Source organism: Sander lucioperca, chromosome 5 (assembly GCF_008315115.2).
Source record: "Sander lucioperca isolate FBNREF2018 chromosome 5, SLUC_FBN_1.2, whole genome shotgun sequence".
NCBI classification, from domain to species: domain Eukaryota; kingdom Metazoa; phylum Chordata; class Actinopteri; order Perciformes; family Percidae; genus Sander; species Sander lucioperca.
Genome location: NC_050177.1, coordinates 20,689,062 through 20,964,762, shown reverse-complemented (window position 1 = coordinate 20,964,762; position 275,701 = coordinate 20,689,062). Strand labels below are relative to the sequence as shown.

The window sequence follows — 275,701 nt, the reverse complement described above, 5'->3', positions numbered from 1 at the left end:
GGCAAATTAACTGGTCGTACACTCTCAAATTTTGGTTGCAAAATGCGACCATTTGGTCGCAGTCTGGAACCCTGTAATTACTATAGAGACAGACAAGAGGAACGGTTGATGATTATGTTTTAGTAAATGAAAAATGTTTTGTCTTACTATATATTGTGCAGTTTCTACATGAAAAGGGTGGATGATATTAATCCACTACAGCATCATTTAGCCTGAGTCTCCTACGCTGCCATATAAAGGGGACAATAACGGACAGAATTACAAACTGACCACCAAATTTCACAATAAACAGTCAATAAGTTAGTCATATCAAGTAGCAGAAGCACTTCATAGGACTTCCATGTCACAGATGCTGGTATTAATGAAGCCTCCCTGTCTTCTACTAGAGAACCTACATGTTTCATACACATCCAAATAAGTAAGTCCAAACTAAAGAAGGCAACTAATCAGCTAAAAAGAAACATGTAGAGAAGAAAACATAAAATGTAGGTATGTAGAGAGTAAATTATTAGAATTTCTGATTTAATGGAATACAACCCTTCATAGCAACAGTGTTTTGGCAGCCTGAGCAGAAACACTTAACCTCCTTACAGTAAATTACATTATGTTATGGAGCTTCATGATGTGATGCTATAAATCACAAGCTGGTGGGTACACATTTAATATCAGTTCATTTAAGGTGACTTGTCTAAAGCAGTACAGTGAAGAAGATTGGAAATATGACTGAGGTGAATGAGTGCAGCGCTTCATCTGTTGAACTGGACTGAGTTACTGTGAAAAAGGAAGTTTGATGGTTTGCCATGATAATGTATTACTGGCTATGTTTAGTCCCTCGCAAAATCAATTCCTTTAATTTTTTCTACGGTTTGGTTTTGCACTATCTAGAATGTATTTATTGTATATATTACTTATATTTTATCTTTATACTTGCTGTACCTGTACTTTTTGCCCCGTGGGTTGGAGATAAACATATTATGGCTAGCACATATTGCAGAAATTGAAGTTGACTTGACTAGCTGCGAATCTGGTCTATAAACAAACTAAAGGTGAAGCATGTCTTCCTAACAAAATCATCCCACTAGCATTGTGTCAGCTTGTGATATTTAGGCCATGTAAATAGGGTGAAGTCAGTAAAGGACAAGCTTTTCTCTGAATGAGATTTAATCCTGTCATCTCAACCAGGTCCCTTAGTAGCATTACGTGGTAGAAGTACATAACAAATTGGGCCACATTATGCAACTGCCAGAATTCAGTCATGGTAACCTTCACACGCTATATGGGAGGTGAATAACTACGCTGAGTGAGGGCAGTCGATCAATAGTCTCGCACTGACAGACCTATCTCCACAGGGCTGTGAAGTAAAGTCTGGCTACAGCACAGATACATTCTGGGATAGGAGGGAAAAAGGCTCTGGGTTGTTTGCATTTCTTTAAACCAATCACAATCGTCCTCGGCAGCGTTAAGCTCCGGCCACAGTGACGGTGGCTCTGCTAAATAGTAGGCCTGCACGATTCGGGGAAAAATATGAATCACGATTTTTTTTAGCTTAGAATTGATATCACAATTCTCTGCCACGATTCTTTTCTCACGAAGTGTAATGTTTATTGCACCCAAGAACCATGACAAAACAAAACAAATTGGCAGTACCAAACAGATTTTTTTGGCACCTATAGCACATTGTGCATCCCCACAAGCCTGTAAACTTATGGCGTTTTTCCATTACATGGTACCTGCTCGACTCGCCTCGACTCTACTCTACTCGACTCTACTCTACTCTACTCTACTCGCCTCGACGCACTGTGCGTCCATTTTCCATTGCAGATTTTAGTACCGCCTCAGCGTGGCTGGTCGTCATAGCGGCGCCGCAGTAAACTGCCGTGACCTAACGCGACACACACACAGAACGTGGAAGGTGTGTTTTTGTTGCCACAGCCAGAAGACACATTTAGCTTCAAATGAAGCTGAACTAAACTATTTAAAAATGGCGGGTTTGTTCGGGACACCCCCGTCTGTCGCTTTCACGTCACCTTTTGGGATCGCCTCAGCTCGCTTGGAACCTCGACTGAGGTGGTACTAAAAAAGGTACCTGTAGCAGGTACCAGGTACTTTTTTTCGTAATAAAAAACCAAAAAAGGTGAGTAGAGTCGAGTCGAGCTGGTACCATGTGATGAAAAAGCGCCATTGAGGGGCTTCAATGAAGAGAAGGGAGAGCATTGCAGCGCTTGAAAACCTTTTTTGTTTAAGATTCACAGATGTTTAAAACTCACAGAAGTAGCAGCATTTGTGATGCAGTCGGCTTGTAAAATTAAATGAGAATCGAAGTCATAAAAAAATATATATTTTTATTTCAAAATTAAATCGTGAACAGGGTGAATCAAGATCGCGATTTTATAACGATTAATCGTGCAGACCTACTAAATAGTCTCAGGAAGGAACTTGTTTTGGTGGAAAATTTGCACCCCGCAAAAGAAAATGCCACATACAATACTGAATAAAGTTAACTGTTGTAAGATGGATACACGGTTAAACCACATTTGCGCTAACCAGTGTATCGGCGTGTGTACTTAGTCCACACAGCAATCCCACCAATCAGTCCCAAAACAACCCAGTTAGAGTAAATGCCATAAACATTCTTTTGTAAATCTTTATAATCATTCCCTGAAAGAACCATGCAGCTCAGTTTGTTGTTGTTACCTAAAGCAAAGGGATTTGAGAAAGGCAAAATAAAGAGAGCGGAAGGAGAGGGACATGCGGCGCATGAATGTCAGGCTTTTCCTGGACATGTACTTTTTTTGATCTATTCGATCAATAACTTTTCTGCTTTTCTTCAGTGTGCTTTGGCTAATGCTCTCACCTCCACTGTTTCTTCTCTTCATACAGGCGGCATCTTTGAGACGCTTGAGAATGAGCCCATTAGTGTTGAAGAACTGGCCTTTAAATTCGCTGTAACCAACATAAACAGGAACCGGACCTTAATGCCAAACACCACATTGACCTATGACATCCAGAGAATAAACCTATTTGACAGTTTTGAGGCCTCGAGAAGAGGTAAGCATAATCTCGTTGAATTCTGAGAAGCTTTTTGTGTTGAAGAATCAATAAAAGATTGTGTCTCTCCTGTTGGTCATTTGTTATTTTCTCTCTCCACTCTCCATTTTATTACTTCAGCCTGCGACCAGTTGGCTCTGGGTGTTGGGGCCGTTTTTGGCCCCTCTCACAGCTCATCTGTCAGTGCGGTCCAGTCTATTTGTAACGCCCTGGAAGTCCCTCACATCCAGACCCGCTGGAAACACCCCTCAGTGGACAACAAAGACAGCTTCTTCATTAATCTCTATCCTGAATACACCTCCATAAGCCGAGCTGTGCTGGACATAGTGCAGTACTACAAGTGGAAGACGGTCACTGTTGTCTATGAGGACGCAACTGGTGAGTCAAACCAGTCAAGCATTAAAACCCATTAGCAGCCGAATGGGTCAGCACTGATTAAAACATAGGTAGCACACACACGTTAGTGTCATACATAAAAGTAATGGCCACGTGAGTGGATTTACACAAATGTGGGATTTGGTCGTTACGTTTGTACATGCAGGGTTTTCCCTACCATTATATTAGCTGTTTGGGGCACCACCCAAGCCGAATGAACGCAAAGTCAATGTGAGCATCAAAACTTTCTAAATGACTTTTGTCAGATTTAATGATTGTAGTTGGTCCCCAGTGGACTTCTTTAGCAAGTTTATCTTTAAGTTTTTTTTGAGTGTTATTAATTATCTGCTTTGGCTTTTCCAACGTTTTAGACACAGATATGTAGGATTGGGCATCGAGAACCGATTCCTACTCGGAATCGTTTCAAAAATTACGATTTCAGTAGAATTGTTTCTTTATTGGAATCGTTTAGAGGATTTGGTTTCAAATCCGATCATCGCTTCCCAATTTATAGCAACACCAAAGCACTTTTCCTCTTTGGTCCCCCTACAGGTTGGAAGCGGAATTGTCTATTACCGCTGTCATATGTCTCACTGGAACTACAGATCCGCTACCCAATCTGGCAAACTTGCATAGTGCGGTTATAGCCGATAGAGGGCCGCAAAGCGAATGCAGAAGTGAGTTGATGAACCACTGAAACGATTTTGGAAACATTATTTTAAAAAGGTACAAAAGAATCTTTGATGTTGCTTTAATATGCACAAGTTTTGGTTTCCGAAGCGGCCAGGCGATTGTTGTGTTGCAGCCTTGGAGCACAGTAAGCAGCGCTCTAGTCTGGCTTTATTTTACGTTGAAAAAGCTGTAAAACTGCAAACCACCATTGAATCAAAATAAAACTTTCCTCTTATTTGTGACATTAGGCATGTGACCCGTTTCAACTCCACCCCTCCAAGAACCGGAATCGAGAATCAATAAGAACCGGAATCGAAAGGAAGAATCGGAATTGGAATCAGAATTGTTAAAATCCAAACGATGCCCAACGATATGTTAATAATAATACTGGTCCAAAAAGATGCAAAATTGGATTTTTTTTTTTTATTGAAAAACAATGTGCACCTAAGTCATCCACAAACCTGTGGAAAACACTGACATGGGTAAAAACTGTACATGTGATAAAGTACAGTGGTACTCATAAGTTTATGAACCCATGCTAAAGTTGACTAAAAAGAGGAATAAAAAGAATGCCTTAATTAACAAAATGAGGAAAAATTAATTAAAATAGCCCCACATCATCACATACCCTTCACTATACCTAGAGATTGGCATGGTTTTATTTCAGTTAGCCTAATAGCTGGTTGGATTTGCATTCAGAGATGATTTTATGGAAGTAAGTAAGTAAGTACCCCATGCCAATCTCTAGGTATGGTGAAGGGTATGTGATGATGTGGGGCTATTTTAATTCCAGAACTTTATCAGGATGCATAGTATCCTGGATCCATGAAATAACTGGCCTTTAAAAATAAAAATCTGCCAGCCTCTATGGGAATTTAACATAGGGGTGTCCTTACTTATGCCCCCTGTATTTTAAGGAAGAACATTTATTTATTTAGGAAACATTCATTCACTTTTTTAATTAAGGCATTAAGATCAATTTCCAAAAGATGATATTTTGTATCTGTTGGTAGGCAGGAAGGACCTCCATTTTTTGAAGCTGAAGTGATGAGAAGCCATGTGCAATGGTCGCAGTGCATAGGTTATGTTAACTGGACATTGAGGAATCTGACCTGAACAAATACAGCTCCCACAAGCCTTTGATACTAAATCGGATGGGAGTTGTTGTTGTTGAAAGCTATCAAATAAATTTCGCTTTTTCTGGATTATAATAAAAAGGAGATCCATTTTTAGGGAAAACAAGGGTTACAAGGATACTTGTTTGGACATTTAGAATGTATTCTTTTCATTCAAAATGTTACTGTGTGGCTTTTAACAGACAAACAGTGTTGGAAGGTTCCTTTCTGTCGTAAAGCTAATAGGTGAATAACGTTAGTTTCGAAGGTGGCATCGATTATAGCTGTGATACAATTAAAATAGTGAAAATAATATGGAATCAATATTATGGATTACAGCATAGATTTACTGTACATGTATTGTTAAAAAGGTTTACAGATCAATAGATTTTATTAATAGATCAATCAATTAAGACAAAATGAATAGACAACTATTTTATTTATCAAACAAAAATGCCAAAAGACTCTCCATTTTAACTTTTTAAAACGTAAAGATTATCTGCTTTTTTAAACCACTGTCATCAAATGATCTGTGGGTTTTTTACTGTTGGTTAGCCAGAGACATAGACTGAGATGGTAGACTGAGATCTGGGAAATTGTGAGAGGTATTTTGCAATATTTTCAAACATCTAATGGACTAAATAATTAACGGTTTAACCGTAAAAAAAAACAACTGATAATTTATGTTTAAAAACAATAATTGTTGCAGCCTGTTTACACAATTATTTTTAATGTTCACTGTAAATAGTAGCCTGGACTGATATGTCATGCAAGAGATTAACAGAGTATGGCAAAATACTATAGTTTAGACTAAATCACTATGGTTTACACCACAGATTTACTGTAATAATATGCCAAATTGACCTGCAGCTGTACAGACATCCCCATGTGCCAACTGATACAGGTCCGGTCAGGTCAGGTGTTATGTCACTTTATTGGTACCCGTAGGTAAACTAGGTTTACAGTCTAAGAGGCAGGACATCCTTAAAACTTTGTAGACCACCACATAACATGCAACACACAGAACATTAAAACATATAAAACAGACAGTAGAACATGGATTAAAAAAAACAGTCCATGACCACATTGACTTGTGCAGTTATATGCAGAAATTCTACAGCTAGTACATGACCGAGGTGCTTGTGCGTTGTGTGCGAGTAATTCTACAGTTTGTTCAACGGAGTGATTGCTGCTGGGACCAAACTGTTTTTAAAGCTTGTAGTTCTACAACCAGGAACTCTTATCCTCCGTCCAGAGGGGAGTAGAGCTGGGCAATATATCGATATTATATCGATATCATAATATGAGACTAGATATCGTCTTAGATTTTGGATATCATAATATCGCAATATGGCATAAGTGTCTTTTCCTGGTTTTAAAGGCTGCATTACAGTAAAGTGATGTCATTTTCTGAACTTACCAGACTGTTGTAACTGTTCTATTATTTGCCTTTTCCCACTTAGTCATTATAACCACATTACTGATGATTATTTATCAAAAATCTCATTGTGTAAATATTTTGGGAAAGCACCAATAGTCAACACTACAATATCGTTGCGGTATCGATATCGAGGTATTTGGTCAAAAATATCGTGATATTTGATTTTCTCCGTATCGCCCAGCCCTAGAGAGGAGATACTGGAATTCCCTATTCAAAGGGTGTAGGCTATCTTCTAAGATGGCCATAGCTATCCACTGTAGTTGTTTAGCATACAGGGATGTGGGGGGGCAGCTGGGACTCACCAGTCAGCTTACTTGCCCATCTTACAATTTGATTTAGGCGATTCTTGTGCTTAACTGAAACACACCCAAACCATGACACTAAGGAGAAAGATACGATGGATTCGATAAAGGCATGATAAAATAATGTCATCGTGGTCTTGTCTATATGAAAATGGTAGAATTTTCTCAAGCAGTATAGACGCTGTTGTCCATTTTTTTCAGACAGCTTCACAGTTCTCCTGGAAATTTAATTTAGAGTCAATCATTGTCCCTAGATATCTATAGGATTCTACTTGATCCACTAGTTGACCATTTATAGTTATGGCCTCATATCCTGGAGTTTTACCAAAATCTATGTACATATCCTTTGTTTTGGATATTTTTATTTGAAGGTGTGACTCCTCACACCACTGGACAAAGTCCTGTATACTGTAGTCACACTGGAGGCCAGTATTAATGGCTGCATAGAAACCTGGAATGAAAATCATCCCACAGCACCAAACTTCTCATGTGTCAGTTACAGTAAGATCACTTTTCAAATGACTGCTGCCTATCACAACTGCAACTCAACAACTCCACTCACAGAATCTAAGCACACCTACAGGAAACCTATAGGAAACCCACAGGAAACCTACAGGAAACCCACCGTCCCACCCATAGACAGTATATAAGAAGGTCCCACCCAGCACTGAGCAACATTAGGCTATACAGCTAAATAACCAATACTTTCCCATGACTTTTTGGCAAATTTCCATGACTATGTATTTCTGAAAATGTCAGTCGACATTATACAATTAGAATAAAAATCTGTGTTAAAGTTCACCCTCAGAGGTTTAACACTAAAATGAATGACAATGTATGTGGTTCATAGTGGGATTCGTAATATCGCGCCCCGAATAGAACGTTGCGGTTAGGACGACGTGAAATACATGTATTAATCACATATTATTATGCTGTGTTAACAAAAAAAAATTCCATGACTTTTCCAAAACTTTCTGGGTACTTACATAACTTTTCCAGGGTTTTTCAAAACGTATGAACCCTGTAAAAGAAATGTCACAGAGATAATGGGGTATACGTGCAGTTTAGTGTCCCAAATTCCCCATACAATGTCCTTAATTAACTATGAACCTGCTAAACCACCTGTACTACCCTAACCCTACCCCTAACCTGTCTCAAATAAGACCCTCATCATTTGGGACACTCGGTTTTTGGAAAATAATTTGGGACACTAAACTGGACTTAAGCCCTGAAACATGGGTCTTACCTTTAAAAGAGCTTCTCCTTTGACTTTGGGTTTGTGTCAGCAGGCCAGACTCCACAGCAGCACGTTTGGTTTCGACGGCCAATGTCTTTACCCAGTCTAGTCGTCTGAAATTGTGATTATAAAATTGCATTTACAGCTATGTCCGCCGGGGGGGGGGTAGAGCAGTAACATATCTCACACTCTGCATGTCGTCGAGGCCGTAGTGCATCGGCTCATTTAGAGAGAGAACAATATGATGGTTTGTGATCCTGTTGTTGGAAACGCTTCCATTGCACCGTCAAATCTCCCGCCATTGCTGTCTCAATGGAGCAAAACCTTCTTTTCTGGCTCATAAACTGGCATCCGCTAACTTTGCCGAGCAACTTTACCTAAGTTAGCTTAGTTCCTGACGACCAAAGTCACATGCAAGTGATTTTTAGCTCGAAAAAAGCAGACTACTCTGCTTATGACTTTCAAAGCACAAGGCTTGATTGTTTTTCAATTACACCTGCTTCGAGTAGAACATTCTTCTTCTTTGGGTTAAGCACACTAGACTGCAATGGCGTATTGCTGCCCTCTACTGTTTAACAGTCGTTAACATCATCATCCTCATTAATATTTTATTATAGTCCAATACTGCGGTCGAGCACACCGTCCCTATTCTTGTAGTTGTAGTTAAAGACACGTGCGTATCTACACCAGCCTAATTTGAATGTTTTATTTTGAAAGTCGAAAGTTTAGGTAACTATCATGTCCGCAATATCTTAGCTTGACGAATTAAATATGCCGCAATTCCTCACTGTGACCACTTGCGACTGACTTCAGTGTATTTAGAAATGAGTCTTTGTCGCCCTCCTGTGGTCATGAAGGAGAACTGCAATATTGAATTTGTCAAGCTAGCATCAATAATGACATGACAGTTTGTGCTAGCACTTCCGTTGAATGATTTAAAAATAAAATTCAACTCCAAATTGAGTTTGACAACATGACCAAATATAATATTGTACTGATAAGGATTACCTTTTTGTACTGATTAACGTTACCTTCTTTTGCAGAATGAGTTACGCTACCCAAGTCTGCCCTCTAGTGGTCACACCGAGGAACTGAAACAACCAATTAATCAAGTTACCTTCGCTGTAGAAACTAGAGCATGATAATACTTCCGGCGAGCAGTTTCAAAATAAAGTAAAATATATTTATAATTACTATTTATTAGAGTGGTAGAGGGCCCACTGGATTGCATTTCATTTATGACAATTACAGATGTTATAAAATGTATACATTTGTTAATATTAATTTTGACATAACATATGATTCAACAATAAATTGTCTGCCTTGATGCTAGGAGATGACGGTAATGTGTGCATTTAAAATCGGAGTGCTTACTGCCCTCTAGTGGTCACGGTGAAGAACTGCGACATTAAATGAGTCAAATTAGCGTCAATGTAGACTGAAACTTCCGTTAAACACTTTCAAAATGTAGTGACCAAACCGAAGCAATGACATTTAAAAAAAAACTTTTATTTTTACAGGCAAGTCATTAAGAACAGGTTCTTATTTACAATGGTGGCCTGACAAGTGGCATAGCCACTTAGGGAAAGGGAAGAAGGGCTAGATAATAAATACATTAGAAATACATACAGTTTAGAAATTACATAAAATACAATTTGAAAAACTACACAGAAAACAATCGAGATAAGTGCACAGGTACATGGGTGAGTAAGAGAGGGTGAAACCATTCAAATATTTAGCTGGAAACATTATTATGTAGAGAAGCAACTGCATGTGTCCGTGAACAAGGATGATATTATGGTTTTGAAGGATGAAATGGAAATTAGTTTGTCCAGTTTGAGAAGCTTTTGCAGAGCATTCCAGTCGCGAGCGGCAGCAGATTGAAAAGATGCGAGACCAGAGGCAGAGTTGGTTTGGGGAATGCAAGATGAAATTAAAATTAACACACACACACACACACACACACAGGTCTACACTTAGAATGATCCACTGCGGTGACGTTTTTGGTGGAGCTGTTCGTTTAATAGTCGACTGTAAGAAAGCAAACGTTTTGACAATAAACTCCATCAACACTACAGTAGGGCTGAACGATTTTTGAAAATAATCTAATTGCGATTTTTTTCCCAAATATTGCAATTACGATTCGATATTCGATTATTTTTTTAAGCTCTTTGTCTTCTGTATTATTCAACAAAGAATAATATAATAATGTATAGTATGAACACACAATTACACACTAGACAGTTAAATAAGTAAAAATATAGTATATATCTATACACACACACACACACACACACACACACACACACACCAGTGTAATTTTTTACAGTGCACAGAGAGGAGCTGCCTCCAGCACCTCCCCCTCGTGAAGTTGCGTGCTGCCGTGTGCACTTGTTCAGAGAGGCTATCGTTGCGTTAGCTAGTTGCTGGTGTTCTTGCCGTGGGATTAACTGTACTAATAAAACTGTTGAAACACCGCGGCCACGCTGCTGTGAAAGCTCCCCGAACGTCATTTATCAGTCTGGTTGTTACCCCTCTCAGTGGCAGCTCCTCCACTCATATCTTTATAACGGAGCTAACCGCTAACCGGAGCTAACCGCTAATCAGAGCTAACCGCTAATCGTTGCCAATCGAGCCTTGAGTTCTGTGTGCCTATATCCATTAACTGCATGTATAGACTCAAGCCCGAATAAAACCCTTCATTTTATTAAAATGGCTGTAAAAGTTTTAAACTACAACTCAGAGTTGTTTGAATGACAGAAATCAGCTCAAGGTACAGTGTAGCGTTAGCATGCTAGTTGATGCTTTCTCTACGGAGTGCAGACTGATTGCTCTCGCAAGTCATGTGACCAAATCGCAGCCTTTGCGATTAGGAAATCGCGTTTTAACATATCGCGATATTATCGAAAATGCAATTAATCGTTCAGCCCTACACTATAGTATGTGGAGTTAAACTGGACGGGCCCAATAACCTCTGAATAGTTCTACTTGTTAAATTGCAATGTGAGCGGCAGGATAATTTAAAAGGCCCTATTTCTGATACCGTGGCGGCAGTTATTTTGCCATGGTGGGCCGCCACTACAAAATCAACATAGAGGAAACACTGCAGTTAAGCTAGTTGCTGCTAAGAAATTATTTTTATCAGAAGAACCCATCGTAGAGCATGGCCGTGCCAGCTGTTGTTTGTTGAAACTTTGCGATGTTTCCGTTCATTTCCTTAGATGGTTGGCTGCGAACTACCATACTGGCTACATTTTAGCACATCTACATAAATGGTGACACAACAATGATAAGCCTGTTTCCATCCCACAAGGCTTTGGACGTGTGGCTAAAACTAATGTTGTTTTGGGATGCTTACAAAATAATCTAGATTTTATGTGCTAGAATTGTAGATCCTGCAGAATCTAAATTGACATTTAGCATATTTAATGGGCTTCCTCCTCTTCTCTTCTCTTCTCTTACCTCATTTTATTTTATCTCATCTGACAGAGCGGATGTTAGTCAAATAAAAATGATGACAGGTTTGTTAGATGGATTTGGCTGTTTTGTGGTCTTATACACAGTTTGCTTAAAGTGTTCATATTATGCTCATTTTCAGGTTTCATAATTGTATTTAGAGGTTATACCAGAATAGGTTTACGTGGTTTAATTTTCAAAAAACACCATATATTGTTGTACAGCACATTGCTGCAGCTCCTCTTTTCACCCTGTGTGTTGAGCTCTCTGTTTTAGCTACAGAGTGAGACATCTCACTTCTGTTCCATCTTTGTTGGGAGTCGCACATGCTCAGTACCTAGGTAAGGACTACTAGCCAGTCAGAAGCAGAGTATGAGGGCGTGCCCTGACAGTACCTAGGTAAGGACTACTAGCCAGTCAGAAGCAGAGTATGAGGGCGTGCCCTGACAGTACCTAGGTAAGGACTACTAGCCAGTCAGAAGCAGAGTATGAGGGCGTGCCATGCTAGCAGCTAGGCGAGCATTATAACGTGTGTTCCAAAGTGACCACGTTTGTCTCTGAAGTAAAGGCTGGACTACAATAGAGCTGTTTGGAGCAGTTTGTGAACAGTGTTTTCTGTTGGAGATGGTAAGTCCCTTTGGGGTGGACTTTGGGCTTTTTCACTTTGTAAACCTATAACGTGCACAAAAAAGATATATAACACAATAAAGGAAAGGGACAAAGCATAATATGAGCACTTTAATGTCTTTAGAAAAAGCACCTGAGCTGTGTAAGAAAATGTATTAGGCTATATGTTGAGACTGCATGCCGTCATTTGAGCACTCAAACACAATGAAAAGCTGATTATGTTTTAATTACATAGCCGCTCTTCCACTACACCATAAATAACCTTTTTATTTCGAGAACTATAGTTAAATGTCTCCAGAGGGGGGCTTTGGTTATGTTTGTGATCCTAATACTGGTCTTCTTGTCTTTTAATTGAAGGTCTGATTCGTTTGCAAGAGTTGATCAAAGCTCCGTCCAGATACAGCATTAAAATCAAAATCCGCCAGCTGCCAACAGGAAGTAAAGACGCCCGTCCTCTGTTGAAAGAGATGAAGAAAGGGAAGGAGTTCTATGTCATCTTTGACTGCTCTTACCAAACATCAGCTGATGTTCTCAAGCAGGTGAATAACACACATCTACCAGCAGGCAGTCTGCACACTGTCCTCAGGGTTTCATTCATAACTCCACACCCAAAATGCAATGTTCTGTCAGAAATCCAATTTGAATTTTTCAGTGGAGAGTACTTTCTGTATTGCTTTCTGGTTTAATATTCACTATGTGCAAGATAAGTCTAATTCTATCCCCTTCTGAAATCCCATGATCATTTCCATCTCCAAGCAGAGCCTATTGTTGAGCCAGACATACACATTTAGAACCAAAAGCTGCACGGAAGATGAATTGGAAACACAACGCTAACATGAGCAAATTGTGACATATAGTCACTCGGATAATTGTTGATGCTAACCATGCAAACAATACAAAATGAGGCAATTCAGAAAATGGGTTAGATGTGTAATTTGCAAGAGTGTCTTGGTATAGATGCAGTGTAGTCTACGTGATGCACAGGTATATGCAGTATACCCACTAAGAAAGCTCCAGGAATTCCATATACCCACTTAAAATGCCCAATGACACGCAACAACATACTTGCATTATAATTTTGATATATTTTGAATTGTCATCTGTGTTTTTCTTCTTCATGTAGGATAAATAAAGGTATTTCCACCGTAAATTGGTGCATAAAAGTGTGTCAGAATGCAGGAAATGAAGGGTAACACTTTACAATAAGATACACAAAAAACAGGTAGTTAATGATTAGTTACTGTTTTTGAAAGAATAACGAATGATTAGTTACTGTTTTTTGAAAGAATAACTACCCTTCTGAAAAACAGTAACTAATCATTAACTACCTATTTTTTTGTGTACCTTATTGTAAAGTGTTACCAAATGAAGTTGTTGATGCTCAAAACTTCCCTGGGGGAGGACACCCAGACCCCCCACTATACAGTACAGTACGGTATGTACATACAGTATGTATATAAATACATATACAGTACAGTATACCCACAACAATACATTAGACTGCACCACTGTATAGATGTGGTTGGATAGGGAAGGAAAAGATGATGTATGCTGGCTGGAGAAGAACTAGATGTTTAGTCCTTCATTTCTCATCCTGTTTAGATCTTGTCCATGGGGATGATGACTGAGTATTACCACTTCTTCTTCACCACACTGGTAAGGAAAACTGCTATCTAAATGTTTACATCTCAAGAACATGCAAAGGTTGTTTTTTATTTAACCTAAGTGCACAGGAATTTGGACTCTCGGGATTCACTTTGAAACTGGATTGTAAAACCTGATGGATATGCAGGTTGGTAACATGCCACGTAATTACCCCGTTCTATTGTCTTAATCAAGTGTCCTTTCATCCTACTCACGCTTAGATGTGTGTATTCACCTAGAGATCCTGTTATGCAAAGATTATGCAGATGAACTTGCTGGATGTTTTCAGTGCCCTTGGCATAATTCCATGCCATTATACCGTATATTCTTCCACTGTTTTAATCAAGTGTCCATTCACCCTTGCTGAGTAACTCACATCTACTTTTTGGGTATTGCTAAGCAGAATCACATTCATTCTGCACTTGTTCTTATTCTTATTCTTTATTTTATAAAGGACAACACACATTAATTAACTAATTAATAATTTCTGTAAATGTGCCAGTGTTAGCCAGCCGGCTAATTTTCAACTGTAGTCCTTTGGCCAGATGATTTTAGACCAGAGCAACAGGAAGCAGCAAGACATTAGTACAGGTTAAACTATACAGACAGAAGTCAACAAGACACCACACAGACAGCTAGAGCACCAAATAAGCTTTCTCAGTAAACCATGCAGAGCTACAGGAAGCAGCAAGACATTAGCACAGTTCCACATCAACAGTATCCCCATTCACTGATGACGTTGCACTTCTACAGGACCTGTTCTCCCTCGACCTGGAGCCGTACCGCTACAGCGGGGTCAACATGACGGGGTTCAGACTGCTCAACATAGACAGCCCTCCGGTGGCCTCGGTGGTGGAGAGGTGGGCCATGGAGCGACTTCAGGCTCCCTCCAAAGCTGAGACTGGAATGATGGAGGGGATGATGACAGTGAGTTTAACCTTCCACCTTTCATTCCTCATGTTAAAGGTCTGTCAAGTGTCGGGGCTGTGTTTCTCAGTGGGGACACCCGTGTTAACAATGTCCGCTCTGATTGTATCGGGATTGTTTACATACTGTAAGCAACATGCTCTAAAGGTCGCTGAAGGCCCGTTAAATCTACATAAAGCTTTTCGCTTTTCAGCCGAGAAAAGTTGATTGAAAAAGAAATCAGTGAAAGCCAATTTGATTTCCACATTTTGTTTTCCTGATTGATTTGATTTTTTTATGTATGTGTTCAAACAAGTTAGGACAATTTCATTAGTAATTTAATCTCCCCAGTTCTTTTATGAAGGGGTAAAGGAATAAACATAATTTGCAAAACATCGCACAATCAGAGGAAAATAAATCAAACTGAACTCTAATCGAATTTTATTTACATAGTGCTAACTTTGCCTGTCAGACATGGGCCAAAAAAACTATACTCTTATATCAAATAAGGCCATTCTCAACATCCAGACATAATCACTGAGAGATTATATGTAAATATGTAAATGTGTAGCATATTTTGGAAAGCTACACAAGACCTTTACAAACAATTATTCTGAGCCCCTCATCGCCCACACTTGAGTCAGAATACAGTAATCCACCATGGTGGTTTCTGATTGTACACACAATCAGAAAGTTATTTTGAATGAAATTGCTCACCAAATTGGGCTCACTTTGGTCTGATTGCTTTCCATGTTAGTGAAACTAGTGCTGCCGTTTTTGGGGTATGCTTTGAGAAACCATACGCTGCTGTGCATGTGCATCCACAGTCCTGATGTGATAAGTGCATGGCACGATCCTCGCTGATGGATGCTAACGCCCACGCCTCTCTTTCAGACTGAAGCCGCTCTGATGTACGACGCTGTCTACATGGTGGCCGCTGCCTCGCAGCGCACCGCTCAGATCACTGTCAGCTCCCTTCAGTGCCACCGACACAAACCCTGGCGCTTTGGATCACGCTTCATGAACATGCTCAAAGAAGTGAGTATGGTTTATGAAAGTGTGACAGCCACCCCTCTTCCTCCATCCATTCATCCATCCATCCATCTGTTTCACAGCCTGCTGCCTCTATTTCGTTTCCCTGGCTGCAGGGGCAGAAACAATAGAGTTAGGCGATCAGATGTGATGTACGTGTGTAAGTGTGTGACATTTATCAGAAAGATTGTAATATACTAATAATCTAATAATTCTAATATACATAATACTCATTTTAAAATATATTTTTTTCAAAATTTCACTCCAGGTCCTCATTGATTAGTTTAAAGGATGCTATCGTAAGTGTATTATCTTGTGTAGATCTTAGGTTCAAGGTATTCAATTCTGCATGAACTATTGATCTGACAGCAGACGGAAGAGAAACACAATGAACACAAAAGCACATTGACTGTTTGAAAAACATGGAAAATATCTCAGTTTATTCGTGGAAGCGGACTTTCTCAGCTCTGCTAAGATATTTAAATTTAAATTGAATAGGCTCACTCATTATATTGCACTCTCCAATTAGATGTTTCTTTGACAAATGAGCTTTTAAATTGCAAGTGTGGACAGAATATTGAAGGACACAGGCCCAGAGAGCAGAGTGTGAATAAAAACACTTTTCAGCTATATACCCTCAACAGATTTTGTCTGTAATTAGACTTGTGATCAGCGTATTTACATTACCACACTGAAGTATAACATGAGCGTCTGTTCTGTTGGTGAATAACAGTGTCCTTTCCTACGTTCTGTCTTCTACTCCATAAACCTGACATCCTATATCTTGGCAAGCATTGTTTTTATTACAGTGCATTCATTCAGAAGGACAATACTGTTTTCTTTCCATATTTTGGCCCATTTACTACAAATCAGCAGTGGAAGAAGTATTCAGATCTTTACTTAAGTACTAAAAGTACTAATACCACACTCTAAAAATAAGTTACAAGTCAAAAGTCCTGCATTGAAAATGTTACTTAAGTAGAAGTGTGTAAGTATCATCAGGAAAGTGTAATTAAAGTGTTAAAAGTACTCAATGCAGAAACATCCTCACATTTTAGAAACTGTGTTAATTGACAGTTGTCAGTGACAGTGTGTTTAATGGTCTAATAATTTTAGCTGTACTTATTGTCGTCTTTATATTGTTGGGTAGTTTCATTTATAATAAAACATTTTATTTTATAAACTACATGTGTTTTGTGTGAAAAAACCTAATTTGTAAAGTAACTAAAGCTGTCAGATGAATGTAGTGGAGTAAAAAGTACAATATTTCTCTCTGAAATGTAGAATAAAATATAGAATTTTGACTTAAGTACAGTACTTGAATAAATATACTTAGTTACATTGCACCACTGCAAAATATCACAAATCATCTGTGCTTTACACTACCAGCCAATCTTTTCCAAAGCTTACCATATAGTTCTTCTGTTAGTCATCAGTGTAAAGGCTCAGAAAAAGCTCAGCAATGGACACCCAGGGAGGGTAGATCGTTAACACCAAGGAGGCTCAGAGGAGAATGAGGGGCAGGTGTGCACAGTGGTGTAGTCTAGATTTTGGTAGTGAGTATATTGTAATTTTTTGCCTCCCAGCATTAGACTCGCCCGTCCCAGAGCGACAACCCCATAGGTTTTTTGTAACGTTACCGCGTAAAGCATCTGCCTCATCTGCCTCATTTTTTGTAGTTTCTGTAACGTTAACGTCTGCTGCAGTGTCATCCGAAGCAGCAGTATAGCTTCAGGGGCAGGCTTACCAAATCACTGAAAGAGTGTAGTTTAAATTTGATTTCGTTTCATATATCTACTTTATTGATTCACATTTGTTAATTTCAAATTTGCGCAGAGAATAACTGCCAAGCAACTGTGTTGTTGTTCCTAGGCGACTCGCAACACAGACGGGGTGAATTTATGAACGTAAGTGTGAAAGTTCTCTCACAAAACAATCATCGTTACGTAACGGTATCATTGCATTTTTGTAAGTGGGTATACTGAAATCCTTGACCTTTCCTAGTGGGTATACTCCGTATACCTGCGTATCACGTAGACTACACTACTGCGGTGTGCAACTGGGGAACGGTGGGAAGAGCTGAGGACAACTGCTGGAGGGTGAAATAATAACAAGGTCTGAAATGACAGGAGAGGTTAGTGGCAGCCAAACAGGGGACTTATTGAAAGTGATGATATTAACTGGTAGAAACCATGACAGTTTGTGTCCATTCATTTATTACTGCATCAAGATCAACTTACAAGACTTGTTTTCTATCTAGGCACAGTGAACATCTTGTCTGTCCTTATCTCTATCGGTTATAATTGGGTGGTAATTCTGTTGAGAGGTAGCATATCTGCTAAGTCTGCTAAGTTTTTTACCCATGAGAGTGAATTTTTTGTGAAAGAGCACAGACTTTGTTTGCGGTGTTCCTGAGAGTATTGTCAGGAGGGATCATACTCTCCAGCAGTGGAGTGTCTGCTCTCAAACGTTTTTTTGCACTAGAGCTGAGAGTGAGTGGTGTGTTGGTTCTGCTTGACTGGACCATTTGTGAATTTTCTCATATTTGTGTATTAATTATATAATGATTTCCCATGATCCTTCTCACTAGTTCTGCAACAGTGTGGTTGACAGGTATGACTGATTTGAAAGGTCTGCACTGCATTACCACCCAATAGATAACTTTGACAACGATCAAATCAGACATGATGTTCACTGTGGTGAATCCCTTCCAGCAGGTCTCTGCGAGTGGCAGCCTGGATGCTGGGAAATACATTCAGAAACACTGTGGTACGATTTGGGAAATGATCAGCAGTAGTACAGAATTTAGGTGGTTAAAACATGCAAAATACTGATATGATCCTTTAAGATGGTTTAGTTTAGTTTAGTTTATTTGCACAAAGATATAAAGTACATACAATAGATTTTAAAAACAAGCTATTTCAGTGCAGGAGAGGAAAGAAACCTAAAAGGCTTATTCAGAGTCCTCCCCTTATACAAAATAAATTTAGAAGAAGAAAAAAACACAACTAAAACATGATAATTCCTCTACAAAAAATAAAAAGTAAGACAAGCAATGAAACAAACGAACAAACAGGTAAACATAACACACAAAATGTATATCTATGTATACAATGAAAATTAAATTAGAAACTTCTCTAACTGTGACCTAAAGGCTGGCAAAGAATTGTATTTTATAACTGCGTTATCTGAAGTGTCCGAGCAAGACACTGAATCCTCACCCTGCACTCTGCTCTCACGGAGGAGGGAGGGCTAAAGACAATTTCCCCTGCAGTAATCAACCCTGTATCACATATTTAATACTACAAGATAAGTTTTGCAGAGAAAGTTATATGAAGAACTCACAGCTCAAGGGAATAAGGCTGAGCTTTGTGCACTTGGACTATTTTCCGAAATGTACCAGTGATTTGTTGGTGAGGCTGGTGTATAGAGGCCTGCGGGAGGAATGCGAAAAAGCAAATGAGTTTTTCTCACAATGTTGCTGCTGATGGTCTGTCCAATGTATTCACGGATAATCACTTTTTATCATCTGGATTCTCCAATCCAAGAAGATCCATGTCATCACTACATGTACAGTAATAACACCAACACATGGTCGACACAGACACTTTTGATTGGTGGGGATTAAAAAGAGACTTAATGACATGAATAAATCTGGACAAACAGGTCAAGTAGGTCTCACAGATATGTGCAATAAGACTGTGTGAAGCGGTCTAATGAAAGAGCAACTTCATCAAATGATACCGTGTAACCTTCTATAGATGCGAAGGATCTTTGCATTAGAAACGGATATCAGAACTTAATGAAGGGGATAGCGTTCCTCGGGATGGCATCAAGTTTGATCTTTAATCTTACGTTTGTGTGTGTGCGTTGCCACGTCCCACACTCAGTAAAATGCAGATCTCTTGTTTTAGAGCCAACATTTTTTATTTTTATTTAAATCATAATGTAAAGCTTGTGAAGCAGTACAGCACTTTAGAATAAGGTTAGATTAATTTCACTCTCAGTGGCGTTTTGTTTGTTGCTTATTGTATAATTGTATAATCTTGACAAATGGCTCAAGATACATTTGTTTTGGTTCCAGTAGATTGAATCAAATTATGTTCAGTTATAAACTGACTGATGCAAGTTTCTGTTTAAAGGCTGAAAGAACAAGATGATGAAACATAAAGGCTCAGAGGTGTTCGGCATCTCTTAATACACCTGTAATTAATTTCTAACAAAAACATCCTCAAGACTGAGCCACATAATATGTGTATATCAACACACTGGAGTATTTTTTAGAATCTAATGCATGGTGTACAGTAGCATGACACTAAATTAGTTACCCAGATTGTTAGATTATATATTACAATTCCTTATAGCGACGGACAGTTCACCCAAAGACCCAATAAAACCTTTCCCTCTTAGCTCAAAAGTCATTTATTCATTCAAAAAGTTTTGTTAGGATTTGTGGTGGTTTGGCATTTTGCCAGTAGGCTACCATGTGCTCAGTGGCATTTGGTTTGTGTCAGTCCAAGTGCCACCAATAATTTCTCGATCTGAGAGCACACACTGACAGGGAGCTTCCCTACTCTGAGCTTCAACACAAGTCCTTTCAAGATAAACAAGTCACGCAGCTCTTCTCCCATATACCGACTTTATTTCCCAGACGTATTTGGCTATTATTATCGGCTTCTGTTCACTGGAAAAACTTAACGGCTATGTCCGTTTTCAAACATAACTTATTACTGTTACGCTTACTCACAATAATTCACAGGCCTTGTTGTAATCAGTGCTCTCTGAGAACTACTTTCTCCTTAAGAACACCAACCAACTGTCTTATGTTTGTGCAGAACGAATACAGTTCACAACAAGTTGTATGGTTAGTCAGTTTTCCAGTGATAAGATGCAAATGAGAGGAGCAGCAGCATGTTTTTGTTTTCATCAATGTGTGATTAGATTATTTCTCAGTTAGATGTGATGCAACAGTCTCAACTAGGAATGTGGCTGTGGTTTAAGTCTTGGATCGAGCCTCACCACATGACGATTTTGTGTTATGGAGTGAACTTCTCCTTTAATTCTATTTTCATTACACTTTGATTCGCAGCCAGAAAGAAATTGAAATTATGAAATGTCATTGGCTGAACATGGCGAGTTTACAGTAGGTCACTGGGTGTACTGATTTGTAGATATGCCGTCTTCCCTTAAAGTAACTGGCTTCTCAGCTTCCTCCGTCAGTGCAAAATTGAGATGCAGCTCATTTCTCTGAGCCCTCTGTAACAGAGATTTAACGTGACTGTTATTCAGCTGAGCTCACTTCATTATCAACTGCATTCAAATATCTCTGAACTCTGCTGCCCACCCGCTGCTCTTTACTCAGACAGAGGCCATGCCTGCCTGCTCCATTCACATCACTGTCCACCATGTTATATACTCAGAGATATTTCCATTAAGGATCCAGCCAGTGCAAAAAAGCCCATTAAGATGCAGTACGCCTTTGTCAGTGTTCTTTGCTTAATGTAGCACTCATCAATTATTAATTTTTTAAGAACTGTTTTCATTTTTTCCAGGCTTCTGCTTGACTGGATTTATGACATTAAAAACTGAGGGATTCATTGGTTTTGTTTTCTGCGCTCTCTTTGCCACAGGCACAATGGAACGGCTTGACGGGACAAATAGTAATAAACAAGACAGACGGCCTGCGGAAAGAATTTGATTTAGATGTCATCAGCCTAAAGGAAGATGGCTTGGAGAAGGTATCTGACTAACTATCTGACCCGTGTCTCTTTACTGTCAGTACATTCATAGAAGGGCTGAAAGGAAGTAGGACAAATATAGACAAACCACTGCTACTCACTGTAACCTCTTTTTTTTCTAAAATTGCAGAAAGATGACTTGTCTGCAAAACAATATAAAGTACCTTGAAATCTGGTGCACTAAATCTGGTGCACGAACTGTTTTGACACATAGCTCGTGCGAATAATTGTAGCTGTCATTTTAAAGTCAAAAGTTTGTGTATGTTCCGTTAATCACATTGGCAATGCTTCTCTCAATGTTGGCAGGTCATTAACAGGCCTGTTACCTGTTAATGACAGATCTCTTCACGACAAAGAAATTACATTTAAGTTAACACAGTTGGAAGTATGTATATAGATTAAAACATCATGAGAGCTGTAACCAGAGAAGCTTTTATTTTCTTATTATTTTTCTTTTTTAATCCAAAATTCACAGTCATTGTTCATTGTGAGTTTAAGGGCACTGTGATTAAAATGCTTTCTCTTTATTATTTCTGCAAGACAATCACGGGCAACAACCGCCTGAATAAAGTATGGAAAAAGGTCTGTACTTTAGCTGCCCTGGTAGCCTAAAGGAATATTGACATGGTTTATTCTACCTGCTGCCCTTTGTGATGTCTCCCCTTTTTCACAAAACAAAAAGTTGTAGGTACTGGTGGAAAGAAATGTTATACATTTCTGCACTAGACATGGCATTTAAAGTTGTTTTGGTTACACTTTACTTGAAGGTATCTACATAAGAGTGACATGACACTGTCATGAACGTATCATAAACATTATAAACAAGTCATAAACGTTTATGACATAACGCTTAGTTAGTGTCATTCGGTTTTTGTCATGACAAGTTATGGTTATGGTTAGAGTTAGGGTTCATATGTCATGACAGTGTCATGTGTTCATGACAGTGTCATGTCACTCTTATGTAGATACCTTTAAGTAAAGTGTGTTTTTTTTAATATTGCAATTTATATTTCCTTCCTTTTCCTTTTTTCCCTCCCCCACTCTCATCTCTGTTTGTTCTTCCACAGTAATATTTCTGCTTCACTGTACTTGTTTCTTTTCCCTTCTTTGCATTCCTTACCATGATCATGTGAAGGTGACTCGGGCAACTATGGATCTTTGAAGTCCAGTCAGTGTGGTTATTTGGATAATATTATTATTATATTTCATTCTTTACAGATTGGTGTGTGGAACTCCCAAACAGGCCTTAATTTAACCGAAAGCAACAAGGACTTATCCACTAATGTGACCGACTCAATGGCCAACCGCACCCTTATTGTCACAACTATTCTGGTATGACTCAAAGCACTTATACAGCAGCATTGGATCAGAAATGTCTTGATGAAATTAATTAAGTCTGTTATGCGCCTTATTCCAGGAAAATCCTTATGTCATGTATAAGAAATCTGATAAGCCCCTGTATGGAAATGATCGCTTTGAGGGCTACTGCCTAGACCTGCTCAAAGAGCTCTCCAACATTTTGGGATTCTCCTATGAGGTAAAGCTGGTTACTGATGGCAAATATGGAGCTCAGAATGACAAGGGAGAGTGGAACGGCATGGTGCGAGAACTCATTGACCATGTGAGTACCAATCAATATTATGTGAGAGATTATCGGAGGGATCAGCAGTATCATCTGTTTTTGACTGTGGCCCTGCTTGATGTTTTTGTTCTATACCAGGTGGCCGACCTCGCCGTGGCCCCTCTTACTATCACATATGTAAGGGAAAAGGTGATAGATTTCTCCAAGCCCTTCATGACGCTAGGGATCAGCATCCTCTACCACAAACCCAACGGCACCAATCCAGGGGTGTTCTCCTTCCTCAACCCACTGTCTCCTGATATCTGGATGTATGTGCTACTGGCATGTCTCGGTGTCAGCTGTGTGCTGTTTGTTATTGCCAGGTAAAAGCATAAAGCAAATTCTAAGAAATGGGACCAAAGAATTAGTGTGTGTAAAAAAAAAAAAAAAAAAAAAAAAAATCCTTTTCTATAGCTTCAGCTAGAATTAACTTTATATGTTCATTATGGTTGGCCGTTATGTGGCTAAAGTTAATATTTCACGTTCACAGCATAGAATTGGTTAACAGTTGCCTTATCATTTTAAAGTATGTTGATGACACTATCAGTTACATTTTGTTGCGTTTTCAGGAAGATGAATACCTCCTCCTCGGCAGACATTCTGACTGCCACTCAGATTGGTTTCTCGTGCGCACGATGATGGAAAAAAAAATCCCTACGTCCCTTTAGGGGCTCCGTCATTAACGTCATGTATGCAATAGGCCATTTGCATTTAGCAGTAGTCATGCATTTATTTCGGCTGCGACAAGGACATAAGATTGATTGCACACTGCTGCAGTAACCTTGGTCAGAATTGAGTCAGAATGACTTTTGCCTGTTTGCATTATGATATTAACATGAGTTTGAATATGGTGTTATGTTGTCATCATTGTATTTTATTTACCATTTTTAATTGTGACTATTTCATTCTTCGCCTTCAGGTTCACTCCCTATGAGTGGTACAACCCTCACCCCTGCAACCCAGACTCAGATGTGGTTGAAAACAACTTCACTCTAATAAATAGTGTGTGGTTTGGAGTTGGAGCACTTATGCAGCAAGGTATACTTACTGATTTTATTATAATTATAATTGAATAATGTTATCATGCTGTTCTCATACCTGGCAGAATGTTCCATTTGGTGGAGCACCTTTAACCATCATCTTCATACATAGAATAATGTTTGTGGTGTGCCTGGAAAAAAAATAAGGTAGTTAGTGTCATGGCTATTTTTGTTACATAATGTATCGTCACTGTCTCATAGGGCTGGGCAATATATCGATATCATATTGATATCGTGATATGAGACTAGATATCGTCTTAGATTTTGGATATCGTAATATCATAAGTGGCTTAAGTGTAGTGTTTTCCTGGTTTTAAAGGCTGCATTACAGTAAAGTCATGTCATTTTCTGTTACCAGACTGTTCTAGCTCTTCTATTATTTTTTTTACCTTTACCCACTTAGTCATTATATCTACATTACTGAAGATTATTTATCTAAAATCTCATTGTGAAGATATTTTGTTAAAGCACCAATTGTCAACCCTATAATATCGCCACAATATCGACATCGAGGTATTAGGACAAGAATATTGCGATATCTGATTTTCTCCATATCGCCCAGCCCTACTGTCTCATTATGTATTTGTTTGTAGAATGTATAATATACCTTGAGTTGTTCTCTTACAGGATCCGAACTGATGCCTAAGGCCCTCTCTACGAGGATAGTCGGTGGAATATGGTGGTTCTTTACATTGATCATAATCTCCTCATACACTGCTAACTTGGCTGCCTTCCTCACTGTGGAGAGAATGGACTCACCAATCGACTCTGCAGATGACTTGGCCAAACAAACCAAAATAGAGTACGGTGCTGTAAGAGACGGCTCCACCATGACCTTTTTTAAGGTAATCTTCTTTCCCCTTTACAGTAGTTGGGAAAGTAACCATACAACAATGAGGGGAGGGATGCAAACAAGAATACCACTTTTGAATTAGATAAACCTGACAAGTGTTACCCTTGAGTCATCAGTCCTTAGTCATTACAGTACCATGACATGTGCTGTCTGATGGGTTGGTGAAAAAGAGTAGAGTTAAAGGTTAGTATCTTAGAAACTTCCTTATACACGCAGATTAATGAAAGCCAGTGGCCAATTTTTTCTATAAAGATTTCAAGGTTTTATTGTTTTGTCTGTAGAGCAACAATGAGTTTATCTGAATGTACAAAGAAAATTGAATGAACTTGGGCAGATTTGTACACTCTTGTCACATCCTGTCTCCTGCCATGCATCAGGATGATTGCTCCAGTCAGCAGATAGTCTTCTAATACTGTCAACCACTGACCATGTATCAACATTATCTGTTTTGTTGTTTGCTGTGTTGACCATCAAGATGCGTTGTTTTAAAAGGTCCATAAATCCTGATTCTGATTCAACAGAAATCTAAGATCTCAACTTACGAGAAAATGTGGGCATTCATGAGCAGCAGGAAAAACACAGCTTTGGTGAAAAACAACCGGGAGGGGATTCAGAGGGTTCTAACCACGGACTACGCTCTCCTGATGGAATCGACCAGCATCGAGTACATCAGCCAGCGTAACTGCAACCTCACACAGATTGGAGGCTTGATAGATTCAAAGGGCTATGGAGTGGGAACCCCGATTGGTAAGAGAGATGAGTAACAAACTACACAGTAACAATGATAACCAATAAATACTCCCTACAAAACAAACACCGAAAGTAATGACACTGGTAATGGCAGAAATAATAACTAATAAATGTTTATGACACGTTCATGATAGAGGATGGATCCCAGGTTCGGACAGATATTTAGAAATGATGTTCGGGTTCGGGTCGGGCTCGGTCACATCAGTGCGATAAGCCATTGAACATTTTTAAAACAGCTTATCATGTAGGTAGCCAATGGGCCTATTTCACTTGATGCAAAGGTTAGTTTTTTTTAAATTAAAATAAATTTAAAATATTACCCTAACATCCGTCTTCCTGTTTGTGTAAATTTGTTTATGTAGCTGTGACAACAAAACACGTGCATATTAGGCTACACGTGGCAGCGCAACGATGGAAGACGTTAAAAAGAAGTTGGTCTCAGGAGATTAACGTGCGCTTGTTGCCCCGTGTGCGCTGATGCGCTCATCTGTTGACATTTCCGAAAGCCTTCATACAGCTGCTTAATAAAAGCTTTCCACACAAACAAACGTACATGTGTCATTAGTATGAGGGAAAAAAAATGTGATTTTAACTGTGTCGGGCTCGGACATAAATATCTTAAAGCCTGTCGGGCTCGGGTCGGGTTCGGTTATTGCTCTGTCGGACGCGGGCCGGGCTCGGACAGAAAAACGCGGCCCGATCCGCACTCTAGTTCATGAGTGTCATGTCACTCTTATGTAATTGGATACCTTCAAGTAAAGTGTAACCTAATGTTTTTTTATCATGCTGCAGGCTCCCCTTACAGAGACAAGATCACCATCGCCATCTTGCAGCTTCAGGAGGAAGGGAAGCTGCACATGATGAAGGAGAAATGGTGGCGAGGGAATGGCTGCCCAGAGGAGGACAGCAAAGAGGCCAGTGCTCTGGGTGTGGAGAACATAGGGGGAATCTTTATTGTGCTAGCAGCTGGACTAGTCCTCTCAGTTTTTGTAGCAATTGGAGAGTTTATTTACAAATCCAGAAAGAACTTGGACATTGAGGAGGTGAGTGTTGGTCAGTGCGAATGGCACAACAAGTATTAACACACTAGGGGACTTTATCGAAGACTGTTACGAACCCTACTACACATTTGCGTTGTTATTGTTGTCTTCAGAGGACTACAGTAATCACTGGGCCAACAAAAATCTGTAAAGTCTGAATGTGTTGAACTGCATTGTTACAATCAAAACAGAAGTACTTTTTAATGCAGATTTTAGTGTTTTCAGTAGTTTTGACGTAGAGCACATGGATGTTTTAGTCTTCATTGGAAGAATACATTTGAAACCCTTTTTATGATGACAGATGGTTGTTTACTTCTGACATTGTGACACATGACCATCTTGGCCTTGCTGTTTTTTTTGCAAAAAAACTAACATTGTTTTGTGTGAAAAAAGAATTGTCATGCCATGTGGGTAAGTAATGCTGTGATGATGATAAGTGTTCTCTTTTGAGTCATGTTTGCCATGTTCATTTCAACAACTGCAGTAGGTTTGAAAGTATTCTGTTATAAAATGTTTGCAATTTTCATATTTATAGCACACAGAAACTTTGACATAACAGTACTTATTCTTACCACTTTTGTATGTACTCATGTATTTCAAAAAAATCTTGATTTATTTAATGACGGTTGTTTCCACTTTGTTTATGAATGAGTGTTCCTACAAAATGTTATTTAAGTTGCTTGACACTCAGGCCATCAGTTGCTTACGGTCTATACTTTTTTTGTTTTTTATGAAGTTCATAAACATGCATGTATATGTTTCGTCATGTTGGAATTGTTTCAGAATGACTAAAGTTATGTGAGAACATTACATCCTTTAACCTTTTATTCTGGTTGTTTTGGTTTTAATTGCTCCCTTTCTCTGCATGCACAGCCTTTTCCTTTACTGGATTTCTTTCATGAAACGTTTGGGTCAAGAAGATCTGAGGTCTTGTTGTGTGAGATTGTTGTTTTACTTTTCAATTCTCTTTCAATCATTTGTTTTGGCCATTCCTGGAGAACAATTTTAATGAGACACTTCAGAGAACAGAGGTTATGAGTTAAGTAACCTCAGCTTTGCTTATTATTGTTGGCCTGCACTATAGAAAACCTAGCCTGGATGCCAGCCGAACTTAGCTCCGCCCACAACATTTGAGGTCGGGAAGTTCGGTCTGGACTTGATCCTTTGTTGAGCAACTATGCTCGAACCAGAGCTGTTCGGACCAATCAAATTGTCAGGGCGGGCTTTATACGATGATGGACAGATGATCAACTGTAACGTAATCAACCACGTCACCAAAGAGCGCTTGGGTTGAATTCGTTTACAACAAAGATGGCTGCCCCTGGATAATTGAGATGTGTAGATTCCGCCATCGCGTCTGTTATAGAAGATATCGACAGCGCATTCATTTTAAAAGAGGAACAGAGAACCGCGATCACGTATGTATACACATTGCCTCTGCTCTGTTGAAGCCTGCCTTTGACTTGCAGCTTCTGTGACATCTGTCTCCATTGCTCTGATTGGTTGTAGGTCTATCCGTTGCTCTGATTGGTTGTAGGTCTATCCAATTGAGTGCAGAGGCATTTTCTTTCCTGGTTCGGTTGAAACACGCCCCATAATCACAGCCCTATGGAGCGGTATCAGACTCATATTCTGACTAGAATCTGAGTATGACCACGTCAGGCTATAGAAATCCTACTTTATTACACATACTATTGTGTATGTTTACATACTACACTGTATATCACCAAGGTCTTATTTTTGGCATGCATATATGTTGCTTGCAAGTACTTTACCAATGAACCAACTATTAAGCATTTGCAAATCATCCATTCACTATTGGTGTAAAGCAGCGCATCTAGTCGTGCGTTTAAAACCGCTAGTTAAAATGGTTTGGACCGAATGTAAAGCAAGCAATCCTAGAGCAGTTAAGATATAAAGGTCTCTGGATTTAATATCAAAGTGGGTGGTCACTTGAGTCATCACAATGGCTGATGACACATGCCACTGGCTCAGCAGTAGCTTCAGCATCCCTGAATCACCTTTCTCTTTGTCTGCTCTGATCAGACCCATAGTCACCTCACTCAGGCTTAGGCTGGTAAATAACATCCTCATTATGCAGTGGATTACAAACACATATTAAACACTCCTGGTTTAAAAGTGTACAGGCATTGTCACACAGATTAGAAAATCCTGCAGACGTAATGAAATTCTTCTTCCCCAAATCTGACAGGTAATACGGAGTGTTGCCTGTTTTGTCTCTGCATTATAGGATTTGCGTCGCATTCAGGACGATGTGACAGAATTTCAGGTTTGAAATACTTTTTCCTGTGACTAAGGGCAGTTGAGTGGGATTCATGAACAACAATTAGGATTGATCGGTGATTATGAATATTCCGGCGATGATTTTTGACAGATTTCTTGCGTTCTACATACAGCATTGCTTCAAAATAATGCAAATTTAGACATCAAAGCCCAAACATTCAATGAGAGCCCAATTTGCATTCAACAGCATCACCAGTGGCAACGGCACTGCCGTTTTGATCATCTGTATCACTGGAGAACAAGTTTTAATGTTCAAAAGGTAAGGTTTAACTGTTCCTGGACACAATTTAAACGTAAGATTTAAATGCAAACTGTTTAACGGAGTGTGAATGCCAGTGAGATGCAGCATACAAGACATTTTGACATGAAATCAGGACTCATCTGGTGCAGATTTGAACTATTCAGGTACCACCAGTGTGTAACTACAGCAGAAATCAGACAACGTTTAGAATACTTCTACTGGAAGCAATTGTCTCAGTCAGTGAAATAGTATAGACGCCAGGTCAAAATCAAACAATCAACCGGAACTCTACTGTGAAGGTGAAGATGTTTTTAAGTCCAATGGATTGCTTGATTTAGACCCGACAACTGTTCAGTGTTGTGTCTTTCCTTTTTTAACCACATTTTGCTTATACAATTTTACCCAATATATATCCATTTTTAAAAAAGAAATATTCTTTTCTTCTTCTTTTTTACAGTTGATTCTTTTCAGTGCTGTGATGGAGGACCTGGGTATGTCTTTAAATTGTGACACGACAATGAAGACAAACATCCAAGCGAAGGGAAGGGCAGGATTACACAGTATGTTCCTTTGCCAAGCAAAACACACCTTTAGAAAAACACAGTCTGCACTTATAAAGGGTATTGAGTTTTTAATTATTTTGATTTTAATGCTGTTCTATTCATTGATATACATGAATGTACAGTGCAGCACTTTCAACCACCAGCATTAGTGCTTTAACTGAGTTGCAAACTGGAGTAGTAAACTGGTCATTTTTTGAATACATTTGACAACATTTTGTAACCAATGTTCACTGTTAGGTACTGGTATTGTACTCAAGGGAATCAGCAACTGAGGATGTAATGCAATCTAACTGTTAATTCTGGATGAGAGATATTCTTGCTGTCCAGCTGTCAATTATAATATCAACAAACATTGGAAAATGCAATGTACTCTTATCAACACCGGCACACATCACATGCATGAATAATAATAATAATGTTACTTTGTTCGAAGGATGATGGCTTCCCCTGAATTTTGGGGATATTTTCTGCACTGCTAAGCTGAAAAAATTACTTCATGCTCAATCTAACTCTCAAAACAGTAAAGTTAATTAAAAAACAATGTACTTGGCAGAATTGCAGCCATCATTTCTGCTTTTCCAGTTTTGCAGCTCTTGACACTGATAAATTCCAACAATTTCTGCATGACTGGTTAAATAATCATACTCTAATACAGTATGACTTCTTCGACAGATCTTGTCCCGAGACACACTTTTCCCTGTAATTCTAATGTTACAAATGGAACGCAGTGAGGACTGTTAAGACAAGAAAGCAAGTGTGAATGTAATCTGTCACTGTACACCCATACGTTTGTTAATCTGACGGTCAGGCCAGGGCGCTAGCTAGCTGGGGTCGGCATGTCCCCTGCTTTCTCTCATTTCTCCAGGCGATTATAGTATTATGGTCCTTATTCATATAATCCTATCAATGGGATACAGGCCCTTCTCTGTGTTACCCCCGAAATGAAGTTCATAGTGACTGCAGCATGGAATCAGTTAGCATACAGTAGCTCAACAGCTTATACGATTTATGTTTTGTTGCTAACAGGTCATGCTTATGCTTGGGTTGAGTATACATGTATTGTGCCTTTCTTTTGGATTTTGACCCCTGGTAGAGAAACTCCAGTACTATATGGATGTCCACACCTTAGTTCTGCATTCAGAGGTCCGTTTCAGAAAACAGGTTTTGTGAAAACTCTGAGTTTGTTAACCCTGAGATGAGGGAAACTCTGGGTTTTCTGTTTCAGAAAGGGAGGTTAATCAAACCTGAGAGAGAGGGGTAACTCCAGCCCGTTTCAGAAGGAGAGGTAACTTAACCTCAAAGTCAGTTACTATGGTAACCAAGGCTGTGAACCTAACCTGGTCGGGAGCAGGTTTTCTTCTCTCAGTCTCCTCCCTCTGACACAGCACTCTTTCATTTCCTCATTCATTCTGTATCAGGCGCATTTTAGCGTAGTTATCTGCATGAATAAAAAAACAGTGTTGGTTTATTAACCGCGTTATGCAGATTATAAAACGTTTTTTTTTTCTCAAAACATGGCATTTCCTTTTGTCGACGATCCCGTTGATGAAGAAGCTGTATTAACTTCGCGGGGAGTTAAACATACGTCGGGAGATGATATTGAGGCCCCGACTATAGATGTATTTTCGCGGTATAATTTTTTCTTCCCAGTCTATCAGTTATGTAGCCTACATAACCTTATCCATCCTCATATCACTAACGTCACCCATCGTGGACATGCTCTACATCCCAGCAGATTCTTTGTGTCACATTACGTTTTTTTGCAAACAGCAGTTTTCGTTACAACGTTGGTGAAGCGGAGCATTTTAGTAAAGCCACTGTATACAAGGCCGTCAGAAGAGTGTGACTCGCTCTGAAACGTTTTTGTGTTCCCTGGGCACAAACCAGTAAGAGCCATTAAAAAGGAGTTTCACAGTATTGCAGGTGAATGATGTAAACCCTTTGAAATAAAAGATTATGAATTATAATTCTGTTAATGATGGTGCTGCAGCCTCAGAATGGGATTAGTAGGCCTAGTACTTTTTCGCCTGCAGGATTGCACCTATGAAATAGATTATAGGTGCAATACCATTTCACCAGTAATATTATACTTATGATTAAATATGAAATGAATACACTATATTGGAACTTACGCATTTACTCTAGCAGCAATTTTCTCCCACACCAATTCTCTCTCTTTTGCTGCAGCCGCTGCGTTGCTTTTTTAATGAAATATATGTTCAAACTCGCTATATGTGCGCATGAGTATTTCCGCCGACCAGTTTGTGGTTGTTGCCATGGTGAATCGTAGTATCATGGCTCCATTCACAGACTGATCTCATGAAGTGACGTATGTATGACACGCCTGTTATCAAGACGCATACTCGCTTTTTAGCATGTTTATCAACGCCGTTTGGCCTCCATTGACTTGCATTACTTGCGTATGAATTGACGCTGTAGTGGTGGAGTATGGGTAGGACTTTCACCAAGGAGAGCGGGGATCGCGTCCCGCGTGTCACGTTTCCTTTCGTATCCCGTGTGTTTCCTTTCCACGTTTGTTGTTTTCCTAAACCCAACCCGATTGTGACATTTCCTAAACCCAACTGTAGCCTCGCGATAACACGTAGCCTCGCAATAACACGTAGCCTCGCGATATGTTTTACGGTATGTTTACGCTGTGGTGTTGCAGACTACTGTCCGCTGTATACAGCGTAAACATACACGCGGATAGCTCAAAATGGTTGTTTAAAAGCTGGTTTACACCTGCTTTTAAGAGGTAGAGAATTTTCACCGCAAAATAGAGGCACGCTTTCACGGGCGGTTTTTGTACATACCGCGGAATACATAATTAGGCGCACTTTACGCTTCCCCTCCCATCTCTTTATGGGAAACTCTCACTTTCCCCTTGACCCTCCCGTGAATGCATATGCATGACACGGAAAAGCGCAATTTGCCATTTTCAGTTCCCGCGACAGGCAGTCTGCGCTTTTACCTCAGTGCGGCCTGTTTGTACATACCTCGCCACGCTTTTATGCGCACGTTGCGAAACAAATACGCAAAAGCGTTAGTACATCTGGCCCAGAGTTTGTTAAACCTCCTTCCTGAAACGGGCCGAGTCCATCACAGATGTCACTGCAGTGCCACTATTTCTATTTACATAGGATATGATGCATTCTTGCAGTAAATAAGAGGGAATTTGAAAGCTGATTGCCTTATCAGTTGATGATACTCTGGTGTTTACTGATCATATCAATGTGGTTTATATTGTGAAGATCTTCCAACAATTAGATTGTATGCTTTTTTGGACAACTCATGTTTGTCTAAAAATGAAAGTGGATATGGAAAAGTTATTTTAGCAACCACAATCTGTAACCTGTAATTGTTGCTAGACCTATTGATAACATTTGTATCTGTGGTCAGTATTAGCCTGCACGAAAAGTCCAGCCTGATCCATGAGTGCCACACTGAATAGTGTTTGTCAATTTTATTAGCATATATATTCTCTGCTTTAGCAATTTCGCAAGCAAACTAACTTCCAGATGTTTTAATTTCTAATCCTTGTTTTTCCCCCTCGCCTCCTGTTTTCTAATCCTTGCTACCTAAGTACTGTGGAGTCTGTCTGTCAGAGGATAATGACCGGAATCATTGTGAAAAGTAGGTGAAAGGGACATACGTAAACCCATCCATTATCTGTAACTGCTTATCTTATTGGGAAAACAGAAAAAAAACTTCACACAGAAGGGCCCAAGATGGCCAGCGGGTTCTAACCAGAATCTGCGGTGCCGCCAATAAAGGAATGGTAACGTTATTGACAGTAATCTGAACCAATTCATACTGACAATGTTTCATTATGATTAAAGACCATTTAAATGAGAGAAAGAAATTAGAGAAGAGGCAGGCAGGAGGAGAGAAATAAACAAAGTGAGAGATCTTTCAGATTTTTGGTTAAAAAAAAAAGAAAATATCGGCTCTGACACAGAAGATATATCAAGACAGATACAGAGTTCAAGGGGGCTTTGCATTAATCTCACGTTGTAATGACAGTTTAAGGTTTTGGTATTCTGATGAATTCCAGGATTGGGCTTAAACTGCTTTCATTTTGTTTGCTGGTCTTTAATCTTCTAACCCTGCGATCTTAATCAGAACTCCGAGCAGGTTTTTAATCTGGCATGAATGAGGCCGCGGATTATGGGCCTCTGACCTTGCCATGCTGCTTCCTCCTCAAATCAAGTTTCTCTTCCTGTGTAGCTTGCAAAAGAGGATAATCTTACTTTTTGTGCTACAATGCTCCAAAATCCAAACTGTGCATAAAACACACAAACACCGGGGGAAGAATCCTAATATTTTGAGGGAAAATCTGAAATTGATCCAATTCATAATGCTTTGGAGTGCTTTGGTATTTGAAGGTTATGCCAGGTTTGACAAACATCAACGTAAGGATTTTCTACAGATGGGTGTAATGATATCTGATCTCTGTGGCATTATCATCAGCTAATCCTTTTGACTTTTAGATGCAACACCTACTTGTCGAGTTTAGAGTCGCAGCTTTGATTTTCAGTGTGTGTGTGTGTGTGTGTGTGTGTGTGTGTGTGTGTGTGTGATGACTCAAAGATAGGTACAAGTTTTATTAGTGGCTTCAGGGTTGCCCATGTAATTACCACTATAACCTTGAGGATTGTGTTCTAAGGAAAACAAAATGAGATTGCTTTTTCCTCCATTGTCCCCAAGTGCTACAGTAGCTATTTTAAAGGACCCAAAACAAGGCGGCAAACACTTTTCAAACTCAGAGAAGTGGGGGTGGGGGGTGTGGGTGGGGGTGGGATGGCTGCTCTGTTTAATACTGGTTTGTTTGACCAAGACTGATACAGGCTCCTCTCCACTCTGAAATAAGAGGGAGCACTCAGACCAGTGTCAGTTCACATTATAGATCTGTGAACTCCAACAACTTTAAACCTTAAGAAATGGTTATCCTAGTGAGGGTATAGAGGTGCTTTTGCAACTCAAGGATGGATATTCACAGTCTGACACTCAGCTGAAATAGGTCTACAGACACAGTACACAACAACCAAACAAAATGAATTGTTGGTGCAGGCAAAATGCAGGCAATAAACTTTACAGCTGCAGTTTTTTGTGCAATATAATGGCTCAAGTGGGATTCTTTCCATTCCTTTTCTATAGGTGGCACAGGTTATCTGTAGAACTGGTTAACTTGTTAAGTCCTTTGGAAGGCCCAGTTTGGAACTGGTCAAGTATATATGTATATATATATATATATATATATATATATATATATATATATGAGACACTAGTCCAAAGCCTGTGTGAGAAGTCTACGAGTAAAAACTAACTCCGAGCAGCACGTTAATAGGAGCTCGTACTCCTATGAGCCAGAGAGGGTGGCTCATGTAGTTACCTCTGGGAGGCCCAAGTTGGACTCAGTTAACTTGTTCTTATTCTGCACTGTAAATTTTATTCTTGTATTTTATGTTTTACATTTTTTAATCATTTTAACTGCTCTTCAATGTTTTATGTAAAGCAATTTGAATTGCTCTGTTGCTGAAATGTGCTATCCAAATAAAGTGGCCTTGCCTTGCCTAATAATGAGTGAACTGCTTTTCCCTTGTGCATAATCTGCAGCCTGCTAAACATGAATGTGTACATTTGTGAATAAATAGCAAGTCAGTTCCATGAGTTGCTTCTAGAATAATGAAAGCAGCATGTAAGGCTACACAGATTTAAATGACAAACCCAATAAATTATAGTTTAAGGAATGCAATGCAAAGCATTAAACTTTGTCTTTTATGTTTCACTGATTTAGTGAAGTCTATTCTAGTCTGTTATACTGTATCTGATTTTGCTAGTTTGGCCTTTTCCTTGCATCTACAGCATAATGAGTCTTACAACTCAGTTTGCACTGCTGGGTTACAGGGATGGCTGTCATATACACCTTATTTTTTTTTAATTTCCTGTCTGGTAGAGTCTCTGCCTTTGCTCTTTACATAGCGTAGATCGTTTATCAGCCTCTTCTGAGTCTGTCTTTACAACTGAAGATTACTTTTACTTTTAAAATTAAAGGTTCACTCAATGGAGCTTAGCAAATATTTAGTCAGACAAGGTCTTCATTGTTTTTTTTCCTCTGTTTCATTGTTCGTGCTTCCTATCCTTTCAGTATTTTTCTGGTCCAGTCTGTTCAATCTGTAAACCTAAATCTACCACTCATCTTTCTACAGGGGCCACACAAGTCTTCCTAATGATTCGCTGCAGATCCAATTAATATATAGACAACTGTTCAGTTCCAACTGTTATATAATAGTGATAGCAGTAACATCATTTTGCTAAAATGTATCAAGTTTTGTCTTAATCCATGTTCATATAACCTCAGCCTCATGTGCAATATGCACGAAAGCAGTTCTGAAGCAGCTTCATGTTACTCAGCTAAGGCTTCGGCCCGACTTTCTTAATTCCAATATCAGTTTTGTTTTGTTTATTATATCATGTCCAATGCAGACTGAACAGTCTGACATCACTGATGCCTTGGCTGTTTTGTCTGTAAAGGTCTTATCTGTTGCAATGTTTTATGTTTTGTGTGGACCCCAGGAAGAGTAGCTGATGTTCTGCATCAGCTGATGGGGATCCTAATAAAATCAAATCAAATTTCAGCTTGTTTTTTTTTTAACTGAAATTTGTGGCTTAAAGTTTGCATAAAGATCTCCAACAGAAAGCTCAATCTCTTGCAGATAAATCGCAAAAGGAACAATTCATATTGTTATAGTCAGTCAATTAAGGGTCAGCATAGCTGGTGAGGTAATTTGTGTTGTACTTCCATCTGTTGGCCAAACTGCAGTACTGCGCATCGAAAGGGAAAAATTCTTCTTGCTGGTTGAAAAAAAGCACTGAATGGTAACAAAAATGTTTATTTAAATCTGTAATCCATGAAAGCATTCAATAAAAAATACTCAACATGAAGACAGACTGTAATGTAAGAGAATGCCGTAAGTATAGGCTCTGGGTTAATGTGTAATGGTGCTTGTCACAAGAATTGACAATTTCAATTACAAAGTTTGCCTTTATCTTTCTGTCTTCATACTATACTACCGCATAAGGCACATTATTCGTCAAATAAAATCATTTCCTATGTTCCCCTGTAACACTTTCATATACACTGGAACTATTCCTCAAATATCAGAGGAAGCTGACAATAATTCATTCAAACTATGCACATAGAGGTTTACTCCTCGACGTAGCGGCCGCGGGTTCGACTCCGACCTGCGGCCCTTTGCTGCATGTTGTCCCCTCCTCTTTCATGTTTTCAGCTGTCCTATATACAGTATATAAAGGCCTAAAATGCCCAAAAAATATTCAAATAATGCTGTTGAGAATTCATGTTACCTGCAACAATTCCTTGTTATCTACTGTAAAAGATGTTAGTGCTATGCATATTGAATTAAGGTAAGCATAGTGACAAATAATACAGAATGTGTTAAGATTATAATGATAGACTAATTAGCCTAAAAGTAAAGGTCTAATTTTTATAACTGTGTGTGCGTGCGTGTGTGTGTGTGCGCGTGTGTGCGTGCGTGCGTATGTACGCATAGGGTGGGTGTGTAGCGATAATTATGTTAGCCATCAAAACATAGTCAGGTTATGAGTTTCCCTGAGAAAAACATTTGGGAATTACCTGAAAATTGTGTGCACTTTCAAAATGATGAATACTGGATTCTGTATTTACTACAGTGAAATGCATATTAGAAATACAGCGTCACTTTAAGATACCTGTATCAGGCAGAAAACCATTCAGTGAAATACACAGGAAAGCATATCTATCCCAAAAGAGGGTTACAGTATATACTCAAGAGTCCACCCCCTGCTCCGTGGGCCTACAAGATTAGAAATGACAATGGAGTCCAATTATAAGCTGTTGTTCATGTCCAGGCAGACATTAAGCAGAGATGCGGGACCGGGGCAACTCTGTGGAGAACCTGCCTCCTCTGTCTGTGTGCCAGCCTCTGGTGCAGCAGTTTGAACTGAGCATGCAGGTGGCTTGCTCGAGTCACACTCTGAAGAACAACTTACCATTTCGATAGTGATCTGGGACTCCTCATCTTCATCCAAAAGGCTATGGGAGGAGATGGGGGAGTCTGATGAGGAGACCTTGGCAAGAAGCTGCAAGTGGTCCTGACCAGAGCCAGACTCGATGCTGACACTCTTACATAACCCGCACAGACTCTGCCTCGTCTCCTCCAGGTTTTGCTCCAACTCGGTTCGCTCCTGCAGCAGCCGCTCTTTCTGACTTTTCTGTAGAAAAATAATGACAGTAAAGCTCATTCGCTTCATCCACTCCTCATCATAATATATGCATTTTATGGACAAAAGATTCACAACTGAAGATTACTTTTACTTTTAAAATTAAAGGGTCACTCAATGGAGCTTATTTTAGTCAGACAGGCTCTTCATTGTTTTTTCTTTCTGTGTGTGTGTGTGTGTGTGTGTGTGTGTGTTAGTATGTGCACATTTTGATTTGATCTTCTCAAATAACCCTGTCTGTTAGCTGTGTCCAATCTATGTACATTTCCAAACACGAAACAGCAGAGGACTGTGGTAAACGCACACACATTAGAGCCAAAAATTAGGGTTGCACGATACTGACAAAATGTGATATTGCGATATTAATTTCAATATTTTTAAACATATGTAAAATTACAAAAGTTATGGGGAAACGGTTTATTTCAACTGACTGTCATATTGGACTTGTACTACACGAATAAATAAATAAGGACCATGTCTACAGAACAGGACATGTTCTACTGGTTGGACAGTATAAAATATATAAATAAAGAGAATGTCTGTCTACAGAACAGGACATGTACTGGTTGGACAGTATAAAATATATAAATAAAGAGAATATCTACAGAACAGGACATGTTCTACTGGTTGGACAGTATAAAATAAATAAAAGAGAACAGGACATGTTCTACTGGTTGGACAGTATAAAATAAATGAAAAGAACAGGACCTACAGGACACAACTTTTCTTCCTCTTCTCTGATTCGTTCCGTTTTGTTGTCTATCTATTTCTTCACTTCCACCGTCACTCTGTCGAAATATGCACACACGTGGAACGCTCCATAGGGTTTGTCACGTAGTGGACACGTGCACTGACGTGTGCAAGTGGTACGGTAACTGGCCAATGTAACATGATCATTACAGCGTTTCAAGCTCTAAATCAAACACAACTAAGCCACACAGCCAACGGACGGGACGCAGCACTCCACAAAATAAACTAAATATTGCATACTTATTGCGACACTTTCGATATAATATTGCGCAATGTGATATCGCGATAACGATATTGAGTCGATATATCATGCACCCCTACCAAAAATGCTCAAAAGCTTTCTTCTCACACACTAAAACTAAATGATAAAGCAGTATTATAATGACAGTTTGCACTGTAAAGCATTACTTTCTCAGTATATACATTCTCTTGGATTTGTGTACCAACACCTTTTTTGTTATGGCAAATGGCCAAGAGGTGAAAGAAGGGTTGGAGGCTGTGCCAGAAACTTGTTTAGGAAGACAAAAGTACTTCCATCAACATTGCTGCAGTGAATACTGGTCACTACTAGAGGCCAATAAAAGTTACAAGGACACAAAATTCAATGATATGTTTGAAAACATGTTGAGATTATGATTAAAGGTAACTTACCAATTTTTTGATTTCACATTCTAGGTGGTGTATGCTGTCTAGTTTCCTCTTCCGGCAGCGCTGTGCAGCCACACGGTTTTTGCTTCGTCGACGGACGTCATGGACAAACTCCTGCTGATCTTGAGTCAGCTGATGTTGTCTCAGAAGCTGCTGGAAGGCACCCCGGCTCAGCGCTGAGATCTGCTCCACTGGGAATGGCAGCTGAATCTGTACAGTACAGGGTTTAGGAGTTAGATCTATTGTACTTCATAAATTCAACTATCAATAACCAAACCACAGTGTATCACAATGACCTCTGCTGCTCTTTTGTTGTTGGCCTCAGTATCGCCATCCGTGTCCAGGTCTGAGTCGTCCCCAGAGTTGAGCGAGGAGGACATGTAGGGGCTCTTCTCTGACTGGGACAGGCTGTCAGTGCGTGGGGCCGGGTCATCACCTGACCCAAAGTCCCTGAGGAAGGGACAGTCTCCTACACTGGAGCTCAGGTCCAGCTGCTTAAGCCAATGAAAGTCTGATGCTTTTGCAAGATTGTTTTGGTCCATGGGTTCCAAGGGGGGTGGTTGAGCCTGAGATGGGCATAGGTCAGACCAAAATCCCTTAGCCAGATGTTCAGCCACCTCCCTCTCCTCACTGCTTCTCTCCCCAATTCCCTCTGCGTGGCTTAGATCAGTTGGTGTAGGGTCTGAGAGATCACCTTCCATTTTGTGTTCAAGGCCAGCCTTACTCTGCTCTAATAACTCACTGCAATATTCTGCCCCTGTTGTGAGTGGACATGAACCGGGGTTGCAGTCGGTTTCAGCACGAAGCGTCTCAACATCTCTGCCTGCTGGCTCAATGAGTTCTGGTGGATTCACATCCCCCGGGCTTGACAACTCACAGGGTAAGTCACAGTCTGTCAAACTCAACTCATTTTGATTACACACATCTCCTATCTCTATAATGTCTCTTTCGCTGAACTGAGAGGGTTGATCTGCTTTGTCAGAGTCTGGGCATGGCAAAGACAACATGGGGCACACACCATTCGCTGTTAACTCCAGAGATAAGGGGGCCATTTGTGGCCCGCAGTTCTCCAAACAGAAGTGTTCTTCCCTGCTGTTGGTCTGACCCTGTGCACTCTGAGGACACTGTGATGGGAAATCTGTCTGTTCGTCAACACTTGAAGGCACTGAGCTGTGTGACTCAAATGATTTTGGTTGGCTGCTCTCTGCGCTGGGGCCAAAACTGGCACTGGGATTCTGACTCAGACAACAGGCTCTATGCCTTCCATCCCGTGAGGTTCCTCTGCCTTCAGAAAACTTTGGAATGAGAAAATCAAAGCATGCTGACTCCAAGTTATGGAATCCTAAAATCTCAGCACTGCTGTGAATGGCGTGAATGTTTTCTTTGGTGAAAGGCAGCTTCGAGGTGTAGGCAAATTGAAGCAAAGGTTCAAACCCCTCAACTGTCACCTGTGAGGAAAGTCATACAGCAAAGTGTTAAGGGTACGGTAAGACAATAATAAAGAACAACTATAAATCACTACAATATGGCCATAAAGGCCAGCTATAATATATGTAATATATAATATGGCCATAAAGACCAGCTATAAAGAAACATAGGCTATTCAGATCTATAGGGCTGTTTGATACATGTACTAAGATGTAAACTTGAAATGTAGATTTTATTTTTACGTGTCAATGTTCTTTTATACAGCAAGATTGTGTTTTTCTATACAGCACTTTGGTCAGTTGTTTAAAGGTGCAATAGGTATGCCTTATAAAACTAACTTTCTGTCATATTTTTTGAAACTGACCCTATGTTCCAGTAGAACTACATGAAGCAGGTCATTAAAAAAAAAAAAAATCCAGCTCCTCTGGCACCACCTACAGTCTGTAGTGCGATTTGCAAAAATCCACAGCTCCCTGTTCAGATGCACCAATCGGGGCCAGGGGGGGTGTCTAACTGCGTGTCAATTACTGCTCATGCACACGCATTCATTCTCCCTCGTGGGGGGAGGGGCTTAGGAGATGGTTTTGGGCTTTAGCGGAAAGGGGGGAGGGACTGAGAAGTTGTCTGGAAGTCCTGGATCTTCACAATCCTACCTACAGCACCTTTAAATGTGCTAGAAATAAACTTTACTTAGCCTACTTAATGTACTAGTATCGCCTATACAACAATATAAAGCTCAGTGGGTTCTAAAACATCCATCAAAAATCAACAAAGCTCGAAATAGCAATGTGCTATATTATTCTCTGCAGGGCTGACAGATATACTGTATACATACAGTATATATATATATATATATATATATATATATATATATATATATATATATATATATACACACACACACATATATATATATATATATACACATGCATACATACATATATATATACACACACACATATATATATATATACACATGCATACATACATATATAAATACACACACACACAACCGGTCAAAAGTTTGGGGTCACTTAGAAATGTCTATTCCACTCCATTACAGACAGAATACCAGCTGAGATCAGTTGCATTGTTTTTTTGAATCAGGTGTGCTTACATAATTGCAAAAGGGTTCTCGACTGTTGTAGACAGAAGTGGCTGATCTTTAATGCAATATCTACATTGCCCATTATCAGCCACCATTCATCCAATGTTCCAAAAGCACATTCTGTTTACTAATCTTATATCATTTTAAAAGGCTAACTGAGAAAACATTGGGGAACCCTTTTGCAATTATGTAAGCATATGATGTAATCTGAAAACTGCTGCCCTGGTTAAAAAAACAATGCAACTGATCTCAGCTGGTATTCTGTCTATAATGGAGTGGAATGGAAATTTCTAAGTGACCCCAAACTTTTAACCGGTAGAGAGAGAGTGTGTGTGTGTGTGTATACAGTACTGTGCAAAAGTCTTAGGCAGGTGTGAAAAAATGCTGTACTAAGTAACTAAGTGTAACTAAGAATGCTTTCAAAAATATAAATGATTGTTTATTTTTATTAATTTACAAAATGCAAAGTGAGCGAACAAAAGAAAAATCTAAATCACAAAAAATATTTGGTGTTAATACCCTTTGTCTTCAAACCAGCATCAATTCTTATAGGTAATTGCAAAAAGTCAGGGATTTTGTAGGATTGTAGTCAGGTGTATGATCAACCAATTATAGTATATAGATAGTTATACTGCATCAGCAGGGTCTCTCCCAGACAAATATTTCAAAGTAGACTGCTGTTTCAAGATGTGCTGTTCAAGCTCTTTTAAAAAAGCACAAAGAAACGGACAACGTTGAGGATCGTAGACGCAGTGGTCGGCCAAGGAAACTTAGTGTAGCAGATGAAAAACACATCAACCTTATTTCCTTTCGAAATGGGAAGATGTCCTGCAGCTCAGAACTGGCAGAAACCAGTGGGACCCAGGTACACCCATCTACTGTCCGGAGAAGTCTGGCCAGAAGTGGTCTTCATGGAAGAGATGCAGCCAAAAAGTCATACCTCCGACATAGAAACAAGGCCAAGCGACTCAACTATGCACGAAAACACAGGAACTGGGGTGCAGAAAAATAGCAGCAGGTGCTCTGAACTGATGAGTCAAAAGTGTGAAATATTTGGCTGTAGCAGAAGGCAGGTTGTTCGCCAAAGGGCTGTAGAGCGGTACAATAATGAGTGTCTGCAGGCAACAGTGAAGCATGGTGGAGGTTCCTTGCCAGTTTGGGGCTGCATTTTTGTAAATGGAGTTGGAGATTTAGTCAGGATTAATGGTGTCCTCAATGGTGAGAAATACAGGCAGATACATATCCACCATGCAATACCATCAGGGAGGCGTGTGATTGGCCCCAAATTTATTCTGCAGCAGGACAACGATCCCAAACATACAGCCAAGGTCATCATGGAGTCTGTCTGGGATTACATGAAGAGACAGAAGGATTTGAGGAAGCCTACATCCACAGAATATCTGTGGTTAGTTCTCCAAGATGTTTGGAACAACCTACATGCTGAGTTCCTTCAAAAACTTTGCGCAAGTGTATCTAGAAGAATTGATGCTGTCTTGAAGGCAAAGGGTGGTCACACCAAATATTGATTTGATTTAGATTTCTCTTCTGTTCATTCACTGCATTTTGTTAATTGATGAAAATAAACTATTAACACTTCCATTTTTGAAAGCATTCTTTTTCATACCTGCCTAAAACTTTTGCACAGTACTGTATATATATATATATAGTTGTCACGGACATTGTGATTTACACGTGGCACAGGCATGAGTCACATTGCAAGGGCTGCAAATTGGACCGACAGTCATGTTACACAAAGACATACTGCAGGAGAAAATAGACATATTGCAGTGTCTGCATTTTCCATGGCACATTTTACCACGTGATAACAATTTAGTCTTGTTCAGAAACTTTTTGGTGGCTGGTCTTGCTAAGTGACCGCTGTATCACTGTTTGCTAAGTGAAATGTAACATTTCAGGCATTCACAAAATGAATATGACAGCCATTCATATATGAGCTCCCTTCTTTCAGGATGCCCAAAGTACATTATTAATATTGTGTTGATTTTTGACTTCAGTCTCAATTAATTGGTGTCATATGTCTGCTCAACTAAAGAACTGCCTTATTTCCTACTCTAAAAAAACTGATTATTCATAAATCCTAAATAGAGCAACTGAATTCAAAATTCTATTTTTTCCCCACCAAATCCTTCATCTGATTAGAAGAACACCGACCTCATCAGGCAAGGTGATGATGGGATTATGTCTGGTGACACTGGTAACTCTGCTGTGAAAGTATTCACTGCAGGAAGCCAAGACAGAGCAGTGGGCCCGAAAACTCTGGTTTTCCACCGCCACCGTCACATCACACAGGACGTCACGCTGCCTCTGGTCATTCAGACACTGCAGAACATGGGCGCTGTGCACTGCCGACTGAAAGGTGAACACTGACATGCGATGATCTTGGAGCGGCATGGTTCTTACAAGCTCAGCCTGTGTGACAGAGGGAGCAGGGGGTGGGAGTGGGGAGTCAAAATGACATAATGATCACAATACACTGTTTGTCAAAATAGACTACAGTGTGGGTTCTAGCTGCAGACATTAGTCAATGATTAATCGGCCGGTTGACAGAAAATGAATCTGCAACAATTTTGATAAACGATTGGATTAATTGATTTAATAATCCATATATCAATCAATGATGAAACTATCGTTAGTTGCAGCCCTAGTGGATTAGGTCTTTAGCAGGGGGTTTATTGTACAGTCATATAATAAATGTGAGATGTTTCTTCTTGGCATTACTAAAATAATTTTAAACAAGGAAAAGTTGTTTTATGATTATGTAAAACTATTGCAATGCACTTTTGTTTACAGTCCAATACCACCTTGCCACAGGAACTTAAGTTATTATTCTTATTGGCAGCAGAAAAGATCACAGGCAGTCAAATGACCTGCCCTTATGCAAGACACTTTACTGAAAAAAAAGATGGTGTAGCTAAATACAATAACATATGACTGATAACATTGTACTGACTGAGATAAATGATCAGCTGGACAGCTGTCGGACAACATGTAATTGAATGGCGTACAGTAAACGTTAGCTGAGGATAGATTTCATCTGAATAACTCGATAACTTGGACAGCGTGTTAATAAACAGTCTATGGTTAAAATGCTGACTCATGCTTAGACAGTTATCTAACAGGGCCGGGTGGAGACGCGTTACGAAAAACATAAAAAATTACAAGAACGTTTTGTTACCAACTACAGACATTCTCATTAGGTTGACGACAATGACGTCAATGGTCGAACAATGATATCCAAATGGAAAGGCTTTACGCTAGGCCAGACCGTTAACGTTAGCTAAAGTGAACAGTTATAACGTGAACTAGCTACCGAGCGAACACATCTTCCTGTTGTTGGCTAAAAATGGAAACATGCCGCCTAAAACCGTACTTCTTAATATTCATTTTAACAAGGTCAAACGTTCACTGACCTGCCATGTCAGCTTGATAACACTGCCATTGGTAAATTTGGGGTAGAGATGTTAGTTTCTGGCGATCCAGATTCCTCACGTCATGTGACAATGTGAAACAGGAAAAGTTGTCAACACTTACTACGCATGCTCAGGGCAAGCGTAAGCCAGCCTCCATCCAGCACACACGACAGGAGAAACTGTTCTCATATTGAAGCATTTCATTACATGACATTGATATAAAATACATATAAATATGTTTTACAAATTCTTTCTCCCCCAACTTTAATTTATCTCTGGAAATTGATTTTTGTCATGTGTACAAATCCAATATCACAATCTGTCCAAGTCCATCTTGGGTTCCATTGCACACCTTGCCATATGCCCCATGATATGACATACAGGTCCTGTTTAATAGAGTGCGGCAGGGAAGTATTTTTGTAGGTCAGCCCTGGTTCCCTCGACAAAAAAGCCAACAGGATTTTCCATTAGATTTTGAATTATTGCAGAAAAAAAGATCTGTGGCAAAAAGGAGTTTGATGTATACACAATGTGTTCAGCAAGATAATAATCACAAATTAAGACAACGTTTATGATTTTTGAAGTACAAATGCAATCCCCAGAAGTAAAAAGCTAACATCAGGCTATAAACGAACACCTCCAACTGATTTTGTGTGTTCGGTGTGATGACGTTTGATCTCTGCCATGTCATTTTGCCACTTGTTAGCGACCTCCTTTTTTAAGACTCGTAAAAACTTCAAAATTCACGTGAGGAGTATTTACCGACGTATTTTATGTTGTAGAACAAAACCCGGGAATCTCTCAAGCCTGTTACGGTCGACTGAGACGAAGGAACCGGAAGTGCAAAAAATCCTAAATCATTTCCGGATTTCGGGACTCATTTCGGCAGCACTCTAAACCACAATCTGTTCAATGTCCATCTCGACTTTTCGTGGCACGCCTTGTCATATTCCCGTGAGTGTGAGAAACATACAGCTGGTCCTGTGTGATACTTAAAAACACCTTGTGAAACCACTGTGATGAAAATGTCAACACTGTCAAATGTCCCTTCTGCATAATCAATAACATTTCATCACAGCCCAGTTTGAGTCAAAACTGGTTGGTTAACCGTTTTAGATTGTGGAGCCGAAGCAGCAGGTAGGTTGTTGGGGTTTCCTGAGTAGTGAGGCACAGTCGGATCAAAGAATTCTTTCATAGAAGAGGAGGTAGGCTTGGCAACTCTGGACTTTACTCTCGCTCACGGGCTGAACGCTTGTGTCGCTGATATGGAACCAGGATCCTCTGGGTGGCTCTGCATGTCCTGAAGGGAAGTGATATGTTAGGAGGTACGTAAAACAAGTTATTATTCTATTGATAGAGGGTTTTCACGACGCGTCATCACACCAGAAGTCGCCATATTGGAGGTACTCCGCATCACAACAAAGCACAAGCACTGAAGTAGATCCCGAACGCCGTCAAGGAAAATGGTTAATTATTGCCGTGTTTTAGGTTGTACCAATAGGTCAGACCGAGAAAAACATTTGGAATATTATCGACTTCCAAAAGTTATTAAAAACCAGGGAGAGGAATGCCAGAAGTTATCAGAGGAAAGGAGGCGCTTGTGGTTGGCAAAGCTCAACCAGGATCTACGAGGGAAAAATCTGTCTTGTTCGGTCTTTGAAATGAAAAAAACAAACAAAAAAAGATTGAGAGTCACTTGGCTACACCCTGAGTATCGCAATGATATCATACAGTTAAGGTTAGGTTGATTAAAGACGTTATTGCATTACTTACTTCGGCCTTCACAACACAACGGTCGTTAATGACTTGGTACTGCGTCTCCCTCACCTATCCACACACCATCTGGTTATAAGCCTTCAAACTTTGTAGGATTTAAGGTCTTCCGCTGTGTATGGGCTCGGCGAGAACACCAGGTAGTTGACTATATCGGGATATGCAACTGAAGGAAGAATCACCGGGTCACCATGGATCCAAGAAGAGGGAGCCAACTTGTAGGGATCTGCACCGCCAGTAAACCGTAATTTCTCGAAATATTGCGCCTTTTCTTGTGGTCCAAGTCCTTCCCTATATGCCTTTGCATCTTGGATGCGTTTTGATGAGCTTTTCTGTTGTTTAGACATGGCTACATTCGCTTAAAGTATCCAAAGTGCACAATACTCCATTACTCTATTCAGTTGTTTACACAGAGTGCCTCCAATATGGCTGCGCATCCAGGTTACTTCCCAGAACGTGAAAACGGTGAAAAACCCTCTATTGTCACACCAGAGTACACCTACCTTCAGCTGCGAGTCCGTTGGATGAGGGTTTAGGGCACTCGGGTCGCGCTTTCACATACGCCGTGTAATGGCCTGACCTCATTGTTCCGCTGTGCTCTACGATACCGTACAAACTGTACAAAATCTGAAAATCTCCCTCTGTCAAGTTCTGTTTGGAAATAACTTTGTGTTAGTGCTCAGACTATAATTAAACAACGATACATTTACACAAAGGCCTTTAGAGTGTATTGATATTTAAAAAGAAAAAAAAAAAAAAAAAGGCTGTTAATCCCAATACTTACATCACATTTAACCGCACAAAAAGGAGCTAGATCCAGTATCAGGGGGAATTGGACATGTCTGTTCACCTTACAAATGCTGTATCCATTCTAGAGGAAAACAACAAAAGTGATTCCATAAAAGGAAGTGTTTCAGTGCCTTACAAAAGACAAAAAAAGGATCTAAACAAAAACAAGAACGTGTCATGCTCTTTAAATAGTTGGATCACAGCTGTGGGAATAAAAACAGTTACGCTGACTGGATCAAAGGTGTCTTACTTGTTGGAATCTCTTCAAATGAAGGGTAAGCACTGGTGGGGGAGAAGAGATCAACATTTGCTTCAAGGCATCAGTGTAGACATTCTTCTTGGATCCTGAACAAAGCACAAATAAAGACGATGAACTTCATTGATCCCCAAATGGAAATGTGTGCTTTGTTTAAAGAACAAGGAGCAGAAAAGCCTTAGAAGGAAGACTAAATATACAAAATATAATTGGCTTCTTGCCTTGTTAGTACTACTGGATTTGTGATACTGTACTGTACAAAAAAACATGTCAGTCAGAGAAATTCCACATACCTCCAGCTTTGTCTTTGTTTGGCTGCCGTTTAGTGCAAGTGACACATAGCAGGCTGTTGTTCTGTGTGAGCGTTTCCACTGCTGTGAACTGAAATAGGCACGACTGGACTGAACACTCCTGTTTCTCAGGGGCTGTCCTGGTGGCCAGTGTTTTGAAGGCCAGCCTCGGGTCCTGACTTACTACAGTGTACTCTTTAGCTTCCAGTGGCTCATCTTCAATCTCCATGCTTTGTTCCACAGCATCAGGCTCTTCTATGAAGGCATCATCCAGGGTTACTTTCTCCATGTCGCTCACCAGCCGCGTGTCCTCTTCTCCTTCCTGATCCATGTCATCGTCGAAGACGCTCTCCTTTGAGTGCTGCTCCTCTGATAAGATGGTAAAGCGGTTGTTGACTGATGACGTAGCTGATGAGTCGCAGTCGATCACTGAATCCTCGTCCTCTTCGTTTTCCTCCTCATCCTGGACCACGTCACTGTTCTTCTGGTCTTGTTCGGACGCGCCGACTTGTGCAGGATTTCCTTCACTCAGTGAGGCTTCTTCATGCGTTTCATTGTCAGAATGTTCCTCGTCCTTTGCGTCTGCAGTAGGATCAGTCGGTTTGCTCTCCGTGTGGCTCGGAGATGAGAGACTGTCCAAAGTGACTCTGCCCTCAATCTTCTGCTGCCTCTTTTGATGCTGTAAGCCACGATAAGGAAACAATACAACCGATTTCATTTATTCTGCACAATGATTCAACACTCATCCATCAAAAAGATTAATTAAGGCAAAAGAAAAAGAAACTTCATCTGTATACATTTAGTGAGGTACCTTTGCCTGCTTCTTTGCCTGCTTCTTGGCTTTCTTCTGCTGGTACTTGCTGCTGGACCCGGTGGGACTGTCATCATTCCCGTTTGTCAAAGCAGGGCTGTTTCTGCCATCCTGGCTCGACTCACTAGTGTTCTGAACTGATTTTTTCTGGTTCTTCTTTCTGAATGCCTGTAAGACGTAGTCACGTGTGTAACATATAAATAGGGTTGGGTACCGAGACCCGGTGCTAATACGGCACCGGTGCCTTAACGACCAGTATCTACCGAATAGCAACGCGGATTTCGGTGCCACCGATATGTCTGCGCTACTCTCTGATGCTCCGAAACGGACGTTAGAGGCAACAGAAGCATTGCTGCACATGACGCTAGCAGCTGGATTAAACAGGGTTAAAATGCTGACAGCTAAACGGTGTAAAGTGTGACTGTATTTCACTGTAGAGGATTCCAACAGCGGGACGTTAAGCAGTGTGCAGCTGCCGTTGTCGGAAAAACAACACAGACGGTGCGTTCGCTTGAAACTGGTAGCCTCACGGTGCATTCAAAGTTATTGTAAAATACCCTTTTCCCATCTAGTGGTTGTTTTTGTCGTTCAACAGCAATTTACTAGTGAAATACGTTATTGTTATAAGTTATATTTATTACTATATTATTAAATCATTTAATTTTGACCACATGGCCTTAGCAATAAACAAGCCGTTCTTTAATATCGCTGACTGTTGTTTAGTACCCTTCTTTTTTTTTTTTTTTTACTTTCTTAAAAAGTATCGGTTCAGGCACCGGCACCGTTTTAAAAGTATCGCTTTAGCACCGGTATCGGAAAAAACCCAACCGATACCCAACCCTACATATAAAACATGAACAAATAACTGTTCAACAAATTGACAAAAAAACACTTTTAAGGGCTTTACCTCGTCCGAAACAGGAAGGGAAAGATCCAAAAACATCTCTGTGACTACAGACACCTGTAAGGGCAAAGTAGTGGCCATTTAACTTGACCAATGACATGACACTGACAGGTTATCTTACATTTTTGTCCACACTACATACCGTTTTGCACTGCTGACACATTATAGTGCTGGTCGTTTCCCCACCAAAAACGTGGTCGACAAAGTTTTTTGGAAAACCATTTTTCTCATACTCTGAAATCAGAACATCATTGTCAGAGGGCACCATTTAATTATTAGGTATACCAAGATTGTATACTATAGTAGGGCTTTTTTCTTGGCATGATATTGACTACAAGATTTTTAATTTATAGCTCAGTTACTTACCTTTAACTAATGTTTTCAGCTGCTCTCCATCTGTGATTTTTCTAGATTCTTTCAATGCCTCCGTGATCCCTGAGCTTACTCTCTGTAGAGACAAACGCAATCTTTAAATGTGAATTATAAGAATAACTTTTTGAAAAAGTATAAGGAGGAGCTCTTTGTGTGTATGTGCGACATTTTCACAGAATCTCAATCATTTCAGCCTCTTAACATTTTGATTATAAAAAGCTCCGTTAACTAACCTATTGGAGTATCTTTCTGGGAGAGCAAAATCCCTCAGGTCATTACATTTGAGAGAAAAATGTTATTAAGCCAAGATTCTTTGCATTTCACACATAATGTGTCCTTGATTTGTGACTAAATTTAGAATATGAATGACTTAGTGCCAATGAGCCTGGAATAAGAAATCTAAGTGCACAGTGCAGTGAAGCTATAGCAAAAGTTCAGTCAGAAAAAGAAAATACTTTTGCATGCCTATTGTAGTTCTCTCACACATCTGCATTCAATCCTCTCACACACACTCACTCATTATTCCTCGCTGTCCTGTCTGGGGCTGTCAATTATCTTATCAGCTGTTCTCATCTATCCAATAGCTCAGCGGTACACCTACATTGTTAAACCTATCACCCTGCTGCTGTCTCTGTTTAAATAGGTTTCTCTCTGCCTTCAGTACATTCATGCTGATGTAAAGTGCGTAGTGCGTTCACGGCTGTCATGCTATTTAAATCTGTTCTCTCTGTTGCTGTCGGCCGTCATTTCCGTACAAATCACCGCAAATGGCAAATCGCTCCTCCACCTTTCACCCATCACCACCAGTCTTTGCAGATTCTTCAGCTCCATCAGTCCCCACCAGTGTCTGGACTCCATGGGGGAGATTTATCTTGCTGCTGCTCAGGGCAGACGCCCCTCGATTACAAATCTCCCTGTGGAGTCTAAGTGCCAAAGCCTTGGGCAGCTACAGAGTCCATTTCAAGTGTTAAACTTTCACAAATGAGATACATAGAGATATGATTCAAACTGAATGCGTACTTTGATCTCCTCTGCTCGCATCCCATCCAGAAGGTAGCGCAGCAGCTCCTGGCTATCTTGCTGCTGAAATCCTTTGAACCTGGCAGCCCTGCAGAAAGGAGACGACACAATGAGCAACACTTAAAGAGTGTTTTACAGTAACCGCAGCCCAGCTGGCGCGTGCAAATGTGACGTCATGGGATCGCCGTGACTATTTATACCCGCGCTGGTGCTCGCGACACTAGTTGTCTTCTTCTGAACAGAGGTGGCGCTAATGAGCAAAGGCTACAGACGTTGCTCTTTCTACGGACTAGAAGAAGAAAAAGGTAAACAACGGCAGAACTGGCTGCAGCATTGCCGTCAATGCTTTGATTTGATTGGATGACCTACTTGGTGGGATCAAGCCTTTCATTCACCATAAAAGAACTCATCTTAACCCAGTAAGTTTACAAGAGAGACTTGCAGTCACTGTGAGAGTCCTGGCATCCGGTTGTCGGCGAACTCGTTCAGGCCTCCTGTTTCCGCTTTGTCGCGCGCTGCTGAAAAAAAAAAAAAAAAAGAGCCATGCGCGACCTCTGCTCGCGCACCATAATTTGGACGCGCCGGCAGGATATTGCGTCATTTTGACGTCACGATGGCACGCGCCACCTTGGATGCGTCTAGTATAATTCACGTTTAATGCAGTGACGCCAGGAAGTTAAGGCTAAATTCCACCTCAACTTGTCGTTGCACTCACTTTTTACAAACTTGTGTGAACAACTCCCGTGGTGTTACCACACCCTTCTTGGTTTCCTGGATCTCATTGAGTAGTTGACACATAGACAAAGTCAGGGATCCAGGCTGGTCTAACTGCATTACGATAGGCTCCTGCAATCATAATAAAATAAAAATAAAAAAGACATAAACAGTGTATATAAGCCAGGATAAATCTACCATCCTCACGGTTAACAACATCATTTTTAAGAACAACGGCAACCCACCAGATCTGACGAGGCAACAGGTTTAATGTTAAGACTCATTTTCTCTCGGGTCACCTTGTTGAGAGTCTGTCTTAAGAGCTGTGTTTGAGAGAGATTCTGGAAAAGACAATATCAGCAATTAACAATAACTCTTAAGGCCTTTTTATGCTTCTGCGTAGAATCGACGGCGTAAAGCTTGTTTTATGGTTCTGCGGAGGCTCCACGCAGAGCTTTCCCCGTAGCCTACGTAAGTGGCCTGATGTTTATACTTGTGCACTGGTGTGTGCGTCGAGCCGGCGTGTGTGTGTGTGTGTGTGTGTGGGGGGGAGTGTGTGGTAGAGGGAGAAGTGAGAGAGTGACGGCGATTGGCTCCAGAGCAAGTACCGACTCTAGAGTCATAGTGAGTCGCCGCGACGTGTGGTTACATTTTTCGAGAGGTGCACGTCAGGCGACGGCGCAGGGTCCGGCGTACCCCTCGTGGCTTGGTAGCGTTGCATTTCCCCCCCGACTCATTTCCTGTTTCTCCTACATAACCAACATGAAATCAAGGAGAGGGTTAACTTTTCCTGCTCCAGATTTCCCATCGTGGTCAGAAAGAACAGGGGAGACACTTTGTTTCTCTCACTATGACTCTAGAGTCGGTACTCGCTCCGAAGCTAATCGCCGTCACTCTCTCACTTCTCCCTTGCTCTAACACACTCCCCACACACACTCACACACATGCCGGCTTGACGCACACACCAGCGCACAAGTATAAACATCAGGCCACTTATGTAGGCTACGGGGAAAGCTCTGCGTGGAGCCTGTGCAGGACCATAAAACGGCCTTAAAAGTAATTTTAACTCAAGACTGACATCCAATAAAGCACAATCTGAATTACCTGAATGACTGCATTAAAGAAACATGTGTTTCCCAGGTTGCTCAGCCCCTTTACTGAAACACCACCATTGTCTTCAGATGTGCCAGACTTTGGGGATTTCCCAACACTCTCTTTCTTGGCATTTTTCTTTTGGCGGTCCTTGTTTTCTTTGTTTTCCACGTCCTCACTTTTATCTGCTTTTACAGTGTCTGTCTTCTGATCAACTTCCAACAAGCTGTCTTCCTCCTTCACTCCTAAAATAACCAAACACGACATAGTGGGCATGGTTACAGAGACATGTAATTCCAATAATACAGTTTGACCACACAACAAAACCAAAACACAGTGATGTTAAAGTTTCCAATGGGACCTACTTTTCTGTGGTCTCTTTATGGGATCTGCAGACGTTTGCTTTTGTAGGTTGGTCACCAGCTGAGCCAAATGTCCGGTTCTGGAGTACCGGACTTCATCATCACATATGTAACACCTGCAAGCATGGCAACACATGAATAAAAGAACAAGTATCTCGGCACTACAAGCACAACTCATGCCGCCGTGATTAACACACCACAGCAATATACTCACCACACACTCCAGTTGTCCAGACTGATCACCAGGCAATGTGGATCCGACCGAGGAGTCTCAGAATGTTTGATGGCATGCTGGTTCTCAGAGTTACGTCCACATCCCTAGAGAAAAGAGTCGAAAAGATGCATCTGGTCATTTAGCACAAAGTCAATTCATACGCTGCCAAAAAATCGGAATAAGAAAATTGGTTGAATAAACTCACTCTATGGCCACATTTTAAGCACATCCATACGGATGCTGTTTCTTTTTCCTCTTCAGAGTCCTGGGGTGCGGTGGAGCTGATATTTTCTTTATTTTCTTCATGCTTACAATCCTGGCAACTCGTCCAATCAGAATTCCCGGAGAGTTTCTTTAAAAGAGTTTGGTCTGTCCCCTTCTTAATATGCCTGCAGGATGGACCTATACAGATAAACAAACACACACACACACACACACACACACACACACACACACACACACACACACACACACACACACACACACACACACACACACACAGCGTGTCACTATCTTTGTGGGGACCTGTCATTGACATAATGCATTCCCTAGCCCCTTACCCTAACTTTAACCATCACAACTAAATGCCTAACCTTACCCCTTACCCTCAGCCTAACCATAACCTAATTCTAACCCTAATCCTAAAACCAAGTCTTAACCTTCAAACAGCCCTTTAAACTTGTGGGGTCCAGCATTTTGGCCGCACAAAGCTGTCTGGACCCCACAAGTATACTGTATTCCCGGTTTTTGGACCCCACGAATATAGTTAAACAAAAGAACACACAACGTGGGAACTAGTAGGCCTTCTACATGTTGTCATATGTCATGAAGATGATGATAATATTTTTTTTTACCTGTCAGTTCAATGTCATCGTCCTCTCTGGAGCTCTTGTCCTTCCCCCTTTTCTTTCCCATGTTCACCTAACGTTAAGCACAATTAGAGATGAATGAATATCAGACACAGACATCAGTTTGTCTGGCTAACAGCTACATTAGCTAAACATGCTGCCTAACCCAATTGAGTACCAGTGCATTCAGCGCCAGATATAAACAGTAATGTAAGTAATGGAACGTTCAACTTCATGACCATCCTCGGGGTCAGGTCAACTTACTGTCTCAAACGGAGCCTAAAACCTTCACACTTTTCAGTTTGGTGTACTTTGTGTGGATTAACCCTCTCATCCGGACAGAGTTAACTCGGTTTACGGATTAACGTTTCAGCTTTAAAATGAGCGAGCCTTCGGATAACAAACGGGGTCTAAAACTTTCAATTTCGCGAGAAACCACTCCGCTGATTCGGCAGAAAAAACTGACACATGAGACAACGGAGGAACAAAATGTGATGGGGCCGCTGTTTCTGCTCCTCGGTAACGTTACGTGTGTTTCCTGTGTGCGTCGCTTCAAACAGTCCGAGTAGAAACAACGCTACTAGCTGTCACAGGAGTCACAGGACTGCGCTTACTGGAGTTGTTCAGTTGTTTAACTACCCTGTTTGTTCATCTCTTTCTATATATAGCTCACATACACCTGTAGTATTAATGTTATACGCTTGACAAGACTTAACGCGACAATATCGTTGAATGTGGAGACAGAAAGTTGTTTAAAACCAGTGGTTTCCTATGTATTACAGTAGTGGAGAGATCAGACTGGATATCGACTCTCTAGTGCCTTTCTCATTATGTCTATGTTGGAGCGGGCTGAGTGTCAGCTTGCAGAGATAGAGCTGCTGACCAGCATGTTTCCCACCCAGGAGGAGCTGGAGATCACAGACCAGCTGGCACTAGCGGAGCTCAGGGACTACGTGGAGGGCTCAGCTTCGACAGACAGCCCCCCTCCTCTTTCAACACCTCAGTTTTTCATCAAACAGAAGCTGGACACTGCAGGCATGGAGAGGGTAACCGAATAGCAAAGTGGCATAGTTTGTCAGTGTGGTTTCAACTGTCCTAAACCATCATTTTCATTTTATTTTGTTGCTTCACTCAGATGGATGTCATTCTATCTTGTGCGTATCCATCCGAATATCCCAGTGTGTTACCAGAGATAACAGTCCGGTAAGCCAATATATCCACTTTTATATCCAAGCGCTCATATTCTGCTTTTTGGCTTTTCCCCTTTCCTTTATTGTGTTATATATCTTTTTTGTGCATGTTATAGGTTTACAAAGTGAAAAAGCCCAAAGTCCACCCCAAAGGGACTTACCATCTCCAACAGAAAACACTGTTCACAAACTGCTCCAAACAGCTCTATTGTAGTCCAGCCTTTACTTCAGAGACAAACGTGGTCACTTTGTAACACACGTTATAATGCTCGCCTAGCTGCTAGCGTGGCAATCCCTCATACTCTGCTTCTGACTGGCTAGTAGTCCTTACCTAGGTACTGTCAGGGCACACCCTCATACTCTGCTTCTGACTGGCTAGTAGTCCTTACCTAGCTACTGCGCATGTGCGACTCCCAACAAAGATAGAACAGAAGTGAGATGTCTCACTCTGTAGCTAAAACAGAGAGCTCAACACACAGGGTGAAAAGAGGAGCTGCAGCAATGTGCAGTACAACAAAAATATGATGTTTTTTGAAAATTAAACCATGTAAACCTATTCTGATATAACCTCCTAAATACAATTATGAACCTGAAAATGAGCATAATATGAGCACTTTAAATGACTAAATTGCTTAGTGACTAATAATTATAAAATGTGTACCCAATTGTTATTTTGGAAAACATTATCTTGCAAAACCGCAACATCATATTCATAATCCTTTTTTTACGGTCTACGATATAATCTAATGTTAGGGAGGTCAGACTGTATATATAGTATGGTCTATGACTTTATACACAGTCTATGGTAGAGACTCATCTGTGTTAAATCAATGTACAGGCTTTTCCAAACAAAGAGAGGTTGGTCCATTTAGAGGTCATGCGAGAATGTGATATGAAATGTCAAATCAGCTCCTGCATTGTGAAATTGACAGCTTACGATATTGTAACATTTCATGAAAACTTCCTTATCAAGCAGACATTAATAACTCCAGCACACACATTTCAACTTTGCTATTCTATCAGAGAACGCTTTCATTCCATAAACCTGCAAAGCCTGAACTGCAAAGAGCCACTAACAGAAGCCAAGGACAACAGTGTAATTTATGTGGTGGTCTAATGTGAAAATGAAATTATTGAAAATTGCATAGATGAGCAGCCGACTAATGACACAGACAAAAGAGGTTTTGTGACTGTTGCAGAAAGAAAGACGTTATTTTCTACTGTTAGATAGTTAGTCACAGATAGCATACAATTACTAATTGTATGCTATCTGCTCATTATTAGCTGTAGACTGTATGTGATCACTTTATGGAGGTTAAGCAGTAACATTAAAACATTTAAAAAATCATAAAATCTGCTAAAGGGATATGGTGACACTTATCAATCAACAAATCATAAAATCAAATTTTCAGAATTAAGATAAGGAAACTTAAACCAGAAATTTTGCGTAGAGATCTATCCGAGAAGAGGTTATGTATATGTATATCCCAATGCAACATACCGCAGTAGCAGTAAAGAAAAAAACACATCTTGTCAGTTGCTTTCAGACAATATTGTGTTGGGGAATAGTCGTTCATATTGATTAGCAAGCCGATCAGCCTCCTGAAGATCTGTTATAGTTATTTTGTGCTTAGCTTTTTAAAGGTTTTTATTCAAAGTTTTCGCTCCCAAGGATGGAAACTTCCAGCTCCAAGTGGCCTTGAATGTTCGCTGAATCCTCCTCACAGCATGTTTTATGCGTGCCCTAGGTGTGCCGGTCTCAGCAGGGCCCAGCAGACACAGATCCACACAGATCTCAATGCATACCTCATGGAAAACTGCCAGGGGGAAGTGTGTGTGCTCTCAGCTGTGGACTGGGTGAAAGACAACCTGCAGCTCTTCATTAATAATAGCTTATCAGCAGCACCGGCTCCTAAGAAAGAGTCTTCCTCTCCGCAGCCACGGGAAGTGTTCAGCCGACTGTGGATTTACAGTCATCACATCTACAACAAAACGAAGAGGAAGAACATCTTGGAGTGGTCCAAGGAGCTGGGCCTGTCAGGATTTAGCATGCCCGGGAAGCCTGGTATTGTGTGTGTGGAAGGTCCTCATTCTGCCTGCGAGGAGTTCTGGTCCAGGTATCTTGAGTGTTGTTATTTTTAGCAGTTGATGTCACAGCCAGACGCCTGCTGCTGAGGTCCCTGGTTGATTATTTTCCAAACTTTTTTTTTCTCCCATTTCACAGAGTGAAGGTTCTGACATGGAAGAAGATCATGATTCGACATAGAGAGGATATTCCCCTTGATCGTCAGGTAGAGGACAGCAGGGCTGTTGAAAGTATAGACTCGCTGCGCAAATTCACAGGCTTTGAAGAGGCAATGTTTGACCCCCATGGGAACAGAGGTAATCACATGGACCTTGGGCAGCTCTACCAGTTCTTAAATGAGAAAGGCTGTTGTGACGTCTTTCAGATGTATTTTGGCATTGAAGGGAGGTAGTGGTCAGACCAAAGGAATAAATAAAGGTATTTGACAGGTGCCTTGTCATTAAAGTCTCTTCTCCTGAAAAAATAAGCGTTGACTTAAAAATGGAAATGCATTCCTTACTGTTTGAGTTTTATTTGTTTCACGTACAAGCATACATATGGATGTGTGTATACATGTGCCTGAAAAACTGAAATAACTGAATAACTTTTTTATGGATGTTGCTCAGCTGTCACACATGGGACTTTCACTGGGATGAAAAGGAGAAAGAACATTTCTGCAATTTTGAGAAACTGAAACTTAGTTTTTTTTTTTGTGCTAATAGGCATGTTTTTCAAAAAAAAGCATTAAAAAGATGTTTATCTGAGAGTTTTCTCAAGGACCTCAGTTACATATGCAATTTTAATACCTCTGCAAGGATCACACCTTGCCCTAGGTGTTTCTTTCCTCAAACGGCCCCACTGTGTATTACTACCAGGCTATTAGAGGATTTTCAGGACTGATACCACATTAATAATTGGACAACATAGGCAACAATATGCTAGATATCTGTTTATGAAATCTGTTGATTTTGCTCTTATGAATTATAGATAACATAACCGTGGAAAGTCTCTCTCCAATTTTCTTTGAATGATTCGTTCTTAGATAGATTGTGCATAATTGTGGATTGTGGTAATTAAAACGTGTTGTTATTGAACATGGGTCTTATTTTTAACCCTACCAACCTTCATAGATATGGGTCTGGGTATAAACATTCATGTAGATTTTTATGTGGGTTTTGTGCCTCTGGGGTTTAGTGGAAGATTATCATATAAATATATGGTAATATATGGATATTATATATGTGATTTTATAAGCAAAGAGCACTCCTTACAGGAAGCACTATACTGTGACTTTTAAAGTCCATTATCAGTTCATTGTTGCCATAAACACACATACATGATTACAAGACTTGTAAGAGGGCGGGTAGCCTTACACAATATACTGTAGGCCTATATCCTAATGTTGTAGAAAGACCACTGAAGATAATCTCCTCAAAGGAGTTTGAACCTGAGTGAGCATTTCAGAGTTCACACTGTAAAAAATGAACTGATGAAACTAATATAAATCAGCATATTGTCCTTTTCAGTACTGCCTTTTCACCAGGACTGTGGTAGCAGATCAGTAGATGACCTGGTGAAGTCCAACTCAACATAGAGTTATATGATGACAGGAAATCACACCACATACTTGAAGACAAAGCTAGTTCAGTAGTTGCAGGCATTGGATTGAATTTACTTTGGCTAACGTTGCCCAGCAGATGGCAGCATTATAAAATCAAAGTTGGAAAACAAGGCATACTTAGCTGTTAACTGTGATTTCTGGATGTTAACATGTTTAAACCTAAAACCCCAAAGACCTGTATTTTTCTAAAATTAAGCAAAAGTACAACAATGAAAATTGCAGTTGTTATTTGGATCAAATATGAATATTATGTGGCCGGGTTGGCTCAGTGGGTAGAGCAGGCGCACATGTACTCAGAGGGTTATGCCTTGACGCAGAGGTCCAGGGTTTGAGTCCGACCTGTGACGATTTCCTGCATGTCTTCCCTCTCTCTTTCTCACCTAGCTGTCCTGCCAAAATAAAGGCCCAAATTTTTTTTTTATGATTTTAAAAGAATACTCTCGTTTCACCCTCAGAGAGTAGATACTCACTCTAGTCAGACCTCTAACTTGCTTCTTCAGTTTGTTTATCGAGAAGAGCTCAACTCCCAGGTGCATCCACAACTCCAGCTTGTCCCCCAGGATTTTAACTCTAAATTAGGATGGGCAACCTCATACAACCCCTGATCCTGCATTTCTGGGTCTAAGATCCCTTTCTCAGTTAGCATTTTTACAGTAAGGTCTCAAAGCTAAATCAATCAGTTGATGCCTGTATCATGAGTGTAGTGTATATGGCTAAGACTAAACAGTCTTCCCTCCTCTAAATAACCAGGGTTAATGCATCTTAAACTGGCTTTTCTGTTAATAAAAAAGAACACATCCACCATAGAGCAGGTATCTACATGTTCATCGCTGTGGCATGGTTGTGAAAAGGACTTCATTAAATATCAAATATTAAACAAAGATATATCAAACACAAGCATTAAAGGTTTATAAAGCATCACCTTGACGCACAAATGAATCAAATGATTTAATTAATAGTTGTATATACTACAGTATGCATTGCTGGATTAAAAATATATTAGTCAAGCAGTTTCTCTGCCATCATCACATGAGCTGACAGGAATCACAAAGAATACGTCTTTTCTACATTTAAATATCACCTGCCATGATTGAAGGAATGATTAACATCATTTCATAATAGCTCTGAATAAGCAATGACCAATGGAGTTTGATTTGCCACCGTTTGTAAGGAATCAGTTGTAAAGGCTCTTTATAATAAAGACAGAATTGTTTCTACTCCACATTGTTAATTTGATTCATTCCATGCACATGACTTTGAAAATGCATCATTGATTTTCTCTTTCATTTCTTTCTGCCATGACTATACAACATAAGACAGACTACACAACCCTTAAAGTGCCCATATTATGAAAAAATCACTTTTTCTGGGATTTGGGGTGTATCTGGTGCTTCCTCACACATACAAACTCTGAAAAAAATCCTTCCATGCTGTTTAGAGTGATATACAGTTTCTGAATGTGTCCTGCCTTCAGTCTCTGGGTGAGCTGTTCAAAATCGGCACGGCTTGTGACGTCACAAGCCGAAACGAGCAGGCTAACCGCAACCATTAGCTCGTTAGCATGCTAATGCTAATGCTAGCATGCTACCTCGTTCTCAATAGCAAAGCACTGCTACAACACACACAAGTTCACCATAATCTACAAAAGAACTACTTACATGTGCGCCCTCATTTAGAAGTCTCCCAGCTAATCCTGCCTTGTAACTGACCGAAGTTGTAGAAACAGCCTTTCTTTTACTGTCTATGGAGCTAGCTAGCTGACATGATCTACATCTGAGCTACTGCACATATGTAGTGCAATCAAAGATAGTACAGAAGAAGAAGAAGAAAAGAGGTCTCACTCTGTAGCTAAAACAGAGACCAGGTGAAAAGAGGATCTGCAGCAGTGAGAGAGAGCACTGCAGTACAACACAAATATGGTGTTTTTTGAAAATTAAACCATGTAAACCTATTCTGGTACAACCTTAAAATACAATTATGAACCTGAAAATGAGCATAATATGGCTGCTTTAAAATTTACTTGAATTTGCCAAAGTGCCAATTCCAAGGAAATTAGTTGAGAAATGTTTGACTTATGGCTCACTAGAAACACTTGTAGTGCTCGTTTGCTTACTGGTGCACATTGAGAATGTCCTTCATTCCTTGGGTAAGTGAACTGATGAGTAGCACTCGTGACGTTCCAGCAGATGATCCTGACATTGCCAAAAATGACTGCCGTTCTAACTGAAGCCATGATGAATTTGTGCCTTGAGGTGTAAGTGCAAAATGGCGATAATAATAATACTAAGTTGATAATTTGATGTAGCACCTTTTACAGACAAAGTCACAAAGTGCTTCACGTGATAAACATTTGTCAAAACACAGTAGGATCCGACAGAAAATAAGCAAGCAAAAATAAATAAAATACCAATGGAAATAAAAGATTAAAAACTTAAAACCCGAAGTTACAAACATGAGACAAAAGCGAGTTTTAACAAGTTCAGCTGCTTTTCAAAAGCATCAACAGAGACTGCAGAACGTAAGACAATAGGAATCAGATCAATATTTTCTTCTTTGTTATTGTAACTGACCGGCAGCTTCTGTATTCTCCATTCTTAGTTACTTGATGGACATACAGTGCAGTCCATAAGAGGTATACAGTGACACATTTATGAAATAAAACATTAACCTTCAGGGAAAGGCAGAGACACAATTTCACACAACAAATGTGACTATTTTAGGTCGTATTATTCAGGCTCATCAAGTGCAAGATGTACTGAATCAGGATGGATGGGTGGCTCAACACATTCAATATGCAATTTCCTGGGTGAAACCCTGAAAGGGCTAAGAGTTCTACAACAGTATCTATCTACAGATACAATGCATTATACATAAAAACAGCTGAGCGTCAGCACTCTAAAGTGAGTCAATTTTTTCTTTCATTTCTGGAATACAGAACCTTTATCTCACAGACTGCGCTGTATATATTATATAACGGCATTGGTAATTTTAATAGAAGTATATAGAGGCCACCTACTGTATGATGATTATCCTACCTAGGCATTATGAGTTTGGGCTACATGTCAATAAGATGGCTCAGCAGATAAAGGTTATGCTTGGAGTATTTGGAAATCTCTGGGGTGCTTTCCCCTTTCCTCTGATCAGGGGTCTCAGCAACTCTAACATCATTATCCCTAAAACTGCAGGGACAAGGTGGTGCAGGTGGTGGGACAATGGTGATGTTAATTTCCTTCCACTTTCCTGCCTCACAGCGTTTAATTGTTATGTGACATATTCATATTTTTACAATAAATGAAAGCGGGCAATGGGACCGTACCTAAATGGCTAAGACTCATGGTGAGACCATTGCATACTTTTATTGCTTGTTAAATAACTAGGGTGACATTGAGGAGCTGAATCATGAAAGGACTGAGGGGAAAAAACACATCAGAGTCAGCTTTTAAATCCATCAACTTTTATCCTGCTGACAACATATCTGGAATCTCCTGGTTTTCATCATGAAACTCATCATCCGTATTGACTTTACTCTATTCACGCCCCATGTCTGATGCAACGCCTATCGATCAAAACCCAAACATGTAACCTTGATTCAATGAGCCAACCTATACAGCATAATAAGCAAAATGCTGTACATTTTTGCCATGTTTCCTCCTCTAGAGCAGTGCATAATGCATAGTTCTTTTTTATGATCAAAGGCAGCAATCTATGCAATCTACATAAATGACTAAAAAAAAAACACTGTGCTACATCATATTGGTAACACTCCCCAATAGTACCCCTATTTAGCATTTATAAGCATTATACAAATATTTAATTTATGGCTTATAACACATTATGTAGCAGATTGAAATGTTTATTAATGTATTATAAAAAAAACTACAACTTCTCCTATGGACAGTCATAAGTGGAGGCTGCTGTTGACATTATAGTCAAATACAGTTAATAATATAAAATATGTCTTCATAGGATAAGTGAGAATTGCTAGCAAGTGTTGTACATTATAGTGTGTTATAAACAATTTCATGAATTAAACATAAGTTTGTATACTGCTATGAATGATTAGGGGGACTTAAAGTTACAATCCCGAAGATCTCTGCTTTGTTCCCTTCGGCGACGCAGCACCTGGGCGATAGGCGGTATTTCTAGGTGTGTTTTTGGATCTCACTTTCACTTGTTTCATCATCTGTAATCATCACTCTTTTCTTTCTGGCGTGATGGAAAACCCATCACTAACTGTGCTCTGCTTGTGATTTTTCCCGGGAATGTTGCCACAGACACCCAGTTCATACTGTAATACTGAAAATGTAAGGGCTTTCATCAGTGGGCCATAGGCTCAGTCGCCATCATGTTAGCTCATTTGGCGATATATAGAGACTTAATAGATATTAATTGAAATGATAATCTTTAAGATTATTACTTTAAAGTGAAGTGTTACCACTGTAGTACTCTCCACTATAGGAATACCTTTGAAGATGCATAGTAAAAAGGATTTGTAGTTGATGCAGAGTAAATAGCTTGGCAAATGACTGCAGAAATGATATCCCTTGTTCTTGAGGCCAATTTTGGCAACTCTTTGTGAAAATCATTTTTACATTAAACTTCATTCACACATGATTTACTGGTATTTTTCTTTTTTTCATCATTTCAGACAATAACCCAATTCTGTAGGTCTATTGAACTGCCGATGCATATAATTGAATTAGTTTTCAACGTCATGGTGATGTATTTCAACACAGGGGTTTTGTCTTTGTATAGCTTGCACTCTTTCACAGAGCCAAGCTAATATAAATAGTATTGTTTTGGATTACTTGAAGCTGCAGACACTGAACAGAAGGTTTTGACAATTTGAATTTCCAAAACTAAGGCTTAGAAATCTTCACAGTCCTGAGAAAAGATGTGCACCACAGTGGCTTGATCCCACATTGTTCTGTAGCTAACGTGAACAATATTTATCCTTCTTTGAGCTGGTTGCAAATAAGAGAAACAATCCGCAGTTCAAACTGTACAGACTCCTGGACAAGCATTAATCATACCCAGTCTTTCTAGATGTAGCATTTGTACTCTATACTCCTCCACAAGTTATTTTGGAGCATTAGTTGAAAACTGTGATATAATAAATGTAGTGACATAGGCAGGTAATTATATTTATAATTAAATATAACCTCCTAATGCCTCCTAACCTCCTCTTGTGCACAATTCTTCACTTTATTTTTGTAAGATACCATAAAACATGCACACATATTAAAGTAATAATAGTATGTAATTAATGCAGTGGATTGAATGTATGAGGAACGTATTCATTTATATCCACCACTTGAAGTTCGGCATTGATTTCGCTGTTAAATCTATCACAATGTCACAAGAGCTGCACAACAGAACTCCTATTCACAGCATATCAGTCTGTTCATTCGCTATGTGATGCATTACCATTTTCAATTTAGCCAAAGTAAACTTGATAATCAAAGCAATTAAAATCACAATCAGTTGTGTTTCCAAGTGCTATGTGGAAACTTGGCCTGGCAGCTCTTTGGGATTCTGGACCTTCTCCCCTGATGACCCCTCAAGGTGAACCCTTGTATGGCTGTCCATCCCATGAATACTAACTATGGCTGAATAAAAAATTTTCACTCTTCTCACTACTATTTAATCAGTTGTCTTATGGAGCTGTCTCTCTGGAGTAATCCCTGAGGCTCACCATCACGCTGACTGGCTGGCATCATAAAGACCACTGACATGCTACTCTGGAAGTATTCAAGCTTCAGCAATCCCACTGGTCCTTCCCTCTCTTTTTCTATGCACTCTTTAACAGCTACAACCCTATAAATCAAGATAAGTTCTTCATATGTCACCTGTTGGCCAATTCTCACGTATGATTTATCTTTGCAACGTGCTTTAATACAGATAGAGATTAATATTGATGATATTTTCATGTTTGAAATCAAACATGTAAAACTGACTGTTGGGGTAAATATGCCCTGCAGTTATGTAGCCTGCCAGAAATGCATTATGTGAGAAAGAGAAACTCACCTGTACAACTACGTTCCTAAACTAACCATTGGTGCATTTTTGGGGTGACCTATAGCTCACCCAGTAAGAGCGTGCACCCCATGTAGTCCTTCGCAGCGGCCCGGGTTCGACTCTGACCTGCGGTCCTTCGCTGCACGTCATCCCCCCTCTCTCTAGCACCTTCCCTTGTCTATCCACTGTCACTACAAATAAAGGGAAAAAGCCCCCCCCCCAAAAAAATAATCTTAAAAAAAAACAACCATAGGTGCATTTTTTAAGCAATAACAAGTGGTGTCTGTCTGCTTTAAACCACCGTGTGCCTTTAGCGCCCAATTTTGAGCCCTCTGAGAATCATTCACTACCGGTTGTGACTAACTACTACTTGAGAAACCTCGACTGGAATATGTTATGTAAAATACAATAAATAGTCATGAAATTGTAAAGCAATAAACACAAGCATCACTTGCAAGATGAATTGTGCACATGCGATGTGTATGTATAAATGATTATTGATGCAATAGATAAAAGTACAGTGCAAACAACAGACATCTTGCCAAAGCATAAGTTGTGCTACTGACACTATTTTAAACCAGGGGCAAGTAAACCTAATGTGGTCCTATGCCATTACTATAAGTACTGAAAAAAGAAGAGATATCCAGCAGAGGGGGGAGAGGGGGACCTTAATGATAATGAGACTGATGCCAACGCCTGATGTCCGCCCACATCCAGACAGCTGGCATCCTGCAGGCACAGCAGTTTGTAAGAACCTTTTTAATAAACTGTTTACACATTATTATTCTGTTTGCACTGGAGAGTGTTTGTTATTTGAAAATTAAATTTCTATAATAGAATACACAGGAGAAAGAACATTATGTTATGTTCATTAAATATGTAGTTATAATTGTTGTTTTTTTTATTCTTATTCCTTAAATACTGTTCACTTTCCTCACTACTAACAATGTTTGGACACCATCCAGTTGTTGGCAGCACAGTCATCTTTAATCACAAACCTGCTTCTAACTACAGTAATGAAGCAATGTTACGAATGAATGAACATGAATGAACAGTTATGAATGTTTGAACTACAGTTTTCAGACACATGCCGTCTTGGAGACACTGAGGTTTTCCAACAGTACTTACAACAAAAGTGAGCCATAGTTGCTTCTGGTAAAAGGTGACAATGAGCTTGTGGAACACCATCTTTCCCAAAAATGTACTGGCATTCATTAACTGGCTAATTATCCATTTAGCCACTAGCACGTCTTTTCCACGTTCAACATGTTATTTCCTGTGTGAACATACATCATCATTAGCTGGAAATGGCAGACCCACCTAGAATGAATGGAAACTAGAATTTAAAAAAGCTTACAGAACTTTATTAGATTTAACGGCTACTAAAACACCACCGGTAAAAAGCATTGAAATTATATTTATTGAAATGTATTGAACATTTTCTGGTACAAGATATAAATCCTCCACACCAAACCCTCCAACTACAACAAACAATACAACAACATAATACCACAATATATATTTGAATAAAATAACAATAATTTCACAAATAATCACAAGTCAGCTTTATAATGAGACAGAATATTCTTTGTTGACCAGAATTTATCTAATCAATTTTTAAAAGACTTAGCTGAAGGAGCCAGCAATACTGTACATCCTCTAGAAGCTGTTCCGTGCTCTTCCAGCACAAAGTGTGAAGACGTTTTTTCTATTTTCAGAGAAACATTTTAGTAGCAGTAATGTCTTATGATAGTCTTTAAAGGTCCATACTTTAATAAAAGTGCAGCACTGTCTTTTTCGATCTAGAGAAAATCTGTAGAAAATCTGTTCAAATCAAACTTATGCTAAGAGTCCCCATAGCTATTATTTTATTGGAGGAACATTATTCTCCCACTCACTAATATTCTAACTTTAATTAAGTCTCTGGTGAGTTCCTTGGAAGAATCTCAAGTGCTCAAATCCAAACAGATGGCGCTCTATTTATTGCATACCTTATGCCACAGGTACTAGCCCCCCCCCCCCCAAAAAAAAGACTACCCAAGATAAGGCTCCCCTTTATGTTCTCTCCTGGGCCTGCGCAATTCAAAATTCAGCCAAACAATATACAAAAGTTTGTTTTAATTAGATCTAAAAATACGATATTGAATAAATCAAATGGCAGACAGACAATCCCAGGGCAGGCTATTTCAAGATGCACCACAGAGAATGTGAGTCAGTGTGGATGAATGAGTTTAAAATACAGTGGGTAGCCCTGTTTCAGTCATCAATCCACGGGCCTACATGTGGCCTGATTCGAACAGCGGAGCCGCTGCCTCACAAAGTGGAAGCCCTCATGCAGCAAACAAGGGAATTGTATCTGACTGTACACATTCATCTGACTAATGGCATGGTGATGCATCCAAGGGGATACACAAGCTCATGTTCTTTGTTCCAGATCATTTGACTCCTTCTGACTTCCACTCGGCCCTGTCACAAGTGGAAGTGTGAGTGATCTGTTTAATCTCATCAAATATGATTAGGCAAAACATTTCTCATGAAATGATCCTACAGTCCTCTGATTCAGCAGCGATACAGATGGTGTGTGAATGTTGCAGCTATAAGTCACACTAGGCTACAGAAGGCTCAGCTGTGCTCCACCTTTATTAGCTTTACAATGTAAAGAATTGAAATATGCTGTTTTGAACATACACTCTGCGGCCCCTTTAATAGGTACAGCTGTTCAACTGTTAGTTAGTCTTGCATTGCCAGACCTTCCTCCACAGCGTTGGGGAGGAAGGTCTTGCTTGTCCACATAACATTCCGGGATGGGAGAAAAACGTGCTCTGGTTTATTGGCATTTCTTTAAACCAATCACAATCGTCATGAGCGGCGCTAAGCCCCAGACTCAATGATGGCGCCTCTGCAAAACAGCCTCGAGAAGGAACTTGTTTTGGTGGAACATGTGTACGTTCAAAAGTAGTTTTAGTCGTGCAACAGAAAACTCAGATTGGACAGATAGTCTAGCTAGCTGTCTGGATTTACCCTGCAGAGATCTGAGGAGCAGTTAACCATAGTCCTCAGAAATCCACAGGAGGTTAGAACGCCAACACAAAGAAAGCAGAAGGTGACGGACTACCGGCCGAAAATGAGGGACATCCAGCGGAATTTTCTGCGGCACCGGAGCAATCCCGAAGTGAAACGTCGTCGATATAGACTAACTGTTAGTTGACGTAAGTATCGTGTAAGGCAATCACATGGCAGAAACTCAATGCATTTAGGGTATGTAGCAATGGTCAAGACGATCTGCTGAAGTTTAAACCGAGCATCAGAACGGGGAATAAAGTTGATTTATGTGACTTTGAATGTGGCATGGTTGTTGGTGTTGGTCGGTCTGGTTTGAGTAGTTCAGAAACTGCTGATCTACTGGGATTTGCACGCACAACCATCTCTAGGGTTTACAGAGAATGGAACTGAAAGAAAAAAAATATCCAGTGACTACTCCCTTTAGTTTCAGCAGGATAACCATGGCCATGGCACAAAGCAAGCTCAAATCATCTCGAACTGGTTTCTTGAACATGACGCTGAGTTCACTGCACTCAAATGGCCTCCACAGTCACCAGATCTCAATCCAATAGAGCACCTCTGGGATGTGTTGAAATCTGCACCAAATCAATCAAAAATGGACCAAAGAAATCTATGCCATGAAGAATTAAGGCAGTTCTAAAGGCAAAAGGGGGTCCAACCTGGAACAAGCAAGGTGTACCTAATAAAGCGGCCGGTGAGTGTATATAAAAGTAAGAAAACATTCAACTGATCAAGCTGTGGGTATTTTGACAATTCCCTGATGTTCAAGGAGTGTACCTGCAATACTAGATGGCAGTACCATGATATTTATTCTGCAATGACTCTTTTAAAGGTAGCACCAGTGTTGTCAACATAGCATTATTATTCTACCCACTGCCCCATTAGAATGAGCTGTCAATCAAAGACAAAACCATTTACACAAACAATGCAACCCCGGGCTTCTGAGGGCAACGATAACAGACTCCCAAAACCAAGTTCTGAAAATGAAAAGGAGGATATTGAAAAATTGTGAATTTCATCTCTCGTCTGCTCTTTGCACCTCACCTTTGGGTGCAGAGCAATGATTACACGTAAACGCTTCCAAAATATGTGTCCTACCTGGCAGGCAATATGAAAGATGACACAATATTAATGGAATAAAAAGAACATAGCTGGATAGATTTTTTTTTTCCAGTTGGGAATGTGGTGATTATTGTTGACAGAAAATACAGTGATGACTTAAGGTTTGGATGAATCATCGGGGTACTTCACAGTGTCACTAATACCTATTAAATCTGTAATTAAAATCCAGAGGACAAACATTTCTTCACAGCTTATGTTTGGCATACTGCATTTGCCTTGCAATCCCACTCCATCTGTAAAATCCTTTCATCCTTTTACTTCCTCAGCAAATCGCCTGGTGAATTACACATGGCAATTGACATGCTCGGATAGTGAAAAAAAGTGGAATTACTGTTACTGTTTCTGCACAAAACCACGTGCTGTTAATCTTAAAGAAGGACCATTATTTGTATCTTTTTATGTGAAGTCTTGCAATGGCTCTTCCAGTTGTCACTAATCTGCAGCAAAACTGTGGGACGAAACAGAAAAACTGTGTTGATAACAGTCTGGCCCAAGTTATTGTAAAATACGAAACATTTCTACCAGAGTCTTCATGTGGAGACTAGAAAAAAGGCAAACGCTCATGAAGTACCACACCCAGTCTGACTGTATTGTACAGGACTGGAGATACAACTGCAAGGACTATTAGTTATATAATTCATGTTCAACATTGCTAAATCAGAATTGTGCTGTAGAACTAATATGATAAAGTGTAATAATGTTTTTTTTTTTTAAGATATCAATTTGTCCCTGAAGGATTGTGTCAGAGACTGAGAGTCTGTTCTGCAATGATAAGAGCTTATTGTGAGCTGGAGGACTGATATGGACCATGCCTACAGGATACAGTGGGGATCAGTTTCTTCAGTTTAGTAAGACTTACAAGGCCTCCTCAGAGGTCATGCTGTGATTCTTACATTGCCCAGGGTATGGTTCTCACATTTCAAGGGTAAAAAGAAAATCTATTTTCCAACTCACTATTTACGATTGCACATGAATGTTGCCCTCTTCCACATCCAATTACTAAATTATGATGGATGTTTAGCATTATTTTCTGCCAGGCATTATTCAAGACAGTCTATCTCAATTTACATCGCTTAACGAAGCACTTAGGTTTTAATAACGCCAAGGAGTGGGATAGTGGGAGCTGATGTTTATTTGAACTGGCTGGGCTTTTGGTGGTAATGATTATGAAGTGAGCATTGGGAAGCGCCTCTGTGAGAGGGTGGGGGGGGTTGTGTGGAGCAGGCAGATGGCTGGCCGGACAGTGTGTTGATAATGGCAACATTAGTCTGCTGGGGAAGCAACATTATGCTCAAGGTCAATGGGAGCTGAAGAATAGAGGATCATAATGACACGGGCCCCGTGTCCTGGAACCAGATCTCCCTTTAAGGATGTCGAGATATTTAATATGAGCTCAGTAATCTGCACAAGGCTATTATATCCATCCTCAAATTTAAAAAAACTCCATCTGTGTCACTGAAGCAGCAATAATGGACCATAAAAGGTGCTTCCTTTTTTATTCTAAATTGGTAGGGTTTATTATACGTGTAGTATCCAGATTACTGTTAAATGAAAGATACTATAATCAACATTTGCTTTAGTCAAATGTTTAGTTTTTATAATGCTTGTATCCAGACCATTACACTTTATGTCCATACATATGGCCCTTTGGATATAATGCACATTTGCTCACCATGTTTTTTTGGAATACTAGGATTTTGAATCTTCCCATATGTCCCTCATATATTCACGGTCTTTTTATAAGCACACTTCTGTTTTATGTTGTATAGAATGCATTTAAGCATAGTAATCCCCTCTCATCTACAGTATAGCGCATATTAATCCTGTAGCAATCCTTATTTACAGTACTTAGGTAGACTAGGAATGCTAGTAGGCCTACCTGTACCAATCAATCAGTGATCCATACTCGTTTTCTATATTTCACACAATTACAAAGGCAACACCTGCATATATTTGAACTCCACAATTGTATCCAGTCCATTGTATCCATTTTACGGTTTCACTCTTTATTTTTTCTTATTTTGTCATCTATTTAGCACATTTAGGACATTTATTCCTTTTGTCTTTTTTCCTGTTAGATGCTACTATTTGCTACTTCAATGATCTAATTTCTCCTGAGGGATCACTAAAGTTTCATCTTAAGTCTTATCATTTCACTTCAAATTAAAGCAATCAGCTGCATCCCAACATCCTGACCATAAAGTCAAATCACAAAGTGGTTTGCCTCCAGTTTTCCTCTCCCAGCCTACTTCCTCTCTCAAGTTTTTATGGAAAACAAGGGCAACAGCCTGCTGCGTTGACATCTGCGGGTAGTTTCATGAAGCCACTTCAAGCACATCGAACTCGGCTCCAGTGAGACGGGGGAGGAATTCAGGGAGACTCAAGTCTTCCTTTTGTCACCCTGTATTAACGCACAAATCATGAGTGGAGCTGAGAGCCTCTGGCAATCTTCCTGAGGAACTTCATGGTTTTTTAATTCTTCAACACTTTGCATATATTATTAATACTAAAGGCTAAGTAATACTCAACAGTTGCATGGAATAAATATAACAGTGCAGCTTTGGTCATTGCGCTGTCCATCAATATGCTGCCTTTTGTATAACTGTCGAGCTGCAGACTGATATTGTGATTGTGGGTAATGGTGCCTTAATTCACGAGCTAAAAGCATCACCTTGACTGCATTTCAAAGTACAAACCTAGTCACAACAAAATGGCAGTTTTCAAGTTGTTCATATTTTAATCCGCACTTAGTCTCTCTTTTTCCTTTTTTTTTTTACAGTGGTAAAGTTGAAAAATGAACATTCAATACTGAGAGAAAAGCAAACCTCACACATCCCCCATAAAAAGCAAATTAATTACAGCGATTAAAACTTTGTACAAAATGAGTTATTTATAGCATCATACTGAACTAACAAAATAACATGTATGAGCATTGGCAATGTGGTTCAATGTCTTTGATACAGTGACTATATACAGTGAGGGCATGTCTGATTCACCAATGCCTCAACATGTCATTAGTACTGTTTGCAGCAAACTCAAAGGCCATAACGGTGATCCTTGTATTGTTTTTTTATGATAAGTGATAGAATTAAAAATGGATAGGTTAATGTCAGACAACTACTTTAGTAATAACAGCAATAATATCAATCAATATAGTATTATATAATAAATGTCAATCAATCATAATAATAAATACATATATTTTGACCAGTTTTTTTTTTTTTTTTTTACATTTTAAGCAATTTATTAGAATCCCTGTTTGAAAAAATCTTCAAAAATGTGAAAAGGATCTCTTCAAAGTGATGGGAACAGATAAGACCTGAAATGAAAAGCTAAAACCAGTGTTTTATCTTTGACTAAAATTGAATACTTACACAATATTTACATGCCGCCTGGCAAAACAACCTCTCATTAGATAAATGGAAAACAAATATAAGACTTGTGGAATACTTTAAATAATATATATTCTAATATACAAATAGTAATATGTCAGGGATCCCAAGATTCAACAGTATTGTTCACCAATATTCACGTTAGCAAAGTATTTTACAGCAATATCCACACATTGAGCATAGTTGTTCAATAAAATTCAACATGAATAATGAACCCCCGGAAGGTTCCACTCACTCAGTTTGGACCTTACGTCAAATCGCCAACCAAAATGAAAGTTCCTCATCCATGACGTTAACTGCAAGTGTACTGAAATCTTCATCACGTGTCTGACACCATCTCTCCATCTAGACTCATATTGAATCCTGAGACAAGAAACAGTTGATGTGTTTTCCCTCCGTGTTAGTCCTCAGACTTTGTGCTTTTAATTTTCTAACTTGTTCTCTGTTGGTACAAATCAACGGCACGAGCAAAAACTGAAAGGTACCGTAAATCAATGCAGAAATATACGGACAGTGCTGAGAGGGAGTTGATTTCATCTAGAGACAATCACACAGATTGTGCTTCAGTTATGTTTTGTTTTGTCAAAGTGTCTGGTCAGTTTTATGACTTTTTTTTTTTAATGTATACAGTATGGCTGTGGTGGGGTAAGCTCCAGGCAACATCCAAAACCACTATTTAATCCTGTTTGTTTGATCAAATTGATGTATTTTACATATTCTACTCTTAAAGCAAAACATTTTGGAAAGCTAAGACTTGACTCAAACTTCAGTTGAAGCCCATTTCTTGTTGCTTCAGAATAAAATACAAAAAAATCAGCAAAAAGTTGTATAACAGGTACAGTAAGATGGTAGAGAAAAAAAGCTAATGCAAGCGATGAAAGAAATGCAGAAAAAGAAACAGCATTTAGGCACCGTAAAACTGAAAGGAAAATAATCCAATTGTACATGGTTTACATTGGTTACAAAAGGAGAATTATCAGCGAATGCTTTGAAAAACAAGCATATCCAAGCATGAGCTTTCTGGAGAAGACAAAAGAATAATAAGTAAAGTAAAACAGCACATGTTGTGATGCAGAGGCAGCTTAAAATTGCATGTCTGCTGTCAAAAACTGTCATGAAACGGAATAAAAGAAAAGAGTAACAGAAGTCTAAATGAAGTACTCTTTCTTTTCCTCTGCATGAACGTGGTTTCCCTCAGCATTGATGATGGCTGTGTCTGCATCTGGGGCATCCTCTGCTCCTTTGGCCTCATGTGTTAGGTACGTCCCTGTGGACACACAGAGCCATACAGCCAGTTATCCACCTGCTGAAACACACTAGACATTTATACATTTACTCCAAGCAAGACAAATTGTTATTCAAGGGCGCTCAAGTGACTTCTTTTACCTTTATGTCTGGCCAGATATCGTCCAAGAACTATTATCAGACACAAGGTGATGAAGACTACGACTGCAACAACACCGCCGATTAAAGCGTGGTCAGGTCCATGTTGTCCTAGAGCATTAGGATCTGACACGAGACACAGACAGAGAGAAATGGAGGGAAAAGTGGAGCGACAAAATTAACACCCGCAAGATGTTTCGTCGCTGTCTAATGCAGGTTTAGACCTAGGGCTGCACAATATATTGTTTTGTGATATTAACTGGCGTAATAAACACATCGCGAAAGGCTGCGACACATCGTAAAAGACGCGTTGTGTTAGTTAAAAGTCAAGTCGTTCTTTTTTTAGTGGTGCCTTTATAAATAGAATTCAACAATCAATTTGTTCAATAAAAGAATGTTGGAAATGATTTTCTATCATTTGTTTTAAATCCAACAAGCAATTCATTGTATTTTAGCAGAATACTGAAAGCAGCAGAAAGGCAGAACTGAGTACACTTTAATATCTGTTTATTTATCGCAAGGAATATCATTATCGTTATCACATATCCAGTATTTTCCTCATATCGTGCAGCCCTATTTAGACCTTTGTTAAAAAGCAATGAAAAAAATAATTTTTTTTTTTACTCCTGCAAGAAACTTGAACAAATCCAGATGTAGCTTTAACACTTTAACACACACGAACAAAGCACACCAGTCCCAAATGAGCTCCTGTCACAGTTGGAGCAACCTGACATCGCTGCTTTAAAGTGCTTGAATTGCGGTATAAAGGATGTACTCATAGGAAATACCACAATTCTCTGCACAATTCAAAATGTGGAATTAGCCACAGCGAAAACTGAAGTGGAGCTCTGAGTGATATTTAAGTTTTTCTTTCGCCAAAGCCTCTACACATGCTATCTGTTGTGTTTCCCCCTTGCTCACTGCCACATTCTGCTGCTGAGGACCAAGGTTTTTTAAAACAAGTATTATTTAACATGAGGTGTCCTCCGGGCAGAGAGCGAGCTGAAGGTTTCCCAGGCAGGAGCATGCCTTTGTGTCTGTCCTGTAATAAACTGTAAGTGGCTGTGTCTTTACTGTGCACCTCGTGTGCTCTCATTATCTCAAGCTGATGAATGGCTATGGCTTGTGCTCAGTTTTGCAAAGTGACCCTGGGAAATGACGGCGGAGACGTACCTACAATGTTCGGTATACTCCTCTGTTAATGAAATGCAACCCTCATTTTCCTGCACCCAGTGTGGGAAGTTAAAAATAAAAAGAGATGGCATTGTGAAAACATGCAGTTTGTTTAACTCCATGCAGGATAGAACCACCACAATTGTTTTTTTATCAAGGACTCACAAGCAGGCACTTCACTTTGAAGCAATAACTGTTTTGGTACAACAGTTGAATTAACTTAATTTTGGTTGCATGTCGATGGATATAATGATCTGTACGGGTGACTCCGCTGTCAACAAGGGGCATAAGCAATTTTCATATCACACTCGGCTGATGCACACTGCTCACAGGAATGAGACAAGCTGAACTGCTCTTGCTGCACTGCAGCTGAATGTGTCATCTTAACACATCTTAATAAAAATGCTTTCATCTTAAAGTGTTTTCAGCTTGTTTAATTCAGATGTAAATGCACTGATTACTTGCATGTCAATCCTGGAACAAACTACAGAGAGGCAAATTTTTAAATCAAGATGGTTGCAAAAATTAGAACAACTTTCTTTAAAACACTAAGATTACATTAAAGACGCTACGCACACTGTCACAACAGGAAAACTACAGACATGTCAGCAGCACACAGGGACATCAATGACTCCATTTGCCATATTGTGTCTGATCTGGTGCAATATGTAATATATTTACTGTATTTAATCAACAAATGACCACAATGTGCAATCAGATATTAAGGAAACATACTAAGCTGAAATGTTTTCTGACAACAATGCTAAAGCCAGTATTTTCTCCTTTTGAAATTTCTGTTCCGTGACGGAATGTCTGTTTGTGTTTTGGCCTGTGTGTTGGTATCAATTGCCTATTTTGACAGCCGGGCCAGGTTGCCAGATATACTTGTAAAAACACACACCCAGCATGCTGAAAAAAATAGCCGATGAAGACATAGCCGGTGAAGTGATCCTGACTGGTGCTAACGCCGCCATGCTAATACACGCTAACTGCTAACGTAGGAGCCATGCGTTATTATGGAACCCACGCAACTTCGAGGCAAGACCCGCCATTCAATAGCATTCACACACTACTATTGGCCAGGCGTCCATGCTTACGCAAGGTAACGTAACCCGATTTGTTCAGGTCCTATCACCTGACCAATCGGCTATCCTGACCTTAACCACTCAAGGTCAATGCCTAAGGCCTGTTACACACTGGATGTGTCGCGCGAGCGTGTCAGCTGCGTGGCGTGTCCGTTTATATTTCGGCTCCTATGTTAACAGATTAGAGCTTACACACTGCCTGCGTGACACGTACGTCTCAGGCGCGGCTCGAGCCAAGCCGAAAACGCATGCATGCTAGAAATAGGACCGACGCCTATTTTTCACGCAAGCGTGTTGGAAGCATTTCCAGGCAAAATAGAATAGGAAAAGATGTTTATATGTCATTTTGACACTAATACATATTAATAAATGACATGTTGATGTTTGAAAGTATCTATATTTTGATATAAATGCAGATATAAATGTAATTAAAAAGATTTTCTAATATTGCACCTGTCAATACAGAACGAAATATTCTGTAGCCTATTTTGCCGTCAATACTGCCGACGTTGTCTTTACTGTAATCAAATCAGTCTATATTTATGTTTAACGTGGTATTTCATTTTATCAATGGGAAACATACATGTGTACAGACAAGGCTAGCAGCAGCAGCGCTGCGTCAGACACGTTTCTGGTGTGTAAAGACATAAAAAAATCCACGCAGCTGACAGGCAACAGAAACGCCACGCTCACGCGATGCAGCCAGTGCGTAACCAGCTAGAACCCCAACCAATTGAGCTGCTATTGAACAGCGGGACTTGCCTAGAAGTTACGTGGGACCCATGATAACGCAGGATCCATGACATATGCCAGAAATGTTTGTTCCTCATAATGAAAACATGCAATTTAACTTATTTAACATAGCCTGAATTGTTGGATTGGGACACAGTGTTCTCTACAGGTCGCTTTGCTATGTATGTAATGTTATGTTATGTTATTGTAACTAACGTTACCATCGCCAGCTTCAAGGTTATGATATGTTGAACAGTAAGATGATTCCCACTTTCTTACAAACTGGCATGCAACCATAAAGTGTAATGTTCTTACTGCACAGTGTATGGACAAGCTGTATAACGGGTCTGGAAGTAGTAGTACCGACAATCTTCCCCCCCTGCCGAAATTGTTCCCCCGCTTCTGTTCAGCGGGCGTAGCCGACACAGCGGCTGTTGCAGTGACGTTAAGCCTAGAAAAGGTGACTGTCTGCCGGGTACAGAACTCCTCGAGAGCAGGGGCTTTTATAACCGTCAACATAGCAGCATCTAGAAACTCCGCTGCGCTGTGGAGTAATGTCTGGCAATGCGAGACTAGCATCAAGCTAACATTAACATTGAGACATCATGAACTAGGAATCTTGTTTCTATCCTGCTTCCATTCAGGCTGGCGTAGACACAACCCTAAGTTTTAAACTTATATATATATCTCACAAATAAATATAATATCAAATTAAATTGCTGCAACCACATGCTATACACATAGATTAAATCATGAACGTACCGAGGACAATATGGCTAACAGAAATATTGTTTATGTGATCTGTGAAAGATAAAGAGTTCCACAAAGAACTTTGGATGTTCCCTTCTATTTCTGCATAATATCTTGATCTGAAATTGAAATTTAACACACTGGCACAGATACAATCTCCAGCCCAGCGCCACTCACATAGAGCCATCTATTTCATTGTGCGGAGGCAAACCAAATCAGAAACATATTGTGTGATAACTTATGCAGCCTGTGACATGGCTGGAGAGAAAGCGGCTGGCGTCAGCAGAGTGAGCATCCATGCATGGTGATGGTTTGGCTCATGCTGTGTGGAGGCTGTGATGTGTCCTGACCCAGGTCCAGATCCAGCATCACACTGTAAATCTGGCTTGCAATGATCATCTAGTGGGATATTTACCTGTTGTAGGCCCTGGAAAGTCTTTGGCTGTTGCCATGGTTGCAGACAGTGACAGCAGTAAGGGAAGACGAGGGGAACAACACCGTGATAAAAAAAGGTGACCACAAAGTTCGTAGGAAACATGAACAATCAGCATGGTCTGTTTTTCTGAGGTTTCACTTTGTCAGCGTGCAGAAGTGACGGAAAGCGAAGCTTGCTGTCACAGCCAAATGCATGCGGAACTGGAGTTACTGGAAACGGTCACTGGGAGAGCAGCACAAGATACATCCACGTAGGTGACGTAGGACGAGGTGAAGATCAAAGGTGTACAGACAGAGGTTTTTGGTGTGTAATTGGCTAGGTACATAGCCTACTTGATGTTACAAATAAACATTTGTATTTAAATGTACTGAATGCTTTGAGCATCACAATTGAACTTCTCTTCATCACCATTGCTTTAGGATGGAAGCATAGATATTAGATTATCTCAAAACCTGGGTAAAAAAAGGTATCTACATAAGAGTGACATGACACTGTCATGAACACATGACACTGTCATGACACTGTCATGACACATGAACCCTATCCCTAACTCTAACCATAACTTGTCATGACAAAAACCGAATGACACTTACTAAAAGAAGCGTTATGTCATAAACGTTTATGACTTGTTTATAATGTTTATGACACGTTCATGAGAGTGTCATGTCACTCTTATGTAGATACCTTCAAGTAAAGTGTAACCAATTAAACCAAAACTACCTGCGTGCCTACAACACAAGAGGTAAATGAGAAAATGTGTTTTTTGTACTTTGTGTGGTCTGACCTTTTAATATTGAGAGCAACCAATCCCTTAAGGACTTTTCATCTACTTTAAAACATTCAGGTATCAGGTCACCAGCACCTGAGTATTCAACAAGCTTTTAGAAGGCATGTCCTTAAAGTTTAAAGGTACCCGTGGAGGTTATTTTATTTTACTACTAGTAGTGCAAAGGAGCACGGTTATTTTATGAGTGGACTCGTTTTGTCACGTGGTTAACGCAATACATATTCCTGTCAGTTTCAAACTTTTTCCGCTGAAGGGAGTCAGTATGACTGCAAGCTAGTAAACAGGAGTGTAAACAATACACTATTTCAAATATTAAAACAAAATTGGCTTCTCAAGTATTTTATGAGGAGGGAAATGCATTCAACATGTTTGCTAGACCTCAAGGATACACATAATGCGTTTTGGTGAGAATCACTGAATATTAACATAACTTTTGTTTATATACAGTAAAACTCCACAGGGCACTTGAAAGGCTCATGGGTTGATAATCAAAATGAAAATGAAGCACAACCCAAATCTAAGTAACCTGTGTGTTTCTACCATTACAACACCAGAGCTATTTCGACTGTTAAGGCAATTAGCATGTTTTACCTGCAGAGTGCTCTCGTGGCTCAATATGGGAAAAAAGTCATACACAAACACTACAAAACAAATTCCAATAGGTACTGAAGTAAACACATGGAGCATGTGATTTTGGTAAACATTATTCAAACGTAATTGCATGTGCTCTTATTGTTTGGTTGTAATTGTCGAAATCATCCAGCCTAAGAACAAAAGTATAAACGCTCATGTTTTCTATTTTCTGCTTCCGCGAAGATGTAAATTTGTGCAGCGGTTTGCAAAACAGTAACTACCTGATGTGGTGACGTACAACAATGTCTGCATATTGCCAGCCACCAATAATAAAAACTAATCAGAAAGAGTAAGAAACATGCTGGTGAGGTAGCGGCACTGTGTATAAAAAATAAAGCTGAAAGGAAATAGCAAAAATAGACAGAGTATTGAATTCATCCAGTAAAACAATGCTATTTTCTAGCTCAAAGCCTGGTTGTTACCTCATCAATCACAGACTGTGTGTTCAGTGTCATGTTTGTGAATGCATGGAGCATTGAGGCGGGGCCATGGAGGGGGTGCAAGAGTTCCTGCGAACGCAGCTGTGACTGCCTATGCCTGATGTGGGAATATCGTCATTGGCGGACTGGAAGAATAGAGGCTGGAGAGGGAGGCAGGGGATGAAGATGAAGATGGAGGGATTTAGGTGATGACGTCTGCTAAATGAAAAACAGGAACAGAGGGGGAGCATAAAACCAACCTCTCCGTGGGCTCACCATGAGAAAAGTTACAGGAAAAACAAACACAAATCAATTACTGCACGTGGCTGGTGCAGGTGGTTAATTCTGGTCTATCACCTCAGTGAATACAGGCAAAATAATGGAGAAAAAAAATGCACAGATGTTAAAATACAAGAGTTGCACAAATGGCTCTGAATGGGTATATTATTTCAGTAATATCTTTGGGAAAAGGATGAGTCCTACATCTATTACATTTTAAAGCAATCGATGACTGGATGATAAATGGGCCACACACACCAGACAACGTAAAACTCATCGTGTCATGCTTGTTGAGGTAAGTGGTTAATGAACGAGTATGGCATGTGAGGGTAATGGGGTGAGAAGCAGGGCTGCAGCTTCACAATCAGATAACGCCTTTTTTCAACTATCAGTTACCATCTCTCTAACATCTCACTCAGAGTAATTACCATATATGGTGTTTCCTTGCTTTAGTTAATACAGTGTGATAAGGAGCATAATTGCAGACGGGAATAAATTGCGGCGGAGCGATGACATTTATTGTTTCTCAGCTCTCCTGTCATTAGCAAATTAGGCTTAGAGGCAGAGATGATCCGAAGAGACCTGGTAAGTATTCAGCCAGACACGATGTAGCTCTGAAGAATGACTCTCATCATCGGTGGAAATGAGCCCATCTCGCCCATCCTTTACCTGCTCGACTCCATTTTTTATTATTCCCACTAACTAGGACCTTTGTATTTAGTGTGAGAGAGCTGCCGAGGGTTATAAATGTTCTATTTCCTTTGTTAATCCATCAAAAACTGAGAACCGACTCCCTGGCACATACACGTATAACTCTAAAAACCCAGGTTAATTCAACTAATTTGAATGATTCTCTTTGAACTAATTTGAACTAACAAAAAAATCTTCTCTGACTGTGAAATGTGAGGCTCCCAGATATGACAGGATGATAGGGACTAGCCTGACATCGCTGCCTAGCCCTCAATGAGCATGCTGAAAGAAGAGACTGAGATAACAAAAGCTGAAAGGACGAATGTGTCATCCTACTTTTCCTTCCTTTTTTCCCCAATGAAGGGCTTTCTCCCCCCAAATGCCTCTGCCTTTAAAATCGAACAAAGAAGCTGCTGTGCATCCATTAGATGCCTGTAAGCTTGAATAAGTCCAGCGTCTGAGCTGTGATAAGTCACTCCCAAACAAACTGTGGGACTGTTTAATTGTCAAAAAAATGTAAAAATGTAAACAAATAAATCCATGTTGAATTTTAATATTCTGTCCTTGTTTTTGTATTTTTTACTTGGCTGTATTTGATAAACGTCTTAATGATCCGTTTCCTGCACCATGCTGTCTTTATTCTCTGTCTCAGGATTAACTTATCTCTCCTCCAGGCAGTACTCGACAGCTAAATTCTGCATCCTTAACACTTTGTTCCCTGTTTCCTCATAGGAAGAGTCCAAAAGCTAAACCTGTGTAGCAATATGTAGAGTACTGTGAGGGAAACTGGATTATCCTGCACAGTGCCGAGGCAAGATTTGCAAGTGAAATCTTGAGGAAATGGTCTGAAAACTGGTAGTCTATATCCTTGATGTTCCACTTCCGGGATTGAGCCGGAAAATCCGCCGGATTTCACTCATTTAGGCCGGATATCCGTTGCCTTGGGCTTCCTTTGTGTTGGCATTTTAATCCAGACAGCTAGCTAGACTATCTGCCCAATCTGAGTTTTCTGTTGCGCGACTAAAACTACTTTTAAACGTACACGTTCCACCAAAACAAGTTCCTTCCGAGCCTATTTTGTAGCGGCACCGAGGCTTTTCTCCGGTGCTTAGCACCGCCCAAGACGATTGTGATTGGTTTAAAGAAATGCCAATAAACCAGAGCACATTTTCCTCCCATCCCCGAATGCTATGTGGACCAGCCAGACCCTCCTCCAGCACACTTTGGAGGAAGGTCTGGCAAACTGGTGACCTGCAGGATGACAGATCACTGTTATACTTAAGTGCTGGTCCTAAAAAGGCATTAGCCTTATTTTTTTTATTTTTTATAAATTTGAACCACTAACATATTTAACACTTAAATAAATTTACTATCCTTATTTTCACATTTGTGGTCAGTTGGTCGAAGCCACCTTTTACTCTATTTTATCCAATCCTGCATTACCACCTGGCAGGAAATGCAATGTAGTGCTGTCCATTTACATTTTGCTCAATTTGAGTGATTTCCATTTGTTTCTTTTTTCCAGGCAGCCATTAGTTTTTTATTAATTTCTATGCAATGTATAAAAATCAATAAGTCGACCGTTTTAACTTGCTTGAGTTGTATAATTTATCACAGTGAGCGTCCAGTCTACATTCATTATTGTCAGAGTTACAAAATGTTGTAAGGTCATGCAGTGGAAACTTTTAAATCTGCACTGGCAGTGCATGGTCGCGCAAACATTAATAGTACTGCCAATTGTTTTTCATAGTTTTAACATTGAATAAAAACCAATGGCTGCATCAAAGGGTAAGAAAAATACATTAAAATAATCTCTCACGACGCCTTCAGAAATGGTCAGAAAGTCAAAATGTTAAGCGCACATGATTTGCATGTTAAGGAGCTAAACTTTGCAAAGACACTATGTTTGAAATCTAATTTAAAAAAAAGAAAACTTGACCTATACTGAACTGGCAAATGACAAATAATGCCAAAAATAATGATAAACATTATTTAGGGACTTTTTTAAAAATATTTCAATCCATCCACCAGCTATACCCGCTCATCCTTCCCATGGCTGCGGGGAGCTGAAGTCTATGTCTGCCAAAATTCATAAATGAATCACCAATGAATATTAAACGATTGAAGTCCAAAGTTTCTGTCCACAATCTACTTGTCATACAAACATGACATTAATAAAAATGTTCCTTAAACATTCCAACAGTCATTACGATGGGAAGATTATATGACAGAAACATTCCAGGGGATGCTGAACTTTGTGATTCTATTGACAAATCATCCATATTTAATGTAGCTATTACTATTGCTTTGTTATTATGCTTTTTGTTTTAGAGTTCTTTATTATTATAACATGCACTGGCTAAATATCTAGCGGTTGAAGTTGCCAGACTGACAAGCCCTCTGCTGGCTTTGTATCTTTGTTATGCACACCAACCATTTTTGAGATTACATGTAGTGTGCCACAAAGCCTTGAGTATGAAGCAACAGCAAAACGCATCACCCATCACAAGACAAACCATTACTGTACCCACCGTATACAAAAAGTATATATTCAGCACTGCTGGTCCCCAGGTGGTTACTGGCCTCGCAGCGGTATGTGCCATTGTCTGTTTTATTTAGTGTGGTGATGGTTAGTTCCCTGCCCTCCACAATCATACGCTCAATGTCTGGCAGCTCTCCTCCATCTTTAGACCACAGCACCGGTTCAGGTCTGGGAAAGAAAACACAAACATTTTCTTTTCATCCTGCTGTATGTGACTTCCTCAGTGTCAATAAATAATATAATAATAAAAATATTTGTGAAAAATGACATTCTGTAATGAAGACAAATCCCATTTGAAGTCCAATTTCTGAATATTTCTATGCTAGTGAGTGCCGTCAAATTGAAGCTGTAAAGACATGCAAACTTACATTGGGTTGCCTATGGACACACACTCCAATTTTAAGTATTGCCCTTCCTGTGGAATAATCAGTGAATGTGTGATCTCCAGGTGGGGAGCATCTGCAAAGAAGGGACAAAGAAATCCAATGCTATGACAGTACTGTGTGTTAGAGGCTGTAACTCTAAGTACCACAGTAGTTAGTTCTTTACCCATTGGACAGCTCTTAGCTCTGGCCCATATCCCTGTTCTGCTTTGGTACTAATCCCTTACCTGCAAACTAATCCTACATTAATCCTGAGCAAATGCAAAGTTAAACCTGCAGACATAAATGTAATCTCAATCCTTGCATTTCTTCTTAATGCTAATCTTACACATAATCCTGCTTTGCAGGGTGTGTATGACTGCACTCACAGTGGACCTCCAGGACCTCGGTTGTCATGTAGGGGTTGGACAGGGACACATGCTCCACGCTGCAGGTGTAGGCGACGCCATCGTCCCGTCTGTCCACCTGGAATTGGAGGCTACTCCTCACTGTGAAGGATTTTCCTGTGGCATTCAGCTCCTTAGTGCCTGCAGAGTCAGAAATGGAACAGGGATGCAATGTTCTTGTGGATTACTGATATTATTGGGGATACAAGCAGAGAAAAACAGAATCAGCTTGTACGTTAACTAAAGCGTGAGAAACATGAAATTTGTATTATATCGCTTTTCTGACACAGACAGCTACGGTGTTGTTGTGGTTGTTGTTTGTCTCTGCATCTTCTCTGAGGGAAAGAATCCCTGGCCTTTGAAAGTCAAGTCAAAGTAGAGCGAATAGTGAGGCGAGAGCAGTATGAGCATTCACTCGGTTGGTTGCGTGTGTTTGCTCCTCCAGGACCATCTCTCAAACATCCCAGTCAACACAAGCTGCCGACACACACTCCCCCGGCAGTGCCGAGTGGATTTCTATAGTTGTAGCCACACCTTTCATTTCTTTCCTCTCCTTTGTCTTAGTTTAATGCCCAAACATTCAGCCTTTACACAACTTAAGATCTTGATTCGTGTTTGTTTTGTCCGTGCCCTGTGTTGTCATCTTCATTTAGAGATGCCTCTTAACTTAGAACTGGAAGAATTTCTTTGTTTTGTGTTGTTTGCTGCTGCTCTCCTGTCAACGTTTTATGTGTTAGCGTCACTTTTCTCTGGAAAGAGCTATACAGGGCTACTGCATCTGAACAAGGCAAAAAAGGACAAAGGCCTTACTTGACGTCAGCCTCAGAACGATTTTTCACTGGAGCTGTTACCTTCCTCACCCCCTTACATCTTTCCCCATCCACCTCTTCCTCTCCCTGGACTTCCTGCCATCCAGTGCAAACCTGAGTCAATCAATACATACGTATGTACTCACTCCACAACTTCACTCACAAACACACGTGCAGCACACACAAATTGTTCAGTCCCCTGCTCTATTAAATACTAAAAGCCCCTTGCAATGAAACCAACATCACCCATAACTAGGGTTGGGTATCGTTTGGGTTTTTTCCGATACCGGTGCTAAAACGATACTTTTAAAACGGTGCTGGTGCCTGAACCGAAATATATAATATATATATGTATATAATATAAAATATAAAAAAGGAGCACAAAACGACAGTTGGCGACATTAAAGAACGGCTTGTTTATTGCTAAGGCCATATGGTCAAAATGAAATGATTGATTAATAATGTAATGTAATAACTTACAGTGACTTATTTCACCAGTAAATTGCTGGTAAATGACAAAAACAAGCACCAGATGGGAAAAGGGTATTTTACAATAACTCTGAATGCACCACAAGGCTGGCGAGTTTCAAGTGAACGCACCGTCTGTGTGTTGTTTTTCCGACAACGGCAGCTGCAGTCAGACTGTTACGTCCCGTGTTGGAATCCTCTACAGGGAAATACTTTACACCGCTTAATGTAAGCTGTCAGCATTTTAACCATTGTGTTAAATCCATCTACTAGCTAACATTAACGTAGCGTCCCGTGCAGCGATGCTTCTGAAAAAAAAAGAAGTCAGGCACCGAAATGTTCGTTCTTATTCGGTCACGTTACTACCGCTTACGTCGGAACGGGTGCCCTATTGGCATGGCGTTTTGGTACCCAACCCTACCCATAACATTATCACTTTGGGCTGATCTGTCCCATTTGTCCTACTCCATTGATTGTCTTTGATTTTGGTATATGAGAGGGGATTCGCTATTTTATTGGACTTTCCAGCGGAACCACCACCACTACTACTACTAATTCATGTATTTTTTTGCTATTGAGGTTGGCAGATTCAATCATAATTCTTCTTTTGTACATACAATTGTGTGATAATAATTAGTGATAATTGTTCCTGAAATGGCTTGACAAAATCCTGACATATTTTGACAGATGATGCTTAGATATTATTTTTAAATATATTTGTCTCAAAAGCTTAGAAAAGAAGGCATGATAAACTACTTATTTAGGCTTTAATTTGATTTATTTTTTACTGTAAGTTACAATTACGTTAGTAATTTATGAATTTAGTTGAAAATGTTAGTTACGTAAAATGGTGTTTTATATTTTTGTACTTTTTAGCAATTTCTGAAACCACGTGCTTCATTCTGGATCTGATTTGTATTAATTGCTGATGTCTTGCATACACACAAAAAAAGGTAAAACTTCAAAACTAAAAGTAATAATAGCAAGAAGAAGAAGAAGGTGACTAGAAGAAGACAAAAAATAAACAAAAAAAAGCAAGCTCCCTGGCCTCCAGGACACTTTTATTGACGAGTGCATCACAAATGAGAAACATCACATATCATTTGAACAAACTGGAAATTCAGAGACCTTGCATTTTGCCTTGAAGTACAGAGGGGGGGTAGTGAGTATCTCTGTAGTGTCAAACACAAATCCCTCTAGCCTTTTCTCTCATTCATTACGTCGCCTGCAGCATCAGAGCTGCCGTAGAAGAAACTGACAGTCTGTTTCAAGGCAGCTGCTAGCATCGCCACAGAGCATGCACAGGCAGTTTTTCCTAAGAATGTGAATGTGCAGGTGCACCTGCTTTGAACCAGAACCCCAAGAGGCATGCAGATCTACATTCAGGCAACTGGGGGCGCTCCTTTAATCACCTCCTCTGCATCTGTTTTAACAAGGAGGAACCTCAGTGGCAGGATTTGATTTTTTCAAGCATGTAGGCCTATTATAGTTTAATTAGAAAAGTATTAGGGTTAGTTTGGAAGACTTAGATTTTAGCTTCCCTTCAAATTAATTATTGTTTTCTGTTCGTTGGGTTTGGGTTTAGCTTTTGGTTATTTCATGAAGGCACCAGAGGCATTCTCTAATTGCACTCTAATTAATTTTTTACACTTGCAGCTATTTCAGATTGCGCCAGAACCTCCCGCACAACCTACTACCTGTTGACCAATAATTACCACCTTTTTTCTGTGATCCAGTTAATCTGCTAAAAGCCCTTGAAGTAAAAACTTACATTCAGAAGAAAATACGTATTCGCCTCATTAAACAGTTGTTGGGCTCTTTAATTTTACATTGGAACTTGTTTATCCTTGATCTTAATGAACAATCTTGCCCATTTAGTAGTGTGGTGTTTGGTAGTTGGAGGGTAAAGAGGCCTGAGGACCATGCCAACAACTGCTCTGCTGGGAAATCTGTGGTTGGGTTCCTGTATGAGATAGTAAACATAGTTTGAATCAATGTGGTCTTGGGTAGTACAATGGCAAGGCAGCTTTATTTGTATAGCACATTTCAGCAACAGGGCAATTCAAAGTGCTTTACATGAAAACAGATTAAAAAAATTTAAAACAGATAAAATTCAAGAATAAAACTTACAGTGCAGTATAAGAAATGAAACATGAAACATTGAAGAGCAATGCTTAAATATGTTGACATATTAACATACAACACTATCCATACCAAAAGGTAACAACAACAAAAAAGGCACAGGAAGAAACCGTCACAATATACAATTTGATACTAATAAAAATGAAAAACCAATAAAAATGACTTCTAATTTTGACTGTTGATTAGTTGTAAACATTGTGGCAAAGACCACTTTTTCACAAGCCATGGATCTAATGTTTTATCATGCTATAATATATTAAAGTGCTCATATTGTGCTCATTTCCAGGTTCATAATTGTATGCAGAGGTTAGTTTAAGGGCAGTGGTTGCCTGGAGGTCGTCGGTTGAAATCCCCAGACCGACAGGATCAAACCTGGGTGGGGAAAGTGAAAGAGCAGCGCTTGTCCCTCCCTCATTACCACCACCATTGGTTGTACTGGGCAGCTTCCAGGTATGAATGTAGAACTGTGTGAATGTGACAGGTAGACGTTGCAAATGAGAATTTGTTCTCAATCGACTTACCTGGATAAATAAAGGTTAAATAAAATATATATATCACAATAGGTTTACATGGTTTAATTTTCAAAAAACACCATATATTTGTTGTATTGCACATTGCTGCAGCTCCTCTTTTCACCCTGTGTGTTGAGCTCTCTGTTTTAGCTACAGAGTGAGACATCTCACTTCTGTTCCATCTTTGTTGGGAGTCGCACATGCGCAGTAGCTAGGTAAGGACTACTAGCCAGTCAGAAGCAGAGTATGAGGGCGTGCCATGCTAGCAGCTAGGCGAGCATTATAACGTGTGTTACAAAGTGACGCACATTTGTCATGGAAGTAAAGGCTGGACTACAATAGAGCTGTTTGGAGCAGTTTGTGAACAGTGTTTTCTGTTGGAGATGGTAAGTCCCTTTGGGGTGGACTTTTTCACTTTGTAAACCTATAATATGCACACAAAAAAATATATATAACACAATAAAGGAAAGGGGAAAAAGCCAAAAAGCTTAGGAGATGAGACCAGCGCAGGTTTGCAGCATACATCCGTACTGTTTCGTACATACATACATACATACATACATACATACATACATACGTATACCTTCAGCACACAAGTGGGCTGAGTAGTGTGGCCAGGGAACACTGTTTCAAACACATGCTCTCTAACTGTTGTTGTCATGATAGATCACAGTTATAGTTATAGTTACAGTTAACACTATTACGAATGGCTGAAAATATGAAATCCCCAACTAATAAAATCAAACAGAGATGTGCATGAGCTCAGATCCCTCTTTATAAGAGATCATGCTGGAGCGCTGTATTGTTTTTATGAAGTCACACAAGATCAAGGCCAGTGTATGTGGGAATATGTCTGTACTTACAGAAAGAATTGGAATGGTTTGATTTAATTTAAAAGGGCTACATACATTCAAAACCCTAATTTAGCAAATAAAACCTTTTTTTTTTTTTTTTTTATATTTTACCATAAAAATGAAGAGTTTAATTTTGATGTTTTGATATTTTACAATGGTAGCCTGGAGCTGAAAACAGGTTTATTTTACATTTGACCAACACGTCAAAATAACCCTACTGTACATAACATAACCCCTCTATAACTCTCTATAACTTCCTTCACAGTTTCCAGGCCCTAAAACTTTTCTTCTTGGTTTCTGAATGCTTTTCAACTAAGTTCTAAAGGGGTAAACAGATACAGTGGATAAGCTAGTGTACATTGTCTTAAAGTAGATCACAACCACCATCTAAGGTAATAAATGAGAAAAAACACTTTTAGGTTCTACAGCATATGCCGCTATATTCCTATAATGTGCCTCATTTGTAAAATTCTCAGATATTTCCCAGAATATTACCCCCTATCGTTAAAGTTAGAGAGTGGATAAACAAAGGAGCTATGAAAAACATTATGAGCCAGGGAGGTGTGTTTTTAGAGTTGGGTCAACAGATGTTAGACATATAATTGAAAATAAATGTCATGGTTAAACTGTGCGCAAATATCAGGGGTTTATGCATAGACTGTATAAGTGAAGCCAAAACATCTCGATCACCCCCTGGTGGCTGGCTGCAGTATAGGTCATTAACCCCACCCCCTCCATGTTAGCGGATGGGACATGGGCCAAAGTAAAAAATCAAAGTGCACGTCAAGTAATTTGAATAAGTTTGTTTTTTATTGTTGAGGAAATGAATGGGTGGGATATTTTTGCTTCACTTTTGTACAATGGTAGGAAGTGGAGACGTGTTGTCCATCTTTATATACAGTCTATGGTCAATATGTAGAGCAACACATAGATCCTGGCTGAAGGTAGGACACGTCAGTGGTAGCACCACTCTGAGAGCCCGTATTAACGAGGCACTTGATCTAATTTTGGATCATGGCCTTAAAGAGGATGAGAATATCAAACCAGAGGAAGTGAAGTAAAAGATGGACCTTCTCAGAAAAATAGGACAAACAAATAATGGAAGTACATTTCCAGGATAGTGTAGCCAGACATCTGGCACCAGATGTCAGGCTTTGTCCCCCACCTTCCTCTCTCTGTGTGTTGCTGTTCTCAAAAGCCCTCCGCTACGGGAAACAACAACAAACTTCGAGCTAGCAAGCTACACGCTGAAAATGGCATGTTTTGAAGAAAATTTGGATCCTGCAAAAAGGCAGGCCTGATTGGTTCTTTCGTGGAATGATTGTAAAGATTTTAAGGAATATGTTTACGGCATTTCCTCTCTAACTGGGACGTTTTGAGACTGATTGGTGGGATTGCTGTGGAAGTCCACACAACGATACAATGGTAACAGTTAGGTTAGCAAATGAGATTTAAGCATGTATCAGCTAATTTAAATAGCTCACCTTACTGTATTGTGTCAACAGTTAACTTCATTTAATATTGTATGTGGCGTTCTCTTTTGAGGGGTGCAAATGTTCCACCAAAACAAGTTCCTTCCTGAGACTATTTAGCAGAGCCACTGTCGCTGCGTCCGGAGCTTAGACGATTGTGATTGGTCTAAAGAAATGGAAACAACCCAGAGCGTTTTTTCTCTTATCCTGGAATTCTGGTAGCCAGATCTTACTCCACAGCGCTGTGGAGATAGGTCTGGCAAAGTGAGACTACTTTCTGGTGGACACTGTCAACACTCTCGCATACTGCATCTCATGTCCATTAAAACACACACATAAACTTGTAGCTATAGAAGAAAAAAAGGCCCCAGCCCATTATTCTACAATTAAAGAGGCGAAATTTAAAAGAGGCTGTGTGTTTCTATCAATCATCTCAACAGTCAAAAATAGTGTTTTTCTTCGTGTCTTGTCTTAACTCTGGCATATATACCAGTTCCCCTGGTAGTTAACCTCGGCAAGTAGTTGCCAGTTGTGTTAATTAGAGCATCGTGGTTACACTTCAGCTAACTAAGGCTACGTTTACATGTGGCCGGCAATTTTCATAAACAGACATTTCACCCTCTCCGTTTTCAAAAATAACAGTGCACACCTGTCAGTTTACCCCTGTACATGCCGTCAAGAGCATGCCAAACCTGTAGGTGGCAGTGTAACGAGAAGCTCAAGCCCACGTTAGCCAATCAGAATCCCAAAAATAGCAACAACAGCAACGAATCACTTTCTCTTTCTCGTTTGAACAAAGATGACACCTCCGTTTGTCTCAGTTTACATGCAAACGTGCAAACAAAGTTTTCCAAAATCTCCACTCTGGCCGGAGTTTTTAGAAAGAATCGTTTTCAGAGGCGAATTCTCCGTTTGCGTGTAAACGAAGGGCACAAACGAAGGGAAATGTCTCCGTTTTTCAAAATAACCATGTACGTGTAAACGGGGTATAAGACTGTTTGAACAATAACTTCCTTATACCTGTATGGCGCTTGTTATATTTAGTAGGAATAAAGTTCCTTTAATGATTTGAAGCAAAGGTAGTATAATATCATGCTGTCAGTGCACAAAGATTCTAACATGCGTCAGACATAACATGAAGGCCAGAGAAGTTTTCTCATGACACAAGACACTTATTCGGATATGAAAGTATTGACCACAGCTCCCGCTCTTGGCTACAGTAAATGATGTGTGGGAAACACTGTGATCATCCTTAGATTAGAGAAGCATGTAATGTAAACACGGATCAGCTGGACCAATTTGATTCTTTGGTTGTAAACATGTCTTCACATGTTCTTCCCACTGATTGGACAAAGTTGCTGTTTGTATTGGACTAAATAAAAGTTGCAACCAAGGCAGCATGTTGGTGATGCTTGATGTAAGCAATCAGCAAAGAGCAGGGAACAAACAATGTATTCATCATGGAACTTAAAGGTGTAATATTGTTGTAAATAAAAAATAAAGGTTTTTTTTGTGATATTTCATCTTTGCTCTGCTTAATCTTACAGAACAGGATGGGAGCACAATTTAAAATGAAGGAGCAAACATTTGTAACACCGAAACAATAATAACAATAATATATAATATATACAAGTCTAGATTTAAATGCCATTTTATCTTGCCTGAACTGAATATAAAATAATTCACCATGTTGGAGCTATTGTGTATTTTTGGATTTTTTTTTACCTCAATAGATTATAATTTGAAGCCTAGCTGCCATTCAATGACACACAGAATTTGTGTGGCTCTGCAAACAAATACTTTTGGATGACAGTTGCATTTTGAGCTTTGTAATGCTGTGTGCTTCTAATATAAATTGTTGAAAAACAAATCACCAGAGCATGAAATAAATGTGACATGTTTTGCTATTACACCTGCTGTCATTGTAGGGCTTTGGAGCCTGGTCCCCCAGTGGGGATAGAGTTGACTGACAGCAGACACTGGCGGCAATGATCTACCACAGAAGAACCAATGGCAAAACATGCTGCTCCCAGCACATACTCGCTAAAGAAAGCTATAAAGCAGCACAGACAAAAGGCTTGGATCGGGAGCACTGATTGACATTCCTCCCCTTTGACACTTTGACATGGAAATGAAATTTTTAAGTCAAGCCCTCCAGTCTCTGCTTTGTTCTTTGTCTCTTTTTGACTTGGAGATGCATTACACCGTGTCTGTTTGCCTAGGCGGCTTAACAAAACCCACCGTACCCGGGTAAAACTAATAAAAGCACATTTGTATGCAAGACACCGGTTTTGGACAGACTTTTAGAATTTTTTTCTAAAGATACGCAATTCACACATGACACATTAATGCCATTTCATACATCAAATATACATGTAGGGAATCATTCTTTTTTTTTTGTTTTCCTTTATGCACTTTGATGCCTGCTGACCTGGGAACGGCATGATGGTATTACTTTTTTATTTTTTTTTATTCACAAAGAATAGGAGTTTGAGTCGTGAGTAAATTTGTGGTACCCCTTACACTGTGTTAAACTACGTTTTGGCATTTGTTTTATGTGCATATGTCTATATATGTTTTTTTGAGCTTTAAAGATTTATTTTAAAGTATACCTCAAGACATAATGGAAAAAAAAGAGATCATCTCAGTTCCTCTTGAGATGGACAGCGAGTCTGGTTGTGACGCTGTGAGCCAGCTCTCCACTGGCCTTTCAGGAATCTACGTGCATGTCATTTCAACAAGAAACCTTCATATATCGGGCCCCTCTCCCATCAATCATCATGCCATGTTGGGCAGACACAGACAGAACCACCAAGAAAAAACTCTCTGGAGCAACTCTTCAATAAAGAGCAACTGTCACGCTGAGTCTCTGCAGCAGGCTGCGTTACATTAAAGAGCTCCACACAGCTTACCTCTGGCATCAAATTGAGGAAAAAACATTCCATTCTTTTTATGTTTTTCTCTTTTTTTTGTGGTTTTAAAGCAGAAGTAGGACTGTGATAAAAGCTATAAAAGTACAAAGTGCAGTGCTTCAGACAGTTTGGAAAGAGGTATACAAGAAAGTGAAAGCTTGTAAAGCACACTGTATGCAACCACGGAAAACTTCTGCTGGTTAAGTGTGATCAGCACACATTACACTGCACCATCTGCTGCCTAATGTATTGTCTCCGTCACTGTTTTTTTCCATCTGGGTGAAGCTAGTTATGTGGCCTTTTTGAATTTGCATTTTTGTGCGTTCTTGTATCATCCTCGACTCTTTTGACTAATCTAATCGCTGCTGTTTAAAAAACAAACAAATAAAGCACCTTAGAGCCACCTGTAAAATGAATGCCCAGCGAGATCAACTCATCACATGCAAACAGGGCCTAGGTAGGTCGCACAGACAATTTGAGACTGTCGGTTAAATTTACACCTGTGTGTCTTTTTAGATTGAAAAACCAAAGAATGAAGCACACAGCATGTATCAAACTGTAAGCATGCAATTCTTATTCCTCTCTCAGACACTTTTGGAGGGATAGCCTTCCTCAAAAACATGATTCTTCACCATGACATACTTGAGTCGATTAGCTGATCAACAGAAAATGAATGAACACAATTCCGACAGCAAAATCAATTTTTTAAGTCATTTTACAAAGCACAAATGTCAATCATTTGCTGGTTTCAGCTTCTACAATGTGAGGATTTGCAGCGTCTCTATTCTATATCATTGTAAATTGAAAACAGCAAACCCTAGAATTGACATTTCCCATATCCTTTTATTGCCTGATTGGTTTGTGTTTCTATTTATCAATCAGCTGAGTCCACCATACCATTAGTTCCACTAACAGTGAAAACAGAATGCTGTGCAGAACCTGTTGTTGATGTACACTTACAACTTAATAATTAGAATCAATAAGAGGCATTCCTATCTATCTTCACCTTGGTCAGGTAGTGAATTGTGGACGGCTCTGCCACAGTCCAGCAACATTTGGACAGCGTCCAACGACAGCAGCGATGCTGGCTGTGAGCCAGGCGAATCATGGCACTGCTAAACTCCGGCCAATGGAACAATGCATGAATATGTACACAACGGAATGCAACAGCTGAATGGTTTGACAGTAATGATGTGTCCAAGAGGGTACAAGTGGTAACAGAGGATGCAATGCCCTGTGAAATCCACACCACATGCCTACCTTGGACCTCCTTGTCATTTCGGAACCACCGGATATTGGCAGCTGGTTTGCTGCCCGGTGTGCTGCACATCAGGGTGATTACGTCCCCCTCCATGGCAGGCTTGGTGAATCCTGTGATCTCTGGTCGTCCTGGCACTCCTGTGGTTCATGGAATTATAATTATAAACTACAAGGACACTCTCAGAGCGCAGACTTTCGCCAAGGCACGCCCTAGCTCATAATGTTTTTCCGATTATTCCGACACCACATGAATGCAGCACGAACGAACTATCTCGCAATGTTAACAAAAGTGAAAAATACTTTGTGTATCCGCCCCAAAATTCAGATCTGCTCAAAAATGTAATGGGATCTTCCTTTGCCCATGCTACACCCTTCCACCTAGTTTGATAAAAATCAGGTCAGTAGTTTTTTCTGTAACCCTGCTGACAGACAGACAAACCAAACTGAAAACATGACCTCCTTGTCAGAGATAATAACATACTGAATACATGTATATGAGCCATATTCCTCTGACAATAAAACATAATTAACTGATTGGGAATAATTCACTTTATTCAGATATCCATGCTTTCTTTTCTCAGTGATAAGATAAAATGTTATTTTGAAAGGCAGGACAAAAAAGGTATGATTGCAAAAATGATTTTTTTAGTATCACAACAATAAGAATTGTATGAAGCAGATGAGTAATGGGAAACTAAAGCTCTATCTGTGAGATGCCTGAGGAAGGTCATTGTACAGCGTTGACTTATATTTTTAGTGCATTTCTTTGGATTCTTCACAATACCTGTCGGCGTTACACAGGTGTGAAAATATTCTCATTGAGTTTTTTGTGGCTGTCCTGCCTGGCCGAAAATTAAATATAGTAACACTACTAGCTTGTAAGCTTAACGGTCATCCTTTATTCTAGTAGACAAGGGTAAAATGTAATGCAGAAATGTTATTTTCCCTACAAAGTAGGACAAGTGCGTGGTAAAGAATAAGAACAGACTATAATTAAAAAAGTGCATATAATCGTGCTGTCAAAACGTGAAGAATTAGCCGCGTGTAATTGGCCTGTGGAGACTGGGCCAAAACATACATGCTCACCCAGCACAGTGAGGAAGGCCTTGGTGGTCTTGACAGGCATGGTGAAGAGCGAGCAGGTGTACTGGCCCTCGTCTGACAGGCTGACGTCACCGATTCTGATGGTGAGCTCCTGCGACGAGGCTCGCACCAGCTCGATTCTGTTGTCCCTCAGAGCTATATATGGAAGGAGGACACAGAGACCCACAGAGTGCACAAAAAAACACACACGGAAAAAGAGTGAGTAAGTTAACTTACGGGCAAATTCACACTGAATTCAGTGATGGCGATTAACTTGTACAGTAAAAGTACCATTTGTAATTCAGATGACCCTTTCCAAAACAAAGCTAAATACACTGCGCTTCATTTATTTCAAATAGTTGTCAAATGCACACACACAAACATACTGTGGCCAATGGTTTGAAAAGTTGTCTTTACATTTGCATTCTAGCCTGACTTATTTACAGTCAATGAGAATACGAAGGCATCCGCGGGATGCGCTGAAGCGCAGCAGCAGAAAAAGCTTCTAGTCCTAGATTACAATATCTATTTAGGTAATGACTTGCATTCCAGGTACTGATTTACACTCACTTTAACACTTTTAGCAAATGGCTCTGCCTGTGACATTTCTCACTGTGAACATCGTTGATACACCCTGGCTTTATATAGAACCACTTAGTAATTATTTTGTATTTTTCAATGTAACTGTAGGCTAACAGAATATAGTACAGATAAGGGCTGAGCAATTAAGAGTTAAAAACCATCAGTAGTTCCATATCGGGATAATCACACTGTGTTATTGTGTTACAAATTTCCGTTGTCCAAATTAATGATTTTAAGCAAATTGTAATGAAAAACTAAGAATTTAAAAATGTAATGCATAACCATTGAACACACTTTATTGTAATGAAATTTCAATCTGATTATATTAAAGCAGCCATATTATGCTCATTTTCAGGTTCATAATTGTATTTTAAGGTTGTACCAGAATAGGTTTACATGGTTTAATTTTCAAAAAACACCATATTTTTGTTGTACTGCACCGCTCTCTCTCACTGCTGCAGATCCTCTTTTCAGCTGGTCTCTGTTTTAGCTACAGAGTGAGACCTCTTTTCTTCTTCTTCTTCTGTACTATCTTTGATTGCACTGCACATGCGCAGTAGCCATAGACTGTATATAAGAATGGACCAACAGACCCCGTTGCTCTGGACGGAGACCAGTGAAGGCCATTAGCCACTTTTCCGGTGATGGCTGAGCGTTACTGAGCAGCCTCCAACTGAGAGAGACGACGTAAATGTGCCGTGAGCAACGTGTCTGAAAGTTGGAAGTCTTCTGGTAGCTATGCCAAGAGAAATCTCAATCATTCCGAATATTGCATAGACGGAGAGCGTAGGTATATGTAAGGAGATAACATAGGCACAGGCTAATTATTGCTAACTAAAATGCTAGTTAACATTAGTGATTACACTTAAACAGCTAATGTGAGACGAATGGATGGACGGATGCTAACGGGGGGTGATGGCTTATTAGCATCAAAATGACGCCATAGGAGGTTCGCGGTCCGAGGAGAAGCTTACCCCCTTGGCAGTAGCTTAGATGTAGATCATGTCAGCTAGCTAGCTCCATAGACAGTAAAAGAAAGGCTGTTTCTACAACTTCGGTCAGTTACAAGGCAGGATTAGCTGGGAGACTTCTAAATGAGGGCGAACATGTAAGTAGTTCTTTTGTAGATTATGGTGAACTTGTGTGTGTTGTAGCAGTGCTTTGCTATTGAGAACGAGGTAGCATGCTAGCGTTAGCATGCTAGCATTAGCATTAGCGTTAGCATGCTAACGCTAACGCTAACGCTACAAGCTAATGGTTGCGGTTAGCCTGCTCGTTTCGATTTTGAACAGCTCACCCAGAGACTGAAGGCAGGACACATTCAGAAACCGTATCTCACTCTAAACAGCATGGATGAATTTTTTTCAAAGTTTGTATGTGTGTGGAAGCACCAGAGACACAACATAACACCCCAAATCCCAGAAAAAGTGATTTTTTCATAATATGGGCACTTTAAAGATTTATATTAAAAATGCATTTGCTGTATCGTGAGCATCAACACTGTTAAAACATTCTTGTTAATAATGTGATATTGATTCCAAACAAAATGCCCAGCCCTAGTGCAAACTAGTAAAAGTTTGTTAATGAACTTCTTCCTACTCCTTTTTGAACATGGGAATTTCTTATTTGAATTACTTATAATAATTTTGGTAGATTGTGCTGAGAAGTACATGTCCTTATTTATCTGTCATTTTAATTTTATATATGTATGTATGTATATATATATATATATATATTTTTTATTATTTTTTTTACATGTTCAAATAAATTACTAGAAAAAAAAATTCAGGTAAAACACCAATACTGCTAATAGTAATAAAACAATGATACATATACAATACAAATACACCACTAATATTACTGTAATACGATTCATGATCCAATAGTCATTACAAAGGGCATTCTTAAAACACAGCTTGTGCAGTGTTTTCTTAAGACACCTCCAGCACTGCTCATTCAGATTACACACTCATAAATCTGGGAAAACCACACAAATGAAAAAGATCATCTCGCACCTCTCATCTCCTACACAATTTCAAATTGAGAATCACCTGCTCCTACATGCAACCAACCACAGAGGGCAGGAAGGAAAGCGCTCTTCATTGAATAAATTACACATTCTTAATCCTCAGTCCCTTTTGGCCTGGCCAGCTCTCTCCCTGGACCCTCTTTCATCTGAAGCAATTTGAACTCTATTGGATTGTACTACGCGGGGCAAATCTGGCAAAAAATGCAGCAGAAGTATGTGTTAATTAGGATTTCATCAACATGGCAAGTGTAAAATCACATCAGATAAAGATCATCATCAAAATCATTCATCAACTGCTCTGTTTCCATTTATGTGATTTTAGCGACGAACATACACAGCAGCCATGTGATACACAGTTAAACTAGATTGGCTGGAATGATTATTAGATTAACACAGACGTAGGACATTATCAACAACACTGTTCTGCAGCTTCAATTACACCATATCATTTGATGATCATTATCTTATAATCACACACATACTAAAAAGAAGGGGAAAAAATGAAGATTGGCTATAGAGATATTGATGGCCCTAACAAGTTTCTAATTAGAAACACTTTGTTACCCAAGAATAAAGAGTAAATAAAAACAATCTTCAAGCCAGAATTAAAATTTAACAGCAAGCTTTGCTATCAGAGAGCCAGCTTATTATGTGCTACGGGGCTTAATGATATTTGATAGTCTTACTGTAACAAACCGCATCCTGAAACAAAGCTGCCTGATGTTTTTTGCAGTTAAGCATCCTCACTACAGAGCTGCCCAGAAAATGCCCAGAGGCTCTGGCAGAAAACAGTAAACCCTTTGGTGGATGGATGCATTGAAGAGGTGATGGAGTCTAAACAAACATTGCACGGGAACTCAAAAGAGATGGAAGTACAGGCTGAGAAGATCAAAGCCTTGGACAAGATGGCACACTGTACTTCCACTGCATATCCCTCTATCTCTGCATCGCACAGAGAAGACGGGGAGAAACAGACCGACTTTTCTTCTTCTTAACCCCCGTTCCTCAAAACACCTCTGGTATGCTGATACATGTCCTGGCTGTTTCCCAAGAGGGATTTGTTAAAGGAAAACAGACATCTTTTGGTGGAAGTGATATTCCACCCAAAATCTGTAGGTGTAAAAAGTGAAAGATTTGTAATTTGCTCACGGAGCTGTGATCAGGTTGAATTCACGTCTTTTGCAACAGATTTAATGTTCACAAGATTTTCTAAAAGTAAAACATCCCAAACATAATGTACTTCTCCTGTGTCCAGTATGATCGAAACAGTTATCGTTTTGGCAAAATATGGCTTGAGCTTCCATGTTGCACCATTGCCACCCTCAAAAGCTCCATAGTAGCATATTTAGCCATATTTCACCAACATTATTATTTGGAACACACTGAGTATATGGTTGGACAACAGAGAAGTGGATTATGCTGCAGGAGCGGTTCTAGAAATTTCTTTGGACACTCTTTAAATTTCTTTGCTGAAACTTTCCACGTTTGCAATCCATTAAAACCAACACAAAACAGTGATCAAATACAGTTCTGACCATTAATACTTTCAAGTGACATTTAAAGTACCAAGTAGGCTACACCTAACTGAAATAGAACTTAATCTAAATGTCAGTAGCTGAAATACTGATACACATAGTTTGAACCCAAGTACAGTAGTGGCTGAGAAGAATCTTACAGTTAAACAAAAGATGTACCTGACTGATGCATTTTTGTTAGTGAGCCACTGGCACCACACAGCATGTGAATCATTGAGATATTGATAGAATGAAGGTTTGAATAACCCAAAGACAAATGTTATCTATTACTCAAACAGCATATGGCCAGGAAACCATACTACTAGCATCAAATCCAGGCTAGAGGCCCAGATAGCAGGCAGATCTGTCACAATCAGACCCAAATGCCAGCGGCTGACAAAGCTTTTTTCCAGGTGCTTTAGGAAATCAATGTGATGAAAAGGTTCATTTCCCCGAAACCCTAGATAGCACCTACATGTTCATTTTGCTTAGGAGAAAGCATAAATCGGCACCCTGACCTTGTGTATGCTACAGCCTTGCAGCATGGCAGCTTAATGTGCAGTACATCTCCTGTGATGGAGGCCTTACCAAGGCTGTCTCAAATCAGTAAAACTGACACCCAGATTCCCCTTCAGGGCAAGGAATACTGTTGCTATGGCCCTTTGATGCAAAGTGATATTTGCCTGGTTTCCCTGACACTCCTTCGCACCACCGACCACGTCAGTAGAAGACCAATTTGAGGTCTCCCAAGAAAACTGCAGTTTGTCAGATTCAGTTTGAACAACGTAGGTCAATTTTGCTAAAATTCATCTACGTATATGTAGTCCAAAAACCTGTCTTCACATGTAAAACAGTGACTTATTAGCATACGGTGCACTGTTTTGATGTGTAAGAGACGGTAACTACATTAGCTCTGTCCTCAGATAAAACTTCAGGCAGAGGAACTGGAAGTGCACTTATCACATGGCATTCACTTCTGCACTCCACTGAGCAGCAGACAGATGTTACCCAATGTTTCTAATCCAAAACGATGAGGTATGTCCTGACAGTCCAGCTAGAAAAGGGCATTTTACAGCTATCCATTAGTCTTGGAAACAAGCTGATGGCTCTCGCGTTCAGCCAAAATATGTCACAACCACAATGTCGAGTGTCTCCATTTGGCCATTTTTGCATGGCCTGTAACCACTTTGAGCCAGTCCTGGAATGTTAAAGCACTAGCTGTCCTTCAGCCCCCCCCCCCCACTCTCCAGCCAGGGGCTCCACTCTTTGCAATTAGAGTGTGTTTGCTGCTGGCTGTGCTCACTCAGTAACTGTGTGGGCGATTCTGGATGTGTTCCAGGGCTAGTGGTGCAGGCAGGGGGCTCTTTCCCACCACACATGTGGCTGCAATTAAGAGAAGGAAAGGGCCTTTTTCCAGAGGGCCATTGTTACCTCCGTGCTCTCAGAGATCCCACAGAGCAGATGCTACTCAAATTGTACTCATTTTCAGCGCTTGAAGGAGAAGGAGGGAAGGGAATAAGGAAGAAATTCTCCCAGCAGCTATGCTACGTCCCCTTGTCAAGTGGTGAATGATGACACTGAATATATTTTGTCTGTCCATTTTTCAGCCCACTGACATAAGCTTGATTGCACTCTGTGGGAATTTTTCTGCATTTGAGTCCATTCTTAACTCACAAAATGTAATTTGCATTACAACAGTGCCAGTGGGGTTACATAACTCTGTTGGTTTTCACAGCAGGTTTACACATTTTTGGGTTTGTAAAGACATATTAAAGTACAACACATGGTAATGACTTAGGCCCTGTAAAATATATCTAAGCATTTTTCAGGTGGGTCTCAAACTACTACAGGAATTTAAATACAACATATTAATTATTCTAAAAATATAATATACATTATACACGAGAGTGCAGTGTGGCACAGAGCTTAGTATAGTGCATACAAGAGCAGCTCTTCACATTAGTGATAATAGCCGTGTATATAGTGCCATAATGGTAGATTCACATTTCAGTGAAGCTGGAGGTAACCGAGTACACTTAAAAGCCCATTAGTCCCTGAAGAAAGACATTAGCTGTGGCCATGAGACCCCGTCTACATTTTGCTGCCAGTCATTGAAAAGTAAACACAACACTTGTAAGAACAAACTTGCGACTTCAGTGGGAGATTCATATCCCAAAATATCTAAAGAAAATGTGGGAAAGCATGACTAAGCAATTCCATTTAATAAACCAACTTCGTGGTGTGTTTACTCTAACATACCTGCCTACATTTAGTTGTTATATGTATTTGTTGCTTGTGTGTTTGTTGTCTACTGTATATGACTTTTCCACTCTTTTACAGTTTCCTCTTGCTTTCCAGTGTGTCCATAAAACAATAATGCAAAACCAAATGCCAAATAATAAAAACAACAGTGATAGCAATAATAATAAAAAAACAATAACCTGAATATGGTAGCTCAATTTCAAACTGAGGATAGATTTAAACACAGATATCTGAGACCGAGCTCAGGTAAAAGTCCACGCTTGCTTCCGACGGACCCATCAAATGTGTGTTTACTAGAATGGACGTTAAATGTGCTTTCATTGGTGCTCACACCAGTAATTGCATCCTTGGTAATTATCCTTCATTCTCTCCAGCTAATGAATGTTTTAATGCTCACATTAGAGCATTCATTTAGCACATAACAGCATTTTGATTACTACAAGCCAATTAAGATCAATTTTGCTTTGTGACCTTTATGATCCAAGCCGAATGTCCCAATTAAATGTCATGAATGATGAACCATAGACTACTGAGAGATTGAATTGAGATGAGAAGTGCTGTACAATTTGCCACAGCATGCATGTATATATGCTGTATATGTCTCCATATCGCTGCGACAAACACATACTGTAATTCAAATGAGCAATTTGTTATCTGCCTTTGACATGCATCCTGCAGTAGCTTCCCATTAATTGCATTATTCATATTCACCGTATCTGACAAAAGATTCTGCTTCCATCCTGCATGCCTCCAGGAATGTCATTACCATTCTATAGCATCGCTACTTAGGTTTTATCCTTTTCCCACAGAAGCCATAAGTGAAGTAAATCATAATGAAGACAGCAAAGGACAGCTCTGCTCTCATTTGTCCTGCTCAGTAATATTAATTCATAACCCCGGCAACATATAAAAGGGATAATTCTACAAAAGACATATGGTCCAAATCGATTTCTTCATCGTGGCAGCCCACCACAGAGCCGCTTCCTTCAATAGTCCCCGCTAATTGGTTTAACGTATGAATGATGTGTTGGCCTGGCTGTTAAAGGGATCTAATTCTGTTGTCTCAGATCTGTGGCGGTAGTGGGAAGGAATCTGCATGCTGGTCTTTGCCATAGTGTAGTCTGAAGCCTCTAAGGTGGCAACAATCAACCAAGACTCAGATATACATAATGGATGAGGAGGAGCGTGCCAAGGAGCCAGCTGGCATGATATAAGAGGAGGGCTGTGTTCAGCTTTAGACAAATGTGCACAGACAGTCCAACCCATATGGATCGGTTTTGGGGATCCAGCAAGGTTAACACTCTCTTGGAGCTCCACAAGGTTTGACTGAGCCTCTTATGGGAGAGTATGAGATGGAGGTGCTTCTTATCGTTTACACTCTCATCAAAGATAAATTAAGCCACTGAGCTGCTACCTGCCCACTATTTCCTTCCCACCTGCAACCACATCTCTTACCCTGATTCCTGCAACCACATCTCTTATCCTGACTCCACGTCTGTGACGAGACGTGACATTGCTGTGCAGACACATTTTAGGTCACAACTTGTAGGACGCACTGCAGGGATTATGCTCTACCTACCTACCTACCTACCTAAGGATTCCCAATGGGTTTATAAACTAATAGTGCACCACTGTGATCATTCTGTTAATTTAATTGCAACATGCAACAGAAGAAGGTTAATTGGAGTAGTCTTGCCATTAATGGAGACTGTCCTTGCCAGAGAAATGATAGCATCTGTCGTTAGTTCAAATGCTTTAAATGACCTATGTTTGTTTTTTGTGATGACACAAGCATACAGTACAAAGTGCCTGACTTTGTTACCAGACACCGCGGTTCATATTACGCGTCTGCTACCAAATGTCAACGTTGTTTGAACCATGACTAATATATTTTCCTAATCTTATCCACCAAATTTAACCAAACCCTTATCAATGGTGGCAGATCAGAAAACGCTGTTTTGGAAGGCACAGACAAACAACCTATTCTGCCATTTTGTATTAGGACTTGCATTACTGGCACTCGTGTATGAATAATGTTGGATGCAAAAGATACACATGCTTGCTTTCCTTACTGTTACACTGGAGTAGACTTAGGGTATTCAGTGTCTTTAAAATTCTGGAAAGACACAAATCCCTTTTCTCCTTGGCTGTAATAGCTACTCTTTGGTGCTTTTTTTCATTTTCTCATTTGTCAGACCTGAATTAAAATGGAACAAATTATAGTCAGGGCAAAGATCAGATTTTGTCTTACTTTACCCAGCAGCTGTCAAACCCAATTGATATAATACAGAACTTCAGCTTCTTTACTGATGTTTCTCTTTACTCCACTATAGCTGCTCAAAGGGATTTAAAAGGTCATTTTAATACTATTTTCCCCCCTCACTATTTTATATCAAACTCCAAACACATCCAGACAAATGCCCTTATCTTTAATACTGAGCTTGAGGGAAAGAGCGAGAGTAGATTTAAAAAAAAAATGCCCCACAGAGCATTTTGTCTAATTTAAGACAGCACAGCAGATGTATTTTTATCATCATTACTTGTATGTGTTTTGCATCCAGAATTACACATAGAAGCTGTAAAAGCTGAATTTGCATTACACATGCACAATGACAAACTACCTTTGTGAGGAGAGTGAGGGAAACTTGCGCGTGCATCAAACAGTAACATATGGCCATGCTGTCATGGACACCCAAGGGGATTGTTGTAAGCAGAAAGGTGGACAACAAAGACAACGGGCAGAGACAACAGGAACAGGGAAAACGAAAGATGTATCTAAACAGACGGTAAAAAAGATAGCAAAACTTAAACACTGATAACAAGAAAATGCAACATAGCTACATTAATCTATTCTACTCACTGACAGCCATCTATCACCAGCTGTTCATCAGAGGGAGAGAACAGCCTGCCTCAAGCTCAGCCAATCTGCAGTTAGTTGTTGGACGGAAAGGTAGCATAAGGTTGAAGCTAACATTTTTCATTGGCTCCTACAAGAAGGCACAACAAACAGGAGAAGAAGGACAGTAGCAGCTCTCTGCCAAGCAATTAACTGGTGATTTGGCACAGTAGAGATTTCTTCCGAAGTGTCCCACCCTCTTCCTCGCATGAAGCCCGTGTTGTTCCACGCCTCCCGTTTCTCCTGATGTCCTCACAGGCATCGTATTAGTTGTGCCAATAAAGCTTTTCATTTGGCTGTTTAAAAGGAAATGGAGAGGAAGTGTTCCCATGCTTAGCCCTGGCAACCTCTGCTGAGTGGACTACATTCATTTTGTCATCCGTATTGCTCAGGAAAAGGATTCTGTCATGCAATATAAATGGCTGCCTAAGAAGGGCAAAGTGGCTCATACAGATTGTTCTCTCCAAGCTCCCCTTGCATGCTTATACCAGCAGCATTCTGGATTTACACGTGGATACAGATTATGGCTTTCTATTCACAGGAAATGAGACATGTGAACAAAGCCCAGTTAACTGGCATCATTTAGGTCAAAACAAATAACCACAAGATAAGATTTGAATGATTCATCATGTGTTGCATCTCTTCAAAGTACAAAGAAGTGAAGGGATCGAGGTTTTTTTCTGATAGCATTTGGTGATTTTCAAGTGGTCAAATATTAAAATGCTGTAACTTTTGTACACCAGAGAATACAGAAAAAATATCAATAAAAAAAAGAATGGTTTCGGTTCAATGACTTTTGCTTGAATTCAAATCCTCTGGACACATTAACACCATTCACACAAAAGTATGTATTTAAGATTTAGTTAACTTTTGCTTAATTGTATTTGGAGGTAATTTCATCTAATAAAACACCTTAGACCTCATTACTAAATCCAATAACTTGCGAGGGAGAAAGTATTTCTTCAAACCAGACTGTGACTCTCATTCTGTTGGTTCACTCCGGCGTCTCTCTCTCCCCTATCAATTTTTATTCAAAGGGAAAGTTAATCTTCAATCAGTGAACCAATGATATTGTATTAGCAGCTACAGCATAAATGAAATGGGTAATATTCTGTGAGAAACACTGACAGATGAACAACCCAACCCTTACAAGACCAGTCCACTGTTATACTCTCTTTCACCCCAATTCCAATTTATCAACTCCAGACTTTTGTCACCTTTAAATTGGATTTGCCTGGTGAGAGCACATTATAATTCATTCTGGCTCTGGCCTTGTTTCATGAGGTTGCAACAGTGCGCTTCCATTTCAGTGACATCCAAACAGCTATACAAATGTAGGGCAGCTAAAATGCTAATTAAGCCCAATCATCTTACAATCCACAGGCGTTACCGTGTTGTAAACAACACTGCCAGTGTTGCATGATTACAAAAGTTCAATTCAAAAACAGTCTATTTCTGTTTAGTGCGTGCCCTGGGACATTGATGGAGACATAAATTCATTAAAAGTCTGCTTCGACATCACGTGTAATGCATTTCCCTCTTATCCTGTCTTTTTCCTGTATTCATTCAAATTGTGTGCTCGCAGGCAGGCAGGGACAATTTGGTAGCTACATTCTGAATGTGAAAAATTGATGAAGAAGAGTCCTGTAGTAATGTAATCTGGCTAAGACATCTTTATCATATCTCATCACTTGATCATTACAGCCATTATCCTCAGGAATATTACTCACCTTTCTTGTCCCCAAAGAATAGGGTCTGTTGTGCAGGGTTTGACCACTGGAGGGAAGTGTTATCATTGTAATCCACACGACAGGTCATGTTGGCTGCGCCCCCCTCCACCACCGTCACATTCTGAGTTATGGGGAACTGACCTTGGCTACCTGTGGGATCATGAGACAGAGTCTGAGGTCATGGCTGTGACATGAATAGATTGCTGTTTAGGACTGGTTGCTACTGTCTTTTCATTAAATCACATTAATGTACCATTCAGACTTGACACCTTTCAAAGTTAATGTTCTGTCATCATATCGCCCAATTACATTAATGTCGTCATTACGTCCCAGTAAACCAAAGATAGCTTAATGAAATCCTGGTTGACATGGACTCCAGCCTTTCGACAGCTGTTGGTGCTAGAAAACAGTTGTTATTTTTTACGGTGGAAGGAGACAATGGTAGGTTTTACTCTCCCAGAGCGCCTTCCTCGCTGCATTATTGCAGGGCCCTAATTGGTAGCATGGCCTAATTAGAGCTAGTCATGTTCTGTTGTAGAGTCTAGAGCTGCAGCTGGGTGGTAAATCGACACATAATCCTAGACACTGTGGGCCTTCGATCCGAGCGACTGCCTTGCCCTGAAACAGCCGCTCGTCACAGTGTGCCGAAGACAACCAAATGAGGCCTAATCACCCAGCCTTGCTGGATTTTACCTTCTTATTCCACATTTGTACTTGTCGTCTCAGCAAAGTCCCCTAATTACATTGCAGAAGCATTTCCGTCCGGCCTGTATTTTATTGAACTCTGCCAAGCTTCAGAAACAGATGTCTAAAACCAATACTCTTTTGCGAGGGAATTGTGAGAAGACAAAGTGTGGGCTAATATGAGCTTGACCAGACCGGCCCCTTTAAGGCTGACAACAGTAAACAACAACAGTGTTAGAGCTCTGGAGCTCACGCTTGAAGCTGAATTTGCTGTATTTGCCTGGGAGCATTTCGCTGTCCACTGTCCTAATCGCTTTCTCTTGATTTCACAGGTCTGCTTTGTTTTCCTCTTGTAATGTGCCTGACTATGAAGGTGACATTGTCTCTGCCTCTCCCAGGCACTGTTCACCATAGGGACATTTCAACTAAGGGAGCAGCTGTCTGCCTCATTAGTCCAGCTCAAATGGGGGAGCAGAGGAGGCTGGGACAGCCAAAGGTCTGTGGACCTTCCTTGACCTCGGTTGTCCTGATGGAGACCACTGTCAGCTCGAGGTGAAGGTGAGGCTGACTATAAATAGTAATGGGAAAAGGATTCCAACAGTGCACATTACTTATCTGCTCATTACACCCAATCACATCAACAAACATGTCTCAATTTCATAATGTCATTATTACAATTATTCAAATGCACTTGGCTGGATGTCAGTTGGTAGTCCAGCAAAATCATGTCATATTAAAAAAGGGAAATGAGTGGGTATTGTGGGTAGGGGACCATGTGGAGGTGCTGCCCGTCTCCAGCATTTCCCTATTCACAGAAATGCTATTAAACAAAGTAAAATCCCAAGAGTGATGAATATCCCTCAAATTCTGGTTGGGGTATGTACGATCGCTTTAGCAAAAACTTGTTGCTGAAATTCATTTTATTTATGCCTGCGAGGCAAATTAAGCTTGTTCACATAATCGGTAGTAAGGTCGTGTCATAAGCGTGGTTTTCAAAAGAAGTGTCAGTGCAGGTTACTGTGCACTGCAGCAAACTGGGCTTCACCTAATACATTCATGAAATGCCAGTCCTGACATTCTGTAGCAGTCTAGAGTGTGGCAAATGCTGTCCTTTCTGTGCAAACATAATCCCCAGTGCCAACTACAGACTGTATTTCATTTTTTCTGAGATAGTGATTGGAGGGCGGTCGGCCTTCCTTCTACAGTATAGCACCTAACAAAACTCTAGAAAGCTACTACTACGGATGCTATACTGTGCTGTGTGACCTCTACACTGAGCTCACTTTAAAGATGCTTATGTTCAGGTGTGTGTGACAAGGAGAGATATTCCACAGCATATTTAATTTAACTTGTGGCACATTTTGTACAAAAAGATGTGGTGTCACTTTACAACTCTGTAATAAGAGGATAATAAATGGTTAATATCTTGTAATGGGGTACTGCCATGATAATAATGAAAGGTAACAACCAGTTAGTGAATGTACTGGTACAGTGGGGTTTCACTTTTTTAACAGGGTAATATGGAGGACAATAATGACAAAGAACTTATCAGTAATAATGAGGCAATAAAGACTTAAAGGCTTTACACACGCATTGTTCACCCACACGCCTTTTCACTTATTTAGCCTGGTTAAAAACTGTATGGACATGTGCAGACCGCTTGACTGACATCTGCCTCGACCTCCTGTTGGCATTTGCTACGGAAGACATTTCAGTGTCTATAATAATTGGCCAATCTATTGGTGAAAAGTATCATCCCCTATTAACGTAGTATAACTGAGCTGTATTATAAACTGCTATAAGTTGCAAAGATGCAACACAATGTGCTCCACGAGTTAAAAACAAATCATTAAATATAAGACACAATCTACAAAGCAGATACAGTATTTCAAAACATTAAATGAAAGCCAATATATGTGGGATTCAAACATTTCGGACTTATACAGCACCAATTTACATTTGGATTGTCTCATTTATTTATAAAAAAAAAAAAAATGACATCAGAATAAGAAGCTTTCAGAACTTTAACAGTAGCTGACCTATACATACTATAGGTAAGGAAAGATACAATAAAAGCTTGGAGGTAAAAGTGTAGATCAAGTTGAGCCATGGCTGTGTTTTCCTATAAAAGCCAACCCAGTGAAAGGGAACAAACAGTTCTGAGAGAAGTAATGGAAGTATGATGGGTGTCTGCTCCACTGATGATCCCAGACGACTCAGTGAAGTGCAGTGAAAAAATGAGGAATAATTGAGGAAGCAATTTTGCAATATGCCTTCAGGGAGGATAGGCAATATCTTAAACACAAAGCATATCACTTCTACAGGCTAAAGGTCTTCAATACTGGGCATTGCTGTATCCTTTTTCAAACATTTAGATGTATTGTACTGAAAGGCCAGCTGCAGTTTGACAGCCTGCACATATTTACAGTAGACAGCATGCAACCTGCGAGTGTCTGCTATGACGGTGAATAGGTGAGGTGAGAATTTTGTAACCCAAGATATCTTGATGAAAGTAGCTGTTGCCCTCTGAAACACGATTAGTGTTTGCTTTTTTCATGCTGGCAACTCTCCCCCTTTGAATCCACAAATATGAAGTGCTATCGTAAAAGAAACATTCAATATGTGATAAGACATGTCAGTGTTTCTCTCTCCCTCTTTTTCTTTCCAATCCAGCCTCTCTACAGCTTTCCACAGGGGAGGTTAAGACTAAAAAGATGAAATGAAACTCATTTGTACATAAAAATTTAAGTTAATCAATTAAAATCCAAGCTTTTTTATCGTTTTGTTTTTGTGTGCATGTGCTTTTCATCAAAACATTTCCAACATCCGCCTGCTTATGGCCTGAACCTTAAAGCTATAATTGGTCCCTTGGCAGTGCTTTCCCCTTTCACAATGTTTTTTTATGACGGTCACATGGATCTGAGAGCTGCTGTTTTTCTTCTTTTTTTTGGTGCTAAAGCAAAGAGCCCACTCCAGTGAAAGCTGAAACTGGCAATATCACCCTGAGCTGGGAGATTATGGTCCACATTCAGGTGGGCCACCAGCATACTGATCATCAGTCACAATGTCAGCACAAACGAGATTAGTCAAGTTGTTTGCTGTGCTTCACACAGTCAGAATGCTGCTGACACATCTCTCCACTGTGACATTAACTTTCATACAGAATCAAGTGACACTGGCTCATAAATCAAATATTTACCTGCACAGCTGAAATTAGGTTGAAATGTAAATATGGGGACAGAGGATAGCATTTTCCTTGTAAACACTAATATTTTATGATTAGATTTTAAAAGGGGAGCCACAGAAACAGATAGTCTTGCTAAAACACAGACAAGATTTAAATGCCTTCTCTTTATGTCTGCACATTTTAGCGTGGGATGAGGTCTGTGCAGCAGGTGTCGAGAATAAATATGAATACAGATGTTCAGAATGGCTGGCTGTTGAGTGTGCATTAATGATAAACTATTTCATTTCATCCCAACCAGCCTCTCCTCATTCTGTTATCAGAATGCAGCTCAGACCACAGCCTAATGGAATCCGAGTCTGACAATATAAGAAGCCAAGAATATGATACTTAGCTTATTGATTTTGTGAGTCTTGTGGCCTGGGTGGGTATCTAGAAAATGTGAATATGGAGGGAGACAGAAATCTTTATGACTATACTTGAAGGGAGGATTAAAGTTAGAGGAAGGGTTAGCTAATGAATGTAAATGAAGTGATTTATTATTATTGATGATGTGGAAATCTTTTGGTTCTGTTTTCATATGATTCTCATGGGAAAATCACAGCATGCTGGGAAACCAGGTCTGAAACGCGGATAATTTGAGAACCGTGTAGCATATATAATTTCACCGATTCGTCTAATGACCACTGATCCAGGGAGTGAGGCGAAAAAGACGAGGAACATCTCTGTTGAGGAGAACAGAGTTAGTGGAGGAAGAATGAGCCATACCACCCCAAAAGCCTTTCTCAGTTTCAGCTGACTGCACCAAATAATGGAAAGCAGTGCCTTGATGAATGGCTGGAGAGCAGTCAAGCACACCACTGCAGAATAAACTGTAAACTGCAGGCAGGATAAAAAGAAAACAAATAACTCAGAAAATAGTCCAAGAAATAGCCGATGCCTCCCATTCATTACGGAATAATAACAATTATTAATTTTCATATGAAATTAATTCCAGGCAGTTTATCAAACCACAAGTTCACCTCTGGTGTTTGGTTTTGCGAACGCTTCTTTGCAAATAGAGATGTTGAAGGTGATGGGCTACCTTCTGCATGCTAATGAGTCATGGTAACTTCATACTGTGCCTGCCAATGACAAAATGCCATATAGCAACATGTCTCTACAAATCACATTCTGTATGTATCCACACTGAAAACTGAATGCCTGAAAAAATTATTTGTTGGTATTACAATTAGGGATGCACCGAATCCAGATTTTTGGGGTTCGGCCGAATATCGAATCCACTGATTAAGATTCTGCCGAATCCGAAACCGAATCCTACTCCCATCCTCAGTCCATTAACACAGTAAACACATTACAGGTTTTTCTCAGTCGCTTTGGTACATTTCTCGACTCATCCTCGACATTTGCAAAACAGTAAGTGCATTTCTCAAAACAATTAGTACAAATAGCAAAACACCATGGATTACCTGCAAAAGCCAGTCTCTTGCTCAAAATCCTTAGTTCATCTCTCAAAAGTAAATATCTGTGTCAATGAACATGTCAGTGCCATCACAATGACAAGTCCTTGTGTCATTGTGTACGGATAAGACAGTCAAATTGCTTAGTCATGTTGTCAATATAACAGTGTACTCTGGAGGGATGTTCTGATGTAAAATATGGCTAAAGTTTTGATGACAATTATTGTAAATTGTAGGTTACACCTTAGTGTATGTGGGAGTTTGATTGCAAGAGACTGGACAAGATTCACATTTACGCTTTTACTGTTTGTACTGTGATTTGTTGACAGACCGTGTCATTGCGATACAGAAAGGAAAAGACAGCACTGCATAGCAGCACAAAGAAAAAAAACAAAATGTGAACATAGGACATCTCCTTAGGGAAAACTGTACATGCAGTGCTGTAGGAATTACAGTGCAGTCTTCCTACACCTCCTGACGTTCACTGTAACATTGTGTTGTGCTCTGGCTATATATATACTTGCCAGTTGATGGTTCATGAGATGCACCTTCGTTAGAGAAAGTCAAGATTCACCTGGGAGCAATTTACCAATTCAGGACAGATTTAGAAAAAAAGTCTAATGGAAATGTATAGAAATATGCTTGACAAATTATGACAACTTGTTTAACCATTTTGCATGTAAAGACTTATGCTATGAACTAATGTTGTGGGGGGTGAGACTATTCAACAGAGACCCATTATAATACATTTTGATCAACATGACATAAGCAATTGATAATATAGGGAACAGCAGAGAACTGTACATAACCATTTGCATGGATGTACCAAAGCATTTGCAACTTGTTCAAAGAAATGGGAAACTGCTTTTTTGATGTGCACAAGTGACACAATGATGTGAAGATTGAACAGGTAGTTTTGAGAATGTCAATTCTGATCTGAGAAATATACCAAAGCGACTCAGAAAAACTGTAATGAAGTAAACAACGTCCACAGTGTTTAGCTGTGACTGTCCTTCCTTTGCCGTACCTGAAGTTGCTGCATTTTGGCTGCTGTCTGTAGATTCCTTCATGCACAACTCGTATTCTTTCGGGTGTTTCACACGCAAATGTTTTAACAGCGGTGATGTTGTGTATAGTTTAGGGTCCTCGCCACCACAAGACAAATTGGCATTGCAAATTGAACATGTAGCTGGACTCGAATGACCTTCTTTTGACTGAAAGTACTGCCAAACAACACTTCTATTTTCCAGTTCCATTTTCACTTTCCCGTAATCAATGGCGGCATCATTACGTCGACCAGCGTGGTGCACATAGTGCAAGCGTAGGGTTCGGTGGAAAAAAATTCTAAAGGTTCGGCAGAAACCGAACCCCGTCAAAAAGCCCAATATTCGACCGAATCCGAAGCCGAATCCTGGATTCGGTAGCCTGGAAAAACTCTGACGAACTTCCGGCAAATTTGAGATTTGCTCTGCAAATCTGTCTGGCCGAGAGCCCGTTCCATCCCATTTCCAATTTTTCTAAATCGAGGCACCAATCACAACCGTTGAGGTGGGCTTTACACGATGACGATAGCGCAGCGACGGCGAGCAGCTTCTTGTTAACATTCAACATGACGGCCACCCACCAAAGCGCAGCAACCCGTTGATGCCGCTGTCGCTGCTACGTCACCCGGATCGTTGGTCTGATTGGTTGAAGGACTATCCAATTGCGCCCGGAGGCATTTGAGCGGTGTCCGTTGGTGACGCCCCTTTGGAAATAAGCTGTGAATTAAGCTTGCCCAGACCCACTCTCAGTTACGACTGAGAAGGGTCTGGTGTCAACTATTCTATGGATTCGGTGCATCCCTGATTACAATGTGAAGGCTGCCTCTATATTAAGGTCTGCATTAATTGTACTTTCAGGTCTGCATTAAGCTGGTCAATGATTACAGCTGCGTTTCATTCATTCAACATGTCCTCCTTCACATCCCCTAAGCACTTGCCCTTGGGGATTCTCCGCCGCCATCTTAAGTTTCGTTCCATTTGTCTGAAAAACTGAAGTGAACTTGGTGAGATCGACCCTCGGAGGGCTGAGGGAGCAAGTGAACAACAATGGTCACTCCAGAGGTGGATATCAACCACAATGCATTGCAGTTATGCATTTGGTACAAGAAAATACATCCATGGTAAGGTGGCAGTGATGTACAACTGCTAAAACTCCTGTTGCTGACCACCAAAGAAGGAAAAGATGAATAAACACATTTCGCATTTCGTTTCCTCATTGAAATTTTTACTGAAACATGTAATATAGCTATCAGTTAATATATACTTTATACTTTTCATTTTCTGATAGTTGTATGTGTGATTTCTTTATTTCAACATTATCTGTAAATGCATGGAAGAAATTCAGTTTTTGCGAGATAAAGTTTAAGCATTAATATGATTAATCAATTCAATTCAATTCAAACTTCCTAAATCTGAAACTCATGCAGCTGATTACCAAGCCTCATTGAAATGAGTCTGCAAGTATTTGATGTGTAAAAAGCAGTACTACCTTTTATAAATAATATTTTTATAGCGCCTTTCATACAAGAAATACTTTACAATAAGGAAATTACATGCCAAGCAGACATAAAATGAATATAAAAACGGGAATAGAATGCGATCATTAATAGAAAATAACATTGAAAATAAAACCCACTTGAAGCAGTAGCGTAAGCCTACAACTGACGGTCGATCCGTGTAGTTTGGGCTGAAAGTGAACAAGGGCAGATGCGTTCCATTTCAATCCCCCGCTCCTCCCCCGCCTATACTTTCCCTCTGCTCTCTGCATATTAAAACACTAATGAAACGCAGCCTACACCTGGTATATTTATGAAATTGTTGTATAACAGAAATGCACACACTCTTAGAATCAAGACTAAATTGTTGACGTGACAATGTCATGGCAATACCTTTGAAAATAATGCCCAGGTTATTTTATTTATGGCACTAAAACTAAATGGTCAATTAAAAACAAGAATGGATGACGGAGTTTTACATTCTTGTTTCACGCAAACACTTATGACACAACACGTCTTCACCAAGGAGAAGTTCTCTTGCAAACAAAGCAGTAATCTGTGATTTACATACACTTAATATAATATAATCTACACAATTTTCCATTTTTTTGGATGTGGATTCAAATTTACCTCGAATTTCAAGCAGCCATGATGTAAAATATGTAATTATGTCCATGGCTGTCTGTAAACAATTGCTAAATCTAAAAGAAAAATGTACCTTTTTTTTTAAACACAGAAAATAATTTTCATTCTGTGTACAAAGTAAATGCTGTGAAGCTGAAACTTGAAAGTTCGGAAAAGAAAATCAAATATCTTGCATTAATACTTACAAGGTATTTAAATAGACAATAGACTCTTGAGAAAATAATAATTAATCACTGCAACTGCTGTGACTTGACAAAATTGTAATTAATTGGCTAACTCTAAACGGCGTGGCTTATTTGCCAGCACGTTGGGAGAAAAGGAAGTTGAACATCCACAGTGTATAAATATTCCATTTAATTAAAACTTGAAGCCTCTTGTGGTGTGCATTCCTTGGTGGAGACAACAGAAAATAATGGAGATTGCTGCCTCCCAAGTGAAACAAATACAGACAGCTCTCAGTTCCAACTCAGTGTGAAGTTTTCTAAAAGTGTGGCTTACATTTTGCTCTCAACATCCTGTTGGATTCTCAGTGTTACTCCTCTTTTACTTTTGTTGGAATAACTTATCTTCACTTGGCTCATTCACTTTCGCCACAATAACTAACAACTCACATATGACTCATCCACCAGTTCAGCAGACATACCTACTACATTCTCAGAAGGTCACATAGGTTGTAACACCAACTACATTCTATGTTGTAAATAACTCCAGGACTAATGGTTCTGTCCCACATTTAACAATCCAGTATAGCCTCCTCTAAAGAAACCCAACCTTGATTCAACCTTCCTTACTAACTAAAGACCTATATACTCATTGCTTTTTTATCCCAAAGATTCTGGAGAAAATAATTTCAAAAATATATTATTCTGCTAAGATGTGTGCTTCCTTACGGAACCCCTGAAAGGAAAGGATGAAAAAAATGTTTTTTGGGCATTGTGGCCGAACCCTAAGTCTCCTACGTAAGAGATAGTACCTTGTACGTACGAGATAACTTTGACTTGTTAATTATTGTTAATTTTTTGGGCTTTTCTGCCTTTAATGGATAGGACAGCTAAGTGAGAAAGGGGAGAGAGAGGGGGAAGACATGCAGGAAATGGTCACAGGTCGGACTCGAACCCTGGACCTCTGCGTCAAGGCATAATCCTCTCAGCATATGTGCGCCTGCTTTACTCACTGAACCAACCCGGCCACAATTAGGCTGTTTTGAGGTCAAGAAAGCCGTCTTGAAGAGCTTAGTGCATGATACAAAGGGAAAATTAAAGTTCAGCCAAATGAAGCATAAACAAAAGGTTTTACCTTCCTAGTTAACAATAAATGTTTACTGTAAAACATAATGGAACTGTGCGGTGCCGAGTAGGGTTAAACAGTTTAGATAGGCTATGTACGTCTAATGAAATCATTTTGTGAGGAGATTCTGTGTTTTGGTAGTTATCGCCATAATCTCTTTTAGGCAATTGTAAACTCAGCTGCTTGCTGAGATACATAAGAGAGATAAACTTGCCAACAATGCCCAAAAAAACCAACATATTTTTGAGAAATGACTAAGATTTTTTTTCAGCACTTAAAACATCCCGCTCAATTGTATTAATTATTTTATATGAGAGCAGATACAGATGAAAAGTGGACTCTGGGAATACTCCAAATAGCTATGAAACAAAAATGTTTGAGTTTTCTATTGGTGATCCAGATTCAGTTACATGTGGCACACCAAGGCTCAATTCTGGGACCAATTGTATTGTCATTACATCATATGTAAGTAATACATTCATATATTTTATATATAACTTTTATATTTTCTTATAACTGCCATGTCTTCTATCAAGGTTCTAAGGATCAAGAATGTTGTACGCTGTACGGATTGTAAAGCCCCTTAAGGCCCATTTGTGATTGGGTTTTATGAATGTTATTGACTCGACTTCTTTATCTGTTGTAGCAAACAAGCACACTCAGAATCAGTATAACATTCAGCCAGGCTTTTGGCCAGGACTAAGTGAAGTAGCCATATGACACGCACTTTGGCAACCATTCATTTTTTCTTTTTAAACTGACAAGATTTTATTGATAACTTTTATGGTTTGTCAAGGCCTTGCCCTCAGCTATGTCTCTGACCTTTTGGCCCCAGTGCAGCTTTAACACCACAGGCAGCACTCTTGGCAGTTGCTAAATCTAGGCTCAAGATGAAAGATGACTGGATTTCACTGTCAGGACACCTATAGGCTGTGGAATGTCCTACCAGACAAGCTCAGACTGCTATATCAGCATCATCATTTAAAATCACCTCTAAAATCCTATCTGAAAAAAAGGCCTTTACAAATTAAAAAAACAAATTGTTTTATTGGTTGTTTGTTAGAAATAGTGGTAATTGTACCAGCAGCAATAATTTAAGTACTAGTTAATACTTTTTCTAATTCTGTTGCTAGAACAATAAAGACTGTTAATGTGGTAAAAGCAACAGTGTGAGGTAGAAAAGGGACACATAAAGACACTCTGACAATAGCAGAAATGTCAAGGGAAATAATGGCGGATCAATGCAATAATTCAGATTTCTTTAATTGTTTCTTAGTATTTCCCAATAAGTTTATCAAAAAGGGACATGAGAGAGAGTAGAGGGAACTGTGACAATTTTTAAAGATTATTTTTGGGGCATTTTTTAGGCCTTTATTCAACAGGACAGCTGAAAACATGAAAGGGGGAATGACATGCAGCAAAGGGCCGCAGGTCAGAGTTGAATCCGGGCCCACTGCGTCGAGGAGTAAACCTCTATATATGGGCGCCAGCTCTACCAACTGAGCCATCCGGCAATTTAACATAAGCTAAATTCAGATCAGTGAAGCTAGTGTATAAATGGCTCCAAAGTTATTCTCAATTGTCCACTTACAATATAACCCCCATACCAACACATTTTCAGGATCTTTTATATCCTCACATTTCTGCAAATAACTTATCTGAAGTAATGAAATACAGGTGAATCTGTTTCAATCAAACTGGCCTCTGTCATAAAATTCTTTTTATTTTGGCAACTTGGGAGCGATAACAGTGGAAAGGTGCTGGGTTTAACCGGCCCACATGGGGATAAGGGGGTGAAACTAAACACATAAAATGTCTCTGTTTGGAGAAAATCTAAGTTTACAGTTTTTTAGTTCAACTTTGAGTTGAAGCCAGTGTAAATCTGATAAAAAACAAAAGTAGCATAAAGTGAAAATTGGCAGCTTTTCATGTTTCACAGCACAATCCAGATCAATTTACTTAGGACACCCCATTTCATAGTAACATAGTTGTAATGTTATGAACGCTGTATATCTTCTTAGCAGTGTTGTAGTCGAGTCACCAACTGTCGAGTCTGAGTCGAGTCTCGAGTCCCCAGTGTTCGAGTCCAAGAAGAGTCACTAAAGAAGAGTTTGAGTCGAGTCCGAGTCGAGTAATCATTACCTGTGTTTGAGTCCGAGTCGAGTCTCGTGTCCCCAGTGTTCGAGTCCAAGAAGAGTCAAAGTTGAGTCTGTGTTGAATGACAAGACTGCCTACATTTCTCCACCCTGGCACCTTCAAAGAGCTGATACTAATAAAAGAGGATCTACATTAAACAAAAATGACACCACTGTCACGATTGCAAAGGGCGTTTATTTACTGACTTTTTTCTAAACAACATTTAGCGGTGCTCTTTTCAGCATTGGATGTATAAGTGTGTTGTCAAGCAAGGAGAGCGAGCGGTAGCGCTGTCCGACTGAGAAGCGTATGTGTGGCTGTGAGGAAAAAGCGAGAGAAAAGAAATCCCCAAGACGATGTAAAGTGAGTTAACAGTTAACAATAAACAAGGAGCTTCTCAAGACATGATGGCTTCATCTTTTGTTAATACTGTTGGTGAAGTAAAGGGTGTTACCCCCAAAAGAACATCAGCCCCTGGATGGAACGTCTCCCCAGCTGCTTCCCGGCCGGTCTTGGAGCCCGAAACAAGAAAAGTGTAACATTTTATATCCAATTTGTATAACCTATTTAGTCAGAAACTTCATCCAACATCTGAGTCCTTTTTCATGAATGCTCAAGTCCGATTTTATACATCCTCGAGTCCAAGTACAAGTCATCAGTCCGCGAGTCCAAGTCAAGTCACGAGTCCAGAGAATAGAGTCTTGAGTCGGACTCGATTCCAGAGAGTAGAGACTCGAGTCGGACTCGAGTCAGAGTCCAGGACTTGAGTACTCCATCACTGCATCTTAGTATATCATCATGCTTATGGTGGAGAATATGGTTGAAAAACATATCTTTATTTTAACAGTTCAACAGCACTGGTTTCACTATTTCCCTGGACAGAAGAGCTGATGTTTCTGTTAGCCCAAACACTTTCCAACTGTACAAGTACAGTAGTGCAGCTCTAAAACTATGCATTTTAAAAATACAGTATGTTCTTGTAAATAAAATGTTTAATTACTTTTTTGGTATAAAAGTATAAAGTACTCATGATAAGGTCTCTCATAATGCCTTTGTACAGTACTACATGTAAACCCATGTTAGTTTAGTAAATACACTCACCGGCCACTTCATTAGCTACACTTGTTCAACTGCTCGTTAATACAAATATCGAATCAGCCAATCACGTGCAGCAACTCAATGCATTTAGGCATGCAGACGTGGTCAGGACGATCTGCTGAAGTTCAAACCAAGCGTCAGAACGGGGAAGAAAAGTGTGACTTTGAACGTGGCATGGTTGTTGGTGCCGGTTTGAGTATTTCAGACCCTGCTGATGGGATTTTCACACACAGCCATCTCTAGGGTTTACAGAATGGTCCAAGAAAGAGAAAATATTCATTGAGCAACAGTTCTCTGGGCGAAAATGCCCTATTGATGGCAGAGGTCAGAAGAAAATGGTCAGACTAGTTTGAGCTGATGAAAGGCAACAAATAACCACTTGTCACAACCGAAGAAGAATCTCTGAACGCTCAAACCTTCAAAGCAGATGGGCTACAGCAGCAGAAGACCACACCGGGTGCCACTCCTGTCAGCTAAGAACAGGAAAACCGAGGCTGCACAGGCTCTCCAAAATTGGACAATAGAAGATTGGAAAAAAATTGCCTGGTCTGATGGGTCTTGATTTCTGCTGTAACATTCAGATGGTAGGGTCAGAATTTGGCGTAAACAACATAAAAGCATGGGTCCATCCTGCCTTCTATCAACGGTTCAGGCTGCTGGTGATGTAATGGTGTTGAGGATATTTTCTTGGCACAGTTTGGGCCCTTTAGTAACAATTGAGCATTGTTTAAATGCCACAGCCTACCTGAGTATTGCTGATCATGTCCATCTCTTTATGACCACAGTGTATCTATCTTCTCGTGGATACTTCCAGCAGGATAAAGCGCCATGTCACAAAGCTCATATCAACTCAAACTGTTTTTTTTTTAACATGACGATGAGTTCACTTAACTCAAATGGCCTCCACAGTCACCAGATCTCAATCCAATAGAGCACCTTTGGGATGTGGTGAAACGGGAGATTTGCATCACGGATGTGCATCCATATATGGGCCGTATATATTAGTTATGTATATTTTTGTTATACTTAACCTATTTTCATTAATATATTTGATTGTAATGTTACACAGCTCTGTTTACACTTTATGCTAGTAGATTGTTTATTTTCAATTTAGTTTTTATTTCACACTGACTTTGGCAATGTAAACGTCTGTTTCCCATTTCCATAAAGCCACTTTTAATTGTATAGATTGGTAGTTTGGCTCCTTTGATCGAATTGTGTTCACCACTATGTATTTCTTTTGCCTTTGTTTTAATAGTTGTGGTGTGGCTTCATCTTCTTCATCGCTTTACATTTACCTGGCAGTCCTAGCAGCGCAGCAGAACCATGCATTATTTATTTATATTTAGCGTCACCGCGCCCACCCTCTCATAACTCTGGGCGGCCAAAAAATTAACAGATCTACAGCAGATCCCCTGAGCCTTACACTTTGATTCAGCATCGTTAATGGGGCACTGTCAGACGGTTGTTAGCACAGAGCTGGACAGGATTCAACAGTGATAGACTCCGTCTCTTCCTAAGGTATTTTAAAGACTGTTAATATGACTATCTGCTTTTGTTTGTGTCTAAATGATTTACTGTGACTTGTGTGATTCTTCTTGCAGAAATGCACACCCTAAATAGAGACTTGGGTGATTCATAATCTGTACACGTTCAAGATAGCTTATGTTACGATACAATATTATTGCTATTTTAAACATGTTGCGATATCCTGCGATATATTGCAATTTATTACCCTTTTTAACTTTGTCAACATCTGTTTTATCTAAAAAGGTAAATTTCTGTTTGTTCATCTCACCATTTAATAGACCATATGACTCTACAAAGAAACAATTTGCACATCCAACAATTCTTCTATGCAGGTGAGTTGGAAAATATCACATTAGACTTGAAAAAAGGAAGATCCCGCACTTTGCTCTTGCTAAAGCATCACCATTTATTGAAGAAACTAACATTTTGGCCCCTCTGGACCTTCGTCAAGGAAACTCTTGCTGTAGCAAGAGCAGAGTGCAGGATCTTCCTTTTTTCAAGTCTAAAATGATTCTACTACCAAAAAGTTAAATTCTCGTGCAATTTATTTAATAATAGATCGATACTTGGCATCCGTGTATCGACACAGTATTGCTACGAAAAATATCGCGATACTATGCTGTATCGATTTTTCCCCCAACCCCTAGTAAAAATGTAATCATAAATGGATTCAAACGCAGTAGTTCTCAACCCCAAACTTGATGCAGCAGCTCAGAACGACCCATAATCAGGCCTGAGAGTGTATGTCTCGGGTTGTCCAGATAATGGCTGCCTGTCACATGATTCTCCACAGGAGTATTGAAATTATTGCTTAGTATACCATTTATGTGGTCTTCCTGCCAAAACTAACAACACCGCTCCCTCAAAGGGAGTGACTTGGATTTGATTAATGCTGACCCTTCTGTGGAGGACTACTGAAAATGAATACACACAACCCTCCATTCTAAAACGATCTAACCAGTTCACACAATGGTTCAAGAAATCTACTACACTGACATCTCAGCTCTACGAATCTCTCTCTCTGTAGTTAGAGAATTCTGGGTGTATAATTCTTATCATAGGTATCATGTGTAAATTACTATAATAGTGTGTATAGTTGTAAAAATGTCAAAAAAACAACAGCTTCTGCTATGAACATTAGGTCTGCCTCTAGCTTAATGGTTAGAAACAGATAGCAAAACTGAATCTTTCAACACATTAATATTCCATAGTGTATGTTACTGTGTGCACCGACTCTCTTTGAAGCATATCATAAACAACATGTTCTATTCACTAGAGTCCAAATAAGACCACTTCGCTAGATGTTGCCAGCTTGCAGAACACTAATGCATGCAACCCCTCACTGTCTGCCACAATTTTAAATGATCTTGAGATTGCAGCTTAACAGCTTCGTTAATAGCTGGTACTAAATGTTTATTTGTATAGGGCATATGGTTAAGATTGTCTGAGTAGGGCAAGTGAATGAATTACGTGAAATTGACAAAATATGTCTTATCTTAAAAAACAAGAAAAGAAGATACAAAGACCTTCTGATGAAGTTAGCATGCAAGGCAAAACTGCAGACTTCAACTAAAAGATTAAAAAGCTACAGTACATTATAAAGTACAGTATATAAACAATATCTATGCATACAGGCACATTGAGTGCGAACAGCATGATGATTCTGACTTCACGTTATTTAAATATCTGAATATAATAGGCCTGCCGACACATTCATTAACTACCTTAAACTGTAAATGTTGATAAAGGAAATGCTTTGAAAATCAATGGTTATGAGAGTAGATAAGACAGGCTGCTTTCTTTCATCAACTGGGCCCTGAAGTAACCCAATCATATCTGATTGTTTTCACCTCGAGTGACCTTTTCTGAACAGTCTTAAGAGGAGAAACATGGGCACAAACATATTTCAAGTGATTTATTTCCATCATACAGAAAGGTCATATCTGTCACCAAAAACAATCAGTTACGCTGACAGTGTAATTTAAGCCCTATTGGTTCAACATCAACCAAAATGCTTCTCATAGTTATGGAAAACCTGCTGATCTGAGGCACTCAATTAGCCGTGCCATTTTAAAAGCTATCAGCCTTGTTGATTGGAGAGATTTAAGCAACTATTTAAGGGCAGCAGCTAATTAGCACTAAATCTAGATCAGATCCATTAACTGCAGCTAATCTTTAAATTACCTGTCCAAAGTGATCCATGGTTGAAAACTGTGCAACTACTGGTTCGAACTTGGTCAGCATTAGATAATGTCACCATTTAAAATCAACAGGGAACATTTGAAATCTTACTATACAGGCCTTCCAATATGCAATTCATTTAGTCATAGAAAATCCATATGTAATTATGGTAAAAGCAAAGGCTGTGATTACTTTTGTCCAGATTAGTAATGTACTCCCTGTCACTCTCTTTCACACCCCATTTGCATCAGACAATAAAGTAAAAAAGGAAGGAGGCTGGAGGAGTCATTATATGTGCAGGTCACTTGAGAATTATTTTTTTATTCAGATGCAATCCAGCTGTTGTTTCTATCTGAACTGCTGTTTTCATTCCAGGTGCAAATGGCTCCTGGTGTTTGTTTTTTTGTAAAATCTAACATGAATCTTTCTTGCATTAAATGTGTTTGTGTGGAATCTTATCAAGACACATTTGACTGCATTCATCCTTTATCTGCACAGAGATTATAGTGGTTTTCTACAATGCTTCCATCAACAGTTCACAGCAGATAGTTCACAGCAGATCAGACAGACACAATGCACATGTTGCGATGACCCATGGCATGACAACTGTGTATCAGCTCTGTATTGTATTTATAGTCGGCACTGATAGTATGATCTTAAATGATGCAGTCAGCTGATTGAGCTGTTACAGAGGCCGATGCAGCCTGTTAGAGAGGAAATAACCAAGACGGAGTGAGCTGTCTGTCAGCTTTACCTTCCATCAAAAAGGACATTTGGTGCCTGTTACTGAGTAGCACCTGAGCAAAAGTGAAGCTCCCTCGACTCAGAGGTGGTACTGAGCGCCGTCCTCCCCTGTGATTTGCCACAGTGGGGGAGGTAGAGGTAAGGGAGGGGGTGGACAATCACAGAACTGGCAATAAATATCCCTGCTGGGGGAAACTCTTAGTAGTGTTTTTTTCTTGCTGTGGAGGAACAGGAAAGTGGCAATACATCAGCTTCAGAAAGTGGGCCACAAATACAGTACTGTCTCCAGGTGAACAGGAAATTACAGATTCAACTGGTTTTACTTACACGACTGATGTGCCTCAAATGAACGTTGGGATTATGTTTTTTGTCTTGCTTCTAATAGTAATTAACTCAACTCTAGAGGACTGCTAACAGACTGATAACTGTCTAGGTTCATAAAGACATTGACAGGTTATATTGTCAAGTTGTCATAACCAAAACATCTCAAACACTGCTAACTGCATCAAAAGTGTCATAGTTTACCAAATGGTGCTAAATTACAACAGTCAAACATTCATAAAGACTACTTCATGTTCATGACCGGTGTCATGTCATGGTTATGACGGTGTCATGTCAGTCTTATGCATACCCCTTCAAATAAAGTGGTACCGAATGCTTTAATTGATGAGAATTCTGTGGAACATAAGCTTGATTGCGATTCATGCGTCAAACTTGTAATAAGTATGGATTTTAGTGCTGTCAAACGATTAAAATATTTAATCGCAATTAATCGCATTGTCACAGTTAACTCGCAATTAATCGCACATTTTTATCTATTCTAAATGTCCCTTGATTTCTTTTTGTCCCATTCTTTTTTCTCATTTTAATGCTCTTATCAACATGGAAAAGTGGATCGGCTTGCTTTGTGCTTTTGTCGCCTGGCTTTGACGAGGGGGGCGGAGAATTGCCATCAGCTGTGTTCTTGGCCATCAAGTGGTATTTCAGACTGGACGTGCTCAGTTCACAACGACAAAACACACAGATCACTTTGGTCTTGTCAATGGAACCATTTGGCAACTTTTTAAAAGTAAACTTTCCATTCAGAATCTTATTGGCATCCATTTCGGCGTCTCGCGCTCGCCATCCACTCAAAACGTAACTTTAGCCTACTACTCTTTGGCCAGCTCGCAAGCCGCGTGCCTGTTGTTTTGTTTCCGGTCTAGCTAGATCCGGTGTGGTTTCTGTAGTTTTCTAATGTTACTAGTTGTTGCAACAGCATGTGAAAAAAAACTACAAAGTTTGTTAGGCCAAAAATAACGATCTCGCGATTAAAAAATGGACGCCGTTAAAATGGGTTTGCGTTAACGCCGTTAATAACGTGTTTAACTGACAGCACTAATGGATTTCCTTTAAAATGTTGAGGAGCCAATGAATGAGGAGGGAATGAATGAGAGTAATTACCACATGCTCTTCAAATATTACTTACACTGTTCCGTGAGATATACAATACGCATTCATGTTCCATCGCCACAAAGCCCACTGTGTTATGTGTTCAGAAATATGTTTTAGATGTTCAATAAAACCTTATCACACTAAGAATCCTTGCCCTATCCTCTTTAAATGTATCATAACCTCTATCAGAAATGCAATTAAATTCAGTCTTTCTGAATATGCCCTTCATAATGGTTACATAACACATTTGTAAAAACAACCACTATAATTTCTGCTTCATGTCTGACCTCTGCCATGGGGTTTACTACTGATAGAGTTGCTGCATTTGTTTCCTATTTGCAAAGAAATCACTACTACCTTGGTACTTCTGGCTGAAAAACATGAGTCTGGGATGGCTGTGAAATACTGTAGTCACTCATGAGGCAATTATCTTCAATTTAGTCTCTTTAACCCTCCTGCTGTCCTCGGGTCTAATTTGACCCATATTCAAAACGTTTCTACATCAGAAATTTGGGTTTCTTTCAACCACTTTGTCAAAAAATAACATGGATGGTTCCCTACAACCGTTACTCTTCACAAGTGAAATAAAAGATCAGCTCAGTACTTTCATTGAATTTGGATGTTTTATTCAATTTTATAGCATTTGGAGAATTTTGAAAGAACGTTGAAAAGAGTGACAAAAATGTCGGAAATAGCTTCAAAAACGTGGGGAAAAAAACAAAAAAACTTCAAAAAAAGCACAGGAAAAATGTGACAAAAACATCGGTAAGAAGTGACAAAACAACGTATAAAAAAACGTTGGGGAAAAGCGACAGAAGTGTCGAAAAAGATGACCTCAACGTTGAAAAAAAATAAAAAGTTGCACGGTCGACGGGAAGACAACACAAGGTGCCTGTCTACATTTTAATACATAATTTGTTCTGGCACTGGTCACTGGTCAAAGCATTGCTTTATGCGCTCACGTGAGTCCTCAGAGAGAAAATAAATGTATTTGTAAGGTAGGTCTGCTCCATTATGGAAAAAATCATAATCACGATTATTTTGGTAAATATTGAAATTCCGATTATTTAACAAGATTACTCATTGACTTTTGGAAAGATGTTGCAATTATTGAACTTAAAAAAGTTAAACAAATCAACAGTGAAAACACCTAAAACTATGAAATTTATTTAATACTTCTCCTATTTGAACATTTTTGTTTTCATTCAGAACACAGGACAAAATAAGAGTTTCCTTGTAAAATGTAATGTGCAAAATAATTGTTTTTCTCGATTATTCTGTTTTTGTGATCATTAGGAGCCGAAATCATAATCACGATTAAAATTCTGATTAATTGCACAGCCCTGTTGTAAGGTGTTGCTAAATAAATCCAGAGACATGTTTTCCATTATAATGACATCTGCCAGAATGATCTTTCTTCCTGGCTTCTTGGCATTACATTTTAACAGTATTACATAGCAATTATAAGCATGCAATAGGAAAGCTGACAAAATCTATTAATCAATATTCAAAACTGATACATGTGGTTATATTCATTATCTTCTTCGGTATTAATAAGAAGTTATTAACCGTAATTAGGGCGCTGAAAGTGCTTCTCAACGTTGATCGAGATTCCAAAAGGTGCGGATGCTGAATGTGTATCTTCTGTTAATTAAAAACTAGCCCCCTAATTACTTCTGTAATTAGAAAACACTGCATTTTCAAAAAGTGTGGAGAAAAAAAAAGAGAAAAACCCTCGGTGTTCATTCATGAACATTAACAACATTAATCATTGAGTTTGGTTCAAGTCATGTCAAAAAAAAAATAAAAGAACAAAAGAAACAAAAACACTGGCCTGAATAAAGCCTGAGCATATGATGTTAGGAAGATATGTTAGAATGCTAGATTTCATTTTACTGTATAAGACAGGAAAGACTACAATATGCTCATCAAATGTCAGAATGACAAGCAAATACATTTTTTTTTTCATCAGTAACAATGCTAAAACTGGCATCAATAACCATGCAGGCAGAAAGTGAGACACTGGGGTATTTGTGTTAGGATGCTACAATAGTATCATCCAGCAAGAACATGAACAATAGCAGAAAATGAATATCCAAATATGAAAGGAAGAGAACCGGTCTGTGAATCATCAAATATTCTGTAGCAGGATTATTTTTTCTCAAACGGTAAAAGTAATTCGTGGGTGGGCAGCAAGAAAACATTTTTTTTCTCCACTCAGTGCATAATGAATTTGAAAGTGACAATTCATTAGGCAATAGATCAGATTAAATGGCAATGAAGTGAAATACACTACCAAATATCAGGACAAAGCATTCAGTACTGAAGGGCAGCGGTAAAATAAAAAGTATGAGAAGCAGGCTTGTGACCAGAAGGTCTGCAGTTTGAGTGCACAGTATGTTGAGGGAAAATGTGGGTTGGGAACGTAAATGAGAAACATTCTCCTCCCTCATCTACCGCTGAGGTGTCCTTGAACCAACAACCCCTCCCAGCTGCTCCAGTGGAGCAGCACAGTGGCCAAATAGAGGGAAAGCATGACTGGGTGAGGCGGGCAGCTCCCTGGTGTGAACGTGTGAATCTATACATATGTGAAGCAGGTTGTATCTGAGAAACAGCAAGCATGTTCAGCAAACCTCTCCTGGAGAAATAAAGCTTAAAAAATTCCCAGCGTATGTTGATGCTTCCCAGGCTCTTTGGGGAGATAAGAAGGGAGATCCAAACATTGTTTATTGGGAACTGTGCACAACATAAATCATGTAGCAAGAAAATGGAGGCAATAACTCACCTTTCGCTTTGCTTTTTGTCCCAGCCACTGATAGCATGATGGGGTAAAGCAAGGAAACAGCAGGTTAGATAGGTAGCACAGTATGAAGGAGTAACACTGATAGCGTCATGATTATTTGCCCTACCCATGGTGACAGGAAGTGTAAGAATACATGTTGGAATAGTATTCATTTATACCCTACTGTGTCATGACATGTCAAATGTTAAAACTAAACAAGCAATACAACATTACTAAGAACCAAAACCAACATGAATACTAATATGAGTATCTGGAGCTGGTAGTTCACAGAATATGATTACAGTTATTTACACACAACTTAGTGGAAAGACTTAACACTCCAATTGTGTATCTGCAGATTAATTCACAAGTACTCTCTGATATGACCTAAATGATACACTTTACTGTATGTGATAAAAATAGATATAATAAGTGACCGAAAAGTAGTATCTAACTATAAATCGAGGAACCACTGTGCGTGCGTGTGTTTGTTTGTGTGTGTCTTCCGCAAGACCTTTTTTACGGCAGACATGTTGACATGTCATAGTAGGAAAAGCACAGGTGTATTCAAAACCATTAATGATGGCTGCATTCCACTTAGGAGAGGTCCTGGTATTGTTCATGCTGACTCACTGAAATAGCTTACTGGGACACTGGATGGAATTGAGCCATCGTTAAGGTTATCAATTTCAGCTGTGCTTTTCCTACTATGACAAGTCCAAATGTCTGCTGTGAAAAAGGTCCATTGATTGCGGTTCACCGGCTCTGCTACGAACCCCGGTCTCCTGGGTGAAAGTTTTGTGTTGTTTTACCCACCCACCACCAAACCGTAAATAACAAACGTAATACTACTCTTTACCGTTGTTGCATTTCATACTACGTCATCTTACAGCGCCGCGGTCGAGCTGCTGCTGATGCCCGGTGCATCCCAAACAGACGCCAAAGGGTGCCTTTTGTGTCGGTATCTGACGCTGAGAGCCACTAACCAAGCGTCAGTATTTGATGACTTGGGAATGAGAACGGGTTGCTCAAGCATGTCTTGGCAGTGGGCTTCTTGTGTGCCAAGAAGTGATCATCTGCCAAAAAGGGACTACTGTTTACCCTACATGCAACTGAGGAAATGAATCGTACACAAAGACGTTAGATGAACGCCCAGGCTCTTGGGCTCTCCAGCACGGCAGTTGCGTACATTTCTCCGGCAGTTCTGCACGCTGTAGTGGCTTCCTCAGCAGGCTGAGCCGGGCTCCCTGCTTTCTCTGCCCGGGCCACCTCGCTACCTGGCTGTGCGATGGCTAGACAAAGAAAAGCGGGACGCACTGAATCTCTACATGAGCCGCAGCCAAGCTTGATTGAACCACGCTTATAGTTAGATAAAGTTGTGGGAAAAGAAATACTTAATAGTAGTAATAACCAAGCAATCAACCCGTTCCAAAGAGGAGTGCTCCAAATGGGCACTGCACTAGTGAATCATGAATCAACTGTATACCAAGTTTTTTTTTAAGATTAGTTTTTGGGTATTTTAGGCCTTTATTTTATAGGACAGCTGAAGATATGAAAGGGGAGAGAGAGGGGGAACAACATGCAGCAAAGGGCCGCAGGGCGGAGTTGCACCAGCGGCTGCTGTGTCGAGGAGTGAACCTCTACATATGGGCACACGCTCTACCAGGTGAGCTACCCAGGAGCCTGTATACCAAGTAAATGGTAAAAACATCTTTTTGGGGCGTGAGGACATATCCACACAGAAGAACCAGAGTTCACAGAACAGTGAAGCTACATGAATTGTATCATTGTGCATTGATAAATTGATAACTAAAAGTTTTTTGTATTATTTTTTGTATATATTTGTAGTATTTGCTTGTATAAGATTACGGTGTTGTGGGTAATAATGTTACATCTGCTTAATTTTTAGATGAAGAATACTTGATACACTAACATGTAATGTTACATAAAGCTGAAGGATCATGGGATATAGCAAATAATCCAAACAATTAAGAGCTGTAAAAATTGTGAATTGCATCAAAATGTGTAAATCTGTCCCCTTACTAATCTGTCTGACAGTGCCTGGGAAGAATTCTACTCAATAACTTTCAACTTTCACCTTCCGTGCAAATTAGACGCTACCCAGGTTAACATGGCAGGTAAACTATTTCCTTTCATCATCACTCGAGAGACAGGCACTTTGGTTGTCTCCAGTGGTTACATAAAGGAAGGTGCTTTGCTGTCTTTCAGGTAGAGACACTTAGTTAGGTGTAATGAGGACAGAACATTGTTACCAAAGGCTTCAGACTAGAAGGGATTAACAGTAGATTTGCCGGTAGGATTTTGAAAAGGACTCATTACATAAACTGGAACATCAACACTGAATGCTAATGAGAAGTAGAACTGTGTGCCCAACTTAAAACAAAGCACCACACACACCACACAAAAGGCCCAGTTTCAGACACGTTACCACCCTCCAACCTAAGATACTACTCCATGTCTGTGGTGGTGAAAACGCTGTTGAGCTAGAAGAGGTTAAGCAATGGTTTTCTAATGTGCAAAACCTTTTCTAAGAGGTGCACTGACTTTTTTTGGCTTCTGTTCACAAGATGCAGCTACAGTAACTTGCTTACCTGGAGCAAAGATTATAATATTGCCTACTTCTAGCCAAAAAAATAAAATAAATACCCAAAAACCCAAGGATGAAATGCAACATTCATTTGGATTTCCCTAGGTCACAAGATGGGAAGAGGAGGATCAAACAGGCAAGCACCTGCCTTAAAGGTGATGTGTATGTTTGTGTCTTTGTACCAGAGATGGCAAAAGTACTCACTTCCCGTACTCAAGTAGAAGTACAGATACTTGTGTTAAAAAATACTCTGGTAAAAGTAGAAGTACTGATTTAACTTATTTACTCAAGTAAAAGTAACAAAGTACAGGCTTGGAAATTTACTTAAAGTATAAAAGTAAAAGTAGCTTTGCGAATGACAACCATTTTTTATGCAAAGCTACCTGGACCACACAAATGTTACAAGAGTGCAAGCTGAGAAACTTCAGCGGACATGGAAAAAAGGCTCTTTATATGCCATTGCCTACATTTTAAATGGATGTCTGCCAATATGCTTAAAACATCACATATATGACTATTGTGACAGAGACTGGGACTCCAGGTTAATAAGATTCTGACTGAGTAGCTATTTATGAATTCAGTTGTGATTCTGTGAGAATTCACAGATCCAGTTTCTCTTTTTTTTTCCCCTTAACATTTAAAGGAATCTACATGTATGTGTGTGTGTGTGCTCAAATATGGCTTCTGGAAAGAAAATAAAGGATAAAATATGAATTACTAAACAGACATTAATTAAAGTGCCCATATTATGAAAAAAACACTTTTTCTGGGATTTGGGGTGTTATTTTGTGTCTCTGGTGCTTCCACACACATACAAACTTTGAAAAAAATCCACCCATGCTGTTTAGAGTGAGATACAGTTTCTGAATGTGTCCTGCCTTCAGTCTCTGGGTGAGCTGTTCAAAATCGGCACGCCTTGTGACGTCACAAGCCGAAACGAGCAGGCTAACCGCAACCATTAGCTCGTAGTGTTAGCATGCTAACGCTATGGCTAATGCTAGCATGCTAACGCTAGCATGCTACCTCGTTCTCAATAGCAAAGCACTGCTACAACACACACAAGTTCACCATAATCTACAAAAGAACTACTTACATGTGCGCCCTCATTTAGAAGTCTCCCAGCTAATCCTGCCTTGTAACTAACTGAAGTTGTAGAAACAGCCTTTCTTTTACGGTCTATGGAGCTAGCTAGCTGACATGATCTACATCTGAGCTACTGGGCATGTGCAGTGCAATCAAAGATAGTACAGAAGAAGAAGAAGAAAAGAGGTCTCACTCTGTAGCTAAAACAGAGACCAGCTGAAAAGACGAGCTGCAGCAGTGAGAGAGAGCACTGCAGTACAACAAAAATATGGTGTTTTTTGAAAATTAAACCATGTAAACCTATTCTGGTACAACCTTAAAATACAATTATGAACCTGAAAATGAGCATAATATGGCTGCTTTAAGAAGTTCCCCATACTTTAAGAGTTGCGCAGTACATTGGCCAGGAGTCATTCTTGATGCCTACTATCTCAAACATCTCTCTCAGATAAGGCCAAGGATGTCTTGCTGCTTGTCTGCTGATTTCTTCATTTTCAAAAGAGATGGAAAGTAACGAAGTATTTGTACTTCGTTACTTTCCATCTCTGCTTTGTACACACTAAAAAATAAATCAAGGAAACATTATAGATTTCATAAGAAGCCTCTTGAGGAATCTAAGTGATTTAAAGCAGACAACGTGTGCCCCAGATGTTACACAGCACACATAAGGAAAACAGAAAACTGTATGAACTCACTGCTGGTCTTCTGGCACAATTGTGCATGTTAAAGTCTATCCGTGAGGTAGGACGATACATTAATTTACAGCTCACATCCGATGAAATTTTGCTTGCAGGATCTGTAGTTGTGTGGTTGTTATTAGTTGTAGTGGCTCGTACATTTTGTTTTTAAAAAGGTTCAGATTTTTGTGTTTCCATGCATTGCTCTGCTGTCATAATACAATATTGGCAAATTTGCTAAAGGTTTTCATTAAATCTACAGGCCTAAATTACCACGATACACATGCATAGAATAAGTAGTCTCGCATTGCCAGACCCTCCTTCACAGCACTGTGGAGGAGGGTCTGGCTAGTCCACACAGCATTCTGGGATGGGAGAAAAACGTGCTCTAGTTTATTGGCATTTCTTTAAAGGTCCTATGACATGCTGCTTTTTGGATGCTTTTATATAGGCCTCAGTGGTCCCCTAATACTGTATCTGAAGTCTCTTTTATATAGACCTTAGTGGTCCCCTAATACTGTATCTGAAGTCTCTTTTATATAGGCCTCAGTGGTCCCCTAATACTGTATCTGAAGTCTCTTTTATATAGACCTTAGTGGTCCCCTAATACTGTATCTGAAGTCTCTTTTATATAGGCCTCAGTGGTCCCCTAATACTGTATCTGAAGTCTCTTTTATATAGGCCTCAGTGGTCCCCTAATACTGTATCTGAAGTCTCTTTTATATAGACCTTAGTGGTCCCCTAATACTGTATCTGAAGTCTCTTTCCTGAAATTCAGTCTTGGTGCAGAATTCCAGCCACTAGAGCCAGTCCCACAATGAGCTTTCCTTAGGATGTGCCATTTCTGTGTCTGTAGCTTTAAATGCTATTGAGGAAGAGAGAGGGGGGGGGGCAAGGTGGCGGGTGGGGGTGTGGCCTTGACCAACTGCCACTTTGCTTGTTTGCAAGCCATGATGTCTCTCTCTCATGGGTGGGCCAAATTCTCTGGGCGGGCAAAGCAGAGAAAGGGGGAGGTGACCTTTCCCCTTATGACATCATAAAGGGAAGATTCCAGATTGGCCCATCTGAGCTTTCATTTTCTCAAAGGCAGAGCAGGATACCCAGGGCTCGGTTTACACCTATCGCCATTTCTAGCCACTGGGGGACCATAGGCAGGCTGGGGGAACTCATATTAATGTTATAAAACCTCATAAAGTTAAATTGTCATGCCATGGAACCTTTAAACAATCACAATCGTCTTGAACAGAGCCACGGTGCCGCTGCAAATTAGCCTCTGGAAGGAACTTGTTTCGGTGGAACTTCTGACATTTTTTCTTATTTTCTGCACTTCTTTTGTTCACCCTGCATGAAGCTTCTGAAATGTTGATTACATTTTACTGGAATTGTATATTTTATATAATTTCAGGTGAAAAATAGTTTGTTTGATTGATTGATTGATTGATTGATTGATTGATTGACAGAGCTGTGGGTGAATCATGACTGGAGGTGTTCCTTGCAAAGCCTTGACCAAATCTGCACTGACTGGGTGGGGGGTCACGCAGAGGTTGACTGACAAGAGAACTTCTCGGCTCCTCGAGAAATACACTGCCCTTGTAGTATGTACCTGTCTTCCGCCTCTGGTCTACAATGCATTGTGTGCTGACACATCCTGTCTATAATGGGAAATGTCGAACGGCTAACAGGCCGTCGTTCCCTTCCTGCTGGTGCTGCCGGTGACATTGTTCACACTATGCACACCTCATTTGTTTCTGTTGTTGTCAAGGATGATTTTTGGCTCCTTACCATATTTCTGCTGCTCAAAGTTGCATCTGTATTCAAAATTCTCATCAATGCTACACTGATGTGTTTTTCCCACTGCTGATATTTGAGAACAGCTAGGCATCCATCATAAAGATAATGACATGTTTGCAGAGAAGGCTATTTGAGAGGCAAGGCTGTTTGTGTGTGTGTGTGTGTGTGTGTGTTTACATGTTGGTACCTTCAGTATTACATAAACTGCGGTTTAAAGATTGTCCTGCAATCTGCCTTTTTTCCTCAGTTACCAGCCTCCACAAGGCCACTTTTACACATTACACATCTTTGCATTTCTCTCACTGCCAGGCCAAGCGTTCAATAAAAGTAGCAATCACGTTGCTCATTACAATGCCCATAGCTGAGGGCGGAATGAAGCCTTGTGGAAAAAAAGTACTATTTCTGACTTCAAAATAGGTCAGTGTTAATCTGAAGTCTGCAGAAAGGACAAAATGTTTATCTAAAAAAATAGGTCATGTCTTGGTGATCCTTGAACAAGCTCTTATCTGATGAAGAAACTGGGAAGACTTGTAAAATGTAACATATGCCATTCTATTATCGAATGGAAAATTCATTGTTTTTGGCACTCATTAATCTTTCTGTACGCTCCCAAGCCTGCGCCTCTTCCTATTTTCTCCTTACGTGGAAGTTATTAATCTCTGACTCCCTCTAAATTTAATAGTGTTGACAAAGTCAGACACCGTGATAAGATTCTCCTTGCTGGGAACTGGAAATGTTTGCAAGCACATGGCAAGCATATCAATATATAACGCTTTAACATTCCTAAGAGGACATTCACCGAAAATCAATAGCAGGGCAAATAACAACACACTCCAATGTGTTTAACACATTTATCGCATGGTTAAATGCATGAGAGCATTTAATAAATCCAACACTACGTAGAAAAACTGCAAATAACTACCTGTGATTACCTGAGCTCAAAATACTAAGTTCCAGCCAACATTATTATAATAAAATAAAATAAACTATGCTTTACTTTAATAAAAAAAAAAAAAAAGAATGAGCCTAATATATCGTTACGTAAGTACAATTTCAAGGTCTCAGATATCTTCTTAATTGTAATGAGTGAATCTTATAACACGATATCATTAACCCAAAAGACTTTGCACCGGAGCAGAATCATCTTTTTGATACACAACTGTTTTAAACAAAGCATTTCTGAAGTATTTTGTATCCTAATCAACAACATTATACTACATTAGTGACTCGGAGGCAGATTCAGTTATATCAGCTTGGACAGGAAACATGTGGAGTGCAGTTGCTAATTAACACTCCTGAACATTGTTCATCACTTAAAACCTCCTACAGATGTGTAGGTAGAGGTTGCTTAGTGAACAATTAGTGCTAAATAATACATCCCCATTAGATGACTCATAACAAAATACAAAGAAGGATACAACAGTGTTTCACTGTAGGTTATGACTGAAAAAGTCTAGTCATTGGTATTGCGATGGTCGATTTCCGTTGTTTTCGCAGCAGCAATGTCCCTGTTTGTACCGGTTATTTTCATGCCCACCTCTAAAGTTTAGAACAGTAAATTCTTTATTAAACAAGAACTATGCACAGAAAAGATGTCAGATTTAGCTATAAGCAAATTTCCATCTGCAGTCCCTGTGCAGCAGCTACACATAGAACAATCACCAGACACTAAAAACATTCATTTACATGCAACACCATTACATAGTCTCTATCACACTACCAATTATGCAGACTAATCTACAAGCACACATCAACGTATAAATACCAGCCCATTAATCTAGTACAACTATAAAATTACAGCTTTAGAAATTAGAAATCTGAATCACAGTCAAATGAATGTCGACATGACTGGTTGCTCAATATACATTTTTTTTGCACCACGTGACAAAGAATGAAAGTCTGTGCAAGTTTTAAGCTCAGCTGCATGGAAGCATATTCCAATGTCTGATGGCCATTCTTGTGGTTCAGGGGCGACCCACAGTTAAGAGCAAATCGACAGGTTCTGCTCATTGGCTCAGAACGGAGCCAATAAAAACATCTTCAATGGTGGAGAAGAAGCATTGTAAATGATCTTTAATACCAATTGAACTTCTGAAAACCGAACGAGATTTTCTAAACTTAAGAGGTCGTATTTGGACAATATGTTACAATTATGGTGATACATATAACAATGAAAAACTTTAAAGGCTTGTTTAAAAAGTTGTCAATTGGTTTCAGCCAGTCTTTCTGGCCTTGGACCAGCAGGATATACAATATATGAAATATGAGATATGAAAAAACAAAGATTTTTTTTATATTGATATGGATGCAAAACATAAAATAACCCAATACAAACAAAAAAAGCACAGGGAACAATAGCTTACAGGTCCCTTCCCTTCCGCTATCTCTGCTATCTATTTTGCAAAGGCACCATCACTGCATCCAGGGCATAGCCGTACCCAGGACGACTGTGATTGGTTCAAAGAAATACAAACAAGCCTGAGCGTTTTCTTTCCCTCTATCCCAGAATAGATAAGCGGTGTAGTCACACCATACTCCATTGCTGACACAGCGCTGTGAAGTAAAGCTCTGGCAATGTGAGACTAAGCTTTACCTAACAAACGTTGAGAGAAAATGGAAGAAACCATGTGCGGATGAACAGGGATCCCACGCGAGACGGATGAGTGCAATATGTGCTGGAACATAACAATAAAATGGATAATAGCATGTCAATGACAATGAGATAAGAAAGCAATAAGACAAAGAGAAACACAACGAGGCAGAAAGATGGGACTTTGGCCAGTTTGGCCACCAGAGGCATCCATTTGGAGCAGTCGGTAAGCCTGCTTGTTAGCTGTATTTTGCATTGTGTGAGGCTCAAAGTGCGACAGAATGAAGTCCATTCGTTTATGTGTCAGACTTATTTCTGAAGTGGGGATGCAGGCCTGTAACAAAGCAATAGTGGCTGGTCCCTGTGGTGATTATTTAAGCGACCACTGAGAGGTTTGTCCACACACACACACACACACACACACACAGAGTGAGAGCTGGCCTCTGTCCCTCGGCTGGTCATCACAGGGGTCACTGCACTCCCTCTGCCAGTGTCACACAACAAACCCTCCTGGGACAGCGCGGCTGTAAGTAACCCTTTGACAGGGAAGCACTTCATCATATTCAGCTCACACACATACTCACAAGTGGAGTCACGAGACAGTTTAAATGGGTGCTCTGGGCATCTGTTGGTGTCTCCTAGAAGGCAGTAGGTAACTGAAATGTTGGGCAAGTTTTGTGTTTAAATCTGATGGTTTAGGGCTGCACAACAAAAAAAAATGTAATTATCCATTAAGAAAAAAATAATAATTGATGGATTCAATAATTTTTTTCTTTTATTCACATTTCATAAAAATACACATCACAATTTCCTCAGCATTTTCAAAAATGCTTGGTTTGATTTCAACAATCATTTGCTTATCAAAAGTGTTGTTAATGTATTTTCTGTTGATTAATTAATGAATTAATCATTCCAGCATTATTTTGATGCATCACTTTGTATACAACCATTAACCAAGATTTCCATCGTTTATAGCGCACCCTAGAATTTTATTTGAGCAAATATGGAGAATCTGTAGTGTCTTATTTAGAGCAATTTAACTGTTGCAGATCAGTTCATGATACAGACTTATAGGAGAGTAGAAGAGTATTGTTTAAGAAGAAAATATGCCCTAGTGCAGCTCTGGAAAACCTGCTTTTTTTGTGTGGAAGGATTTCTTTAAATATTTTAGCCAATCACAATAGATCAACACAAAGCTGTGAGTGGTAACAGAAGTAGAAACTTTGGCCGTGCCATCTCTTGAACATGAGATGACACAGCTGGTGAAGTCCAACAGCTTTAATATCCTCTCACCTGTGTCCAGAGTTCTGTGAATAATTTAGTGTTTTAGTCGATTATTGAGGAGGTTGAGCTGTGAGAAATGGTCAGTGCCTCCAGCTTTTAAAAGGGATAATACGGAATGAATAACCCGATTAATAGAGCCAACATCCTCCACAAACAGCGGCGACTCCCTTCGGAGCAACACAAGCATGCTGTCCTTTCCCCTGGCAGCATGCGGAGAATCTTGCATCTCTGCTGCTGCTCCAATGAAAACACCACAATTTAAACACACTTCTAGGGCACTGTGAAAGGTAGTATCACAGGCACACACGTCCTCACGACAACGCCCGCAAACCAATTCCTTCTTCAATTTTCTCATCTTGTCTCTACTGTGTTTCCATCGGAGCACTTCATGTAACGAATGCCTGCAAGTGTCCCTCCGGTAAGACCAACAAACATGGGAAGGCGGGCCAGAGTAATTGAGAAAACCTGTTTTCACACTGCAGTGTCATGTTGAAGCCACTGTGTGATGAATAAGACCTACTCATCTTTTCACATACACTGGTATGTGTAAAAAGAAATGCAGCATACAATCCTTGTACGTAATGGAGGATGTCAGTAAAACCTGAACTGCACTGAAATCCAGATAGTAACGCACAGGTTTATTTTCCTCATTATTTTCAAATCGTTTCCTGGTATCAAAGCTTTTAAAATACCACAATACTTACTGAAATGATAAAACAAATAAATACAATGTAATATGTAAAACTACTGTTTCGCCATTTCACGATAAAAACAACTCCAAGTCTATCTTACACAAAATCTACTGTTATTTTGCCAAAGTCTGACAAATGCAAACATGCAGAATGCACATACATGTCACATACATTTTGGGTACAGTATTGTCAGAAAGTTTTGGATGATATTTGTTGTTGTATGATAATGAAGCTGAACTTGCATTTTGTCTGTTCATTTCAAGAGGTTCATTTTAACCAATTAAAATATAATGTAAGGAGGGATGGAAATATACAAGGTAAGGAGGGATTTCCAAAGTGGTCACAATCACACATCTAGGAAAAAACTAAGTAAATAAGATATTCTTGAATATTAGAGATGTCCCTCAGCTCCGATACTGCCTAAAACGCTGGTATCGGTATCGGGAAGTACTGGAGTTTATGCACCGATCCGATACCACGTAATAAAGCCCTAAAGAAAATCTACGTTAAAGTAGTTTATTTATGTTCTTTTTCCGTTATAACTGACTATCAAACTGGAGAATAAAAGAAAGTTCTGGGGTGTTCATTGTTTGTGTTTGTTCATGTTTCACAACGAGTTTAACCCGAGCCAGACCGACAACAAAGATAGAAATCATATCACATCCATACAGGGATAATAGTATACACTTGTTAAAACATAATAAAATATATGACGCACTGGTATCGGATCGGTACTCGGTATCGGCCGATACGCAAGTTCAGGTATCAGAATCGGTATCGGGAAGCAAAAAATGGTATCGGGTTTTCTTCCAACTTTACCACGGCAGGTAAAAGGTTGTGCCTGAGGCAAAAACAAAGATGTGATTTAAGATTTACCATTTCATCAGCTCATTTGATACAAAATTGCCTTTTTTTGACAGAGGCTGTAATAACACGTTTTCAACACGCCAATTTGTATGCCATTTTGGCGTGTTATCAAGATGCATAATCGCTTTTTAGCGTGTTTATCAACGCCGTTTGGCCTCCATTGACTTACATTACCTTGTGATTGCGTGTCAATTTACGCCAAGTAGCAAGTCTGCATAGGGAGGTTGGTTAGGGTGGTGGATGGGTCAAACAACACAGGACTTTCACCCAGGAGACCGGGGATCGCGTCCCGCATGTCACATTTCCTAAATCCAACCGTTGCTTTCGTCTTTTCCTAAACCCAACCCGTCTGCTGTATACGGCTTAGACATACACACGGATAGCTCAAAATGCGTACAGATAACACGCCACTTGGCTTTAGAATGTGGCATGTACTGTATGTTTACGTGAAGTCATGAAGTCACGTTGAAAGTTTCAGACTTAAAGGTGCAGTAAGCAATGCTGCGCGAAGAGTGTTGATATTTGAACTCAACTGCCAAACAAATACAGCCCCACCCTCTCTATCTTTGAAACTGGTAAAGTGAGGACTAATGTAAAATACAGAATTGTTTCAGTTTTGGGGGTTAAATTATGGAGTTAACTTAATGATGAGTTGAAAATGTGTACGTCTTTGTTGAGTTTCAAAACAGCTTTAAAATCTAAATTAATTAACGGTTATGAAGTCATTTGAATAAAATGTAAATTGTAAAATGTATTACTAGGATTACTGGAATTGTTGGGTCTTTGTAAATTATAGAGTGTGGTCTAGACCTACTCTATCTGTAAAGTGTCTTGAGATAACTCTTGTCATGATTTGATACTATAAATAAAATTGAATTGAATCTACTTTTTGTCTTTTAATAGACGAAAAAGTTGAGTTGAATTGTACAGCTATGCTCGACAATGAAACCTCTGTATGACAGTCACGATAAAGATAACACACCACAACAAAGACAACCACAGTCCCTGCAGTTCTTCTATCACTCAGCATTACCTGCAAGATGGTTTGTGGTGTGCACACCACACGGGTGCATGACACCACACCATGAGGACACGCTTCAGTCCAAGCTGAGCTGTATTTGATAAAAACTGAAATGTTTCAAAGTGATTTTGGAGTGCCCATCTCTACTCCCTGCTCTACTAGAAATAAAATGTCCTTGTTTTACAGAAAATTGCTTGATATTAAGTCTGGTTCACATTTTCCAATCCTGAGAGACCCCACACACGGCGATAAAAAATCACGGGTCGTACAGTTTTGGTCGTATAGTGTGTGGTGCGCAGCACACGGCAAAATCAACACATCACACACGAACCGATTTGACTCCCGAGCATTCCCAGGTCAGACGGGAAATCTCGCAAAATCCCTCGAGATCAAACGTGACTTCAGAGTAAACAATCATGGTGGACGAAGAGGATGCAGTGGCGATAGTTTGTAGTTTGTTTTTAACCGAAAAAAACATTCACGGTGTTGCCACAGGTCGACGAGTTGGTCCTCCATCTCCGACGACTTTCTGGTGCGCCATGCCGCCGGCTGTTTTGATTTTGTTTCCCTGGTGCTTTCCTCGCCGCCTCGTCACCTCGCTTTCTGATTGGCTACACGCCACAGTCCACAGGCTGCGTGCTCGTTTGTCCCCAGGGGACACCACACACGAGGAGAAATCGGGCCAAAAAAATCCAACATGTTGGATATCCCCGATTTGAGATCGGAGCGGTCCCGACGTCCTTCCGAGCAGACGAGAGCAGTCTTAACACACCACACACGGCAGGAATATCTGATCAGATTATTTTACGATAATCGGAGCATCCTTAAGATTGTCGAAGGGGTGAATCGGGGCTAAAATTGGCCTAATTATCCTGCCGTGTGAACCAGGCTTTATGTGGCTGCACCAATGCCTTGCAAAAGCCCAGCATATGCAGATGAAGTACCCCGCTTAAGGCAATCCAGAACTCAAACCTCCTAAGTCTTCATCTGACAACCCCCAGGATAACGGCACATACACCACTCCTCTCCTCCGGCTTTAGTCTAGCATGACGGCGACACTGTCAGACTTCTTATAGAAAACAAGGGAAATGCATAATTCCAAACCCCAATTTTACAATCATTGTGGAACAATAATGTTGGGAACACACTCTCAGAAGAACAAAATTCAAACTAGGGCTGCACAACATGAGGAAAATATGTAATTGTGATTATTTTTGACTGATATTGTGATTGCGATATTATTCTCGATATTGTAAGGAATGATCATTTTTCTATCATTATTCTCATTTTCATTATATTAATATTAAAATTATAGTGTAAATGACAAATACCTACACATTATATTGACATTTTGATTTGATAAAACAATATTATTCCAATGATTTCTAAGATGAGAAAAAAACAATAATATTCCAATGATTTCCGAGATGAGAGTTTGCATTTTTTCCCTCTACACTACAGGTAAGCATGTGATGAACAGCAGGTGGGAGTGAAACATGCAAAAATATATACTGTACTTTGCTGTATTACATCTTCACTTGTGCTGTTCAGAGAAATATAAAAGACTGACAAAAAAAAATGTTTACAGTTGTCTTGCTGTGAGTGGAAGTCAGTTTTGGATATATATGCCCAGGTCTTTGCAGGTCTTTACATGAATTTAAAACCCTGCATGATGCCTGGCAGTTAGTTTGGGCCCAGTTCCAAGTTTATGAGATATATTTTGCCCTGTAATGTGTGGAAAATGTTTAAAAAGGTACAAGAGAATCTTTGCCCTTGTTTTCAGCCAAGAAGATTTCAAGCTGTGAAACGCTGATAATGCTGTAGAAGCAAATACATGTCACATCTACTGAATAAAGTGTTTCTAGCCTAGTAAAAAAGGAGTTCTGACGCCATTTATGGAAATCGTGTTGGGTGAAGGTAAATGCATAATTGAATGAACTGTTGGGTCAAGCATTTTCACTCTGATTCGTCACTGGTCTGTCATGTCAGGCCTGCGTTCACGTCTCCTGCCTCGGAGGTAGAAAAGCTGATAGAAATGGAGGATGAAGAAGAGGTGACGTTCTCAAGGTCCTTAGATGCTGGAAAACTGGGAAAGAGCAGGTTGTCATGGGTGACAAACCCTTCCAACTAAATGTAACTCATACTAATGTTCTGTGGCGAAACTGTGGATGGTGCTATGTCATAACGTAACCACATGTGAGGGGCACTTGCACACACTCTCACTTCATCACCCTCCTGGCATATCAGGCCCTTATCTTTGAAAACACACTCACAGTGGTGTTCCATGTTCCAGTGATGGAATTCTAAAGAAGGTCAACCTCGGGAGAGTACTTTCGGCCGCAAAGATAATCCACTTTGATGAATCTGTTCACATTCTCAAAGTGTCATCCTTAAAGCCTTTTGGAGACATCGACTTCCACCTTGATATGAAAGAGATGCTTCATAAATCACCTAGGCTCGCAAACACCGTTGTGCTTTATAACACATCAGCCTGAAGTGAAAACTTGTTGAGAATGACAATATGATGTGTTGGAGATGTTACAATGAGGGGCACTTGACGCTCTCAGAAGAAAAAAATTCAAACTAAGGCTGCACGATATGAGGAGAATATGTAATTGTGATTATTTTGACTGATATTGCGATTGCGATATTATTCATGATATTGTAGGGAATGATCATTTTTCTATCAGTATTCTCATTTTCATTAAAAATATTAATATTACAATGATTATATATATATATATATATATATATATATATATATATATATAGTTTTGCCAGGATTTAGTCTGTTAGATACAATTCATAGGCTGAGATGTCTCTGCAGCAACACAATACTTAATTCAGAATTTTTTGACACATATTTTGCCTTTTTTAAAAAAATAATAATTCACGTGCTTTGTTTGCTACTGTCGATAGGTTAACAAACCTTCCAGTACCAGTAGCATCTGAACTTTTATCCACCAAGGCCTGCAATGATTTTGCCACCTTCTTCAATGACAAAATTCAGAAAATTAGACAAACCGTCAGTGCTTCCATATCGAGTACAGGGTATGTGTTGTCACAGTGTCCAGGCAAAACAGATTCCAATATGACCCAATTTCATATGATTAACCGTAAAAACCTGGAGGACATTATACAACATCTGAAAACCTCCTCCTGCTGCCTTGATATTCTACCAATGGGCCTTTTCAAAAATGTTGCAAATTGTTTGGCTGCAGTCATTAAGCCACTCTTAAAAAAGAACAATCTAGACACGTCACTAATGAGCAACTATAGGCCGATATCAAACCTTCCATTTTTAAGTAAAATCATTGAAAAAACGGTTTCTCAACAACTCAACCTTTTCTTGTCACTAAACAACAGTTTTGATGCCTTCCAGTCGGGTTTTCGACCACACCACAGCACTGAGACAGCTCTTGTTAAAGTCTTTAATGACATCCACTTAAACACAGATAGTGGCAAAATTTCAGTCTCAGTATTACTTGATCTCAGTGCTGCATTTAATACGGTCGACCATGACATATTACTAGACCGATTGGAAAACTGGGTAGGCATTTCTGGCTCAGTACTAAAGTGGTTTGAGTCTTATTTAAAGAATAGGGACTACTTTGTGTCTATAGGGAATTATACATCTGAGCATACAAATATGACGTGTGGAGTTCCCCAAGGCTCCGTTCTGGGGCCTCTCCTGTTTAACATCTACATGCTTCCACTTGCTCAAATTATGGAAAACAATAAAATAATTTACCATAGTTATGCGGATGACACACAAATTTATATAACCTTATCGCCAGGGGACTATAGTCCAATACAACAACTGACTAAGTGCATTGAACAAATTAACGACTGGATGTGCCAGTACTTTCTTAAATTAAATGAAGAAAAAACTGAGGTGGTTGTTTTTGGAGCAAAAGAGGAACGATTAAAAGTCAGCGCTCAGCTTCAAACGATAATGTTAAAAACAACAGACAAAGCCAGAAATCTTGGTGTAGTCATGGACTCAGACCTAAATTTTAACAGCCACATTAAGACAATTACAAAGTCAGCCTATTACCACCTTAAAAATATATCAAGGGTTAAAGGACTCAGCAGGACTTGGAAAAACTTGTCCATGCTTTTATCTTCAGTAGACTTGACTACTGTAACGGTGTCTTTACAGGTCTCCCTAAAAAATCAATCAGACAGCTGCAGCTGATTCAGAACGCTGCTGCTCGAGTCCTCACTAAGACCAAGAAAGTGGATCACATCACTCCAGTTCTGAAGTCTCTACACTGGCTTCCAGTGCCTCAAAGAATTGATTTCAAAATACTTTTGCTGGTTTATAAATCACTAAACGGTTTAGGGCCAAATTACATTTGTGATCTGCTACTACACTATGAACCACCCAGACCTCTCAGGTCGTCTGGGACAGGTCTGCTTGTTGTCCCCAGAGTCCGAACTAAACAGGGGGAAGCAGCGTTTAGTTTTTATGCTCCACATATCTGGAACAAACTCCCAGAAAACTGCAGGTCTTCTGCAACTCTCAGTTCTTTTAAATCAAGGCTGAAGACCTATCTTTTTGATGTTGCCTTTCATTAAATAACTGTTCATTTCTTACTTACACTTACTTACACTTCTTACTACTTACATACTGAAGTTGCATTGTTGACACTGTATGACAATCTATATAAGCATATAGAGAGAAATTCCTATTTTATCTGCTTTTATATATTTAACTGTTTTAATTGCTCTTCAATGTTTCATTTCTTATACTGCACTGTAATTTTTATTCTTGTATTTTATCTGTTTTAAATTTTTTAATCTGTTTTCATGTAAAGCACTTTGAATTGCCCTGTTGCTGAAATATGCTATACAAATAAAGCTGCCTTGCCTTGCCTTGCCTTTAACAAATGATGCAATTTTGATAAATTTGTGATTAATTGTGCAGCCCTAATTCAAACTTCAGCACTGCAGCCAAAATATTGACTTTGTTTATAGGCATTGGCAATACAATTTGGTAGGAAACAAGAGAACAGAGGCATTAAAATGTAGAGTTGAACAAGAAAAGCAAATATTGAAAAACTGAAGTTATTCACAGCATCAGTATTTGATGAATGCTTAGCCTAGTTTTTCAGCATGCATCTTTTGCATTTTATTTTTTCAGGGACAGTCTTCTGATATTTTTCTTTTAGTGTTTCCTTCTTTCCTATTATCATATTTTGTTTTACTTTGGGTATCAAACTCAAGCAGAGGAACATATTTATCAGGCTACATTAATATGTTATCTCTCTTTAATATCCATATTCTCTACTCTGAGCTCTCTGCTCTCCAGGTCCTAAAGAAGGAGAGAACACAAAGCCACAAACCAAATAATTTGTTGTGAGATAATGGATCACAACAATTTCTCATCCACGACACATCAAAAGTAATATACAATATCTAAAACATTTTTGTCAACAAGAGTGGCATGAAAATAAATATTTTGTTAAACTACATAAGCCAAATTACAAAGGCAGGTGGCCAAAACTAGATATACTCACTGTGGGACTTATTATCTGCTTTATTTGATAGAAAAGTACTTTGCTTATTGTGATTGTAATTGAGGTCATTAAAGGCAAGGTAGTCTTGCTTTGCCAGACCTTCCTCCACAGCGCTGCGAAGGAGGGTCTGGCTAGTTCACACAGCATTCTGGGATGGGAGAAAAACATGCTCTGGTTTATTTGCATTTCTTTAAACCAATCACAATCGTCATAGGCGGTGCTAAGCGCCAGACAGAGCCACGGTGCCGCTGCAAAATAGCCTCGGGGAGGAACTTGTTTTGGTGGAACGTGTACGTTCAAAAGTTGTTTTAGCTGTGCAACAGAAAACTCACATTGGACAGATAGTCTAGCTAGCTGTCTGGATTTACCCTGCAGAGATCTGAGGAGCAGTTAACCATAGTCCTCAGAAATCCACCGGAGTTTAGAACGCCAATGCAAAGAAAGAGGAAGATGACGGACATCTGGCCGGAAAAAAAACCAACATCCGGCGGAATTTCCGGTGGCACTGGAACAATCCCGGAAGTGGAACGTCGTCGATATAGATTAATGGCAAGGAGTGAAGTAAAACATTGAAAACCCAGTTAAAATCTTCTTTGTACGAATATCCTTTCATTGTGAGTGGCAGCAGGTAAAGTCACCTGGGCTGTGGCAGTGGTGACAGGCAGGCCAGAGACTGAACAAGCAACATACCTGAGCATCTGTCCACAGTTTAGTGAACTTTAACAGAAAAACACACACGATTTTATTTTCCTAGAGAGGTGACAAAGTATAAGAGTCAATTGCCAATTTTAGCATACATGTCATTTTTAGTCTTTACGTATCACTTTCAAATTCATTTTGATACATTGTTACAATTTCTATTTTCACAAATGATGTCACAATTCAGATACTTAGTAGCCCTCATGCCATGCCAGTGATTCTGTCTCTGTGTCTCTGTAGGAAGAAGTATAAAGTAAGTATTTCTTATAAACCATGTTTCGTCTTGTTGCAAAGATGATGCCGCTCAATGCCATCACTACAAATTAACCTGGTGAAACTAATAGCTTCATTCATGTCAATGCTTTACAGAATTAGCTTAAGTAATGCAATTAACAGCAACTGTGGCCCCAGTCTAAAATCCATTAGTCATGCTTACGGTGCAACCATCTATTATGATATTAATATAATTGAATATTACTTAACAATATTTCCATTAGCTACTGGTGAATAACAAGTATGTCAGTGAGTATAAATGCATCCCTCTGGACTTGTGAAGGTACTGCATGAGTCAGAGAGTTTGAGTTGCACAATCTAGGAAAGATGCAACATTTAAAGTAATTTAGACGTGATCACTGAAGAACAGGGGCCCTTTGACATCTATAGTTCGGTAGACTAAATTTGGTTCGGTTAGCGTTCACACTGCTTTGTCAAGAGCGCCAAACATTGTAAAGGAAAATCACATGGTCGAAACGGTCACTCTCCGACACTACCTGGTCTTGGATGTAATGGCACAACACCAAACGTATGCCGTCTTGGGTTTTCTGGTTTTCTTTTGGTGTGTCTAATATTTTAGAAGAATGCAAACAAAATGAGCAGCTGACCAGACAGCGAGTTGTTGAGAAGGCGGGCCCTGATGAGAGAGATTACACAAAAGACGAGTGAGGTATGCGCATAATAAGTTATGGATTTCAAAGTTATCATCCGTCAAATCATATATAAGTCAATCAATAGTGTGAACTGAGACCCATGCTTCAGGTGGACCAGAGTTCGGTTGTTTGTCCACCCCAGAAGTCAAATGAGCTTTCACAACACCCCAAACCAACGGGACTATCCCACAAAACGCTCCATGGCTCAGTTAAAATAGACCAAACTGCTCAGGTGTGAAAGCACCCTAAAACTGCATGTTTTTTTGATTAATCATTTTTATTTTATTTTAACACACAAAACATACACTTCGCAACATGAACACATCACTTTTTTTTAAACGCTGCCACCATAGCCATCTCACAAGCCCTCTCCCGGATTGACGGCAACCCTTCATTCATCCCTAAAACTGCATGTTAAAAAAGAAAATAGTGCTCAGTCAATCTACAGTACTGTGCAATGATTTTACGAGGGGGGACACGAAGACAGTATACATGTAGCTGTCTTATGCAAATGTGTTTTTGTGGCACCCGTTGCCTGGTACTTCGTTGACGGCTTAAAGTGTAATTTTGAGTTCATGTCTGTATATTTCCTGCTGAGTGTTGTTTGGGATAAATAAGTGTTTGCTGATAAAAGTGAATCAGCATGAGCAAACAGAGCTTTTTATTTTTTTTGGCTCATGGCAGGACTCAGTCACTGCTCAGTGCCAGCTGGTCCTCTCTGTACACGGAAAAAAACATTAATATGATTTGGGCATTTGGCAGCCTTCTCTTGTCTTTTGGGAGTGTAAAATAAATTTTAGCCAGTTAGTGAAAAACGTTCACTTTCATTATTATTGTGGTCAGAGGTGGACTTTTCTCTTTTTTTTCTTCTTTTGGTTTCCTTTCTTTTTTCTTTATCATTATAACTGTCCTTGCCCTCTTCCCTTTATATGACTGCAAATGAGCTGGTTGAGAAAAAGCAATCTTATCATGAAATAAAAACTAATATCCAGTATTTACCCCACATAGTGATGATACGGTTTACCTAATACAATTTACAATATTTGAAGCAGTTGTAGAGCTAAACTAACAAGTGATTTGTGTAAAAATAGAAGCCTTTTATTTATTTTTTTCCCCTTAGTGTCACTGTCAATGTGACTGTTCCTTAAGGAGCTGAGAAATCAGCTTCATTCAGAACTAGCACTTATTGTTGTGACACTAGCTGGCACATTATCCAGCAGCATGATCAATACTTGAGTGGGATGATGACATAATGTCACTGTTTTGATAGCATCAGAAAATGTTTTTTCACCCCTCTTTTCAGAGTCATCAAGTAACCTTCACGCTGATACTGGCCAGTCAAGTCAAGAGCAACCCAGACCTTGGTGGAGTCAGCTCAGGGATGAGTGGAGAGGAGAGGGGTGGGAGCAATGGTCACCGTGACCACAGACACACCCTGCTGTGGATGAGACAATGTGTCTGCTGGAAATGAGCCAGAAGATGCACTGATGGTGCGGCGCCCAGACCAGTTCTGAGGCAGGATATGTGCTGGGAATTCACTTTCCTTTGACACCAGGCGCACCACGGCTTCTGGCGACACAGCAACCTCTTGGCCGGGAATGGGAAATCCAAGGAAACTGCTCGCCTTGCAAACATCCCCGTCGACAGGGTCACTCCCAGTAGCTCAGTTCCCAGTGCCATAATTTACTCGTAATTCCTTACAGATTCTCTCTTCCCTTTCTAAAACAATGCATAATATCAATAAGAGAGAAAACACAAGCCTCATGTTTAGCTTTAGCAGCCCTTTTATGTTTATTGCTGGATTTAGTGCAACAAAGGACACAGTTGGAGGGAGACGGAGATAGGCAGAGGCAGAGAGAGAGACAAGAGCAGGGCACAAGAAAACAAGATAGCTCAAGGAAGAGATTGTTTGGGTTCAAGCAAGGCAATACTTAACCACATTCATCCCTATGGATACGGTGGATTATTCATGACACTTTCACAGTATAATTTGTCAAAGTAGATTTTCAAAGTGACAAAAGCAGAACACAGAGCATGTACATGCACTCAAAGATGCATCCACTATGATGTGCAAAATCTTCCACTGCCACCTACACATGTCAATCTGCCCAAGGGGACATTTCTTCTTTTTTTCTTATTTGCATTTTAAGAAATCATAGTAATACTGGAGTTATAAAGCATATACAAATGTAAAATGAGAAGATACTAATCAAGGAAACAGAAGGGGGGGGATCAAAAAGAATTAGACATTTCAGGTGAGGACAAGCTTTCTTCCAAGCTTCTTTCACATGGATCAGGTTGTTTTTATGTGTTTTGGAAGAAGTTTGAGTGGACACAGCCATTACAGTATTCCATTCCATATGTTTTTAAATGGGCTGGTTCACCCAAATTCCAAAAGCACATTGTTCTCACTTATAGCACCTAATAGCTAACATGAAGATAGTTTGGGTATTATCTGCTAATGTTATGAAATATGTTCTACCTCTCTCCCAATTCAAATCGTGTTTTCTTTCTTGTGCTTAAAGCAATAAAAATGTAGATCCTAAGAAATTCAATACTGATGCATGTTTCCTGATATAATGTCCCCTTACTTTGGATAATCCAAAGGCCTCCCAACAGTCATTATAAAAACTGTTGACAGCGTATTCTTTGGATTATCTAAAGTAACAGAGACACTGAAACTTTCTGAGAAACACTGGGAAACTATTTCTGGACAGAGATTTTTCTGTAAAACATAAAAAGGTAATTTATGTAACTTTGCAAAGCTGTGAGCATCACAAATAAAATCCCATTCACATAAAGTGTAATGCGGTGGTTGTAATTCGGGTGAACTGATCCTTTAAGAAGAAAAATAGGTTTGAGAAGGACTACCTGTTTTATTAACTGTTTTTAAGGAGGTCTTATCTCTGGCTTCACTGCATTTCACTGCCTATGAGGCATCTTCCTCTGAGCACTGTCACATATTCTAATTAGTAAATACACAGGCTCTTTAAAAATAGCCTCCCTGTAGATTAGCATGGAGAAGTACAGAGCAAGTACAGTAGAGGTAGAAGAAAATGCTTTTTGTGAGAAACAAATACAGTGCCTTAACAAATGTAGGCATTTTTCTTGAGAACAAAAACTGTTAACACAAATATAATTCAACCAGAAGACAAAAGATGACCCAATAAAATATGTGCTTTAAACAGGTGACTTAAAATGGCTTCAAGGTACGAGGAACCCCGCGATCACACAGGAGTAGACATTTTCTCATCTGTGACAAAACTTGAGTGTGCCACAATTTAATGGATCAGAGTTCTTTGCATGGCAACAGATGGGGGTCTAGCTGGCATAGCCCTCATTATTGAGCCTCCAAGCCCTCCTCTCTGGCATTGCCACCTGTCCAGAAGGTCTAATGGTATTCTCGCACCTGGGCAGGCCATCACAAGCTATCATCAAAGTTGTGCTCCGAGGGCATCCAGTCTTTCTGCAACATGTCACAGCAAATAGAAAGAGAAATGACACACATTCACCTTGCGAATGCACCATCCACAGATCACAGTTACTGAAAGGCCTTTGGAAGAAGTTGTAAAGCCTCGTCAGAAGGATATAGTTTCCAATGATCCATGACTGTAGAAAGTAACAAACTTGGCTAACCCCAAGGGCACATTCACTTCACATTGTTTTTGTTGATTAACAGAATATGTATTTATTTAAACCACGTTCTCACACACTAACCTAAACATCCTCTTATCTCCCAGCAGGAGCAAAACCGTTCCATCACGGGAAGGAGCAGCTGACGATGATTCAAACGGGCTAGAACAATGCTCTCTGAAGCAGCTGAGAGATCCATATGTATGAAGATAACCGTGGCATCAAACAGCTGAGTCCACTTGTTTACTTCTCTCCAAACAGGAAACTTATAAAGGGGCTAGCCACGTCTGTCATGCCTTCATAATTATTCCTGTATTTTGCGTAATGAACAGTCTTGGAAGTAAGTCACCAGCTCTTTCTCTTGGAAATATTATATTTGCCCTTTGTAGTTGTGTCTTCCTAATGCATCACTCCTGTATTGTAGTGTTGTGGCATTACTGTAATAAAGGTACGTTCCAACATGTTTTTGCTTTTCATATGTCAACCCATGATAAGAAGAGATTTACTGAATTCTAGCATTCTACTTGTTAGACTTTTTGGAGTCTCTACTCAAAGTGGCAGTCGACTTTGTTCATCCATCATGTGCAATCTGTTTTTACCTAGATGGCCACAGATATCTTCAGCTAAGAACAAACACCTCATCTGTCATCAGGGCTGTGTAGCACCATTTCAGTCTGTCCACCTCAGACGATGCCAAGAGAATGAGAGGAGACATAAGTTGTTAGAATGATAGCTTTGCAAACATCTTTCACAATGTGTCGAAGCGTCATTCCTTGCCTATAGACACAGGGTATGGGTTTCTTCACTGTTTTCATTAACACATCTCTAAAGCTACTCCTCAGCACAAGGTCTCGAAGTTGATTAAAGGCATGTTTGCTTGGAGGCAGGAATAACAAAGGTTTCACAGCACAGCGCGGGGAGCGCAGTATCTGCACGGCTGCCATTAAAAACTGTAATATCGGTTTAGCCTTCCAGACCCCAGCCATCAATAAGAAGGTCTTCATGACTGACAAAGGCAAACAGCAAACAGCTCACAGGCACAATCCCACCTGATAAGGCTCATAACCTCATTCACTCTTCACTGGAGGAGTTAATCGAGTCAGGCTGACATCATGAACTGAGATAATGCCAATAAATACCATTTTCTCGCACCATGTCCGATAATTATAGCTCTCTAATCCACCACTTGCCAGGGTCCAAGGGTGAAGACACTGCTTTAAGATAAGGCTCGGTGTGTTCATTATTGCAATCACATGGAACCTGTTACTTTCTCGTGCTAAAGAATTTGATCCATAAAATTTGATCCATTGTGTATTTATAGCGACGCTCTGCTCGAGGAGCATTTCACGATGCCACCAGTTCTTATTCCCCATTCAGCAACATTGAGGAGAAAGTGGAATTTGTTTTTTGTTAAGCCCAAGCAGCTCATACTAATGGGTCTTGCAGGGGTTGTTGTTTGTACTGAACTATTTTGCCTTTGTTCAATTATGTATTCATGGCTTTACTCTTCACTCCAGAGAAAATAGGAAATACACATACAAATACACCTATTGACTGCACTTCCCAGGACAAGCTTCTCCCATTCTCAATACAACAACTTCAACATGTTCTGATCTCGGTCCCCTGTCCAAACAAGTGTCTCTTTCACTTGTTTCTCTGCCTCCTGTCCAATGTGTCATTTTGTCATAACTGATATCTATGACAGTCTTGCCGATAGTTCCTACATAGACTAACAATCATCCGATATGCTCATGTTCCCACGTTGACAGAAAAATAAGAGCTTCAATTTTTATCAGCATTGTCAGTTCAGCAGTCATCGCAGTCAAGCCACACTGAATGCCCTTGACTAAAGAACGCGCTCTGGTGCAGGTTATCATTCATGTGTTTGTTTACTATATGCCACAAAGAAAAGGCATGCCATGGCGTTTACCCTACTTTTAATAACCCACATTGCAAACAACCTCTCCACAATTAAAATAAAATCCCCTTTGACTAATGTGCCTTGATTGCTATGTGTCTGAAGTGATGGATGCATGGTGTGGGAAGGGACTGTTCACACACCGTTGCTGAAGAATCACTTCAGCCCCTGGAGAGAGGGCAGAGACGGGTGGGGTGTTGGCTAAGTGATATCCCTGGCTGAGCCCTCCATCACACTCCTCACAAGATGGACAGAGAGAATACTTTTCCTCTGCAAAGATTGATAGGCGATCGGGATAGATTAACCTTGTGAGCTTGGAAATGTAAGGTTGTATCTGCGTTCAGTGTATTTTTGATGTACAGCATTTACATCAAAAATGTTTAATCTAATATGTAATGTAATCATTAGAATAGCTAGGTTATGAAGGCTAACATAACAAAAGTGTTCAACCTAAATCAAAGATAATTTGATTTGTGTAAATGGACTTTGACGAAAATCTAACAGAAGTTGAACAGTTTAGTTCTGAATGGTGAGAGTCTGCTCCGATGTAAAAATAAACCACTGCATACTATTTTCATTTAAAACATAACATACATTTTGAAAACAAAAAAACACCATTTTAAACATTAGGATGGATTATTGAATAAAAAAAAAAAAGACAATATAATGACAGTATAAAGGCTAACTTGCCTTTTAGTACAAAATAATTGACAGTAGTAATTTCATGTAAAATATAAGTTTTTTTTTACATGTGCAGTTTTCCATGTATGTAAGCCCCCTGAAATATCAGCAGCAACACTGTGACTAAACCAGTTTGCACCAGTTTAGTTTGTTTGAGTCAAAGAATGGATTAAAAAAAAACTTTTTATTCTGAAGCCTTTGAGGGATTTGCTTCCTTTTGACTTCCAAATGCATGATATGATGAACTAAAGAACTGACGAATAGAAAATAGATAAATGCTCATTTCTAGGCACTGCATGCTACAGATTTCTGATTATTTGCACTTCAACAGACTAAAAGTTTCCTTTATCATTTGACCAAAAAACAAAGGGTCAAACAGAAACTCCTCTGTGCTATTTTTCAAATGTCACAACTGCCAATTGTCAATGAAATTCAACAGAGAATCACAAAGAATCAAATATCAGACTTGAGACTATCTTTAATGTTTTATTATAGAGTTTAAAAACTAATCTTGCATCAATTAAACAAGCCAAACTCCACCTGCTTAAGAGTCATATCATCTGTATCACATAATAAATACTACTTGGTTCATTCATGATAGTTTGTTATGTTCCTAATGGATGCAGTCTGCATGTATTCACATCTTCAGCAGAGCAATAACTGTCAGGTCTCAGCATGGCGAGCATGTGCCATCCACACACACACACACACACACACACACACACACACTGCAGCTGGAAATCCCAGAGAGACAGAGCAGTTACTACTAAATGCCCCACATCAAAAGAAATTCACATAATTCTCTATTTTTATAAATTATTGATGATGCGTAATAAAGATTTTGTTAATATTTAATTTTACTTGAGTGGTAAAACTTTAAGTTGTTGCAAAAAAAATCAATTGCTTTTACAAGCAGTTTCAGATTAGCAATGGCAATCACATCCAAAAGAATGAATGGAAGTAATTCTTCCAATCAGCCCAGTTTGAAGCACTTCAACTGGGAAACCTCCACAGTAGATTTACCTTAATCATGATGTTTGTTTTGTCTGCCAAGTAGGGTTCAGTGTTATTGTTATTCTGATTTAGAAATTAATATGATTTAAATAAGGCAATTCAATGTTTACTAGCAGTAGTGCTGGAAAGGCAGCGAATGAACATGAACGCCCTCCCTACCTCATCATACTACCGACCGACAATGGCATTTGTCCGGGAAGGCGAGGGTCAAGCCAGGCTCTCCACTTCAGCACCAGACACTGGACGGCTAGGCGGGGCACGCGATTGGAAGCTGATGGCAGACTTAGGCCAGAGGCTCTGCTTCCCAGCTGAGATTGTGTCAACCAACCTCAGACCGGACCTCGTACTATGGTCTGCCTCACTCCAGCTGGTTTACATCATCGAGCTTACAGTGCCTTGGGAGGATGCTGTGGAGGAGGCCATTGAGCTCAAGAAACTGAGGTATGCCAAGCTGGCAGCTGATATGCAACAGCGAGGCTGGACAGCAAATGTTCGATCGGTGGAAGTAGGCTGCAGAGGGTTTGTAGCCACATCTACTTCAAAGCTACTCCGGGAAATGGGAGTGCGAGGGAAGGCCCATCGGCAGGGAGTCAAAGGCCTCGCCAGAGCTGCTGAAAAGGGGAGTCAGTGGCTGTGGATGAAAAGAAAGGACTCCAACTGGGCCCTCAAGTGAGTAGATGCCATCTAGGGGGTGAACCTGGGACGCCGGGATTCACCGCTGAACCCTCTGGAGGTGTCGTGGGCCTGTCAGCGAAACATCAGTAAGAGAGGGCGTCTACTTGATAACCCAGAGGATGGCATCTCTTTCTCGCCCTATACATCTAGTCCTACAAAACAGATAGCATTAATATGATTATTCTTATCCTAGGTCGAGTATAAAAAATACCTATTATGGGAATTTTAAAAAAGGAGCTGTGATTACAGAGCAACAGTATTTGAATTCTCTGCAGCTGCTATGAAAGTTAGCATGAACACTTCCCTGTGCAAATGGACTCTTCCCTTTAGGCTACAAGTTGTGTAAGTGCTGACTCATCACTGGACAGTGAGTCAGCTAAAACTATTAAATTACCTGTTTTATTTATAGATGTTGATGACAAGAAGCTAACTATCATTTCATGTTGCGAGTCTTTTTTTTTTTTATAGAATTTGTAGATATAATGTTATGGAACATGGATGATCAAACTCTTGCTAAACTCTGGGACTACCTCAACACTTTTGGTGGCTGCTTTACAACTGAATGGGCAAAGATTTTGCTTGCTGAATCAAGATGTCTGCTACTGCTGGAATACGAGTGAATATATAAATATAATAAATGTGAGTGGTGAGATTGAACCATTCACCAAATGTAGCGTAAAACCAAAAGAAGGAGTGAGCTAAAAGAAGGGGGTATGGGGATAACTCTCTGCGAGTTGAACAGCGATAGATTCAGTGTTAATATAAAATGATTAATGGGGCTTTAACTAACCTAGCCACCCACAAGAAATAAAGTGTAACATAAACTGTAAAGTAATGTTACTCATCCAATCTGGTCATAAATCTGTTTGTTAAATTAAGCATTTTTCTTTGTTGCGCGAGTGGTTTGAGCTGAATCAACAGCAACATTCTCTTTGAAATAAGTAACACTTTGTGAGCAGCCATGATTTGGAGCTTAAGACAGGCTTATACAGTACATTTTGCCAAATGGTGAACATAAGCTTATAGTATATCCACTGGGAATTTTTTTATTCTGCTCTCAGCTGCTAATGAGGCTAAAAAAACACCTGTGGGACAATTTAAGCTACTGCTTTTACATTACATCTAGTACAAACACTCAGATAATTACGAAGACAGAAATTCTTTGATCATGGAAATCTCTCCATCAAATCTTTTCTTTTTTTTTTTTGGGGTAATATTGTTTATAAGGGTTTCGTTTTGAAAGTGGAGCTGAATCACAGTGGCAGGAATCATAGATTGGGCTGGGTACGAAATTCAATACCTTTTTAGGCACTGACCGAATTGCCTCTAAAGTATCGAGTAGGGCTGAAACGATTCCTCGAATAACTTGAATAATTTGATTACAAAAAATCCTCGAAGCAAAATTCTTTGCCTCGAAGCTTCGTTAAATCAACGTACTTAAGGTTGTACGGCTCACTGTGTTTCCGCACGGAGGATTATTACTAGCACACAACAGGTTGACGCTTCTGTTGACACAAGACCGTTTATATGCTGTCTATGCACGAGACTGACGGCCCAGATTACAAATGAACGAAGACGAAAATAGCGAGGGTCTAAGAGAAGAGACAGGCGAGAGAAAACGACAGAAAGTTTGGGATCATTTTAAGCTGCAAACGTGCTGTTACATCATCTCTGTAGGAAACATCCAGTGTACTCATCCATTCCACGGAGCAAACCCGACACAAGGTAGCTAACTACCGTCTGCTGCTCTCGTCCACCGCGCTGTTTTACACAACTAGCCTACAGCATGCTCTGCAAATAGCCATGTTTTACCAACAAGCTAAAACGAGAGCTGTCGGTTTGTAGTCTAACTGTTTATTAGTTTGCTACTAATCTTTGGAAACTTAGCTGCTGCCGGAGACAAACCGGCTCCTCCCCCCAGCATGGCCACTTAATATGCACGTGAATGACGACATCATGCCGGTGATGTCTGTATTCTTTATTCTTTCTCCTCACTGTGTATTAGCCTTCTTAAAATGTGTCCCCCAGAACAGTGTAGTTGAATAGCCCTGCTGTAAGCTTTGTACAGTCACATTTACCCTCTGGTTAGTGAACAGCTCTTTAGCATATCCAGTGCAAAGAGCCAGAGGCAAGAAGGGGAAGGGGGTGAAAAATATTAACATTTGGGCCACCAAAAACATACTTGGAATTTGGCAATAAAAAATGGTTTAATTTTTTTTAGTACACAGCAATAATAAATATTTACTATTGCTGTTTACTATTTCTTACTAAGTATTTCTTATCCCATTACTCGATTAATCAATGGAATAATCGGTAGAATACTCGATTACTAAAATAATCGATAGCTGCAGTCCTAGTATAGAGTATTGAAAAACGTCTCATCATTCAATACCCAATTTCAATCAATTCAATACCTAAGGAGTAAATCCCATCAGCGTCAGTGAGCCAATAAGCATGCAGCATGCTTCTACCAAGATCTAATAATTCTTCCTCGTTCAGGAACCGGTGTCAAAGTCCGGCTATTAGTATCGGTACCAGTATCGAACGTTTCTGAAGGATACCCAGCCCTAGTTATAGATCATATACCGTGATGAAGTTAAGCGTGATTCACAAGGCCACAGTTTACCAGCCTATAATACCAACAGCTCCCGTATCTGGGCCACATTACTGACACATCTGTTATAAGATGAAGATCCCATAACAGAGCAACGAGGCGAGATTGCCCTGGTTTTACAGGGCAGCTGATGTTGCCCTTTGAGCTGCAGATTGCAGCTCAAACAACATTTTACACATGAACTAAAAGTGAAGGTTGGAGCAGCATCAGGAGAATCGAAAGAGGACCCGTGTTTATAATGATTTGTTGACACGGGTGACGGAACATCAGTTTATCTGGCCACACACGGTCACAGTTAGGGTGCTATACGATCGAGTAATCAAGCTCAACAAAAGGTGTAAAGATGAGACTGAATTTGTCCCAATATTTCTCTGTCTCTCTGTGTTGTCTTACAGGTAATTCATGATTCTGTGCTCAGGGTTGAGCTGACAGAGTTTGGAAATATAAGGCTGACCAAGGACAGCAAGCATAAAGTATTTCATACTCTACTGTAAAACTGAGTGTCTATATTTCCAGCCGTTGGGGAATAAAATTTAACTTTGATATTCCTTGGGCACATTTACACCTGTCATTGATGTGATGCAAATAATGTCCAATTAGGTCAGACAAAAATAGCAGAGCAAATAAATCATGTTCTCTGCTCCTGAGAAAGGAATGCACATCAAAGACTGTCAGGTGTGCACGCAAAATTACACCTCCCATGGGGAATGCAGACCATGTACTTCATTATTCCTCTTTTGGAGAGAAATAAAGTGCACTCATCGCACTTTTCTTACCCATACACCTACAGTACCATTATTTCTGACACCAGCAGCTTGGCCTGACAGAACTACTATAGCATAAGCATCTGGGCCAGGATCCACAGCGAAAAAGAGAACTAATGAGTCTCTCAGCTGTGCTGTAGGTAGGCTACTGGACTGGGGAAACACCAGAGCGTGTGAGTGTCAGTGTGTGTAAGGAGGGTCAAGGCAGCTTAAAAGCCTGGTTTAAGACCTATTTAAAAAAAAAAAAAAAAAAATTGTTTTTACAATTACAACATTTACAACCTGGGGTAAAGCTACAGTATCACTTAGGCAAGCCAATGTTCTTTCATGAATAGTAACAAATCATTTTGTTTCTACAAGCATTCTGTTCATTCGGCAGACAAGAAGGAGCCAGATTGAACAGGTTTAAAATCTCTGAAAAGAACCAATGGCTCATGACAGGAGGACGGTATCCAATTTTGGCAAAGAAGCGCAGGCAGAAGACAGAGGCACAAAAATCGCTAGAGTTCCAGTAGACTGTATCATCGGCTCAGCACGGACGTTTTCTTTCACTGAAACAATCCAGCCTTGGCTTCCCAGGACTCACAGCGTTGACTCACTGCAACAACTCTTCTAACTCTCCAGCCATACATAACACTCAGACAACTTACATGGTAGGGCCAGTATGGCCCAACACTCAGACCTCCTGCTGTGTGGCTGACAGTATTTCCTGTAGGGATTGGTGATTGTTGTGAATCCTTCTACTAACACAACTTCTTCAACTACAAGTGGAGAGAAACATATTGAGATATTTTACTTATGTCAGTAGTTCTCAATCTTTGGAATGTAATATTATTAGATAATTATATTATTAGCTGATTATAACTAATTTAGCGTGTAAGCAGCATTCTAATCTTAAAATGTGTCAAGATGAGGCACACTTTAACTACTTTATGTAATGTTGGCTACTGTGACAAATAGCAATGCATCATATTTTACAAGGTGATGATATGTTTTGTATGTACAAACTGCAAAAAGACTAGTATTTTTAGCTGTCAAATAAACGCAAGTTCAACATTTTTTTCTAAAAAAAATTGTGGACAAGGTGGCATAGTAAAATACAAGTATCTCAAAATTGTACCCATGCACAGCACTTTCATAAATAAATAAATGTACCGAGTTATTTTCCAATACTGCCAACCAATACTTATGGTACTAGTAATAATGCCATGATAAATTTGCAACGGCAGCCAAACACAACTGAGGGAAACAGAATGAAATAAAATACAATAAAGAGACAAACAAGACTGTTAAAGGAGAAACACACGTTTAGAAAAGTAAGTAGGGCTACCAACAGTTATTTTCATTTTGTCATTTAATCGATTGATTATTTTCTCGATTAAGCGATTCGTTGTTTGGTCTATAAAATGTCAGAAAATGTGGATCAGTGTTTCCCAAAGCTCAAGATGAAGTCCTCAAATGTCTCGTTTTGTCCACAACTCAAAGATATTCAGTTTACTGTCAAAGAGGAGAGAAGAAACCAGAAAACTAATAAATTAATATTTGCAGCTCTAAAGGTAAGACTAAAACAGTAAGGTTTGTGCTGTTAGTGGTGTTACAGGATTGGACAAGCCTGATCGCATCAGCAAGTCGTCCTAAAGTTTGATGGAAAATGTCTGATCCCCTTTCACAGACAAATCATTAAATGGATTGATTGATACAAAATACCACCTAATTCAAGCAAATCTACAACACGTTGTGAACATTTGAAAAAAACGCAGATTGTACAGTCAATGAACCTGTGCAGACAGATCAATGTGCATCAGGTCGGCTACGGCGTGTGGCCTCACTTTAACACCTCCCTATACTCAAATCCTCCAGCTGAGTCAAGAATATCCATACGGACACACACACACACACACACACACACACACACACACACACACACACACACAGTCTCATATACACACACACACGCACACAATGTGTCTGTCTATTGTATGAGTGTAGTAAGCCACACTCTTAAATTAACTGGTCTACTGAAGCAGTCGGGGATAAGCTGACACTCTTAAGAATTGTCATCATTATACTGCTCAGTCAAAAATGGATCAGATTATCAGTGATGAGAGTGAATAACTAACAAATCTCCCTGCAACGAAATAGCTTGAGGAAAGCGGGATGGCAGCTGTTGCCCTATAAATCTGATCATGGTTCTGCTCCCGGAGGGGCCCAGGAGACTTCCAGAAAGAGCAACCAGAGCTGCCCAATATGTTGGCATCGAGTATGCGTGTTCAGCTGCACAAAATTCACAACTTCCCTTCCTTCTTCGCTTTGACCTTAGATTTAGCTGTCATTCTCAATGCTAAATGCCTCTATTAAATGAATATATGCAAGTGATGAGCTATATAAAAATGGTAGAAACCTTGGGCTTTTCTGAAGTATAGCATGTTTTATTAATGCCATGAAAACTAGTGGTTCAGCAATGCAAAAACAAAAAAGAACAGCTCTGGCAACTTTACCCAAATCACTGCTTTTGAAATGTACATACAATATCTTACAATATTTCCCTGGTCTCATAAGTGCTTAGCTGAAGAGAGAAGCACCTCTTACACTAACCTCTGTATAATCCCTCACAGAGAGCTCAGGCAGTCGCTCGCAGTGAGCGTCCATCAAAACCATTTTCTCTCCTCCCCTAATGCTATAGGCAAGGTGTTTATCCCCAGCTAGGGAGGACACACTGTAAATAATACCTGCAAACAACCTAAATATATTGAATATAGTGCATGCTGTCATTACCATGGGGGGAGATCTGCCGTGATACATTTTGGCTTTCATCACAATCCTGCTAACACACAATTTGATATCAAAGAAAACGAAAGAGCCCGCACACTTAAAAAGACATCAGTAAACCAACAGTCTGCACTGTGAGATGCTAAAAGCTATTAAAGAAAGCCACACATTTCCACTCATTTTGAATTATGTACAATACATCACTGACAGACTGACCATAAAAGAAATATAGCTCTTCTGTCTGTGCAGCGCATCCTCAGGGTAAACTCGATATCACATCAGAACCACAGGCCTTTCTGTAATAACGTCCACTGCCCAGTGGTGGTCTGTGGTGCCATGGGGTCTGCACATTGTGATCTGTGGCTCCGTGACAAAGTGCTAACAGCCAACGGCATTATTGCATGCTGTTCCACAGGCGCATAGACTGACCCATCTTTTCTGATATATATCTAGCCCTAGGGATGATGTTCAGTTTAATTATTGATACACGGGACATCAGTCAAAGTTAATGTTGTTCTTGTTTTACACAGCCATCCATACAAGATGCCTCTGCCACGCCTTGAACATCCCCAAAGAGATTTAAAAAGGGAGCGTCACAGAATCTTAGGGCCTGGAAGTAAGGCGCAAAGAAGCCAGGTGAATCTCTGAATAATTGATATGGTTCTAATTTTCAAACCGGAGCATGTCTCAAGCTGCTGTCACCTAATCATCATTGCACGGGGAAGGCATTAGAGCTTTGTTGCAGCATCGCTTAATATCAGCGGGATTTTTTCTCTCCGCCAATTCTTAGAAAAGCTCTCTGTTGGGGTAGTGATCTCAAAGTGGTTCTAATACAGGAGCCGTGACAAGCACTGCACTCGGCCCTCCTCTCCTGACAGTGGCCTCCGGCAACACTCATCCCTCCCCTGGTAGAGCTGCAGGCAAATATGGCCATTACCTTCAGCCCTGTGGAGCTTTACTTCCCTGGGCAGCCACACACTCAGAGATGCTGATGCTCCTTTTGAAGGTTTTTCCTTATGGCAAGAATATTAAAAAATGTGGCTGGTGGTGCCCGCTTGGGAAGATGTCTTTCATTATTGTGTGGGGATGTGAGCAGACTCTTGGAGCTAATGCATAGGTATTGCTCTTTCCCTGAGCTGACAGGATTAGTCTCAAAGTGTGCAGACCACTTGATGCTATTGCAAAATGCTGATTAAGACGATTTCAATTGTCTTATACAACCACATATAAAAAGTATGTGTTTAATTAATCCCTTCCTTTTGTTTCAAGGGGATCTGCGGCCGGCCTATCATAGAGGCTTGTGAAATAACAAGCAGTGTTGATTAATTGCAACAGTTCCAGCAACAGAACAGAAGCGATTCCTCGAAAAAATATGCTGCTAATGACTGGGTGTCAGCCTCCCTCTCTGTGTCTTTATGTATGCGCCTATGTGTGCATGCCAGACTGTAACCAGCCAGTCTAATGTGATAAAAGAACAGGAAGATGCACAGATGGCTAAGGTCATTATTTGATTGATTTGCATTGTGATTGTTCTTAAAACATGGAACATTACACTGAATTTGTAGAACAATAAGGGAAGAGCTAATGACTACCTTTGTATGTCTGTGCTGACATATTCCCCAATTACCTCCACGATTTCCAAACGGGTGATGAAGACTGTCAGGAGCAAAAATGCAAAGTAACTCCAACATCGAGACCGACACATGCTCTCCACTGCTGGAGCCAGAGACTTTTGGCTCCGAGTGAGAGCTTCCCAGCCAGCTCTTCTTGGCACCGCTGGCTCTCTGTACTGGGCATACAGATTCTCATATCAGGGTTCATTTACATAATCCTGCCTGCGATTGGTCTCAGTTTAATGAAGGGTGGTAATGCATTTCTATAACAATGTTTCACCCCTCAACATGCCAACATAAACAGAACAGTGTGATGACATCTGGTGAAGCACTCGCTGACTCTATAATCATTAAGAAGAATAGCCCGTCGCTGCTCAGCGCTGTCAGGGCTACGGCATTTTCGGAGACAAAGGAGATGTCAAACTTTTCCCTGGACGTGTGCTGTTGGCTTCCAGTGTGGCAAACTGTGACAAGTGAGCAGATCCAACCTACAGTGGTAGCCATCAACAAAAATTCCTTCTCGTCTGTTTCTATGCTGCAACTATCGTCCAAACAGTGCTGCGACTAGCACTGCAGCCAACTCTCTTACCCTCTTAAATATTGTAAAATAGTGAAAAGTAAACGGTTATCTGTTGCAGCTTTCCAATTTTCCAAATCATACATGTCAGAAGGGGAGCAGCAGAGCAATAGAAAGATATATATATATATATATATCGGTATATATATATCTCGGTATATCTATATCTATATATATATAGATATATATATATAGATCTATATATAGAGATCTATCTATCTATCTATCTATAATCTAGGAGATCCATTTGCCTTTGTACATTTAGACATCATTTTACCTGGCTGATTGAGAAACTTTATAGACAAGGAATAACTAGTAATAGTTTTACATCAAAGAGTAAAAATAGATGTGTTACTGTTTATATTATCTCCAAAACAAACACATTTCCCAGTTATTCTGTGCTATCAATGCTGCAGTGTCAAGTTAAATATCTAGGCAGCCCCGAGAACAAAGACACGCGCTTTACAAATGTTACAGCAGCACTGATTTGAGAACCACCGACATAATTCATCCAGCATCATCCACAATCAAACAAAGTCTAAAAACACTGAGAGAACTAAAACGACTTAGACTAAACACCTAAACAGATGGCACCTTATGTCGACTCGGTGAACTCCATGGGAAGTCGGGCTCACACCTCCAACCTCTCAACACAGGGTTTACTTCTCAAACAATGCAGCCATGGTGGGGAGATTAAGTAGGCTGCCACAGGAGTGCACGATGCTTCATTAGGCCTCGCAAGGAGGGATGTCTGCACCCGGAGCAATCTGGGAGCCAGTGAAATGTCGAAAGACCTCTAATGTAATCCTGCATGCTACTCATTACTGCCCACTGTATTGACTATATTAGAGAGAGCTAGAATGATTATTCAAAGGATCAAATCAATTCTACATGTAATGCCTTCACTCAAGATCTAATCACGGGATGCTTAATGTATTTAAAGGCACTAAGGCCAGCAGTGCATAAAACCATGTATGTGAAGGTGGTGACGGTAATGACTTAGTAACTTGTGACTCTAAGGAAATCCTATAACCAGTGCTACTGGTGGAATCATATCAAGAAACTTTTCACACTGAACAGGACAAGCTGCAGGCTTGCTAACAGCAACTCTGTTGTCTGAATCACAAAAGTAAATGTTAAATAAATATTGTTCTATAAAATGATTTGCATTCAGTACCTTTAGGGCTGGGCGATATGGCCAAAACCTCTTATCCCGATAGGTCATTTCATATCACGATAACGCTATATATCACGATATAGCAATTTTCTGGTCATTGAATAAATAGTCCACTGTATATGAAATAACATGGTGAAGCCTATTAATGTATACTTCTGTGTGAATTAAATATGAAAATTGACAAAGTATTTTTCTCATTTTATTAAGAACTTTATTGCAAAATGAACATGAAAACGTGGCAGGATCAGAAAGTAAAGAGTCCAAATGACGTTATTAGTGTCGTAACGCAGATATGCCGCTGGTTTTTCGACATTGAGATAGAAACGATATAGAAAAATATATACAAGACCTTTGTATATTCTTTTGAAAAAATATATCATCACATTGAGCAGCCCTACCTGCCTCCCTCTACTGTATAATGATCTTGTGAAGCATTCTGACATCCTTCAACCTACAACATAAATGCTATTAGAGTAGGAGGAGACATTTGAAATGATCCGTGTTCCCAAGTAACCTTCCACCAAATACTGATACTGTGACTGAAATGAACAACCAAAGGTTTAAAGGTCCCAATGTGTGGGAATTTCTAGCGTTGAGTTCATATATCATCAATCAACTCTCTCGCGCCACGCAGTTCAAAGTACGTATTACAGCTACGGTAGCCTTCACGCTTTTTTCTGATGACGACGGTCTCTTGCTCTTTTCAATCTCCTTTTTCTTTTTCTGGGCGAAGAAGAAGAAGACTCCTGTTCCTGAAATTTGGATTTTGAATACGTGTGGTCCTCAGGTTTCCTTCTTCTAACTTGCCGGGGCCGGGAAGCTACGATACCCATTAGCAGCATTAGCAGCACCTGTGAGTTTATCATGTGACAGCGAAAACACAAAAGGCGGAGCAGTATGTCCTGTATGTCCCTTACCGACTAACGTATTTCAAGATGGAGCATGAATATGGAGCGTCTACCCCAGTTCATGCGAAAGCAAATGTAAAATGTCAAGCCAAAAGGAATACTTGGAATTGATGGTGGTGGTTAAATATTCATGAAAAAGGAGACGTTTGTGAACGGGAAACACAGATTTTGATAATGCAACAACTAAACACGTTACACACTGGACCTTTAACAAAGAAAAGTGTTTAACGCACTTAATTTCACTTCTTCATAGAAACCTATCCTGACACCCATGTACAAGCATTCAGGTAAGTTTGGTTTTTGCTCTTAACTTTTCACGCTCGCTGTATCTTAACTCTTAAAAAAATGTTGTAGTAAACGTTCTGTCCTTGATTATGGTGATGTAATGTAAATTCATGCAGCAGCAGTTAGAGTGCAGTCTGCCACAGAAGTGTGCGGTTTTAAAAGCTTGACATCTCTCGAGAATAGGGAAAATCCCTTAATTTTTTATGCAGCTTACAAATGGCACAACGTAGAGTAAAAACTCAAATTCAGATTTGTCATTGCATGAGTTCATATCCACACTTTGGAAATATACATTATAAGTATTGTTGAAGCTTTATGTATTTTACAACTATAATATAGCCTATCATATGTTAATATGTTCAATTATTATGTTAAATGATTCACTTTTCACTGATTTAATAATTAATGATTTTATTTGTATTCAACATTGGATGAATATGACATTCTAGAAATGAAAGCCATATCATTAGTATGAATCCTGATGCAAGTTGAATAAATAAAACAAGATAAATAAGGTAAAAATTTTTAAAAATATTGAAAGATCACAGTGCTTTCCTGTTTCTAAAGGGTGGATCACATTGAAACACAATCCAGGAAAAATCGTATCTTGGCATCTTCACATGAACCAGGGGCCTGAGCCTGAGCTTTGAATCTGTTGGGGCTTTACCCCAACACTGTCTCTGTCAGTCATTTTCAAACCAGCAGAAGCAAAGCAGATTAGCCTGGCTCTACACCGGCAACACTGTTGACTCATTTGACTCGCAGATGAATACAAAATTACCTCTAATTCATTCAGAATGAGCGAATGGAGAAAAACATTGTCCGGCGAGAGGCTGGATGGAAGGTGTCGTTCCAGGATCAGCTCAGCTTTTCACCTCTGCGTGTAGGACATGAAGGGCACAGCACACGAGGCTCAGTATGGGCCAGCTCTCAGCAGCCAGGCAGGTTGGAGGGGCAGAGCTCCGTCTCCAGGAGGACAACAGAGTGCCACTGTCACGGGGAGTATATACCCTGTCTGCCACCGAGAGCGGTCAAGTGGAAGGGGCCAGCCCTTGAGCAGAGTGCGTGTGTGTGTGTGTGTGTGTGTGTGTGTGTGTGTGTGTGTGTGTGTGTGTGTGTGTGTGTGTGTGTGTGTGTGTGTGTGAGAGACAGAGTACTTATGCAGAGGGAGCAATCTGGAGTGTGCTGGAGGCTATGGCCTCTTCGACGTGATAGATTCCCTTTGCAGCCCGCAAAGCCAGGAGGGAGCCAGTCAACATCCTGCCACATGCCCCGCTGTTTATCTTCCAAAATCTGGTGGCGGGTTGCATCCTCTGGGCCTGCCTCAGCCGCTCTCTCCTCTGCCCGTAATCACCATAACTTATGGTGACATAAATGACCACGCGCTTTCTAATGTTTTTGCTATAGATTGAAAAACCACTGTACCAAAACTGATTTCCTGCTATTGAGCCCAGAACACCGTCACCTGCAAGTGGCATTTTATATGGGTATGCAAATGTTCACCGTGCTTTAACAGATTCAAGCCGAATAGAGTTTTCCCGGAAAAACAAGGTAGATAGCTCAGGGTTCTGAGATCATAGCCTCTTACTGAAGAGAGAAAGAGAGAGCTGGGAGGAGGGAAAAAAAATTGAATTTCCAAATCTGCGGCTTCAAAAGTGGATGGAAGCTGAATGCAAATAAAGTTCTGTTTCTCTGTGTTGTGATTTATCACTGTGCCGAGCAGTAGTGCCGGGGCAGGCGGTGTATTGAACGGAATGACTCTCCTCACATATTGGAAAAGCAACTCAACAACAAAGCGCAGGAAAAATGGAGCCAGACAGATGGATGACCTTCAGTCCTCCTCGGTGGGAATAGGTAGAGGAATTTGTTTAGAGAGCTAATCGTTCACTCCGGGAAAAATTATTGTCTGGAGAGCCCATCTATACTTCAAAAAAAATCATTGGGCACAAGGTACTTTTGTAAAGTCATATAAAAACCATGAGGGGATGAAAGTAACGAATGATAGACCATGAAAAAAAGCAATAAATGAAGCAAGAAATATGGGGATATGTGTCGCTACACAATGACAGCACTTTTATCTTTCATGAAAGATTGTTATTGAATAAAAGTTGTATGTATCAGTCTGGGAATGACAATACAAAAGCCTTTCTTATCAAGAGCCACATTATGGATGCACCATAACCAAATATTAACACCGCGTTTGACATTTCTCTGTGGCACAATGACACTGCAGCACTCCACTGCATACGGTATACCATGCACTGTTAAACAAGCCTGTTGGGGACAGCAACTGTGTACTCAGAATCCTGTTTCAGCTAAACTGCCAAATTTCTGCTGAAAGGCATCTTTTTAAGCCCCTGTTGCTTGTTTTCCAACATCTATAGAATCTAACTCGGGTTTCCAATCGACCATCGCTGGACAAAAAAGTGAAATGCATGGGGAATTTGGGCTTTGCTGTTGTTTGTTTAAGCCATTCTTTTTTTTTGCTGGTTTGTTTGTGAACCACTGGGATGCTGTGCTATTCAGCACATCAAGCAATATTCAGTAAAAAAACAAACATCTACTGCAAACAAACGGCAGCACTATAAATAAAAAGCAGCTCCATGCTTACTGTTTTACTGTACTCTGATCCTCCAATTTGGCGCTCTCTCGAAATTTCCAGTAAACAGGATTGATCGAGTGGGGGCCTTGTGTTTTCCATCTCCCTTCTCTCCATATAACTCTCCGCTGATGAGTCATGTCACCATTGCTCTGCCATGGCTGAGCCTCAATCTCCGTGCCCAATGACTGCACCAGAGAGCAATCCTTCAACGCAGCCCTGGCATCAATCTCGCTCGGAAGCAGTTGGCGATGAACCTGGCCTGCCTTGAAAAGTTCTCTGGCTGACAGCTTCCATGATCAGCCGTCACAGCTGGCTGTCTGATTCATACCTGAACGCCACATCAAGACAGAGACAGAGGGAGAGGTCACCCTTCTGCTCTGCTTCCATGTTGAGTGCTCACTACGGAGAATAACAGCGCTTTCAATCCCCATTCAAAAGGAGTAACATGTAAAATAAAGAATGGGGAAACCTGTTGAACAATGGATAGAATAATGGGACTTTTAGTTTTATATTCACCTCATGTCGCTAAATAACTAAGGTGCTGGCCTGCTGGGCACCATTTCATTTTCGATTCAGTTTTAATTTCCATAAAAGTTCCGTAAAAGGTAAACAATGAATTTAGAAAAAAAACAAAGGTCAGTCAACTTTTGACCATTTCATTTTCCTATTTATAGTTAAAATAAAGACGTTATACGCTAAATAAAAGCAATTTTTAAGGGCACTTAAAGTGCTCATATTATGCTCATTTTCAGGTTCATAATTGTATTTAGAGGTTTTCCCAGAATAGATTTACGTGGTTTCATTATCAAAAAACACCATATATTTGATGTACTGCACATTGCTGCAGCTCCTCTTTTCACCCTGTGTGTTGAGCTCTCTGTTTTAGCTACAGAGTGAGGCATCACACTTCTGTTCCATCTTTGATGGTAGTCGCACATGCGCAGTAAGTACTGCTAGCTTGTCAGTTGCAGAGTATGAGGGCGTGCCACGCTAGCAGCTAGGCAACTGTTGGAGATGGTAAGTCCCTTTGGGGTGGACTTTGGGCTTGTACACAAAAAGATATATAACACAATAAAGGAAAGGGAAAAAAGCCAAAAAGCATAATATGAGCACTTTAAATCATAAAAAGAATGTGAGTGTAATGGAGCAGAATCTTCGGTTTCATGTACCAACGTTTTTAGATATCAATAGCTGAAAGTTCTAATGCCAAACCAATACAGTGGAGGTGAATGTATTTTTGGTTGTACACTTAAAGCATTTGAATGACATTTGAATCTTAAATGGCACTGTGTCTTGCCACAAACATTTTTTTCATTTTTTAATTTAACATACTTTATTAATCCCGCAAGGGAAAATACTTACTAAGAACATCAATCCTAGACAACATAAACCTATTTTGTATTTCTGTATTTCTACTGTATATGACTTGTAAGAGTCTTGAGACTTGTAAAAGAAACATATGCTATGCTGCAAATACTGCAGTAATAATACTGCTTTGCATTTGCCTTTTTGGTTTCAGACAGTGTGGGCTTTGAAGAAGTCTCAAACTGTAGAACAGTCTTTGTTAAGACTTATTTAAGTTAAGACTTGTTAGTCAGCAGATACACAGTACAGTATTAACACATAAGGCATTACACATAAGGCAAATGTGTGCCAAGGTGCAGTAAAAACAGCACTTTAATCCTTTAATATTCTAAAATAAGAGTGGCGGCAGAACAGAAATGTCCTTGACTGTAACATTTGTATTAATCAAGAAGTAATCTCGGAATCTTGATCCTCAAACAAATGTTACAGCAATGTATTTTGTAAACCAAGTCACACATCTGGACGGTGATCTCACACATGCTGCCCTGTATCTCGATAAAAGGTGTGCAGAAACACACTGTTCACTAATTGCCACGCCATCTCCATATATATATATATAGCTCTTATAATCCTCCCCGACTAATCTTGGAATAGGATTGTCAATTCACTCTCTCACAGGTATCCTCCATCCACACAAAGTCTATAACAGGGGAAATCTTCTTTATGATCATGTTAAAGCTCCATTAACCCAGTTATCAGCTTGTAGTGGAGCTCAGTGTAAAAGCAACGCTACCCTGTGAGGTCTTGGAAAATTACTGTAAAAAATAAAATGAAAAGAAATCGGTGGGAACACGGCCATCTATTATCACCTACTTACACACCCAACAAGACATAAATAATTCTTTAATCTGGTAAATTACCTTATTTAGATAATGAAAATTTTTCCCCCCATTTGATTCATTATTTGAACCCTATTACAAAGTGTAATGTGTATGTTCCTATATTAGTATAAGGTCATGGCTGCAATGGCTTTGGCAGCTGCATGATAATGAATTATTCTTTGGCCCACTTCCATTACTTGGAAAGTGATGTTTGAGGAGCCAACATTTGGCCAAGATATACGTGACCAACAATTACCCTTCCTTTGTGTCGTCATGCTGCAGACTCTTGCTGGCTCATTCCTTGAGGAAAAGAAAAATCAATTGCTTTGGCTCATATTCCAACACTGACTTTACATACAAGCCACAAAGAGAAAGAGAGAGAGCTTAATGTTTTGTAAGAAATACTTTGAGTGCCTGAGGTTAACTTATACTACAAGTAAAAAAAAAAAGTTGAATAAATGTCTGCCATAATACTTGTCCTGCACAGTATGTTATTTAGTTTCTACACCCATCCTCTAGGACGGTAAAGAAATAAAGTAAAGAGTAAAGAAATCAAACCCAAGACAAGCTTATAAAGCGCCTCTTCTTGTGTCTTCAAGCTATTATGCATTCTTTTGCCAGCACTGCAGATGGGAGTTGTGCTCTAATTAAACTCACCTCCAAATATCCTTGCCGACACCTCCAGAATACTCAAAAGCTTTTAAAATGTGGCTGAGATGGGAATTTGTTATGCATGTAGGCAGCATTGCTAATAAATCCCTGTTTAGACTTCAGCCAAGATTAGCACTGCAACCTGCAGAACACATCTCCAGCGTGCCGCCGAGTCACAGAGGTCACTATTCAAATTCTTTGACACATGAAAGCCTCCCGTGATTGAACCAGTCCTCTGAGGTAACGCCAGCCGCCGGAGCGGGCCTGTGTGAACTGTTAACTACCGACTGCTGCAAAACATCTGCGTGGATAAAAAGATTTGCTACGATTCAACGTTATCAAAGCTAAGAAAAATAAATGCTCAAACGATGAGGCAGCATTCAATCCAGAAATGCTGCGGGCGGGAAAGATGTGGCGCACACAACAGTGCAACACATTTTCTGGATGTTCTGACTCTGAGGCATGGGTGTAGGTTTGGGTTAAACATTGGCGGGGGGGGTTTGAGATCTCCACTTTTGAGCAAAATTGAAATTTTGAGTGTCAAACACTTCATTCTGGTGAATTTGTGCCTTTTCTAAATCCATTTATGGTGCAAATGTTTTAACTTATGTAAAGGAAATTATTATTATAGGTTTTTGGGGTGAGTTGCACTGGCCAGTTTTGATTATTGGGGCGGGAATAAATTACGCCTATGCTCTGAGGTAACATTGAATTTTAGTTTCGACTGTAAACTGTGAAGAAGATCCGTGACTGATGAAAGCAGATCATACTTTTGAGAAACCGGGGAAATATTATTCTTTCAAACAATGAATTTATATTACATAATTGGTCATCTCATTTTAAGGCTCAATCAACCCAGCATCATTTGTGCATTGTTGCTCCGTAAAAGAGGCTTTTAGAGCAGTCGGGACCTTTGAAATGATGTGAAACAGTTGAACAAACACCGTTGTCAGCGAGGAGAGCAGTGCGTTCGTTAACAGCTCCATCCTCACACAAAGAAAGGAACAAACCTCCTCTGTGATAAAAGCTTATTAGCTTCCTGTGGGGATTAAATCTGATCACTCGCAGCGACAGTAAATAGATGTGTTTCTACTTTCCTTTCCACTTCGTAAATCACATGCATTTTGATTCCATTACAGGCCCACATAAAATCTCTGCCTGGCACCAATTTTTATGCCCCGTGAAAAATGACATTGCTGTCACCTTTAGAGATATACCTTCAAACATGACTGCTAATCTACTGCGTTTGCTAAGTGCTTGAGGGGAAAGGGTGAGTTATTAAGATTGAAAGTAAAGACATCCTAAACGATTAAACACATAATTAACAGCTACTGCGTGAAGGGCATGACTTGTCAAATCTTGAGGGATTCTTGATTGGCCGGCTTAAATCTCCCACAAGTGATTCTTCTGCTCAAAACACAACATCAGCTCAGACACACAGAAACTAAAGCACAGCGCCTGAAGCGAATGAAAACTTTCTCGATCTTTCAAAGATATGCTTGCTGTTTTGCTTTTGATTATACCATCCAATCATCCCTGGAATCCGACCCGAATTCATCTTTCTGCATTAGCCTTCCAGAGTACTTTAAAACAGCACTAGAGCTACATCTGGGCTTTCTACAACAGCCACACTAACAAGTAGGCCAAAGCAGCGTTCCAGGCAGAAATCAATGTCCTGCGTTCCCCACCCCAACCAAAACAAGTTCAACAATTACATCTCTTTGAGGAGAGATAATTATTCACCAATGTGCCAAATGAACAATTTTTGTTTGTCCGTCCAAAGTACAAACCACAAGTCTTGCGTGACAATCCAGAAAATCAAGCTGAGCTTTGGCCGCTGCCCCAGAACAAGCATCTGTCAAAACAAATGGATCTTGTTTTCAAGATATATAAATAAATAAACAACTTATGATCTATGGATGAAATGAAATGAAAAAATAAAAATAAAAAACAGAACTTTGACAAGGAACTGTGGAATCCCAACAGACATAAGCGTGACAATCATAGCAATTTGACTTTTGGGCAAAAAAAAAAGGGAAGAAAAACAGCAATGGCTGTTGGCGGAAGACATAATGGCATTATCCCAAACTGTCTACATTTTGAAGAAAACTACCTTTAAGGACGCTGATGTCTTAGCAATACAAACAGTGAAAAGAACCTCTAATACTGAATAAAGAAATGCATTAAGTATCTTTAAATAGCAATCAGCAGCATTATTTTGTGTTTACATGACACAAATCCCTGATTACAGGTAAAGAATCAGATAAAAGGGGACGAACTTTTACACTGGCGAAGGGAAATATGTGAATTATCAATTAATTCAGAAATGAAATGGACCCAACACAATATTAGTGTTAGGGCTGAAACTGTTCCCTGCTTGGTGTAAAAGATCTTGGGGTCACACCTCTAGTCTGTTTTTCGGCATACAATTGAGAGGTTTCATTTCATACCAACAACAGATGTGGCACACTATTCAACAGTTGAAGCAGGACAAAGGCGGACAAAAATCCCCGAAGCTTACTTGCTGACCGAGGATGCATCAGACATGGATTGAAAGGGAAGCTGCGTCATTCACTGCGAGAATGATGCATCTTGTCCCACAAGGCGCTCTAGTACTCCGTAGCGTTCAATCCGATGTGAAAATGAACGATATCAAATAAATAATTCATTCACCCCCTTATTGTTATTCAGGTTCACAGAGACAATCCCAGCACGCATTGAGCAATAGGCGGGGAAACACAACGGACAGCTCAAAAGTTAATCAGAGAGCTTCAACAGACAGACAATCCTTCACACTTACATTTATGCCTTTGGGCAATGGATGAGGCCTGCATGTGCTTTCAATATACCTTGTCTGTAACAGGCAAGTTATTCACCAGATAGAGAAAAACACTATTTAACAACACATTTATTTTACTCTCTTTCATCATTTTGAATGATGAACCTAAAAAAACAGACTTAAAAAAAATAAATAACCTAAACTAAAGCGTGACTAACTAAACCTGACGAATCTGAAACCTGACTAGTAATTTAATAGGGGTGTGCAAAAAAAAAAAAATCAATTCATATTCGAATCGCGATTCAAGCTCTACCGATTCAAAATCGATTCATAGAATTCCAAAACTCGATCCATTTATTTACTTTTTTTTTTTTAAATTGTATGTCTACTGCAATCACATGGGAAAAGTAACTACATTTATTTATTTTTTGTATCGAGAATCGTTTTTGGATCGAAAATCGATTTTGAATCGTATCGTGAGCCTAAAAAATGATATTGAATCGTGACATTTTCTGAATCGTGCACCCCTATAATTTAATAATTTCACCTTTTGTGGTATGTTTTTTTCTTCTCTTCTACTGCACAAGTACTTAGCACCTAAAACAAGAAAGATCTCTAAATTGTTGCAGCATGATTTTGACTGCCGGTCTGGTATTAAAGGCAGGTATTGAAAGGCAAACCACAAAAGCGGCCACAAAAACGCAATAAAACCATCTCACAATGGCCACTTCAACTGGAAATGACACCTACTCTGTGAGCATCCAGGTTGCCTGCAAGGCCCAATAATGTCTCCTCTCAAATGTTTCACAAATGTAGCCGCCATATCCCCCAGTTAAACACAATTCATTCATAACTAACAGCAGGCCGCACGAGGTAATGTCAAACAAGGCTGTGGGTGGTTGTTGAGGTGAGCGTAAGATGTGTAATTCCCACAATCCCCTGTGCTCGTAAATGGGATAGATAGCCACTGTCAGTCAGCATCACAGCCATTGTGTGCTGCTGGATTATTAGCCACACACACACACACACACACACACAGCTTTTTTTTTTTTTATGTGCATTCTCAAGATTTACAGAGCAGGTGCAAACTGCAGCACCTCCAGTGTTATAATTGGATAACTGCAGTTGAATTACAGCTGACCTCATTTAGACGACACATGATGGTAAATCACTTGCGAATACAGAAAAAAAAGTTGCATCAGTTCACTCCTTTGTCTGTGCTCTAGTAGAAATGTTATTGTTTGAGGATGTTCCCTTTAAAAAAGGAATTTGAGAACAATGCCTGTGGCAGGTATAGCTCAAAGGGAGGCATTAAAGCATTAAGACACAGTAGGCCAAGCCTTCTATACTGAACTACATTTTTTTAAAGGTATACTTTATTCAAATTTTTGCATTTTAAACCCAGGAAAACATAACAAACCAATATAAAACAGTTATATGGATGTGTACAGTGTTGGTCATTTTACTTTAAAAAAGTAATTAGTTACAGTTACAAATTACTTCTCCCAAAAAGTAATTGAGTTAGTAACTCAGTTAAAAGTAATTAGTTACTCAGCAAAGTAACTGTGACGTTATTTTTTATGTTCTATAACGCTATTAGGTTCTATAACATCCTTGCAATCAATGTGTTCAGCTCGGCCTTGGTCACCTGTTGCTGACCCGAAAAATCGAGCGTTGTTTGTTTTAACAGAGTGGCTTGGAGTTGGGTTAGCAGCAGCAACAAGTGTGGTGTTAGCATGTGTTGATGTGAGGTGCTTCATAAGATTGGAGTTGCTTGAGGCAGACGTGGATAAAGTCTTTTTTCCTGGGCATAGCGTGCATGTTAGATAAACATTCGTGCCTTTAATTTCAATGAGCGAGAAGTAGTGCCGGTACTTCCAGTTCGAGAACGCTACCTTTGAATTTCCCTGGCTCGTCGCCATTGTTGCTGTCTTGTGTTTAGTGGTAGTCAGAGCATACAGTGTGAGCAGGGCATCCGCCCACCCAGCCAATCATCATCGCATTTGCAACGGTGTCATCATCCCCACCCCTGCTCTCTCCAGGCAGCTGATGTGTAGCCAAAGCCTGACACCTCGCGCTTCATTCAACCAAATTGTAGTAACGCGCCACTTTACATTCTCAGTAACGATAACGGTGTTGCAACGATGGGAAAAGTAATTAATTAGATTACTCCGTTACTGAAAAAATAACGCCATTAGTAACGCCGTTATACTTAAACGCTGTTACTCCCAACACTGGATGTGTATACTGCCCTACAAAACAAAAAGGCAGTAACTGCATTTTTGGTCAAAAATGAGTTATTATCATTTTCATGACATTCAAGGCATCTTTACTGGCCTCACTGAGTGTAGATCTACTGAGCTAGCCAGCAAGTTTACAACCATCAGGCTAGGACGAACAAAGAACGTCGATACAAGAAATCTTCACTCCTTTTCTCCTTTCCTTTATTTATGCTGTAAAACTGTGAATACAAATAAAACTATTTTCAGTCCATTCGTTTTCATCTTATAAGCTATAAAACACATTTGCTAGCCACACATATGTAGCAATTATCGCCATTACGAAGAACAAAAGGATTCCTTAGCTTAAACATAGCTTATACATTTCCCATACTTCTGTTCAAACACATATTTAAGTAGAACAATTTATACTTACGGGCATTGCCTTCGTGTGGGTAAGAAATAACTATTAAGCAAGTGAAAAAGACAACTTGTTCTGAGACAGCAAACCGGACAACCTTTCACGTTGACTTCTCTCGTGTGTCTGCCCGATAAACAGGAAGTAAGCGGTTAACTCACCCAAACGTACATTCCAATACTCGTTATGACCAATAGATGGCGCTCTAACACAGCAAATGATAAGTGAACGCTGTGTACAAGAACAGACATAAAATCTTGGTCTGCTCAGACCATGACACTCCCTGCCTGGTATCTTAGGGATACCAAATATATGGGCTCACACGTCTAAACACACTCAATATTATATTTGGGAGAAAACAGTAAAACAAGTTCAGAAATTGGTCTGGTGTACACTTTAGGAATACCTTGACGAATTGCTCTTACTTCCACAGATCTCACTACACTGTCCTTACTGGGAAGAGCTTTTGTGACCATCGCCATAGGCCAGTAGTGTCTTTTCACAGCACTGTCTCTCATCAAGACAATGTCTCCTTCCTGCAGGTTGGGCCTTGTGTCCTGCCACTTGGTTCGACTTTGCAAGGTGTTCAGGTACTCACGCTGCCATTTGTGCCAAAAAGTCTCTGCAAGATGCTGCACCTGTTTCCACTGCTGACGAAGGATCTCTGCTTTGCCGAAGTCTGCTGGAAGTGAAGATGGAGTTCCAGTCTTTTGTGTCAACAGCATTGATGGGGTAAGGATGAGCGGGCTCTCTGGGTCAGTGGGAACAGGCAGCAGAGGCCTTGCGTTAATGATGCCGCACACCTCTGCCATGAATGTGACAAGCACTTCGTGTGTCAGAGAGGAAAAACGCTGCTGCAGAAAGATGGAGTCTAGGATGCGGCGTGCCACCCCGATGAGCCGCTCCCAGGCACCTCCCATATGGGAGGAATGTGGGGGATTGAAGATCCATGTGCACTGTTGGTCTTGTAGGTATCGCTGCATGTCTGAATCTTCTTCCAGGTTCAATTCTTTCGACGCTCCGATGAAATTTGTGCCTTGGTCAGACCTGATTAGCTTTGCAGGCCCTCTGATGGAGAAAAATCTCCTAAGAGCATTAATGAAACTGGATGTACTTAAAGTCTCTATTACCTCTATGTGCACTGCACGCACACTGAGGCATGTAAACAGCACCGCCCACCTTTTGTTGTTGGCTTGTCCACCTCTGGTCCGACGGCAGGTCACTTCCCATGGGCCAAACACGTCTAGGCCGATGTAGGTGAATGGTGGGGCAACTTGTAGCCTGTCTGCAGGTAGATCTGCCATCAGCTGATGCTCTATTTTGCCACGCAGTCTTCTGCAAGTGACACACCTGAATAGTGTGTCCCTTATGCACTTTTTCCCTCCTACCAGCCATAATCCAGCATCCCTGATGGCTCCCTCAGTGAAGTGTCTGCCTTGGTGCTTTACCTGCTCATGGTGGTGTCGCACGAGGAGGGTTGTTAGGTGATGCTGACCTGGGATGATGAGAGGATTGGTCCTGTTTATCTCTAGGCCAGACTGAGAGATGCGTCCGCCAACTCGGAGGAGTCCATCGCTGTCAATCACAGGACGAAGCTTTCTGATGCTGCTTTGCTTTGGTATGTCTGTCTGTTTCTGTATGTTGTTGAGTTCGTTAGCATATGTTTCTCGTTGCATGTTCATGACCAGGAGTTTTCTTGCTTTTTCCAGGTTTTCTGGCGTGGCTGCTTTTTTACAGATGTGCCATCCTCTGCATGTGCTGTCACAGATGGTCTGAGTGAAACACTGAGCAATGTGAATCAAGATTGCAAGTGTTCTTAAGAGAGTGGTCCACTTTGAAAACCGGTCGAAGCGCTTCACTCCTAGATGGCACGTGGAGGTTTGGGTGACCAGCACTGACACTTTCGGCCGGATTTCAGGGTCGGACCCAGGGTCAATGAGGTCAAATTGTTGCTGAACGTCGTCTGGTGGTTTATCGGGCAAAAAGACTGGACCAGTCAGCCAGTTAGTGTCCTTCAATGAGGCTGCAGGCACAGATCTGGAGCCGTGATCCGCTGGGTTGAGCTCTGATGGAATGTATTTCCATTGTTGTGGTGAAGTAGCTTGTCTGATGCGTTGCACTCTGTTGCTCACATAGACATAGAATCTTCTCTGCTCGTTGTTGACATACCCTAGCACAACTTTACTGTCTGAAAAAAAGGACACAGAGTTCATGTGCAGATCCATGTTACTTACAGCAAACTCTGCTATTTCCACAGCTAGGACTGCCGCACAGAGTTCGAGTCTGGGTATAGTTGTCTCTTTAACAGGTGCTAGCTTTGCTTTGCCGAGGACAAATCCAACTTCGGAGTGGCCATCTGTGTTGGTCACTTTTAGGGTTGGCTACCGCAGCGATGGCTTTGGTTGATGCGTCTGCAAACACACACAACTCCCTTGAGCTTGCTGCAGATGGGGAGAGGGATGTATAGCAGCGGGGGATCTGTAGTTCTTGAAGGCACTGAAGGGAACCTTTCCACTTCAGCCACTCTGCCTTCAGGTTTTCTGGGAGAGGTGAATCCCACTCTCCTCTTTCCCTGGTCAGCTGTCTGAGCAATAATCTTCCTTGTATGGTGACGGGTGAGAGATAGCCAAGAGGATCGAAGATGCTGTTAATGGTGGAAAGCATGCCTCTGCGTGTAAACGGCTTATTGTCCTCCTGCACCTGAAAGGTGAATGTGTCTGTGAGAATGTTCCAGCTTATGCCTAAGCTACGCTGCATAGGCACTTCGTCCGTGGAGAAATCCAAATCCTTGATGCTGTTTGCACGGTCTTCAGGAGGGAATTCATTCATGACAGCTGCACTGTTTGTTGTAATCTTATGCAGTCTGAGACAGGAGCGGGAGAGCATCTCTTGTGCTCGCTTGATGATGCTAATGGCCTCAGACTCAGTTGCAAAAGACTTCAAAGCATCATCAACGTAAAAGTCTCTTTCAATGAATGCCCGGACGTCTGAGCCGAATTCAGCTTCTCCTTCTGCTGCTGCTTTTCTGAGGCAGTAGATCGCCACAGCGGGGGATGGTGTGTTCCCAAAAACGTGGATACGCATTCGATAGTCCACGATGTCGTTGTTCCACTGGTTGTCACGGAACCACAGAAACCTCAGGAAGTCTCTGTGCTCTTCATTGACAACGAAGCAGTAGTACATGTGCTGAATGTCTGCGGTTACTGCAATTTTCTCTTTTCTGAACCTGATGAGGACGCCCAACAGGTTATTGTTTAGATCAGGCCCTTTCAGCAGGACGTTGTTGAGTGAGATTCCTTCATGCTGAGCGCTTGAATCGAATACGATACGAATCTGTTCTGGCTTTTTGGGATGGTAGATGCCAAAAAATGGTAAATACCAACATTCTTTCCTTTCTGGAAGGGCTGGAGCAATTTCAGCATGTTGACAGTCAATCATTTTTTGCATGAACTGCATGTAATGTTGTTTCATGACAGGTTTCTTTTCTAACGTGTGGCAGACAGACCTTAGGCGTTTTAGCGCATAGTCTCTGTTGTTAGACAGGCGTCTCCTAGGAGACCGGAAAGGGAGGGGTGCAACCCAGCTTTGAGTATCATCTTTAAAGACTTCTTTGTCCATTATTTTCAGGAACTTGAGGTCCTCAATGGACAGAGCAGGCTGGTGGTCATCGTCGGTGCAGGTGAAAATAGAGGAGTCTGTGTCGTCTCCGCAACGAAGAGGAGCTGGATGGACAGCGGCGCACTGAGGTGGAGGAAACTGTAGGACAGAGCAACTTTGTGTGAGGTCTTTTACACGCAGGTGGCTATAACAGGGCGTGAGGTAACTGGGGCGCCCGTTCTCTAAGATGGATGTTTTTAGAGCTGTGACTGATGAGGGCCGGTGTGCTGTGCCAAGGCACACATCTCCAATCACCACCCACCCTAAGTCTAATTTCTGAGCAAACGGGGCATTGCTGGGTCCATTTATTTGCTTACGGATTTTGTGAATTCTTAAAATGTCTCTTCCTAGCAATAGGAGTATTTTTGCATTGGGATCTAAGGGGGGAATCTCACTGGCTATGCTTTTCAGGTGGGGGCGATGTAAAGCTGCATTGGGAGTGGGTATTTCTGACCTGTTATTTGGGAGCTCGTTGCACTCAATGAGGACTGGAAGAGGAATGCAGGTCTTCTCATCGAATGATTCCAGCATGTAGCCACACGCTCTCCTTCCAGATGTCTCTATGCTGCCTGCACATGTCTTCAGTGTGTACGGTGATGGAGTGCTCTTGTCGTTGAATAACTCGAAGAAGTCAGATCGGGCTAGAGACTTGTTGCTTTGTTCATCAATAATGGCATACACTTTGGTCACAGCTTCCCGGTGGCCCAATGGGTACACGTTGACTAGGCAAATTTTTGAACAAGCTCTTGCACTCACTCCCTCGCCGCATATTTCAGTGCACTTGGACGTGACGCTTTGGTCGCCCTCCCTGCCGTCATCTGCAATGGGTGGGGTTGGCTTTGCTTTCCATGGTGATGGACCAGGATGAAGGGCTTCAACATGCTTGTCGCTTTGACATTCTGCACACGTTATGGCTGTGTTGCAGTTTTTTGCAATATGGGCAGTTGATGCACAACAGCGAAAACAAATGAGGTTTTCTTTAAGGTACTGTTTGCGGTCAGTCAGCAACTTGTCTCTGAAGCCCCTGCACTTTCCTAGTGAGTGAGGCTTTTGATGAATTGGGCAATGCTTGCTTGGGTCAGGAGTGTCAGCTTTTGGCTCACCTTTTTGGCCGGGGTCAGCGACTTGAGTTTTGTGAACTGCAACAGGCCGATTTGCATGACTTGGGGGGCCTCTGGCCTTGTCTCTCTTGATGGAGGGTGCTGTAGGCAGAGTGATGGTAAAGCTTGGATCGTTTCTAGCTTTGGCTTGTTTGTGAATGAACTCTACAAATACACTGAATGGAGGGAAGGGAATCTGGCGCTCGTGTTTGATCTGTGAGCCGTAGAACATCCACTTTTCCTGCAGATTGTATGGCAGCTTTTCAACAATTGGAGCTACTCCTCTAGCTGTGTCTAGATAAAACAGACCTGGAAGAAATCCGTCTTGTTTCGCAGCATGCAATTCCCGTAGGAGGTCGGCTAACTCACGCAGCTTTGCTGGTTCTTTGTTGGATATCTTTGGGAAGTTCTGCAGTCTTGTGAATAGCGCCCCTTCAATGGCTTCTGGAGTGCCATAACACTCTTCGAGGCGCTGCCAGATAGCCTTAAGGCCACTCTGTGGATCTCTGATGTGGGCTGCTCTCAGTCTGCGTGCCTGTTCTGATGACTCTTTGCCAAGCCATTTGATCAGGAGGTCGGTTTCTTCTGCTACCGTTAGTCCTATGTTGTCTATGGTGTTGCAGAATGAGGCTCTCCACGCCCAGTAGTTCTCTGCCCTGTCATCAAACTTTGTCAGTCCAGTGGAGACCAGCTGACTTCTTATGATGAACCTGGCCAGGTCTGTGGTTACAGCACCGTGGTCGTCTGGTTCTGGTGTGTGGTGAGAGGGTAAGCCACCGCGGGGAATTGGACCATGAATAGTGTTGTCTGTTGCTCCCTGCCATACTTTGTAGCAGGTGTGCGTTGGTGACTGATATGTTTTTGCAGGTGGCATTGGTGAAGAGAAGCTGTGTGCAGTGGGAAGGTCAATATCATTTTCTAGTTTTACCTCTCGTCTTGTCGGGATATCACGTGCAGTGAAATACCGTTGGTTCACCTCTGATCCCGGTTCCCCGAGGCTTTTGTCGTTTTCAAATTCGGCTTGAAGTGCTGCTGCTTCAGCTATTGCAGCCTCCATTTCCTTCTTGCATTGCAGTGCTTCCAATTCTGCTTCTAGCTTTGCTTTCTGAAGTTTAATTTCTAGTTCTTTTTCTGCATAGGCGGCTCTGGTTCGAGCTGCTTGTGCTTTTGCCTTTGCTGTTGCTAACATTGTGCTCTTCTCAGAATTGCAGGTTGACCCATGTGTGGATGCACGAGTGGAGCCTGACATCAACACTTGAGATCTCACCTCCAGGTTTTGCAAGTCGGCTTCGGTTAACCCGGTGGGTAGCTGCGCATCTGGCTGAAGTTCCATGTCTTGTGGAGCATGTGGTTGGTTCTCAAACTGTTTGCAGGTTGCTGGAAGATCTGTCCTCTTGACAGTCGAGGGTCTGCCCTTTTACTTTACTGGCCTCACTGAGTGTAGATCTACTGAGCTAGCCAGCAAGTTTACAACCATCAGGCTAGGACGAACAAAGAACGTCGATACAAGAAATCTTCATTCCTTTTCTCCTTTCCTTTATTTATGCTGTAAAACTGTGAATACAAATAAAACTATTTTCAGTCCATTCGTTTTCATCTTATAAGCTATAAAACACATTTGCTAGCCACACATATGTAGCAATTATCGCCATTACGAAGAACAAAAGGATTCCTTAGCTTAAACATAGCTTATACATTTCCCATACTTCTGTTCAAACACATATTTAAGTAGAACAATTTATACTTACGGGCATTGCCTTCGTGTGGGTAAGAAATAACTATTAAGCAAGTGAAAAAGACAACTTGTTCTGAGACAGCAAACCGGACAACCTTTCACGTTGACTTCTCTCGTGTGTCTGCCCGATAAACAGGAAGTAAGCGGTTAACTCACCCAAACGTACATTCCAATACTCGTTATGACCAATAGATGGCGCTCTAACACAGCAAATGATAAGTGAACGCTGTGTACAAGAACAGACATAAAATCTTGGTCTGCTCAGACCATGACAGCATCCTTTGTTATGTGACAAAACATCTTATCTCAAATGTGTGTCGTTTTGGAGAAAAATGGTAGTCGTTTGTACAGTAACTGCAAAAAGCCCTAGTGAAACAAAACAAGAATACAGTAACTGCAAAATAGGGGTAAAATATCAAATTAAATATGAGGATTGATATGTACAAAGAATAAGCTAATATAAAGTAACAAAAACAGCCACATTTCCAATAATCTACCTACAACTACTTAGCTGGATGACAGGATAACTTGATAACTAGCTTAGCAATGTGAGACTTTAAGCAGCCGTTTTAGCACCAGAACAGCTTCCGGGTGGAAAATATTGACCTAAAATGGTCAAATTAGTGTTGGTTTTGGTATATCCATGTTCAGGAAAACAAATGGTTCCAATTATTTCAAATACAGTGTATCTAACACACCCAGAGCCCAAGTTGTGGCAAAATAGTTTTTGAAGAATCTGTAGTTACTGCCTTTTTCCTTGGTATGGTGCCACGTTTTTGGTAAGTAATACAAAGCAAGAATACAGTAACTGCAAAATAGGGGTAAAATATCAAATTAAATATGAGGATTGATATGTACAAAGAATAAGCTAATATAAAGTAACAAAAACAGCCACATGTCCAATAATCTACCTACAACTACTTAGCTGGATGACAGGATAACTTTAAAGTCATTTTTCTCAGTTCTGCACTCTGCGTAGTTACTGCCTTTTTGCTTTGTAGTGCAGTATATACATATAGATATGATATATACATTCATTTCAATAAAAAAGGGCAAAGAACAAAGTGTCAATTGTCTCTCCCCACGTTTCCAGTCTGCTTTCACCATATATTATAACAAATAAAGGCAATAATGCCTCCAAAGATCCTACAAAAGGACAAAGGTAATCCTTGAGTCATTTATGCAAAGCCCATCCACATTGTTAATATCATTAATTTTCACGCCCTGATAGATGCATTGTAAACATGCATGTTATGTTAAGTACACTTTTCAACTTCTGAAAATTCCTGTCACCACACACCAATGTAAATTTGACTCGGCTATATGTACAGTATCATATGAAACATTTTGTCCTTTCCTTATCATTTATTATCATTTTTCCTCTAATGAAGCTCAGCGTAACTTCTTTCAGGAAGACTTCTAAACTTCATCCATCTCGCTCCATCTCTCTTCCTAAAACTGATCAGCTGTTTCGAGGTGTTCACTTTTCAGTGAAACCAACCAGAATTGGCCATGCATGTCACGAGCCAGTCACAGCATGGCATCCCTGCTTTAATTCTTTTCTTCTCTCTGCCGCTGTCAGTTGTCATTTCAGGCAAAGCATGTAGCCCTCCTCCTCCCCTTCCTCCTCCAGTCATCGTCACCCACGGCACCCTGGGTTCTCCTCCGGCAGACCGCTCCCGTCGGCTCCTTCGGTCCGGTCTTCAGGCTCCTTCACCACCACCACCAGTGTCTAGACTCCATCGGGCCTTGGCTTCTCTACCCCTTTAAAATGATTTTCATAACGATGGAGTCTAATCTCCAAAGACTCTGTACATTTCATATTATGCATATGTACAAATAAACCTTTGCATATTTGCAACAAAGTCTCTCCTGATTGAATTAAAATCCGAGAGACACTTTACAAATACAAGGCAATGCAATTTATTTCCTTCTCTATAACTGTCCACCAGGCTGTTTACCAAGCACAACTAGAACCGCGACCCACTCTAGTGCCGCGTTCATCACCAGCCGATTGTCGAGTCCGTCTCATGTTTCGTCAGGCTTTGTCTTCCGTCGCCCACCATGTGTCGAGCCTGTTACACTGTACTCCCTGAATCAACAGAGCAGCTTGTCAAAACAGACCGACTTTCAGTAAATAAAAGCTAATCGGATGGATCTCAAAACAAATGATCCATGTTACGTCGCCAGATGAGCAGAACTCCATGATGCCACCCACGGGGTTCCACAAGCTTTTATGGAGAAGGCTCCTTTTCGAAATCACTTAACAAAACTGAGCAGGTTATCACCTCTTCACCAGTCTAACATTCAAATAGATGAGAAAATGTGATAGGAAAGGTTTATTGTGGAGCCTTTAACCCACAACTGTCTGAGTTTGTCAGAAGGATCAACTGTCGCTTAACACGTGTATAACACGTGTATAATTACACCTAATAGATAACCACAATAGATTTTTTTTTGCGATTCACTGTGTTGTGTGTCCTGTATTCTGAAGCTAATTAGGTCATTTGCTTCATTGAAGACATTGTTTGGAGATTAAGTTACTCTGACCCATCTGGCTAATGGCCTGGTAGGGTCTCCACTCCTATTAAAATATCTGCTACAGAGGACAAAGAAATATATTGAATCCTATTATTGTCCTAATCTAATTATTCAACACTAGTGGAGTATCATTTCGCCCCTGACAATTCAGCCATAATTGAATAAGGAATCCAAAAGGAGTTTTAAACATACATCATTTGTGCATTTGAGCTTTATTATTATATTCATTTATTGGAATAGTCTAATTTAAAACAATGGAATGAAAGTCAGTCCATGAACAACTATATTAAATATGTTTTTCAAAAGTAAAGAGGGTTGCATTACAGAACACACCAATTACAGCAGTCGTTATTTTCTACCACCTCTTCAGCTAAAAATGGTGACATCCAGTCGTAATGATCCAAAAGTGAAAAAGTAACAGTTATAATGTAGCACATGGCAAATGGGATAATTCACAAGTTCACACCTATCGACCACTGGTTGCCATAATCTTCGAGTTATGACTCATTTCTCATATCACCTGCCTAGTCTGAAAAGGGCTGCAGCGATACTCTAGTGCTATTGTAACTGCCAGCCAATGGCACCAAATATAAAATGGCACAGACAGATGTGGTCACTAGCATGTGTTTTAGACACTGGCAAAATATAGATAAAACAGATAATAAGCCACTTAAAAGAGCAGAGCCTTAAACCCTGAACTCACTGCCTTGGTCATGTCATGTTGCCAAGACTGGTTAACTAAATTCAAAACATTAAGTGGTGTTCTGGACAGTGATTTCACCTTAAAACTATCTGCTTCATCACTGGACTGCCAGCAAACTGTCCAGCAGGGATAGAGACAGCAGCAGTATAAGATCATCTAATTACATCACTGCAAAAAAACACAAAAAGTAATGCATTATCAGCCAAACCAAGTAATTCTACTCATTAAAAGGCACTGCTCCAGAAAATAAGGGCATAAGGTCTACGGACCTTTGCCGGCGCGTGATCAAAGGTTTCTTCTGTAGATTTCTATTCTGTAGATAGAGATGGAGCCGACATAAAAACTATTTTAGTTTAGTTCTGCTGTCTGTCAGTCCGCCTGGCAGGCAGGTTAGCCAGCTGCTGCCCACTTTGCTGCTGCCAGACGGCAAGCACATATACGGAAAATACAGAGTTAGTATGGATTGGATAATCACATCCAATCATTTCTACATATAAAAATATATATACATATAGTTTCAAAAAACTGGCAATCTGACATTATGAAGGCTATGTGTATCTTTTTTACTTTTCAGTTGATTTGCGAAACGTGTTGTAGAGTCAGTGATATGTCAGTTTTCTTTGGTATATCTGGCTTTCGACTTTTTGGGGGTCATCTTCACAAAATTTGAAATGATTCCAGACGCTTGACTTTTTCAACATCTTCGATGCTGATAGTTGCTAGCCCTCACATGGTCGGACTTTCAGTTTTAGTGCTGGTTATGATAAATGATAGCTCAGTGAAATGTTTTTTTCTGTCTATCGATTTCAGTTCCATGGACAGCGCCGCACCAAGGCCAACACACACACGCAGCCCTGCCCCTACACACACCACAAACATCGCTCCGTCTGAGAATAACTCATTATCATGAATGTTGATGCATAAATGAATAATGTGGGATTATTATATTTATTATTTCATGGGCTATTCAGGGTGTTTGGGGTAATGCATATATAATAAGAATTTTCAAAAAAATGAAGCATTCTAATACTGATTTGGGCGTTGATTATTATGGCAACAATCAAATCTTCAAAGCTTCAAAGCATTCGGGTAAGCCCTAATACTAATTTTACTTTACTTATTACTACATTATTACATTCATTTTCTTAAATTCCCCACATATTAGAAAATGCAAATGATTACACCTGTAAAAAACAGACCAAAAGCGTCTGAACATGCTTTTTCCTTAGGCTAAGTGCACAGCTTTGTAGATACATTCAATCTATTCATAGATAAATAAAATATTTGAGTGGGAAAGTATGTAAGCCAACTACAATTAATGTTACAACAATGGGATGCTGTGAACAAAAAATATGTAAAGAGATACCGTTGATTTCAAACACATTTCATGAGACATCATTAAGTCCCAATGACTTAAATGTACACAAATCTGCACCATGTTATGCTGTAAGTAGACAGAAACTAGAAGGATATCTCTGTCTTGTATGAGCATGTAATCACTGCATTGCTCCATTGCTCAAATTGGTTCAATTAGAAGGTACTTAGAGTTGTTTTGTAGGCTGTAATGTCCATCACTTTTATACAGTATTAAGTGTTAAATGCCTTAATGGAGATAAGAAAATGGTGCAGCTCAACTTGTCTAACTAAAGTAATATTTCTTTCACTTCTGTTGATACGGATCTGCAATTCCACCTCAGCTGTAGAGGAGCTGCCTCCCTTAAATTGCATACGATGTTATGCAGAGTTGTCTGAGGGTCCTCCAAGCGTGATTTTCGGTGATTTTCAGGTCAAACTGCACACTTAATAGAGACAGAGCGTCCAGCTTCAACACAAATCTAAAGTTTGCTCAATCTCCCTGATTATAATGGGTTGTTTATATAAGCCTCCCACAATCAGGTAAGACAGATATCTGTCGTCTGCCCCCACCGACTAATATCACTGTTGTACTCCAATCAACGACAATCATTTCTGCGATTAAATGACTGGTGAGGATATATGACAAACTTAATCACGTAAAAAACTGTTCAAGATAGTTTTTCTGAGATGAAATAGCTCTGTCAGTGTCAATATTTTATCTAATGACTGTGGAGACAAACAATACAGCCATCTGAATGGGGTTATCTAAATTTAATAGAAGACAAACTGAGAACTTTCAGCAAGTGACAAACCCATAGCTGCTTAAATGATGGGGCATTGTCATTTTATTATAAATTAGTATGTAATAGGCTGTTTTTTTTCTGCAAGCTTTTCATTTGTATGACAACTTGATTATGTATTTACACAAAGATTGAAAGCTGAGTGCTCATGATGCTCATGGCTGCAATGCTTGCATTCAGAAAATAAACTTCATTTGCTTGGAGTGCTAAGAAATAGCTTTGAAATGGGACATCAAGGCCAGGATGCCAACCCTCCCATCTCAATTATAAAAGGCTAATATCTTTTCAAGGAAGACAAACACGGCCACAAGCGGTGCTTCTGCAAGCAACAGGTGGCCTCACCAAGGGCAATGTGACTGCTGATAAACCCACGAGTCAACAGCAGATTTAATCTATGCGTCCCGCTTGGCACATAATGGGAGAGTTCAGACAGATTTATCTCAGTCTTAGTCTTTGCACCTACATTCGCCCTTTTTATTTATTATTTTTTTAATCTCATCAAGTGAATGTGGCACTGAAGAAAGTATGACAAGATTCATTTCCAGTGGGTGGTCATGACAAGCAAGCCTTAGAGCCCAACGGAACAAACAAACTTAATTAGAAAGACAGAAAGCACTGCAGTGAAGCTTCTGTTATGCCTGCAGAAACAGAGCTTTAGTATACACTCACCAGCCACTTTCAAGGGTACACCTGTTCAGCTGCTCGCTAACGCAAATATCCAAGCAGCCAATCACGTGGCAGCAACTCAACACATTTAGGGCATGTAGACATGAGCGGTGTTCGAAACCGTTCCCTCATTTACTTACTCACTATTCCCTATATAGTGTTTATTAAATAGTGAACTACTGTATATAGGGAACGAACCAAACGAGATTTCAGACACTCACTGAAAACACATCGTTGCGTGACTTGCGTCAGGAGATGCAATCAACGTTTGTGTGACGGAGGCAGGCGCGCCCAGCATCATGTAAACAAACTGACACTAAAATACTTCTAATACGTCCCTGAAACAACAGGATAGTAAAGTATATATGTTGCATGTTACATTTCCACTGTTTAGAAACGAAAGATTTTTCCTTTTCCGTTTTCGCGGTGACTTCTGCTTCTTCTTCTGCTTCTTCTTCTAGCTCCGGGAAAACGCGGCCGCATTGCTTGGTAGTATACAGGAATAAAATGTAGGGTGCATCGTATGTACACTCAAATTAGCAATGCATTGTTGGTATTTTAAAGTGGACTATATAGTGAATGAAATTAACCACGGAGAATACGAACACCACTACAAAATGGCAAACGCACTATATAGTGCACTATTTCCGTGATAGGGAACGGTTTCCAACACAAATATGGTGAAGACGATCTGCTGAAGTTTAAACCAAGCATCAAAACGGGGAAGAAAGGTGACTTATGTGACTTTATGGCATGGTTGTTGGTGGTTGTTTGCACGCACAACCATCTTTAGGGTTTACAGAGAATGGCCTGAAAGAAAAAGAAATATCCAGTGACCACTCCCTTTACTTTCAGCAGGACAGTGTGCCATGGCACAAAGCTCAAATCATCTCAAACTGGTTTCTTGAACATGACGATGAGTTCACTTAACTCAAATGGCCTCCACAGTCACCAGATCTCAATCCAATAGAGCACCTCTGGGATGTGGTGAAACGGGAGATTTCAGGATTGCATCATGGATGTGCAGCTGACAAATCTGCAGCAACTGCCAATCAGTCAATACGGCAAAACATCTCTGAGGAATGTTCCCAGCACCTTGTTGACTCCATGTCAGCTAAGAATTAAGGCCATTCTGGAACAAGCAAGGTGTACCTAATAAAGTGGACAGTGAGTGTAGAAAACTTTCAGTAAAAATCCGCCTCGTCGTCGCGTGTCACATCATTTCACAATCTGATTGTCTGAATCATGTTGTCACCCCACCACTGATATACCCAAGTGACAAAACCTGAATCATCATTAACAGAATTGCTTGTTAATTGCTCTTTCAACAGCCTTCTTAAATATTAAGACAATTATTTTATTATCTATTATTTTTGTCTTATTATTTTGGTGTAATTATCATTATAGTTGGCCTCCTCTTTTTCCTCTTACACGGATAGAAAACAAAATTAATCATTCTTAACCAACAGTATTACCAGTTCACTGCAAGGTAAATTCACAGTTAGTGAAGGACGGGTCTGACACGTGTTGTGCGATTGTGTAATTATTTGACAGTGGGTTCAGAGATCATTACATTGGAAAGCACATACGGAGGACAATGACCTCACTCAACCCCATCCTAGCAAACCTCTTTCCCTCATAATAAATGCCATTTGCTACTCTGCAGTGCGCTTGCTGTATATATTCATCGATGGAGACAAGCCCCAGCTTGCTACCAGGATGCTCTGACCTGCTCCATCAATTACAGTTTTTCGTTTCCTGGCCAACCAAATACCACGAAACGGAATGCGAGGCTGGCTCTGCCGCGGCTTTGTCGACCACGTTTTGAGATTACCTTGTAACAAATGTTACCAGATAATAATAGCTTTTTATGTTGCATAAAAAACAACAGTAACAACAGTGTTACAGCAGAAAACCATGACCGCAGCATGTGCATAATGATATTGACAAAGGTAAAGAGGGCAGTATGACTGAATAATTAAGCAGAGATCCACTGAAAAGAAAAGCTAATCAATAAAACAGCTACAATAGGATCTAAACGCGTTTCCTCCTTTTACACACACACACACACACACACACACACACACACACACACACTACATAAACAGGTCCTCTCTACCTACATACCAGTCCTCCCTGCTCCTCCTCATGTGCCTGCCAGAGACCACGCCTAACTCCAGGCTTCTCTGTTTGCTTAACTATGCAGTCCTGAGGTGTACACTGAGTGGGCTGGGCTAGCTGTGGGAAACACAAGCTGATAATATCTAATCCTCTGTGTGAAGGGCATATTTGTCTCTGTCTCTGTGTTTAATAAGCCCACAGTAGCCTGCTGAAATTTGACTGCAGCACACCCATTCACCAGCTCCTGGAAAACATGCTGCTTCCCATTTCATCTCATTTGAACCTATTATATATACATCATGTTAGATAGAGACAATATACAGTGAGAGGATTAAAATATTTTGTGTCAGAACAAAAATAGGTGTGTCAATTGATACAAATAAGGACTAAAAATAGTCATTTTCGCTAGGGCTGCACAATATATTGTTTTTTTTTCCCGTCATCACGATATCAGCTTACGCAATAAACAAATCGCAAAATGCTGCAACATATTGCGAAAGACACTCGAAAGAAAGAAAATATCAGTAAAAAAAAATGTTTATGTTTAATTCAATCTTAAATTTGTTCAATGAAAGAATGTTGGAACTGATTTCCTTCTAGTTGTTTTAAGTTCAACAAGCATGTTGTTGTAATTTAGCAGAATGCTGAAAGCAGCAGATATGCAGAACTAAGTCGATTTGAATATCTGTTTATTTATCGCAAGTAATATCGTTATCGCGTTATCGCGTTATCGCATACTTTCCTTATCTCATTCGACCCTAATTTTTGCCATGTGACACACAGTATGTGTATTAACTCTTCAGGCTGATCTATAATGGATTGGACTTCATGTTGTACTGAGACAAATTCCCCCACCTTCGAGGTCAAATACAATTCTTTATGTCATTGTGCCCGAGTGTGCAGGTTGATCTCAATATCCTGGTGAGCCAGATAAGACTCCATAAGTTCATCACGGCGTGAGCCCTACAGATGAGGAGGAAGCAAGATAACTCGCTCTGCTCCTGCGTCGTGATATCACAACATCATTACAAGAGTGGCAGGAAAAACTCCAGCTCCACAGTATTCTGGTGCCGAAGGAACATTTCGGGTGATCTGGCTTAACTGTTCACAAACTCAGAGTGCTTGCGGTGCTCTTACTAAGGGGATGTTGTTCAGAATAAAAACTTAAGCAGGTTCTGTGCCAGAGCGCTCGTTATGCTGCGACTTTTCTGTTCTCATTTTAGTGTTTGCGTGGAAGTCACTTTGCGAGAGCTGCATTTGAATCTTTGCAACATGCCCAATCCTTGGTGAGACACATCTGGCCGCCATCTCCTCTGAAACTATTTCATCCCGGGGAATTGCCACCGTGCAATACTTGCATTATGCTAAACAGTCGAACCAATCAGGCCGATGCATGTAGTGTATGCAAGTACCAGCTGCTGGAACAGAGATCACTCTTCATTTTCACAGTCACGGCTTTGTTTACCTGCCGAGGGGGCTGGCTGCTGGATCTCAGTCGTACCGAGCTTGTATTTAGTGCAGACATTTCACTGACATATCAATCAAGGATTTATTGACTTTCTCAGACAAATCTATGCAGTCACTTGGTCCTATTTAATGGATTTATGCTTTTTAAATAATTAACTGATGTACTAAAAAAATAATTCAGCTCTATGTAGTTGCCTTTGTTATTTATTACTTGGCTGCTGTGAGATTGCCATATCTAATTGAATAACCAATGAAAGCACCTCAGAAGATTTGCCTGGTAAGCTGTGTGAACTGAAAGGGTTTTTCGTTTTGAAATGGGCCAGCTTCAGGCTGAGATTTCGAGCTCAACAGGGCGAACAGACTCACATAACCACAACAGCTTATTCAGCAAGTTGTCGTATTGTTCTGATTGTAAACTATTTTGGTGGCATTACTGCTGAGACAGGTCACCAAGAAAGCTTTCAACTCGCAGAGTCTAAAACCTTGAAATGTAGCTGCATTCAGTGAATTGCGAGGGGAGAAATGTATTTTGCCAACTTTCATACATTCTTGTCGGTGTCTGCTGTGTGTGTAATTATATCCGGAGAGGCGTGCGTCACACTGTTGATGCGGAGTAAACAGGCCTTTACACACTGATAACACAAAAGTACTGTACCTCAATTTGTCCAACAACAAGTGAGTGAGAAAAACAATGTCAGCACAAACAAAGCCTGCACTTGTAATAATAATGAAGCAGTTTGACAAGCATTTATCAGACTGGCCCATGTGCATGTGACATGTTCTGTATGTGAGCCACATATGTGTATCTGACAGTTTCTCATGTCCGATGTCAGTTTTTATATCCATCCTTTATCATGAAAACGTTGAAGAGTCAGAAGTGATGGCGCTTCGGTCTTTTGTTTTAATTCACATCACGGCCAGAAGTTCTGTTGGTATTTTCATAGCGTTGCTCTCTAAATTGTTCAGTATGCATCACAGGCCTCTGGCCATAGAGTGGTGGCAGAGCAGAGCCTTCACTGTGCTCCAGACAACTGCAGTGAAACGATATTAAGCCAACACACCAGGCTTGTTATCAAGCTAACGGTCACTTGATAGAAATAGCTATTCCTAAGAGCGTAGCTTTCATTTAGAGTGTGCCAAGGGGTTTAGGTGTAAGTATGTGAATCAACATATTATTATTCTTATGTTTTCCAACACTGCTATTAAACCATGGTACAGTTTTCACTACCACTGGATCTTACAGGATATGGAGTGAAAAATTTCACCCAGGGGGAGTTAGGAGGGCGGCCCACACTGTAAGAAAAACGGATAATGTCCTGGCAGAAAATGACCAGTACCTTTTCCGTTAACTTTACGGACATTTCTGTTAATCCAAACACGGAAAATTATATCCTCTGTACCTTTAACGGACATTTCTGTTAATTCAAAAAATCAATATACGGAAAAACACCTGTAAAAATTCAATACAAAAAATATTAACACAGTATATGAGCCTGTAATTTCTATGGACCCTTCCAACAGTGCACTGATGCAGGCTTTGCCAGCAATGAGCTTCTCTCCCTCTTGGGCCCAAACAAATGAATAAGGAAGCAAAGCTAGCTCTGTTTAGCTTAAAAAAAGTTTGAAGGCAATAGCCACATGTGATGTGTGACATAATGCCTGAGTCATGCTGCCGGAACGGATTCTAAATGGAGGTGCAGAACACAAAGTGCTCAACCATAAGGTGAGCGATGTACAGTACCTGCTCCAGGGAGGTGGAGGAGGGAAAATATTGACAAGCAGGCACCACTGGAGTGTGTCGAAGCAAACTGAGCAGCTCATAATATAATGACAATTATCGCTGCTGCCTCGGCTTCATCAAGCAGTGGATTGTTTCTGATTGAAACTTGACGTACTTCACATTCAGCAGCTCAGACTGCAAACCCCACACGCACGCACGCACACACACACGCACACGCACACGCACACGCACACGCACACGCACACGCACACGCACACGCACACTACAGAAGTTGAATACACCCTGTCTTATCCGATTTGCTTGAAAGGAGTCCAGCTGAAGGGACAAAAAAGGGGGTTGCAGCACACAAGCGGAGCACCTTCACACAAGGGCTTAAAACATTAGGAGCTACATTAAAAAATGTGCTGTCATGTTTCTGAACTGTGTCACCTGCAGCTGAAAATGCATCAATACAAATGATCAATACATTGTTGCAGCTGCAACAATGTATTGATCAACAGAAAACAAATCAAATCTGATTAATTCAGGTCAATTATCAAGCAAAAATGCCAAAATACTTGTTGGTTCTCGAATAATTTTATCAATTTCAATTTAATATCGTATTTTGGATTATTTGTCAGAAAAGCTTTTTTGGGGCTCTTGAAACATGTGATTTTCATCTTTTCATTCATACATATGCTGGTGAATCCTGCAAACCTGGAAGGTTAGCCGTTTTAAATCCTTGGGAGAAAGACATACTAAACTCTCAAGAAGGCCAGCCAATAAAGATATGAATTCCAGCTATCTTGGCTTGCAGATATAAAAAGAAATAATGGGTTAGACAAAAAGGGCATACTTTAAAAAAATATATAAAAGGGTTTTTTACCCTTGGTTTAAAAGCTTGCAAAAATAGTTATATTAAGCGCTGTTGTGGATCACTTATTTTTTCTGTTACCGTGTGAACATCTCTTACAGATGCTAAAGAGAAAGTGACATGGTAAAATGTCCTCTAGGGCCAGCTATCTTTACAACTTTATATGAATACTATCCCAATGTGACAGGAGGCAGAGTAGCTATCAAACCGTCACTCTGGGGTGAAGTGATAATATCATGGAATGTCTTCACTGTGAATTTATTAACATAATATACGTACAGTATCAGTGTTTAATGGTGTCCCTAAAAGGCAAAAGTGTGCTTTTCAAGGCTGCACTGCTCTCGTGTAAAATTTCACTGAATGCACTATTAACTTTGGCCTTTTATGCTGCATGTGTACATTTAATAAAATATGTGCTACTGCACCCTGTTAGACTATCAATACCAGTAGCAAAATGATTGCAGGTTGTTTCTGCAATGCTGTATACAGTACAACCTTCCTTATGACCCTAAAGCTCAGTGTTTCAGATCGCGTTGGGCTTCACCTTAAAACAAATTGGGGTGATGTTTCTTAAAAGGCCAGTATTGCACTTTTGTTGTTTCCTGATTCCTCTACCTGCAATTCAGCAGAGTCTTTGTGAGAAGTAGTGCTCCCATGCTCCTTCCAGGCCATGGGCTGTACAGTAATCAATGTTGATGAATGAGTAGGAAGGCTCTCTTTATTCCAGCCCTCGCTGAATAGAAAGTTTCCATTATCTCTCACAATGTATTCACTCTATCAAAGTGACAGGGTTGAGGCAAGCCACACTCCATTGCCCTCACTGTGCCCATACCTACCTTCATCCGTCTACTCAAAAGAGCAAGGAATGCCGGAAGAGACTGCTAAAATAACACTGCACAAACCTACAAAATCTATAAGACTTTAACTCTTAAGTCTCATCCATCAAAGCCGTAAGGATACAATTACGTGCATGTGTTGTGCAAAAATATCCACCGTAACAGGGAATAATTCAAGAGAGGATGGCGTTTCCTTCTTTGAACCATTTAACAAAAAGTCACTTTAGTACATTTTTAAAGAAAAATGACAGGAAAAAAACAATTTACGCACATTTTGTTGAAGCAATACTTCACTTTGCTACAAAAGATTTATTTTTCAGTGCACTTTTGTACCTGGTGTGGGTTCGGCTAGCAATCAACTTCTGACACTACTAATACAAAGAAATCTGTAAGACCATGGGCGGTCAAGCAGTTCTCAGTGTCTCTGTACCAAGTAAGGCGATAACCAAACAAAAAAGTGACATTATTGCTTTTCTACTGTTTAAGTGGAAGGCATTGTAATAACTAGAAACATTTTGCACAGTGTGCCTGCTACTTGGTGCACATCCCAATGCTAACATTACCAGTACTAAGTAAGCTGTATCATTGAAGTTCATGGGCCACACCATGTGCATGCTTGAGTGCTTGCGTGTGTGCGTGCGCCTGCATGCATGCGTTTAAAAATTAAAATATGGGGCGGCCTCTAGCTCACCCAGTAAGAGCGTTTGCCCCATGTTGGTTGAGTCGTGCAACGGCGCGGGTTAGAATCCGACCTGCTGCCCTTTGCTGCGTGTCATCCCCCATCTCTCTCCCCCTTTCATGTCTATCCACTGTCACTATAATAAAGGGAAAAGCCCCAAAAAAATAATCTTAAATAAGAAGAAGAAAAATGAAATCAAATAAATAATATAACCTCCCCCCCACCCACCCCAAGTGCCACAGAGCCAATTTTGAGAATCACAGGTCTAAGGGACTGTTTGTTATTTATATAAAGTGCCACCGGAGGAGTTGTGGGATCTTTAGTAAAATTAGACTTGACCCTCCCTTTGCCAGTAAAAAAATGTCTATGACCCTCCAAAATGATTGTGAAAAGAGGCATGACAATTTAACAATTCGCCCTTATGAAACCCAATCGCGGCACGGCTGTCTTGGAACACAATAGACAGGCGTGGCGGAATGCCCCGACACAAATTCAATTAAATGTAACAGTGAACACTCAGTGTTCGACCTACATTCTGTTGAGATGCCTCTCCAAATGCAGAAACGAAGTGCAGTCACACCATAAAACGTTAAGACACGTTAAGAAAATAAATCTGTATTTTGCCATAATCCAATGACACGAAAAAAAAGTAATCCACAGCGATCAGTAGATCCACAAAAAGGTAAATGGTGTATCCAGCAAGGCCGATACGAGCGTCACATTCACCAGCCAGCTCCAAACAGGTGAACGAGGTGAACTTCGCCGTTTAAACAAAGAGGAATAAACATATAAAAGTCCAAATCTACACAAAACCCGCAATCAATTAGTAAGCTGACATCACATGTATATACATGGCAGTTAGGAAACCTTTATTGCAATGTTGGCACGGCAAGATGTCCAGACTAGTGCAACAGTAATTTTCGTTTTTTACGTTCTGCTGCTCCCATCGTCAGCCAGGTAATATTTTTTTTACTAAAGCAGTATATGAAATCAGATGTATGACCTACCACCATTTAGTTGTTTTGTGTTATTTAAAATATTTATAAAATGTCTGGTCATGCCAAACATAATTATTCCACTCATTTTTTAAACAATACAATTACCCGTTTCAGCCACCAGGGGAGCAGTGCTCCCCTTGCCCCCTCCAGCAAACTCATGGGTCAGACCATCTGGTAGCGGGGGCCGAGACTGAGAGCTACATGGAAAAATATGCACCAAACAAGCCACTTTGAAATTTTGCTGTTTCATGAATACAAAAGTTGTGTGACCCCCCCCTCCTAGACTAAAATATGTTTGGTGACCCTCCCCTCAACAAAGAATATAAAGACATGACCCTCCCCTATTTTCCTCTGTTGGTCCATTCCATAAATACCGAACGGTCCCTAAGTAGCCATATGATGGATGTATTAGTATTTGTGGCACAAAAAAATGGCACAAGGCTTCACTGAGGACGCTTATACATGTTTAAATACTCTTTAAAATGGAGGAGCTGTCACTCCTGTCATCTCTGTATTTAAAAATTTAGAGGCCAAACAGAAAAATGTGTGTGTGTGTGTGTGTGTGTGTGTGTGTGTGTGTGTGTGTGTGTGTGTGCACGCGTGCGTGGGAGCGGAGCCAGAGTAAAGTCTCTGCCAAATGCACTGATGTGGTTTGTGGTGTCCCAACATATGAGAGACAGAGCAGGTTAGATAACTCACACTGTCTCCCTTAGGTCCTGATCAAACGTTTTCAGGTGGCAAAACGTTGGGTGCACTGCACTGCCTTTTTTGTTGAAGACTTGTCTTGTTGTTATTTTTGGTGTCAACCAAATCACCTGTCCTCAGCCAACTGTTATTTTGCTGTGAAGTTGAATGTCGTTGGGCGTTTTTTTCAACTCAAAGCGTTTAGGGTGCTATGAAGTGTGAAAATTTTTATGTATAATTTTGATGAGATTTTGAGACAATTTTCAGAAGATTTTACAGCTCCTCCCCCCTCTAGCTGTGATGTCAACCACTCTAGCGCTGAACACTGCATTGTATATACTCCCATTATAAAATCTGATAATTGCACGTAATGTTAACGTAAATTATGGCGAATTGGTATGGCCCCAAAAAGGGGTGGTTTTGATCTCTGTTCACGTTGATTTCCCATTACACAGTTTTTTAGGATTTTCGTGAAAACGGCTAGGCCAATCTATGAGAAATGTCATAGCACACCATTCCCGTCATTCCGCATGCTTATCATGTGTTGGCAAGGTGCAGGGTGGGGGTGTGGCCTTGACCAACTGCCACTTTGCTCGTTTGAAAGCCATGATGTCTCTCTCTCATGGGTGGGCCAAATGGCAGAGCAGGATACCCAGGGCTCAGTTTACACCTATCGCCATTTCTAGCCACTGGGGGACCATAGGCAGGCTGGGGGAACGCATATTAATGTTAAAAAACCTCATAAAGTGACATTTTCATGCCATGGGACCTTTAACACGGTTATTAAGTGAAAACCTAAAGTTCACATTTTTCTGTGCTCACACAGATCACTGTGCTTACCTTTTTATTTATGTCCAATTCCATTGTATTGCACTTTTGTTGGTTTCTGATTTCTCTACCTGCAATTCCACAGATTCTCTGTGAGAACTAGTGCTCCCATGCTCCTTCCAGGCCCAGTTGTGCATAAAAGCGGCTGATCACATACGCTGGAGTCCTCCATGTGTATCTGAGGACGTTACATATTGCTCTGTACATCTGCTAATCATTCACAGTCATTTTAATAAAGAGCTGTAGAGTGGGTAGCAGAGGAGCCGTGCTGGCCATAACGAGCAGCCAGTATGCACACTGGGCCCAGCTTCCTGTATCATTATGTCACTCTGCTGTGGTTGCCTTTTTAGAGGCTGAACTCATTATTTTTTCATGTTGTTGATCTTGGGACTTTACGGTCCCCTAAGAATGGGGTCATGCTCTTCTCTATTAACTCTGTTAAACAGCCTGTACCTTGTATTGTTGCAATAACAAGTCCCTCCAGGATTTCGCGATGGCGCGATCGCAACAATTCACGCAAATTCAACCAATCACCGTGAATACAGTGCGACTCGCAACTATGACCAATAACCGGAGTTTCCCGCGACTTCAACCAATCACAGCACTCCCATGTGCCAGACTTTGCGTCAGTATGTGACTGAGAGCCGCTGACCAAGCGGGAGTGAGAACGGGTTGACGCAACACACGTACGTCGCCAAATTAATTTCCTTGTTCATGATATGAAGACGTGACGTGCGTGACTTGAATATCTCACATTTACCAACAAAACGTACAGCGAAAGACCATCCTGCCAACCTGTATACATTTTAACATCAATGTACGCTGTAACGATTTTTCACTCTAATGTCGCTGAAAGCTGCTGCTGTTTCAATTCTGTCGGCTCTCTGCAGCGGGCGGGACTGCTGCTTAGTTCCCTCATGACTGACGCACGCGCATACACACACAAACACACACAGTTGGTGCAGGAAAAACCAGAGAAGAGATGTACACGATGACCTAAATGGAGGACAGCTACGCTCGTTATTGTAAGTGCAATGATAAGTTAAAGTCCAATAAGTACTTTGTCAAACCGTATGAATGTGTGTCCCAGGCTAACAATGTAAAGATCAAAAAGCCACTGACAGATATGCTCAAATTTGATTCATTTAATAAATTATTATTTTTTGTCTTAAATCCACCAGCCATTTTCATATTATACCAACATTTGCAGCATCCTTGTTGGTTACTAGGAGAACTCAGGCCAGAGTAGTTTTATTCTCCCCGAAACAAGTTTCATTTTATTTATTTATTTATTTTTTTATACCAAAAAAAAAAAAATATATATTCTTTTTGCACTGTCTCTCGCAACTTCATTACAACAAAAATACAAAAGACATCGTAACTTTTATCACAACTTTTTACAAAAGCCTTTGTCTTTCACATCAATCATTCATTTGTGATTGCACTTCTTCACAGTGCTTGTTCTAAGTGTGGAACATTCTGTGATCTGATGTCTGTTTTGAGAGAAATTCACTACTTGTGATATTATTAAACATGACAGCGCAGGGCCCTGTAGCTGTAATGATTAATATACCTGGATGAGTTTTTTTTAATTTTTTTTAAACAATCATGACTGCTGAACAAAATCTAAATACAGACACCTTTTTAAGTCAAGCAATGCATCTAATTATGTCTGATATCCCACCTCTTCTATTTGACTTAGTGTGATCACACTACTCATCTCAGGCGCTCACTATTAAAGCCACTAAATGCCATCTTCCACCTTGCTACTTTTACTGCCTGCACCTCAACTGTGAAGTCGGAATTATAAGTTTGGAAGGTCATACAACTCAAATGTCGGATTTCAGGGTGTAAAAACATTAATTAAGACTTTGGTGTAATTAGGAGCAAAAACTGAGACGAGGAGCGGTGAGTCTGTTGGAAGCTGTCTGTGGAAACTAATTTCAGAAAGCTGTAATTATTTTCTCCTGGATTCCTTCCTGCATTGGTGAAAAGTAAGCCGTTTAGTATTTCCACACAACCAGATGTCCTTGCTCGCAATGCTAAGAAGCATTGACACTAAACGAGATGAAGAAGCTCGAGCTGAATGCATCAGCCAATCTATCAAAAGGATCCTTAAGCTTGATGATGAAATGTTGTCTGTATTGCATAAAGCCTTAAAAATGTAAATCAACAATGTGCTTCACAATCCGAATATAATAATAAACACAAAACACAGTAAACTAAAAGAGTGCATCAAGAGCACTTTGAAAGCAGCTTGAAACTGCCATCCTGCAGGAGATGTATTCCTGATAATAGTAATAAAAACTGAAATGAGATGAAGAGGTGCCTTGACATTTAAAATTTTAGTTATTCTTCACCAGGCTTGCATCACATAACGGGGAAAGGTTTTAACATTTGTCCTTTAGCCACCATAAAGACCGCTTATTAGCATTTTCATTTCTAAATGAACATATTTAAATGCATATTATATTCTGATTTGATGGTCAAGTCTGACCCAAGTGTACAACACAAGAAGAGTTCTATTAAACTGTGGCTGCCTCAAAAGGATCCAGTTTACAGTAGTAGGGATAAGCCTCTATCCTTCTTATTGTCAACCCTGACTACAAAAGCTGTTAGGTTTTTTGGCTGCATTACTTGTAAAACTGTGGCATGTAAGCACCTTATCTGGATTGTGTTGTCTTTTTCCAGAACACCCCAACTAACATCTGAATTGAAATATGAAACACTGCATGAGCCAATATTCAGAACACAGCATGCATGCAAATACACACAAACAGACCAGTTTGTATTTCCTTAGCCTGGATCAACGGATAAAGCCTGACATCGTGCCGGATGTCAGCCTTTGCCCCTCACCTTTCGCTCTTCATGTGTTACCGTTCTCCAAATTCCCTTCGATACAGGAAACATCAAACTACGAGCTAGCAGTTACACACTGAAAATGGCAAGTTTTGAAGAAAATTTGGATTGTGCAATAAGGCAGGCCCTGCTTGGTTCTTTTGTTGAATAATTTGAAAGATTTACAAGTAATATGTTTATGGCATTTACTGAAACTGAGACGTTTTGGGACCGATTGGTGGGATTTCTGTGGAGGAAGTCCACACGGCGATATACTGGTAAGAGCATATGAGGTTTAACCATGTACCCAGCTCATTTAAATAGCTCATGTTACTGTACTGTGTGAACAGGAAACTTCAATTAATATTTTATGTTGCGTTTTCTTCTGCGGGGTGCAAATGTTCCACCAAAACAAGTTCCTTCCTGAGTTTAGCAGAGCCACCGTCCCTGTGTCTGGAGCTTAGCGCCACCCAAGACGATTGTGATTGGTTTAAAGAAATGCAAACAACCCAGAGCCTTTTTTCCTCCTATCCCAGAATGTATGTGTGGTGTAGCCAGACCTTACTCCACAGCGCTGTGGAGATAGAGCTGACAATGCAAGACTAGTATTTCCATACATCAAGTAGCAATTAGTGCCATTAAAAGCGGATAAGAAGCTCCTCAAACCTGCAATGTGTGCTTGGATCTTATCTACAGAGAGAGCCAGATATGATGGGCATGAAAAGAGTCTATATCGGACACAGACTGGTTCCTCCTGAACTGCACTTAACCATTGCAACGGCTTTCATCACTGATCCTCAAGAGACCAATTTCCATCTGCTTTGAATATTTCTTTAAAAACTAAACCTAAAACGAACCTGAATGCTTATGCGCCTCCTCATCAAACAAGGGTTTGTCCATCAGTGTCATTGGCTTACTGGGATGTAAACAGTGCTCGTTGTGGCTGTGGTTTGTGCCCAGGTGGATGGCTGAGCAAAATCTCAAACTGTTATTGTGATGCGACAGCTCTTTGGCATTAGGCATATAAGGCTGCAGGGATCATCGCCGCATGCTAATGCTCCTGATGGGGGAGGTCCAAAGTACTTTCAAGGTGGCTGAAAAGCCTTGTGTGATGTCAAATTAAAATGTAATTTGTTGCAGAAAACAGGGTTGCATCAACAAGCTAATCATTTACATGTTTTTTTCTCTGCCGGAGCACCGCCAGGCAGACCAGAATGTTTTTCAACTAAATTGACATTCATTCGTTGGTGGAGGTATCCTTCATCAGTGAGTGCCTTTATATAGCTCAGGCAGTCTCAACACATAATATAGAATGGAAAATGGAATTGCAGGTTTTCTTCAACTTAATCTTAGATACTCGGTGCAGCGTTCCTGTGCCTTAGATTTGAAACAAAATAAAGCACTAGTTCTACCTTAGTCGTTCTTTGAAATGGCTTCATCTTTGTTAGACAGATAACACTGTAATGCTGAGCTTTAAGGTTAAGCGGTATATTTCTGTTTTTCTGCAATCTTGGAAAGCTTCTCTCATTGCAGTCTCCTCCTGCAGGATCTGTCACATGCAATTCTATCTAATGCACAAGACAAATGTCATCATCCGTCAACTATAGCACAAAATGAATAGAGGATGTGTCAGTAACTGTCAATTACTCAACACTAACACTTGACAGGTGCGAGAATCTCGAAATGATTGTGTGTGTTGTTGATGAGGAAGCAAAGCACCTCTGTCTCTGAGAGCTTCTAACGCCTCCAAAGCCTGTTAACACAGACAACAATAGACCAATATTTGTTTAATTTCACACAGCATTTTTTAGTCTTGGCTCACATTGTTTCCTGCCACCTGTACTGTCTTTGTTCTGAGACCAGTGGGTCTACTGCACAGACTCTCCTACCGTGGTCCCTATGTGGACTTTCTAACAGACTTATTTTGAAAGTGCTGTAAAATCCTAACCGTAATGACTATGAACGTACATTTTGTGTATAATAAGACTTATTCTGAGTTTTACAGCAATGTAAAGCACAGTGCTGGTAAACTCCCCTATTAAATAACGTACTTAAGTTTTACCTACGAAGAATTACAAGAATTACAGTATTCTTTCTCTCTCCCGCTCCCCCTCGCATGCTTTGAGCCGTGCTTACGTCAACGGCTTTGAGTCAGCCAGTCAAGATGGAGCGATCGAGGCCGTGGCACACTGATAAAAGAACATTAAGTTAGTCAGCTGGAGCCCTAATGTTGAAGGACTTTTGAAAAACAAAGACAGGCTTCATGTCTCCCACTGATATTACAAGTGATAAATGACTTTAAAAGGTCTGTAATATGACAGGGATATGCAGATTAAATAGCAGTGTTATTTTCAAAATTTTATTTTAGATTTTGAATGTTAATTTTCTATAAGAATAAATTTTCTCATAGCATCAACATTCATTTTTGGCCCGTGACCTTCCATTCAGATACCCGTTTGGCCCTTCATATGAAAGAATTTGGGCACCTCTGACTTAGATGGTATTATTCTTCTAACCTGACTACCTTTCAAACCAGAGCTACAGCTTTATCACAACTTACCGTTTTGGACTAGTTTTTTTTTGGACCATATTTCTAGATAATTCACTGAATCCTTCAAAACAAAATTACTGCAAAAATCCGACACTTACAAATCTCCTACCTAATCACCTCTCGCCAGCAACTCATGAGAAAGCAAAAAACAAACACAAAGTATAATGAAGCAGGCTGAACACAAAACCCAAAATAATTAGCCAATTAAAGGTGTGAAGCAACAAAGAGGAGGCGGCGTGCGCAAAGACCAAGGTCAAACACATTTAAATGCAAATTCAAATAAGCGATCGGCGAGGAGGACATGTGGCTTAACGACCACATACAAATGAAACCATCTGCCTGCGTAGAGCCCAAGTAGCTGAATAGTTTACAGGAATGCACTTATATTGTGCAGTAAATTAGCAAATTGTCTAGATGTGCTTACAGTGCAACCAAACATAAAGAAGTGATATTCCACAAAAGGGACGACAAAAGCCAGCGGCATAATGATGGATGTAATTTAGAGTCTGCAAAAGAAGCCTGATAGGAGAGGAAAACACCAACTACTGCTGTACTTACTTTTCTGCATCCCACATGTTTGTTGATTGATAGCATGCGCTAACACATAGCATTTATTGATAAGAGATTTTTCAGGCCAGGCACCACGCAGTAGCTGGCAGGTTAAGACGAAGTGGAGGAAAAGCACATTTGAAATGTCGGAGGTGTAGAAACATGGATAACAGAATCAATACAACTAAAACCAGGCTACACAATTTCTTTGTCAGACTTGTTCAAAGTTGTTTTGTTTTTTTTCGGGAACAGACCTGTCAAATGTGCAGAAGACACATTCCACTGTCAGACACAAGCAGCTTTGGGCAAACTTGCAGAAGTTGTATTAAATTACCCCTCAGTTTATATTAATCACTTCAAAATCAGTCATTGGTTCTGAAAAACAACTGACGAACCAAATCACATCATTCCTGTAGCCTAAATCTTTATCTGACATAAACGACATTTACCTTCGCTCAGAGTAAACTCGATCCTTGATGATGTGTCTTCGCTCGAGTGTATCACCTATTATTTTCTCCCTCCGTGAAGAACTACAAAATGAATTTCAGTGGACGCCGCCGCCACACACACTCACACGTGCATGCACAGACACAGACACACACACACACACACACACACACACACACACACACACACACACACACACTGTTCACTCAAGTGTGGATTCCTCAGATTTAATTAGAAGCTAATTTTGAGTCATTATACAACTGCAAACAATATGGAAATGAGCTCATAGGTTCCTGACAGTTCAGTTGACTTTGACCAGAAAGAAGCATGACGAATGGAAGAAGAAAAAAAATCTTGTTTATTAGCATCTAGTTAACTAACCAATTATCTGATAGCTGAGCGGGCGCATTATAAGACGGAGGGGGGGTCTTCACTGTGGAAACTCCTGTCATCTGTGCAGTCAGAATAACAAATGATATCCTTCTCCAGCAGCTGTTTACAATCATATGCATTAAAGATTGATCTTCGGGAGCTCCGTTAACATTATTTGTCTACGCCCATGTATCCACTGAAGCATATCCCGATTATTACTGAAAAGTGCAATATTTTCTTGCAGTGAAATATTCAAATGGGTTTGTGGTTATTTTGCAACTCCCTGCTGGCGAGGGACTGCTTCATTTGAAATTGTTGAAACTCCCAATACACACTACTGTTTAATATTAAAGCAATGGGGGAAAAGTTTGCAAAAACTTTTCCACACTAGCTGAAACGCCACAGCCCAGAGAGTGTCTCCCAAACTTTTGTATAATCACAAACATGTCAAAGCCCCCCCCCCCCCCCCCCTTCCATGACACACTACTTCCAAACACCTCCTGGGCCCAAGGTGCTGGATGTGTAATGTAATCTCTGCTGAAGCTTATTTCCTTTTGCTAATGCAGTCGCTTCCTCTACTTCTACTATGCATCCAGCCTCAGCCTGTACCTTTACTGTAAGCACTGTATATACAGGAGTGTATGTAGAGCAAACACCTACTGTACAGTAAGATGGTTATGTTGTTGTGGTTTATTTAAAGTGAGGTCTGAAGACGCTGTGTGAGCAGTTTGAACATATCTATATTATTTTTCTTTCTTACATCACTGAAACGGAGCTTTTTTTGCCCCATTTTCTTTTCACCTAAATTGATTTGAGTTTTTTTTTTTTTGTGTGTAGGCAAAGTGAGAAAATTATCTCTTCACATCTGCGACAAAAAGCACATGGGGTTGAGGCACATATTCACAGATTCACATATATAGAAACACTGCTATAACCCTGCTAAGCATCTTTTTATTCACTTAGTTCAAAGTTAAACAGAAATTTTGACTTTTAATTAGGGCTGCAAAATATTGTATGTGTCAAACCATTCTGAATGAAGTACTGTGGTGCTGCAGAGACGTCCCAGCCTACAAATCCTTTCCAACAGAATAAAGAAAAAACCCTTTGTTTGGTACAGATCCTCGCATAAATCACACTATACTCATTTTAATATTTATATTTTTCAATGGAAATGAGAATAATGATACAAAATTATTATCCCCTCGAATATCGTGAATCATATCGCAATATCAGTCGTCAGTCGCAATTAGATATTTTCCTCATATGGTGCGACCCTACTTTTATAGATGGTAATAGTTTAATGAGCAACTCAACACTGATCTAATGTTTATTCCACTGCCATAACAATGTGTTTAGAGACATACAAACTTTCTTTTTAATTCAGTGCTGTCAGTCATCATCACCCCCATATAAAGTTAACTTATTTTGATTACATTATGATATGTATAATGCACCGGAAGCTGTAGAAATAACACAATTTACATGAAATCAAAATGCTAATGAGACGTAATTGCACAGCAGTGTTATTTTAAGCATAAATAACTCTAGAAAGCTCACCTGAGTTTCCCACACAGACAAACAGTGCCTCAGACACATTGATTATTTGCTTCAGACGTATTAAAAGCAAAAAAACCGAAATATTTTATAATAAATAAAAATGATTGTCACGTCTTTATCCAACCTGATACTATCAGCCCACACTGATCACAATATTAAACAAAAACCTAAAAATATTTTTATTGATGAAACTACTTCAGAGCTATACAATCGTTCATGCATCTTTAAGTAGCCGAATTCAGACTAACTCAAATCTGTCAACAGAGCAGACATTTGATGACAGAACAGTGTTAACCCCACTCTGACACAACCGTCTTATATTGACTATCTACTGTACAGTGTGTGTGTGTGTGTGTGTGTGTGTGTGTGTGTGTGTGTGTGTGTTGCTTTGATGTTGCCAACAGTTTAGAGCCTGTAACAGGATTTGGAAGTGCATTGGTCCTCGGTGAATAGCTCCCTGTTTAATATTTGATGATGACGTCTGATTTATTGTGTAGCCCTAATGAAACGCTCTTTATTTCCAGTGTCACTGCACACATCAGATGGGATGATTCCATGAAACAATGTACGAAAATATAAAGCACTTTTTTGTTTAAATAATAATTATTATTATTATTTTTCTGACCTACTAGGACTACGGTATGTCAAAATTCCAGTCAATAGTTCCAGCATCACCCCTCACTCTAACAGACTTTCGGACAAAAATTACAAATTCAACATTGTGTATGGTGCAGAGAAAGACTATTATTTCCAACAGAGGCCGACGCTAATGTGTTTTTTTAAGATTATTTTTTGGCCATTTTTAGGCCTTTATTGACAGGACATCTGAAGAAATGAAAGGGGAGAGAGAGGGGGGGAATGACATGCAGCAAAGGGCCGCAGGTCAGAGTCAAACCAAGGCACGCTGCGTCGAGGAGGTAACCTCTGTATATGGGCGCCCGCTCTACCAACTGAGCTATCCGGGCTCCCGTGTGGTGACAATTTAACTGTATAGTAGAATAAGGGTAAATTTGTATTTAGTTCTGACTGTGTAGTAACTCTCCAATGGTAATATTAGAAAAAAATGAGGATATTCCAGTTTGGAAAATTAATATTATGATTAGTAACTTTCTGATGTCGTCCATAGCATCCTAATTAGCTGCTTTGTAGGATTATGTGTCGTGTTTTCATTTTGCACACACCCTCAGGCAAACTATTCACTCTTGTAATTTGAGTAACTGCTCTTCCATTGGTTTACAGTGTATTCACACCATCAGCTAGTTTTGAACATTTACTTCATACGTTATATATTTCATTCCCACATTCCTTTCCAGCTGTAGAAGTTTGGAATAACAAAACCTAGGTGTACTAAAAATACATTTTATTGTGATATTTTTAACTCTCTTTTTATAGACTGGAATGGCGGTTTGTATTGTTTTGATAACAGTGATTCATCCTAAGGTCATTTACATTGCAACCCCAATTTATGCCACATCCTTTGTGTGTTTTCCCATAGTCTAAGCCAGCAGTAAAAGCAATAACAAAAAGACGAGGAAGAAAAAAAGAGACTGACCAAAAATGAAGATCCTCATTACTTCCAGCAGCCCAAATGAGGACTCGGACTTCTAGGAGTATCGCTATCTCTCACATGAAAACACAAGTAGTGTAAACTATTTCACCCTGGAATGATTTACAATATATATTTTTTTAAATATACAAGTCTGAAAAAATATATTTCAAGAATATGTTTTACTTTTTGTAATAAGAAACGACTACACTGCATGAGGATATTGAAAGAAAAAGACTAGGCCTGATGCTGGAAGTCTAATTAACATTTAAGTCAAGTCAGCCACTGTATGTCTGGAGTTCAGTTTGGCTCAAAGACACATTCTTGTTGGTAGAAATAATACTTAATTACCTGTCTAGTTTGTTGAAAAACTGTCGTTCGCTTGAGTATGGAAGGCACTTTGCTCAATCAACCTTCAGCACTTTCCTGTGCGAACCCCAGAGCTCACAGCCAATGCGGCATAATAGAGACAAACTCAGAGCTGAGCCAAATAAATGCAGCCATTTGTGTGACTTTGAATCCATCAAGCTCTTAACCTTGGAAGGATAAGTATGTTTAGATGAGTGCTGAACTTGTTGAATAAGTGCAAAGAGTAGTTAGTAGTTTCTCAAGTTCTCTGAATTGTTCTTAAATCTTAATGTAGCCCCACGTTCAACAGATTGCCAGGTTCGCTACGGCAGCTGCAATGTTCCTAATTGCTGAAAATGTCACATTTTTGGGATAATCATCTTTTATAATAAGAGTCTCTATGCTCAAACTTGCAGAGAATGATTATCTTCCTGAGTTTAAGTGATTCTAACAAAGCAATGTGCAGGAGAATGCACACGCAACATATTGCTGTAATGACTGAGCGTGGGAGATCAGATTGAATTGATACTCCCTCCTCTTGCGTGTTCTGACACTTTCCTTTTATCTGAGTAAGTGCGCTTCTTTGCAGAGTTGTCGTGCCACATGGGGATTTTTTTTTTGCAAAGTCTGTTGGTTATCTTGTTTAGCACATTAAACTAGTTGGCAGGGCATGCAGATGTCAGCAAACAGATACATGGATAATGAACTGTGAATATATTCTATATACTGGTATGTACACCTCAAGTGATTTATGAATCTGCAAAAGTAAAACATCTTTATAGGTCATCTCACTCACATTACAAAAAAAAAAAACACAACTCAGTTATCATCAACAATATCCTACCCCGCAGATGGTTTCGGCTTTATGTGCAGAGGTTAGGAGATACCCGTCTGTGAAACTGCTGCTGCCACACCAATACATTGGAGTAGAAATTAATTTTGTGTCTGCTCCCTTCAAAACAGAGGACAGAAGACAAAACCCAGCACAACTATGCATAAATGGAATTATATGCCTTTATGTAATTTGGGTGAACTGACCTATATAGAATGACTTGGCACAGCAGTCAGTCAGTCAGTTGCACTTTCGATGACATTAGACAACAAAACTAACAAGTGCAGCAGATTTCAGTGAATTTGGAAATAAACAGAATAATATCGTTTTAAGCCAGCCTTGAGTTTTTTCGTTGGAAATTTGTGACTTTAAACTCAGAGGATATCCAAGTCTTTTCAAATGAATACAGTTTTTTTTCTCGGAATATTACCTATCCCCCGGCTCTGTAATTTTATTTTCTTCCTGCGATGGCCCCAATACACCGTTGTACCATCAGCCTTAGCAATATATTCTCTTTTTATCATTTCTGTTCATCATAAACACAATGTGCACTGGAGATCACAACAACCATTTTAAAAAGGGTCTAAAAGGGAAGCTAAAATGCTTCAACTACAACTAGTCCATATCCATGATGTTCCACTTCCGGGATTGCTCCGGTGCCGCCGAAAATTCCGTCGTATGTCCCTATTTTACGCCAGGTGTCAGTCACCTTTCACTTTCTTTGTGTTGTCGTTCTAACCTCCGGTGGATTTGTGAGGACTATGGTTAACTGCTCCTCAGATCTCTGCAGGGTAAATCCAGACAGCTTGCTAGACTATCTGTCTAATCTGAGTTTTCTGTTGCACGACTAAAACTACTTTTGAACGTACACGTTCCACCAAAACAAGTTCCTTCCCGAGGCTATTTTGCAGAGGCACCGTTGCTCCGTCCGGCCCTTAGCGCCGCCCATGACGATTGTGATTGGTTTTAAAAAATGGCAATAAACCAGAGCACGTTTTTCTTCCATCCCAGAATGCTGTGTGGACTAGCCAGACCCTCCTCTGCAACGCTGTTGAGGAAGGTCTGGCAATGCAAGACTAACTACAACACTGCTAATTCTTCAAAGTGAACATTTTGCAATGAAACATAAATCACATACAGCTTTACATTATTTAGATTGACTACGCTGCATAATGTTCTTTGGCAATCTTCTCGATGAGAAACAATACGTTAAAATCCAGTATATATATATATATATATATATATATATATATATATATATATATATATATATATAAGACTTTAGGTTAAAACTACAGAGGCAGTCAACTAAAGCAGACTTCTGAGCAGGTCACTGGTTCAAGTTCGCGCATCATTTGGGGAAATTGGCTTATGACTACCTTAAAGCTGCCCTTAAGCAAGGCACGTAGCCTTCAGCTGCCAGCAGCCAGAGAAGCTGCTCAGTGATCAGTAGTATAAGACTGCAGTTGTTCTGGGCAGCTCCCAGGTGTGCTTGCGTTTGGAATCTAAGGTATAGAGCGACTGGAGGTGAGCATGTGTGGCCAGCAATCCCTGCCGGAATACATTTGGATGATGAAAAAGTGGCCTGCCAGCAGCCACCACATCAGCACTACTGTACTGTACCTAAGCTAATAGGCAGTTTAAAGAAGCGAGATGGCTGGTGTCAGCACATTTAGACTGCAACTGGTCAGAGGGATACTCTCTCACTACTTCAATAGAAATGCTCTCAAAGTTAGAAGTTTCCTTTTCCACCAGTATCTTCACACAGCTAGCTGCAGTACTGGATGCTTTTAAGTAACAATCCATAACATTTACACATCTACACATTTCTGTTTTAAAGCTATCTCTGCCGATAGATCTAACACACAACTGTGAATCATCATGAACAGATGAACTCTTTTGCATTTACTGTGCACTCAGAGTCAGGTAGATCTTTCAAGGAAAAATGCTCTGGGATGCAAGAAGATAAAACAATGATTTGTCTGGGATTACTACAAGAAGAACTGGCTAGTTAGCCTCAACAGTGATGGCCACTGACAAAGACAAAACAGCATGTACTGTACTGTGTAAAAACAGAAACTTCAGAGCATGAATCAAAGCCAAAATACAGCTGCAAGCAGCAATACTGCAACCGGTCTTCATTTGTCATGAAGGGGAGAAAGTTGATTTTGAAGTTTGAACATTTCCGAATGTAAGGGTTACATCCAAAATGATTCATTCTCACATTAGAGTTCTTAAAAAAATATATATATATATTTTTATCAAATGGCGCCAGAGCCATTTACAGGAAAATTGTTCATCCTGGAATAGGGCTGAACGATTTTTGAAAATAATCTAATTGCGATTTTTTTCCCAAATATTGCGATTGCGATTCAATATCCAATAATTTTTTTAAGCTTTGTCTTCTGTATTATTCAACAAATAATAATATAACAATTTATAGTATGAACACACAATTATACACTAGACAGTTAAATAAGTAAAAATATAGTATAGTATATATCTATACACACACACACACACACACACACACACACACACACACACACACACGACAGTGTATTTTTTTTACAGTGCACAGAGAGGAGCTGCCTCCAGCCCCTCCCCCTTGTGAAGTTACGTGCTGCCGTGTGCACTTGTTCAGAGAGGCTATCGTTGCGTTAGCTAGTTGCTGGTGTTCTTGCCGTGGGATTAACTGTACTAATAAAACTGTTGAAACACCGCGGCCACGCTGCTGTGAAAGCTCCCCGAACGTCATTTATCAGAGTCTGGTTGTTACCCCTCTCAGTGGCAGCTCCTCCACTCCATATCTTATAACGGAGCTAACCGCTAACCGGAGCTAACCGCTAATCAGAGCTAATCGTTGCCAACCGAGCCTTCAGTTCTGCGTGTCTGTATCCATTAACTGCATGTATAGACTCAAGCCCAAATAAAATCCTTCATTTTATTAAAATGGCTGTAAAAGTTTTAAACTACAACTCAGAGTTGTTTGAATGACAGAAATTAGCTCAAGGTACGGCGTAGCGTTAGCATGCTAGTTGATGCTTTCTCTGCGGAGTGCAGACTGATTTGCTCTCGCGAGTCATGTGACCAAATCGCAGCCTTTCCGATTAGGAAATCGCGTTTTAACATATCGCGATATTATCACAAACGCAATTAATCGTTCAGCCCTATCCTGGAACATTTGCCATTGTTTGGTATGAATGGGAAGATAGCATTTGTTAAAAATGATGAGTTCATCACAGAGTTTGGATCTGAGATACACATCTAAAATTTGACAGTTGTTGCCACAATTACCAAATCTTATTAGAGGATGATTTTGATCAAAACTATTCAAGCTATAAAAGAGTTTAAAGTTAAAAGTTTTGCCGTTTTTTAATAGACTCAAGTTTAAGAATCTAATCAGCAAGGTCCAGGAATTTTGGACCGGGATGCTTGATAACCTACAGTATATCAGATTGCAGGGACCCAGGTTCCATTCGGCCTGATATGATTTGTTCTGGGAGATGGGTCAATCTTAAGCGGGATGGATAAGCACATAAGAAGCTGGGTCCAGACTAGTTTAATGATAGCCAGACAGATTCTTTTAAGAGGATGGAGAAATGAAGGGGTGCCATCAATCCAGGAGTGGGCTTGTGAGATGGCTAGGGTGGCGGCGTTTGGAAAAATATGTCATATAAACCGTTTGCCAGATTGGATGTCTATACTAGAAAATGGGGAAAGTACCTGATCTTTCTGGAGGGCTCCTAAGAAGCTTTGTGCTGGGGAGGGACGTGTATGATGGGGATTATGGTGTTGTCATTTATACATGTTTATTGTCTAAATTAAAATGGCAACATGAGTTGTTCAACATGTTTTATGTTTTGTATTTTGATACAAAAATAAATAAATGTTAATCACAAAAAAAAAGAATCTAATCAGCTGACTTTATGATACAAGTTATATCGCTGTAAGAAAGTACATCTGCTTTTTTTAACAATTCAAGACTTTAAAAATGAAGACCGTTGCTATACAGTAGTGCTACCGTTAGTGTAGTGTAGTGTAGTGCTACCGCTTCCACATATTTGAGTACACATTGTTTGGGACTGGACCAGACGGCTTTGCAAGATTTCATGGTTTTTTTGGGGGGGTTTGGAATTCATGGAATGGCAGGTTTAGGAAGACGACTTCTTCAGGCAGTCTTCCAACACAGTATTGTTTCAACAGATGAAATCAAAGCAAGACGTTCACAGACTACTACTTATATTATGCATGACCAATGATGATCAATGTGAAGCCTTATCATCTTTAGTTATCATGTGTTTTCCTAGTGTGCTGGATATTTTCTATTCTAAAAGTGTGACACCAAAGACACCAAAATTCTCACCTATGGTGGGTGTGATTTCCTTATCACCTCGCTTTCCTATAGCACTACAGTACACAGGAGTGCAATTATTCAATCGTCACTTTACATTCACAGCTAAGGCTTGGGTGCAAATAATCCTTGGAAGCACTTATTACCTGCTGATCAGTAGGTGAGCTTTACATCACTTAAGACCTGCAGTTGGAAACTTGGAACTCTGGTCGCCCCAGGTGGCAGCAGGAGATAGTCATTTAAATTTTTTGAAAGTTTCAAGGTCTTCATTTCCCGTTATCTAACATGACGTCAGTAAACGGCATATTACTGTGACCTAGAATATTTCCTGTTAGTGGCGGGTGGGAGTGGAGATGGTGAAAGAGGAATATTTTAGCTGCACAGTCCAGCTTATTCTCACAGCTGCTGTTAAGATTCAATTTGATTTCTTAGTTTCAGCGAACTGGTCAAATCTTGAGGATCTAAATTGAGGTGGACCGGATCTTCATTGTCTTTCTATTTTTATCCAGTGGCAACAGTGTAATAGTGTAATGACAATTTCACTTAACTCGAATAGTATTCTGCTGGCTTTTATTGTATTTTATTTTGCCGTCATATTTAAATCTGTCTCTGTGTCTGTGTCTGCCGCTTCCAAATACAGACAAAAAAGGGCTAACTATTTACTTATTTACTTTTATCAATTTTCCATCGCTGCCATGGTACTCCTCTATTGAAAAAAAAAAAAAATAAATAGAAACTTTAGTACTATAGATCTTTTTTACCATGAAAATTCACACTACAGGTTGGAACTGAAACATTCTAATCTTAGGTGTTTGAAGCCTCCCTCCTCCTCTAGCACAACACATTCTCTCCTGGGTTTCTTGACTAACTATAGTAGCCTTGTACCTTTGAGAAAAGGAAAGTTTAGATGGTTATCTGGAGGTGCCCACAACAACGTGACAACCGCCATGCACGGGTTCAACTTCATTTCCTGACTGGCAGGGGAGATCGAAAGTCAGCAATATGGTGGACTGTGGGCTTGTTTTATCTCAGCTGCAGGCTGCCATTCCTCTGCCAGACGCCTGTAATTGCATTGACTGTCAGAGAGGATGGGAAGTGTCCTCACAGTAGATGTGTATAGACAGATGGACTGAGGATCTGCATTGACCTCCTGACAGTGACAGGCCATGATACCACACACCATGTTGGCCTGACAACAAAGGAGCCTTTCCACAGTGCAATAATCTGACGTTCTGCCCGACAAGCTGTTACTGAGCCGCTCAGACAGCAACATGCTTAGAGCATGACATACAGGACCGAAAAATGTATGTACAGATTAGGGATGTCCCGATCACGATCACAGTATCGGTTCAGAGCCGATTTTTTTAACTGATTAGGGATCGGCATTCACCCCAATTATCTTACTCCGATCATGTACATCGGCTTGTAGCGATCACCGCCTTTAATCACACACGCCCTGCGCCACAGACACACCGCCACGCTGCCTGGATGTCGGCACATTCAAACCATGATGGGCGCGGCCACTCACCAGTGTCTGTCCAGAGAGTGTCTTGTAGCTTGCCAGCCCTTGGCATCAAGTTAAAAAGTCTGTCTATCTTAGTCACCCTTTTTTTTCTTTTTTTTTTTTTTTTTTACAGAAGCAGATTACAACAATTCTCCACACTTCTTCCGTGATTCCACCAGGAAACCACGCTTTCAGGCCGTTTTTCTTGGAGCCGACATCGGTAAACACGAGAAGAAAAACAAAGATTGACTAATAAGCGCAACAGGCGTCACTAAGTTTAGTTTTCGTTGTCCAGCGGGGAACTTGAAATTGTTTATTTTTTGGTTAATGGTTTGCTGGGATCCTAAGGAGAGTGTGGAGAGACTAATTTGCTGCAGTAAGTTAAATATATTAAGCTTAAGAAATATTTTAGTTACTTTGTCTACTTAGTTTTTTTGTTAACAAAAAAAAACCGGTGTGCAGCTCTATTATCTGAGCAACTTCAAGTATCGGATCGGGACTCGGTATCGGCAGATATTCAATATTTGAAAAATCGGATTGGCGGGTCAAAAAAGCTGATCGGGACATCCCTAGTACAGATCTGCTAGCACAACAGAAAGTGGACAAACAAGAAGGAAGCCTGACAAAACTTTTGCCTCTACTAAAGCCTTGGTCATTGTGTCTTTCACCTTGTGAGTCTGGCCATATTAACATGCAAGGTGTGCCAAGGTCTAGGTATGCAACCTTAAAAGGTATGGCATTTAGTCGATGCAAAATACTGAATAATTTATGGGAGGACAAATAAATTCCAGGCAACAACACAACACCGGACTCTGGGGCCGATTGGTTATTAACGTGAAGTTGGTCAGGAAACTTTGGGCTGTTAAAAAGGGCAATGGCTGAATATCTTACTTGAGGAATTAGTATGGGGCTTGCCAGTGCATACAGAGGCCAAATCAATGTGTGGCAGACAACTGATTTAAGCAGCGATGTGGAGTCAAATACAAATATTATGTCAGAATGACAGAACTTGATATTGCTTTTATGTTATTATTCTAACATCTATCATGAGTAAGGGTTGATACTGCATTGACAGGCATTCAATCTGCCATTTCTTCCAACGTCCAGACCCTCATCATTGCTGGGATGCATTTGAGGACATCCGCTAAACTCTTTTGAATATAAATATTTAATAAAAAATAAATAAAGATTATTTTGAGTGCGTTTGGTGTGGAAAGACTAGCCTGGATGGCAACCGAACTTAGCCCCGCCCACAACATTTGGGGTCGGGAAGTTCGGTCTGGACTTGATCCTTTGTGGAGCAACTATGCTCGAACCAGAGCTGGTTGGACCAATCAAATTGTCAGGGCGGGCTTTATACGATGATGGACAGATGATCAACAGTAACGTAATCGACCACGTCACCAAAAAGCGCTTGGGTTGAATTTGTTTACAACAAAGACGGCTGCCGCTGGATAATTGAGATGTGTAGATTCCGCCATCGTGTCTGTTATAGAAGATATTGACAGCGCATTAATTTTAAAAGAGGAACAGAGAACCGCGATCAAGGCATTTGTCGATCGGAAAGATGTTTTTGCCGTCCTTCCTACGGGATTCGGCAAAAGTTGAATTTATCAGCTGGCCCCGATGGTCATACGTCACATACTCCGTTGCTCTGACTGGTTGTAGGTCTATCCAATTGAGTGCAGAGGCATTTTCTTTCCTGGTTCGGTTGAAACACGCCCCATAATCACAGCCCAGTGGAGCAGCATCAGACTCATATTCTGACTAGAATCTGAGTATGACCACGTCAGGCTATGGAAAGACAGGTATATTGTATTAAATAAGGCCACACAAAACAGGGAGCATTATACTGAATTTACCATGTGAATTGTTTTTTTGGTTACTGCAGGTAATTATCAGCATCTTTCAACCATTTACAACATGCTTCATTTATACTGTAACATCATGACAGTGTTTTGTTACTGAATGTGTATTCAGTCAGAGCCACTGACATGAGCACCAGAAATGAGAGCTACAAAGATTAATCAATTAGTTGTCAACTATTTAATGTATCGCCAAGTTATTTTGATAATCAATTATCGGTTGGAGTCATTTTTTTATGAAAAACTTCTCCAATTCCTGCTCCTTAAATATGAATATTTTGTAGTTTCTTCACTCCTCTGTGACAGTAAAGTGAATATCTTTGAGTTGTAGACAAAACAAGACATTTGAGGACGTCATCTTGGTCTTTGGAAAAACACTGATCGGCATTTTTCACCATTATCGGTCATTTTACAGACCAAACAAATAATAGATGTAATCGCGAAAATGAACGACTAATCCTTAGTTGCAGCGCTACCAGAAATGCTTCAAAGCTTTTATGAGGTTAGCCCTTAAAGCAACAGTCCACAGCCGTATTACATACATGGGATTGTGGCAACTGCATGTGCTTGATGTTGATCAGAAAGTATGGCTGGTCTGGTTTCACCTTTATTTATTCACTGAGAGGAAGCTTCTCTCTTGCAGGAACGCCCTGATCCCATTCACACAGTTAAACATTCATACCTGGAAGATGCCCGGTACAACTACAGTCTGATCTCTCCCCACCCAGATTTGATCTTGTCGGTCTGGGGAATGAACCAACAACTTCCCGGTCACAAGCTCGCTTCTCTAACCTTTAGGCCACCACGGCCCCATCTGATATGATAATGAAATCAAACTCAGAAAGATGTCACCCTGAGGAACGACTCCTACATACAGCAGCAACTCGTGTTCGTCTTCTAAAACAATTAACAGATGCCTTTAAGGGACTTTCACTGGAGGCATCTCCTTACCATCTGCTACACCACGGCTTTGACATTAATGCCCACTGTGAGAACACTGAGCCACCACATCAAAAGCATTTCACTCATAGCTAGGTCACTGATACTTAAGGCAAAAATGAAAACAAATTTAGCTCACATAATACGGTAACCTTTCAAAAGTTCCATATTCATAATGGTGTAGAATTAGAAACACTTGTGCTTTGCTTAGGTCGAGTGACATCTATTTATTCATACTTTTACCGAATGTGAGATTCATTTAAAATAGTTTGGTATTTCTAGATCAAATGACAGCACATCTGGTATGTAATATCTCTACGCTATAAGGTTGCATATTAACACTGCCAATTTCATCCTGGAAGAATCTGTACTACACAGACATACAGAAAAAAAAAATCTCAATTCAAATAACTGGTGAAGCAGAAAATGTTCCCTCTGTGATAAGCTCTTTGGAACTTGTGAGTGACAGATATCCGCAGCATGGGCCTTCCCTGCAGGCTTTTACATGTGCGCGCACACACACACACGCACACGCACACACACCATCACTAGTCAGACAACTGGAACACAGGACAGCAGTTATCCAATACTGAAGACACTGGTGCTCAACAACTACATCATGGTACAATGAATGCAATGGTACAAATGGAAAATAGGTCACACGTTAAATTAGAGCTTTTAAAAGGGCTGGGCCATTTGCGATATACATACATATTGTGATGGCTGAACTGCGTTACGGCAATAGTTACGTCATTCGGATGAGCCTTTACATTCTGATCTTGCACGCTATGTTCATTTTTCACTAAAGATCTTTATAAAATTAGAAATGACTCACTAGTTTTCATTTGTTAGTTTTTTTAACAGACCTGCAAACTGTAGAATAGGGAAAAATATATGAAACAAAAAGCAGGAAGGGATTAGGGTCAGCTAGTTTAGCTAACATTACATAACAGGAAGGTGGCTTTAAATAGTCATCTACGTTTACGTTGCTCAGGCTTTACCATGTGGTTACTTCATTTACACTATTTATTTCTTGAATTACCAGAAAACATGCTACGTTGTGATATATAAATCGCATCGACATGAGCTAGTATATCAGGATATAAGATTGAAAGGACAAAAAAGATTTGTGTTCTGGTTCCTGATGTGTCAGAGCGTCTTGTCATTATCTGTTTGTTTTTTCTGAAGAGAATCTAATTCTAAGTCAGTCATAACAGATGTGGAACGTGTTCAGTGTGGGTTTTTTTAAAGGCATAAATGATGATTCACGTGTGGGATCACATTCCTAAAACAGATGCATCATGACAGACAAACAAATATCCAGCCCATAGGGCTGAAAAGTTCTGGTTTGATAGAAAAATAGTTTAGTTTCTGCATGCATTCATAAGAAAATGGCAAGCAGAATAAATGACAGTAATTAAGACACTGACATTTTCACCCACTGAGAAGCCTATTGTTTAAAAACAACAGAAGCCATTGTGAGAGCAGCCTTGCACTACGTTTTCTTTGGCTCCTGCTGCTATACTGTCTGCTGTTACGTTTGGATATGACTTGTAGATTTTTGTAACACAATTAACAGGCCGAATACTGATATCAAGACAAAAATATTCCAGTGCAATATTTCTAAAAACAAGCATAAGAATGACTACCTTCACTGCAGGTGAAAGTTTGCAGGTACATACAAAAACAAAGACGGCAGATTGTGCTTGGTGAAAATTATGTAAATGCAACAAATTAAGAAATTAAAATGACTGAATGCATTCAGTCAGTCAAAAGACTTGCACAAGCTGAACTTTTTAACTCCAAACTTTGGAAGCTTCCAGTAATAGTGAAAGGACAAGAAGAAATGCCAAGGTCCACAGATGCCATACTGAGCCTGGAGCGCCAACACCATGGCTGAATGTTGAAATTAATGTGGAAGTGCCTTAAGATGCAGCTCCCTGATGGCTGCTAGATGCTGGCTCTGTATAAAACCGTTTTGAAGTGATTGTGAAAATGTCCAACTTATCTCTAGAAATACAAAGTTAACTTTTTGTGTGTGCAGAAGTTAGTCTCTGAATAGCTAATGGCACTTCTTCTAAGGTGTCTCCTTTTCTGCTCAGAAGATATTAATGTAAACAAAGTGCTATGTTTGGGCTCCTGTTTGCTTGACTGGCAGGTGTCTCATGCTATTACACTCAGCTGCGATGGTTGTTGGCTCACCTCATTCCACCAAATTTGGATTTTTTTTGCTCCCTGATAAATTGGCGTTAAGTTATAAATCCAATTTAAGGCTTAAAAAAAAAAAAAAAAAAATAGCAAGCTTTTGCCTAGGGATAGACCGATTATCGTTTTTTTGGCAGTTTGCAGATTATCTGTATCGGCATTTTATTTGCTTGATAACCAATAAAGTTAATGAATTAAAAAGTGTTCTACTTTGGCTCCGCTGCAGCTCAGTGTCTGACCCTCTGCTTCGGTTTCACTCACCACTGAAGCTTGATATACTTCTGCGCAAAATCTACGCCGTTGCTACGTACGTAGGTGACACGAACCTTCGCCGTAGCCTGACGTGCATCTCTCGAAAAATGTAACTGCACGTCGCTCAGCCGTGGCTTGGTAGCGTTGCATTTCCCCCCCGACTCATTTCCTGGTTCTCCTTCTCCATAACCAACATGAAATCAAGGAGAGGGTTAACTTTTCCTGCTCCAGATTTCCCACCGTGGTCAGAAAGAACAGGGGAGACATTTTGTTTCTCTCACTATGACTCTAGAGTCGGTACTCGCTCCGAAGCTAATCGCCGTCACTCTCTTACTTTCTCCCTCGCTCACACACTCCCCACACACACACACGCACACGCACACACGCTGGCTCGACGCACACACCAATGCACAAGCATAAACATCAGGCCACTTACGTAGGCTATGGCGAAAGCTCTGCGTGGAGCCTCCACTGAACCATAAAACGGGCTTTAGTCTGACTTAATGTCCCGCCCACAACACTATCTATCTTTTACCGGGTTTTATGTTGAAAGTTTCTTATTTATTAAATAATTGCTTAAAGCATTTAAACAAAGTTTTGTGTTGGAGTATGTAACATTCCAAAATCTTAATTTTGACTTAAAGATTTTCATTTTCACTGTAAAAGCATATCGGCTCCAAAAATACAGTGCTTAGCATAAGTGAATACACCCATGCTAAAGTTGACTAAAAAGAGGAATAAAAAAAATCATCTTTTGGAAATTGATGCCTTAATTAAAAAAATGAGGAAAAATCCAGCCTTTAAGGACACCAATTTCCTTTGTGAATGAATAATGTATCGTAATTAAATAAATGTTCTTCCTTAAAATACAGGGGGCATAAGTAGGTACACCCCTATGTTAAATTCCCATAGAGGCAGGAAGATTTTTATTTTTAAAGGCCAGTTATTTCATGGATCCAGGATACTATGCATCCTGATAAAGTTCCCTTGGCCTTTGGAATTAAAATAGCCCCACATCATCACCTACCCTTCACTATACCTAGAGATTGGCATGGTTTTATTTCAGTTAGCCTAATAGCTGGTTGGATTTGCATTGAGAGATGATCTTATGGAAAGTACCCCATGAACAATAGATCATGTCACTATGCTTCATGAATTTCTTTAGTCTATATGAAGAGCTCGCATGTGTCACAAAGCAGCATAAACCAGGCATATACAGTAAACCCATCAACCACTACACCTGGAAAAAAAAAACGTGAATAATCAGTGTCCAAATCTCAAAGTGCTCACTCAACTTTCTGGTCAAGTGATTTGTTCGAGCAACAGTCACAGACTCGTGGGGCTGTACGGAGGATGAGACACAGGGCTGCCCCACCTCCTCCTGCTCAGCTCGGCAGTAAACAGCTCGAGACATCACAATCACTGGCTTGCTGCTTGCTTTACCAAAAGAGCGTCTGGAAACCTGTCTGAGAGCTCACTCAGGTATAGCAGAAGGCCCAGCAGTGCCTCAATGCAAATCACCTCCGCACATTGGCAGCCCCTTTGTTGCCATCTCCTCTGATACAGTACGTCAAGTTCATTTAGACATCTCAAAGAAGCCCGGCCAGAAAGCATTTACATTCCAGGATCCCAAAAAATGCCATTTTGGCACACACTGCTCACAGCCAGGCTTTGCTTTTGAGTATAAGCCTTATGATTCATCACTTAAAACCGACTCCTGCTCCATTTCCCGATCAAATCATTTATTTTTAAAAAGCCAGTTTACACCCATTCTCTTTCCTGAGCAAATCTGCAAGCCTTCAGACACATTTCAAGGGAATCCCTCATCACCAATACTGTGGGGACATAATAACAGCTGCATAGCCCAGAGAGATTGCATTTGCTGGAATTTATTTACTATATTAACACGAGGCAGAAAGGAAAACATAAATCACAGCCACCCGGCCCACTTTTAAAATCTTGGGCTAAGTTTCACTTTGAACCTGCAATACAAAAGGGTCAATTACAGAGATATAATCCATAACTAATTTACTTGATTGATGGTCTAATTATGCCTGTTTATGTCATGCTTGATAATTCACTCTTTGATAAGTGTAAGCACCCTCTTGAAATCAGAGCCGAGGCAATAATGAGCATATAAACGTGGGTATTGCTTGGAGCTTTTCTTTGACCCTCAGTACAGCACTGCATATGGTTTAGATCTTGACTGTCTGTGTCTCACACAAACACATTAACAAACATTTTGAGTTTGGTTACTAAAGAGTTGTGACGACTCTTGGCCAACATATGTGCGTATAGCGTTATTGTGCAGCCCTAGTACATGATAAGCTAATATTAGCCGATAACACAGGCTCCGCTGAGTCTCAGCTAGTTAAAACTCCGTTCTGTGCTCTCCAGTGTCTCCTACGCCGTGTTTCATTAGAGCTAAACTCACCATTTAGTTATTCTTGTTGGTATATTTTCTGTTATTACTGTTCAGCGATTAATTAGCGGCCTGTTTCGCGTAATTTTCAACATGCAAGCTCCGATTTGCAGCATGAGATCATTTCATCTCGCACTCTTTTGACACATTTCACCAATCCCAAAAAGTAATACCTGCAACCCATGCATGAGCATGAGAGAGCCCTGTAGGTCAGTGGCAATCATTTGTGAGATGTGACGCTGCCATTGTTTGCTATTGCTTACACTGCTGCGTGTAAGCAGTGTCTGCAAGTCTCCTTCACGGAACAGGACCCAGAAAAACAGTATTTCCATTCAAATCAATATTTTATGATTGCCATATCCTCTGACAAAAGACACATAAATAGCTTACAGTTTCATGACAACTCCTGTATTGCTGTATTGGCATGAGTGGGTTAGAGGAGACAGAAGGCTGACATCTGAAATTAAAAACATAAACATAATATTTTCAGATCGATCCATTCTGGGAAATAGAAAGCGTTTTTTTAAATAAAACTCTTTAAAAAAAAAAAAAAGGTCTGAAGAATGCTGGCTTAGTGTGAACAATAGACTAAAATTATTTTTTTTAAATATAACGAGCTTGCTGTGGATGTGGTCTAAAGCTCTTTTTGGCACATAGCACACTACATACAGCACAGCAACTATGAGGTGATGGGTACTAATGTTTACATTATACTGTATAATTAGATCCAAAAAGCACCTTTCATCAGTCTAGGATACAATTAAGATATATAACTTGATCATCACGGTCTTCGAGGGATACGCACTTTCTTTGAGTACCTCATGACAATATTATTCTAATTATGATTATTATTACTTTGAATCCCCACATCTAGGCCTAACTTTCATTTTTGATAGAGCTCGAGTGAAAAACACAAGCAACAGGCACCCCACTGTAATCTCTTGTGAATGCAGGCCAATTACGTAACTGCTGAACACAAACAGACCTATGAGGCTGCTACTGTGCAGCTCTTCAAACGGAGCAAGTCAGAGCGAAAAGACCCAAAGCACCCTGGTTTTAAGAATAATGTAACAATTGTAGAAAGTGCAGCTTTAATGACCATTTCTGGGATCTGTTTGCCACCATATATGACCAAGAGACGGTTTTTCCTTGCTGGATGTTCAGGGTTACGCACTTAACTGTACGATAGTTCCCCAAACTAACCAATAAGAAACTAAATTTCCCTCAAGCAGCATGTGGGCGGCCAGTGTAAAAAGGTATAAAGGCGTCAGGATCAGGAAGTTAATGAAAACTTCACCAGTTTCAGTCGTCAGCACTTCCAGAGGTTTTGTTTCAGAGTCAAGCGTCTACTGTGTGTGCAGATATGAGACTAGATGTACTCCATTTTCAGAATGTACATGTCTGCAAATGTCTTAACTCTAATTTGGTAAGCAATTCTGTACTCAAGTGACTCACAATCCCCTTCACAGTGACAGCTGAATGAAATAAATGAAAGTCACTGGAGAGTGCATTACTGTAAATGTATTTAAAAAAAAAAAAACGTGGGGCACTTCCAGGTAAATCAGTTTATCTTTAAAGTTTCTGATGGAGGATGGATGGAGGGAAAGGTGTAACGTGATCACTTGCCAGGAGATTAGGAAAATAAATCCTTCCTGCCAGCATCCTTAAGGATATAGTAAAAGAAAAACATGCTCGATTTGATTATAATGTAACCTGAAGAAGAATTTGAGCACCCCACATGGAAGAAGCCTACTCCTCTTACAGTCTTACAGTGCAAGGTGCTATTCCGGTACAATGTGGGAAAAAGAAAGGGATTTCTTAGCTTTAATGTAAAAAAAAAAATCTTACTTTACCTTTAAATATAAATTAAATGTCATGGTTATTTTATTAGCATGGTTCTATAAATAATTATAAATCTATATTAAATAAAAAGTGAAACGAATTTCTTTATAGCGGAAGGACAAAAGATTGCTGGAAGCTTCTATACGGTGCAGTATGTACACATAATGAGAGCAGATGAAAGCAGCAGACTGCAGCTCTTACGGGGGTGGTATTTGGTACAGGCAGGGGAAATAAGTGTAAATTAAAGGATAATATAACAAAGAAAAAAAAAGTCATGAAAAAAATAGCTTAGGGAATGAACGCAATGCCAAAAACGGATTCATTAGCAGTTTCCAACATTGCTTGGACTTATATGCTGTCTCTGTCCCTCCCAAACATAGTTACAGTATTTCATCTGCTAAGAGAATAGACTTGTATTCGCTCTTGAAAAACATTAAAACACTGCATTTTGGTTAAGTGTGACAAAAAAAACATGAGTAACCGCATCACAGATTGTGTGCTGCTGACTAAGCATTCGAGGGATTGTTTTTTAAACCCAAAGCCCTTGTTTAAACATTCAAATACTATATCAGGAAAAGACACGCCTTTGAGGCATCTGTTAATGCACATAAAGTCCCAGATGAATTAGGGACTCTCTGTTAGCTCATTTAAAAGTGATGATCACATGAAATTCATACAAAATAGCAAGAAATACAGCATCACAGCATAAAGGATGTGTTGTAATGAGCAGCGATGGGTAGTCGTGCATAATGTGTATGCGTATGAGTTGTTTCCATACAGATACCAGTATCGGAAAAGCCTCCCAGTAATTTAGCCCAGAAGAAAATCTACTTTAAAGTAGTTTGGTTATGTTCTTTTCCTGTTATGATTGGCTGTCAAACTAGATAATAAAAGAAGGTTCTATGGAATTCATTCTCTGTATGTATTTGTTCATGTTTAGTCTATATCAATGACGTTCCACTTCCGGGATTGTTTAGGTGTCCCTCTTTTTAGGCTGGATGTCCCGTTTCCTTCCTCTTTCTTTGTGTTGGCGTTCTAAACTCCGGTGGATTTCTGAGGACTATGGTTAACTGCTCCTCATATCTCTGCAGGGTAAATCCAGACAGCTAGCTAGACTATCTGTCCACTCTGAGTTTTCTGTTGCACGACTAAAACTACTTTTGAACATACACGTTCCACCGAAACAAGTTCCTTCCTGAGGCTATTTTGCAGCAGCACCATGGCTCTGTCCGGCGCTTAGTGCCGCCCATGACGATTGTGACTGGTTTAAAGAAATGCCAATAAACCAGAGCACGTTTATCTCCCATCCCGGAATGCTGTGTGGACTAGCCAGACCCTCCTCCGCAGCGCTGTGGAGGAAGGTCCGGCAAAGTGAGACTAGTTCATGTTTAAAGGCATACTATGTAACTGTTCCCTCTTCGGTCCCCCTACAGGTTGTCTCATTGTAACTACAGCTCGCACGGCTGTAGTTCCAATGAGACAACCTGTAGGGGGACCGAAGAGGGAAAAGTTACATAGTATGCCTTTAAACATGAACTAGTATCGGATCAGTACTCGGTATCGGCCGATACTCAAGTTCAGGTATCAGAGTCGAAAAACTGGTATCGAAACATGCATTAAATTCACACAATGTGCAACATATTTTCATAAGACCTCTAGGACCTTAATGTGCTGATTAATATCATGTATAAAAAGAATTGTTTTGATAGCAAATGAAAAGGTTGACTGCTCACCTCTAATATCAGAATGGCATGTTGTGATTAATCTAGTGCAGTATCATGTACAAACAAGCGCCCAGCGGACCCACTGATGCTCAATGTGGGATATAAATCAAGGGATCAAACTGTACCTACAAGACATTCATTTACATGAATTACACTGGCATTAGATATAGATTCTGTCAATTTAAAATGGAGGAAAAAAAAGGAAATCATTACTTAAGTGGCTTTGTGGTTTCATGTCATCTATGGCACTTTCAGACAGCCCCAACTGGTCGTTTTTCAAGGTGGAGGTACATTAAATGTAAGCAATGATTAAACAATCAACTTAACTACTTTTGCCATTATAGTCTCCTGCACTCATCACCTTCTTATACATGTAAAATGAGGAGCGAAAATCCTCCTCTCTATTCTGAAGGAATAGCAGTCTTTAGAGCTCCTTACATCTCCAATTACTGAAAAACTAAATTCTGCATACAAATTATTCAAATCGCAATAAGGATTCTGTATATTGTATTCATTAAAACATTGATTGGGTCCATATAACATGAAGGTAAGAAAATCATCAAGTGGAAATAGTGGTGACGGCGAATAATTAAAGCAAACTACAGTATGTTGGTTCCAGCAAAAATGTGCTAGTGGCTAATCTCAGTTCCTTGGAGAGATCTTTTATAACATTAAAGCATTAAGCCCATTATTGGAAACTATTCCAAGAGCTGTGCTCTTTGACTTCATGACAACATATTGCAAAGGCTGTTTCCATGGTTTCTGTTAATTCATAGCAATAATGCATCAACTCTATGGTATTTCCCTCTTAAACCAAAACACTTGAAGCCTATTAATAATTCACAAAGGCCAAAATGTTAATGCCATACAAGCACACCTCCTGCCATGGGACTATGGGTTAAAATTAGTTGTTTTTCGTACAATACGTGTAATGTTCCCTTCATAAAATGTCACATCATTACCTGGCAACAGCAGGGAGCTCTGTGTGCTGCACAATGAGATCAATACCATGATGTCGTGTTGTTGTGTTCACTCTCTGCTCTGGGAAATATTTCTCATTATTGCCTGTATTGTAATGCAATTAACAAGGACAATAACTTTTACTACAATAACTAACTATTTACTGTCCATGAAGCTTTGATTTATTCACTACCCTAATTAAGACTTCCTACTAACATATGCCGTAACATATCTTATCAGGTTAACCCTTGAATGCATATGATCGGGTCTTTAGTGACTCAGGACTTTATTACATCTAATTCATTCATTTCATTCTATTAAGCACTAAACTAGAGCTCCGAATAAATGTTAGGAACCTTATTTAGTTACCTCAACTGCCTTATCCCGGCTGCTATAAACGTGCGACTAGTGTTCCTGTCTAAATTTCCAACTTGGGAAGCCAGAAGATCGCAAAAACAACGCACAATCCTGGAAAACCTTGGCCATCAGCTGATGTGGCCATTTTTCACAGTTTTTCACAATTTTCTGGCATTTTATAGACAATAATCAATAGATTTATAGACTATGAAAATAATCGTTTGATGCAGCCCGAGTATGTAGTAGAGTTTGAATGGTAAACTTCCATTCCATGCATCATTTTCAGTGTTAACTCTAGTCTCATAGTGAAGAAATGAGAGTGGGTTATAGTTTCAGAACATCCCACTGGAGCCTGTCAATCTGGGATAAATTTGACAAAGCCTTTGTAGAGCTAAGAATATCTTGAAAACCCATATTTCTTATTACTGCTCCTGGGTTGCCATTGGCAAAAGTGTAAGTAATTCAGGATCAGCCCAATGCAGTGTTGGAGAAGAACATCTTAAAATATCCTGATTGTATTTCACTGATTGTGTTTGGAAACCGAGAAAAGTAGAGCACCAAGTGCGGTTTAAAGTCAGACACAATTACAAGTATCATCAGTTACACTTGCACTGTGCACATTATTACTTTTTTTCATGTGATAAATCCCAGTGATGAAACTTATTGGGTTTTTTTCATTTTCTTGTCGCTCTATAGATGCATTAAAGATTTGTCGTGAAACAGACCTGAATCCTCTTAGTGTGCTTTTTGTCTTGGTTCATTGTGACTGTATTGATTACAAGTGTCATGACTCATGATGGATTATTAGGGGTCCAAGCCCAAGGCTGGGGCTGGGCTGGGGCTCCCAGTACCAGCGGTGCTGGGAACCCTATTGTAATCACTAAGATTATTATTATTTTTCCCTTTCTAAAAGTGTTGCTGCAGCCTAAACTGTGCATGGTGGGGCTGTGCAATTTTCAGGACTGGTCCAGTCCCTTGCAGGGACCTCTGACACATAGATTGACACACGTAGGCCTTGCCCATTTCTGTGCAGAATTTATTTCCGCAAAATTGCGAAATGTGCAAAACCTACTTTTTCAACCTGCTCCTGGGGTTTTCGCCTCATCTGCCTAAAAATACTTTGCACATAGCATCTTCAAATTGACCTGACAAAAAGGTATAAGAATTTAGCTCTGGACCAAATTTGGCAAACACTGTCCCTGAGGGGTGCTACAAATATGAAAGGTCTGTAAAAAAAAAAAAAATTCAATAGCAATATTGTTATTATATATTAGCAATATTATTTTCTAGTTACAATATGAAAACATAGTGAATGGTCCCCCAGTTGCCCTGTTTACACGTAGAACTCATTTTATTTGTATTAATGCCCCATTCCTCTCTTTATAATAGTATTTTTGTTCTATTCCTCCATCTCCCATTCATACTGATGCACTCATGCACACACACACACACACACACACACACACATACTGCGCAGGAGGCTGGACATCTTCAAGTTCCAACAACTCCTCTGACTCTCTCTCAACAAAACATTATTCTGAGACTTTATCCAACCTAAAACAAAAGGTTGACTCAGTGTTGTGGGAATACTGTGGATTTCAGGAATGGATTTTTTTTGCTGAACGTGAACAAGGATGTGGATCTGCAGTGACACCTTTATCTGTGTCAAAGGCAGTAAACGCATGCAGAACACATTGAAATTGGGCGCACTTAATGAATAAATCCGCCCAAAAATAGGCAGTGCCTTTAGCATAGCAGCATGGCTTCACTCGACCTCGGATGCACCATGTTAGTTTATTATCACCAAGCTGCACCTACCTTATTTGCACAATGAGAACCAATCAAAGAGCAGGCAAAAATCAAGATAAGCAGATCACTAACCCAGGGGGGAAATGTAAAGACTTGTGATCAGATGTCGTTATCCAGATAACATATCCAGATGCAGATGTTAATACCAGGTGTAAACGAGGTCAGAGAGAGTTCAGTTGTGGCGCTGTTGCATTCTGTTTGCATTATGTTCAGTTGAGCACAAGGTTACATTAATAATGTAAGCTTCAGTCACTGTGATGTTAAATCACACATGCCAGACTACAACACACACATGTATACGATAAAGTGGTAACACTTTATAATAACCATCACTAATAAATGGTAACTTGATAGCTAATTAGACTTTAGTTAAGTTATTTTACTCTTAACAATGAAATTATGATTTTGACTAATTATTAGTAATGTCATAATTATAATATCAGTTTAGTGTGATATAAAATATATTTATCAATGTATCTAGTTAATACTTTGTCAATGGTAAATAATTGTTTTGTAAACCATCTATTAACATTATTTGGATGGCTATTATAAAGTTGCAACTAATGCTTATAATAAGTTAATGATAAATGAATGGTTTATGAAGCATCAGGTAACATTGATTTGGCCCCATTAAATCTTTTTTAGTGATCTCTAAAAGAGATGATTATTTGTATTTTATCTATTATAGATATCCAAATACTTTTTATAGATGCTTTGCAAAGTTCTCTATTAAGCATTCAGAAGGTATTATATTCATCAGATGCAACTTTATATATAGCCATCCAAATAATGTTTATTGACGGTTTATAAGCAATTTCTTAATCATTAACAAACACTTAACAAAAAAGTATAAAATGTTATGGTGTGAGCAACAAACTGTTTAAAATAAATTATAGCAAAACTATTAATCAGTACACATTTTAATTAACATTCTGTTGTTAGTTAACAGTAAAATTACTATTAACTTAAGTTTAATTAACTATCAATTTACCATTTACTAGCGATGGTTATTATAAGTCTTACCGATGAAGCTTCCGGCCCTGAAAAGTAAAGCCAATGCAGAAGTGCCTCAAACCTGCATCCTCTCTCACTTCCAGCAGGGGGCGACTCCACTGGCTCCAAAAAAAAAGTCTGTTTCTATAGAAGTCAATGGGAACATGACCCTACTTTGTTATGGCCTCAATCACTAGTTTCAAGTCTTCTTCAATACAGCATCATGTTCATTTAGTAAATTATGGTCACATTGACTTTAAAATAGATGATAAAGCAGGGGATGCTTTAGGGGCGTGGCTACATGCCGACCTGTCAATCAGGACAGAGGCTTAGCAATGCGTATCTATGGCACTGTGGACATTAAAATAGCCATGAACCTGTTTTTGGGTGTTGTCCGTGTTTTCATTTTATACTTTGACCCTTACCGTGTGTTTTCATTTCATCAAAGTTATTTGGGACATTTTGGTCGCCCAGAATTGCCTTACTCAGGGTTCTGCTAACCATGCTAGCTAGCTAGCGCTAGTGTTTGCTGATAACTTAAGGGAATGTTTGCCTATTTTCTGTACAAGTGTACATGCAAATGAATGGTGGCAGTAGCCGGAGGTCTGCGCTTACCAGCCGGTAAATCGCCACTGGATGACTCGCTTCAGAAGGGCTGAAAATCGGCAACTTTCCCTCTTTAGCATTTAGCTTAGCACAGCGCCATTGCATCCTCCCCAGCTCCACCCTTCTTCAAAACGGTAGTCCACAAACCAATAGGTGTGACAGATGCTACGTCCACTAATTTTATGTCTAAGGTATGTGCCAATGAAGCACCAGATGTGGATAATAATAATGTGGATAAGTAACACCTTATTATTTATCTCGTATTATAAAGAACTTAACGTCTTCAAACCAGCAAACCTTCAGATTGTAGATTGGAGATCCTTGGTTGAGTCATATCGGTGCTTCAAGATTAGCATCACCGAATTCATTGGTGTGTACCACAAAAGACAATTGTGTCCAGAGATGCTACTGTACTTCTACATCAAGCTACCTCACAAAGTAATTGTTCAAATCAGGGCTGAATCTAGAGATACAGAAAAACTCCTTTAGATTGCGATTCCCTTTAGAAGGAAGAGGATCTGAATTTTTGATCATCTCAAAGCTCTGAAAATCCTGGATGGTTTTATAGTGATCAATTATTTCAAAGCAACCGTATCCTTTTTCAAAAACATCCTGAGCATCATTTCCAAGGCTCACAGACCTATGGGTCATGTGGTGCCGTGTGGTCTACAAACATCAGCTACAGTAGCTCCTAACTGCTCCTTTGCAACCACATTTTGGGTTTCAGAACAACTGTTTTGTAAGTAATGTGTTTACATCAGAAATGCAACATTATCTGTTACACAATGCCCATGAATTTACCCTGAACAAGGCTCTTTAACACTCCACAACCAGATATTTAGTCAGTATATCTGATCATATCGTTTCCTTTGGGTTGAGAACACACTGAAAATTGTACTACACTTTTAGAGACATCTGCCATTTAGCCATTGTAACTGAACTACAGTCTCCACAAAACACAGTCTTCACGAACCTGTGAAAATGCCAACCAAGTCTTTTTTCACAGCACAAAAGCCTCCTACAAGTATGAGTCCATTTGAAAAAGTGACTGTCGGCAGCTTTTCCACCGCGAGTCCATATGGTCTCTGTATTTATGGGGTGATGAGTCCTGCTCCTGGGGTTCAGAGTGGTCATTATCTGGGGGATGCTACAGCTCCAGTAGTTAAGGTCACTTGCTACACACCGGATGTCCTCACACTCATGGAGTACTGGAGGATACTAAATGTGTAATCATCTCTGAGCCCACAAAAGGAAGGGTCTATCCAGACTGGCCATTATAAGGGCTTATTGTAGGTTCCATCCTGGCTTTATATTCTGCTCTTTCAGCAGCACAATCCAAAATAGCACATCTTTTCTTGTAGCATTTTCTAACAGATAGCAGATATGGCTGACTATGGTCAAGGCAGGACTATTATTGGGCTCAAAGTTCATACTTAGAGCAAAACTATAGCGTATGCTCTTCTCATTGGTCCCACTGTTTCCACTGTTTCCTATTCCTGAACCAATGCTTTTTGGTAAATTACTAATGAATTAATTCACTTTTTTAAAATGTTTACTTTAAAGAATGTATCTATTTCAAAACAAGTTGTATCGAGAGTAAATAAATGTCAAACACAATATTGATTGATTATGAATTTTATCAAGTGAAAGGTTAAAGTTAGGGTATATTCCAAAAAAAGGAATAACCGAAATGTTTAGTCAGTTAATCAATTATTCAATCGACAGAAAAATGTATTGGCAACTACTTTGATAATCATTCGTCATTTTTCAAGCAACACAGGTTGATGGGCATTAGTTCACTATTCTTTGACATTTCTTTAACTAAACAATTAATTAAATATTGAGAAAATAAACTGCAGATTAAACAATAATATAAATGATCTTTAATTGCAGCCCTACTTTAGAAAAATGACACATTTTTGTAACTTCAAGTACACAATGACTGTAATATATATTGTATGCCATGGCCAGCAGGGGGCAGTAACCCCAGCTGATGACAGGGTGGGGTTATAACTGATTAAATAGAAAATGCAAACATTTATACAGTATAAATGGGGTTTTCTTGGGCACAGTGACAAAAAGCTGACAAGAAAGACATTGACTTGGCTTCTATGATGTCACTAACTGCTCACCACCATCTTTGTCAGCTACTTAGGTCAAGAGTTACAGATTCTGCGGAATGGGAGGAGTTAAGTTACCTTGCGCTAGTCTCGCTTTGCCAGACCTTCCTCCACCGCACTGCGGAGGAGGGTCTGGCTAGTCCACACAGCATTCCGGGATAGGAGAAAAACGTGCTCTGGTTTATTGGCATTTTTTTAAACCAATCACAGTCGTCTTGGGCGGCGCTAAGCGCCGGACGGATCCCCAGTGCCTCTACAAAATAGCCTCGGGAAGGAACTGTTTTGGTGGAACGTGTACATTCAAAAGTAGTTTTAGTCGTGCAACAGAAAACTCAGATTGGACAGATAGACTAGCTAGCTGTCTGGATTTACCCTGCAGAGATCGGAGGAGCAGTTAACCATAGTCCTCAGAAATCCACCGGAGGTTAGAATTCCAACACACAAAAAGCGGAAGGTGACGGACATCTGGCCGAAAAGAGTGAAATCCGGCAAAATTTCCATCAGCAAGTTACAAAAGTAACGCAATTACCGTAATGTATTCCTTTAAGTTGTAACGCAGTAATATAACGCATTACTAATTAAATTTCGGTAATATTATACCCGTTACAATCTCAGTAACGCGAGTTACAACGCATTTTAACGCAACATTTAGTGGTGTTTTGTATTTTTTAAGAATTCACCAACACCACAAAACATTTCTTTACAGAAAAGAAAAGCGGTGAGTATTATTTCCTGTTGCTGTGTTCGATGGTTGAGATGACTGCAGAGACGGATACATTTCAGGAGTTATTACGCTGCGTTGATGCGAGCTGTCCCGTCACTGTTCCCGTGGTCAGAGCCAGAACCAGAGACGGTACGGACAACGTCTGTGTCCCCAACGGGTACGTCAGCACGGACAGCCGTGTGTCCGAGCTGCTGACAGATAGAAACATGTCGGGAATTCATGTTTAGGCTTGCTACATGTAAATACCATTGCATTTCATCAGCCGTGGAAAGTAACTATGCTGTACTTCAATACAACTGTAAGGTACTTTTAATTGAGTATTTTCATTTTCTCCTACTTGCCTATTGTACGTTTTACTTCCCTATTTTTATAGCTTTAGTTACTTTGCATATTCATATTAATGATACAAAATATTATGAATAATCTATGATGTATTAAAGTGGATAAAGAGGAGACTTTATTGATCCGGTGGTGAAATTCACAAGCTACCTGCCAAGTCAAACTTCCGTTGTTATTTTGGTGAAAGTAACTCAAAAGTAATGCAAAAGTAGTTTAAGTAGTAGAATTACAATTCAGAGACAGTAATATTGTAATATAACTGATTACTCTCAAATGACAGTAACTTGTAATCTATAATATATTACATTTTGGAAGTAACTTGCCTAACACCGGCAATGGAGCAATCCCAGAAGTGGAACGTCGTGGATATAGACTACCTTGCACAGCAGCTGGATTCGTGCAATATCACAAAATCGCATGAGAATTGAGGGATCACATATCACATGACTAGTTCAACACTGTCCATGTTGGCACAAGCATCTAGCATCACTTGTTGTTAGCAGGTCTGACTTACACCATCCTGTTTCTTCCTTTACTCCCCTATTAGGTTTGGAACTTTTTTGGTCACTTAATTGCAACGACAAATAGTAATTTGCCATGTTTTGTTTGTAAGGATAATGACCCTCCTCAAACTAGGTACACCTAGAGTTGTTCCATTTAAAAACAGGGTCTCTGACCTCGTAGTCTGAATATCCAAATTAAAGACCTTATGACTAATTGATGATAACTGCCTGTTCAACAATTATACAGCAAAACCCCCTAATGATAAAAAATGTTAAAGCCCAAAATAGTTCCCATATGCAAGCTGTCAGAGAATATGCAATTAATTAAATTAAGTGAACTGCACAGCACAGCATATACGGCACACTTTAACTACAGGGGCCATTATGAATTAAACTCATCCGCACCCTTTATTCTTTATTTCAGTGTCCATAGTAAATTAAATGTATCATTATGTATAGTCTTCTACACAGAGTGTTAGTCAGACCAAATGTTCCCTGAAGACCACAACATCACTGCGGACACAATTATAGTCAGGGAAGTCACCGTTCTGCTGCAGTGAATTTTGGGGAATTGAGGAAAAATAAAATAAATAAAAAAGTATCACCCTTCTCATATATATGGTGATGATACTGTAAACAGACTCAAATGGAATCGAGCCTTTTAGAATCAATGAGGAGGTCAACACCTCTGGTTTTGTGCAGGCAACATCTGCTACGTGAAACTTTTCTTACCTCAAAACTGCTGTTTTAGGTCACTAACCTTTCCATATTTGTATTGCTTATATTTATTATAATCAGATGTGTACGTGTGTGTGTGTGTGTGTGTGTGTGTGTGTGTGTGTCTGTGTGTGTGTGTGTATACATGTGTTTTTTTTTATTGTGCTCTACAAGAAAAGTCCCATCATATAAAGCTAATGTATTTATACAGTGTATTTTGACTGTACTGAAGACCCAAACTGTGGCAGCACTGAGCCCTTGCATATGATGAAAAGTCATTTTAAAAAGCTGTTTGCTCCAGCTTCCAAAAAAAGGGCGGGGGGGGGGCACCTTCATTCTCAGAGCGCTTACTTAACACCTGCAGTTGAGAGGCACAGTTTATGGCTGCCAAAGTCAAACAAACTGAAACAATAATGCTTCAGGGTTAGAATAAACTGCTCCAAACATCCCAACTCTCTGTCAACAGAACACAGCAGGCGGTTAAAACACTTTCCTTAAAAGAAAATTACCAATGCACTATAGTCTCTGGAGAAGGTCATCTATCTTTACTAATCGTAATGCGTCTCTGAACACAGGGAACTCACTCAGGCTTGGCTTTATGTTTCATTTCTTCACAAATCTTAAGCTTTCTTTCCTCATACAGTGCATCTGTAAAGAAAAATTGATTTTTTTCCTTTTCAATTAAAAAGTAAATTTGTTGAAAGACAGTGTGCTACGTTGCCATACAAGTAATGGTTTAACGTTTATTTTAAAACTCCATTAACCCCTTTCGTCATTTGTCATAGCAGGTGAAGGAAATGGCAGATGTATCTTACATTACACCTACTTCTCTCTGCTTTTTACACTTTGTGTGCCTTCCTGCTAGACACGCTTGCTTCCTTTCCCCTTCCTGCTCTCAGCTTAGCGGCTTTAAGGCTCTTTTTTTTTCCAGCAAAGCATGCTCTCTGGCTCTGAGCACTGGCATCTCTTGCATCGGTATGCAGCTCCCGTTCACACTGCTGATCCCTCTTTATGAGGACATGAGTTTCAATGCTTTTATCCCCCACCTTCACTTGCAAATATGCCTGCATTCAGTTTCTACACTCCAGCTTTAGAGACCCGTGGGAAGCCTTTAAAAGAGGGAGTCAATAAAAGGGCATAAACATGCATGAGCTTTAGTTTGTGCTTTTTGTGTCTTTATTCCAAAAGGTAGAATTTTGGGATGGCGATGGAGAACAAAATCATTTTCCAGTTCTTTCACTAAAGCAGATGCTGAATTTGTTTCACATTTCTGTTTGCATTGCACCTATATAAACATAATTTCTTCACTGAAATACAAAAACATACATTTTTTCATTAAGGACCTTTTCTGTGCAGTGAAATGAGTTGCATGTTTAAATCAGTTCAACACATTACCCTTGTGATGAACATTTGTAAAAGCATTAGCAGATACAATATAAAATATGCTGTATGCATACCATCAGTGAGAACATGCAATTCATTGCATAACTAATCTGCATGGTGTGTATATGCTTTAATTACAGTGGACATTGTGCAGACTTACCCAGCATGGATGTGTGCATTAACCACAGGCTTTAGTCCATCTATATACCATTACATTTAGTTAACAGGGGACAACTACCGTCTAGGCACAACTGGAAATTAGCCATGTTTTATCTTTAGGATGCCCCTATGTGGGTCATATATTGTTTGGGCTTTACTAACACCATTGATAATTTCAAGCAAAACATTACTCACAGATGCAGCAATGAAGTTTTCTTAAAAACTGTCAGGGACCGGTTTTATAATGTGACTGTGATGCAGAGATTTGCATGTCCTACTGCCTTCAGACAGTGTATGCAGTGGGAATTAGTCTACTGATAACTACAAGCAAGTTTGCTCAATAAAGTTGTAAAATGTAATTGCGAGAAGAAAATAAACTGGTTGGACTGGTGCATCTTTACACGATGCTCTCAGGCACTTAAACAGTCACTTTACTTTTTTTGCAGTGATAACACTGGGGAGTAGAGACAAACCAAAAGCACATGGGAATAGGTCACAGAATACTGAATACTGCCAGAGTTGAAGACACTTTTAATTAGCCTCCTCTTTGTTAAGTTTGCAGTGTGTGCTCTTTAAGTTGGCATGTTTTCCCCTAGTTCCTCTGGCTCTCCTTACAGATTTCATGGCATAAAAGTCTGAAGTGGACCGGAGTGGAGACGGGCCTTTCCCATTTCCCAGTTTGTGCATCCCCGATTCCCCTCGCATCGTAGTCCCGCCCACAGGAGATGTGAGCCGAGGAGTCGAGGAAGAGCACCGAGGAGAGAGGAGTCAAGGCAAGAGCCATTTAAAAAACACAAGACATCTCTGCCGCCGAGCCGTCATTAAAAGCGACGTCAATTAAATATGACGAGCAGCACCACTGCGTCAGCTGTCTATTGTTTTGTCATACGCTGCATTTTATGATCTCTGTCAGAGGAGCAGAAATGTCCATGACATCTTCTATATATTTACTTTAAATTCAATTCACAACGTGGATGAAAAGAACTATACAAATATAAAGGCTAGGCATATATTATATACACACAGAACGCACTCTATCTGCGTGGATCAGCCCTTTATCCGAATAAGCATAACATCTACCACCTTCCACCCACCTGAACAAATTATTTTCTCCGATTTAGAGACCCGCATGGACGTCTAAATGGCCCTCGGCTGTCCCTGCAGGCTCCGTTGTTTTTTAAATGATGTATTGTATTAATGTAAAATGTTTTCTATAACAATTTACTTTAATGATTAGAGATGCTGTTTGTAAAAGTTTCCATGCGCGCAGAAATGCCACTGCAGCTGATATTGTCGGATATTTAAGCAGCAAAACTAACTGTAGTTACAAACTGGACAGAGTAAACAGAACTAGACCTTTAGATTCTGAAATGATCCTAGTGAAGTTCAATTTCCGTTTCTCGAGCGGATCAGACCATCTTACAAATGAAGCAGTTTGTCCGACAGCAGCTCTGATGCGTTCACCTTTTAGAGAACGTTAATATTTTCCTCGTTGACTGTGTATTATTTCACCCACACGCCATTAATCAGAATGTTAATTTGTATGATCTGACCGGCCCGATCCGTTAACCACGGAGCCGCAGATTCTCTCTCTCTCTCTCACTCTCTCAGTCTTCCGCGAGGATACATCAGTGTATCCTCGATTTCGACTCCCCCGAGGAGCCTCCTCGATCCTCACTCCTCGATGTGCATTTCAGGAATTGGGACGTCCTTCAACATGGCGCGCTGACAACGATTTCCCGGGTCGCAAGCCGGAGAATCAAGGATCGAGGAGTCGAAGAGGTACAAATTTGGGAACTGGGAAAAGCCCACTAAATTGCCTTGAATGTTATTGCCTGTCTGTGTATGATGGCCTCTGTGACGGACAGGTGCACCTGCCTGCTAATGCTAAATGTATGCTGGGTTATTCTACAGCTCCGCGTGACCCTGAGAGGGATTCAGCAAGCTGAGGATATTAATGTTTTCATTTTTTGCCCCACCAAATGGTTACAAGCCTCTCTCTCGCTCTCTCTCTTCAGGTTTTTCTTTCAATCATTTTTATTTATTTTCAGGGTCTTTAATTTTGTATCGTGCATAAACCACATCAAATCATATAGCCATAAAATGCAAAACATCGCCCTGGAATAAATACATACATAATACATAAATACATACATAAATACATTCATTTGCCATGATTTGCTGCTTACAAGTCTATGAAAATGCATGACTTATTCCAGCAAGCTATCAAATTACCAAAGATAGTGCAACAGAGTGTCCTTTATCTGGAGCTCAGACGTCCAGCCTGACTGCTCGACTGAAGGGGCTTTATGAGCACAGCAACCCAGTGGTGCAAAATCCTACCGACTGTGTGAGACTCATGGAATTTCTGTGGCAACCCATAAAAAATAGAAACAACTAAAACCAGTGGCCAGCATGTATAAAACACATTCATTTGCATTTTGAACACCAACGTTAAGTACATCAATATGCACTAGGGCTGAACGATATGAGGAAAATATGCGCTAACGCTGTTGAATATCGCGATAATGATATTACTTGCGATAAATAAACAGATATTAAAATGTACTCAGTTCTGCCTTTCTGCTGCTTTCAGTATTCTGTTAAAATACAACTAATTGCTTGTTGGATTTAAAACAAATTAAAGGAAATCATCTCTAACATTTTATTGAACAAACTGAACATTGAATTGAAAAGGCACCACTAAAAAAGAATGACATTTTAAAGTGTAGTTTTCTACTGATATTTTCTTTCAACTAACACAATCGCAATATGGTGCACCCTTCCGTGAAGTGTTTATTGTACCACTTTATATCGCGATGATGATAAAAAAAATATATATATATTGTGCAGCCCTAATAAGCACCAACTCTGAATACATTTTCCAAAAGCTTGACCACAGCTGCCCTTCCACTGAGGACTTCTGTTTCTTAATACTGAAGCTTTATACTAACAAATTCACAGAAAGGACAGGTTGTGTGAACTTAATGCACATTTGAATCATTATAGCTAAATAAAATGTAGGTTACATAATGCTACTAAAACAAAGGCTCCCCAGCATATTCTCCATATTGCAGCTTTGTTAGTGCACTGGCAAGAAAAGACCCTGACATCACTCAAAACAAGTACGGTCACTTCTGGTCAGTCTGCCAGGTGTTTGGTTGCAGTGTGATACCTCGCATAGTCAAACACTCTTTTTGGAAACCTCCCAAACATGCACAGCACAAGCAGAGAATGACATATATTATGGCAAACACATAATGAGGCTCCCAATATTTCATGGTTAACATTGTGCACTCAACACTTACTCTTACTGGCATTAGCCAACATTTGTTTTGTTTTCTTGCAGAATGAGGACTACTTTTTGTGAAGATGCCTTCCACTTCTGTGATAATAATCAGTGAAGCTCATGAACATGCAACAGAAAACAAAAAGGTGACATAACTTCAAGGTGGCGTCCGCTCTTAAAAGAATGACTATAATAGATTACAAGCCCGCCAGGTCAGCGACTGGTGTATGGCTGTCATTTCTGAACAAAAAAAACTTTGTTCATAGAGAGACTGCAGCAAGAGGAGAAAATGGAGATCATCACACAGGCTAAATGAGATTCAGAGGCTCATCCATAGTCGGGCACAAAGCCTACTTCAACAGAGATGAGGGCCAAGAGAGACTGGTAAAGGTCAACACTGAAAACAGGCATAAAATGAAGTATAGGCTTCAATTCAGTCCACAATACTGGAATGAAGGGAATGCATAAAGCTCTCACAGTACAGATGCCTACCACAGCTGAGTCTCATTCATCAAGACCTTTTATTTTATTCCATTCTCTGCAGATTCAGACTCAAATACAGTTTGAGTTCATTTTTAGATGATTTTAGGTGTTTGCAGTAGATATTAAGTAGGATCAATTCTGCTGCACCTTTAAAGACTATTGTTTGAAGGACCTTTAACCCTTTAGTGGTTGACTACATATCATATTTGCACCATAAAGATAGTGAAAATGTTAAGACATTAACCCATTAGCTTTTAGTAAACAGAGGAAAGATGGTCGGTTCTGGACATCCAGTCGTTTTAGGTTGAATACTGTCTGAAAAGATAAAGTATGACTTATGGGGTACAGGCATTTTCAAGCTTCGGCTCACTCCAGTTTGCACTGCTATCTGAAAAATATTTATTTATTTTCTAATTCCATTACTTGTCCGACGACTACAGTGTGTTGTGTTGTAAGCATGATGACTGACAAAATTCACTAGTGTGTTTGCATGATTAACAGAAAGTAAATCTTTGTCATTTATGTATTCACTTATTTCTTTTTATTAAAGAATGTTTATGTGACATTATAAAATAAATATCTTTATTTCATTAGGTTTGGGCCCACGTTTGGGCCACAGTTTACTAAAAAGATACAACACAGGAAGTGACAGTGCAGTGTTCTGAAATACATCAGCATATAGATCATGAGCAGACAGACTCACAATGCTATTTTACTCTAATAATCTGCCTCCAATTACAGCTGGTATGGTGGTCAATGTGGTTGCAAATGATAATATAAAGGATACCCAAACTATGAAGTCAGTCTCATATATATCGACGATGTTTCACTTCTGGGATTGTTCCGGTGCTGCCGGAAATTCCGCTGGATGAACCTCATTTCAGCCAGATGTCCCGTTACCTTCCTCTTTCTTTGTGTTGGCGTTCTAAACTCCGATTTCTGAGGACTGTGGTTAACTGCTCCTCAGATCTCTGCAGGGTAAATCCAGACAGCTAGCTAGACTATCTGTCCAATCTGAGTTTTCTGCCGAACGACTTAAACAACTTTTGTACGTACATGTGTTCCACCAAAACAAGTTCCTTCCCGAGGCTGTTTTGCAGAGGTGCCATCATAGTGTCTGGGGCTTAGCGCTGCCCATGACGATTGTGATTGGTTTAAAGAAATGCCAATAAACCAGAGCACGTTTATCTCTCATCCCGGAATGCTGTGTGGACTAGCCAGACCTTCCTCTCACAGTATCTGCAAATGAAATAGTTGGCTCTGTGGGTTTTAGCTTCGGCAGCTCGTCGTTTAGGTTTAGAAATATTGACTCAGCTGTCAGAGCCTATATTAGAAATACATGTAAATGATGTTTAATGGTGGATTTCCCCGTTAAAACAGGTGCCTCTTCAGGAGCCTGAGATTGATGTAAGCACTGCTATAACCACTTTTCAGCGTGACAAATGGTGGCATTAAACTTATGAGTATCTTGAGACAGGCTTCTTGGCAAGTAGACCTCTTACCCTCTTTGGTTCAAATACGGGTCAAAATAATCTTTAATAGTGTAATTGCCCTTACAGTCTATCAGCTTCATTGCTATAAGCTGATACCCACTCAGAGGGGGCATTGCGTGTACAAGTGCTATGACAAAGAGCATGGTGAAGGGAGACTGACAGCACGCGGCGTAGTGGGGGCATCGAGCAGCTCATCTTTAAGCCCCTTCCTCACTTGTCTGAGCACATTTGCCTCTGGCTCGAGGCTTATCCCTACAGATGTATATCTGTCAACAGAAAGCAAGCAGGGTAGCAGCGGCTCTTTTGGAGCACTTTTGTCCCCCTTTTTACTGGATTATTCATTTGCAGTGGTATACAGCAAAGCACCAGAGCCAGCACTTGGCAGCTGGGAGACGCTCTGCAGGGATAAGCTAACCCTCAGCAGTGAGGAACGGGTATCCGTGACTGTAAACCACCTTCCTCTGCCATACCTTGCCTTCAGCTCTGCCAGCTTAGTCCTGCTGCCTGATTATTCCGAGCCACAGGAGATGCGCCCATGCATACATTTCACAGGCTCGCTGTGTCTCACCATATGTGACATTTTGGGTTCACTTTCGCTTGGGTCCAATATGTATTCATTTCAAGAGATGTTCAATACACCCAGATCCTAGCTGAAACAGAACTCAATTTTCGGATAAAGGAACAGAGTAATGATGCACCAACTGCCATAATACACTCAAAATGACACTTCTTCACATCTATGTCCACTGTCGGAGTGTTGTGAAAGCTGCTGCTGGAATCAAGCATTTTAATGGTAGATATGGCTACCCCTTTACTGCATTCTATAATAGGCTATGTGCTTTCTGCCCCAGACAACTGCAGGCTGCACAAGGAAGCTAAAAGGAGACATTTGATCCTTGAATTTTAATCCTGAGCCTTTAAAATTCTGAAAACACAAGATTTTGTTTTTATACATAATGAATATTTTATCAATATTTTACACTATTGTTAGGCTGGTGAAAGCTGATTGGATTTTGTGACATAATACTCACAATCCGAACCAAATGCGTACAGAAAAAGTGTTCAAAGTCATATACTGTACATTCAGTTTATTTTGCTTATCCGTTGGGATTACCATCCTGATGAATGCAAATGAAAACATTTAAATAATGCAAAGTATTATATGATATGTATATGATGTATACATTAATACAGTATGCGTGCATGTAGCACAGAGTAGTGCATACGTATTTTTGAAAGAGCTTTGCAGTGAAATTCCATTGCATCAGTGTTTCAAACATTGCCTTCCTGCTAAAAGATGCCAGTAAAAAAAAAAAGCTCTGGAATAGCATTTTGATGATTTGAAATTGTTTGATTATGATTAAATCATGACATTCAAAACACTTTTACACAGCTGTTATGTTGGGAAATTGATAAGGTCTTAAGGATCATTCATTTGTTCAGCTGTCTGGCAAATGTAGCATGGTTCGACGTTTCGATGTTTTGATGATTAAGATGAAGAACTTTTCAATACCACTCCATAACTTTGTATAACAATATGTTATTCATACATAGCTCATATATTCACATGAGCTAGTATGAATAACGTGAAACAATATTTAATGAATTCAATCTAATAATCCCAGTACACAGTTAACCCTAAAAAAATGGATGGGTGTTCTCTTGGGCCAATATTTGAAGGAAATGTCAAATGTTTTACAAGGCACTTTTGCATTTTTAATGACTTGCCTCAATTGCCTCCTTAATCAGGGAAGATTATTTTACATTATGAAAGAATTATTCATCATCAAGCTCCTTGTCTCTCTTTCTCTGTAGTTTTGATGTCGGTGGTTTTGATACTAGATTAAATGCTGTAAAAAAAAAAAAGAAAAAATGGAGACACTTTCATTTATTCGCCGTTTTCCCCTCATTACTGCCCCTACACGTTATGGCCAAACACACACCAACGCTCAATTGTCACCTACAGGTTGTACTTGCCAAAATATCTCACGAGATAAGAAATGATGAAAGGCTACATGCTCAAAGAAAGTTCCCCTCGGCGGTATGGGAGCTTTTTGGGGCTCTGTAAGAAAGGAAAGTGATGAAACACTTGAGTGGAAGGAATGTCAGACCAAACCAGAGAAGCCGTGTGACCAACAAAGAAACGCATGGATCATAAAAACTTACATTTCTGGCACTAAGTTTAGCCACACCACATGGCTAATTAGCATTACTAGCCTGCCTGCCACCTAACCTGTTAACTGGCTCTGACACGTCCGTCAGGCATCAGCATTAGAGAGAAGACACACCAGCCCGATAATTGGGCGTCGGGCCGTCTGGCGAGGTCCGTGACTCGAGTCTGTTTGGTGTGTCCGTGCTCCACGTGCCCGTGGTGTTCATTTGGGCCGACCTGACATGTTCAGTCGGGGACAGGGCAGTCGGGACTCGCCCGGAAATGGCGAGCGGATGAGCCGCTCAAAATCTGACGAAAATCTTTTAAACTGACCTTTGTCAATCTGAAATGAAGACAGATTCAGCAACTGCACGGCCTATTTCTTGCTTAAAATGTTTTCAGAAACACGTTTCAGTGAACTATTTTAGTACAATATGAGATCGTATTCTGAACAAGCCACCATGACAGTCTGTGAATTTCCGGAGAAATAAGACCCACGTGACGCGTTCGTCCAATCAGCTGCCGGTTTTCATTTTCTGGGAAATAATCAGACTGTTAATGGAAACGATACAGAGCAGCGCCGCCTGCTGGTATGGAGACGTATTACGTTTCGCGCACGTGCAGAGCGTACGCTCAAGTCGGCGTCGCCTCAGTGTGTTCTGAGGCATTTTTTGGACCTCGGGACCCGACTGATCAGTCCCACTGGCTTTTCTGCCGACGGTCGGCCCGTCTGGTTGGTGTGTCAGGGCCCAGCTACCCTCGGTGAAATACGTTGTCATGACTCTGCTGTAGTGACGCACCAACACCTCACAGAGTGGCACAATTCCCCACTGGTGCACAAGACAGTGCCTCACATCAGAGCAGGAGCACACAATAGAGAGGAGTTAATAGATTACAGTAACTCTACATAGGAATCAATCTATTCTGTAGTCACCACAGCATATTAAACATTTATGCAGTGTAGCACTCCATAGGCTGCAGCTATAGATAAGAGTCCGATGATGCATTTTAAAAAATACTAATAGTGTAGGCCTAGTTGTTCTAAGAAGGATGAGCCTGCATGAAATGACTCTCAGCATTATGGAGCATGAACAGAGCTGCTGAGGCTGAAGTCTTGTCTACAGTATCACTGCAGTGTGTGATGCGCCGCACTGCAATTTAACTGTCGATTAGGCTGCGAACGCACAGAAGACGCATGAACCTTATTACTTTCGCTGAGGAGGTTCTCTTTTCAGTCCCATTTGTTGGTTTTGGTTGTCTGTAAGCAAACACGATATCTACATTTTTTGTTTTACAGATCGTAATGAAATTGTTTAAAAGGTTAAGCCATGGTCTGAACTAGATCTAGACGCACATCAGCAGCTTATTAAATGGACTTAACACCGCAAGATAGGGAATTCTTTCCATTCTTTTTAAAACACAAACATGTGTCCAATAATTCCCCACATCTGTGTATCTTGCAGCAAATCCTGATCCCAATGCAGATTGCAGATAAAACATTTTTTGACTGTTTTAATAACAAATTTGGAGGTGTGTGCTAGGGATGTCCCGATCAGGTTTTTTTGCCCTCGAATCCGAGTCCGAGTCATTTGATTTTGAGTATCTACCGATACCGAGTCCCGATCCGATACTTCTATAATAATTCAACTTTATAATACCTCCAGACCGCAGACATACTCGCGCTTTCCGCTTCAAGCTGCTTCCGTGTTCTACTTTGCCGGCATTTAACCAATAGCGTCTCTGCAACAAAGTGATGTCATGCCGCACGCGTTGCTGTTTCTGTGTGGAGTCAAAAGGGTCTAACTCTGTGCCACCGCATAACTATAGATGTGTTAAAAAATAATGAGAATATATATACATATATATCCGAGTCCTGATCAGGAGGTAACGTCCGATTCCAATCGAGTACGTGATCGGGCCCGATTTCCGATCATGTGATCGGATCTGGACATCCCTAGTGTGTGCTCTCTACACTGACTTCTGGGGCACTGTCCTGGGCGCTCCTAGTTAATGTGTCTAAACTTAAACCACATAGCATAAATATATATAATGTAGCCCTTGAATTGGGCACTACTGCATCTTAGAGTTTTTGGCTAGTGTTCTGCTGTCCATTTTTATTCAACACTCTTAGTGTTAGCTAATGATGATAATAGTATTATAGGAACACATGCTTATCCTTGCAGCTTTTAAACTAATGCTGTCAGTTAAACGCGTTATTAACGGCGTTAATGCAAACCCATTTTAACGGCGTCAATTTTTTTATCACGAGATTAACTTTCTTTTTGGCCTAGCAAATTTTGTAGTTTTTTTCACATGCTGTTCCAACAACTAGTAACGTTAGAAAAACTACAACACCACACCGGATCTAGCTAGACCGTAAACAAAACAACAGCCACGCGGCTTGTGAGCCGGCCAAAGAGTAGTAGGCTAACGTTACGTTTTGAGTGGATGGCGAGCGCGAGACGCCGAAATGGATGCCAATAAGATTCTGAATGGAAAGTTTACTTTTAAAAAGTTGCCAAATGGTTCCATTGACAAGACCAAAGTGATCTGTGTGTTTTGTCGTTGTGAACTGAGCTATCATCGCAGCAAGTCCAGTCTGAAATACCACTTGATGGCCAAGCACACAGCTGATGCCAATTCTCCGCCCCCTCGTCAAAGCCAGGCGACAAAAGCACAAAGCAAGCCAATCCACTTTTCCATGTTGATAAGAGCATTAAAATGAGAAAAAAATAATTGGACAAAAAGAAATCTAGGGACATTTAGAATAGATTAAAAATGTGCGATTAATTGCGATTAATTACAAGTTAATTATGACATTAATGCGATTAAATATTTTAATCGTTTGACAGCACTAGTTTCAACTCTTGCTGTCCATGTTACAGTATAATATATATTTATAGATGGATTCTAAAGCATGGAAATCATAGGTTTTGCACACCCTCTTATACAGCCAAATGTTGAAACAGCATATATAATGCAACACTTTATAATGTCCACTAAAAGGCATAAAGAGGGTGAAGAGCACAGCCATAAACTAGGTTGTCCATTGTAAGAGCAAAGCCACCTTAAGTATGCAATAATGGGATACTCCAAGTTTGGTATTTCTACTCTCTTTTTAAAGCTAAACTTAAATACTTAAATCTTCAATCCCACACCAACATTAAAGAACCATACCAGTGATTTTCATATAACCTACAGCTCACATACAGTACAGTATATTACTTCCCATCTGTTCTCACGAATCATTCGTACATATAGCTATGAAAAGTAACGCACTGTAATTTGTATGTATTCCACGTATTTATTGCTCCATGCACCACATTGAGTGCTGCTGTTTAAGACTGTTCTGGTCCACATAGGTAGGTGGTTGAGGTGGATAGGTAGGTCACAGGGCTTTCAAGTGGGGGTGGGGGTGGGGGTGGGGCAGGCTTCACGTCCCAGGGAAACCAAAAGACTTTCTCCCAGAAAACGCATGTTCGTGTCCCGAAGTACTACTTAAGGGGCCGGCCGGCGCTCGTCATAATTTCGTAGGATATCACATGAATTGTTGTGCATCAGTTTCCGTACTATATCGTACCAACCCGTTCATGAGAATGCGTTGTACTTTCAACCATTTCCCAAAGCATACCATTCGTTTCAACTGCTACCATTCATTACAGCATTGCAATCATCCAGCAGAACCTTTCAAAACGAAAGGTAATCCGTAGGGGTTTCACGATTTTGATTCTAAATTTGAGCTTTCATCATGACACACCCAGTAAACCTGGGCACTGACAAAAGTTGTAAGGCCATTTATTTGTTCTTGTGTGGTAATGTTCTGCAAAGACAGACTGTTTGGAAGTGCTCAAGGGTCTGCTGCCAAACAACATTTTGATGCAATGTTACCACATTCACATCCTTTTAATATTATCGATATTTACGTTAATTGTGTACGGCTTTCCTTACAACATACTGTAGCCCATGAATGCAATTGTTATTGAAAGCCAATTATTATATCACAGACAACGTCTTCTTGAATGCGAAAGGTTTTCAAAACTAGTTCCATGTATCTGCGAGTTCATTTTCATTTCATACTGACACTAACTTGAATGCCTGCTTGGATGGTAGGAAATAATTTACTGTAAAGTGATCATATTATGCTTTTTGGTTTTTTCCCTTTCCTTTATTGTGTTATATATCTTTTTGTGCACGTTATAGGTTTACAAAGTGAAAAAGCCCAAAGTCCCCCCCAAAGGGACTTACCATCTCCAACAGAAAACACTGTTCACAAACTGCTCCAAACAGCTCTATTGTAGTCCAGCCTTTACTTCAGAGACAAACGTGGTCACTTTGTAACACACGTTATAATGCTCGCCTAGCTGCTAGCATGGCACGCCCTCATACTCTGCTTCTGACTGGCTAGCAGTACTTACTGCGCATGTGCAACTCCCAACAAAGATGGAACAGAAGTGAGAGGTCTCACTCTGTAGCTAAAACAGAGAGCTCAACACACAGGGTGAAAAGAGGAGCTGCAGCAATGTGCAGTACAACAAACATATGGTGTTTTGTGAAAATTAAACCACATAGACCTATTCTGAAACAACCTCTAAATACAATTATGAACCTGAAAATGAGCATAATATGGCGTGCTTTTCAAAAGATATGCAGTGATGCAACGTCTACACAGTTTATAATTAATGGACTGTAAAAAAATGCTAAATCATGCATGATCATTTAAACCCAACCACGATCCACTCCACAGGGGAGCACTTGTTGAGAGGGCACGGCACCAGGTGGATATGTCTGGATCTATCATCAGGTCACAGCTGGATGTACTGCCACTTGATGGCATCTCAAGTTGGACATCTCATTGAAACAAATGTTTGGGATTGAAACTTGCAAAAGGGAAAGACAGCTTGACTGACAAAAGCAACATACACCAAGGCAAAAAAAATAAATAATAATGTTGTAATTCAAATAAGAAATGTACAAATCAGTCTCATAAGATTTAACACCATTAAGCTGCCTAGCATTTGAGTTTTCTTCAACACATAATGGTCTGACTTGGACTAAATTTATTTGACTAAGTGGCAAGAGGCGATGCTCAAAATCTGAGACTGAAATAGGACTCATCTGAGAGTTGATTTTGGATGTGATGATGCTATTTGTTAATGAAATGAGCAGCCTTATAGAGCCTCTTACGGACTTAATGGCCTGTGTTGGTTCTGAAAGTGAGGTCCTCAAGCGGGGATCCTCGACAGAAATGGTTCTTCTTTATTTCTTGTAAATCATAATAATCAGCTTTATATGATGAACACTTCAATCATAGGACACTCTCACTATACTATCCATTGAGTCCTCCCTCCTCCCCAGTGTAGGCTACTGAATTAGTAATGACAACAACAAAATCTGATGTCATGTGGGACTACATTTTATGAAATTGTAGTCAGCAGGGATTTTCTTTTGCTTTGATTTGGGAGTTGCTGACAGGAACCCCCCCTCCGCTGCAGACGTTATGTTTCTGCGCACTGGTCGCCTACGGGGCGGTGGCTGCGCAAGCATGTCCAGGAGCAGGACGGTCCGTGGGGAGTTGAGGGAGTTGGCATGTGGAGACACACTGATGTCTGGCTGCAGAGAGCCATCACATACTCAACCTCACCTGCGTCTCATCCCAGCAGCCCAACTTTGAATGAGCGACTGCATGGCTCGCGCTGTCAGTAAACGCATGCCGACAGTCCTGGAGAATGCGTCCGCGCGCGCGCGCGCGCACACACACACACACACACACACACACACACACACACACACACACACACACACAGTGCGCAAACTGGCCGTGCTGGCGACAAAAGCTCAACTCAAATGCGGCTAGATCGAAGACCTCTTGTCACCTCTGTTGATTTAAAGTCGTGTGTGAAATGACTTGGAAAGGGCCCAAAACGGACCCGATGGTACGACTTAAAGACGATCCACTCAATGACACGAGTCTCCCAACAAACAGGACGCGTGCCAGCAGCTGCTGTAACCTCTCGTGCATCCCTGCGTGTCAGCTTCAGGGGACACAGCTGCATGCGCACACAGACTGGAGGCGGCTGATCATCTGCAGCCACGCTGCTCCATCTCTTTCACTTAATAAGAAAGGAAAGGGGCAACATCCAAGTTGTCTCCGGCACACACCACATAAACTTGAGTGCAGCCGCATTCTGCTTTTCACTGAGCCGCACAATTCAACTTCCAGGCATTCCAGCACAGTCGGCTGTGCTCTGACAGCTGACAACGACGGAGAGCCGTCCTGCGGGGCCAAAAACTGCTGCGCAAACACACATCATGTTTTTTTTTTTGTTTTTTTTTTAAAGAATTGGGGGGGGGAAAAAATCAACTCTTTTTCTACTGAATACTTGCACTCACGTGCGCCATGGTCACATATGGTGTTTACACTTAACGCAGCCCCCACAGCACCGCACACCACGCCCGTCTATATACAGCAACATCCGCGCAGGGCTCACCTTTAAAGACGCTCGCACAGAGGCTGTAGAGGATGAAGATCAAGTGCTGCTTGGCAATCATATTCTTCTCGTTTCCTTCACGGTTGTTTTGTATTACGTCGACACTCCACTCGCCTGTCTCTTGTCTTCTTCTTCTCTCTCTCTCTCTCTCTCTGTCCAAGCTTCTCCTCGCGATGGACTTATCCAGGTAAACGGCGCAGTTTCGGACTGACTGAGCGGAGTTACATTGATGAACTCAGCCCTTTTTTTTCTCTCCAGAGAAGTCCCTGTGTGTATGTTCGCAGATCCGGGGCGGCAGTGAACACTGTATAGTCTTATAGCAGGACGGCAGAGATGCTCGTCGGCAAAGTGCAGCCCCTGCCTCCCTTTATTGCCTTTCTCTTTGACTCGCTGCAGAGAGCAAGAGTCCCGCCTACGCTTTTTTTTTTTTTTACTAATGAAGACGCTTCACCAATGGAGAACACCTAGAAATAGTTCGGATCTCTGGTAAACTGTCAAAACAATTGCACCGTGCATTGTCACAAGGCTTACTTTCTTACAGTAAATTTCCCGAGGGGAACATCAGTAATCCACTGAGCACTTATAGAAAGATAATTTAGCAAATGTCACAGTAGAACAATATGCCTCTGCAGGAATATGATTCATAAACATGTCATTAAAAAATAATAAGGTCATAAGGGGCCAATATGGGCCACCACCACACACCCCCTCTAAAGGCTCTAAAAGGAATCATAATGCTCCCTACTTTTTTGACAGTGGGAGTGGTAACTGTGCGAGTGTAAAAATCCATGCCAGTGATTTAATGTATTAAAATATGCCCACAGCTAGCAGTTAATTTAACACTTTTAGACAGTTTTGAACAGCCACCCCAGAGCCATAACAGCTTTATGAGCAGACAAACAAGCCTGCAGTCAACACTAGACAACTCAAAATAAGTGTCACTGCCAAATTGACACTTATTATCTCTTGGGAAATTTTACAATGCACAATGAGTATCCTTCCTCGGAGTCTCGGAAATAATAAAAAAGGACAGCCTGCATTAAACAAAGGAAGACCTGCATAATGTGTCAAAAGGCGGTTGCTTTCGCAGAGGTTGTGACCTGGTGTCTGGGTGTGTTAGGAATCAGTGCACCGGTGCAGGGGAGGTTAATGGGCTCCTGGACATCCCCCCTTCCTTCAAAGGCTCCTATGAGTGGTGCCCAGAAATGAGCGGGACCATGCCTAAAGACAGAGGTGGGAGCAAAGCCTGCGGCTCCAGCCAGGGATCGTTTTCTAAGCCCATCACAAGGATTTTACACATGGTTTAACATGCTGCCGGTTGAATTTGGTTCAATTTTGCACAGTGGCCTCGCACGCCACTCCCACTTCAAATCAAATTGCTGACCTGGCCATGCCACCTGAGAAAGAAAAAAAAAGCTGTGGTGCTAAAAATATATATTCCAGCCTTTTAAAATCAACCACTTTTTCACTCAGTAGGAATACATGTCAATGACATGTGAAGCTCCGCCATTTATTATCTAAACAAGCAATCAGTTCAGGATCACTAATTTCTTATTGCCAACCAAGAAATTAATGCAGCGTTTTTTTTCGGCCCGTTTTAATCCATTACAGCTTTTAAATCGGAATAGGTCGAATGGGGACTTTTTCCACTCAGACGTGCGCCGATTCACTTTTGTATGCTGATGCTGCGTTTCAGCCTTTTAAATTGGAACCATGCACATCTCTAATCCCTGAGGAACCGTTGTTGCCTTTCTGAACTGTAAACCTTGAAGGACTGAGCGCTCTTGTGTAACATACATCCTTGATACAACTCACTTATGATTCAGAGCAGTACTATATACTGAGCCAATTACCATGAGGATGGCGGTAAAGAATCAATCCCATGTGTCCTGAAGGTCAATTCCTCGTCATTTCATTAGATCTTTGAGACTAGAATTCTACTCATGCGCCTTTTAAACAGTGAGAATTTATTGACCATGTGGGTTCAGCACAATCGCTCAGGGTGCTGATACAGATCTGTAATGCAGAGGAGCATGTTCCCCTCTGCATTTATCTCTGGGACATTACTGTATGGGGAGAAGAAATCGATTCTTCGGTTTTGTTTTTCCAACATTTAAATTTGTTTATTCCATATCAAAATGATTAGGACTGTCAGCATTAACGCGTTAATCACAACGCGATTAAGGGCTGAGCATAATGCGTTAATTTGTTTTAATCGCATTAATCGCATGCCGCCATTTGTTAATTTATTTTCACTTCACTTGGCTTTGCGTCATGTCTAACTCCAATTTCCACTGGATGCGAAACGGCTCCGGAACGACGGCGGAGTCATTAGGTTTCCATTAAAGTCAATGTGTGTATTTCCACTGACTGCGGAACGGCTGCGTTCCGACTGCGTCCCAGCTCCGGCGGTCCGCAGCCCTCCGGAGCAGATACGCAGAGCTTCTATTTTTGCCGGACGCCGGACCGGCAATTTTCACTGGATGCGAAACGTCTGCGGAACGTCTCCGGAACATCGATGGAGTCATTAGGTTTCCATTAAAGTCAGTGTGTGTATTTCCACTGACTGCAGAACATCTGCGTCCCTACTCCGTCCCAGTTCCGTCAGTCCACAGCCCTCCGGAGCAGATACGCAGAGCTTCTATTTTTGACGGACGACGGAGAGCTCCGCAGCAATTTAGCACAATTCAGATTGTGCGGGACAGGAAGTCGAGCACAGAAACAAAAACATAAAACATCCACTTATTTTTCAAAATAAAATAGACCGTGCTCACGGCAGGTCATATTTCCCTGCACTACACCTTGAAAACACAGCACAGAGTTGTTTCCCCTCTACTCCTCTGGATGGAAACAAACTGCTGTTGGTTTTGTGGTTCTGTTTATAGAAACTACATCCTGTTATATCGCGCGAACATACATGAATTCGCGAGATCTCGTGGTCGGCTGGCCGCAGCCGTTACGCAACAAATCCGGACCTGGTGGGTATTGACGGACGGCGGAGCACGCAGCCGTTCCGCAGCGGAGCCGGTCCGCAGACATTCCGCATCCTGTGGAAATCCACGGGGAGAGCTCCGCAGCAATTCAGCACACAGCAGTGCGGGACAGGAAGTCGAACACAGAAACAAAATAAAAATCCGGTTAATTTTCAAAGTAAAATCCACCGTGCTCACGGCGGATCATATTTCCCTGCACTACACCTTGAAAACACAGCACAGAGTTGTTTCCCCTCTACTCCTCTGGATGGAAACAAACTGTTGTTGGTTTTGTGGTTCTATTCTACGTGAATTCGCGAGATCTTGTGGGTCCTCGTGACTACAGCTGTCAGTCAGGCCGCAGCCGTGCCGCAACAAATCCGGACCTGGTGGGTATTGACGGACGGCGGAGCACGCAACCATTCCGCAGCGGAGCTGGTCCGCAGACGTTCTGCATTCAGTGGAAATCCGGAGTAACAGGCTACTATTTTGACCCTTTGCCGCACTTTGCCATACTTTCTCGTAACAACACATCCTGCTGCTGCAGGCTGCAGGCATGATGTAGAAAGACAGCAACACAATTCTGAATGGCGCTTTTTATTTTCCAAAACTCCCGGACGGGTCGAAAGCCATATGCACATTGTAAAGCCAAATTAAAATATTACCGAAGCACGTCAAGCTTGAGCTACCACCTACGAGCTAAGCATAGTAGTACAGTCAACGTGACTCAGGTTGATGCTAGCGGGCTCAGGCAAAGCACTATTTTGGAGAGTGCTACTTGCCGACCTGCGGATGAAACCAAATCCAAAAAAATTACTACCACTCTCGCAAAATTGGTGGCAACTAACTGCAGACCTGTCAGCATCGTAGAAGACTCGGGTCTTAAAGACGTACTACGGTTGGCATGTTCTGACCCGTCTTATACATTGCTGTCGAGGGGGACAGTAGTTTCACCATACACAGCCTGTACGACACGGAGAAAGCAGCCACACTGCAACTGCTGCAAATTGCAAACGCTGTCTCATTAACCGGTGATCACCGGACGTCAGTGAGTAATCAACATTATTTAGGAGTTACTAAACACTATATTGACTCTAGATTAAAATGTTTGACTAGATTCACACATCTTTCTTTTGTTTACAGTAAATAAATAATAAACAAATACAAATCTTAAAGTCAAGTTCATAAAGTCACTTTCTGTGCATTAATTTTATTCCCAATTAAGATACACTGGTAAGAATTGCTTTCCATTGTTAATATGTACTTAAAAACTGCTCTGAAATGCAAAATAATAGAATTTTAATCATGTGATAAAACATGCGATTAATCACGATTAACTATAGAAATCCAGCGATTAATCGCGATTAAAAAATTAATCATTTGACAGCCCTAAAAATTATATATATTATTTTTTACAAATGATTCACCTAAATATTTTGTTTATACAGTACTGCTGACGGCGACTACATCATATCCGTTTCCAGCAAAACGGACAAAAAACAGAAAATACATGTTATATTCCTCTTTACAAATGAAATAAATGTCAGACTGACTGACTGACTGACTTGTGATGTGCATTCTTTAGAAAACAATTCATTTTTAGAAATCTCTCATGATATATTGTCTCTAGAAGTGTATTATGCTACTTTTGTTTTTGTTTAAAAAAAAGGAGGAAAAGAAAATCGTAAAAAAAATCAATACTATGTAATCGCAAAACCTCTAGAATCGCAAACAAATGAAAATCGCAATACAAATCGAATCGGCACCCACCTATCGTGAAAGAATCGAATCGTCACAAAAGCATATGGTCCCAGCCCTAATACTGCATACAGCTCTCTATCATTTAAAATGCCCAATTGTGTGCATTGTCAGATTAAACAAGGTCAGCGGCCACAGTACATGTTTGATCCTTAAATGTCATTAATAATACAGAGTTTCCACTGGAAATTAAATATATGAGATTCTATGTTCAAGTCCACAAAAGAGAAACTAAACAAAGGCAAAAGACAAAAGTTTCGGCTCAGCTGAATTGCATTAATATGCATTAACCTGTCACCGATAGCATTTAATCCTCCTTGCTGATTGAAAACCAACTCATCCAGACCCACTCGGTGCACAATCCATTCCAGGATGGGCCTGAGTGACAGCAGTCGTGCAGCCTGAATGCTTTATGTAAATGGAGAGTGATGAAGTGCTGCACACAGGATCAGGACTGGGCTGTGTCAATCTTTTTGTCATTTAAGCAATAACTACTGTAACTACATTACATACTACAGTCCATACAAGATTCAACATTTTTCTTTGGAGTTAACATTTAATATTTCAACAATACTTTGACAACAACTATGACTTTGAAGTAAGGCTGGGCGATATGGAGAAAATCAAATATCACGACCAAATTTTGTCAATTGTCAATGTCAATTTTGACCAAATACCTCGATATCGATACCGCAACAATATTGTAGTGTTGACTATTGGTGCTTTCACAAAATATTTACATAATGAGATTTTAGATAAATAATCATCAGTAATGTGGATATAATGACTAAGTGGGTAAAGGCAAATAATAGAACAGTTACAACAGGCTGGTAAGTTCAGAAAATGACATCACTTTACTGTAATGAAGCCTTTAAAACCAGGAAAAGACAACACTTATGCAATATTACGATATTACGATATCCAAAATCTAAGACGATATCTAGTCTCATATCACGATATCAATATAATATTGATATCTTGCCCAGCTCTACTTTGAAGTAATACAGAATGGGTGAGTGTTTTTTTGTTGTTGTTTTAAATGGAGACTTAAAAATAAAACTGCACTGCTTTTTTACACTACCTTATACACCATGAAACCTTACATAAAACTACAGCAGTAATGTAAAGGTCACTGCATGACACTCAGGTATTGTAACATGAGGTGTGTTGTAAATAAGACAGGGCTGGTCTGCAGCACGGTTTTCTTCTGCTTGGATTCTGAAATCTACTATAGACCGACTGATAAATCAGCCAAAGATGAGCTCATAGCGGATTTATTATCAATATATATATATATATATATATATATATATATATATATATATATATATATACACACATATATATATATATACACACATATACATATATATATATATACATATATATACATATATATATATATATACATATATATACATATACATATACATACATATATGTATATACATATACATATATATACATATACACACACATATATATATATATATATGCCGTTCAGATGGCATGCACAGTACATATTTTGGTCGCAATTCTTTAATAACTCAATTTAAGGGCTGTATCTGCAACATGTTTCTGTTAAAATATGAATACCAACTGATTATATTGGGAGGGGGAATCATGGGGTACCTCACGATACGATACATGGCTCAGGATCCCGATAATATCACAATACAGCAATTCTGCTATAGACAAGGTACAAGACATTATAAAAGGATAAGTGCAGTTTTTCAGTCTGTAAATTAAAATGACACAACTATAGAGCAACTATGGGTCCAGACTTTGGACTTAAACGTGGCTGGGGCATCTGTTATTTTCCTAAAACCCCCATCCCGTTGAAAACCTCTTCCTCTTTGGCTTGTGAACCTATGTTTAAGTTTCCCTCATTCATGTGTGGAGCGCCATGAAGTAGCCATGCTGGGAGCAGGGAAATCTATTTAGAGCGCCTCATCGCTTAATCTATCACTCAGCCCCATTGAAAATGAGGGTCTCCCTCAATGGGCCACGAGTTTTAAATAAAGGTTTGAAATGAAATGATTTTATAAATCAAAATATCCATATTTGACTTCAGCGTATCAATTATCATATCGCACGAAGGACGACGATATAGTGCCGTATCAATGTTTTTTCCCACCCCTAGCTTTTACACACACACACACACACACACACACACACACACACACACACATACACACACCCCTACCTTTCAGCCGTTGTGAGCAGGCAAATAGACAAAGGTGCAAAACCGGTTATAGTCTGAGAATTCAGCTCACAAAATATCTTTGACTCAACATGATTATATAATCAGTATAATGTCAGCACTCAGTATTTTCAACTTGCATGCAAAAAAGTCACAGAATAAATGTTCCTGCAGGTGCAACAGACATTCTGGCCAGCTCAATCAAGTAGATAATAATAATAATACCTACAGTACTTTATCAATTTAACCATAATTGAAAACATATATAAAACCATAGGTAAACTCCAGTGCCAATATTGACCCATTATTCTGCTTTACCCTCACACCACCTGCGGAATTACACTTTGTATGAGCTATTTTTAAAACACTAAGAAGGCTCGACACAACATGAGACTTTGCTCCAAGTATCACCAGGGGCTCTACACCTTAACGAAAGCATTGACAACATTGTTTGTATTTACAGAGTTTACTAAAAAGAAAGGTTTTGAGCAACTCACGTTAGCAGTTGTTGTTTACACTATCCGCCATTTTCCCAGTCAAAAATAGGCGATCTCAGAATGCGAATGAACGGACTCCATAGGAGGAAATGTCATTCCTATATGGGGCTCCTTTTTCAACTACAAAGTCAATATTGTGTTTCACTAACAACAAAACAACGAATTATCCGTGCATTTATATGGAACTAAGCTTTTGGAGCTTTCCATCTTTACTCTCCTCCCTCGACTATTTTTGACTGGCTCGATAGACGGCGACCGGAAGAACAACAGCTACAGTGAGGTACACAAACAAACAATGTTGTCAATGCTTTCGTTAAGGTGTAGAGCCCCTGGTGATACTTCGAGCAAAGTCTCATGTTGTGTCGAGCCTTCTTAGTGTTTTAAAAATAGCTATTTTGAGGCTAGCATAAAAGTGCCCCTAGCGCTCCCATTCAAAAGGCCATTTGACCGAAAAACAAAAATACGGTAAATCTTAAAAGTGGCGATTCCATCCAAAATATGCTTTTAAACGAAAGTTTGACTCGGGTACATTCACAAAAAGACCCTAGGTTGCATTTTGGCGAGAGTTACGCTTTAAATCCACCCGCTTTCAACAAGGTGTACAAAACTCTGCATTAAGTAATCACAGAAGAGTCATGCTCATAATTAAAAATGCCGTATTAAACAATGTGTTCCCAGTATGCATGTGTGTGGTTATGATTCAGAAATAGGACAAAGCACTGAGATTAAAATGTTCAGGTTTCATACTAATGAGCTCCCAAACCCCCCTTAAATAATGAATTCATAAGATTTTATTAGAAGTCACTCACAAAAGCACTGCAGTTTGATTCTCACCTGGGAGGGTATTACAGTTATGTTTTTGACACATTAGTTATACAAAGACTATCACTGTGAAAGCAGAGCCAACCTCCCGCCCCTTTGTAACAACCTACTAAATACATCATGCAAATGTTTTCACTGAGATTACAACTTGTAATACCATTTTTCATCAGACACGTTGTAAGTTATTTATTTCCGGGCATACTGGACTGTTCTAAGATGTAGTTTAGTGGCAGGACCTTTTCGTGATCCATTGATTGAAACATTACAGAAAACTATAACAAACATATGCATAATAATTTCCCTGAGAATATACAAAAGTGTAGCATGTCATTTGTGGACGATATATCCCTTTCATTTTCCACCTCATCTGTTCCTAATCATGTCATAGGGTAGCAAATGGTTAAGAAAGACAGAATATCTTAATTACCCCTAAGATACTTTATCACAATGAGATAAGCAGCACTAATATTTCTGTCCACACTAAGATCATTGTCATTATTCTGCATCATGGCTCTGTGTAATGATGTGCAGCATGCATTGCAATGTGCTGCTGAAGACACTGGCAGGCAGAGATGAAGAGGAGCATTTAGAGTTAATGCTATTTCTCTGAATGATGTGTGTGTATATCATGGCTTTCGTGTATCAGCACTTTCTTGGAATCAACTCAATTGTGCCTCTTGGACAATCTGGTTTTAAACCTGCAAACTTCTACTTGTAACTGCTTTACAAAGTTGTACATTCTTTTGCATCCTTATTACCCCAATTTATTTATCAAATAATTTTCCAATTCCGAATGTTTTATTGTCTTTCGATATTTCTTATTAGAGCCTGACCGATAAAGGATTTTTAAGGCCGATATCAATACAAATATTTGGTGATTTAAAAATCCAATATATCGGCCGATATATATTTTTTTTTAAATTCCATAAACGCGTAACAAAACAAACAGATTTCCCTAACATTAGTTATTTGTAGTTATTTATGAGTCCTCACTAAAATAATATGATAATGCAGTTTAAGAATAAACTTGTTTGTTTTATTGTCACAACAGAACAGAGGAACATCAAAATATATTAAAGTTCTGATAAATAAAATGTGTAAAAATAAAACTTCAGATACGAAACTTAAAGGGTTAAACACGAGCGCCAACACTCAGAAGATGGTTGAAGGGTGTTTCGTCCATTATTATTTTATTTTTTAAATATTCATTTATCGGCCATTATAAATGCCGATACCAATACCGATTTCCGTTTGGAAAATGCCTAATATCGGCCGATAATATCTATTTCTTATGATTGTATTTTCTGTGTTGTTGTTCTGTTTTTGTCTTTGTAATCGGACTCGATTGCCCCTCAATGATCTCGAGGATGAATAAAAGGTTGAATTAATGAATCACAGCCAATTATTCGGAAATGCAGGCTAATGTGTCAAAATAACTATTTTGAGTTTCACTATCTGCAAAAGCGATACTTTAAAGAATACTTTGAAAGACGTAGAAATAGTAATACCAACAATTCCTCCAAACCATACAACAATATGAGTCGTTTATTCTGTCCGCGTTTTCCGTCCTCATATCTAAACCGTCAATGTCAACATTTGTTGAGCGTGAGACTTTTGTGAATTTAAGCATGTTTACTGTATACATATGTATAATCATATGATGATATTCTATGCGTTTGCATTGTGATGTTGTTGGCAAGTGTGTTGTGTGATGCAGCGGCTTGGAGCCCAAGACAAATTTCCCTGTGGGACAAAGTATATCTTAAAACAAATTAGGGCGTTTTCACACATACCTCATTTGGTCCGGACTTTCGGACTTTTTTGTTTGATCCGAACCAAAATTAGAGGTGTGAAACCTCCCCCGGACCACGGTCCGGATCAAAAGACCAAATTTTGGTCCGATAAAAAGAGGTGGTCTTGGTCCGGACCAAACTGAACCATGGTCCGGTTCGTTTATAGTGTGAAAGCTATACAACTGCTTTACAAAGTTGTACATTCTTTTGCATCCTTATTACCCTAATTTATTTATCAAATGATTTTCCAATTCCGAATGTTTTATTGTCTTTCGATATTTCTTATTAGAGCCTGACCGATAAAGGATTTTTAAGGCCGATATCAATACAAATATTTGGTGATTTAAAAATCCAATATATCGGCCGATATATATATTTTTTTAAATTCCATAAACGCGTAACAAAACAAACAGATTTCCCTAACATTAGTTATTTGTAGTTATTTATGAGTCCTCACTAAAATAATATGATAATGCAGTTTAAGAATAAACTTGTTTGTTTTATTGTCACAACAGAACAGAGGAACATCAAAATATATTAAAGTTCTGATAAATAAAATGTGTAAAAATAAAACTTCAGATACGAAACTTAAAGGGTTAAACACGAGTGTTGCCATCAGGGACGTTGTAGAGCGCCCTCTGGTGGACAAACTATACAACGCCAACACTCAGAAGATGGTTGAAGGGTGTTTCGTCCATTATTATTTTATTTTTTAAATATTCATTTATCGGCCATTATAAATGCCGATACCAATACCGATTTCCGTTTGGAAAATGCCTAATATCGGCCGATAATATCTATTTCTTATGATTGTATTTTCTGTGTTGTTGTTCTGTTTTTGTCTTTGTAATCGGACTCGATTGCCCCTCAATGATCTCGAGGATGAATAAAAGGTTGAATTAATGAATCACAGCCAATTATTCGGAAATGCAGGCTAATGTGTCAAAATAACTATTTTGAGTTTCACTATCTGCAAAAGCGATACTTTAAAGAATACTTTGAAAGACGTAGAAATAGTAATACCAACAATTCCTCCAAACCATACAACAATATGGGTCGTTTATTCTGTCCGCGTTTTCCGTCCTCATATCTAAACCGGAAAATGTAACGTCGCCGATTTGAAGGTAAGTAACGACCGCGTGTTTAAAAAAACGTCGCCAACGTTGTGAAACGGTCCCAGTTCGGTGATGTTTAGGCACAAAAACTGCTTAGTTAAGTTTAGAAAAAGATCGAGGTTAGGGTTAAAATCAGACCTTACTTCATTTCCGGTTATGCATGTGATGCTGAACATGACTTTACTCAGCTTCTTCTGTAAAGTTAATAAAAACTTGTGGTTTGTTATTTGTTGTTGTGGGTGTTTACTTTTATTTTTAATGGGAGACAAACCTCGGTCTCCTAGTTGAAAGTCCTGTTTGTTTGACCCATCCATCACCCCAACCTCCCTCCTTATGAGGAACTTGGCACTGTTGTACTTAGTGACATTACTTCCTGCTGTGCTCTGTCATAATTGCTATACAGCAACTAGAGGGTGAAATAGAAACGTAAAGATGAGTCGTAATTGCTGCTTCAACAAACATCCTATGGGAGCATTTTTTGGGGGAGTATAGTCTCAGTAATACTGCTGTTGATGGATTTATGGTGCCTTTCCACCACTGAGATGAGGGTTAAAACCCTTTATATACAGGCTAGAGACCTTTTTACGGCAGACATGTTGACATGTATAGTAGGAAAAAGCACAGGTGTATTTAAAACCATTAATGATGGCTGCATTCCACTTAGGAGAGACCCTGGTATTGTGCATGCTGACTCACTGAAATAGCTTACTGGGACACTGGATGGAACTGAGCCATCGTTAATGTTATCAATTTCAGCTGTGCTTTTCCTACTATGACAAGTCAAAATGTCTGCTGTGATAAAGGTCTATGGTTAAAACTGAGATGACAACAGTAGCACAGCACTTATACTACTCTCCGTACGAGCCTGTTATAATCCAATGTGTCTAACACATACATGTTTTATAATGGCAGTGCTCCATTGGGAAATAACACCTGCTCTATAAAGCTTTGCACAGCTTGGACTTTAACAACATGTTATAATGACAGGTTTATGTACTTTCCACATCGTTGTAAGAATATTGGCTATTGACGGCTGGTGGGAATACAATTCCATCTGTTTATTGCCTTATTAATGGGACATTGGGAACCGTTACATTTGGTTATAGATTTTCTGTACCGAACAACATGCAAGTCAGCACTCTATGTCATTATATGCGGCAAAATTATTAATCCCCCAAATATGTTTTCCAGATATGATGTATGCACCGCACGTAATTGTGTGCCATGTCATGATTGTTGCATACATGCAGGTTCTGAGGACTGTTTTTTTCAAACAGTGCAAATATATGTTAGTCTAATCTGATTAGCTATCTAAAGTAAAAAGATGCATTTAGATCAGCCACATGCTGCCAACAAGCTGAAGCATCAGTCAGCTGGATGAGTGACAATCAGTTCAAAAGTGATTCAGCTTCGTGTGGCAATGTCACAGACAGACGAAAGGAAACCGACGCCTCTTTGGTAACATTTGACCTTAAACGGTCATTACACAAAGAGGCTTTACATTAGCCTTAGATTAGATTAGATGAAATTAGAAATTAGATGTGCATGAAAACCATTAGCACATTTTTCATGACATAAATTCCCCCAAGTGAAATTACATTTTGAAAAGGTTTATCTATTTGACCCAACAAGTCCTCCAAACCATAGGACGATATCGGTCATTTATTCCTACCCTCTAATACGACCCACAGGAGCGTTTCAGAAATTAGCGCTCCTAGCGGTGGCAGGAAAAACGACTTATATCTAAACCATAGAATGTAACAGTCACGGTTTTAAACACAGCGTTATCATTGTGAAACGGTCGCAGTTTGGTTAGATTTAGGAACAAAAGTACTTGGTTATGTTTAGGCACCAACACAGATAAGTTAAAGTTTGGAAAAAAGGTTGTGGTTTGGGTTCAAATCAGACGCTACTCTACTTTCAATTAAGCACGTGACACAGCTCCGTTATTTCCGTAAAGTAAAAAGAAAAAATCGCTGTTTACTTTTATTTTCAACCGGGACTCCAACCCCGGTCTCCTGGGTGAAAGTCCTGTGTTTGTTTGAGGCCTTCCACCTCCCCAACCTACCACGTTAAGCGGAAATTTGGCACTCTTATACTTCGTCACCTTAAGCGTGCGCGATACTCGCCTCAGCCGACCTGTCGAACGCAAATGTGACGTCATGGGAGCACCGTAACTATTTATACTCACGTGTGGTGGTCGCGACACTAGTTGCAGTCTTCTCCTGAACAGAGGTGTCGTTAATGAGCAAAGGCTGCTGACCTTGCTATTTCTACGGAGTAGAAGAAGAAGAAGAAACAACAGCAGAACTGGCAGCAGCATTGCCGTCAATGCTTCGATTTGATTCGATGACCTACTTCGTCGCATCAAGCCTTTCATTCACCATAAAAGAACTATCTCAACCTAGTAAGTTTGTCGCGTGCCGCTGAAAAAAATAAGAGTGGTGCACGCCCTCTGCTCGCGCACTTAAAATCCTCGGCTGCGGTGACTGTAAAACGGCCCTTACATCTTGCTTTGTTCCGTTCATAACTACTACGGCCACTAGAGGGCGACGTCCTTATAAACATAAATAAAAGTCGTAATTGCTGCTTGAACAAACGACTTATGTGGGCGTTTTTAGAGGTGGGGACAGTCTCAGTTGACCTATTGCATTACTAAAATTCCTAGTATAGTAGCTAGTGTGACTGAACCTACTGCAACTAGAGTGGCTAAATTTAATGTACATTTCGGTATATACTAATGCAACACAGTACAACATCACACATCAGTAGTACCCCAAATTAACAGGTTTAAACCAACATCTCTCAAAACTTTACAATTTAGGCTTTACAAAAAGTATAAGGGTGTTTTCACATCTGAAAGTCCGGACCAAGGTTCATGTTTTTGTTACATTGTCTACATTTGATCCGGTAAGTTTTGGTTTCACACTGCAGTTATGCAAGCGCACTAAAGATCTAAACGTGACAAAACTACGTCCTGCCGCCATCACATACGTGAGCTGCGTCTCCAGATACTTATAATTGATTGGTTTGTAGACAGGCTTCCCCGTCCTCTCTCCTCTCTCTGGGTCGGAGTTTTTTCAGCTGACTGCTGCTCTCTCCTACTACTGAGAAGAGAGACATGGAAACTTTCTTTCTGGAGAATTTATTCAGAGACAAACGGAAACCTACACTGTACATTTACTACCACTTAACAAATAAACTGCTGATGTATTATCTGCTCTGAGAGCCGACAGCTGTCTGCTCTGAGCTCATTCACCGTCACTCTCTCATGTAGCCTACACACTAAGCACCAAGCTATTCCTTAAAGGAGCTTCCCCGGTCTTCTAACACAAGGAGAGCCTGCCAGAGCTCCTTGTATTTGGTCCGAAAGTCCGAACCATCCAAAAAATGCTTTCACACTATAAACGAACCGGACCATGGTTCAGTTTGGTCCGGACCAAGACCACCTCTTTTTATCGGACCAAAATTTGGTCTTTTGATCCGGACCGTGGTCCGGGGGAGGTTTCACACCTCTAATTTTGGTTCGGATCAAACAAAAAAGTCCGAAAGTCCGGACCAAATGAGGTATGTGTGAAAACGCCCTAATTTGTTTTAAGATATACTTTGTCCCACAGGGAAATTTGTCTTGGGCTCCAAGCCGCTGCATCACACAATACACTTGCCAACAACATCACAATGCAAACGCATAGAATATCATCATATGATTATACATATGTATACAGTAAACATGCTTAAATTCACAAAAGTCTCACGCTCAACAAATGTTGACATTTTCTTTAAAAAAAAAAGGTAAAAATAAAATACAGTACGGAAAAATACAGTACGGACTGTGCCCCCACTAAACACGGACTGTGATCGTACACACACACAAACATACACTTACACATGGACTACAACACCCACACAACAGGGACTGTGATCATAACAATCATAAATAATATGGCATGTTTGGATGTAGGATGTTTGTGTGCATGCTGAGGGACAGCTGCGTCAGATGTTGTTTATATTGTATAAAATAATAATAAATACATTTTTGATGATTGCTGGAGGGTGACCTTACAAATGTTTTTGCTGTTTTGTGTTATTCTGTCAATTGTTTGAAGCATGTGATGCAAGACAAATCTTCGCGTGAACGGACAATAAAGTTTCATAGGGATGTTAATAATTAACCGTTTAACCCTTACCCGACAACAAGAATTTTGACCGATTAATACTGTTTAGTTTCAGTTCAGTTTAACAGTTGAAAACAATAGCCAATTATAAAAATAGACTATACAATCTATTTAAAAAAAATGTCAAACATTTATTAGTCATCCAGCAGTATGTGAAATGTGTGTATTGGATTTAAACAGTTTCACAATAGGAAAACATTTCTGGCCCGACTGTAGACATCTGTGACATCACAAAATACATTTTAAGATGCTGAACACTGCTGAATAACAGGTCAAAATAACATTTACATTTCCTAACCCTAACCTAAGAGCTATGTGACAGAATCACAAATTCACGTACTTGCAGAGTAGGGGTGGGAATCACCAGAGTCCTCACGATACGATATCATCACTTATGTCACCATACGATATTATTGCGATTATAAACATTGCAATTTATTACCTTTCTCCCCCCCCCCCCAACGTCAACTTTCTCCCAATTTCAAATGATGTCCCCACAAGGAAACTTTGTCAACATCTATTTTACCTAAAAAGATAAATGTCTGTTAGTTCATCTCACTTCAATTGTATTGCTGCGAAATGGGACTGTCAAGCAGACAAACTGACCAACATATACACTCACCTAAAGGATTATTAGGAACACCTGTTAAATTTGTCGTTAATCGGTTATCTAATCTACCAATCACATGGCAGCTGCTTCAATGCATTTAGGGTGTGGTCCTGGTCAAGACTATATCCTGAACTCCAAACTGAATGTCAGAATGGGAAAGAAAGGCAATCTAAGCAACTCTGAGCGTGGCATGGTTGTTGGTGCCAGACGGGCTGGTCCGACTATTTCACAATCTGCTCAGTTACTGGGATTTTCATGCACAACCATTTCTAGGTTTACAAAGAATGGTTTGAAAAAGGAAAAACATCCAGTATGTGGCAGTCCTGGGGGGTGAAAATGCATTGTTGAGGCTAGAGTTCAGAGGAGAATGGGCCGACTGATTCCAGCTGATAGAAGATCAACTTTGACTCAAATAACCACTCGTTACAACCGAGGTATGCAGCAAAGCATTTGTGAAGCCACAACACGCACAACCTTGAGGCGGATGGGCTACACCAGCAGAAGACCCCACCGGGTACCACTCCTCTCCACTAAAAATAGGAACATGAGGCTACAGTTTGCACGAGCTCACCAAAATTGGACAGTTGAAGACTGGAAAAATGTTGCCTGGTCTGATGAGTCTCGATTTCTGTTGAGACATTCAGATGGTAGAGTCAGAATTTTGCGTAAACAGAATGAGAACATGGATCCGTCATGCCTTGTTACCACTGGGCAGGCTGGTGGTGGTGGTGTAATGGTGTGGGGGATGCTATCCTATCAATATGGGCCAACATTTCTAAAGAATGCTTCCAGCACCTTGTTGAATCAATGCCACGAAGAATTAAGGCAGTTCTGAAGGCGAAAGGGGGTCAAACACAGTATTAATATGGTGTTCCTAATAATCCTTTAGGTGAGTGTATATAATAATACATCGATATTTGGCGTCTGTGTATCGATACTAGACTGGGTAAACCCAGCCCGATCTGCCAGCGATTTGATTTCTTCAGGCTTATCCACCTGGCGCGCTATTGGCGGGTTTAACACGATGACAATAGAGAAGCGACCAAGCAGCTTCTTGTTTACAGCAACGTCACCCGGATCGTTGGTCTGATTGGTTGAAGGACTATCCAACTGCGTACAGAGTCATTTGAACTATGTCCATTGATCACGCCTCTTGTGCAGTAGAAAATACAGAGCAGACTCCCCAGACTAATGTTCAATCTTAAAAGATTGAGCTTGGTCTGGTGATAACCAGACTATATTGATACAGTATTGCCACGGAAAATATTGTGATACTATGCTGCATCGATTTTTTCCACCCACCCCTAGTGCAGACTCACAAGTGGGTCAAGGAGAACTACTGAATGTGATTACATTAGATTGTAGTGTTGCTGTTATGTACCTGATTTATAATATTAGAATTTGTAGCGTAATACATTTCCAGAAGGAGGACAGCTGGGTAGTCCACAGGTGGTCACGACCAGAACTAAGGCCAAAACGATGATCACTTTGCTGAGTAACTCTCTCTTTCTCGCACATGGAACATGGACTGACATAAAGGTACCTGTTCTGGGTTTTACTCTGAAAAGTTATCTGGGTGAGTTAGTAAGTTGAAACTACATACAACTACTATATAACTACACAAACTACAAGGCAAAGACAAATTCTCGAACAGTATTTTTATATATCAGGGTTCAATGGTAAGTTTTTTTTTTTTTTTTTTTAATTATACTTGCCCGGGGTCAATTTTTACTGGTTATCAAATAATGGCAAAGACTCAAGTAAATTGTTACATTTGATCTTTATTTACATTACTCCCAACTTGCAGCAAACTTTGCAAAACATTGTAGTTGTTTCATCGACATCCTCTACTGCCACCCAAGAAAACTCCTTCTTCTAGGACGTTTGAAACAATCTTTTTTGCTTTAGCTCGGAAACAGCCATCATCTTCCACCAGTCACGCGTCACTAGCGCCAACTCAATTCTTCATTGGCCAACGATATGGCCAATGATATGGCTGGGCAATATGGAGAAAATCAAATATCACGATATTTTTGACCAAATACCTCGATATCGATACCGCAACGATATTGTAGTGTTAACTATTGGTGCTTTCACAAAATATTTACACAATGAAATTTTTGATAAATAATTATCAGTAATGTGGACATAATGACTAAGTGGGTAAAGGCAAATAATAAAACAACTAGAACGGGCTGGTAAGTTCAGAAAATGACATCACTTTACTGTAATGCAGCCTTTAAACCAAGAAAAGACAATGCCATATTACGATATTACGATATCCAAAATCTAAGTTGATATCTAGTCTCATATTACGATATCGATATAATATCGATATATTGCCCGGCTCTAGGCCAACGGCACATGCAAATCAAATAATTCAACAAGCAAGGGGAGGGGGACAAGAGAACGATAATGTAATTGTTGATACGGTGATGATCTGAAAAAGTGATTGAAACTTTTTTTCTTCTTTTTTTTTTAAACAGGCAAGTGGGTTGTTATATTTACTTGCCCCCGGCCATTGGGCATCCCTTATTGTAGAACCCTGTTATGTAATGAAAGTTGAGATTGAAGATTTTTTTGGGGGGCATTTTAGGCCTTTATTTGTATAGGACAGCTGAAGACATGAAGGGGAGAGAGGGGGGAATGACATGCAGCAAAGGGTGCGCTGCGTCGAGGAGTAAACCTCTATATATGGGCGTGCGCTCTACCAGGTGAGCTACCCAGGCGCCCCAAAGTTGAGATTTTTCTAAGCGCATGCTAGTGTACATATTTATTTGCACAGTAATCCCTAAAAGCCCTCAGTTTTCAAGTAATCTGACATATATTACAGCTCCGGCTGTGAGAGTGTTTGCGCTGCAGTAAGATATATCACCAACATTTAATGTACAAGTGCTTACAAAAATCCCCAGCACAGTACCACAGTGTACTGTTGTATTACTCACATCACGGAACTACAGGGCAGAACCTTTGTAGGGCTCATTAATTGCAAATTAAATGTTAAACAAACATTGTAACACAACAGAACCCTCCATCTTATTTTCTACTGAAACTACTGTTGAAAGACTGTGTGCCAGCAGAGGTGCATGCTAATGGCCGTATTGTTACTGCACAGTTCCAGGAGCAGGGGAGCTGTAATAATTCAATCAATACTGGCCTTTTGTCTTACAGTAACTTTACAAACCAAGCATCTCTTCAAGGGCACGCGCCGCCCCCGCGGGACCAGTACGGAGGCAGATTCAAGCGCACGCTCCTCTCTCCACCTCTCCAATCCTTGCAGATCCAAACAAAACCTAGTGCCCTGGTTATGCAGAGGGAAGTGCTTTGTGTTAGGGCTCACGTCCACCACAGCCCACAGCAGCTGGTGTTCTCACAGACCACTGCATGGAAAATGGGCTGAATTCAGGGTTTAGATGCCCGTGGTGCATTTCTCACTCTGTGCTTATTGGGGCCAGCATCACTTTGATATGGAGTTTTTTTTTTAACATTTTGCTGCTGTCATTGTCATTATGCTTCTCAGACAAAATATGCCTCATTGTCATTTGGCTATTTAATATTTGCATGTGAACTGAAGATTCCAACTCAAATGTTATGATACTAGGGCCGGGTTAAAATAATCGATTCTCCAATTTAAAAATGTAACTTTGTTTGAGTGATCTGTTACTGATTAATGAAATATTTTAATATATGGCACCCCTTTCTGGGGTGTCATTCTAAATGTAAACATGAACCTGGTGCATTGAAATGCTGAATTGGTATTGTAACAGCAATTTCCCTAATCTAATCAATACTGAATTACATCGGAAATCGAATCGGGAAACCTTTTGCGAGTGGCGAATTGAGGGCCCAAATGAAGGGGGTGGCAGGAGATGGTTAAACTCAGGTTTTATTGGACAATAATGAGGTGAGCAAACAACAAAGGAAGTCCTGAAGGCAACAGGCAAAAAGGTCCAAAGTACAAAAAAAACAAGAACAGGGAATCCAGGGAGCAGAGACAGGCACAGGAACACACGAACTGACCGGGAGGAGATACAAAACACTCTGACAAAGGACAAGGGGAAACACAGAGGCTAAATACACTAGGAAACGAGCACACCAGGAACAGGTGAGACAACAGGTGAAACACATCAGGGCGGGGCAGGACAATCAGACAAGGCAGGAAAACAGAAACCAAACCAAACACCAAAACCACGACAAAACCATTGTCGATACCCTAAGGAAACTCTTGACGTCTGGAAGAAAATACCATTCCGCTTCATACCTCAAGTTCATTGCATGCCATTTGTCAAAGTAAAGAAAGACAACATTTAGCAACATAAACCATATTGATGCTGATATTATATCAGTCAAATATATTGATGTATTACATCCAAATATGTGAAACTTAAACAGCTCCTTCAATCACAAAGAATAATTAAAAAAAACACATCTGGAGTCTACCAGCTTTAATCATTAGACACTGAATGAGAAACGATGAGTAACAAGTTTGGGAAGCACTGCACGACTTCTTTAGCAGGCTGACACGGCAAGTGTTACCCGAAGTTTGAATACTGTGTTATATACAGAATTATGATGCCAGTGTCTCATAGCTCATCAGCACTCTCGGCATCTCCTTTGCTTATCTTTGCATAACTACACATCCTGGTCATGTTTCCTTTCTCCTCCTGACCATCTGTTCCCTGCTGCCAATCTTCTGAGCGTGCCAGCTTCTGCCTCTACATCCTCCCTCCCTACTGAGTCAATCTTAGTATTGATATCATATTCTCCCTCTCTCCGTTTCTGTCATCACACACACACACACACACACACACACACACAGCGTAGAAGTCTTGATAAGTATGGCATACACTTTGTATGAGTGAGTATTGTATTACACAGCATTACTCTCATAGGGGGAATTTTAGGTCCATATCACTCACTCTCTCTCTCACACACACACACACACTAATAAGTATTGCATAATGAATGACAATAGGGGTGTAAGGGTACACAAAAATCACGGTTCGATACGTACCTCGGTTCATTTTCGGTACAGTAAGGGTAACATTTTTTAAACTTCCAACAAGTAAAGAAGCAACACAGGTGCTTGTTGTTTATTATTAATATTCCTAGCATTGTCTGTTGTGACAGGAATTGTAGTTCCTGGCCTCTCCAACTTCCACTCCAACACTGCCTCCTTAAGTCCCTCTGCCAGATTTGTGCTTGTGTGTTGTTCATAGATGGGTCGAGTGTTAGAACATGGCTTACCATGTTCCACTCAGGGGTGATGTGATGGGCAGTCACTGTTAAGTAGCTCTCAGTAGCTCTGGATTCCATCCATCAGTCGTGAGTGTTACAGCAGATGCCTTAGACAAGTCATGGACAACAGCAGTTTTTGCTTGTTCATAAAGGGCTGGAAGGACTTTCTGGCTGAAATGTTGGCAAGAAGGAAATTCATACCGGGGCTCAATCACCTTCACCATGTGGTTAAAACCTGTGTTTTCAACAATTGAATATGGTTGTAGATCCGCTGCTATAAAAACACCAATGGCATTTGTTCAAGTGCTCATA

At 40.1% G+C, this 275,701-nt stretch overlaps 5 protein-coding genes across 9 annotated transcripts in view; 2 read left to right on the top strand and 3 right to left on the bottom strand.

Annotated features, from left to right (window-relative positions):
- The window catches only part of LOC116048371 (glutamate receptor ionotropic, kainate 1), a 41,205-nt gene extending 13,483 nt beyond the window's left edge, over window positions 1-27,722 (top strand). Inside the window, exons 2-16 of one of the 2 annotated variants that reach the window (XM_031297465.2) lie at window positions 2,881-3,048; window positions 3,169-3,426; window positions 12,631-12,812; window positions 13,876-13,929; window positions 14,671-14,844; window positions 15,718-15,861; window positions 21,486-21,593; window positions 22,134-22,175; window positions 22,812-22,925; window positions 23,011-23,214; window positions 23,314-23,537; window positions 24,134-24,252; window positions 24,882-25,099; window positions 25,629-25,854; window positions 26,650-27,722. In XM_031297465.2, the coding sequence (XP_031153325.1) occupies window positions 2,881-3,048; window positions 3,169-3,426; window positions 12,631-12,812; window positions 13,876-13,929; window positions 14,671-14,844; window positions 15,718-15,861; window positions 21,486-21,593; window positions 22,134-22,175; window positions 22,812-22,925; window positions 23,011-23,214; window positions 23,314-23,537; window positions 24,134-24,252; window positions 24,882-25,099; window positions 25,629-25,854; window positions 26,650-26,939 (2,525 nt within the window). In that variant the 3' untranslated portion in view covers window positions 26,940-27,722. The remainder of the gene's footprint in view (window positions 1-2,880; window positions 3,049-3,168; window positions 3,427-12,630; window positions 12,813-13,875; window positions 13,930-14,670; window positions 14,845-15,717; window positions 15,862-21,485; window positions 21,594-22,133; window positions 22,176-22,811; window positions 22,926-23,010; window positions 23,215-23,313; window positions 23,538-24,133; window positions 24,253-24,881; window positions 25,100-25,628; window positions 25,855-26,649) is intronic. The other variant, XM_031297466.2, reaches the window with a different exon arrangement.
- A 9,160-nt stretch (window positions 27,723-36,882) lies between these two features.
- LOC116048373 (transcription regulator protein BACH1-like) lies at window positions 36,883-45,796 on the bottom strand. Of its 2 annotated transcripts, XM_031297468.2 has the most exons (5): window positions 45,654-45,796; window positions 44,395-44,652; window positions 39,983-41,134; window positions 39,690-39,896; window positions 36,883-38,279 (listed from the first exon to the last, which is right to left on the bottom strand). In XM_031297468.2, exons 2-5 carry the CDS (start codon window positions 44,632-44,634, stop codon window positions 37,893-37,895), a joined length of 1,986 nt encoding a protein of 661 aa, XP_031153328.1. In that variant the 5' UTR covers window positions 44,635-44,652; window positions 45,654-45,796; the 3' UTR covers window positions 36,883-37,892. The 2 variants fall into 2 exon arrangements, with proteins under 2 accessions (XP_031153328.1, XP_031153329.1); XM_031297469.1 differs by lacking the exon at window positions 45,654-45,796 and having other exon boundaries at window positions 44,363-44,498.
- A 107-nt stretch (window positions 45,797-45,903) lies between these two features.
- On the bottom strand, window positions 45,904-55,600 carry usp16 (ubiquitin specific peptidase 16). Its single transcript, XM_031297467.2, has 18 exons — window positions 55,363-55,600; window positions 55,105-55,171; window positions 54,456-54,652; window positions 54,251-54,354; window positions 54,040-54,152; window positions 53,687-53,919; window positions 52,828-52,923; window positions 52,584-52,714; window positions 51,869-51,956; window positions 50,843-50,924; window positions 50,619-50,710; window positions 50,480-50,533; window positions 49,573-49,740; window positions 48,765-49,440; window positions 48,466-48,560; window positions 48,211-48,297; window positions 47,930-48,077; window positions 45,904-46,953 (listed from the first exon to the last, which is right to left on the bottom strand). Exons 2-18 carry the CDS (start codon window positions 55,163-55,165, stop codon window positions 46,832-46,834), a joined length of 2,547 nt encoding a protein of 848 aa, XP_031153327.1. The 5' UTR covers window positions 55,166-55,171; window positions 55,363-55,600; the 3' UTR covers window positions 45,904-46,831.
- Window positions 55,601-55,679: 79 nt separating this feature from the next.
- Window positions 55,680-58,806, top strand: rwdd2b (RWD domain containing 2B). The gene is made up of 4 exons (XM_031297471.2): window positions 55,680-56,144; window positions 56,234-56,301; window positions 58,037-58,405; window positions 58,513-58,806. The coding sequence occupies exons 1-4, from the start codon at window positions 55,929-55,931 to the stop codon at window positions 58,763-58,765; spliced, it is 906 nt and encodes a 301-aa protein (XP_031153331.1). The 5' UTR covers window positions 55,680-55,928; the 3' UTR covers window positions 58,766-58,806.
- A 14,085-nt stretch (window positions 58,807-72,891) lies between these two features.
- On the bottom strand, window positions 72,892-254,600 carry cadm2b (cell adhesion molecule 2b). 3 transcript variants are annotated; one of them, XM_031297476.2, is made up of 11 exons: window positions 254,207-254,599; window positions 129,480-129,506; window positions 107,773-107,922; window positions 96,763-96,915; window positions 95,677-95,814; window positions 85,230-85,388; window positions 84,847-84,937; window positions 84,468-84,646; window positions 79,108-79,134; window positions 74,956-75,078; window positions 72,892-74,836 (listed from the first exon to the last, which is right to left on the bottom strand). In XM_031297476.2, exons 1-11 carry the CDS (start codon window positions 254,265-254,267, stop codon window positions 74,718-74,720), a joined length of 1,227 nt encoding a protein of 408 aa, XP_031153336.1. In that variant the 5' UTR covers window positions 254,268-254,599; the 3' UTR covers window positions 72,892-74,717. The 3 variants fall into 3 exon arrangements, with proteins under 3 accessions (XP_031153336.1, XP_031153338.1, XP_031153337.1); XM_031297478.2 differs by lacking the exon at window positions 129,480-129,506 and having other exon boundaries at window positions 254,207-254,600; XM_031297477.2 differs by lacking the exon at window positions 79,108-79,134 and having other exon boundaries at window positions 254,207-254,597.
- Between the last annotated feature and the right edge of the window lie 21,101 nt (window positions 254,601-275,701).

Coding starts and splice junctions, on each gene's coding strand:
- LOC116048373 (XM_031297468.2), bottom strand. CDS start 44,634: ATGCCGCTCCAAGATCATCGCATGTCAGTGTTCACCTTTCAGTCGGCA. Junction 41,135..44,394: donor TCATCACCTTGCCTGATGAG/GTCGGTGTTCTT, acceptor CTTTCCTCACAG/GTGACAGTTGAGGGGTTTGA. Junction 38,280..39,689: donor AATGTGAAATCAAAAAATTG/GTAAGTTACCTT, acceptor ATTTTTCTACAG/AAAAGTCAGAAAGAGCGGCT.
- usp16 (XM_031297467.2), bottom strand. CDS start 55,165: ATGGGAAAGAAAAGGGGGAAGGACAAGAGCTCCAGAGAGGACGATGAC. Junction 52,715..52,827: donor CTGTTGCCTCGTCAGATCTG/GTGGGTTGCCGT, acceptor TTATGATTGCAG/GAGCCTATCGTAATGCAGTT. Junction 48,561..48,764: donor AAACAAAGACAAAGCTGGAG/GTATGTGGAATT, acceptor TGCTTTGTTCAG/GATCCAAGAAGAATGTCTAC.
- rwdd2b (XM_031297471.2), top strand. CDS start 55,929: ATGTCTATGTTGGAGCGGGCTGAGTGTCAGCTTGCAGAGATAGAGCTG. Junction 56,302..58,036: donor TTACCAGAGATAACAGTCCG/GTAAGCCAATAT, acceptor TGCGTGCCCTAG/GTGTGCCGGTCTCAGCAGGG. Junction 58,406..58,512: donor TGCGAGGAGTTCTGGTCCAG/GTATCTTGAGTG, acceptor CCCATTTCACAG/AGTGAAGGTTCTGACATGGA.
- cadm2b (XM_031297476.2), bottom strand. CDS start 254,267: ATGATTGCCAAGCAGCACTTGATCTTCATCCTCTACAGCCTCTGTGCG. Junction 84,938..85,229: donor CGAGGTCCTGGAGGTCCACT/GTGAGTGCAGTC, acceptor CCTTCTTTGCAG/ATGCTCCCCACCTGGAGATC. Junction 79,135..84,467: donor ATATATACTTTTTGTATACG/GTGGGTACAGTA, acceptor CCATGGCAACAG/CCAAAGACTTTCCAGGGCCT.